This window comes from Podarcis vaucheri, assembly GCF_965113315.1.
Source record: "Podarcis vaucheri genome assembly, chromosome: 6".
Taxonomy (NCBI): Eukaryota; Metazoa; Chordata; class Lepidosauria; order Squamata; family Lacertidae; genus Podarcis; species Podarcis vaucheri.
This window is the reverse complement of record NC_138764.1, coordinates 93,185,316-93,473,673: the sequence shown is the minus strand read 5'-3', so window position 1 is coordinate 93,473,673 and position 288,358 is coordinate 93,185,316. Positions and strand designations below refer to the sequence as shown.

Sequence of the window (288,358 nt, the reverse complement as noted above, 5' to 3'; positions counted from 1 at the left end):
TTAAGGGCCAATGGCAGCGGCCTAAATCCTGAAATGTTCTGTGATTAGACATCATGTATCAAATCAGAACACAGGAGCTCAGAATTCTTAGTCCAGAGTCAAGCTCAGGCAAATACAGACCACTGAATACATAACAGAGAATAACAACAACAATAATAATATTTAAAATTGAGATTTGCTGCAAGTCAAGCTGCCTGCTTTTGAAGCTACATTCACTTTTAATCCTTACTCTCCCCAATTTTCCACTGGATTCTCTTTGCAGACAGAATACTGGCAATTTTTCAGATTAAACAACCCAAATAAATTTGCTTGGCTCACAAGGAACCATTTTTGTGTCAAAATGTAGTGGAGGATGCTATTTTTCCACCTGTTAATGTGAACAGAGACAGTTTCATTTTATACTTTTCCTGCTCTTGCCAAACCCATCAGCTTTTTTTAAATGATCATACCGAAGTGAGAAAGGCACGGCCAAATTATTTTGGTCATTACAGATGTCTCTGTCTTGTAAGTGCAAGCCTTCTTAGGGGAAAAAATGCTTGCATTTTCCTACAATTATCTCTCTCCTATAAATTTGTGCAAGATTGTCGTCACAGTATAATTTGCATGGCTGTCAGCAGATGGTTCTAGCCCCGCGAACTACGACATGATGACAGTTGGGATCAGAGACTGAAGGAGGAGAGTAGTGAGAGGCAGAGGTAGAGGAGGGAAGGCAGTTGATGGCAGGATGACAACTAGGACAAGGAGATGGGACAACAACTGAAGGAAGAGAGGCGGTAGAGGCACAAGAGGAAGAGTGGATGACTGAGAAGGCAGAGGCTGGGGGGGAGGCTGAGATGAGCTAAGAATGACTTTGAAGTGGAAAGGAATAATGAGAATAACTCCCTTTGCTGATTTCAAAACTGGAAGTTGGAAGAAGCTGTGTGGCTTGCAAAGGACTAAGTCTGGCTGCCCCTTTTCCTGTCAAGAATGGGTGAGCGTGGGAAAGCTTTGACGTCCCCCTCACAAGCTCACCATGCTTAGGTGGGATTGTGAAGCAAGGCTGACCTCCCTCCTACATTGGCTGAAAACCTTTCTTCCCCCCCCCCCTATACTCTGGGGATCCTATACCTACTTACCTGGAAGTAAGAACACTTACACACTAGGTATTTTAATGTGGAATTGCCACCCTTCCCCCTGTGAAAAGGAAGACATACTGGAGGTTAGGGCATAGCTGTCAACGTTTCCCTTTTTTTAAAGGGAAATTCCCTTATTCCGAATAGGATTCCTCGCAAAAAAGGGGGAAGTTGACAGCTATGGGTTAAGGAAGAAATATCAACAACCTCAAATATCAACAACCTCAGATGTGCAGATGACACAACATTGATGGCAGAAAGTGAGGAGGAATTAAAGAACCTTTTATTGAGGGTGAAAGAGAGCACAAAATATGGTCTGAAGCTCAACATCAAAAAAACGAAGATCATGGCCACTGGTCCCATCACCTCCTGGCAAATAGAAGGGGAAGAAATGGAGGCTGTGAGAGATTTTACTTTCTTGGGCTCCATGATCACTGCAGATGGTGATAGCAGTCACGAAATTAAAAGACGCCTGCTTCTTGGGAGAAAAGCAATGACAAACCTAGACAGCATCTTAAAAAACAGAGACATCACCTTGCCAACAAAGGTCCGTATAGTAAAAGCTATGGTTTTCCCAGTAGTGATGTATGGAAGTGAGAGCTGGACCATAAAGAAGGCTGATCGCCGAAGAATTTATGCTTTTGAATTATGGTGCTGGAGGAGAGTCTTGAGAGTCCCATGGACTGCAAGAAGAACAAACCTATCCATACTTAAGGAAATTAGCCCTGAGTGCTCACTGGAAGGACAGATCGTGAAGCTGAGGCTCCAATACTTTGGGCACCTCATGAGAAGAGAAGACTCCCTGGAAAAGACCCTAATGTTGGGAAAGATGTAGGGCACAAGGAGAAGGGGACGACAGAGGACGAGATGGTTGGATAGTGTTCTCGAAGCTACCAACATGAGTTTGACCAAACTGCGGGAGGCAGTGGAAGACAGAAGTGTCTGGTGTGCTCTGGTCCATGGGGTCACGAAGTGTCGGACATGACTAAACGAGTAAACAACAACAACATGGGTTAAGGGGATGCACCTGCCTAAGCATGGAAAGTAATGTTGTTTACAGTAGGAGAACAAGGAGCGAGTAGAGTTAAAACCTCCAGGTCTCTTTGAACTTTGTAAGCATTGCACCTGAGTGTATAGCACTGCACTGTCTAAATCTGGTCTCTTATTAAGGCTGCAAACCTATGCATGGTTTCCATTGAACACACAGTGGGTGAAATCTGACATTGTTTGGACTGCACTGGCTACCAATTAGTTTCCGGGCCCAATGCAAAGTGCTAGTTTTGACCTATAAAGCCTTAAACGGCTCAGGACCGCAGTACCTCAAGGGCCTCCTCTTTCCATATGAACCTACCCGGATCCTGAGATTATCTTCTGAGACCCTTCTTCGTGTGCCTCCTCCTTGAGAGGTCCGGAGGGTAGCAACATGAGCACAGGGCCTTCTCTGCAGTGGCTCCCCGTCTGTGGAATGCTCTCCCCAGGGAAGTTCGCCTGGTACCTTCATTATACACCTTTAGGCACCAGGCAAAAACGTTCCTTATTAACCAGGCTTTTGGTAGATTTGATTGACATCCTAGGACCTTTTAAAATGTGGGAGGTTTTCTTTGAGAGGGTTATTGGGTTGTTGTTTTTATTTTGATTATATATTTTGTGGTTTTATATTTTGATTTTGTTCTGTGAACCGCCCTGAGACCTCCGGGTATAGGGCGGGTTATAAATTAAAATAATAATAATAATCCATCCTTATCCTACAAATATCTCAATAATAAAATTTCATTGACTGACTTCCAACTTTTCTTCTTCTTCTTCTTTTTCTCTTTATTTTTTCATTCTCTTTTTTCTTTTCTTCCTTTTTTCTCTTTTGTTCTTTTTTATATATTTGTGCTTGTCTGAAATATACAGTGGTACCTCGGGTTACATACGCTTCAGGTTACATACACTTCAGGTTACAGACTCCACTAACCCAGAAATACCTCAAGTTAAGAACTTTGCTTCAGGATGAGAACAGAAATTGTGCTCTAGCAGCGCAGCAGCAGCTGGAGGCCCCATTAGCTAAAGTGGTGCTTCAGGTTAAGAACAGTTTCAGGTTAAGTAAGGACCTCCGGAACGAATTAAGTACTTAACCCGAGGTACCACTGTATATGTATGTATGTATTTGTAATATTTTGCTTATATTTTATAATAATTATGTTAAATAAATTAATAAAATAAAAAACAAAATAATAAAACAACAACAATAATTGTGCAAATGGACTTCTGCTCATGCAACAGGCCTTCACCTTCCTCACCTCCCCCCTACAGCCCCCCAAATCTGTTCCATAGGATCTCACAAACCTCCCGATGATGTTTTGAGGGGGCTTGGAGAGAGGAAGGTGGGCAGAGAGGAAGGTGAAGTCCTTTCATGCAAGAGGGAGTCCATTCTGTTCCCTCGCAGACAGCGCTGGATACAGCCCGGTGGGATCTACTTCCAAGTCAAACATTGACTTTCAGTATTAATTTTTCAGGGCATCTTGCACACTAAGAGCCATGAAAACAACCAAACAGCACATATCAATAGTCAACTGTTTGTTGCAGAGTTGATGAAAGCATGTGAATATCACATGAGTAGAGTGAAAACAGATTCGTCTGATGTTTTAAAAGGGCTGGAAAATAAAAGAGGGTCTTCATTCAGTGCCAGAAAAGGGTAAGAGTAGATGCCAGGGAAGTAAGAGTCAGGAGCGTCTGAGGACGTTCCCTCAATGACAGGGAACAGACAGGTAACCTCATCCCAAGCCGTATGGGGATTTAACATTCAGTCCCAGCAGAGCTTCGAATTGTGCTTGGAAATGGACTGGCAGCCAGAGAAGCTGTTTCAAAGCTGGCAAGATCTGCTCCCTTGTTGGGCCAGACCCATTTAGCAGCCAAGCAGCTGTACTCCGGACTAGATGAACTTTCTAATTTGTTTTTAGAGGCAGCCTCGCATATAATGTATTGCAGCGATCTAACCTTTGGGTTAACAAGGCATCGATCAGTGCGGCTAGGCTCAGAGATGTTGCAGCAGGTGCACTGGTGGAAAGGCCTGGGAAAACTTAGCATTTAAATAAACAAAACCCTGCTCTACAGGGCTTCCGGCACCAGGCCAGTTGGCAGACCAACTCTGCGTTACAACGATGTCTGCAAACATGACAGGAAGCCTGGCAACATCAACCTAGAACCTAGTGCCCAGCGACAGGCAGTCAGCTGATGTATTCATAGCACTGATCACAAGAGGGATGATCGCTGGGTGGGAGGGCAAAGAGAAGAAACGCCATGATGCATGTTATGTACTGACTTGAATAGGATCCAAAATGCAGCAGTCTGATTGGCCCTAGAACAATAGGATCCAGAATGCAGCAGTCTGATTGGTCCTAGAACAATAGGATCCAGAATGCAGCAGTCTGATTGGTCCTAGAACAATAGGATCCAGAATGCAGCAGTCTGACTGGTCTACAGGAGCCACCCAATCCAGCTCCTAGTGGAAGTGAATCCGCAACCTGATTGGCCTACAGGAGAATCCCGGAATTAGCCAATCACGTGGGGCCCATTGGGTAAATAATGTATATAAGGTAAATAATGTATATAAGGTAAATAATGTATATAAGGACAGATTGTGAAGCTGAGGCTCCAATACTTTGGCCACCTCATGAGAAGAGAAGACTCCCTGGAAAAGACCCTGATGTTGGGAAAGATGGAGGACACAAGGAGAAGGGGACGACAGAGGACGAGATGGTTGGACAGTGTTCTCGAAGCTACCAGCATGAGTTTGACCAAACTGTGGGTGGCGGTGGGAGACAGGAGTGCACTGGTCCATGGGGTCACGAAGAGTCGGACATGACTAAACGACTAAAGAACAACAACATACTCTTCTACAGCGAATAATAAAAAGAAACACACAGTTCTCAGTCACTGCGATGGAGTGAGCTCCCATTGCTCAGTCTCTGCTCCTGCCAACCTAGCAGTTTGAAAGCACGAAGTGCAAGTAGATAAATAGGTACCACTCCAGTGGGAAGGTAAACAGTGTTTCCATGCACTGCTCTGGTTCGCCAGAAGCGGCTTAGTCATGCTGGCCACATGACCCGGAAGCTGTACGCCAGTTCCCTTGGCCAATAAAGCGAGATGAGTGCCGCAACCCCAGAGTTGGTCATGACTGGACCTAATGGTCAGGGGTCCCTTTACCTTTTTATGAGCATATAGAGAGCCCTTGACAACTTGGGACCATTTTAGCTATGAGACTACTTTCCCCCGCATGTGTCCATTAAAAAAGTGATGTATACATTTTATGAAAACAAACAAACACAGTGGAAAAGTCCAGCTCTGTAACTTTTGTTGGAACAAAGTGACAGCCAGTCTGAGGTCTTGGCGACAGAGCTGATTATCAGGAGGAGATAAAAGATCCTACCCAGGACTTTTTCCCCCCTAGAAAAAGAAGGTGCCAGTTCTGCCCCCTCAAACCACTTGGCTGCAAATTCGAACCCAGGTTGGCACTTCCTCTCCTTGCAAACAGAGGATAAAGAGAGGAGAGAGGAGGAGAAGTATGAATAGATGACTAGGAAAGGGGAGCAATATGCCACGGAGGCACTCCTATGAATAAAAATTGCTTCTGAATAAAACAAGAAGCAAGAAAGGTCCAAGATGTATTCACATAATCTCTGCTGTTCATCTAATATGCACGCTGGCTCAAATCCTCCATGTATTATCCTCTTGGTTTTGCTTAGTCTTTACACAGGAAAGCCTCCCGCAGAAATAAAAACTGAGCAAGAAACCTCAAAACTGGATGCACTATTAATTTTCCTCAGATTTTCATACAACTTGAAAGATTGTTTTGTTTCAAGCCTGCCCTCTACCCACTTCCCCAACCCAGCAGGGCTTAAAAAAAATATTTTTAGCATGTGACAGCTAAGTTGAAATGCATTGATTCTTTTTAAAAAAAGAAAACCTGGGTCAATTTGCTACAATTACATTTATTTTCGTGTAATTGAGCAAATTGTGGTGTCCAAACTGCTGGTTACTGATTAAAGCCTGCAATTGATCAGATGGCAGAGATCAGAGCAGCTAAGGAAGGATAAATGCTGGTGTTTGATCTTCTATTGCAGTGGTATTTTGAACTTTCGGGGAACCCTTTTTCACAGCTCAGAAATGAAACCCTGTGGAGGATTGTGGGAGAATGTTCCAGATGGGGATCACAGGATTGGCTCAACCGTTTTTTGTTGGTTAGAATTCAGCACCTCAGAATCCTCTTCAATATCTTTAAAAAGTCTGGGGTGGACTCAATAAATCATGTAGGCAGTGAGTGTGCCCTTTCACTTTGTTCTTATAGAGAGCTCCTGCACAGGTATCTCCTTATTAACGTTTAGGGATCTTCCTGTCTGTTTCACTTGAGACTGATCACACGGGCACACACTTGTCCTGAGAAGCCTCTCTCAGCAGCCATTCGCCTCCCAACAGAGAGAAGGGACAGAAAGCAGTTTAAAAAACGAGAGTTACTTGAATAACAATCACAACAGAATGGAATGCCTCTCTCATGTGACTCACAGTCAGGCAATCACAGGAGAACTACTGCCAAAGGAGAAAACCTCATGTTAAAAATACACAGCAGTTCAACATAAGCAAACATCCCCATTTCTGGAAATTAAACCATTATCCTTAACACGACGCACTTCCATTGCTGGACTCGGTTGAAAATGGCTTCTCCATGTGAACCAGGAAGTGACCTTGCCAGGCAACAGAATGACTGGGTGGCATGGACACCATTAGGCAGTTGAATGTACAAGTTTACATGTTTACTCCATCTGTTTCCCTCCTTCCCACCCCCACTTTGCGCAGCCCCGGGCTCTGGCAACCCACACTAAGCCACTCAGTTGTAGTTCAACAACTTGTGCATACTTTAGCTGCTTCTGCCTCCAAGGGTAGCCATTAGTATCTCCCAACAGAGAAGGGGCTGATAAGCTTCTATGGAACCCTAACCTCCCACCCACCTCACCAGCCTTCCTTAAAAAAACTCACTGTCCTTCCCACTGCCTTCCAGGAGAATCTTCCAACAACAGTGGTGGGTTGTGCGACAAGGGAGAAGGAGAGAGGGAGGACAATAAAAAAAGCAATGCACACGGTAGTTGGGCCAAAATCAGACATGGACATCTGGACCACCCAGGCCCTGCTTAACAAATGTAGCATCAGTCATGCCTCCCGAGTGGGAAGAATCAATTCCATGTTGTTGCCTGCAGATCTAACATTAACTCGCCCATCCGATGTCTTGGTAAGATAATTCACCCTTCTCCGCCCAAGGTTGCATCGAGCCTTTTCCCCGAAAATTGATATTCTCCACCTGTCAAGGCTGTATTTATGATGAGGATAAAAATAATAATGTCTTCCTGCAGGGGAATAATGAGACGTGGAGCATTCAGAAAACCGGGCAGAGAAGTGTGATTTTGGAACAGTGGAGGGCACTCCCTCATTCACTGGAATACCAGGAGTTGTAGTCCACTTTGCTGAGGTAAGCAACGGTGTTTTGTCTGAACCCAGAGCGTTCCAGCTTCTCATTGTAGAGCCAATGTTGAGTAGTGGTTCGATCTATCAGATTAAGAGCTGAGGAAACTCTACCTGAGCTCTCCATTCAGCTTCAGTGCCCTTGGGCTAGTTATTATTTCTTAACCTAAGCTGCCTCACAGGGTTGTTGTGAAGAAAGCATTGGGGAGAGAACCATGTAATCCGCCTTGAGCTCCTATGGGGAAAGGGGGACATATATTAATTGAGGGGATGTGACAGGAAAGTTTTAAGACAGATTCGGTTATGAGTCACACTGAAACAAACAAGTGGCTCTTGAAAACAGTAAATTCCACTGAATAACCAGGGTTGGAGAGAAATGAATGCAAGCCTACCTAATTTACTTCACGCATGAACCAAACGCAAACCAAAACACAGCTACCTGTCCGAATTTGTGCTTCTCTAAATTTTGCCGTTTTTCTCCAGCCAAAAATATGCATTTAAAAACCCCATTTTAGGGGAAAGTGTGCACAAAAATACATACTGTGTGTGTGTGTGTGTGTGTGTGTGTGTGTGTGTGTGTGTGAAAATTTGCAACATGCAGTATATTAGATGAAAATGTATGCCAGGAGAAATATACACAAAAAGTACAAATTTGCATGTGGACTTTTTAAAGGAAATTCATATACTGATGCAGTAATGGGGTGGGGTGGAGAGCTGAAATAAAAAATGAAAAAACTGAAAGAACCCAAAATTGACAGGTCTGTCCACCCCTAGAAAGAAAAAGACTTGGCAGCAGCTGAGTTAGCTGACCGTGGTCCTTTTATTCTAGTGGGCAAACCTTGGGCTTCACAGTGAAAACAATCTCTCTCTTTCTCTTTGTCCCGTTGAGAGTTGCTCGAGGCCCCTATTAATGTGGTCCCCCACTGCTTTTGGCTCAGGCCCATCTCTGTAGGCCAGTTCAGCAAAGGAAGGGGGTTGAAAAGAGATCTGGGGAGGAGAAAGCTCAGAAGGCCTGCCAGGGGGAAGAAGGAGAACAGAGGCTTCTCTTCTGCCTTCGGGGGCTGCTACCCGTGTGGGTGTTTTGTGTGCGAGTGTTTGAGAGTGCACTTGGATGCCAGCACATGCATCTCACTGCAGGGAGGCGATCATAGGCATAATGAGAGAGGCGGGCATTGCAAACAGCCGAATGAGAAAGAAAGGGCATCTGTGGGCACGGCCAGCGCCATTGAAGATTGGAACGCTATCCGATACAGCAAGGGTTGCCATTTGTTGAAACAGTGAGGGGAATGGATAGGGCATCATATTATAGGACCATACAAGGGACGCGGGTGGCGCTATGGGTTAAACCACAGAGCCTAGGACTTGCCGATCACAAGGTTGGTGGTTTGAATCCCCGCGACGGGGTGAGCTCCCGTTGCTCAGTCCCTGCTCCTGCCAACCTAGCAGTTTGAAAGCACCCCTAAGTGCAAGTAGATAAATAGGTACCGCTCCAGCGGGAAGGTACACGGCGTTTCCGTGCGCTGCTCTGGTTCGCCAGAAGCGGCTTAGTCATGCTGGCCACATGACCCGGAAGCCGTACGCCAGCTCCCTCGAACAATAAAGCGAGATGAGCGCCACAATCCCAGAGTCGGCCACGACTGGACCTAATGGTTGGGGGTCCCTTTACCTTTACAATGGATCACGAGTTCAGGTTGCAACCTTTTCATGGATAATTATGGAACTGGAGAGCAGGAAACTGGTAAACTGGCCACATTCACACCATACTTTTAAAGCACTTTGAACAGTCATGGCTCCCACCAAAGGATTCTGGAAGCTGAGGTTTACAGAGAGTGCCAAAAGTTTTTAGGAGATCCCTATTCCCCGCACAAAGCTACAATTCCTGGAGTTCCCTGCGAAGAGGCATTGATTATTAAGTCACTCTGGGAATTGCAGCTCAGTGAGGGGAACAGGGGCCTCCTAGGGACTCACAGCAGACTTACCAAACTACAGCTCCCAGAATTCTTTTGGCAGAAGTCATGAATGTTTAAAGTGGTATCATAGGGTTTTAAATGTATGGTGTAAATGTGGCCTTGGTCTCCTACAAAGCAATTATCCTACTTAGCAATAGCAGTCTTCTCGGGGACCAGAAAACAAAATTAAAACCTTATGCACTATCACCACAAAGCAACTTACCTTTCTTGGGCATTTTAAGCACATTCACAGTGTGTATCATTCAATGAGTGTACAGTCTATGTGTCTGTTTTCACAAATAGTGGAGCTGTAGAAATAAACACAAACACTTGCACATGTGTAGAGACAGCTTGTACCTGTGTTTAGTGCAACACGTGAACGAACCTTTACGGTTGTGCTTCGATGTCTGACGAATTCCCTCTCCCTTCTTTTTGTTGTTGTTAAAAGCTATTAGCCATGGCAGTTGATAGAGCTGGCTCAGTTGGTAGAGCAAGAGACCCTTAATCTCAAGTGCTGTGGGTTCGAGCCCCACATTGGCCCAAAGAGTCCTGCATTGCAGGGGTTGGACTAGATGACCCTTGCGGTCCCTTCCAACTCTATAATACTTGTATGATACTTGTATGATACTTCCAGCTCTGAGCAGTATATGTCCATTGCAAGCGACACACAAGTTGTACTTGTGTCCTGCTTCTGTCTGATCCACAGGGCCCTTATGTTTTTGAAACTGGAGACTGCACAACTTTGCCTTCAGGGAGAATATGGACAAACTTCACCCACAGCTATCTCCATGTACTTGGACAAAACTCCTGAAACGCAAGCAGACCATAATAATGATGAATGAGTTGGGGATATCCTATTTCAAGAGTAGAGAACCAGATGGTATTGGACTCCAGTTCCCATCAGTCCCTGCCAGCATGGCCAATGGTCAAGGCTGATGGAAGTTGTAGTCTAAAAACATCTTGGGGGGCAGAGTTTCTCCCATTCCTTCCCTAACCAGATCTGTTTCACCTGCTTTAACCTGCAATCCTCTATCCACGTACTCAAGCATAAGCCCTACTTAATGAAACTTACTTCTGAACAGACATGTCCAGGATTGCACTGTGTCAGGGAACGGACATCGGAGCGAGAGGCGAAGGGAAGGCTCTCAGATGATGCTGGCGAAGGACCCGGCAGCCAGGGGAGAAACAGCTCAGTAGAGGGGGAAGCCAATCGGCGCAACACCAGGGATAAAGGGGGGCCGACGGGGGAATTGGAGAGAGGGCTCAGGGACTCTTCACTGGACATCAGTGAGGAGAGCCCAGGTCCTCCGCTACCCACGCCTTCCCTGCGCAGAAGACTCCCGCGCAGTGAGAGGAGGAGGAGACTGGGTGTCAAACAACTTTTATGTTGGAAGAGGTTCAAGAAACGCCCACTGACGGATTCTGCCAGTGACTGAGGCAGCCACCATGAGAAGGGGCTGCGCAGTCAGAAAGTTTTAACAAGGGAAATTAACCGAGAAAGGCACTAGCTTACGCACGAGTAACTCATACCCACTACACACTGTGAATTAGGTTACAAATGGAGAATCAGCTTTTGCTGTTTGCTGCCACGGCCTATTGTTATGTCTATCAGGAAGGGGACCTGTGTGTTCCTAAACAAGGTGGGAAGAGACGTCCCTTCGTCCCAAGCGTCTGTTCAATTATAGAGATGACCTTTGAAAGCCCCGAGCAGCCAAGCTGAACGGAAGAGGATGTGAAAGGTTTGGGATTCTGTTTATACAAATGATCACATTTCAGATCCCACTGGTGGCATGAACCAGGAGGAGGAGGGAAACAGATGATTCAAGAGGGGACTGAGAGGAGATGCGATAGCCACCTTCAAATGTCTGACGGGCTGCCCCGTGGAAGATGGAGCAAGATGTTTTCTCCTTCTCTGGGAGGCAGGACTTGACCCAATGGCTTCAAGTTACAAGGAAGGAGATTCCTAAACTGAACATCCTCTTAGTTCAGTAGTGCCTGCACTGACTGGTAGGGGCTGTCCAGGATTTCAGGCAGGGGAAATTCTCACCAAGCTGAAAAACAACAGCATGGCAATAGATCCAGGACCACAGAAAGATTTGGATTTTTAATATATTTGGATCTGTTTAAACAGCTGCTTTATGGTTAAACACAGCCAAGGAGCAAACACGGAGAGTTATTTTACTGTTTCATTATTGATGGCTAGATTGCCTATGAATTCCTTTCTTTAGGCAGACTGGCAATGGCAGTGCCTGGGACCACAGCTCAGCCCAGGCTCTTTCTGGCTAGCTGCACTGCTAAAAAAACCCAAACGTATTTCGCTGGAACGGTATGTCTGCATGATGCCGGCTCGAGCTGGGAAGGAGCAATGGAGTCGACTGATGGTCATCATTTGCAAAACATCCATCAAACTATTAAAAGGGAGCCAAGAAGGTTCCCTTTGTCCATGACACTGCCTTTCTTTGTCCTGCGCCACAGTCCAGAAACAAGGCTGAAGCCCTCCCTCTGAGACTTGTCACCATCCTTTGGTGATATATAATTCTCTGTGAAGCAGCAATTATTAAGTCAACCTGCCAATGCTGTGTGTGTTAAGTATAATTGTTTCCTTGACACTGAAATGGGGAATGACTAAATGACTAAACAATTATTGTTGTTTTCTGCTAGCTAAAATGTGAGTGTTTAACCTTAGATCAGGTGACAAAGGTATTTGGTTGCAAACTGCCATCTTGGAAGAGTAGTGGCTAAGTCTTTGTTCTCAGGCTCTGTGAGAATAAGATGTGATAATGAAGTTCACTCAGGAGCACACAGCCTCAGAAAAATGGAGGATGCAAGGATCTTTGATTCTAGGTTTGTTTGGAATGATAGAATCATAGAATTACCTTTTATTTCTAAGAAGATGAACCTGTGCTGGACTGGCACAAGATATTGTATGGAATTATATGGATGCATCTATCTTTGACGTTTTTGTCCCGTTTTGAAGAAAGTTCTGCAAGTAAATCTTTGAATTCAACTTAAGGGCCTTCACAGTGTTTTATTTCCAAAAGGAGTCAGTTTTTATGCATACAGTCGCTTCAAGCTGCACAATATTAATATCTGCAATAGTTTGGAATAAGATTTTGGAGTAGTTGGGGACAGTAGTGGTTAAGTATCACCAAATCTGCACAATTAGATCCAGCACACACAGAAAGAGGGAAATCCAAAATGGGGCAGGCTAATATTTATTATTTGAGAGTCCAGATAAGGGTGCATTTCGAGCAAAGGGATCTCTTCTTCAGGTGAATAAATAAATCCTATACTCTTATTAATTCTGGTGCTGGATGAGACTCTTGAGAGTCCCATGGACTGCAAGAAGATCAAACCTAACTATTCTCAAGGAAATCAGCCCTGAGTGCTCACTGGAAGCTGAGGCTCCAATACTTTGGCCACCTCATGAGAAGAGAAGACTCCCTTGAGAAGACCCTGATGTTGGGAAAGATGGAGGGCACAAGGAGAAGGGGACGATGGAGGACGAGATGGTTGGATAGTGTTCTCGAAGCTACTAACATGAGTTTGACCAAACTGCGGGAGGCAGTGGAAGATAGGAGTGCCTGCTGTGCTCTGGTCCATGGGGTCACGAAGAGTCGGACACGACTAAATGACTAAAGAATGTTATGTACCGAAGTTCTCACCCTGGGCCAGCAGGGGGATACTGTAGATAGTTATGCAAATGAAGGATCGAAAAGTGACGTTCAGTGATTGGATAGTTTTGTATGCAAATGAAGGATCGAAAAGTGACATTCAGTGATTGGATAGTTTTAGAAAATGGCAACAGTTGCATTGTTCTGGAGCTCTATATAAGCAGGCTGACTGAGCTCCTCAGCCAGTTCTGTTCTGGCATCTGAATAAAGAAGAGCTGTTTAAAGAATCGCTGTGTCGTCTGACATGTTCGCCCACAACTTAACAAAGAACAACAACATACAGTGAAATCTAATAAAAAGAAACATGCAGTTCTCAGTCACAGCCAGTGTTTTACCTGCTGGATTGTCTGCCTCTCGTGCAGAAAGGCACAGCTGTTCAGCTGAAGTGAGGTGAAGTAGCATCTCTGGGTGCCATTTTTGTTTATGCATCTAAAATATTTTTTATACCCCTTTACTTTAAAAGGTGGCTAATACCACTATCCAAACAATAGCAACATTAAAAAGCCAATTACAAAGCTAACAGGGCAATCTTATGCATAGCTGCTCAGAAATAAATTGAGTTCAGTGGAGCTTATTCTCAAGTAAATGGATATTAGGATTGAAATCTAAACAGCACAAAGCAGCAAGCTAAAGCCTATTTTATAAAAATAGCAGCGGGGTGGGGTGGGGGGAAAGGCAATAACATCAATTAACACCATGTGTCAACAACCTTAAGCAATGTTGACCAGTCTATCAAAGCAAGATGTAGTCAGCAGTGCTGGCTGGTACCCATTAGGCTGGAACACTGGGAGGCAGACAGCAGGTGGCGCCAGAGCCAACAATAGGTGGAATCAACTCATTCTAGCTCCCCACCCCAACCTTCCTCCCTGCCGAATTCTACAAAGTGAAAAGGTGGTCACTCTAGTCAACCAGCCTGCAGTGGTTCTTGACCACAGACCTTGCTGAAGATCTTCTCCTTAAATGATTTCATAAGGGAGCGAGCAAGGCGAACTACCCTCAGAGACTTTGTGTGGTTAATGAATACGTCTCCCTCCTTGATCACAGACAGATAGACCCTGGAACACCTCAAAGGGCCTCCAGTGGTGATCTTCTATGTGGGTCAGTTTTGCAGTGGTCAAGCTGCAGTGTAAGAAGCGCTAACTAAGTGATTTGTCTGAATCCATTTCCATGAACTCTAGGGCAAAATCCTTTGCTAAACTGTGGGAAAGCACTTGCGAGAGAGATGTATTACTTGGAGCTATTTTCCCTGTCCCACTCCCGCCCCCCCAAGCAGGAAACAGAGGTGGTCTTGGACGTACCTCTGGAATAAACCAACTCGTGATTGTTATTCTTCTCTATGGACGGGGAGTGGGGAGCCGAAAGCAAAGACAAATGAAATTGCTGCCGACCTCAAAAATCCAGCCCAATGCATGAATTGAAATCAGAACTGCTCTTTGGAGTCTTGTAAGGAACTAGGCTTTCTCAAAAAATAAAAATAAAAATCATTTCTAATTGCAGTTCTTTAAAAAGTATTTTTTTGAAGCACTTCAACTGAAAGCACTTTAGCTGAGTGTTCAGATGGGAACAGTGGAAAGCATTAAAAGAAGAACCAACAGCCCCCTTTCATCATTGGCCAAGAAGGGGACTGCATCATCCAGGCAGTTTCCCATTACACTTAGCATATATGTTTAGGCTAAATCCAGATGGCATCCCCTCCCACAAGCTGATTTAGCACAGCAATGCTAAACTGGAAATATGGGATAGGGGGAAAATATCTCATATAAGGCTTCTCTTTCTCTCTTTCCTGTATAATGTTTTTGAACAGCACACGATTCAAAAAGAGGAGGGAAAAGCCTCATTAGCTTTCGATGGCTGAATTGGAGCAAACAGCAATCCGGGGGAAACCCAAATTGCCATTTGTTCCGATTCAGCGGTAAAGAGCAGGTTTTCCTGGGGAAAGCGCTAGGACAAAAAAACAAACAAAAGGGAAAGAAAGGTAGTCCAATACGGAGCTTAAAGCGGAGGGCAAAAGGGAGGTGGGAATGAGCTTGGCGTCTGCAGGAGCCCCCACCACCGCAAAGCACAGCAATCCGTTGGGTATTTCTTTATTTATTAAATTTGCACTGAAGGCATGTACAGCTACAGCCTTTGGCAATTCAGTTAGAGCTTTAATGCATGCAAAATAACCACAGCAAGATAACTGATGAGAACACAATCAGCGGCTACGAGTCAAACCTCTGGCATCAGGGGCAGCGTGTCTTTGAATACCAGTTGCTGCATAACAGGAGTGGGAGAGGGCTATCGCAGCTGTGTTCTGCTTGTGGGCTCCCCCTAGGCATTAGGGATTGACACCATGAGAAGCAGAGCTGTCAACTGTCCCTTATTTGGTGGGAAAGTCCCTTATCCCAGCGCCGTATCCCGCTGCTGTCCCTTATTGATGATGTCCCTTAAATTTCCCGGGTTTCAAAGGAATCCCTGCCGGCCAGGGAGGAGGGAGGCTCCAACTGTGTTGCTTGGCTGCGTTGCTCACCCAATAAGGAGTCTAAGAACGACTGGGGGGTGGAGCTTGCATGCCTTGTGCCAATCAAATCGGCCGCGTTGCCTGGGGACTCGCCTTTGCTCAGCGCTTCCCAGCAGAGAGGTGACGGTGGTTTGCCGGGTTGCTGTGCTGTGGGAACCACCGCTTGACGCTTCGTTTGGCTGCTGGCTGGGCTTTCTGCCTTTGGCTCAGAGGGGCTCAGAAGTCGAACATACCTGTACTCTGAAAATCCCTTATTTTGGTTGCTGATCCCTTATTTTCAAATCTGTAAGTTGACAGCTATGATGAGAAGAGAGGGCTGGCCTACATGGCCCCTTTGGCCTGATCCTGCTTAATATACCAGGGGTTGGACTAGACAACCCTCAGGGACACCCACCCAACTCTACAATTCTGAGATTCTAAGCACAACTAGACCTTGAATGTAACCCCAAAGAGTGGTTTTGTCCGAACTCAAAATCTGTTGGACATAACGCAGATTACTTCATTCAGTATGTTAATTTAGTAAAGACTTAGGGTACAAAGCTCAAAGCTGAACAGGCTTGCCGAGAATAACCCACGGCAGCTTGATGTTGTCAACATATCTGCAGCAAAAGTAACAGCCTCTCTGGGGCTTGCGCATAAACAGTGTGCTAGATCCCGCAGGCTGATGATGTGAGGCCAGCGGCATCTCCCAGAAGTTCTGAGCACCTCGCGAGATGTTTGTCCAGCGTGAGCATGGCGCTTAGCCCAAATCTGGACTGACATCTCCTCTGCCTCTCCAGCGCCTTGCTCCCGGCACCAGACCACAAATATCTTTCCCCCTCTCAGTTGCAGTGGAAGACGCTTCAGTTTTCGAGCTTGGAGAGATGTGGTGAGCTAAGGGCAGGAAGGATCTGTCATTCAGAATAAAAGCAAGGCTAGAGTTTCCAAATCTATTTTAATTTCAAATTACTTTTCTTAATATTGATTGGGGGGGACAGAAGAAACCCCACTCTCTCTCTCTCTGCTTGTTGCTTCCAAACCAGGAACGTGCAGTTGAGATTTTTTCCTTGCACAAAATGTACAGTTTTAGTCCTTTCACTAAGCTTGCTTCCTCTCGCTTCCCAGTAAGATGCATGGAATTAATGCCCATGCCAGGTGAAAGCAGCACTTTTCAAACAAACTGGGCAGCTTTCATGATGCTCAGCAAAACCTGCAGCGTGTTTTTAAGCACAAGAAAGAGGCGAAGAGAAGAAGAGGAAAATTCGCTCTCTTTTACGTGCTAAGTCAATGCTGCAATTATCCCTGGAGATGCACATGAGTGATGAACTTCAACGGCTAGGAGGCCTTTTTCTTGCAATTATAAAGTGTGCCAGCTTTGGGGAGGGGAGAGCGAGCGAGCAGTTAACCTTTCCTTTGTGTGGTTTCGTTCCCCCTCATTGCATTTACATTGGCCTTGAAGAGCTGGGACATTTTGCAGATGGCTTAGGGTCTATAAATTCTTATTGAAACCAGGACAAGCCAAGTATAACAGGTAGCCATCCAGACTTGTCTAAGACGGGATAAACTCCAGCTAAGCATGTAAATAATATTTCAGGTCCTTTTCAGCATGTAAACACAATGCGTTGAGCCAGGTCTCCTTCAAGCCCTATTCGCTTTCCCCCTATTGTTATTCTGTAATGGCCTCGCTCACAAATCACAGTAAACCGTAGTTAATGGCTTGCCGTGAACACATTGATCTGGCTGTTTTGCTCCTCCCCGCTAGCACGAGGGAGAAATAACCATGATCCCTGGCTTAGTGTTATGTCTGAACTGGGAATCGTGGTTTGCTTCACTCCAAACAAAGTGCAACCTGTAGCCAAAGTTTGTTCTTGGCTTACAGATCATAGTTTGAGTGAAGTAATCCCTGGTTTGGACACAAGGTTAAGCCAGGGATCACGGTTTGTTTCTCCAGTGCGCTAGCAGGGAGGAGCAACTTGGCTCAGATCAGCATGGAAAGCTATTAACTATGGCTTACCGCGATGTGGATTAATGCACAGAATCATAGAATTGGAAGGGACTTGAGGGTCATCTAGTCCAACCCCCAAACCTCCAAGGAAGGAGAGTCCATGAACTAGGGTGGGTTGCTTGAATATTATTTTTTTTATTATTGTAACAAGACAATGAAGAGGAAGCTCTGACTTAAGAAATTAAGAGATTGGTCCACTGGACATTCCCCCTCTGCAGACATTATGCATAAGAGCAGCCCCCATTCATTTCAATAGGATTTGTATGTGGCAGTTTCTTGATCTATTCTACAGAATAACAAACCCAAGATTAGTTTGCTGCTCCGAAATCACAGGTTTGAGGCAAGAAACAGAGTAACTGGGGCATGTGTATCTAACTAAGATGCAATGCAGTGCTTAAATTGTTGGACTAAAGGTAAAGAGCCCCTGACCATTAGGTCCAGTTGTGACCGACTCTGGGGTTGCGGCGCTCATCTCACATTATTGGCCGAGGGAGCCGGCGTACAGCTTCTGGGTCATGTGTTCAGCATGACTAAGCCGCTTCTGGCGAACCAGAGCAGCGCACGGAAACGCCATTTACCTTCCCGCCAGAGTGGTACCTATTTATCTACTTGCACTTTGACGTTGGGTGCGCTTTAAAAGTATGGTGTGGATCCGTCCCTAAATCTTATGTTCCTACATTGACATGGGGGGGGGGGAGAGAGAAGTGGTATAGTCTGAAACTTTCTGTGATATCCATAGCTGTCAACGTTCCCCTTTTTAAAAGGGAAATTCCCTTATTCTGAATAGGATTCCTCGCAAGAAAAGGGAAAAGTTGACAGCTATGGTGATATCTGTAGGGTCAGAAACGCAATCGTCCAAATTTGGGGACTTCCACCCACACCCACAATAGGGAGCCAACAATTTCACAGGCCTGCGCTGCTACAGCTGCTTGGGTCAGGCAGGTGCCAGATGAAACCCTCCATGCATCTGGAATAGGTTGGACCAGAAGTACAGGAGAAACAGAGAAGTGCAGTCCTCTAAATTAGAGCCGCTTGGACGTAGCCTGAAAGGCAGTCAATCTGCTGCGATTGTGGATTCGGTGACAATCAGCAAGGAGGGAATGGCAAATCGCTGGTGTCCTGGCATGTTTCCAGATGGGAAAGCTATATTCTCCTCAGTTAAATCCCTTCTCCAGTTTTAATTGGATATGGCGTTCTTCTCACCCGTCGGTCTGTTGTGTTATCAGGACAGCTGGCATCCCTCAGTCAGACATATCAGCATTAAATGGCGGGTCGGGGTTTTGGGGGAGAGAGAAGAGATGTTTTCCTCCTCATAAAATTCCCATATAGCTTTCTGTTATGTTTGCAGAGTCCTCTGGGGGTATCCCATGCGATGAAAGGACCCATGCAAATTAATTACCTTTTAGGCGTGTGTGTGTTAAGTTTTTGGCTCCACGTAATACAAAGCACACAGGCTGCCTTGCATGTGACTGCAACCATTTCCAAACACCTGCGGTTTTTAAACCACTTTGATTTTTGTCTTTAAGAATAATATAAATAATGGGAAAGGGGAGGGGTGGGATGGTAGCAAGGAAATCTGACGACTGTGAGGCCCAATTAATGGAGGCTCACGGATCATATTGGAAGCATTGTATGGGAAGGATCAGGCGCAGAACTTGAAAGTTAAGATTGTTGTTATTATAAAACCATTTACTCTGTAATTTTTCAAGTTGATGTGCTTATTTTCTGCTGCATGGATCCCATTAAAGCCTGGGAACACTCCAAGAGGAGAATGCTGTGCTTTCTTCTGAAAGAGACTCCATTTTCTAGTTTTACTTTGAACGGGTATTTTGAGGGGGACAGGAAAAAGCAGCTAAAAACCCCAAATTTAGTTGCTTAGGACTGCAGGAGCATTTCAGCACAAGGTATTTACTGTTATGTACCGGTGGCGGAACTGATAGGGTAGGAGGCAGGGAGGCAAACAGTAGGTGGCGCCAGAGATATTGGCAGGCAGAGCCAAATAATTCTATTTTTGTCGCCATCCTCCTGCCTGCAGAGGTCTACAAGGGCTTTACTGAGATGGAGGAGGAAGCTGACAGGCAGATCCACCTACAACTGAGACCTGCAATCCACTCCAGCGACTTTGCTGCTAGTGAAGGTCTGTTGAGTGTGGTTCTCAAGCCACACTTGCAAAAATGCTGCAAAAATGTGGGGCTTTCAGGTATTTGCTGGGGTCCTCAGTGAGAAGATAGTGGTGGACAATGGTGGAAAGTTTACCCTGACAGACAGCTTATCCAACGCTAGCTGTTGTCCTCCAAAATTTGCAGCAGCAGGGGCTAGGTATTCTCCAGGGCAGGGCTGGGGGAGGTTTATCTACATACCCTTAGGGATAGCCTTCCAGGGTCTTTGTGCAAGCAGAGGACAGGGCCAAAGCAAACACACACAAACAAACAAACATATATAGAGGGGGCTACCCCCACCCTTAAAGAAGGACACTCCCCACTTTCGCACACATTTATATGCGCAGGCACTCCCCTCCCTGCGACAAGGCAACAGGAAGAACCATCGTGTTTGTTGTCGTTCAAACATCACAGGTCCATTGTGCAGCCAAGGAAAGAGTCCCACAATTCAGATCCAAAACGTTTTGCAAGCCACAGGTGGACCGTGCTCTAAATGTTCCCCAGTGCTGCTCTAAGGTGCACTCATGGTTCACTCCCAGAGCAATGGCGAGGTCCAACAGACCTCTGAGCGGATGCACAGAGCACTTCCCACAATCCCTTGCAATACCCAGGGATTCTTTGGCCAACAAGCAAGGGGTTCCTAGGTAGCGGGTGTGGAAAGCCTTCCCTGAAGCCCTGCTCTCGAATTTCTTTGCCTCTTGTGCCCTTTAGCCTCATCGGAGGGGGTGAGTCTGTGGCTGGGTGGTGGACCCGATCTGCGTCTTACTCCGGATGAAAACATGCTGTTGCTGTTTTCCTAGGAGCATGTGTCATAACTAAGGCTGCGCATGCATTATTGGCTGAAAGCACAGTGTGGTTCTCCACACCCACACCCCGAAAAACCCAAAACTGCATTTCCAGTCACATTGGCACCCTGCTGTACACATCGGTGCGCCTAGGTGTGCTTCCAAGTCACCTGCTGTCTGTCCACACCAGTGGCTTACATTTTCAAATCAGATTGAAACTGGTTTGTGGGGGAAATGTATCAAAATGCAGAATTATCAAGAAACTGTGGGGTAGATGAGGATTGTGGCTAACTGCTAGCTTTGTGGGTGAAAGAGAAGCTTTTAATGTTTGATGATTTACTGTGTTTGGTGTTTTCATTTGTTGGAAGTCTCCTAGAGTGGCTGGGGCAACGCAGTCAAATGGGAATAATAATAATAATAATAATAATAATAATAATAATAATAATAATAATAATGTGTGTACACTCCAAAACAGCAGTAGAAGTGCCCTAGATTTTGGGTACACAGTTTAAATAATGGGTTCGAAGATGTATAGTTTTACCTCAATAATCAATCTGACAAACTGGTTTAACAGAATTGACTTTGTTTCAGAGAATGAAAGACCCCTCATTTTGAGGGGTGCTAAATAATTTTCAGCATTCTTACCAAACTTTCTGTGGCAAGGAAGAGATTTTGCCGCATAGACAGCCCCCCTGAAATAAATATATCTACCTCACTAAGTTTCTGGGAGAGGAAAAGACCAAAAATACAGTTTTTTTCCTCTCCACACAGATTTCCAAGAAGTGCAAAATTATTTTCCACCAAGTGATCCTCAGCATGTTTACCTAGAAGTAAATCCTGCCAAGTCCCACAGGACCTACTTTCTAGTACGTTAGCTTAGGGTTGTAACCTTAAGGTGCTGAATAATTTTTTAATAGCAAATCCAGGATACCCAGTCAAGAGGCGGATAATCTTCAACAAAATGCTTCGTTTTATATAGCATGTCCAAATCGATTTTTCACATACAGATGTCTGCCTATTTTTCTGCTTCAAAAGCCCCATTAAACTCAGCCTGTAGCTTAGACAGCCGAATGAGTATTAAACTATCAAAGTCATTATATTTTGGCATCCGCCCCTCTTCTCTCCAGCAGAAAACGTCGGGTATGAATTATGACACTAGCTGTTTTCCTTTATTTGAACAGTGGAAAATTGCTCCACATTCAACCTTTCGTCAACATTTTGTTTCTTGCTCATTGCCAATATGAGATATAAATGAGGAAATGCATTTATTCTTCTTTCCCTAGAGATATTTTTCATTTCTTTTTTTATGATTAAAAAGCAGCGACACAGGGACCCATTTAGCGTCATGACTCTAGTCGGTGACAGTCAATCTATCAATCAAGCAAGCTATCTTTTAAACGAGGCTGTCTTGGCAGAGAGGAAAGAAAGGGAGAAAGCAAGCTCTGAATTTCTGTTCAGTTCGATTTGTCCATCAAAAGCGGCGTCAGGTGGTAATAGAGTGTTTTGGAGGCGGCCAAAACATCTCCCGTTCAAGCGTCAGCCTCGATTCAGCTCAGTGATAATATGCTGGCACACGAGGTCATGCGAGAGTTGCCTAGAATTGCCTACCCAACGCCAAGGTCAAAGCAGTCCAACTGGAAGTATGAAAACATATAATGCCCAAATGCCTCTGGAAAGCATTAGCTTCCCCCAATACTGTTCATATTTCCAGCCAGCCACCATGGTGGGGCTTACTAAGCTTCTCAGCATGTTTATTTGTTCGCCGTTGTTGCACAACAACGCCCGGTTTGAGATTTGTAAGAGGAGAAGCAGAGCCTGGGCTGGATCCTGCCCCAGTTGCAGTGGGCCCAAGCCGAGAACACTGTGCATATTTTGTTGGGAATATTTTGAATAAATTTAAGGAGATCTGCTGATGCTGAGTTTTCTGTTCCTGCCAGAGTTACAGGGCTGCTGTGTTGCACACCAGGTCCCGACGGAACAGCCGTCACCATTTTTGGAGCTGTTTTGGACTTCAACCCCTTAAAAGGGCAGCCAAAGTGATCAAGGAGACTGAGCAACCTCCCTATGAGAAAAGGTTACAGCATTTGGGGTTAAGCTGGTCAGAGCTGATGTTAAGATTTTGCTTCTTTCGATGGAAAAAACACTGCCCAGTTAAGCAAAAGTGTAATACATCTGTACCTTCCATGCTAGAACTCTAAGGGCTTTTTCGTAACGGCACATAAATTGGTTTGTGCTTACTGCAGATATATGATACAAACATAAAATCACAAAATGTTGGCTAGAAATGTGCGCATGATTTCTCCTTTGTGGTCTATACCACACTGCAGACATTAACCAGGAACAAAGCACAATGAGAGAGCCTAAGAAGTGAATCCTGTCATAACTTTCCTCGAGATTCCTGGATCTAGCTAGTGACAGAATTTAACTAATGCTTAGAGTGTTAAAAATGTGCTAGACCTGTGGGTATTTAAACTGTGTATTAGACACTGCTAATCATCTGGAATCAGCACGTGTCAACAGCTAATTAAGCCAGGACTAGCCTCCTGCATTAGGTGATAGCCTGGGGGTAATGAAACATTAAGACATCAAAGAATCAAAGGAACTGGGGGTGAGATACCAAATGAGTAGACCGCCCCTCCATCTACAGATAAAGAGCTTACAATAGAGAGGGTGCAGGCAATATAAGCAATGAAGGCTGGAAGCTTAGAGTAAGTTACACATACAGTAAAGCAGCAGGCTGAGAAATAGGAAATTGTTTTCAATATATGCACATTTGAAATTGTGATGACCATGATCCTAGATCACTGGAGACCGATGCATGGTTTAAATGCGACATAACATACATAATGTGTGCTTGCTCACGGGCAAACACATAAATGTGCATAATGTTTCTTATGTACAAAAGGTTTTAGGTTTGTTCATTCCAGTGATGCATCACTTTTTAAAAAAATACAGTACTTGTGGCCATAAATTTTGTGTTCTACCGTTGAAGATGCATGTTATTTTATAGAATTACACACACCCCAACTTAGTTGTTTCCCCCATGAAGTTTTTGTTGTGGGTTTGATTTCCTTCATTCCTCCCTCACCCACCCAAAACTAGTAATCTACATTAACTCATCTTGACTAGTGTGCATTTGTTAACGGAAAAATCCGAGGGCTCCCTTGGACAAAAACAAAGACACCAACCAGGATAACTTGGAGCAAAACAGCAGCCTGTAGGCTTGGCCTTTATTGAACTGTTGCAACAGGGTGTTCCCCTCACTTGCAGGAGAGAGGAAAGACAAAGAAAAAATGGTGTGCAAGGTCTTATAAAGACTTTTGAAATTCCCATCCTGTAGATCAAGACCAGTGGCGTAGCGTGGGGGGTGCAGGGGGGGGCGGCCGCACCGGGCGCAACATCTGGGGGTTAGTGTTAGGGGGCGCAAATCCACGGGTTAGGGAGCGCAAATTACTTGCCTTGCCCCGGGTGCTGACAACCCATGCTACGCCACTGATCAAGACCACCCCCAGAAACATCATACATACATCACAGAAAGGAGGGGTTGAGGGAGGAGTTGTGGTGGTAACCTGAGTGTCCTGTCACCTGGCTGGTTCCCCCTTTCCCCCTCCCCATGAGTACTTTCCAGGTGACAGAGGGGAGTTTGCAGTTTCCTGCCCCCAGAGGGAAGAGCTGATTATTGTCCTTTGTTCCAGTCCATGCTGAATCCACTCCCATATGAAAGTTCTTTGTGATCTTGATGGTCTTCTGTCTGGGACCATCAGGGTTGGCATAGCAACTGGGCAGGGCTCCTGTGTATGTGCTGGTATGCTCAAGGGATTATGGCTGCCCTGTATCAAACCTTCCCCATTTTGTAGTCCTTCCTTCATGGAGTAAAATAAAAGTGGAACAGTGCAAATCCAATGTATGGTTGATTTTCTATGAATTTATAACAGAAGTGTAGCGTATGTCGTGTGTGAGTGTGAGTGTGTGTGAAGTTTGTACAAACTGAATGATGGGGGGGGGGTTCCTGCTACACATTTAAAGGGTTGGCTGGCGATAACTACCAATACTGCCTGACAAATACTGCCTCTTATAGAAGCGGTCATCATGCTACTTGGCTAATAAACAGCATATTTGCCCAGATGTCCCCCAGTCTCCTATAGCTTCAGGAAGCTGTTGCTTTCAGAAAAAAATATTTTTTTTTGGGGGGGGGGGACTGGCAGATACCAGGCTCCACTTGCCCCAGTTCCCTGGAAACACAAACAAACCACAACATCCCCTCCAAAACACTAATTAATATATTAAGAGAAACTCTTGTCTAAGGCTTATGCCCCTGGCAGAAAACACCACTTCTCTCGCTTATTGTCCTCAGGCCCCAGCTGGCTGCAGAAACGCTCCTTCTGGGAGATACAAAACTATTGAATAGTGGGTCTCTCAAAGCAGCCTTGGTGGGAAAGGCATGCAATGGCAGGAAAGTGAAGCAGGAGGGGAGGAGGTTTTCTTGGCAGTTGAGAGATGGCTGGCTTCCAAGCCCAAAGGGCATGCCACTTGGCCAGGGTGATGCTCAGCTGAAAAGCCCTTCCCTTGGGCAAACTCACAGCATGGCTTGCCTCAACACTCACGAGGGCTGATTCACACGACCCTGGAGCCTGCTTGTTTTCAGCCCAGAGGACACAAAAACGGTGCCAGCAGCTGTATCGGCGGTGGCGGCTCTCCTGCAAATCTGCCCCCATTTTTAAAGCTGTGCTTGCACGGTCCCCTGGTTAGAAAGATGGTGGTATCAGGGAACACATCGATACGGATGCTGTCTCCCTCAGACCTTATCATCATGTGCAGAATTCGACTCTTATCACACACAGCGTCTGTGGCAACGCCTCCCAATGGATCCTGAAATCATACACATGCCAGGGACTTGCCCCATCAGGCAGAGGGAGGCAGCTGCTACAGGCAATATATTTTGGGCACTTCTAAAGAACACAAACAGTTCCTCATTATATTTTTGCTTCGGGTACGCACAGGAGTGGTTTCTTTGCCTTGGGCACCAAAATACGTATTAGACTGCTTTGCACTTGGCCCTGGCAAGAGACCACGAGTTTGCTATGAGGGTTACAAAGGCTTTCCTTGATGGCGAAGCCTGTTCCTTATGTTCCAACAGCCACTGAGTGAGGTCACGGTTGATACCCCTCTTGCCTCATTCAGGTAAGGCAGGTGGGATTCAATCACATACCTGCAAATTCAGGTTGCAGCATCAATAGTTGACTGGGAGGTTCTTGCTCAAGAAACCTGCATCTCCAAAAGATCAGACTTCTTACTGTAAGGAAAGTGACAGGGAAACGCACTGGAACACCATCTAACTGTCCTGCAAACAAATCGGAACGAACGCTCAATAAAGAAGTGATCTGGAAGTGATTGCAGAGGCCTGATTTTGCTCTGTGCCCAAAGCTATGGCAGTAAGGAATCTGAATTTGAGAGTGGCAGTGCGCAAAATAGTAATAATAATGGCTTTGTGGGTTAAACCAGAGCCTAGGACTTGCCAATCAGAAGGTCGGTGGTTCAAATCCCCGCAATGGGGTGAGCTCCCATTGCTCTGTCCTAGCTCCTGCCAACCTAGCAGTTCGAAAGCATGTCAAACTGCAAGTAGATAAATAGGTACTGCTCCGCCGGGAAGGTAAACGGCGTTTCCGTGCCCTGCTCTGGTTCGCCAGAAGCGGCTTAGTCATGCTGGCCACATGACCCGGAAGCTGTACGCCGGCTCCCTCGGCCAATAAAGCGAGATGAGTGCCGCAACCCCAGAGTCGGCCACGACTGTACCTAATGGTCAGGGGTCCCTTTACCATATTTATATGGATACCAACTGAGAACACCCATAAAAAGCAATCGTACAAAAAAAGGGGAAATTTTGTGAAAATAAGAAATATTTAGTGGGGAAGGGCTCCTAATTTTGTCCTTGCTCAGGGCCCCATATTTCCAAGCTCACTTATCTTTGAGCTCTTCGGGGGAAAAGCTGGGCTATAAATGTAATTATCATAAATAAAATAAAATAACCGGCCGCTGACAATGCGCAAAACCATCGTGGCCAGCAGCCCTCGCCTTCCACGAATTTCTCTTCTAATCCTCTTTGAAAGCGATTTTGGTCTGTGAATGGTGGCGTGGGGGGAGACCGCAAATAATTTCTGCTGGGGGTGGGGAAGTCGGCGGAGGGACTCGGCCAGGGCTGGGCGTGACCGAAATGTGCGTGGAGGGACGTGGGGACACCCCTCTCCGCCCGTCCCTCCCTCGATCCCCCCCCCAACCACCTCCCCAGTCTCCACCTCTTCTGGCCGGCGAACCTGGGATCTGCCGACCTGCCTTAAAACTATCGGCAGCCAGGCGCTGCGGCTCCGAAGAAGCGAACGCGCCGTGCGCTGCAAGGGGAGCAGCAGGAGGAGAGAGGAGCGTGTTTCTCTCTCGATCTCTGGAGCAGCCGCCGCCGCCAAACCCAGCCCGTCGGGGCCTCCTTTGCCCGTGGGCTGCCTCTCCCCGCCTGCCCGGGGCTTTCGCTTCTCGGCTGCACATGGATCCCCGGGGATTCCCCGGCACAGGCGGTGCGCGCTGAGCAAAACAGCACCGGAGTTGCCTCCTCCTCTCCGCGCGCGCTTTGGTTTTTTCCCCTCCCCGGCTGTTTCCCGGGGACAGGTTGTTGCAAAGGCACCGCCGCGTGGGGCTTGGACCTGGCCATGCTCGGCTCCTGGTGGCTCGTGGGACTCTTCGTAGGTAAGCAGTCGCGCGATATTTTTGTTTTTTAATGGGCGCGTGGGTTTGAGCTTGCATCATCGCCTGGGGTTCCTGCCTGCCGCTTTGGAGCGTGGAGACTCGCGGCTCCCTCGGCTATGCCCTGCGGATGGTCTCCAAGGAGCTGGGTTAGCCTCGGCACCGTTGCACCCGTAGAGCGTCAAGGGGTAAAGCGCATTCCCACGTGTAATAGCAAAGCGCGGCTGCAGTCGGGAACGTCTGCACGGCTGGGGATGGGGAGTTGCGCGGGCGAGAGGATTTAGTGCGCGCCCAACACCCTCGCGGAGGCGACAGCGCTTAAAATGGAATCGCAATTCCCTTTAATTGCTCTGTTGGCCTCGAAGTCAGAATAATTAGGATAATAATAGTAATAATAATATGAAGGAGTGCAATCCTACACGTGCCTACTCAAACGCAAGCCCCGCAAGTATGTAGCATAAGAGTAAGTTGCACTGAAACCAGCGGGATTTGCTGAATAGGCACCCGTAACAATTGCGCTGTAAGGGTTATTGAGTGTGAATGTCCTGTGATTAATAGGAAGCGGTGGCTACTCCAGATTAATGCGGAGTTCACGGTTGTGACGCTTTATGTGTGAGTTTGTGTATTTAAGTGCAGTCGGAACTGGAAGAAGTTGAACCCTCCCATGCAGCAATATCGATTCCGATTGGTATTTACACCCTATACACAAATGTGCATAGGATTGTACTCCAGAATAAGTTCCACCACTTACTCCAGCGTCCGGAACCTCTGACACCCATCAGTATGGATTGAAAAGTGTTTGGTTTGGGGGGTTTGAAGTCTTTCTGAACAGGTCATGGCAGTTGCATTAATGGGACAGGACAGAACAACCAAGATGAAAGCTTAATCCGCCCAGAACACGAGGGATTGATATTGTGTGCGCGTTTTCCAGAGCGGATCTTCTTTTGGGGATTCCTAAAATTTACACTTCCTTGCTCGGTTCTGTCCCCCATTTCCTGGTACTGTGGCTCCCTGTCTTTCAGTGCTTTGAAAGGATGCAATTTTGCCAAAGTTGCAAGTTGCGGAGACTTTTAATAAATCTGTCTCCTGCGTAGACTCAGCCACCTGGGCTTCCTTCTGTAATGAAAGGATGGGGGAAATAATTAGGGGTTGTGTACAGGCATACAAACTGCCCCCCCTACATAAATGTGCTGTGTGTGTAAAAAGACTTGCCCCTTATGCCAGATGCGCAGTTACTTGTGGAACAGGCACTGCCACACACAAAGGAATCCCTTCTCTCCTTGCTTCCCATGTCCTGGGGATGGACAGCAGGTTCTCTTGCTAAGCCCCTGACTCAGTTTTAAGTCCAAATGGTTCCCCTGAGCTTGCCTGGCTCATCTGGGACAAATTCCAGAGAATTGCTTGCAGCTAACACGGCAAAAGGCTCCTGCAGCAGCTTAGAAGCCAAGCCAATATATTGCGGCCTGATTTTTATTTTATTTTATTTTTGGTAGAGAAGAGCCTCCTTTGCCAGATGTGTGTCTCTCAGCTTACTCAGTTGAGGAGGGTGAACATGTGCACACACTCTTTTGTCAATTTTGGTGTGGTCCCCGTCCCCACTCCCCTGGAAGTCCCAAGTTGCCGATCCGTCAGCTTGCAGATATTTTGCTGCAGCGAGAAAGGGTTACACGCAGACATGTACATGTGTTTGGGATCTGCTTCTGTTTGCCATGGCAGGGAGCTTGCCTGGAGGAGCCAGCGCCAGTCTCCGACAGCTAATAAAAGATCACAGCTAATAATGAGGAAGAGACATTGCTGGCTTCAGCCAAGCACCTGAAGGTGGTGGTGCCAATCTCGATTGCAAAAGGAAGGCGGCTGGGAGGGAAGGGTTTTTCTTGGCTCTGCTAGCCTCCCCCTTGACACCCCCACTGTCCGATATTGGTCAAGCTTAACTAGCCGGGCAGCAATCTTCAGGAACTGGAAAACTTCCATCCCGTTTGATTTGGAGATTCGTTCCACCTTCTCCCTTCGCTTGAAATGCTTTCCACAGCTATTTGCAGCGTGGTAGCTTTTTTTAAAACTATATTTTATTAATATTCATGTAGCACATATTAAATACAGAGGGAATGACCGCGATCTGCAAACAGTGGACCAGACCTGTAAGGCGCGCTTGTTCTCTTTTGCATATCTTAACAGGGAAATGTGCACCTATTGAGGAATGCAAGTTTTGTGACCATCTGAAAAGCCGCTTACAGGTGACTTGTATAGTCTGGGAAATGGGGAAATGCATTTTCGAGCCCTTGCAAAATTTGTCGTCTTTCCCACCTTGAACGACAGCTGGCATTTGCCACATTTTCAGCAGTTATAGTTAATGTGTCCTATAGCGTAGGATGCTTTGGACTACAACTCCCATCAACCTCCTTCCCTGTTTCCCATTGATTAATAAAGACTGTTTTATTCCAGCAGGCTTTTGCTGCATACAAGTAACTCACGGTTCATACACATTCAACTTGTGCACATTCAACTTTACGTGCTAGACAAAAAAAAAGTTCTTTAATTTAAAAGGGAGCTGGGCATCCAGGGGGAAATAAACTTGGGGAATCCCACCTGCCATTGCACCCAGTATGTTTTGACTATACAGTGGTACCTCGGGTTACATACGCTTCAGGTTATAGACTCCGCTAACCCAGAAATATTGCCTCAGGTTAAGAACTTTGCTTCAGGATGAGAACAGAAATTGTGCTCTGGCGGCGTGGCGGCAGCAGGAGGCCCCATTAGCTAAAGTGGTGCTTCAGGTTAAGAACAGTTTCAGGTTAAGAACGGACCTCTGGAACGAATTACTGCATTTTTCGCTCTATAACACACACCTGACCATAACACGCACGTAGTTTTTAGAGGAGGAAAATCCGTAGGCATGCCACCCGTAGGCATTCCCTCCATAACACACACAGACATTTCCCCTTACTTTCTAGGAGGAAAAAAGTGAGTGTTATGGTGCAAAAAATACGGTAAGTACTTAACCCGAGGTACCACTGTACACAATTTTGGCTTTATCCTTGGAACACAACCTCTCTGCAAGTTGAGAGTCACCTGTATGTGGCAGATAACATTTTCATGCTTGACTTTAAACTGCAGGTGCTGTCTCCTTGGTTGATAGTTTTATACTGTTGTTTTAATGAAATGGCAATGGTAAAGGTTGCATGCTGCCCTGAGTACTGCTTTTGACCCAGGACAGCAGGATAGAAAAGACATTTGTAGCTGAAGAGACGTGACAGGCAAAAAGCTGAAATTGTCCCAAATGGAAAGGGCATAGAACGGAAAGAAGGATATGGAGGCATGAGAGCAATTTTTATTGCATCGCTGTGGCCTAGTTCTCACAAATGGAAGATGATTCAGTAAACCTGTATCTCAATTGGATCACTTAGAACAGGGTTCAGCAACCTTTTTCAGCCGTGGGCCAGTCCACTGTCCCTCAGCGCATGTGGTGGGCTGGACTATATTTTTGGGGGGGAAATGAACGCATTCCTATGCCCCATAAATAACTCAGAGATGCATTTTAAATAAAAGCACACATTATACTCATGTAAAAACACGAGGCAGGCCCCACAAACAACCCAGAGATGCATTTTAAATAAAAGGACACATTCTCCTCATGTAAAAACACGCTGATTCCCGGACCATCCGCGGGCCGGATTTAGAAGGCGATTGGGCTGCATCTGGCCCATGGGCCTAAGGTTGCCTACCCCTGACTTAGAACTACAGACAGGGACTCCCAGGACAATATTTTTCCCCAACCTTGCCACACATAGAAAACTATCATGCCAGGTGGAAGGGTTTAGCTTAGCTAGGCCAGACCCTTCCTGCTAGCTTTCTCTCCATAGTTTTTTTTTAAGTATAGTGTTAAGTTGTGGGTGAACATATCAGACGACACAGCGATTCTTCAAACAGCTCTTGTTTATTCACAGGCCAGAACAGAACTGAACTGAACTGAAGGGTTCAGCCAGCCTGCTTATACAGAGCTCCAGTACAACGCAACTGTAACAACGTTCTGTAACTATCCAATCACTGAACGTCACTTTCAATCCCTTATTTGCATATGTGGACCTGAGTGAAAACTATCCACAATATCCCCCTGCTGGCCCAGGGTGAGAACTTCAGTACATAACACATACCGGTAGCTTTCTGTGCTGTGTGACAGAGCACATGGCACTTTGAGCAACCCAGATTCAGGTTCTTCGTCTTATTCTCCTGCTTGTGCAAACTATACACGTGTTTAGGGTTCTATGAGGAGGCCATAGGAACACTGCCTTCTTTTTGAGTGGTCAGCTCAGCTTAGTATGTTCAACACTGACTGACAGAAGCTTTCCAAAGTTCAGACCGGAGTCTCTCCCAGCCTTACCTGGGCACGTGCATTTAAGGCAGATGCTCTGTCACTGAGCTACGGTCACCTTACTTCTGAAAATAAGTCCTGGAGTTTTCTGTTGTTGTTTTGCGTCATTCCTTTCTCTGATGTGCTGATCCACCACGGCTGCATACCGCCTCCTTCAGCCTAAAGCTTGCATTTTGGATTCCTAATTTTGAGCTCCGGGTCTTTGCAGTCTTGTTTCTTACGCACGATAACACAGCAAGTGTCTTATGGTGGGATGGGGGCTGCAGGAGTCTGCCTATAGATGGGGCACTTGCTACTTTAAGCACAGTCTGTGCCGTTGGGCTAACAGAGAGCAAAGTCTGGTTGTTGGCCAGCTGTAGCGAATAGCTAAATGCTGCTGCTAAGCCTGCCCTGGTAGAATGCTACAAGATAAGAATTGCCTTTGTTCTGAAAAAGGCGGGCATTATTTAGGAAATTGTGCTATTGTTATCCAGATCCTTTAAAAATAATAATAGGACTCTTTGAAAAGCTGTGAGTATTCTAAAACAGAGTACCTAAGTTTTGCTTGAAGTGTAGATCTTCATAGCTGCCCTGCAAAATTTGAGAGGCTGGGAGGACTGAGACCCCTCTATGCTGATAATGCTCCAGAACACATATAGTGCAGAAACAGTCTGAGTTAATGGGGATTACTGGAAGGCAGATATGAGATGAAGAGTTCTGTATAGTCTGAAAGCTTGCATACTCTGGCTTGACTATAAGTTATTGTGATAAACTATTGCCATATATACAACTGTTCAAGCTGTACGACAGTGGAACGGATTCCTTTGGGGGGTTGTGGACTCTCTTTCCTTGGCGGTTTGTAAGCAGAGGTTGGATGGCCATCTGTCATGGATGCTTCAGTTGATATTCCTGCATTGCAGGGGGTTGGGCTAGATGACCCTTGGGGTCTTTTCCAACACTACGATTCTGTGTTTCTATGTATTAACAAATCTCAGGAAACAAGACAGAAATAGCCTTAAGGTAAGAGAGAAAATTGATTGAAAATGTAAAATAGCCCTACTAAGTTAGCAACAAAGGGACGTGGGTGGCCCTGTGGTCTAAACCACTGAGCCTCTTGGGCTTCCTGATCGGAAGGTCAGCGGTTCGAATCCGCGCGATGGAGTGAGCTCCCGTTGCTCGGTCCCAGCTCCTGCCAGCCTAGCAGTTTGAAAGCATGTCAGAAAAAGTGCAAGTAGATAAATAGGTACCACTCCGGCGGGAAAGTAAACGGTGGTTCCGTGCACTGCTCTGATTTCCGTTGCGCTAGAAGCAGCTTAGTCATGCTGGCCACATGACCCAGAAAAACTGTCTGGGGACAAACACTGGCTCCCTCGGCCTGTAAAGGGAGAAGAGTGCCGCAACCCCAGAGTCGTCTGCGACTGTATTTAACTGTCAGGGGTCCTTTACCTTTTTAAAGTTAGCAGCTGCTCTGGTTTGTTGTTGTTTAGTCGTTTAGTCGTGTCCGACTCTTCGTGACCCCATGCACCAGAGCACACCAGGCACTTCGGTCTTCCATTGCCTCCCGCAGTTTGGTCAAACTCATGCTGGTAGCTTCGAGAACACTGTCCAACCATCTTGTCCTCTGCCGTACCCTTCTCCTTGTGCCCTCCATCTTTCCCAACATCAGGGTCTTTTCCAGGGAGTCTTCTCTTCTCATGAGGTGGCCAAAGTATTGGAGCCTCAGCTTCAGGATCTGTCCTTCCAGTGAGCACTCAGGGCTGATTTCCTTCAGAATGGAGAGGTTTGATCTTCTTGCAGTCCATGGGACTCCCAAGAGCCTCCTCCACCACCATAATTCAAAAGCATCAATTCTTCAGCGATCAGCCTTCTTTATGGTCCAGCTCTCACTTCCATACATCACTACTGAGAAAACCATAGCTTTTACTATACGGACCTTTGTTGGCAAGGTGATGTCTCTACTTTTTTAGATGCTGTCTAAACTGCTCTGGTTAAAAGGGAATTAAAACCTTGGGAGGGGCGGAGAGTGGAGAGAGAGTGTATTACCTGCAATGCCATTCTATATGTCTACTCAGAAAGACATATGAATGAGTTCAGTGGAACTTCCTCCTAGGTAAATGTGCATAGGAAATGACCGCTATGCAGAGATCTACGGCAACTGAGGGGTCCAGTGCATGTTGCCTTCTGGCATGTGGGGGTCAGGAGCAAAGCTCAGACCCATGCCCCCACTATAGAATATATCAATAATTTCAGCATGTGCATGCACGTGAAAGGACATCTGAGACATCTGCCATAAAAAGTCATAGTAGTTCAATAGGGCATATGAGTGTGTGTGTGCACAAGGAACATCCTGGGTCACATATTTGGGGGATATGTATGAATCTGAAGCTTGACGTTCTACTTCACTTTCTTAATCAGCACTCTTAGGGGAGAGGATGAGCCCCCTCCCCCATAGCCGGCCTCGTCATCACCCACAAGTTAAAGGGATGCCATTATCTGTTTAATTTGTTTACCACTTTATATTTCTAAGGGATGTGGGTGGCACTGTGGGTTAAATCACAGAGCCTAGGACTTGCTGATTAGAAGGTTGGCAGTTTGAATCCCCATGATGGGGTGAGCTCCCGTTGCTTGGTCCCTGCTCCTGCCAACCTAGCAGTTCGAAAGCACATCAAAGTGCAAGTAGATAAATAGGTACCGCTCCGGCCGGAAGGTAAACGGCGTTTCTGTGCGCTGCTCTGGTTCGCCAGAAGCGGCTTAGTCATGCTGGCCACATGACCCGGAAGCTGTATGCCGGCTCCCTCGGCCAATAAAGCGAGATGAGTGCCGCAACCCCAGAGTCGGCCACAACTGGACCTAATGGTCAGGGGTCCCTTTACCTTTTTATATTTCTAAAGAAATCTCTGTTGACATCTCTCTCTCTCTCTCTCTCTCTCTCTCTGTGTGTGTATGTATTGATTGTTTATAAGTTAGTGGGTGCCAGACACCCTAAAATCCTGGATCCGGTAGGTGTTAGAATTTAATCAATGCTTGAAGTGTTAAAACTGGGTGCCAGACTCGTGTATATTAAGTAAGGCCTGTGCGTATTAAGATGTGTGCTAGACAATGCTAATCCCTTGGAATCAGCAAGCGTTAAAAGCTCATTAAGCAAGGCTCACTTTCTTGTGAGGTGATAGCTCGCAGGTTGAGCCATGAAGAAAACAAAAGGTTCAAGGGACTCTGTCTGAACCGGCAAATGGATGGGGCCCCTCCCTCCATCTACAGAGAAAGCCAGAGCTTAGAGGAGAGAGATTAAAGTTAGAGTTGCTGTGATGTGAACTAAATGAAAAACAAAACAGCAGGCAGAACATGATGACTGATCCAGAGCTGTGCCTGTGGAAGAAGTAAGACCCTCTTGGAGCGTTAATGCTATGACCCCCTCCATTGTAGGTTCAGGTTATATATATGTGTAAATAAACCATATATCATAAAGACACCACTGTGCCTCATTGCCGAAAGGAAGCACAGACGCTGGGTAAATGCTCTTGGGACCCCCTGAAATCTTGCACCACTAGGAGATTGGGATGTGCAATAATATATTTAAATACAAAACAGATTCCAAACAATAAATTTAAGTAACACACTTAAGTAATAAGTGGCCTTTGGAAGAGACATTCAGTTGGTACTGCAGGGGTTAAGTAGCCTCTCCCTTTTGCCCCTGTCATTTCCAGGCCTGGACCTTCCTTTCTGGGCTTGATGCCACAACAGGATTGAGCTCATTTAAGAGATGCTGTGATTGCGTCAGTTGACATTCTTAGTTTGATGACACATGGGGATTTTTACATCAATAAAAACCAATTTCACTCTTAAGGGGTTGTTGTTGTTTTTTAATGCAATTAGTTAACCAGTTTGGCACAGATTTGGGGGTACCCAGAAAGAATGATAAAACTTGCGAAATGTGTATGCTTCAGGATTCCTGTGTGTCCCAGCTTCTCAATGGGATTTATAAAGGTTGCAGAAGGTTATACAGTGGTACCTCGGGTTAAGTACTTAATTTGTTCCGGAGGTCCGTACTTAACCTGAAATTGTTCTTAACCTGAAGCACCACTTTAGCTAATGGCGCCTCCTGCTGCTGCCACACTGCCGGAGCACAATTTCTGTTCTTATCCTGAAGCAAAGTTCTTAACACGAGGTAATATTTCTGGGTTAGCGGAGTCTGTAACCTGAAGCGTATGTAACCTGAAGTGTATGTAACCTGAGGTACCACTGTATACCCAAAGAGAAATGTGTGTGGACCCACAAGATCAAAGACTGAACTGCACTCAGCCAAATGCATCGCTTGGACAGTATTGCTGGGGGCTGAACCTCATCCCTTCGCACCTCATTTTGAGCTTTAGATTCCTATCAGATTTTAAGGCAAACATTTTTTTTGGGTGAGTAGCAGTTTACTGCCCTTCTTCTCTGCCTGCACATATGCTATCCCCAGAAAAAACAAAACCTTGGTTCCCAGGACCTTCATCTTCCTGCTAAGCCTGCTTGGAGGGTCTTTTGATTTGTGCGGCTTGAAATTTAACATTTTCATCTTGGCTGAAGGCTCCAAGTCTTTTCCAAGTCTAGCGAAGGAGTTGTTGGGACACCATGACCTGCTTTCAGTTATTTTGCAAACTCAACTCCACACACATGGCAGGTCTTCAAACCAGGTTCTAGGACGACGACGAATGGGCTGTGGAAAGCTCTTTGGTCCATTGGAAGGAGAGGTGTAGTGGTCTGGGTTTGCGCGAGGTCGAAGACCCATTACAATTTCCGCGACAGGGTTTCCGTCTCCAGTGTCCTAGAGCCAGCCACTCAGCATGGATCACACAGGGTCCCCGGACGTTTCACCATCTATTGATCCCTGTGCCACCACTTTATTTCTCGCTGCCACCACCCAGGCCCTACCTGGGACAATACTGAGTCCAGTCAGGGTTAAACTGGAACATAAACTTTTGTTTATTTATTGCAGTTTAACAAGCGTGTGGTTTCATAAATGGTATCGGTCAATTACAATCATGGGGTGCCTATCCAGACCTATAACTTCCGCCACCTGCTCTCACTCACTAACCTGCCTCTCAGATATTTACTTGTGTTCCTAGCCCCTAACTGTTTCGGACTCAGCTTATTTCACTACACTAACTCAACCTACCCACAAACTCTATCCCAATTCACTCCCACTCCAACCAACCACCCAACTCCCAACAAACTCCTCCCAGAGCTGGTTTTATAGTCCCTCTGACTCCACCCCCCTGGGTCCTGATTGGGTAGCCTGTTTAACTATTTCACCTCTAGCACTCTCATATGTTAACGTCGCAGTCAGCCATTGTGGCCTTGTTCCATGGTCACTCTGGAGCAACACTGGGGAGTTGGTGCTTCAGTTCCAAGAACAGTGTGCTCAGAATATAGTAGATCTAGCTAAGGCTTGGAAAGCGTGAAACATAAGCTTGAAAGCTTATGTTTGCAAAACTTGGGAGAGATGAAAGGAATTAAATGAAAAAATGTTCTGTGTAGCCAAGGAGGATGGGATTATTCCTTGAATAGTTTCTTGCCCATCTCCAGACCCAGCAGGAGCTAAGTCAGAAGTTCCCCTGATTTGCATTAACTAATGTGGGTTACAGAATTAAGCTTTCCTTGGTGGAAGATTTGGAATATCCTGTTGCAGAATGTGGGGTGTTTTTAAATAAAATAAAATATTTTTTTTCAACACCGATAATACACAATCCTAGCCTCTTGGTTAACACGCAAATTGCAGATGATTTAAGAACTGGCTGGAGCTGGTGGGAGAGTGGTGTAAAACATCCGGAGGGCACCGGCCTGGGGAAGGCTGCATAAGAATCCTCCCAGCTGTTTTTCTGATCCCAGGCATGTGTATTTCATTTTCAAGTGCTGGCAACACCACCAGCTTCAAAGAAGCAGATTATAGAACAGATACACTTTATTGGCTGTGAATCTCTCGGTTTCATTGAAACGCTAGTACGTTTTATTAGAATTTGGAGACTGGAGATGTTGGTTGTCGTCAGCATCCTTCCTTCGCGCAAGAGCAGGCAGAATTTAGGAGGTGCATCATTTGGTACCCCTCTCGGCCTGGGATTAATTACTGCAGCAGTTGTCTTATCTCCGGGCAATCACAGTCCAATTTATTGGTTTAATAATCAATTAAACTGTTGCAGAAATCCTGCTTTGTTTTGTTTTTTAATTATATTTCATTGGATTTTCCAAAAATTAACACATACATTCTAATACATCATGATTTCTTTTTGTTTCATCGACTTTCCACCCCATTTCCCACGGTGTTTTTTAATTTCTCCCCCTTTGCTGCACCCTAACATCTGTCTCTTAATACCATAACAACAATTCAGTGATCTCTAATACCTTTCGTTGCTCATAGTTCAAATCCTGATCACGAGTTCATAATACTTAGAGTGTTTCTTTTAAGTTATCCGAAAAAGGCTTACATTCTAGAAGTTCTCTTTCATGTGGTCTGATTTTGCTCAGGTTGTCTGGAAAATGAATTTCTTGCTTTAGCACAGGGGTGGAGAACCTTGGGGACCAGATGTGGCCCTCCAGGAATTTCTGTGCGGCCCTTGGCACTCTCCCCCAGACCACACCCTCCTTGAGCGTTTCTGCTGGGCTGGACCATATCCTTGAACTCTGATAAAGCCGCTTTGCTTGCCTGGAGGGAGGATAAAGAGGGATGTGTTCCATTCTCTTTTCCCTCTGGTTCTGCCTCCAGTCTACTCCAGAAGCTTGTCCTGAAAAGAATTCTGCCCTTTAGCTGAAAAAGCTCCCCTACAAACTGCTGCAAAGATATCCCAGGGCTTGAGGATCAAAAATTGCATCGTAGAAGTTGCCTTGTACAGAATCAGACCATTGCTCCATCTTGCTCAGTGTTGTCTACACTGCAGCATCCCTCCCAGGTTTCAGGTAGGGAATCTTGCCCAGTTCTACCTGGCGATGTTTGGTATGGAGCCTGGGACCTTCTGCATGCAAAGAAGATGCTCGGTCACTAAGCTATTGCCCTTCCCTGTTGGAGTGGGGAGAAGCCTGTCTCCACTTGAGTAGTGCCCTGGCCTTCGAAGGCACAGCTCTAGGTGCTCGCGAGCTAGTCGGAAGTTCTGGTCAGGAGTCTCACAAGTAGACAAACGGCATTTTTTGCCACTGCTAGGACCCATGTTTGATTTCGTCAGCTGTGTGTATCTGAAAGCACAGCTGCTCACAGGAGGAGGAGTGCAACAGTCTGATTCCAATTAAATGGCACTTAGGTGGAAATAGGAACGGCACATTCAGCAAAACTTGAAGCTGATCACATTCAGCAAAAATGAAAATTAAATGGTAGAATCCCCCTAGGACTATACCATTTCAGGCTGCCGATGGGAGAATTGCATTTCCAAATGCTAGCTACCCATTTTTTTCAGGCATCCCTGCATGTAGAAAACTGACACATAAGGGGAAATGATTCCCATATAACCCTTTCCTCTGATATGCTAGTTTTCTACAAGCAAGGAGATTTTTCTTTGTAGGGGTGGTCTCCTCCTAACGGAAAATTCCCACTTGCGCTCTGAGATGCTATAGTCTCGAAAAGGCATTTGTGTATGCACGTATATGTGCGCACCTTTGAGCCAACTCAACACAGATTTTATTGGAACTTCTGCAACACTATTCGTTGTATATAAATTACAAGTGGTACCTGCAGCAAAATGTTACAGTGTGAGGTGGGCCATGTTTATCAGTGTGCTAGCCAGCCACACCCTGTTCCAAGATACTCCATTCCATTTCCTTTCCCATTTCCCCCCCCCAATTCATAGTCTGCATTTTGTGACTACTGAGCATGCTAATTTCTCAGAGGGAAGTTTGTTTTTTTCCCCGTTTTCTAAAACAGAAAAATGCTTCTGCGCACCTTGAAGTTTTCTCCTGAGCTTGCTAACATTTTCTTCTTCAGTGTCGATGGTGCTGTTTTGGTTATATAAGCAACGGTGTCAAGCTGTACTGCTGGAGTGGGCGGGGAGGAGATTTAGAAAATCGCTGCAAGCCAAACCTGTTTCCAAACTTTGTTCTGCCAGACACAGCCTCCTATAGAATAGGGTCCCAGCGCTGTTTTTCTTCCTAGCAATTTCTGGCTTTTGAAAATCTCCTTACTCATCAATCTGCGCTTGTGGAGAAAATATAGAAACCACAATATATTTCATTTCACTTGCATCTCCCTCCGCCTATTTTATCTGAATCCTGTTTTTATCTGGATCCATGTACTTTGTACTATCCAAAAGCTATCATTAGAGTAAAGAACAAACGGCTTCAGATCACAGGATCCAAAAAATACATTAATCATTGGTATTTTTCTCTGCTCAGTTTTTTTTTTTGAAGTACTGTACAGAATATATGAATAAAAAAAAAAGACTTCGTCCAAATTAAACATGACCGGCAGCTGGAAAGTATGCATTTTGCTTATTAAGTGTGATGTGTTTGCTCAGCATTGTTTCATTAAACTCTTCCCCACATGAAATAATTATGCGCAACTGTTAATCTTAAGTCGAGTTTGACCCAAATTGTTTTCAGACATAAAACTTTTAAGCGTCGTCAAGCAACCAGTATGGATCCTTTGATGTTAAAACAGTCTGGATTGCATCAAAAAACATTGGTGCAGTCCATTGGAATTTCAATACTTTAATGAAAGGGTAGGTAAGATTTTTGACCATGTCGCGGATGACATTTCCAAGAAATAGTAGTTACTTGGTGAGTGAGGGACCCAAAATCGGTGGCGGTAGCTTGGTGTTCAGAGAAATGAGAGTTGTTATTACTATTATATAGAATGTGCGTGCATGTAGTTTTTCCATCCATCATCAGAGAAATCCAGTACAACTCTGTCATTCTTTACCACATTCCCTCGTGAGGCTTAAAATTTGTCAATGATAAATGGGTATTTGGATTTCCAGGAGACATAGCACAGATATGTGTTCGACTTAAATAGAAGTTAATGACTCGAGATTAGCGGTGCTTTATTTCAAAATGAGAGGTCCTTTTCTGTGGGTCTGGTACCCCCACTTGCAAGACCAGGGCAGACAAAGGGGTGGTTGGTGTAAGTCCTCGCATGGTCCTCCATCCTTGGAGGATGGGCAGGATGAGACACCAGGAGTAGCTGCGCAGGCATCCCCTGGCAAAATACGGCCAATATTGGGGAGCTCTTGCTCCTCCAGATGTTCTTGGACTCCAATTCCCATCAGCACCAGCCTGCTTGGCAAATGTTCAGGGATCACAGGAGCTGCAGGCCAGCAACATCAGCAGGTTCCATATTCCTGGACTGCAGCATCTTCTTGAGATGTTAAACGGGTTTGGGATTGAGCAGAGAAGTGGAAAACTGTTCCCTGAGAACAATTGCTGTAGGCTGGTGGGTGGAGGGGGAGCTCTAGCAGCACCAGGAAGCAAGACTGGAGCAGCCAAGCGTAGTTTCTTTATTACGTCATAGTATCACCGAAGGGACACGGGTGGCGCTGTGGGTTAAACCACAGAGCCTAGGACTTGCCGATCAGAAGGTCAGCGGTTTGAATCCCCGCAACGGGGTGAGCTCCCGTTGCTTGGTCCCTGCTCCTGCCAACCTAGCAGTTTGAAATCATGCCAAAAAGTGCAAGTAGATAAATAGGTACCACTCCGGCGGGAAGGTAAATGGCGTTTCCGTGCACTGCTCTGGTTCGCCAGAAGCAGCTTAGTCATGCTGGCCACATGACCCGGAAGCTGTACGCTGGCTCCCTCGGCCAATAAAGCGAGATGAGTGCCGCAACCCCAGAGTCGGTCACGACTGGACCTAATGGTCAGGGGCCCCTTTACCTTTATCACTGAGTTGGATGGGGCCATGGGTGGGGCCATCTAGTCCAACCCCCTGCAATGCAGGAATCTTTGCCTATGGTGGGGAATCGAACCCAAGTCCCTGAGATGAAGTGTCTCACGCTCTACCTGGCTGAGCTGAGGGGAGATATTGGAAAAGATGTCCTAGCTCAGCTCTTACCCTGTTTTGCAAGCTCTTTACTTGCAGGGAGTTGTTGGTTGCCTGTTTACGATCTTCTGTTTGAAAGATGGAGTCACCTGGATTCCACTTAGTTTTTGAGTGTGATTCAGGTGCAGTTGTCATTTTCAAAGCCCTAAATAGTTTGCGGCCAAGCTACTTGAAGCACCATCACCCAGTGGCGTAGCGTGGGTTGTCAGCACCCGGGGCAAGGCAAGTAATTTGCACCCCCTAACCCGTGGATTTGCGCCCCCTAACCCTAACCCCCAGATGTTGCGCCCGGTGCGGCCGGCACCCCCTGCACCCCCCACGCTACACCACTGCCGTCACCTCTATGTGACTCAGCCCATCCTTTCAGAACAGCCATTGCGGCCCACTGGCCTGCGCCATTCCTGTCGGACGCATGGTTGATGGCAGCGCATGAGGAGCCTTTCTGTGGTAGTGTTCCGTTGTGGAACTCCCTGCTCCAAAGGTAAGGTCAGTGGGTCCCCAAACTCCCCACACATATGAACCACTTGAAAATTGCTGAGGGTTTTGTTGTAGCAATTGCAATGCGCTGTGCTAGATGCTGTACGGTCTTTTTCAAATTGCATTTTTACAGACATAGCACAGACCGCCTGAATGAAGCATGTGGCCGCTGGTGGCCTGTGGTCTGCAGTTTGGGTAGCCCTGAGTTAGGTTAATCTTCCTTCCCATTTCTTTCCCACCAGGAACTGAAGACCTTTTCCCCCTTCAAATGAGATTTTGATTCCGTTTGCAACTTAATTTAATCTATAGTTTTGTAAAAAAAAAAAAAAAAAAAGTAAAGTATTATTTATTAAGACTTATAAGCTGCTTGTCACCTAAGAGACCTCCATCCAGCTTACACTGAAGAACATATAAAGGTAAAGGGACCCCTGACCATTAGGTCCAGTCGCGGATGACTCTGGGGTTGCGGCGCTCATCTCGCCTCATTGGCCAAGGGAGCCGGTGTACATGACTAAGCCGCTTCTGGCAAACCAGAGCAGCACACGGAAATGCCGTTTACCTTCCCGCTGGAGCAGTACCTATTTATCTACTTGCATTTTGACATGCTTTTGAACTGCTAGGTGGGCAGGAGCTGGGACCAAACAACGGGAGCCCACCCCGTCACGGGGATTCGAACCGCTGACCTTCTGATTGGCAATCCCTAGGCTCTGTGGTTTAACCCACAGTGCCACCCATGTCCTGAAGAACGTATACAAAACTATAAAAGAAAACGGAAAGGGAAAAGGGTCTTACAAAACGTTAACATTCCATACAGCGTGTAAATAAAACGCAAGGAGCAGCTTCTGCCCAGTAGCAGGGACAGCAACATGGGCAGCAAAGTAGCAATAAATGAATAAATAAATAAATCCAAAATGATGCTTCCACCCACTAACCAGCAGATAAAAGTAAAAGCTCAGACACTGACACACACCCCTCCCTAGCCCAGACGTCAGCCGCATCAACATAGTGTTTTCTCTTTGTCTGTTCTAATCTCCCCACACCACCCAGAAGTCCAGGGATGAACTTGTGGCTCACCTCTCTTGCAAAATGTAGAGCAGGAAGAGGAAGTTTCACCTGCTCTACAGTTGTTTTGGCTGCAGATTCTCTTCTGGGGGCTGCGGTGGGGGTCCAGTTTCAACCTTTTGTGTTCTTGCTCTGTAGACCTAGCACTATTATAAGCCTTGTTCCATTTGGCATTACCCAGTGCACCGTTGTGATTGAATAAATATTATTTTGTGTGTTTATCCTGCTGGAGATGGGTGTGCCTGATCCAGTTCTTTCAGTGCGGAGGGTGCTGTGCTGGCATAGACGGATGATATCATCAGCCTGCATAAGCTGCTATGAGTGTCTCCTCTGGCTAGGTCAGAGGCATCTCTCTCTTGCTGCTGCATATGCCACCCCGTGAGTTGGTCTCGTTAATTTGCGGCGGCGACATATCCAGGCAAATGGCATCCCATTAAATCTGGACATCTCGGCTGGTTGAAAGCATTCCACCGGCATGAAGTCCACGCTCAGTGTATTGACATTGACATCTCTATTTTGCCATTCAAACCACACCCTAAACACTCGGCTGAAGTCATGTTTGGGGGATGCCAGTTGAGATCATGGCTCAGTTGCTTGGGATTCATCCGCCATGATAAAGCTTTAAAATGAATGTTGGTGGGTATGACGTCAGGTGGAGGGTGGTCAGAGTCATATGTTGGAATCTCCAACCCGAGTCTTTCAGATCGTTTTGCACCATAGCTGTCAACTTACCGATTTGAAAATAAGTGACTAGCAGCCTCGAAAATAAGGGATCAGCAGCCAAAAGAGGGGATTTTCCAAGCACAGGTGTGTTCAGCTTCTGAGACCCTCCGAGCCAAAGGCAGAAAGCCCAGCCAGCCCAGCAGCCAAGCAAAGTCTCAAGCGGTGGTTCCCACAGCGCAGCAACCTGGCAAAGGGGATGCAGCAAGGGAAACCACCATCACCTCTCCGCTGGGAAGCGCTGAGCAAAGGCGAGTCCTCAGGCAACATGGCCGATTTGATCGGCACAAGGCATGCAAGCTCCACCCCCCCAGTCGTTCTTAGACTCCTTATTGGGTGAGCAATGTAGCCAAGCAACACAGTTGGAACCTCCCTCCTCCCTGGCTGGCAGGCAGGGAGGGAGAGGAGCTGCTTCCTTTGAAACCTGGGAAATTTAAGGGACATCATCAATAAGGGACAGCAGCAGGACACAGTGCTGGGATAAGGGACTTTCCCGCCAAATAAGGGACGGTTGACAGCTATGTTTTGCACCTGCAAGAGCTTTTCTGCACTGGTTCTCTAGAGCCTGGGTGAGAGAAGAAAACAAGGTGAGATTAACGAGGAGTGTTGCATTCGTGTTAACGGCTGCGGATCCCTGGGAACGTCGCAGATATTGCCATTTCCAAAATGTGGATGTTCAAGTTGTCCCTACTTGGTTGTGGTGCTCACTCCCAGCAGGGTAATGATCGGATGGGAGGAATTGCCCTGCCCATGGAATTCTGGTAACCACACAAGCGCACAGCACAGCCACTTGGAATCTTTCATGGAGAGGAACCAGATCCCATATCAAAGGATGCAAGAGTGAAGGGGGAGGCCCTGGTACCTCTCACCTGAGAAACTGGTGGATGGGTTAAGCCAGGCAAACCCACATAAACCCCAGGAAAAGAGGTTAATAAAACAGTTCTCTGTAGACCCAGGAATTGAGAGTAGTTTATCTACCTTCCTATTCTTGTACTATAAACACTGTGCACACTGATGGTCACAGTGTTTATAGTACAATACAATACAGGGACGCGAGTGGCGCTGTGGGTTAAACCACAGAGCCTAGGACTTGCCGATCAGAAGGTCATGGTTCGAATCCCTGCGATGGGGTGAGCTCCTGTTGCTCGGCCCCTGCTCCTGCCAACCTAGCAGTTCGAAAGCACGTCAAAGTGCAAGTAGATAAATAGGTACCGCTCCAGCGGGAAGGTAAACACGGTTTCCATGCGCTGCTCTGGTTCGCCAGAAGCGGCCTAGTCATGCTGGCCACATGACCCGGAATCTGTACGCCGGCTCCCTCGGCCAATAAAGCGAGATGAGCACCGCAACTCCAGTCGGTCACGACTGGACCTAATGGTCAGGGGTCCCTTTACCTTTACAATACAATACAATACAATACAATACAATACAATACAATACAATAGCACAGATACACCAGTAACAACACCCTTATAATGAAGGGCAGTACAGTTGTACCTTGGTTCTTGAACGTAATCCGTTCTGGAAGTCTGTTCAACTTCCGAAACGTTCGAAAACCAAGGCGTGGCTTCCGATCGGCTGCAGGTGCTTCCTGGACCCAAGCAGAAGCTGCGTCGAATGTTCCGAAAAACATTCAAAAACCAGAACACTTACTTCCAGGTTTTCGGTGTTTGGGAGCCAAAACGTACGAGTACCAAGGCGTTTGAGAACCAAGGTACGTCTGTATATAAACCTAATAAAAATAAAATAAATAAATAACAACAATTTGCCTTCTGTTACCATTCTCAAGATTAGAATACCTGGTCTTTGTGAATGGCAAAGGAGGAATGTGCAGTTTGTGGTGCAATGTAGAGCTCGCTGGAATAAAGTGCATTTTGGGTGATAAAAAAAACTACAGTTTTGTTTTAAGAAATAAGTAATATTCCAGAGTAACTTGCACAGCATAAGCACATCCAAACGGTATAACCACGTTTCACAATGCATGATAACATCAGATCCTCAGGTGCTGGCAGAGAGAAGGATTTCTGTATTGTGTTTGTGCATTTCCTCAAGACGACGTAAAAATAGCATATCCCAGTGGACAGAAAGCTCTCAGGTTCAGTCCCTAGAACCTTCAGGTCGGTCTCATGTCCTCCTTTGGGCTTCCTACAACCGTTTAGTTGGCCACTGTGGGAACAAAGTGCAGGATGCTGATGGAATTTGTACCCTGCTCTTCCTCCTGATAGAGCCCAGGGCAGCAAATATCAAAATGTTAAAACAGTACAAATTAAAATAAATGGAAAGTGTCATGGGTCAACACCAACAGTCCAGCAGTCGGAGGCAGTGGCGGACCTACATTTTTGGGCCCTGAAGCTTGAACCGTTAAGGGGGCCCCTTCACAACCAGCAACAAGTTCTGGGTAACCACTTCTTCAACGGAGTTGTTCCACGACAGATCACCACAGTGTTTTTACAAAGAAATTAACTGCTACATCTCAGATTTTGAATAAAATTGCTGTACTGTACTGGATTATCTCACACGTCAAAGGCACTGGTGTGAATAAAAATTTCCTATGCCTTATATTTTTGTGAGTTATGGGAGGGAGGATGAAAATTAGGGAAATGTTATATACATGCATTATACATCATAGAATGATTTGAGTCGTGTGGCTCAAATTGGGTCTGCTAGACCCAAAATTATTAAGCATGATGGACTTAAAGTCCCTTCTGGGACACCTCTGACATTAGGGGCCCTGGAGCTTAAACTTCCTTAGTTTCATAGTAGATCTGCCCCTGGTCAGAGGTAAAGGTAAAGGGACCCCTGACCATTAAGTCCAATCGCAGATGATTCTGGGGTTGCAGCGCTTATATCGCTTTACTGGCCAATGGAGCCGGCGTACAGCTTCCAGGTCACGTGGCCAACATGACTAAGCTGCTTCTGGCGAACCAGAGCAGCACATGGAAATGCCATTTACCTTCCCGCTGGAGCGATACCTATTTATCTACTTGTACTGGTGTGCTTTCGAACTGCTAGGTAGGCAGGAGCAGGGACTGAGCAACGGGAGCTCACTCCGTCGCGGAGATTCGAACCGCTGACCTTCTGATCAGCAAGCCCTAGGCTCTGTGGTTTAACCCACAGTGCCAGCCATGTCCCGGTCAGAGGTAGGGAGGGGAATTATTGGTTTGTTTTGCTTTTGTTTTTCTTAGGTGTTTTACATTTACATTCTGTATTTTTATGTTGGGAGCTGCCCTGTGAACACCCTTCGGAAGAATGGCGGCATGCAGATTTAATAAAGAACAACAATATATTGCCTCATGTGAAGAGTTTTTGTTGATTAAGCGGAATATAAATCTTGCCAGCTAAATAGATAAATAAAGTTGGGTGCTGAGGGGTGGAGAAGAGAGAAGCTTGGTTGTCTCTTCTGACAGCAGAACCCCACGGTGTCCGCACCAAAAAGGGGCATCCAGGATCTGGAGCCAATACATTGCAATGATTTGCCGCAGTTCTTTCTTCTGTAGATACGAAATGTTGATGTGAAGACCTGGGAAGCGTATTCTGGGTGTTCATTTTCAGCGCCATTTCCCCTTAACGCGAACCGGGACCTTCTATTCTTCATGTTACTAAAATCAAGCTTGCCCTCCCCACTCCCCAAATTAGGCCACCTGGATACGTCAAATGAAAAATCTAAATGACAGCCTGCATTTGTGGTGAGGAAGTCCTAAACTTTGCTATAATTTGAAGGAGCACAAGCTCTGTTATTAGATTATGCAGAGGGCAGGTTGAACGTCAGCTTCAATTTGAGCGTCTGTCGGCTGCGTTCAAGGGAGCTGGAATGCATCAAACATTGGCCCATGTTGGCAGGCAAAACAGTAGGCTGAAATTTCAGACTATCTAGAAACCACACCCTAAGAGATTGCGCCCCCCCTCCCTGAAACAGTCTGCCTATTGAAACAATGCCAATTCTATGCTTTGACTGGACAAGCCATTTTTCTCCTTCTAGCCAAACATGTTGCCTTTCTTCCTTTATTTTGGTTTGTGTCATTGGTGCTGTGTGGCATGCGTCACTTTAATAGCCTTCCAAGCTTGTGTTTTTTCCTTTCGAGGTGCCTTCTGCCATGACAGCATCTAATGCACTTTGACTGTGCAAAGTGCAGTTTCTGGATGGGGGGAAAAATATCTCTCTTTCCATATTCCCTTGCCGTGCGAGCTGTACTCCTGGGACACTCTTGGGGCACATTAATGCAATTTGCAAGCTGCTTGGGGAATCTTTCAAATTATCTCCAGCAACATAAAAGCAAGCGCCATGCCCTTGGAGGGTTTTTTTTTTGGGGGGGACGGGGTTCATAAAGCATGGAAATGTAATCGTAGAAGGGTTGGGAGCCACTGAGTTCACAGCTGAAACACATTTCCTTAACCATCTGCAGTACATTCAATTAGTCAATAAGGCTGCAGTCTTGTGACCCCCTCAGAATGTGTCCCTGGGGCCATAGGATAATATCAGACCTCCCCCTCTGCGATCCAACCTCAAGTGGAGGATCCAATGAGAAGAGATCCTTTTCCCTGCTGTTTTGGCAACGTCTACCATACCCACCCTGTATGTACTGATGCTGGAGCTCCTATATGGGTAGTGGGCTATTTGAAAGGATGCAGAAATAATAACAGCGCTCTTCACACTTATGCATCTGTCCCATACAAGGATCGAACCTGCGACCTTGGCATTATCAGCATCATGCTCTTAAGCATCCGGGTTCTGAGACTTGAATAAGAAACCGCGTGGCATAAAGCAAGGGTGGGTGTGGCCTTCCTGTTGGATTTGGTGTGTTTTACAATGCCCTGGTATTTTATGGAAAATGAAAAGCGGTATTAAAAAAACCCTTTCAGTGAATATAAATTCGAATAATGTTTTTAAGGTCCCGTGGATCATAGTGGCAAAAGTTAAGCAAATACTCTGTGCAGGAAAATGAGAAGCTGCTCGCGGTCACTTTACCTGTTGAAATAGTACTATTCCCTGAACGCTTTATGTGGCGCTCTGAATTGTACAACAGGGAACCAAATACTCTTGAGACCTTTCCCTGCAGTCTCTGGCAGAGCTGAAGTGTCAAATATTTTCCCCTTACTTTCCCAACAATGTACAGTGGTGCCCCGCAAGACGAACGCCTCGCGAGACGAAAAACTCACAAGACGAAAGGTTTTTTCGTTTTCGAGTTGCTTCGCAAGACGAATTTCCCTATGGGCTTGCTTCGCAAAACGAAGCTTGCCCCCGCACCCCGGACCCCTTTTGAACCAAGGGGCGGCAACGGGGAGAAGCGATCTTCTCCCCTCCGCCCCTTGCTTCAAAAGAGGGGACAGAGGGGAAGGCGTGCGGCGCTTCCCCTCTGTCCCCACACGGTCTCCATAGGAACACATTGATTGATTTTCAATGCATTCCTATGGGAAACCGTGCTTCGCAAGACGAAAAAATCGCAAGAAGAAAAAAACTTGTGGAACGAATTAATTTCTTCTTGCGAGGCACCACTGTATTGCCTTTTGCAGTTCCACCCTGGACTGGTCACTTTCTCTTTCCCCTTAAAAAATCCCCACTCTTGCATGCCTGTACCCTTTGAATATTTATCGGTTTCTATCATTTCTATACCATTCGCTTGTCAGCCAGCCAGCCTGTATGTTACTAAGCTCCTTTTATCATACCTCATAACAAAAACCTCTCATAATTCCTTTGGCTGGACCTTCAAGTCTTGCCAGTACCCCTGTTTTGTGTTGCTTGGGATGAAGCCCCTGTTTATTTTACTATTATGTGGTAGGTGGTCCTTTTGCTTCCAGGCCTGCGATCACTATTAATTACTTAGACCCTGGAAATACTTCTGGCAACCTGATTAATAGTTGCGCTCTTCAGAAAGCACCATAGGAGATGAAGAACGAGGGAGGGCAAGTCTTTATGTATCAACGTAGAAGAGACCACAATGGCCATTAATATGGAGCTTCCATGCTTGGGTATGCAAGGATAACATACGTCTTCTATCGGCTTGAAAGGAATGTAACTTCAAAAACAGTCTGTCTTGCTTCCTGTTATAGCTCCATTTCTTTTGAACTTAGAAAGATGGAAACCTGCCTTATTCAGAGTCGGACCCATCTAGTTCTGTATTGTCCACACTTAAGAACAGAGCTTAAACCTTGAAATCTGTGCAGTTCAGCCACTGACTGGTGCAATAAATCTGTTGCTGCCATATCCCCGACAACTGGCCAGTCAGCCGCTGCTTAGAAGCCCGTCTGGAGTCTCAACAGACTGGCAGTCTGGGGCAAGTTCAAGGTGTTGAAGGAGGCCCTAGGCAGCTCAGGAACAGGTTCCTTGACGACAACGCTGTTTTTCTAGAAAAAGAGGTGCTGGAACTCATCACAAACTCACCACTCTTGTTCTCTTAGAATGGCAATGGCGCCCACCAGAGAGGTGCCAGAACTTGAGTTCTGGCTGAAAGGAAAGCCCCCTTTGAGGGACTGCCTTATCCCCTACATAGCCAGTCCGTCGCTGTTGTCTATGGGAATAGCTTCTCCTGCAAGCTCCAAAGATCTCAGAAGTTCGCTCCGCAGTAACTCAGAGCAGGGTTTTTCGTGTGGCTGCCACCGTTTTGTGGGATAGCATTTTCTGGAAACAGTCGGAAGATCTTTTTTTTTATCTGCAGACTTTCCCAGCCAGATAAATGGGCCCTTGTCACAAATGTCTATTTTGTATGGTGGTAATAATAGTAATAATAATAATAGTAATAGTAATAATAGTAATTGCCCATCTGTCTGGGTTTCCCCGGCCACATCATCATCATCATCATCAAGCAATAAAACATCAAACATTAAAATGTTCCCTAAACAGGGCTGCATTCAGATGTCTTCTAAAATCAGATAGTTGTTTATTTCCTTGACATATGGTGGGAGGGCGTTCCACAGGGCGGGCGCTGCTACCAAGAAGGCCATCTTTAACTTCGCTTTAAAAGTAACTGCCGTTTTAGGTTTCCTAAAAACTGTTTCACTGTTCTAATTTCACATTGCCTTGAGATGATTGCACAGAAAGCCATTTATAAGTTAAAGTGATCAGTTAAACAACAACAACAACAACAGTTTTGAGCCAAAACATCCTGTTCCTAATTTCCAGCTGAATTGCTATTGTTCCGTGGTTACTTTTCTTTCAGTTATTTCACCTCCCCACCTCAGTTATTTTTCCTTCACAGACATTTCAGCCCGTTTTCTCATCCTTCCTTGTGCCATACACTTCTCCCATGTACTGTTATGGTAGCTTGGATTCCCCTGCTCCCTCCCCCCCAAAAAAATTAAATTAGATTAAAAATGGGGCTCTGAACATTTTCCTTGCCCCAGGGGTCAACCTAAGTTTGCCACACAGTTGCCCATTGTGGAACAACCATCCAATTCCCAGCCACCCTATGGAGTGTGGAGTGGCAAAATAACAATATTTTTAGTTAAATAAATATACATTGTCGCAGCCACTAGCTGGAGTAGTACATAACAACTGGATGTGTTTCCTGGTGGTTCTGTGGGTTATCTAAGGATTTAACTTCTGTGCCAATTTTTAAATGCCCGCTGAAAACTTTTCTAGTCCTCTAGGGCATGTGCAGGCAGTTAGGAGTACACCCCCCACACTGGACTGTTGATAATTGTTTTTACCTTTTTAAAAAGCTTTTTATGATTTTATTGTTTGGCTTTAGGTTTATTATACTGTTGTAAACTGCTGTGATGTGCGGTATATAAATATTTTAAATAAATAAAATAAAATGCATGCTTCTCACTTGCATGTGACAAGCCTGCTAGCTGATTTTCCACTTAGAGAAAAGCAACTTTGGAAAGGGTCAGGTTGGAGGAGGGAGGCTACAGTTTAATGATTTCCCTGCTTTTCCACTCAAAATGGCAATCTAAACACCCACAATGCTGTCTTTTCCCCCTGTGGGGATTCAAAATGCATGTTTGTGGCATGTTTGTATGTCCGTGATGTGTAATTATTCCCTCAGACTTTGTATTTGTTAGTGTTTGTTTGTGTGCTTAGCACTGAAAGAGCTGGTCTCAAGTTCGTGCCTGCACAGTTTTTAACAGCAATTTAAAAGAGTCAATAGGTACAAGTGGGGCCCTGCAACAAAATGTTGCGGCATGGAGTGCTTTTGTTCAGGATTTCAGATAATGCATTCCATTCAATCCCCAGCACCTATTATTATTATTATTATTATTATTATTATTATTATTTATTTATTACTAAACTAGGTGGAACATTGGCCTGATTCAGAATAATCGCCACTCAAAGGTTTTTATGATCACCATAATTCAGCTATCTCCTTCTCCTTTATATTCATTCTTGGTGTGCTAAAAGTCATTCTCATCATGACCTTTGGCCATGACAGTTGCCTGGTGAGCATTTCTCCTTAAACTGCCCCCTTGTGGCGAAGTCTGGAAGTACAACATAGATTTCTACTATCACTTCCGTAGTTTGTATCAGAGAGCTTTATGCTTAAAACTCCTCTATCCTACCAAAAGGGACTTTTTCCTTTCAGTATTCTTGGGATTATTTCCGGCTTTCCCCAGAAATTCTCCAAACCCGCACTGCCAACATTTCCCAGACTTAATTTGGTTAAGGGACAGTGTCAGTTGAAGGTGTCTAAAGCTCTTTCTACATTTCCAGCTCACGGAAATGAAAGCATTCAAACATGCTTGAACCCTCCAGATCTAGGAACCATTGTTTTTATAAAATTATTCCTTCTGGAAAATGAGTCTTGGGCTCAAAAGTCATTACTGACTGCAGAAAAACAGACAATGGCCGTTAGCTTAAATTTGAGATGTTCTTCTTTCTTTCATTCCTCCTAGCTAATGAGAAGGGAGGGTTGGTTTTGGGGGTTTTTTCAGCCCCCAGCGTTCATGTTGTGGGGAAGGGAAGGGTCACAAATTCTATCGACAGCACCTCTAGGAAGGGCTGTCTAAAACCGCTGCTCTTCAGTCCTAACCTAGATGGACCAATGGTCTGATCTGGTATAAGGCAGCTTCCATATCTTGGCTTTAGCCTCAGCTGCTGTTATTTCTCCCCCAGTAGAAGGAGGAAAATTGGGAGGCAAGAAGGCTGGGGCTGAACCATTAGGAGCCGAGGTTGGACTTGGCTATTAATGGCCTGGTGATTTCTGAAATTGGAGTTCGTTTCCAACTCTCCCATTTCCAAAATTCTTCTCCATCCCTATCTCTTCCATATATGTGAAACAGAGCTCCTTAACCCCACCTTTCATTGTTTCTTGGAACGCGTTGCCTTTATTAAGATGGCCAGGTCAGTTGATGGGGGAGTTGTGCGTCCAGGTACATCAGCTCTGCTAGGGCCCATACTAACTGCACTGTGATGGCCTGGGACTCGGGCTCGGACTTGGAACCAGAGTCGTCTCAGTCTGAACCGGATCCTTAGCCTCAAGCGGAATCTGAACTGAGTCTGGGGCCTGATTCTGAAGAGCCCCAGTCTGCACAGGTTCCCCTGCAACCTGTTCCACCAGCTGGGCCGAAGCACCAGCTGTGCCGAGTCAGGGGCCTGAGCCTGCCCTGGCTCCAGATGTGGGGATGACCTCATTGCCTTCAGCCGGGCCATCACTTACAGCTGCTCCACTACCGGTTCGGTCAGGAGAGGCGGAGGCGGCCTCTGGGTCTAGTAACCCACCGACATCTCCCGAGCTGCAGAGACGAAAGTCTGAGAGAAGGAGAGAACTGAGTACTCGCAGGAGGAGTGCTCGCCTTCGGGCGAGACAGGGAGGTAAGTCACCAGGGGATCAGAACCGGCCGTTACCCCATCAGAGATAAAAGGCTGTCGGATCCATCCCCAGGTTGCAGGAGCAACGTTGCTGTTTGCCAGAACCTGCCTGTGATCCTGTGCCTGACCTTGCCTGGTTTCCTGCCTCGTGTCCTGCCTTGGCCCTGTCGGACTGACTCCTCACAGAACCCTTGGATTCGGGACTGGACCTGGACCGCATTGCTCAGGTTACCCCCAGGCCCAGCACATGCACTTTGCTTCCTGGCCCTCCGTCCAAAGGGCACAAGCAGAGTCTACTGGATCAGGCCAAAGGCCCGTCCAGTCCAGCATCTTGTTCTCACAACAGCCAACCAGGTGTACTCTCTTCATTTGTGATTCACTGGCTCTGGCAGTGGATTTCAACTACATCTACCCTTGCTAGAAGCCATTGATAGCCTTGTTCTCTCAGTCCATTGCCTGCTCTGTTCCCTTCCTGCAGCCACCTTGCCTCTGGACTCCTTGCCTTTAGCTTGCCTGAGGATTCAGTCCCAGCCAAACTGACAACCTCCCCCCCCCCCTGAAAGAATTTGGACTGCAAATATTCTCTGAGCTTTGTTCTTTGACCAGTTGGAATTTTTATGAGCGTTCTCACTTCATTCAGTCGATGTTAGAAGCTTCACTGCCACAAGCACAATGCAATACAGATTCTCCCAGAAGTAAAAACATCTTAGCCGGTTGCGCTTTCACTTTTTCCCCTTTGCCAAGTCTTATCTTCTATTAGGAAAGAAAGAAAACACAACCTTTTCCCTTCTTCAATGTGTCGGAGCCCTGTGATTATCTTGCCAAAGTGTCTGTGATTCAAAACAATGCCGGCTTGCTGCCTCTGCCAAGGAGACATAATAAGGATTCAGTCAAAGAGCAGCGCCACACATTGGCTCAGAAATGTTAGCATGCGCAAACATTTCGGCGCTAAGCCATCAGTAGTAAACATCTGGAATAACTACACTGATTCAAGTGTGTATATACTGATGTAAACAGTAAGTGATTCTGGTCCATTAGCACTGCACATTGAGACTTTTTTTTATTACTGTTTGTAGCAGGGATGTATTTTTACTCATTTAAGTAAAATAAAGTCTTTGGGTTCACAGCCTGTGGCAGGATCCAGCATCTTGGGACAGGCTACTGCGCCTCCAAAACCCCAAGAGGGCCCACTGCGGTTGCTGCCCCCCCACTTGTTCCCTGTATAGGTTGCTGGCCACTGTGAGCCACCCACCGGTTTAATTTCCCACAATGTTCCAACATTGGTGTCCCTCCAGGGAGCTGAGGGCAGCATGCATAGATCTCCCCTTATTTAATCTGCACCACAACCCTGTGGTGCTAGGTTAGGCTGAGAGGCGGTGACTGGCCCAAGGTTACCCGGGGAGCTTCCTGGCTGAGTGGGAGTTTGAACCCTGGTCTATCGTGCAACACTCTAACCACTACACCACACTGGACTGGGAATGTCAAGGCCAGGGGTCAGCAAACTTACACCGGGCGGAGGGCTCTTTCCAGCGCACTTCCAGCGCACTTCCGGGTCAGAGGAGCATCGGAAATAGCTTGTGTGCATGTGCACAGGCCTCCTCCAACCTGTATGTGCACCGGAAATAACACTTGCGCATGCACAAATAACGCTTACGCATGTGCAGAAGCTATTTCCAGTGCTCCTCAGACCTGGAAGTGGGCAACAGTGCAGTGCTGGTAGAAGCAGGCAGCAGGCAGCAGGATAAACGAGTCCCTCGGGCCTTATCCGGTCCATGGCCCTTAGTTTGGGGACCCCGGGTCAAGGCTCTTTCTTATGGTTCGCTGTCTTTTACCTGGACTTCAAATAACAGAGGGCTCTTTCAAATACAAGACTGTCGTTGAACAGCACTTCAAAGAGAGTCCTAGGCATAGTAGGATATGTGGCCAATCTACAGGAAGTGCCCATCAAAATAGTGTTTGTTTGTTTGTTTGTTTGTTTGTTTGTTATTTACAGTATTTCTAACCCACTCGTCACTGAATATTTTCAATCCAAGAGCAGGCGGGGGGTGAGGGGTGGGTGTTTGTGTGGAGTAGTAAAAATAAACAGAGAAAACCAACAATATACAAAAGTTCCAAAAATCATATAAACAGGTACAATAAGTTGCATATTAACACTCCATTCATAAGGAAAACAAGCCAAACCATGAGAAAAATTATTTCTATATGTATGTATGTAAAAACAGATACCTACTGTAGGTGAAAAACAAATGCAAGACATTCAAATAGATTACAGAACTCGTGTTTTTAGCAGCAGCTCCCACCTCATTTTTCAGAACCCTAGCCAGCTAGCGGTTTATGGCAGAGAAAAATCAAATTCGTTAATGTCCCCATTTTACAGATGGGCAAATAGAAGCTGTAAGAGAAATACTTCTGAAATGTGGTCTGGGGCCACCTTGGAAAGTTTATTGCCCAAAAGGAATGTGAAAACCAGCTTCCTTAGTCCTGGTCCACAGTTTGTCCCTTATTCTACATTGATTCAAACTTAGAGAATAATTAATAATAATAATAATGAGGAGGAGGAGGAGGAGGAGGAGGAGGAGTGGCAGGGGGTTAGCTCAAATGACTGAAAACCTGGAGGAAAAGCTTATTCAGAAAAAGACACTGGTGTTAGAGACCAGGGCACTATCTCTCTTCCACTAGTAGAAGCCTCAACGACTTCTGTTGTGTATTTTTTTTTCAAAACTATCAAGTTAAAGGCTTGGTTTGGCTGCCTATTCTCCCATTGCCTAAGCCAGTAACATCCGCTGCTACAGGAAATTAGGTAAGTGACAAGATTACTGTCCTTGTAAAAGGGCAACAGGAAAGGCTTTATGTTCCTGTGTTGCAATTCAGCTGTTGCCCATCAGCAGTAAATTTGGCAAGGGAGAGGAGGCAGGGTTGGGAGGAGGGGGGAGTGTCTAGAGATCGGGCAGGCTAGAAACCTATTAAATTAAAACGGGATTGTTTATTGGACACGTTTCAAAGTGGTTCTGTTTGTACGCGCGCTCAGCTTTTAATAGTTCCACTCTGGCCGCTGCGGAGCTTTGTGTAACTCGGATCTTGATTTGGTTAGCACACCAAAATAGTCAGCCTTTTAAAATGTCTTGCTGCATGTAATGGCTGACGGAGCCATATGTTCCCAGAAACTTGGGGATCTCCCTAGACCTCGCTTTGGGAAGGGAACAAATGAGGAAACAGACATTAAACCCACAAGCCTGATTGCAACATTATTCTCCTTCTCACGAGCCCCAGCAACAGATCCCCAGAGACACACCATAAAGGCTTTCTAGTAAAGGTAAAGGGACCCCTGACCATTAGGTCCAGTCGTGGCCGACTCGGGTTGTGGCGCTCATTTCGCTTTATTGGCCGAGGGAGCCGGCGTATAGCTTCCAGGTCATGTGGCCAGCATGACTAAGCCGCTTTTGGCGAACCAGAGCAGCACACGGAAACGCCGTTTACCTTCCTGCCAGAGTGGTACCTATTTATCTACTTGCACTTTGATGTGCTTTCGAACTGCTAGGTTGGCAGGAGCTGGGATCGAGCAACGGGAGCTCACCCCGTCATGGGGATTCGAACCGCCGACCTTCTGATCAGCAAGCCCTAGGCTCTGTGGTTTAACCCACAGCGCCACCCGCGTCCCTAAAATACTGTTAGGCTTTCTAACAGTATTTTAAATGTATTATCAAATCACTTCTTCACTGTTTTATATGGTATTGTTACATGCCAACCCCAATCTCCAGGTGGAAGATTCCAGGGGTTGCAGGTGTGTTTACCAGAGTCTGCGTTCCCTTCTGGGAGAATGAGGCACAACAGAGAGACAGTGATCTATTGCTTATTTACACTTACTTTGGTACCTCGGAAGCCAAACACAATCCGTTTCGGAAGTCCATTCGACTTCCAGAATGTTCGGAAAACCAATCTGCAGCCAATCGGAAGCTGCGGAAGCCGTGTCGGACGTTTGGGTTCCAAAGAACGTTCGCAAACCGGAACACTCACTTCCAGGTTTGCTGTGTCCAGGAGCCAAAACCTTCGACTTGCAAGGTGTTTGGGTTCCAAGGTACGACTGTATCTACAACCTGAACCCACGTGATGGGATTCCACATCCCCGGCGCAGCACGGCATTCAGAGAACAGCAGAAAGCCATCTTGCGTCTCTTTGTTGCAGCTTTCCCCCTCCAGCCCGCATTGTGTTCTGCTTGCAAAACTGGCCATTTTTCTGTTCGCTTAGGCCAGCCACACCGAAATCCTGCAGCCCTTTGGTCTCCAGTAACACACAGCTGGAAGGAGGTCTCTCCCCTCCTGGTCTGGCAGTGTCCACTCTCTCTTGATGGTTTCCTTGACGGGCCATTGCTGGTCTTTGTTCTTTATGGACATTACTTACATTCATCTGGCCCTGCTCAGTTAGCCTGGCTCATTAGCATAAACTAAATCCAGAATTTTCTGTGTTTGGCACAGTTTAATCAAACCTTGATTACTTCTAACTTTTACTAATTCTAAGAATTGCGTGCGACTTGCACCCACAAACCCCAGCACCCATGACCTGTAACAATATCTAGTAATATCTATTATATGCATTATCACATATTTTTTATCATTTCTATGATGTTCAGTATACAATTACATATTTAGGTTATTGCATGTTATTAAAAATGCATTTTAAAAAAATGAAGTATTTTATGCATTTCTCAAAAAGTAATTATATTGTTCTCTTGCCAACAGTGCAGTGTTAGAAACTGTTTCACGATCTGCTGGGTGCTACTCAGATTTGGGGACTGTGGCCTTTTCACGTTTCTCTGCTCCTGTTTCCGTTGCCACCTGTTGGCCTTCCTTGAGACCCGGACCTTCAGGTCTCCCTTTCTGGAAGCAAATGCTTTTTTTTCCAACTGTCTACATAGTTGCTCTATATTTAGCCAGAGGATAGCAAATAGATCTGTGATCCTGGTGCTTAAATTAGAGCTAAGCCAGCACCCCCACTGAAATGGCCAGGGTCTTTCTTGCTGAGTACTAGAAAGTTATGTATCCTGTAAATTAGAACCACACTGTTGGAAACAGAGGCAAAGAAGTCTAATCTAGAGCCACCTGGCTAGATATCCAAGGAGAGAGAGATAGCCTTGTTGTTGTGCCACAGATTAGACGGATGGATTTATTTAATCTCTTTCATATAAAATACTTATATCTCACCTTTCCACTTGATAAACTTTCAGAGAGAGAAAGGGTATATACCAAAAACACAAATCATGAAAACCTATAATGGGGCTGCTGCCTAGTTGAAGAAACCTGAAACCAATCAGTTTATTAAATTAAATTTGTGCACACAAATACACATATGCATTAAAACGGTGTGCACACACACACAAAAAAAAATGTTTGTGGGAGAAGTTTTGCAAATAGAATTATTAAACTAGAGGCAAGTCTGGTGTTTGGCTTTCACAGATGACTTCCTCATCTTCTCCCCTCAAACAGTCCTGGGAAAAATAGTTTGTTAAGGGTCCTGGGGATTGTTAGGAGACACCCCCCCCCCCCATTCTCCTTTCAGAGCTATACTTCCCAGAGTTCTCTGTGATGAGGGATCGATTGCTCAGCCACACTGGGAATTGTAGCTCTGGGAGGAGAACAGGGTATCCTAACAACTCCAAGCGTCCTTCACAAACTACAGCTCCCAGAGTTCTTTGGGAGAAGCCACGAGTGCTTAAAGTAGTATCATGATGCTTTAAACGTACAGTGTGAACACGGCCACTTAGTTGTGCACAAGGAGGGGAGGGGGAGTCCATTTGTGCAAGTGAAACTCTGTTCGTGCAGTGCTAATTACAACTCACATTTTTTTAGTAATATTTTAAAAATGATTAAAAGTTGCAGTCCTAACATCTTCTGCAAGGAAGCCAGTTTCCCTTTCTCTCTCTCTCTCTCTCTCTCGTTCATTCTCTATCAGGCCGCGCTTCCCATTTGTAAAATGGGCACAACAGTGACATAATCTAAGGAGTTTGTCTTCACTGCAGCCAAGACAGAGAGCGCAGTGTATTTTGCAGCTAAATTTTGCATCTGTAAATTCTACATCTATAAATTACCAGAGAGGCAAAGAATGCCTGTAGGCAGATGCCGTGATGAGGGGGCTTTTTATTAGGTGAAAGAGCACCTGTATGTGTGTCTTTTTAAAAAAATCTGATTTCTCTCTCTCTCTCTCTCTAGCTTACACATCTGGGAAGAAGCTGTGGGATGTCCCTCCATCTCACACAGACCAGCTCGGTCCAGGAAAACTGCGGTGGGAGCCGCAGTGCCAGCATCAATTGCGCCACCTCCAGGATGGTGCTAGAATTTCAGCTGTCCTGCCTCCCAGGCTGGAAGGTCACTGGATTTCAACAGGGTAAGGAGTTTGTAGCAGTGTAAAGGGTAAATGTGCAGTTCCTGAATACACTATCGAGTCCGCGACCAGAAGGAGGAGGAGTATCAGGAAGAATGGACAAAATTTAATGGTTATTTAGTTAAATATGTAAAATTAAATTAATTGGAAATAGCTTGCAGATACTTAATTGGCTTAGGATTTCATATAAGTTAAGTGATGAATCAATATGTTTAATTTTAAAATTAAAAGATATAACAATGTTAATGTTTTAGTTAAATTTTATAAGAACTTTGATTTGGAAAAGCATTAAAAGGAAGTGCATGGAAATTCAACCAAGGGGAAGCGAGGAAGTCGCTTAATAATGTTAATAAGTGTAATTTTAATAAGGTTATGATCCATGTTTGTTTGTTTATTTGTTTGTTTTGTTTATAATTTTGTGAAAATCAACAAAATGTTTATATATATAAAAAAGCTGTTGAATACACTATCTCTTCTGTATTTAATTGCAGGTGGGGAATTTTGACTAATAGAAAACATTTCTTTCTTTTGTTGCTTATTCCAGTTTGAAAGACAGTGAACGTCTGAGCTCCAAATTGCTTTGCCTTCTTTGGCAACTGCACGGAGCCCCAAATCTAGCAGTGCCACTCATACACTAAAGCACCATACTCCAACCAACTGAGCTATCCAGGTTCAGAGTTCTGTGTTAGAGGATGGTCTATTAGGAAATATTTCCAGTGTGTACTTTGTTCATCACTTCTCTTTGCGGGGCCTGTGCATGACTCCTTGCGGCCAGGGGACTTTATTTTCTGTTTCTCTTTATAGAAAAAGTACTCCTTAACTTGCAAACAGAGAATTTGGAAATCTTAAATAGGAGTGGGAGTTCTGCGACTCTTCTATTTTCTATAAGCCAATATTTTTTCAATCTTCAAATCTTTTTTTTAAAAAATGATATTTATTAAGGTTTCAAAGAAAAAAAATTACATGAATAAAAAAAGAAGAAAAGAAAGACAAAAGTAAAAATAAAAGAAAAAATACAAAAAAGATAAAAAACACTTAAAAAAATACATCAGTCTTTCCATACCTTACATTCATTTCCTTGTTTCCCTGACCTCCTCACACCTCCCTTTTTTGTATTCCAATTCAGTTAGTTAATTCAGCAATTTCTTTCCCTCTTTGTTTTTATCTTAGTCCTTTAACATAATATATTATAACTTTGGATTCTCATCTGTTAACGATCCATTTTACATACACCTTTATAACATTGCTGCTTAAACCACTTAACTTCATTCTGACATCATTCTAACATTCATTAATTTTGCAATATTTCTGTAAATAGTCTTTGAATTTCTTCCAATCTTCTTCCACCGACTCTTCTCCCTGGTCTCGGATTCTGCCAGTCATTTCCGCCAGTTCCATATAGTCCATCACCTTCATCTGCCATTCTTCCAGAGTGGGTAGATCTTGTGTCTTCCAATACTTTGCAATAAGTATTCTTGCTGCTATTGTGGCATACATAAAAAAAGTTCTGTCCTTCTTTGACACCAATTGGCCGACAATGCCCAGAAGAAAGGCCTCTTGTTTCTTCAGAAAGGTGTATTTAAATACCCTTTTCATTTCATTATAAATCATCTCCCAGAAAGCCTTAATCCTTGGGCATGTCCACCAAAGGTGAAAGAATGTGCCTTCAGTTTCTTTACATTTCCAACATTTATTATCGGGCAAATGATAGATTTTTGCAAGCTTGACTGGTGTCATGTACCACCTGTATATCATTTTCATAATATTCTCTCTTAAGGCATTACATGCCGTGAATTTCATACCTGTGGTCCATAACTGTTCCCAGTCAGCCATCATTATGTTATGCCCAACGTCTTGTGCCCATTTAATCATAGCAGATTTCACCGTTTCATCCTGTGTATTCCATTTCAACAGCAAGTTATACATCTTTGACAAAATCTTAGTTTTGGGTTCTAGCAGTTCTGTTTCTAATTTTGATTTTTCCACCTGGAAGCCAATTTTCTTGTCCAAATTGTATGCCTCCATTATCTGATAATAATGAAGCCAGTCTCGCACTTTGTTTTTTAATTTCTCAAAACTCTGCAATTTCAGTCTATCTCCCTCTTCTTCCAAAATTTCCCAATATTTCGGCCATTTGACCTCCATATTGAGCTTTTTCTGAGCTTTCGCTTCCATCGGTGACAGCCACCTTGGGGTTTTGTTTTCCAGTAGGTCCTTATATCTTATCCAAACATTAAACAATGCTTTCCTGACAATACGGTTTTTTAATGCTTTATGTGCTTTGACCTTATCTTACCACAAGTATGCATGCCATCCAAATACATTATTAAAACCCTCTAAATCCAAAATGTCTGTGTTTTCAAGAAGCAGCCATTCTTTCAACCAGCAAAAAGCTGCTGATTCATAATAAAGTTTAAGGTCTGGCAGGGCAAATCCACCTCTTTCCTTTGCATCTGTTAGTATTTTAAATTTTATTCTAGGCTTCTTGCCCTGCCAGACAAATCTAGAGATATCTCTCTGCCACTTCTTGAAGCAATCCATTTTGTCCAAAATTTGCAATGTTTGAAACAGAAACAACATTCTAGGCAATACATTCATTTTTATCGCAGCAATACGGCCTAGCAGTGAAAGCTTCAAATTTGACCAAATTTCTAAATCTTTTTTCACTTCAGCATTTTTCGTAATTGTCTTTAAATGAATTCCCATTTTTTGCTGTCATGTTAATCCCCAGGTATTTCACTTTCTTAACCATTGTTAAACCTGTCTCATTCTGAAACCTCTCTCTCTCAATCGGTGTTAAATTTTTCTCAAATCCAGGTATTACAAGTTCATGCATAAAGGGTTTCTGATTCTTAATAAATATCAATAATGATTTTTCACTGATTAAACACATTTACTTTGCCATCTCAGCTAAGTCCAATAATTTTATCAACCCTTCCTCCAGCTAGATGGGTGGAGCATAAATAATAAAATTATAAGCATTAGTAGTAGTAGGTAGGACGGTATCTGTCCATATTTATTCATATATCAATCTCGCCCTGGAACGGCACACAAGTTATGTGAAAAGGGCAGATTGTTCCATGAGGCAAGCAGGAATGCTGATGGAGCCATCTGTTTAGCACTATGTTGACTTCCTCTCTATCCTCTGGAGGGGGCCAATCTCTATAAGGCCTGCCCAAAGTGAAGCACCAGAACTTAATAAAATTCAGGCCCTGCCGAACTTGTAACTATCTGCTACTCACTAGCCATATGGGATTGCCCACTGGAGACCTGATAATCCTATTTGCTGCTGATATTGCCTACCTGGGGCTGTAAAAAAAACAGGCACAGGGGATCCAAGCACCTGGTAAGCCAAAATATGTGTTCATTAGGCCGCATTCAGTTTGGGGTGGGGGACAGTTTACATGGGTGGTATCCAGTTAAACCGCTCCACTTGCACAAGGAGTTTTAGCTTTGCAGTGGAACTTCCCAGCCCTGCATGCCTTGTAAAATCTGCTCTGGGGAGTTGAGGGGAGCTCCATGGGTTGCTGCTTTTAAAAAAAAGAAGTTTGTGTACTTGAAATAAATATTGCATCCTTCCTCCAAGAAGCATTGGGGAGCACCCATGGGGTTAGTCTAGGCAGCGGTCCACACTGGCTCTCCTTTATGACCAAGGAAATTTAATTTAGATAATTAAATGTTGTTGGTTGAATTATATCAAATTAGATATGGTACACCAATTTGCCTTGCTTTGTTTGTTCCGTTTGAAAGACATTCTTGAGATGCCCTGAATTCAAAATGCTAATGAAAACTTTGCATATCTTCAAGGAAAAATGCATAAAACATTTGTTAATTAATGGACCTTCGTAGCCGGCCCTTCACCACACAGTCTAAGAGTAGGTCACATACAGGTCAGTTCAAATACACCATGTAACAATAAATTATGATCCCATCTTCCACCACCAGAGGTCTCTGCAAAAAGGTCTCTGATGTTGAACTGTATACATACAGTGTCAAACCCAGATGCATCTCAGAAGGGAGGCCACCACAGAAAAGACCCTCTCACACACCCATTCTGTTTCCCCATCCCAGTTCTTAAAACCTCCTAAGCTAAGATAGTAAGATGACCATATTTCATTCCTATATGCCACATATTTCAACAATTTGTTGGCATAACGTGATTCTTGAGCCATAGCAGCCCATGCCTATTGTGACAATCTGTCAGTGTTTTCCCAACTGGAATTCCCTTTGAGCTCCAAGTTATGCTATGCAACAATCAGAAAACAAGTAATGAAGTTTCCGTTTTTCTAGCACATTCATCAATATAGTATATATTAGGGGAGATAGATTGCAAGGGCTGTAATTTAACCAAAACATCCCTCTTCGTTCTCAGGTGTGAGGTACGTCCAGGACCTGAATTTCTCACCCGGTCCTATATGTTCTACGCCAACCGCCTCTTCAAAGCCTATCAGTTCTACTACCGGGACCCTTCCTGCCGGGACCCCTCTTACTCCCTGGTCATCAAAGGGAAAGTCAGGCTCCGCCAAGCCTCCTGGATCACCAGGGGAGCCACGGAAGCAGATTACCACCTCCACAAAGTTGGCATTGTCTTCCACAGCCAGAGGGCCATGCGGGAAACAGTGGCTCGCATCAACCAGACGTCGGGAGAGCACTGCAGCGGCTTCTCGCCGGCTGGGCGGACTTGGGCTCCCGGTGCCCTCTATGAGCTCCTGAGTGCCAAAGCAGAGTGGGATTGCACCGCGGGCCTTGGCTTTGCCATGCACGAACTCAGCCTCGTACGAGTGGAGAAGTACCAGCAGCCCTTGTTCCTTCAGCAGAGCCAGGGGAGCAGGGAGGTGGAGGAGCTGTATCTGGGGGACATCCACACGGAGTGGTCGGAGAGGCTCCATTATCGGCCAACAGGATACCAGCGCCCCCTGCAGAATGCGATGGTAAGGGGTACATCTCGTGTGGGATTGTGGCCAGATGGGATCTTCCAGGCTAAAACATACCCAACTCCCTCAACCGTTCCTCATAAGGCTTGGTTCCCAAAACCTTGAGCAGACCTGGCCATTACAAAATTGCCCAGGAAGGACTGCGCCCCTCAGATATACGTTTCCAAACACAATTCAAAGTGTTGGTGCTGACCTTGAAAGCCCTAAACAGCCTCGGCCCAGTAGACCTGAAGGAGCATTTCCACCCCCATCGTTCAGCTCAGACACTGAGCTCCAGCTCCAAGGACCTTCTGGCGGTTCCCTCACTGCAAGAAGTGAGATTACAGGGAACCAGGCAGAGGGCCTTCTCGGTAGTGGCGCCCGCCCTGTGGAACGCCCTGCCATCATACGTCAAGGAAATAAGCAACTATCTGACTTGTAGAAAACATCTCAAGGCAGCCCTGTTTAGGGAAGTTTTTAATGTTTGATGTTTTATCGTGTTTTTAATATTCTTTTGGGAGCCGCTCAGAGTGGCTGGAGCAACCCAGACAGATGGGTGTGGTGTAAATAATAATAATAATAATAATAATAATAATAATAATAATAATAAAGGTAAAGGGACCCCTGATCATTAGGTCCAGTCGTGACCGACTCTGGGGTTGCGGCGCTCATCTCGCTTTATTGGCCGAAGGAGCCGGCGTACAGATTCTGGGTCATGTGGCCAGCATGAGTAAGCCGCTTCTGGTGAGCCAGAGCAGCACACAGAAACGCAGTTTACCTTCCCGCTGGAGCGGTACCTATTTATCTACTTGCACTTTGACGTGCTTTCGAACTGCTAGGTTGGCAGGAGCAGGGACCGAGCAACGGGAGCTCACCCCGTCGCGGGGATTTGAACTGCCAACCTTCTGATCGGCAAGTCCTAGGCTCTGTGGTTTAACCCACAGCGCCACCCGTGTCCCTAATAAGAATAATAATACCCCCCCAAACCCTGGTCTGGAGGGGATGGCAGGCTCAGTGGACACTGATGTTACCTTATGGGGTCTCAGTTCTGACTGGTCCTCCTCTAGTTCTTATGAAAAAAAGAGGAGCAGAAAAAGGGTGGGGGGCAGAGAAACATTATCCAATAAACCATTATCCCTTAGCAGAGAATGCCATTACCAGAGGAAATAGCCCTGAATGTAATTACGGGCGGCAGGCCTGGGATATACAGAACGCAACTTCCAGTGCAGCTGAAACAAGCCGGCCTTGGTTTCTTTCTCTCTCCACCCCACCCCCCAATTTTTTGTCAGGAGCTTGGTTTCATGCCCAGAGCGTATTTTTTAATCAAAATCATAACTAATCAATTGAGAAATGTGATTGAACTGCAAGATAGGACAAGGAGCAATGAGCAGAAAAGGGCTCATGACCGTTGCCAGATGGGACCAAAGTCAGGGCTGAGGTGAAGAGAGGGGAGGAAAAGCAGCCCCCCCCCTACACAATATTGCAGCCACTGGGATTCTTGAAGGACGAGGCGAAGGACGAAAAACAACCACCTTTCCGAGGCACATGCTCAGATTGGCATTAAAGCCAAGTCATCTTGGGCCAAAACCATATACATATGAGCTAAACCAGATGGTAAACACGAATTGCTTTCTTAAAAAAAAAGAAAATTAATTTAAAACCCAAGCTGAGGTGCGCTGAAATACAGTGACTTCACTGCAATGCTGCAATTAATCAGCTCACAGTTCTACGCGGCTTGTTGCTGGCGGATGATGTCACTGCCTGGGGAGAGTTAGACAGTGTCACTTGCCTCCTTCGAAAGAGTTTCACGTAAGTGGAAGTGAGAAAGGTTTTTTGGCAAGGAAGAGGAGTCTGCAGATTTTTGGCTTGCTTTCGTGGCCACCCTTTATTTATTTATTTGCTACCAATCTTTGGGGGAGGACAGTAGCTCCGGTGTGTGTGTGTGTGTGTGTGTGTGTGTGTGTTACTCTCTCTAGAATGCAAAGGGGTCCTGGGTTCGTTTCCCGGTGGCTCCCGGGGAAGGGCAAGGAGAGGTAGGAGAGCTGCTGTCCGCGTCAGTGCAGACTACTCTGAGCTACATAGACTACATGGTCCAACAGTGTTGTATGTTCCCTCTTTGTATTTACTTGCATGTGCAGATAATTCAAAGGACGGGCACGGCAGGTTATGGCAAGCTTTGGAGAAGGGTCAGAAGGAGCATAAATTCTTTGAGGCTAGAACAAGATTGGAGAACAGCCAGTCTCTGTGCCAATCGTGGCCTGCCAAGGAGGTTCCAGTTTCCATGAGGCAATTTTCCTCACACCCATTGGTGACATCAGCTGATGGGTGGGAGGGGGTTTAGCCCATCAGGATTTCATCTCCACTCATCAGCTGCTGAGCCTGTGTTTAATAAGGCACTTTGCAAAAGCACTCTTTGAAGCAGCTCCACGCTTCTCCTTTTATTCAGTGAGTGGTTGTGGGTAGTAGATCCGGATAAGAATCTCCAGAGGCTGAAATGGGAGCATGGGGGCTGCCTTAAAGCCCTTTGCAAACAGCAAAAGGGCTTTGAAGCCACTGCAGGTTCCCAAGTATCCAACAGAGAGCTAACTGTTGTGCACTTGGAAACCCTACACAAGGTAAGTGAGACCACTCACGTGGTCAGTCATGTGGTGCTATGATGTCATGTGATCGACAGGTGGGAGGCCTCACCCACCTGCCAAATTTGGCACACTCTAAGGATCTGGCCTGTGAAGCCAAAAACGTTTCCACGCATCCTGTCACTTTTAAAAGGAAAGAAGTCTATTGTTCAAGGTAGAAGATAACTTTCTTTTGTACGCCGGTCTCAACTTCATTCCCAGGCATTTTGAGTTTAAAAAAAATATTGGGTAGCAGGACTGGGAAAGACTGTAAATTGAGATTGGCCTTTCCAACCTGGTTAAAAGTAAAGGGGCCCCTGACCATTAGGTCCAGTTGTGACCGACTCAGGGGTTGCGGTGCTCATCTCGCTTTATTGGCCGAGGGAGCCGGCATACAGCTTCTGGGTCATGTGGCCAGCATGACTAAGCTGCTTTCTGGGGAACCAGAGCAGCGCACAGAAACGCCGTTTACCTTCCTGCCGGAGCGGTACCTATTTATCTACTTGCGCTTCATGCTTTTGAACTGCTAGGTTGGCAGGAGCAGGGACCTAGCAACGGGAGCTCACCCCGTCGCGGGGATTCGAACCACCGACCTTCTGATCGGCAAGTCCTAGGCTTTGTGGTTTAACCCACAGCGCCACCCGCATCCTACCTGGTATATTCCAGATATTGGACTGCAGCTGCCATCAGCCTCAGCCATTGTGGCCTAAAGAGTGATGAGAACTGGAGTCTGGGATTCATAGCCCGGCCAGTGTAAGGCAGCAATTGCCTCTCTGCATTTTTCTTGCACTCCCATAGAAGTTCAGCTCGCTTACCGACCTCGAGATCAGCCACCAAGTCAGCCGAATTGCTCCAGAGCCGGCGGCTGGTGGGTCAGAACCAATCACAAACAACAGAGGTTTCTTCCAAGCCCCCTGCTCTGCACAGAGGAACGTCTTTGATTTTCTCTTAAATATGTTTTAAAGAAAAACCACTCTTGGGAAATTATCTCCCAGTATTAAAGTATTTCCTGCTTTAAAAATAAAAAGGCTGGGAATATTTAGCTGCAATGCCCTGTGTACCGTCAACGCTCCTCGAGAGTGACAGCTGCGGTAAGGCGAGTTGAAAATGGCTTGGTTATTGCAGACTTCAGTCAGCGCACATGCAAATTGCCTGCTAAGTGCAGAGTTACTAAAATCTCATTCCCATGCAAACACGGCTGGCGTCTTTCAGAAATCAACTGTATGCAGCAGCCCAGGCTTATGAAAGCAGATACGCTTCGCTGTAAATTGTTATGTTGCCCATTTCTATAATTAGTACAGGAACACGTTTTTAATGCTGACTTAGAAACATTTCGGGTTATATTCCCCTAGTGTACGTCAGATGAAAATATGTACATTACTTCCACATTAAATGAGGCTAGCTCCTCATAGTGGGGTAGAGAGGAAATTGCTTTTATACCATTAAATAAACTACCAGATACCACTCTGAAAAGTTAAACCTTTCCCCTGCCCTGTAGAATTCCGACACAGGCTTCTGATGTTTTGATATAAAAAATCTGTATTTGCCACCACACCCTTCTCCCTGTTGGCACCTATCTGGCGTTCAAATACTAAAACCTGCAGGATTTCACAATTTAGCCTAGGCCAGTAAAAGTAGCTGCATCTTATATTTTGCCAGATAATTTAAATAAGTCATTATGAGCCTCCTGCAAAGGATAGAGCTGGTGAGACCCAAATCACCACCTAAATTTGATGAGAGATTTAAATTTGCTGAGAGATCTAAATGTACATTTGTTGTTGTGGGTCTCTGCCTCCCCCTGCAGTCTTTTAAGCACCTTCCCACACCCCTGGTCTTTTCTATCCTTAAAATCTAAACCTATATGATTTTATTTTTTTTGGTTGGAGAAGAAGAATAAAACAGCAAACATGTTTTACTAATAGTAGAGCAAAGAGGCTAGTAAAGTTAAAGGGACCCCTGACCATTAGGTCCAGTCGTGGCCGACTCTGGGGTTGCGGCGCTCATCTTGCTTTACAGGCCGAGGGAGCCGGCGTACAGCTTCCGGGTCGTGTGGTCAGCATGACTAAGCCGCTTCTGGCGAACCAGAGCAGCGCACGGTAACACCGTTTACCTTCCTGCCGGAGCAGTACCTATTTATCTACTTGCACTTTGATGTGCTTTTGAACTGCTAGGTTGGCAGGAGCAGGGACCGAGCAACGGGAGCTCACCCCGTCGCAGGGATTCAAACCGCCTACCTTCTGATCGGCAAGTCCTAGGCTCTGTGGTTTAACCCACAGCACCACCCGCGTGCTTAAGAGGCTGGTACAACCAGGGAAAAGGACAGTTTAGCCTTGCTCCCTCCCTCTAGTCTTTCATGCCCTAACAGAAGTTAACGTTTTCTGCTGAATCTCTTCCTTCCCCTTTGCGGAATGCAGCTTCCCTTGGTAAAGAACATGCCCGTTTTTAAACAAGCAATGAAAAGCCTTGCTGAGAACTTGTCTTTTCCTTCCCTTCCCGCAGCATCACATCCAGCCGTGCCCTGCCTGCGGGATTATATACCGAGCTGACGAACACCACCCGCCAGTATTACCCCTCAAGCCGGACCTCCCCATGCTGCTCAGCGGCCGCTGGGTCAGTACTCGCTGCGAGGTCCGCCCGGCCGTGCTTTTCCTCACAAGGTACTTCATCTTCCACGCCAACAACCGCAGCTGGGAAGGCTACTACCACCATTACTCTGACCCTCTCTGCAAGCAGCCGACATTCACCGTCTACGCTCTCGGCCACTATACCCAGGGAGCGGCGTCCCTCATTGTGCGAGGAGGTACCGAGCTCGTCTTCAAGGTGACCCGCGCCCGGGTGACGCCGATGGATCCCGTAACTGTGGCGATGCTGAACTCCTCCAGCTTTGGGAGCTGCGGAGAAGCCGGTGCCTGGAGCGTCGGGCAAGAGCTGGACGTGACTCACACGAACGGATGCGCCGCGCTGGGGATCCGACTGCCCCACACCGAGTACGAACTCTTCCGAGTCGAGCAGGATGCCAAGGACCACAGCTTGCTCTTCATCGGGGAGAGGCCGACTGATGGGTCAAGCCCCAGCACACCCAGCAAGCGGCCCACGTCCTACCAGGCCCCTCTTGTCCAGTGCGGGGGCCCCTCAGGAGCCCTAGCGAGGCACGTCAAGCCAAGTTACCTGGGAAGAATAGGCGAGGGCAACAACAGTGGGGCACTGAAGACACTGCCTTGGGCAACCCTGCTAGCATCTCTAGCTGTGCATCTGGTCAGGTGGGACTAGAAATCCAGATGTTTTGGTCACTGAGCTGCTGCATGGAATCCAGGCAGCCTTAGCGTTCAGACTTACATGTATGCACAACAAAATGAGCACACTGGGGAAACTGTTTCGCTTTCTACCTTGCCAATACGCACTCTCATTTTTTCTTAATGATAGGTGACGCCTGTTGGATGTGCTTTCCCCTTTCATACCTGCCTAAGTATGGAGACGGGCATCTGAACTGGGCTGCTTGGTCTCTGATGTAGAGGGCATCCTTCGGCTTCTGATCAGGTGGCTTAAATTGTACCTAACGCACCAGAATGGCCCGTTTCAGTAGCTGTAGGATAGACCTTCACCCTCTTCTCCCCACCCACCCAAACAAAAAATAATAATTCTCATGTATCAAGAAGCAATTCTGCTTTCATGGGACAATTTCAGTTTCGTTGCTCTGGATTAGCGTCATAGAGACATATCATTTACTATTTTGTTCACAATGTATACCAACTGTTAATAGTATAAAAGTTGGAATTGGGGATCCTGTTATCCAGCTTCCATATAATGTACCATGTGTGAGGAAATGTACCTGCATATTCAACTGCTTATCTTAAACAGGGGAGGTGAGGGTGTAAATTTGGTCAGCACAGAACAACCCCAGAGGCTGGGTTTGCACATAAAGCTATACCATAGCACAGAGTTAATACGCACAAGCAGGCAGATTGTTGGAGATTAGTTTTACTTCATGCTAATATTTCCTTGTTCTCTCAAGCAAACCAGGGACCATAGTTGTTGGTTTGTTTTGTTTTTTAATCTGGTCATTTTAAAGACAGGCCAACTTCGAAACATTTCGTTTCAAATATTTTTAGACCGCCTTTTAATTCAAAAGTAAATTCCAATGCAGGATACAATCATCAATTATCCAAATACATTAGGCAGGGAAATAGCTACAACTGCAGACCAATAGCCTGAAAATGCATGGGTGAATAAATATAGAGTTTTAACACAGTTTTAAATGCATGGGTGAATAAATATAGAGTTTTAACACAGTTTTAAACAGTCATTACTATCAGTACGTGCCTTATCTCAGAGCAGAGACTTCTACAATGTAGAAGCCACCAAGGAAATGCCCTTGCCTTTGGATGCTGCAAGATGGATTAATATAGGTCATGGCATTCGCAGAAGGACCTCCTCCAAAAATCTTAGTGAATAGAAAGGTTTAAATGGGATAAGGAGTCTTTTCCAGGTAGCCAAGTCTCAAGTTCCTTAGGGATTTAGGTCAAAAGAAGAAATTATGAAGCTGGCTCACGTAACGGACCAGTTTCTTTTGAACGACCATTTCTCTTTTGTATGGCATGACAAGCCAGGATTATCAGAAGGCGAAACTACACACTAGCAAAAGCATTTGTTGCTGGTCATGTGGGAGGAGAGAGGAGAGCCCTGCCAAGCCCTTTGCCTGGGCTTCTTCCTGCTCATGCAGTGTTAAAACAATGGTTTTGCATTACGTGCGAACCTGGCCACAATGTCCGCTTTGTAGGTGCCGTGGATTTGTTTATATGAGGCCCTTGGTTATTCTGAAAAAGAGCGTGAATCTAGTCCTTAGGAATAAAGGTGATAAAATGCTAAAGACAGTCACAATTTAAAAGCCAGACCAGGTACAAGGTGCAATTCATTTAGCCATGTATGTGGAACTCAACCGAGGTGCTGGGATTGGAAGAAACCAGTTCACATAAGGTCAATGAATTGTGCAAGCCAGATTTAGGCAAAGGAAGCTGCCTTAGACAAAGTCAAACTATTGGTCCGCCTTTCTCAGTAGTGTCTCCCTGGCAGGTGTTGCAAGTTCTAGATGGGGCATTCCCAGCCCCACCTGGGTATGCTAGGGATTGTGCCTGGGACCTTCTGCATTCAAAGTGCATGCTCTACCACTGAGCTGCGGCCTTCCTTTTGTGAAGACTGACTTTTCCCACCCTGCCCCACATACCTGATGATCCTACTACACCTGCAAAGAAAGATAACAACTATTGGTAAACAGAAAAATGCTCAAAAGGGCATTTGTTTACAGCCTCAGCTGTTCTACTCCACTGTGAAAAATAACCCAGTATGAGTTTTCTGGCATCCTTAATCAGTCAACAAAGCAACATCCAATTGAGTTAACTCTGAAATACACAGCTGCTGGCAACAGGCGAAAACTCGTGATTTCTCGTCTGATCAAAACTTGCTTGGCAGCTATTCCTTGGAGCTGTAGAGTTCCAGCCGTTGCATTCTATGAAGCAATTTTTATTTTCTGGCAATAAGGAGCTATATGTTAAAAACATCCTTAAGGGAGAAAGAACGACCATGACAATCTTCAGTAACTCAGGCTAATGTGCATGGCATTGTATTGTCTCAAAACCACTGACTCCTTTTTAGCTATAGAGTAGATTCCTGAAATAATCAGATCTCCTTGGACCTGTGTGTCTTCTCCAAATCACTGAACTAGCCTGCCCACCCCCCAAAAAGAGAGAGAAAACCCTCCAGCTATGCAACTACAATTTACATGGTATATTTACAACATTTTTGGCTAATATGTAGATTAATGATGGGTTTTTATACAAGTACCAGTGGGGAATTGTGCATTAACTGATTCAGATGTAATGCTTATCCTAATGTACAAATTTTTAAAGCACAAAATGTATTACAGCATGTTAACTTTTTTTTCTACACAGGGAACTTTTTTTTCCCAAGCCATGTATATAAAACAGCTGCCCAACTTCTAAAAATGGCTACATTTTGTTATAGGCACTGACAAAATTACATAAAGTACTTCCACTTTTCCCTTTTGCTGGCCCATTTCTCTGCAATTCAAGATCTCTGTTAGAATGCGGGTACCTTTTCTGGCTAGAGGGCCAGATCCTTATTTCCCCACCTGTGACAGGCCAAATTTGATCTGTCAGTCACCTGATGTCACTATGATACTTCCATTTCTAAGCCCCGATTGCTAGGAATTCAAAATGCTGCTCAGGGCTATTTAAAAGCCCTTTTGCAAAGAGCCCTACACTGCTATTTAAACCTATGAAAACCAGAGTGTCAAGGAACAATGCAAAAGGACTTTCAAACAGCCCTACATTGCATTTTGAAGCAGAACCCAGGATTGGACAGTTAAATTCTGCTGTTTTGGCTGCCCAGGAACTGCCTGTTCCCAGTAGGGGAATCGGTGTATGCAATCAGCACAGAATTTAACCCCACCCAACTCGTCAGCTGACAGCATCGGCTGACTGGACTAACATCAGCTGATTGGCAGGTGGGTAAGACTGGTGGTTTCCTGGAGGATCTCACTTCCCATCAGCACAGCCAGCATGACCAATGGAGTCCAACATAATATGGAAGGACGCAGATTTTCAACTCTTGGGTTAGTGTGGTGTCTTAACACAGCTAGGGTCTGGTGCCTGGGATGTTTCTGTGTGTCCTGGTAAATGTGAAAATCTATTTCAAGTAAATGGAACCAGAAATATGGGGAGAAGTCATTACTCAGTGGTGGGAACACATATTTTACCTATGAAAAGTCCAGGCTTTTAATTCTGGCCACCATCTTTTGAGTTCAGGAGTGCAGAGGGTCTCCACCAGAAACTTTGCAGTCACCATCTGGGGAAGATGAAACACTTGATTGGACTGGACCATGTGTATTCATGGAAATGTAACTTTATAGTGGGGGGCAAGAGACATAGCTGTCACAGATTCGAAAATAAGGGACCAGCAGCCTCAAAAATAAGGGATCACCAGCCAAAATAATGGATTTTCCGGGCACAGGTATGTTCAGCTTCTGAGCTCCTCCGAGCCAAAGGCAGAAAGCCCAGCCAGCAGCCAAACAAAGCCTCATCTGTAAGACAGCAGCGGGACATGGCACTGGGATAAGGGACTGTCCCGCCAAATAAGGGACGCTTGACAGCTATGGTAAGAGAACCTGCAGCCCAATTCCATGTGGGTGAGGAATGTTCAGCACGACGACAGGAGTGGGGAAGGGCCAAAATGTATGAAGCAATTAGTGACAGGATAAGAAAAAAGGCCCTCTTGCAGGCGATCAGATTTTTGAGCAAAAAGCCATTTGTTTTCCTCTCTTCCGGCAGTGCACTGAGGGGAAGCAAAAACAAGGCACACTACCTGCCATGTAGAATGCAGCCCTTAACAGCGTCCTCACTGACTGATTTACATGATCAAAGACTTCATAGTTGCATTTCTTCAGCCAATGTTCATTCGCTGCTCTCTGTGGTTGATAATACCAAATAGTGGTTAAGAGGTTCCTCAAGCCACATAACTCAGTAGATACTAAATGTGGTTTATTTGTCTGTTGTGTTTATTGAATGCATATCCCACCACTCATCTTTAGTGACCTGGGGATGAGTCTCAACAATATAATAGCCAAGAGAAGACACAGTTAAAATTCCTAGTTGCTAATCCTTCTTTATAGTCCCACTTGGCTAACTTTTTGCCTGCTAGTTGTTTGGGGCTATAAAGCCCAGCAACTGCAGCCAGCACAACCAGTTAAGTCTACGTGTCATCAAAAGCTTGTCAGGCCAAGGAGCAAGACATCAGAACCTGCTATTAGTGCTAGGAAAGGTCTGTTTTCCTTCTCACGGGGCTGACGCCTAGGCTTTAGCAGTGTAATCAACTTCCACATGACCAAATCCTCAGTTCTCTAAAATTTAGACAAAATGTTTATACAGACCAATTAATGCCGAAGGTCTCGGTTCAATGTCCAAATGGATTAAAAAAACCACCCCACAACCAAACCCTAAAAACAGATTTGGTACTACAAATCTGAATGTGTGTGTGTTCAGTCTGCGAAACAGACACCAGATGTGTGTAATTAGCTCTTGCTATTTATTCCATCCAAAATAAATGCACACATCCTTTGCAGTTTCTTCCATTTTCATTTCAGAAACAGTAGTAGGTCATAAATGCATAACAGTTTTGATTGAAGCATGAAGTGGTGTTTGGAATTGGGTCAACTCTATGTTGAATAATAAAACCCCCAGAATACTCTGAACAGAAAATGCTGTGAGCGAACTCTTAGAATCATGGACTCCTAGAAGTGTAGAGTTGGAAGGGATTTCCAAGGGTCATCTAGTCCAGCCCCCTGCAATGCAAGAATCTCAGTTAAAGGACCCAAGGCAGATGGCGATCCAACCTGCTTTAAAATGTCCAAGGATGGAAAGTCCACAACCTCCTGTTCCACCATCAAATAGCTCTTAGAAAGCTCTTCCTGATGTTGAGTCAGACCCCTAGATCCTTTTCACATGTACTGCTGACAAGACAGATTCTCCCTATCCAATATTGGTGCAGCTAGTTTCCACATGACCAAATCCTCAGTTCATCTACTCCAACCCTCCTGCAACGCAGCAATCTCAACTAAAGCACCCTTGATTTCTGTGGGTTAATCTCATGGCCTAGTTCTATTTGGCTGTGGGCCTTTACCTGCACGGTGGCATGAACCCATAGAAAACTGCACTTCCTGCAGCAGTACTGCAATGGTTAAAAGCACCACAGGTATGATGGACAGCATTGTCAACTCCCGGAAGATGAAGGCTGTAAAAGCTGCAGGCTAAATCTGTGATCCAAACAGCAGAAGCAATCTTATAGGTGGCAGACTTTTATAGTGGTGATCACTTGTAAGCAACTCAATGCTGTCCATCCATAACTTCCGTAGAGAAGACTTTTTTTTCCTATTTGTGCATGACACGTCCTCTTCAAAAAAAGGTAAGTCACATTCTTACTTAAGTTGCTACTTGTTATGTGTTTGGAAACAAAATTAAGTTAGGAAAAAGTGGTAATCAAAACTAGGCAACTTAAGGTCTCGTTACGGACAATTCACTTTCGCAGCATTGAAGCACAAAATGAAGCAATCAAAACAGGGACAGAACTCCATTCGTTTGGGGGTAGATTTATTTGATTTTTTTTTAAAGATGCTACATAGTCAAACAGGATTGGTCTTTTTGTTTTTAACAGCATAGAACTAATTCCTACTAATTTTTTCCCCTACATAGACTTATTTTTATATACAAAAACAGTTTTCCTGACCGCTGTTTCCCCCAATGTTTAGATGGTCGAAAGTGAGAATTATGTCGTGCCCAAAGCATCAGGAGGAGGAAGAGTCCATCGTTACTACAGCAACAAAAGGAAAATTTAGTTCTATTCACCAACTTTGAACAGGTGCCTTTTCTCTCTTTTTTAACCATTTATAACAGTAGTCAAACTTCTGTGACGGTAAAGGAAACATGAGATGAAATACAGTCAGCTTGCAACTTAACGTGCATTTAAACTTAAAAACAAAAAAATTAAAGAGAGGGGGGCACCAGCAATCCCACCTGCCACTGCAGTGAGCTTGGGAGAGCATTTGGAGGTGCAGGGACTATGTGTTTTGAGTATATGAGATTTTGGCTTCATGAGCTATCCCTGGAACGTAAGTTGAGAGTTGACTGCGTATTAAATAAGTTAAATATGCATTAAACATTTGGATATAAAGGACTTTAACTCAGCTACGTGAACCAACAGCAAACAGTAGCTTGGTCCCCTTTTAGAACGAGGCATTGACCCTCCTCGCCCCACGCAACCTGCCCCACAGGTGACTGTCCAGTGGCATTTCCCACACTGTTCAATGGGGCTGCATTCAGCTCCTTTCAGCTTTCCATTGATTGGTATGTTAATACCAGTGGTGCTAAACCAAACGTACTCAACCTGGTGCCCTGCGGGTGTTGCTGTTCTCCCAACTCCCCATCAGCCTCAACCAGCATGGCCATTGGTCAGGGATGAGGAGAGCTGGGATCTAGCAACAGCTGGAGAGTGGTCGAAAGGAAGGCTGGTCTAGACCTACCGTCCCACAAACGAGACAACCAGGTTGCTTAAGATTCATGACCTTTGCCCCCAAGTTCTTCCATGCACATGTCCCCTTTTCAGCCAGTTATAGGTCCAAGAGACTCTTATTCCTTGGGTGCAGCACCATTCAAGGAAGCCAGCACTAAACAGCTGATGGGCAAAGGAGGAGCATGTTATTTCTCTCTCGAACTGAGCTGTTGAGAAACGGAGAATGCCCCAGAGACTGAACTAAGCTGTGCTACTGATGGGCACAGAACAGCAAGTCCCCTTCCTTCTCAGGTCCAGAAGACCAAATCCCTGACAGCCTTTCTTCTATAGTTCAGGACAGAAACCTGTTCTCCAAAAGCTTCACGAGAAGGTAAATGGCAAAGGAAAGCCACTCCCTCCCCCCCAAATGTGCAATGCATTATGTGGCTAAGCTTGTGAGAGTCTGCCGAGGGTGCAAGCAGAGGAGGAAAGGTTTGCTGATGGATGCGGCAAGCGGAGGATGCAAAAAGGATGCGATGGACGAGGCAAGAGGTGCATGGTCCCCATTAAACATGATGCCATCTTGACTGGAAACAGAGGGACAGGAAGAAACTATTTTAGCAAGACGGGAGGGTTGAGATACAAAATGCGATGGCTCATTGCAACGCTCCTCTTTCCGACAAAGCCTGGCTAAGAAAATCACACCCGCAGTTCAAATCGGAGCACATCTGGTGTAACCCGTTGAGTTGACCACAGCTGGAAAGTAGGCTCCTTGTGTTTCCAAACCACCACTGGCAATTAGGTTTCCTCACTACTAGACTGACATGAGCAAAAAGCATGTGGGTGACCCTCTCGCCTTCCACTCCTCCTGCTACGGCCTCCAAAAACTTTTGGTCGCCCCTTTTCTATACATAAGACTGGCCAGGGCCAAATTTCAGAAACCCGGTGCTGCTGGCACCCTTCTGGATCATGAACCTGCTCCAAGTCCTCTCTCCTCAACGTCCAAGCTGCCCAGTTAGTGGTTCACAGCTCCTGCGAATGACGCAGGACATAGAGAGGCAGGGTCACACTTAAAGAGAGTTCAGGGTGAATAAACAGCTGCTTGGGGAGTTACACTGCTGAGACCCAAGTCACACCCACTTGACAGAACTGTTAAAATTTAAGAGGAGGAGGAATGGTGGGTTAGCCTATTTTACAATAACGCCATCAACCTCACCTGCCTGAAAGCCAACCTCTAAATAACCAGAAGGATCTACTCTTTTTCAACGGAGGAACTTTTTCTTTTTCCCCCCTCCAAAGAAGAGAAGTCCAGTAATTGGGATGAAGGTCCAATAACTCTTTGAAGTTTAACTTAAAAAAAAACAAACAGAAAAACCCACACACACACACAAAATGCACCTTTATAGTGTTAAAATACATGATTTTGTCCTCACTGCTCGCAACCAAGATGTAACTCGCCTCTCTTCTCCTGCTCAACCTCCTTGTACGTTTTATGCTTTCTAGAAGATTATGTTATGTTAATGTTATATTTGTGCAGGGGTAAAAATTTAAAAGGCAAGACCTGTGAGATGTCATACATTTTTTTTTAAACATTTGTTATGAATAAATTTAATACCAATGATATGGCAGATCCATCAATCCAATTTACAATCCTCAGCATGCTGCCTCTACAAGGCGATTTTCCCTATAATGACGCCAATGATGAAGAACAGTACCACCAGGGCAAGTAGTCTAGTGCTGAGCCCCTCTTCCTTCACAACAGGTGCTGAAGCAAAGCCCGGGTGGTTTGTCTGGGGCGCCTTCCTCATCCGCAGTCCATCTTCTTCCTGCAGCAAGGATAATTTATGGAGATTAAAAAAATAAATAAATGCACTGAGCAAAAGTGTGCATTAGCAGCTCAGCCTCAATTCTGTGCTGAGATGTAAACAATCTGGGGTGAGATAATGTGCTCCCTTTTCCAAGCAGAAAACTCCGCTCTGCCAGGCCCAAAACTGACCTAACTGTTCCTGCTAAACAAAAACAGTTCCTGTTAAAAACTGTTCCTGCTAATCCAAAAACAGTCCCCCCCCCCCAAGCTGGATTGATCAGGAACTGCAGTCAGCTCTAACCTCTGTTTAATGCAAGTGCCAATGCTATAAGAAACCATGGGCAGCCAGGAGAAATTTGGACCAGAATGGAAGTGATGGGAAAAGACAGCACACGAACCTACAATCTGTCACTAACAGATTAACCATGGTTAAAAAAAAACCCCACGTCTTCTAGTTAAGCTTGTTGTTACTCATTTTGCCATCATTCACTACTGTGGTAGATTTTATGCATTAACTAATTTCACAGATTCACTCAAATAATTACTGCCCTGTTCTCTGGCCAAAAGGCACTTAGAGTGGCTAACAACTGTCTAATACACAACAATAGATCAGGGTAAAGGTAAAGGGACCCCTGACCGTTAGGTCCAGTCGTGACCGACTCTGGGGTTGCGGCGCTCATCTCGCTTTATTGTCCGAGGGAGCCGGCGTACAGCTTCCAGGTCATGTGGCCAGCATGACTAAGCCGCTTCTGGCGAACCAGAGCAGCGCACGGAAACGCCGTTTACCCTCCCGCCTGAGCGGTACCTATTTATCAACTTGCACTTTGACGTGCTTTCAAAATGCTAGGTTGGCAGGAGCAGGGACCGAGCAACGGGAGCTCACCCCGTCACGGGGATTCAAACCGCCGACCTTCTGATCGGCAAGTCCTAGACTCTGCGCATTAACCCACAGCGCCACCCGCGTCCCTTAATAGATCAGGGCAAGGCCAGGTTAAAACAACAAAAAGCTATTGTTTGTTTTAAACCATGGCTTAATTGTGAATGTTCCTGCTGCTCACCTTCTCCCAATAAGCCATACCCCAGAACAAGCGTGGTACGGCTTATCATGTGAACCTGGATTGTGGCTTATTTCAAACAAACCATGATCAGTAAACCAGAAGTAAACCAAGGACAACGAACCTCGGCTTATTTCTGGCCTACCGCTTGTGGTTTGTTGGAAACAAACAAGCTATAGTATCCAATGGCACAAACCATACCGTGTCTTGTTTGTACTGGGAGATGCAGCACCCAACATAATTAATGACTTAAAACAAACTACTGTATTGGTTGTATTCTATGTAGCCTGCACCAGTGCAAGGATTTTCCTTTTGAGAGGGAAGCTTCTGCCCCTCTCCTCCCCCCCCACCCCCAAAATCTCTTCTTGGAGTTCCCCCAGCCCTGGCAGGGAAGGAGAGGGCAGAATTCCTGTTGCACAAGCAGGAATCTCTGTACTGGCCTCCACCACCACAATAATTTAGATGAATGCACCTCTGTTACTTAGGAGTGGTGTCTGAACCAGCATGAAACAAATCCCCAGGTGTTATTAAATGCCCAACAAAAACACAACCATGCCAGGCAGTTTGCAATACATGCCAATACTTTAACTTTGTCCTAAGTGTCAATGGGTTGACCTTACCTTAAATTGTTTATTCTCCTCTCGTAACCTCTGAACTTCTAACTGAAGCCTCTTACATTCTTCCATTACTTTCTTAACTTCGCTGTCATCCAAAGAAGAACTTAATGATTTAGACATTACAGAAGATTCTGTCTTTGTTGCAGCTGTGGATATAATTTTATTTATTTCTACATCATGCTGTTGAGACAAAAACAACAACAACAGAAAGTTTGTTTTCATTTAGGGCACTTCAAATCCTATCGTTCCTCTCTTTACAAAGCACTTAGGACAGCCAACAATCTCAGTCAGCCTTCCCCAACCTAGTACATTCCAGATGTTTTGGACTACAACTCCCATCAGCCCCAGGGAGCCGGAACGCTTTGCATGCTGTATCTATGACTATTTTTGAAATCCCATTGCCTTGCCCCAACTACTGTTCCCTCATCTCTGGGTTGGTAGATGGAGAGTTGTGCTTGTGTGAGAGACAGAGGTGCCAACAGCCTCCTACAGATACCTATTCTACTTGAAGTCTTAATGTTAGTGCTCTAGTGAAAAGGAGTATTAAGTTTCTAGGGATATTTGTAATCACTGCGCAGACTACTTCCTTATTCTCTCAATAGTTCCCAGCCTTCATTATTTTTCACACAGTACACAAAGACCCAAGTTCTAAATATGGGTTCCTCATTGCACCCATTTTGCAATGGCTGACAACTGCGATTGCAAACAGGGCCCAAAGATCTGAGTGACCAGCCAGGCACAAGGGTATTTATGTGTTCAAAAAGCAAAGCCAGTGTCCAGGAACACCTCTCAGATTGTTGGAAGTGTCCTGTGTCAAGCTGGTGAGGTAGCCCATCTAGAAGAAAAACTATGATCCTGGACCCTCACTGCGTTGTGTGACATCTTCGGGAGAAGAAAAAGCTAAGGAATTAAACCCTACACAAATCCAGAGTGCAGTCCCTAAGGCAGTTGGATAGCGTCTTGTATGCCTCTTTCCGGCAACTCCTGCAGCCAAGCTGGTGCTAAATGTGCTGCTTTGCTTTGGACCACATCAGCGACTTGTTCTCTGGGCAGCCCAGGACCTCCATACACCACTGCCCAGGCTTGATGTCACTTCGGTGCTGCAAGCGCAGCGAAAACAGCGCAGGAGGCAGCAGTTACCTAAACACACCCTTCCTTGGCGACTTGTGGAATGTTCTATTTCTTATCTGACGCTGAAATTGCATCACAGTCTGGAATACTAAGAGCAATGGCTAAAGCTACTATTTGCAGCCTAGTCTCCTGCCATTGCAACTTTTACGGATTAAAAGGGAAAAAGCAGAAACGTGGAGTCCACAGTCTACTCTATTGCAATATGCTGTAATTCCACCTTTTACATTGTTAGAGGACTAAGCGCCAGAAAAACAACCACCATATATCTAAAGGCATGGCTGTGACTGCAGAATTGCAATGCACAATCCTATGTAAAGCACAGGTGCAGTTTTAATAATGATGTGCCCATGACATGATTCTGTTGTGAGAGAAGAAAAAGCAGGGAACATAATGAAGAAATTCAGCTTCACCCACAGTAAATCGATCATGTTTAAATCAATTTTATTATAATCTACAAAAATATTTTAAATTGACTATAAAAATGCCTCTTTGCTGGGAAGATTTGTTTTGAACGTTTAATATAGTTTCTGAATAAACCGCAGCCTTATGTTTGGGCCTTGAAATATAAAGCTGGTTTAAGAGTCTAGATATTTCAGACACTACCTTTTACTTATAAGCAGCAGCTGTGTCAAGTTCAGAAAGTAACAATTGCACTCACGGGTTTATCGTTTTCTGCCGGCAGCTCAAACACACATCTAAGTTTTGAATCCATGAGTTCCTCTGGCTTTGCTTCTTTCCACTAAAACACACAGAACGGAAGAAAAAGTTAAATTTTAAAAGAATGAAGTCTTCTTCAGTACTATGCAGTTTGTTTCCCCGATGTCTCTCCAATGTCCAAGATACCTTCCAGAAGCAAAGTGAACCCCCCCCCATTACATGGATCATTCGTAAAAAATAAATAAATAAGGAAAAGTCTATCTAGCATTCTGAAACACTTCCGAGAAAGTTTCAGAAGGGCCAATAACAGGCTTTAATGAATCTCCCAGCCATGACAAGCATGGTGTCATCTTCTGCTGAATGTGAGGAACAGCCGGCGTTTCCCTCCGACTGCAATGCTGCAGAGATGGGCGAAGATAGCTGGGAAGTCGTGCAGTGACGCCTGCTATCTTTCCACTTGGAAGAGACTTGACTATGAAGTGTCAAAGTGCCCCCCCCCCCAATCTCCCTAGGCCTTCTATGCTTTGAAACAGGAATGGTGGGGTGGTGTTGAATTAGAGCTGGCTGGCGCATGCCCACCGCTCCATGCAACTTTTCGCTGGCGGATATGGGCAGGGAGAACCATGGAACTGCAGAGCTGGAAGGATCATCTAGTCCAGGGGTCAGCAAGGTTTATCTTGCCTGGGCCAGATGGGTCCCACGGAAATCCCTCCGTGGGCTGGATTGATCGCATGCACCCCACAATTTTCGGTGTCTGAACCTGCGCAGTCACGATTTTCAGTGCCGCGGAAGCGAGTCGCCACGCCGGTTTAGCGCAGCGCGCACCTTGGTTTGGGGGCGGCTTGTGGGCTGGTCAAACAACCTCCACGGGCCACTTCTGGCCCATGGGTCTTAAGTTGCTGACCCCTGATCTAGTCCAACCCCCTGCAATGCAGGAATACACAACTGCCCCATACGGGGATTGAACCTGCTCTTATCAGCACCATGCTCTAACGAGTTGAGCGATCCACTTGGATAAGAGGGATTTGCCTGGGGAGAAAGGGGTGAGGCTTGCTCCTACAGATTTTGGCTTGGCTTATTGGCAAACAGTGAGCATTCGGATGGAACATTCACACAGTGTGCTCCCAGATGGCACAGGGCGAACTGCACAGGCTAGTTCTGCTTGCATAAGGTTTTGTTTCCCACGAGGAGCACATGCCATTGAGCAAAAATGCAGTGGGACTGCTATTAGCTAGGCCAACTGGTTCCACCTATTGTGCTTGGCTGTGGGTTGCATGCAATGTGCCCCAGAAGCAATCTGAACATCGCAAACAGCAGAGCTGTTTGCTTCTGGTAAAGGGCAAAATCGTTCACAAATGCAAGCCACTGGGATTAACCACAGCCTCCCACAGAGGCGGCACCCCCTAGATAGCAAGTTTGCAAATTAAAGAACAGGTAAATGCTGACATTTCCAATTTGTGTGTGTGTGTGTGTGCGTGTGTGTGCGAGAGAGAGAGAGGGTTATTAGGACACTGACAACTGCATTCCAGATTATTTCAAATGACTTCTGCTCAATTCAAGGGGTATTTTGGTCTGTCGACCAGTTCTCATAAGCAATGTTCATGCTCAGGACCATACTTTAAGAGTTAAATGTCTTTTAATGCTACAAGCTAGGGTCAAAGGGACATGCTATTTATAAATCTGATTCACATATTTTTGTTTTGGTTCCAAAAAACCTTTTAGCTTTTTCAATGTAATTGGCGTTCTTTTTACAATCTTAGGCTTTGCTGCTTGTTTTTTGTATTTATACTGCTCTCCTGCTGCTATTAGAATATTTTGCAGCTGCTTTCGTGCTTTACAGATTGAAGATTTGTTGTTGGCAATTACATTATGAGTGAACGTTATTGGTTATATGCAATGAAGTTGCCCCGTTATCACGAGGGGTTCCACTTGTGTAATGGAACTTCCCCTCCCTCTGATCTCCCCATGGCCTGCAACCTGCTTGGGAGAAGTGGGGGAACCCACAGAACAGATCTTGGGGGGGGGGGATCAGCAACATGAGAAGAGAAAGACAAAGTCCTGTTGCACAAGCAAGATATTCTTGCACTAACAGAATGACTTTGTTGGATATAACCCTATGCTAATACGTTGTGAGCCACTTTTGGAGAGTTAATTCCTGAAAGGCCGTCCGTAAATATTAAAATAAATAAACGTGCATAAATAAATTGTAGACCTTGCCGCTGGGCAAGATTCATCAGTACTTTTCACAGCGATACCATCCAACTCTAGCAACAGATGCAAAATCCATAGGTATTAACCACAACCTAATATGGATAATTTTCCGATGTGGCTCAGCCAGCACTGCCTTCCTCTGTGGAGAATACGAAGCCACACCATTCCTACATTATGCTGTAAGGGTATGCTAGATGTGGGGGTGACATTAGTGCAGTTGCAGTGTTCAAGCATGCCACAGGGCCAACATTATTTACAAATCCCTCTTGCTGGTTTGGTTCATGCTAGAGATATAAAATGCCCAGAAATGTTGGAAGCCGTGGCGGAAGCAGTGTTTTGTTTCTTCGTCTTTTAAGGAAGAAAAAAACTGGGATCTGTTTTTGCAAAAAAAGCACACCCCGCCCCCCAGAACAGATTTAGGGTACGCATGTGGGGACGAGAGGGGATGAAGTTCCATTGCACCTGGGAAAATCCTTGCACCTAAATAACGTGTTAGCAGGATACAGCCCAAATATGCTTGCACAGTCCAGTTGCCTAACTTGTTTTCCTGAAGTGAATAAGTGAGCAAATAAGATTTCTTCTCAACAGACCTCTATGAATCTTGAGGCATCTGCACTTGCAGCAAGACTGCCAGTTCAATCAAAGGTACAGTGGTGCCTCGCAAGACGAAAAGAATCCGTTCTGTGATTCTCTTCGTCTAGCGGTTTTTTCCGTCTTGCGAAGCAAGCCCATTGAAGGATTAGTGGATTAGCGCTATTAGCGGCTTTTAGAGGCTTATCTGCTGATCGGATCAGCTGATAAGCGGCTTAGCGGCTTAGAAAAAGGGGGGAGGGGGGAAAACCAGCAGGAACTCGCAAGACATTGTTGTCTTGCGAAGCAAGCCCATAGGAGATTCGTTTTGCGAAGCACCTCCAAAACGGAAAACTCTTTCGTCTAGCGAGTTTTCCGTCTTGCGAGGCATTCGTCTTGCGGGGCACCACTGTATCCAGTTTGTCTATTTCAACTTTCATTTCTTGAAGGTTGTCTGACTTCCAGTCCAAGCCCCCACCCCCTTTTATACCGCTAGGTGCTCCGCCGTGTCTCACTATTACACTGTGCCCTTTAAACAACTCGTCGGCTCTTGTTAAAAGGCTTTCTGCCATGTTATTCACACAGAAGAAAAACAACGCAGCACCTTAGTAAGTCACTTCTCAATACTCACTACTGCTTCCATGTCTGAAGTATCGGGGGGTGCGAACATCGACTGAACCATGAACTTGTGTTTACTTTTTTCATTAGGGTCGTAATCAAAAGGCTGTAGCATCACTGAAAAGAGAAATCATTGCCATTAGAGCCGCAGCATCTTTGCTCGTTCCCAGAAGCAATTCCTGGCAGCGTCGATAGATGCAAGGAAGCTGGGAGCACCACAACATTAGTTTCAGAAGCTTAACCCCAGTTGCACAATGAAAACGCCTGAGCTTTTTTTATACTTGTAAGCTACAGAATTATGAAGACTTGTGCAGCGCAAGGGCATTTGGCATGACTGCTGAATGGGAGAAGGGAATGCAGTCATCCACTTTGTGTAGGAATGTTATTTCTTGGGTGGCATTTACTCAAATTACCCCGATAAGCTACTGTTTGCAGAGACCAGGTTCTCACCTCTGAAAAATGGAAAGCTGTTACTTCTTTTTACAAACGGTTAAGACAGATGCTTCATGCATCCTCCCCTCATGCGTGGAGGGAAGAGCGCACAAATGCTTTGCTGCAAGGATAATCAAACAAATGCCCTCTCCTCTTCAATGAGCGCATGAGGGAATAGCAGGGACTCTCCTGTTGACTGCACCCCTCCCATAGCGACACACTTACAGGAGAGTCCTCCCGAGCAGCCAAAAGCAGTGCTTCTGTGTCCACATCAAGGAAAAATTGGTGATTGTATGCGCCTCAAGTTCATACACAAAATGTCCTTACCTACCTGCAGTTCCCAGGGTGACTACGTTGCATCCCTCCAGGTGCTATAAACTATAGCTCCCACGGGCCCCACCCAACATGGCCAATGTAGTTTAGCTGTAGTTTATAGAGTTGTAGTTTAGTGACCTAGGCAGTCAAACTGAAGAAAAGTAACTTCTTCAATTTCACATTTTTCACTATTATCATCTGGTTTATATCACTTCTTTTCTCCCTTATAAATCCTGGTCTAATCCTCATTTCCAGTTACAAGCATCCATGGATGATTACATCTGAGGGCATAATAGCTTTTCTGTTTGAGGTCTCCGGTAAAATTGCCTGCCCCCCGTCAAAAAATTGGGAGGTCTTTGGAGTTGAACGTAAGCCTTACGTTTCTGCTACAGTCAGGGCCAATGTGTAAAGTTTTTGAGTTGTCGACATAGCAATTCCTTTGCTGCCTGTTCCACCAGTTGTCACAACCCCGGGCCTCTGGCACAAACCACGGCTAAGGGAATTCTACAAAACATCCAGAATGGAAAATTTAGGAACTTGTCCATTCAGTGTGGTATGCTGAACTATGGCATAGTGTGCTGTCTGAACCCAGTTTCCTGGTTCATCTCTCCCCTCGCTAACCACAAGCTGTAGCCCAGAACCTGCATGGTCAAGTCATGCTAGCAAGTCACAGCAAGGCTTACCATGTCCAGCAACCCACGATTTTCTACAGCAGCTTAGTGTTTTGTTACGTAAAAAGAATGTGCAGCAATGCAGCAAGGAAAAGCCAAAGCTAGGAAAGAGAACAAGGCCAAGTCTGCGCTACTATGTGAAGGGGTGCACACATACTAAAGTTGTTGCTAATAGCAACAGACTAAGTTTTGTTTAAAGAAAAAAAACACAAACATGTTTTAAGAGTACAGAACATTCAGCTTTTCCAAAGCTGAATCTAGGCTTGCAACAAGCATGTCGCAATGAGACGTTTGGCCGAGCCCTGCCTGAAAATCTATGCAATGTTCTATAGTCAAGGACACATTCCAGTTCAACGTGCCTTTTCCACTTCCTGCAGCTCAGATATGCCGGCTCAACTTATTAGACCTTGCACACCAGTCTCCACACAGCAAGCGGCATATAAACAGATGTGAGCCCAACTCCTGCTGCAAATCACCAGGCCCTAATCCACTTCTGCTCCCATGCACCTATGAAAGGGGGAAACCCCTGCTGCATTTCCCCGCGTTCTTGTATTGGAAGCATTCGAGAGATTTTCATGCCAACAGGAAGTGGGAAGAGATGCGTGGCTGCAGGGAGCCTATGCAGGGAAGAAGGACCAGGTAGAGGAAAGGAGCTATGCAGGGACACAGTGTGGGGCAGCCCTGGCTTTAAGCAGCAGGGCAGTCATTTGCACCCATCCAAAGACATCTTTTGAAAGCATAAGCTGGTTCCTCACGTTCTGCAATTTCTCAGGGGGATCCCAAGATATGCAAGTCAGTAAGCTTTGGAGTTCTGAAGAATTCTTCAGCAGGCGAAATCACAGGATTGTAGAGTTGGAAGGGACCCCCGAGAACCATCAAGTCCAGCTCCCTGCGACGCAGGAATGTGCAGCTGTCCCTTAACGGGGATCAAACCTGCAACCATGGTGCCATCAGCACCACGTTCCAACCAAGTGAGCTTGCATGCTACTTTTAAGCACGAGGTGGTCGGGGCTGCAGCACGCCCAGTCCTCGACTCTAGCATCCTTGGCAATGCCGGGGTGCCCTTGAAGGACTTTGGCACCATAGCCTTGCACGGCTTATCAGGACTGAAAGTGGCTTTCCTTGGATTTCTCCAAGGAAAAGAGGAGGCACCACAGATCAAAGCAGAGGACCACAAACAGACTGAGAGGGACTGTCGAATTTCGCCAGTTGTAGCAACATCCTAAGTAGCTTTTTAAAAGCAGGTATTTAAACATTTATCTACGCCCCCTTCCAGTTTAACCAAAGCAGCAGAACCAGTATAATCCATAACTGTTAGCGAAACTGGAAACTGAAGGACCAGGGCAAATAAACAGGTGGGGGGGGAGAGATGTTTGGTGCCAGGTGAGTCTCTGGGACTCTTCTATTCAAGGAGACCTGCCTGCAATCATCCTTGTCAGCACTCAAGGAATCCAATGAGGACTGAGCGTAAGGGTGTGAGAAACAGAAAAACAGGAAGTGGGGAGGGAGCTTCCTGGAGTGTCCTGAATGGCTGGCTGGCACCCTGGCCAGAAGGACTCCACACTGATTATTATTATTTTTTACTGCAGGTTCCACTTGTATTCTTTCATTCTGGAATCCAAAGGCTCACACAGTCATCTGAAGACCCCACCCTTCCTTGCATCAGGGGAACTTGAGAAGAGACAATTATAGCAAGAGCAGCGCAGCGAAACACTCTGAAAGGGAAAAAGGGCTGAGTTAAGCAATTCCGTGACAAATCACAAGAACATGCACGACGGATGTGCTGACAGTGCTGTTAATACACCAGCCATTTCCTAAGAAACTGAAGTGTATGCATGCAACGGACTCCGGAGTCTCAACAGATAGGGATTCTCTCCCAGGAAATTTGCATTCCAGTTAAGGGTCGCTTTAAGGGAGCGAAGAAGAGCGAGCTGCATTTCTAAGCGGTATCGTCTAAAATTTATTGCATGATTTCTGCTGCTAACCATAGTGATGCTAAGGAACCCTAGTGCGTGTCAGCTGACACCGAGGACAGAAACGAGGAGATCACATGGGAGCCCTGTGATGACTCAGTAAGGGGGACTCAGACCTTGGGGCAACATCCAAATAACACGTCCTGTCCATGCAAGGTTTTATGTGTGTGTAATAATAATAATAATAATAATAATAATAATAATTATTATTATTATTATTATTATTATTATTATTATTATTATTATACCCCACCCATCTGGCTGGGTTTCCCCAGCCACTCTGGGCGGCTTCCAACAGACTATTAAAATACAATAACCTATTAAACATTAAAAGCTTCCCTAAACAGGGCTGACTTCAGATGTCTTCTAAAAGTCTGGTAGCTGTTTTTCTCTTTGACATCTGATGGGAGGGCGTTCCCCAGGGCGGGCGCCACTACCGAGGAGGCCCTCTGCCTGGTTCCCTGTAACTTGGCTTCTCGCAGCGAGGGAACCACCAGAAGGCCCTCGGCACTGGACCTCAGTGTCCCGCCAGAACGATGGGGGTGTATACTCCTTCAGGGACGCTCTTTCAGGTACAGTGGTGCCTCGCAAGACGAAAAGAATCCGTTCTGTGATTCTCTTCGTCTAGCGGTTTTTTCATCTTGCGAAGCAAGCCCCTTGACGGATTAGCGCTATTAGGGCTATTAGCTGCTTTTATCGGCTTATCTGCTGATCGGATCAGCTGATAAGCGGCTTAGAAAAAGGGGGGGAGGAAAAAAAACCCGCAGGAACTCGCAAGACATTTTCGTCTTGCGAAGCAAGCCCATAGGAGATTCGTTTTGCAAAGCACCTCCAAAACGGAAAACTCTTTTGTCTAGCGAGTTTTCCGTCTTGCGAGGCATTCGTCTTGCGGGGCACCACTGTATACTGGACCAAGGCTGTGCAACAGAACTCCCGCCCCAGCAGGTCCTCAAATCTGCTCCAAAGGGCTGAGGGAACCTCTAGAACAGATTTAGGAAATGGGCGGGTAGGAAGGATGGGGACAAATTCCCATCCCATATCCTGACAAGATACATTAGTTGGATGCCACCCTTACTTCTCCCTATTCATGGCTAACATTTATTCTATTTCTTAATCACCCTTTAACCCAGTGTTCTCCAACCTTGGGTCTTCAGTTGTTTTTTCAGACTACAATTCCCATCATCCCTGACCACTGGTCTTGCTAGCTAGGGATTATGGGAGTTGTAGTCCCAAAAAAGCAGTTGGGAGACCCACGGTTGGGAGACCCTGCTTTAACCAAAAAGGAGCCCAGGACCATGTACAATAAAAGATAAAACAAGAGTAAATAAAATAAATGCTTATAAATCACCATAAACATCTATAAAATATCAGAACCTTCAAAATACAGACATAACAGCTGCTGCTTGGAAAACCTGTCAGTAAAGCATGAGACTCCTAATCTCTGAGTCGTGGGTTCGAGCCCCACGTTGGTGAACAAATTCCTGCATTGCAGGGAGTTGGACTAGACGGTTTCCTAGGTGGTCCCTTCCAGCTCTATGATTCCGTTATCAAAACAGTGAAACCACAAGCGGTAACAGGCTGGGTACAATATTTGGCTTGTATGGCAAGCTGACATCTGATCAACCTGACATTAAGGTGGATTCTGGTTTCAGCCACTCCAGATGCACACAGTTCCTTGCATGCTAAATGCTTAACTGAGCTCCTGCCATGGGGTAACACTCCCCTTCCTCCGTTTTTTAGGAACAGATATGTCCATGCTAGACCTAACCGTTAAGCCATTACATTAGCACTCATATGCTAACTTACGGTGAGGTAAGGTGAGTTTGCACTTTAATCCTGGGTCTGAAGCCATTACCTTTCATCATGTCCTGTTCCCTTATTGTGTTTATCCTCGATTAAGCAACTGCGAGAGGTATCTTGCTGCAGTTTTGTGCAGGCAAAAGTCTCGCTATACAGTGATACCTCAGGTTAAGAACTTAATTCGTTCTGGAAGGCGGTTCTTAACCTGAAACTGTTCTTAACCTGAGGTACCACTTTAGCTAATGGGGCCTCCCGCTGCCCCTGCACAGTCGCTGCAAAATTTCTGTTCTCATCCTGAAGCAAAGTTCTTAACCCGAGGTACTATTTCTGGGTTAGCGGAGTCTGTAACCTGAAGTGTCTGTAACCTGAAGCGTCTGTAACCTGAGGTACATGCAAGCTCCTGACAGATCTCTCGAGGCTGTCCCTTAATAAAAACAAGCGCTCTCCTCAAAGTCTGCTTTTACCACTATCTGTAAGGAGATATGCAACGGATAACACCCTGTCGTGTTGTGACATAATCTCCAACACTGCTGACAGCACTGAGGTTTGCCCCATTCCTGTCTGCTGATCTGCACACAGGCATTCTCGATAGCTGCTCCAGTTATGGAACTCCCTTCCCTTGGAATCTCACCAGAGCCTAGGCAACTTCATGCAGCGCTGTTAAAAAAATAATAATAAAGTCTTCTTCTGGGCTGGCTCTTGGTGGATCTGGTCCAGCTGGGAGAAGGGTGGAGGCAGTAGCTGGAATCCGGTATTCGGAAGAGCTTTCAATTAGATGCTTTGTCATCCCAAGTTTATTTTATGGTCTTAGCTACGAGCCCTCGGGGGCTGTGCAGGACAAAAAGTAAACAAGTATTAATTAAAGCATGCTTTGCAGAAGGCCGTGAACGAAATTAAGACCACATGCTCCCAAGGACACTAGAAATAAGCTGATTAAAGGTGCAGCACAGGTGGGAGATATGGGGAGCTACGAAGCAGAATTAAACCAGCAAACACCAGGAGATGGAAATGGTCGTGCTAGTTTTGAAGGGTATAGCCGCCCTTTGCTTGGTTGAAAGAGTATTGATTATCCTTGCATCCTGCAGCTTCAGTCCTGGAAATGGACTCTTTTAAGTGCATTACAGATTCAGCCAGCTAACAATTAAATGCCATGTCATTCTGTGAAAGACAAAGCAGGCGAAACCCCACCCCCACCCCATTCACTTGTGGCAGAACCGAGAACTCCCATGTGAAAAACCTGACAAGGCGGCTGAAACTCTGGTTTCTCAGGCCTTCTTCCATTAACACATGTGCAATTGAAGGAGGAAGGTTCAGAATGGGGGGGGGGGCATATTTTTTTTCCTGCCAGAGGGCTATCATTTCTTTCCGGTTGTTTTTTTGGGGAGTGGGTCACATGGCCAGTGGGGAGCAGAAAAAAAGGAAGGGGGAAATGGACAGCGCAATGGATATGAATTTTACCTTTGTGCAATAAGCTAGTTTACAACCCCCCACAAACCACCTCTTTATCCTCTATCAAAGCAAGCAAGAAGTATATAAATATGAGCCCCATCCTGTCTTGTCCCCTTTATAAAGACCTGAGGAATGAGATCATTACCCCACTCCTACTCACCATCCCAGGCCGCCCATCTGCGGCCACATTGTTCTTTCTGTTATCAGATCAAAATGATCAGATAACAGCAAAGGTTGCTAGGTTTAACGAGGGTGCAATGAGATTAAGGGCCACTATCTGAATGATAGTCTTGATCATTTGATTGTCCTTTTTATCCACTGTTGTCTTTTTAATTGTATATATTGCTTGCTTAATGTTGCTATGGCCGTTGGCTAATGCAAATAAAGTTAAGGGGGGGGGAGAGCCCCAAGTTGAAAAACTGCCACTGAGAATAAATATCCAAATGACAGCGGAAATGAGATGATCATTGTCTCTTCCAAGCATGCTTTTTTGAGGGGTAGGGGGTCCTAAAGTGAGAGACAATTGGATGACAAAGAACACAAATAATGGCCTATCCAATGTCATCAGGTGCTGATGGTAGTCTGGAACACAATGAGGAACGCCTGCCAAATCAGGTTGTCTTAAGACACTAATTTTAATTTATATAATAGGGCTCATATTTTTAATTTCTGTGTAAACCTGCAGTCATATATAATGGAGATGGAGGCACTCAAACTACAGTACATGAGAACTCTGGGTTACCTGTCTGGTGGAGGCCCAGAGGCATTTACCCACAGTAAATTTTCCACAGCTCTATTTTGCTGGGGAATTTTTTTTTTTAAAAAATGCTTCATATATTCAGTATCACCAAGGAATGGATGCCAATCACAAATTTGGCATTAGGCAAACTTGGCAGCTTTACATTTTTAGTTTTGTTTACTAAATGCAAGTAAATCTGACATGATAAATTAGATCAGAAAGTTTTCTGAGGCAAATTATGATTTGGAAATTATCCTAACTTGCACAGGAAATTTTCCGGAACATTTTCTGATTCAAAATTTTCTGGAGAGCCCACATCACTGCCCGTAGGTAACAGATTATAAACGCTCAAGTCTGCTGAAGTTTTAATGAGTTTCCACTAAGCAGAGAAACAGTTTGCCATGGGCATCTGAGAACTGGTGGTAGGAACAGAGCAGGGGTGAGAAACCTGTGGCCCTACAGATGTTGTTGGCCTCCATATTCCTGCATTTCAGGGGGCTGGACTAGATGACCCTTGGGGTCACTTCCAACTCTACAATTCTATGATTCCATCTCCCTATCTGTCTAAAATGGCCAACTGTTTGGGATGAAGGGAGCTGCAGTTCATCATCATCAAAAGAGTCACAGATTCTCTATTCCTGAAGTAGACAAAAGGACTGGAAATGTTCAGGGGGAGTGGGATTTCTTTGTTTCCTTCCTCCCAGGCTCCCCCCATTTTTACAATGGAAAAGGGGAGAAAATCTGAGGGAACATCGAAGAACATCCTATGGAAACGTCTTCTCCTTTGGAATGAGTGAAATACCTTGGTAGACAAGGTCTTACTCTTCCAAAATGTTCAGTATGAAAATTGTTGTGCAAGACAATTACTGTATTAGAGGGTAATTTCTGTGTAAACTTGTAGTCATATATGATGTTCAAAATCATCTGTGTGTGTGTAATTTGCATTTAGAGGAGGTTAGCATCTTTGTGACAGGAGCACAAGCTGTTGTGAATTGCTGCTTTCCTTGTTCTGGTGACCTCTGATCTAGGCCCCACCTAAAGAATACATTTAAAACAGTATTATACCACTTTTAACAGTTATGGGTTCCCTCAAAGGAAATCTAGTTTAAGGGGAATAGCCACCTCCTTTCAACTCCCAGCCCTACTAAATCCCCACAGTTCCATGGCAAGAGGAACTGTGTTAAACCACCCTGGAAGTGGTTGGAGGTGTAAGAAAAATCTGCTATCCTTCTGACCAGGTACCTCCCTCTCTTGGGGGGTCAATCTTGTCACCTCTCTTCCCCACAAACCTTTCTAGAATGCATTTATACTTTTGAGGTTGCAATCCTACCTGGGAGTTAAGTCCACAAAACACAACACACATTATTTCTGCATAAGATTGCTCAGTAAATTCCATAAATACAGTAGAATTCTATAGATGCATCGAAGTCTCCTTTGGCCAAAAAACAGTTGTATTTGTTAGTGATATTCACAATGCAGCTATCAGCCAGGTTTAAACAAGCATTCAGGTGAAGCCTTCCCTTTCAATAGAGAAACAGCCAACATGGCTTAAAGGTGGTCATCACAGTCTGACAGACAACGCTTGCTGAAAGGTACATTATCCAGGAGACAAACAGACCTAGTTCAAAACTCAGGTTTAAAAGCTGCCTATTTTATGCACTGGGTAAGTAAGGAGTTTTACAATTTCAAAGAAAAATTAAATAACCTTTTTTGGCAGCCAATCAGAGTAATACCCACAGCTGAAGAGAAAGACTCTGCGTGCATTTGTTTGTAAGAAATAATTGTAGAAAAGTGCACCAAGAGCTAGCCTTGTGCAGTACAAAATAAGGTTCTAGTTGCAATCAGATCTTTGAGCACCAAGAAACTAGTGGCAATTCTCAAGTGAAGAGCACATTGTCAATAGAGCTGATGGTTTAATTAAGGCAGACATTAACCAAATTGATTTAGTATTTCCATCTGTCCTATTGAGCATTTGAAGTCTACAGACTTAGCATGCTTAAAAGATCATATATAACTATACTTGTTTTATTCTACAAATTAAATTGCTCTTGAAATCAACTGATAATGGTTAAGAGATGAACAGGCCTGTATTAAGCTAACAGCACAAACCTGCCAAAAACCAGGCACTTTTAAATCCCCCTGAAATCAAGGAGATTAATTTAAGCATGTGTTTAATCTTCCACTCAAGTCACTTCTAAGTTCACCTACTCCCAACTATTTATTGCGCAGCAGCAAACTATTGTTTTAATATAGCTACCATTTGAAGCCATGGTTTGTTGTTGACTTACAAACCATGGCCTTCTAAAACTACGGCCTTGCATCGCTTGAGAACCTGGCACCCTTTCTTAAACAGTTTGGACACTCTGTCCTGTCCCAGGAAGGTTAACACGCTACAAGGGAGTGAGACCAGAACAGCTGGAAAACAAAATAAACTTTCCATGCTGAAGGTTCCAGGTTCAAGCTGTTATCTCCAGTTAACAGGAAGTGATACGAAAAACCTCTTTCTGAGACCCTGTAGAGCTGCTACAGTATGAGCAGACAGAAGCCTGACTGTCAGACAGCTTTCTGTATTCACCATTTGCTACTGAGTCATCCTCCTTTGCTAACTGAACAATTATTTTTCTATAATAACGATCTTTTTGTACCTCACTGTTTTCATTTAAGTTTTTATTCCTTATTGGTTTTGCGCAGTATTTGTAGCTCAGCAGATCTGCTCTAAATCATTTTAAAATTAATGATCGAAAATGGATTGCCTGCTTTGTAATGTTCATTTTTCATTATTCCTTAATGAATCGCTTCATAAATGAAATAACATAATTAATAAAAAACAGAGCTTTTACTTAACATCTCTCCCTTTCCCTGTTTGACGTCCTACTATACCGGGAGGCAAGGCAAGCACACCTGGGGAAATGGATGGGCTTCTTAAAATAAGAGATCACCGTGCTCATCGCAATGTTGGGGCTGTTATGTCAGAATAACTTACCAGACACATTAATTGACGTTCCTGCATCTATAATCCCACTGTTGGGTCTTACGCAGTATCTGCGTGGTGCTGTGGTCTTCACCTTGAAGCACACATTTCTGTCTGTAGGGTTGCCAAGTTTCAGGTTCGTGGTGACGACGTCTGTGAATGGGCCTGCAGGATGAAACAAAGGACACGTCAAAATATTTTCCAAACATTTCAGAAAGTACCTCGGGATTTTCTATTCCTACAGATGTGTGCACCTATCAGGACACGAAGAGAAGCTTGAGCTCAGAGTTCGAAATTAGCCAGGCGCCAAGAACATTGTGCACCTGGCTATCGCCTACCTGTGACCAAGTGAAGGTGCCCAGACTCCAGGGTGGCGCCTGACATCTCCACCATCTGGAGGTCTATGGATCTTGACCATTTTCACACACTAGCAACACTTCAGCATCCTAAAAAGCAGAGACATCACCTTGCCAACAAAGGTCCGTATAGTTAAAGCTATGGTTTTCCCAGTAGTGATGTATGGAAGTGAGAGCTGGACCATAAAGAAGGCTGATCGCCGAAAAATTGATGCTTTTGAATTATGGTGCTGGAAGAGACTCTTGAGAGTCCCATGGACTGCAAGAAGATCCAACCTATCCATTCTGAAGGAAATCAGAAAAGACCCTGATGTTGGGAAAGATGGAGGGCACAAGGAGAAGGGGACGACAGAGGACGAGATGGTTGGACAGTGTTCTCAAAGCTACCAGCATGAGTTTGACCAAACTGCGGGAGGCAGTGGAAGACAGAAGTGCCTGGCGTGCTCTGGTCCATGGAGTCACGAAGAGTCGGACATGACTAAACGACTAAACAACAACAACCAGCACAATCAGAATGAATTTCAGGAAACAAACAACAACAACAAAGACTTTCAAGCCGTCTGGCCCAAAAATGGCAATTAGGCATTCCGTTTTGGAGGCTGCAACCCTGGTTTAAGGAGCTTATAAATCTGAGCTTCTAACACTGCCTCCTGTGTGCTGGGACCCCATGACAGACACACAAGAGGCAAGCCAAGTTATCATTCCTTCAATTTTTGTGGTTCAGACTGTGTGTGGCACTACTTAGGTTGCCGAAATAGCACAAAGGTCTGCACGATCCCACATTTGCAGAGCTATTTTTTAAAAAGAAATAAAAAAACCCTACGGCAGGGGAGGAGGGCCAAAAAGACTAGAAAGGACTGAGCATGCAATATGTGGTATAGAATATGTTGAATATGTTGGAGGAAACCAGGGATGTGGTGGGGAGAGGGTGGAATCGAGTGACTTGAACCTGTACCAAAACACTGCAACACAGCATTTTGTTGCAGGCCCCCAGTTGCTGACCCCCTCCCGAACTGTAAAATGGGGATGAGGCCAGGGCACAGGGGCCTGTCTAGCTGCCACCCCAGTGAATTAATAGCTAAGCTGACCTCTGGCCCCATAACTTCCTGGCTCACAACCCTTGCTCTTTACTGTGCAACACCAGCACTTGATTCCATTTGTGTATTGCTCCGGCAAATGCTTTCTAGAGCGGTTTAGACGTATGAGGTTCCCAACTTTAAATAGCAGGATATGCAAAGCCTTGTTAGCACCAGTTATAAATAGCCCCCAAGTAAACTATATTATAACTCAGCTTGCAGATTCTCCAAGTTTCTAAATGGGATGTTGCTATTATGGGCAGATATGAAAGGTCAGGAGTTAATTACTTCTCTGGTCAATAGCTGAAGGAAGCTGCCAGAGGATAAAATTTCAGGTATGACCTCTGACTACAGTTTAGATTTTTATGAGTTCCCTTCTAGCCTAGAACTGTTTTGGTTTATTTTATTTCATTTTTGTGCTTCCTTATGAGAAGATGCACAAAATTTGCACCAGACCACTGCAAGTTCATCTTACGTACAGTGTTACCTCGGGTTAAGTACTTAATTAGTTCTGGAGGTCCGTTCTTAACCTGAAGCACCACTTTAGCTAATGGGGCCTCCCGCTGCCGCCGGAGCCCGATTTCTGTTCTCATCCTGAAGCAAAGTTCTTAACCTGAAGTACTATTTCTGGGTTAGCAGAGTCTGTAATCTGAAGCGTATGTAACCCAAGGTACCACTGTACTGTAAAAAAACCAAAGCAACACAAAAAACCCCTCATTATTTTCCCTAACATTGCAGAATTTTGATCAAGATTGCCCGCTAAAAGGTATATTAAGAAGCAACAGCATACTCGCAGATAGATATGCTTTCTGCATGTGGTTAATAGATTCCCTAGGAAGAAAACAAAATGGAGCATTCTTCCTTTCCTTTCAAAAAGCTCCAAATAGGCACATGGCAGAGGTTTATAAAATTATGAACAGCATGGAAACAGCTGGTATTCTCTCCCCCTTTCCCTGGCAATACTTGAAGTTAGGGGAGGCACCCTATGAAAGCTATTTGCTTAAGAATCGGGTCAATTGACTTATGGAACTCATTACCACAATATGTGGAAACAGTCGCTAGTTTCATATGGTTTAAGGCTAGATGCTGGGATTAGATGAGGGCTGTTGCCTTCTTGTTTGTGTGGTTCCCCAAAACATATGGCCAAGTGGATTTATTTTTAGTCTCACCCAGCAAGACGAAGTCTTGTGTTCTTTAATCTGTAGCACTGACGGCAAGCGAGGCGAGACAGGTTAGTCTTAACAGCTAAGCAGTGTATATGAAAGAAAGCCTTGCGGGGCCCATCAACACCGATCCTATTTTCTTTGATGCAATTTATTGTATTAATAAAAAAATTATTCGGACTTCACCATAAGGTCCCAAGGTGGGTTTCAATAATATACAATTATAAACAAAATTAGAACTGTTCCACCCAGAAGAGAATGGTATAAATAATGGCTGTAAGTGTATATTTAACGTAAATCATAATCCTCTGGACTTCTAATCGGATGTAATTGGACACAGTGGACCAATCTGTGTGTCACGCTAAACCATGGTCAATAAGTGGAAGCCAGTTTTTAGTCTGCAGTGTGGATGCCATCAATTCTTACCTAGCAACGAAGATCAAACTGCACAGTGCAGACTTCCTTCCAAACAGGAATAGGTAAAGCACAACCACACACAAATCCAAGTCTAAACAAAAATATGTTATGTTTCTCCAGGAGAAAATAATGTGGCTCTATGCATCCTTTATCTGAAGGCCCAGACTCATTCTAGAAAACTTGTTTCGCAGGAGGGATTTAAACAGCCATGGCTCGCCCACTGCAAAGAATCCTGGGAACTGTAGCTTGATAAAAAGGGTGCTGAGAGTTGTTCTCAGATTCCTCTCTCAGACCTACAATTCCCAGAGTTCCTTGGGAAGACAGACTGGGGGGGGAACAAGGGTCTTGTAACAACCGTCAGCACCTTTAACAAACTGCAAGGGAAACTACAACAAACACAATGCACTAAAAGTTAATAATGAGAAGATCAGAATGGTATTTTGGGGTGGGGTGGGTAGGGACCTAGCTATCAGCTAGGCTTTGGTCAAGAGAGCAAAAGGACATATTCACACCCTATTATATTGTTCTGATAAATTTTATAGACTAAAACAATAGTTAGCAGCCCAGAAGCCGGCGAACAATTCCTCCAAAAAGAACAAAGAATACTGCATAATTTCCAAGTTTGCCACAGTTCATTTTGTACTTAATATACCAGCGGCGCATCAATCTAAACTAACCACTTTGTGCAGTGGCATTACAGAACTGCATATATTTTCAAGTAAAACATGTGCTAAAGGAACTATGGCAAAAGAACATTATGTCTATTCTAAAAGTTCAAAGTCAGCCACACAGCCCAAACAGTTGAGACCTTTGCACACTCTTACAAGGGGGCTTGGGAAAGGGCTATAAGGGGGCTTTGTGGCAGATGAGTCAATGTCCGCCAAGCTTGAAAGCCGCTACTCTGGACTACCTCTACTGAACAGCACTAAAACATTTTTTTAAAATCACCACCGACGACAGGAGGTCGGCACAGAATCCGTAGCTAAATGCTTTCGTATTTTAAGTGAGGCACTTTCTGTATTTTTTTAAAAAGGAGCAAGCTAACACATCAATATAGACAGACGGTACTTAATGCATCATGCATTAAAAATAAGAAGCCGCGTTATATACCTCTGCTGTAATTCTAGCCAATGGGTGGTATTCAAGTACCGTGTCCCAACTGTGCAAGGATTTCCTCTTGCACAACAGGCCTCCCCCTTCATCACAGCTGGCACCCTACCCAAGTCTTTTCCAGGGGGTATAGGTAATCCCATGCAGGAGGGAGGGAGTGAGAGACAAGTAGAAATCGTCACGCTGGTTAAATGTTCACTTAGTGCTATTTTGGATTCCACCCAACATGCCTTACTGTTGGATTGTCTTGCTAAAGATCTGCCTTTCACGAACTGACACCTTCTTGCTGTGCTGGTTGAGGCTCATGGAAATTGTAGTCCAAATCACTAGGCTGGGAAAGGCTGGTACGGACTGTAGGAAGGCATCCCAGGAATACATACGGGAATTGTGGTTTTTCCACCTGCAACTGCCACAGAGACTTTGGCCCTTCCTTGTAATTTCCTGCACCCTTTTGCTCTCATTTCTACCAGTTAATATGTCAGTTTCCATATAGTCACCAATCTAGCCAGCATAGGCTTTGCATCCATGGTTTTTAAACTAGAGAAAATGAGCAGGGATTGTGGGGAGGGGTAATGCAACTCACGTTTATGCAGGGCTCTTTGGTGCAATGGGTCAGTGCGGCTGGCTTGGTAGTTTGAGCCCATCCAGGGGCAGCTGCGGGCAGGATTCCTGTTTTGCAGGGGGTTGGACTAGATGACCCTCGGGGTCTCTTCCAATTCTGATTCTATGCACACACATGCCATCATTTAGCATCTCTAAAGCTGTGTGCGACAACTTTCCGCCTTCGCCTTGCATCTCTGGAGACGCATGTAATTAAGCCGGCGTCAGCATAATCTTATCCTAAGAACGTTGTGAAATGGGAAGCCAGGAGGATATGCAAAATAACAATTTCTGCAAGTCCCTTGTTGGGAAACGCTCATTCGAAATATGGAAAGCTTAAAATCGCAAAGAGAGAATGGTAGTCTGTCTCTGCCTTTATCGCCTGCCACCAACTTAAAATTTCATACGCTCTAGTTGCCAGGCGTATTTCAGAGCAACATGCAGATTCTACACCCACCTAAGTCTATGTGGATCAGATCATGGCTCGCCACACAGCTCTTGAACACAAAAGCTGCATAATGAGAAGGCTAAGGGTCTGCCACCCCAGATAGTACATGAACCAGGTTTTGTCTGAACATATGGCCCATCCATCATCCACTCTACAAGCCATGCAGCTACACCAGTCTTCACCAACATCCATGCTGACTGAGGCTGATGGGAGTTGTAGTCCAAAACAACTGAAGGGAATCAGGCCGGAGAAGGTTGTGCTACACCAGAGGAGTTACATGGGGAAATGCTGGACCACTTTCACTTAGAACACAGGAATTGCATTGCAAAGGCTATTTGCAAAAGGAAAAAAAGAGAAAGGACAGTGATTCATCGAAGAGAGTTCTTTCCAGTTAAACAAAAGGAAACACTGCATAGGACAGAACCGTAATTAAAAACTTAAGCCACAATTTCTACATTCAAACCGGAAAGGGAAAACATAAAAAAACACAAACTGAACATGATTAAAATGCCAAACTTGAAACGCTGTGCATTGTTCTGCAGTTTATTTACTCTGGATTGATTAATCCTTTTCCACTTAAGTCCGCTAGATGCACAGCCTCTGCTTGGTAGCAAAGCGTCCCACCCAGCGCTGCCCTCTCCCCCAGTTAAGACTTTCCTTTGGAAGAACACAATGGAAACTCCAAAGGACTTTTCCTACATACCGAAAGAACAAACAAAACAAGTTTTGTAAGCTCAAAATTCCTTGGAGCAGGAGTGGGCAGACTTCAAAGAGAATCTATGTTGTTTGCATTAAAACTCATAGGTCCACCAACCAAAGTAAAGGACCCCTGACAGTTAACTCCAGTCACAGATGACTCGAGTTGCGGCGCTCATCTCGCTTTACAGGTCGAGAGAGCCAGCGTTTGTCCTCAGACAGTTTTTCCGGGTTATGTGGCCAGCATGACTAAGCCGCTTCTGGTGCAACAGAACACCGAAACCAGAGCAGTGCACTGGAAATGCAGTTTACCTTCCTGCTGGAGTGGTACCTATTTATCTACTTGCACTTTTTGGCATCCTTTTGAACTGCTAGGTTGGCAGGAGCTGGGATAGAGCAACAGGAGCTCACCCCGTCATGGGGATTCGAACTGCCGACCTTCTGGGGTTTAGACCACAGCGCCACCCGCGTCCCTACCCACCAAAGGCAGATGCAAAAAATAGGGGAGACACAGAAGTAAGGAACATATCCTGCCTTAGCACAGCCTCAAGAGTTGGTTTTAGTACCAGAACTGGGCTCACCATCTTTTCACCCAAACTTCCACTCCCAATCGTTCAGTTATTTCCATTTCTGAGAAATAAAAATATGAGGATCAAAAACGCCTGGGAATTTACTGCAAATCATTCAGAAATTTACCAGTAGATCCTGGCGTGTCTTCTACCCATCTCTGCCTTAGGGGGCTGCTGGTTATTTGGCAACACCACTTTAGGGAGATAACGCGAAGGTGATGAGATGCCTCACTTGTCACCGAGGCGGAAGCAAACACTCCTAGGAAACCGTCGTGTGCAACTCAAAATGGCAATCCCCCAATGTAATTTATCCGGTACGTTATTGTTTGGTGCATTTTGGACCAGCAACAGAGCTGAGTGGGACTCTAACAACTCTGCAACACAAACAAAAATAGCCACCCACACAGCTAGTATGCACAAGTTTCAAAAGTCTTCCTTGCTTAGGTTTCGGTTTCAAACATACATCTGTTTTGGGTTTGTTTTTTAAAAAAAGGATCAACGTTTTGGATTCCATAACTGGTCTGTCCTATTTGTTCACAGGGTATGAACTGTATGTATGTGTAAGAGTTGGAGCAGAACTGTGTAGTCTCTCAGTGTTTAAGGTGTAAGAGAGGCCTCAAGGCCCAGATAAACAGGCTGGGACACCCACCCCTCTATGTAACACAGACTTGCGGAAAAATGCGGAGCAGCTTTTCTCACCTTGGTACCCATCAGATGTTTTGGACTACAACTCCCATTTGTTCCAGCCTGTGCAGTCTTGATGCCAGGTACTGATCTGAGTTGTAGTCCAAACACGGGCAAAGGTAAAGGTAAAAGGTAAGGTAAAGGACCCCTGAACGGTTAAGTCCAGTCAAAGGTGACCATGGTGTTGCAGCGCTCATTTCGCTTTCAGGCCGAGGGAGCCGGCGTTTGTCCACAGACAGCTTTTCCGGGTCATATGGCCAGCATGACTAAACCGCTACTGGCGCACAGAGGACCGTGATGAGTGCCAGAGCGCACGGAAACACTGTTTACCTTCCCGCTTCAGTGGTACCTATTTATCTACTTCCACTGGCATGCTTTCGAACTGCTAGGTTGGCAGGAGCAGGGACCAAGCAACTGGAGCTCACTCCATCACGGGGAATCAAAATGCCGACCTTCTGATCAGCAAGTCCAAGAGGCTCAGTGGTTTAGACCACAGCGCCACCCGCGTCCGTACCCAGACGGCACCAGGTTGAGGAAGGAATGGCCGTGAACCCGCCAAATCCCTGCCCTCTGCAATATTATTTATTAAGCATTAATCAAAGTCAATGTACAATATAAGGTAACCACATTTCGAATGCAAAACACTCGGGATTCAAATGTAACTTGCAGTAAGGCATTCAGCTCTGGCGAACACACACACATACACACACAAAAATGTGCCACAGTTCATATGCAACACCTACCCACCCCCTACAAGCACCACAAAGTTAATCTTTAAAACTAACTTCCCACAAAGAAGCAGCCAATAAGCAGTCTGGTGATACAAAACCGTTTTTGCCTGGCACTGAAATCATATAAGAATTGGTGCAAGGTAGACTTTCCTAGGGAGAGCATTCCAAACATTGGGGAGGGGGCGACAGCTGAATAGGGCTTCTCCCTTTAAACCTTTTTGGAGAGCGAAGGAATATATTGCTTAGAAAAGATTCCCCCATCTGTCACCAGATTCCTACTCTATTGCAGTAACCAGGCAAATTCATACTTACCAGTCTGATGTGGTAAAATCTTTCAAACACATCAGTGCACTGGACCACTTAAGTATAAAGTTATTGTCAGATATGTACGGCTCCATCTCCATTAGCCAGGCAGCACTGGGCCCAACATTACCATTGTCTACTTCATAGGTGTGCAGCATGTTCTAGGATGGAGGGTATGTCCTGCTGGCTTCACTAAAACAGCTCCTCATTCATCAAAAGAGAGAGGCATTCAAGCATGCAATCTCATGGAAGCTCTTTGCACTCATCACTGTGGCAGCTGCCTCACCTGTCACCAATTCCTGTGTGTACAATGTTGTACAATTGGCTTTTAACCTGGCCAGTGTTTCCCCAACTTGGGTTTCCAACTGTTGTTGGACTACAACTCCCATCATCCCTAGCTAGCAAGACCAGTGGGTCATGGATGGAAACTGCAGTCCAAAAGCAGCTGGAGACCCAAGTTGGGGAAACATTGGCCTAGAGCAGAGTTTTCCAAACTTTTCGTGCTGGTGACACACTTTTTGAGACGTGCATCATTTCGTGACGCAGTAATTCAGTTCTGCATTGTTTTGTGACACAGTAATTCAGTTTTACTAGCAGACCAGAAGTTAAACTAGCCCCTTTCCAGCCCTGGGAGGAGCATGGGGAGCATTCGTGCAACACGCTGACACGCTAACATGTTGTGACGCAGTTTGGAAAGCTCCGGCCTAGAGGAACTTTCAAGCCTTTCCCCACGTTCTGCTAAAGAAGGAGTGTCAACCTTTTTACACCAGAGACCTACATTTAACAAAAACAATGGAGGCCATTATTGGACTATCTCATATGCTGAAGAACATGGCAAAAAAAGGCAGCCATCTGCACCACTCGCACTGATCTAAACCCACTGCACAGTTTTAGTTATTTTATTTTGAGGATTTTTATTTTATTTATTTCACAACCCTTTCACCCCAAACTTGTCTGCTTCTCTGTTCATTGCATTTTACTTATTGATTTATTTATTTGCAGGCGGGGGAAGAATGATGGGTGTTTATCACCATTCTGGGAGGACTCAACCCACCCAGAGTTCTCCTGCATGCACAGACAGCATATGGGGTGTGGTCACAAAAGGCTTCGGAGACACTCAGTCTGCAGGCACACCATACATTTAAAATACAGTGGTACCTCGGGTTAAGTACTTAGAATCATAGAATCATAGAGTTGGAAGAGACCAAAAGGGCCATCGAGTCCAACCCCCTGCCAAGCAGGAAACACCATCAGAGCACTCCTGACATATGGTTGTCAAGCCTCTGCTTAAAGACCTCCAAAGAAGGAGACTCCACCACACTCCTTGGCACACTCCTTAATTAGTTCCAGAGGCCCGTTCTTAACCTGAAACTGTTCTTAACTTGAAGCACCAATTTAGCTAATGGGGCCTCCCACTGCCGCCGGAGCCCAATTTCTGTTCTCATCCTGAAGCAAAGTTCTTAACCCTAGGTAATATTTCTGGGTTAGCGGAGTCTGTAAACTGAAGCGTATGTAACCTGAAGTGTATGTAACCCGAGGTACAACTGTAGATGACTTTCTCCAAAGAACCCTGGGAACTGGAGTTTAAGGGTGCCAAGAATGGAGGACTGACAAAGCCAATTCCCCAAATCTTTTCTATGCAACAGAGCAAACCAGCAAGGCCTGCCCCCTGGCTATAAAGCAGTGCTTTAAATGATTTGATGTTCCTTGTTTTCATAGGAACCAAACAAGGCTTTTCCTCTTAAGTTTGCAAGATTTACACTTGAACCTGTGACAACCCAACACGAGTGGAGAACATAGGAAACAACTTCGAGGCTCAGGGTAAGAGAATAAGCAGAGAACAGAAGGACAGTTACAGGCATATACTGTGCTATTCTCTCCGAACAAGGGGGGGACGGACGTATTGTTCAGTACAATGATTTTAACAGTTCTGGTTGTGCTTACAACTTTTATCTGGCACGAGCACTCAAAGGACAGCCCTGTGCAGAAGCAGGAAAAACAGAAGAAAGGAGGTTTCTGTTTGCTGGATTCTCTGACTGCTCATTGACCATTCCCAGTACAAAGCTGAGATAGCAAATAGGACAGTACCATCTTGGGCAGAAACTAGGAACGGCTGTTTTCATCCATGCAGGGATCTTTTGCCCAACGTGGGGTTCAAACCCATGACCCCCGAGATTAAGAGTATTATGCTGTACGGAAGGGGCCACCCCAGCTAGGACTTCAATGTGATCTACGAACATTATCTACACAGGAGCCAACTGCAGGCGGGCATCCGGGTAATTTTATTAAGCCCCTAGGAGCTGCACTTTCAGAATACAAAAGAAGACTTTGCACTGCTACTTGGGCTTAAGGATTCTTAACACTTTACTGCTCTTGCAGGAGCGTTTGTTAGATGGTTCCCAGTGCTAAGGCATGGACAGCCAGCTTGAGGCATGGGAGGCACAAACAACCCAAATCATGCCACCCCGAGACATGAGAACTGGCGGTAAACTTGGCACAACCAGATATGCAGCCCAGAAAATGGCTGCCCAGCAGTGGACCAAGCAATATTATCACCGAGATTTTCTGCTAGTTGTAGCAGTGTTAGAAGCTTTAACCAAATGAGGTTACAGTTTCAACCAGTCCCCCTTAAGTGCATACTACCACCTCTGCATGAATTGTAGGTATTCATGTAAGCTGCAATTCGTATTAGTGAAATCTACGGTGGTGGCTTGCGTTAAGATACTTCCTCCCCTTTGGAACGAGGGGCTTCATTAGCCAAGCATGCAAGGCAAGGTGGGCAGATGACAGAGAAAGGTCCACAATCTAGTTTTGTGTTGGAGAACCTAGGTCAGGGTTTCCCAAACTTGGGTCTCCAGCTCTTTTTGGACTACAACTCCCATCATCCCTAGCTAGCAGGACCAATGGTCAGGGATGGTGGGAACTGTAGTCTAAAAGCAGCTGGAGACCCAGGTTTAGGAAACCCTGGCCTAGGCTATAGTTGCTTATTGCTGGGAGCCTTGCAAAGTTGGAACTCTGTCTAATATCCAGGATGTCACTTCTTAAGAGTGCATGAGGCTCGCTTTTCATATATTACTATTAACGTATACACCTTCCTGTCCCAACACTGGACCCCAAGTTGGTCAACAACCAAATTAAAATCCAGCTTTTAAATTCCGGCCGAAAACTTTTCCATTATGTCAGGTTTATGCAGGCAATTAAGAACATATATTTCCAAAAAAGTTAACAGGTGTCTGTTTTTAACTGTTTATATAGTTTCAAAATTTTACGGTTCTATGTGCTGTTGTTGTAAACTACCTTGTTATCTTTTATGAATATTTTTAATAAAATAGAGTTATGTCTTCACAATCAAGAAACTGTGCACTCTTTGAAAGTTTGACACACTTTTGCAAACACGGTGTTGGTGTGTACATTCCAACATGATATTTATGGACGGCAGATTTGAGCTGTGCATAAAATATAATTGAGACTGCACATGCAATCAAAGATGGCTGAACTCTCTTACAAGGTCAGAAACAAGCCCTATACAGTGGTACCTTGGTTTACAACCATAGTTCGTTCCGGAGGTCTGTTTGTAAACCAAAACAGGTGGTAACCCAAGGTGCACTTTCGCCAATGGGGCCTCTAAAAAAAAAAAATGTTCGTAATCCAAAAAAGTAGTAGTAGTAGTAGAAGGGGGTGGGTTGTAATCCAAAATGTATGCAAAGCACTGTTTGTAAACCAAGGTACCACTGTACTGTTAAGAGCCTGATTCTGCAACTTTCTGCATCTTCATACATTCAGCTGAAGCAGAATTTATGTATTCACCAGGCCAATGAGATTTTACAAATGGGGCACTCAAGCCCTCCCTCCAATAACTAGAAATGTTATTTCATCCCACTGCATGCTTCTAAGCTGTCACACTACCTGTTACCCCAAACACTTTCAAGCCTATCCACAAGTAATCACAAGAATTAGGCGCTAGCTTCTTCCTTTCACAAAGCTGGAGAACTACCTAGAGCTACATTGTTGTTTCTACCATAAACACCTCTTTGAAAAGCATTTAAGATGTTGCTATAAACATCCTCTGAGCTCAGAAAGCAGGCCTACTTAGGCTTTCAAGCCCTGCAGAAACTGGAAATTGAAGAGTGTTTTTATGGTATTCAAATTTCAGCTTTCCCGCCTTCCCCATAATAAAACGAAACTGCAACCAGGAACATGCTGTTAAGTGTGTAATTGTTTCCAAGAAGTTTAAAACGAAGTCTAATTTATGGCAGGGGCACTAGAGTCCTCCAGCAAATTCTTGTTGCACAAACCGCATGTGTGTGCGGGGAAAAATAGCAGGCTCAAAGTGATAGCACAAAAGAAATACTTGATGTGACTATCACATACACAATAAGGATTCTGTCAACTAAGCAGAACTTATCAGCCGTATGACATACATGTTGTCTGAATCCAATCTTAAGATTCTGCTACGCAATCAAATTTCTGAAGGATGACACAGCTGCAATTCCTCAACACAGACAATTGTGCTTTTTAAAAAACGTTAAGCTAATGGACAAAAAAATGTCTTCAACGTTTTGTTGTTTCTGTGACAATCCCATTATCTGACAATATATATTTGATTTTGAATATTCATGGTAAGCAACAGAAGGGTTCTTGTCAATCTCAGGTAGGAAGAAGCAGTTGGTGAGAGAACAAACTGCAACTTTTTCTGTATTGCCTCATTAGAAGACAAGCTTCTGGCATTGCATTTGGCACCCAAAGACTGTTCTAGCACGTTCTACGCAAAACCTTTGTATTAGACCTGGCCAAATTAAATGAGAAGCAAGTGATGTTGCAGTATTCAGAACTGTTTGTTTTGGAACACAACCACTAAAGTCGACAGGATGATTCCAGAGGAAATGAACTGCACTCACTGGGCATTTAGACATTTTACCCAAAGATGTGGATCCAGTGAGGGCAAAAGCAGTGTTAGAAACTCAGATATCTAACCTAGGCGCCAAATGGCTCCTAAAACGAAGGTTGCAGTTGCCAAAACAGAATGTCTAGCTGCCATTTTGGGGCAAGAAGGCTCTAAAGTCTTATTTTTCAAATGATGGACTGACTGACTGATTGATTCTCGGTTAAACATCTGGCTAGTTCAGATGACACCTTTGAGCTAGGTTAAGAACTTTGAGAACTTAAAGAAGAAAAGTCACTTGATCCAGGGATATATATTTACCTATTCCGCCCTCTTTTCCTTAATGGTGACTGCTCCTGCTCTCAGGCTGCACAGAAAAAGCAATTTTGTTCCAGAAATTCATTCTGATTGTGCAGATGAAATATAACTGATAGAATTCTACAGGATGTGCTACAGTGGTACCTCTGGTAACAAACTTAAGTCAGTCCGGAGGTGCGTTCTTAACCTGAGGTACCATTTTAGCTAATGGGGCCTCCCGCTGCCATGTGATTTCTGTTCTCATTCTGAGGTAAAGTTCTTAACCTGAGGCACAACTTCCGAGTTAGCAGAGTCTGTAACCCGAGGTGTTTGTAACCCGAGGTGTTTGTAACCCGAGGTACCACTGTATTAGCATGTGAAAACAGTTCAGATCCAATGATCTCCAGATGGTGAAGATGTCAGGTGACTTGGCCACAAGTAATTGAAAGCCGGGTGCAAAATGCACCTGGCTAATTTTGAACACTGGGCAAAAGGTAGATGGAGCTGTACTGACAGACTGCTGGATGGTTTGCAGGAGACACACATGAGGTTTCTAATTCCCAACAAAAACATGACCCCCTCTGCACTGAACTAAACTGGGCTGTTAAAATCCCAAATCTCTAATAATTCTAAAGTCCTCACTCCAGTGCATGTTTCATGGAGCACAGCTAGTTACGGATTCCAGCCCATCTCCCACCAGTTTGCATGTCGGCCTACCCCCAGAGCCATTATTTGGGTTGCACAAATCTGGTGTCTGCCCCACACCCAACAGCCTGCCCGCAGCCACAGACAGAATCAACTCAAACAGCACATTACTCACCCCAAAACTGACAAAATCCAATTACTGATTTTCCTTTGCCAAAGAATCCCACACACAGACTCTATAGACATTCACACTCCATGGGTGGGGTGACTTCTCAGTCCTTTCCGGCTTTCATTCAGGACAACAATGCAAAAAACTACCCCAAATTAAAATGGTCAAGTAAGGAGATCACAACTCAAACAGAGGGACAAGGAAAATGCTGAACACTCCCCACCCGCAGAGCATTGCAGCTTTAACATTAGAGTATTGTTTGATGTTGCCAAGGCTTGTAGGACGTGTCTGTGAACACACTCTGCTTCTTCAATTATGTTATATCTATCCAACCAACCACCCATCCAAACAGTAGTCTCTGGGTCTGGAAGATTTGGGGGTGGCCCCAACCACAGTCATATGCCGGCAAAATCTGAAGCATGCAAACAGAAAATTGGGGGTAAACACCCATAAAATGCTTGCACGCTGTTATCAGAAAGACCCCGGGCTTGGGAAGAAGCTATAGAGTATAATGTAATGTTTGTAGTGCATGGATTTCCTGCTGGTGACCATCTAACACACCAGGCAACTAAATATGTGAACCCTAAGTGACAAACAAGCCTGGGTAGATTAAACCTGCCCAAATTCAGATCAATACAGTGGTACCTCGGGTTACATACGCTTCAGGTTACATACGCTTCAGGTTACAGACTCCGCTAACCCAGAAATAGTGTTTCAGGTTAAGAACTTTGCTTCAGGATGAGAACAGAAATCGTGTTCCGGCGGCACGGCGGCAGCAAGAGACCCCATTGGCTAAAGTGGTGCTTCAGGTTAAGAACAGTTTCAGGTTAAGTATGGACCTCCAGAACGAATTAAGTACTTAACCTGAGGTACCACTGTAGATGCAAAGCTGAAGGTGACATGACAACAAATATATGAGATGGGGGTTATATAAATATTTTATAAACAAATAAAATACAATAAATGGACCATGCAATTTTATGTTAGAAGCCAACCAAATCTTAACAAGTCCCCAGTCTCATGAATCTAAATTATCTACAAAGGAGGCTGTAAAACTTTCACTTGGCCGTATTTCTTTGTGGTCAAAATCAAAGGCATCTCAAAATGTTCAATTCTGCAGTCATGCCATAGGTCAAACCGGAAACTGCACCCTGGCTGCTGCCCCAAGCACACCTAAAATAGGGTTGTGCATTAGATTCTGATAAACCCCATTCTCCCAAGAAATAGTTATGGACGCTTACTTAAAAAATAATAAACCAAAACTTTCACAAAAGCCTTTTTGGCATACTGATGTAAATGAGTAATCAAATCATTTTAAAAGAACAGTAGATCTAACCTAAAGAGAATTTCTTCCAGCACCTCTGAAACCCAGATACTAATGCTAATAATTTCATTATTTATACCCTTCCCATCTGGCTGGGTTGCCCCGGCCACAAATACTACATATTTGTTAACAATTTTGTATGACAAATCAGAGCTAGCTGCTTCAGTTGTATTTTCTGCAAGTTTTACTCTGCTAGACATTTAAAAAAAATATTTTTTGCAATAATATACTCTCTACCATATTTACTAAAATGCAACCACATTAAGAAGATCTACTAAAAATTAAGTTTATCCACGAGAATGGCCTCTTCGGAACACAGCAATTTTCTGAATTCTGCAACTGAAATACCCTAATGCAACCTAAGTGCTCGGGACTACAATGACCATGAGCCTCTGCCAACTCCAGAATCACATGGCCATGCTGAACGGATGTTGTCATTAAAGCAGCAAGTGTACCTGAAATAATAATGTACTAGTCTCCTTTTACCCTTGGCTGCAATTCTGTCCCCTTTCTGATATCTCCCTTATGTCAATTTCTAGATCAGAGGCGGCCATGGTGGGACAATGCAAAGGACTTTCATTAGTCCTAGCCAGCAAGGCCATAGTCCAAGAACACCAGCAGAGCACCATCTGGCTCTAATCTAGATTGCTAGCCCCTTGGGGAAGGGACCAGACCTCTCATTCTTTGTAAAGCACTGTGTCCATGTTCCATGAGCAGACTTACAACCTTCCTTAAAGGCTGTTGATGAAATCTGAGTGTTAAGAGTAAAGTAAGTTAAAGGTAAAGGGACCCCTGACCATTTGATCCAGTCATGACTGACTCTGGGGTTGCAGCGCTCATCTCACTTTATTGGCTGAGGGAGCCGACATACAGCTTCCGGGTCATGTGGCCAGCATGACTAAGCCCCTTCTGGCGAACCAGAGCAGCGCATGGAAACACCGTTTACCTTCCCGCCGGAGCGGTACCTATTTATCTACTTGCACTTTGACGTGCTTTCGAACTGCTAGGTTGGCAGGAGCGGGGACCGAGCAATGGGAGCTCACCCCGTCGCGGGGATTCGAACCACCGACCTTCTGATCGGCAAGTCCTAGGCTCTGTGGTTTAACCCACAGTGCCACCCGCGTCCCCTGAGCCCATTAAATCAATTGACTCATGAGAGCTCCAACTAACTTCACTGAGCTCAATGGGCTTACTCAATCTGACTTAGTCAGAAACTACCCTTAATCTTTAACTAATTTCTGGGTGTAGCCAAATACTACTCTTAATCTAAAGTTAAATTGCTACATATCCTGACACCCAGCAGACTGAGGGCCATTTTATACATTCTGGAGAATCAAATGGTATAATAATAATAATAATAATAATAATAATAATAATAATAATTTTATTATTTGTACCCCGCCCATCTGGCTGGGTTTCCCCAGCCACTCTGGGCGGCTTCCACAGAAACCAAAAAACACTAAAATATCATACATTAAAAGCTTCCCTGAATAGGGCCGCCTTAAGATGTCTTCTGAATGTCAGGTAGTTGTCCATCACCTTGACATCCAATGGGAGGGCATTCCACAGGGCGGGCGCCACCACCGAAAAGGCCCTCTGCCTGGTTCCTTGTAGCTTCGCTTCTCGCAATGAGGGAACCGCCAGAAGGCCCTCGGTGCTGGACCTCAGTGTCCAGGCAGAACGATGGGGGTGGAGACGCTCCTTCAGGTATAATAATAATAATAATAATAATAATAATAATAATAATAATTTATTATTTATACCCCGCCCATCTGGCTGGGCCTCCCCAGCCACTCTGGGCGGCTTCCATAAAAACCAAAAATACAATAAAATATCACACGTTAAAAACTTCCCTGAACAGGGCTGCCTTAAGATGTCTCCTGAATGTCAGGTAGTTGTTTATCGCTTTGACATCTGCTGGAAGGGTGTTCCACAGGGAAGGCGCCACTACCGAGAAGGCCCTCTGCCTGGTTCCCTGTAGCTTTGCTGCTCGCAGTGAGGGAACCGCCAGAAGGCCCTCGGCGCAGTTAGTATACTGGGACGAAGCCGTTTAGGGCTTTAAAGGTCAACACCAGCACTTTGAATTGTGCTCGGAAACGTACTGGGAGCCAATGTAGGTCTTTCAAGACCGGTGTTATGTGGTCTCGGCGGCCGCCCCCAGTCACCAGTCTAGCTGCCGCATTCTGGATTAGCTGTAGTTTCCGAGTCACCTTCAAAGGTAGCCCCACGTAGAGCGCATTGCAGTAGTTCAAGCGGGAGATAACTAGAGCATGCACCACTCTGGCCAGACAGTCCGCGGGCAGGTAGGGTCTCAGCCTGCGTACCAGGTGGAGTTGGTAGACAGCTGCCCTGGATACAGAATTGACCTGCGCCTCCATGGACAGCTGTGAGTCCAAAATGACTCCCAGGCTACGCACCTGGTCCTTCAGGGGCACAGTTACCCTATTCAGGACCAGGGAGTCCCCCACACCAGCCCGCCCCCTGTCCCCCAAAAACAGGTATAGCTTTTCTGGGGCTGTAATACTTTGAGCTGTGGGTGAGGGAGGAATTTCGAATGCTCTGCCCTCCCCATCGAAAAACTCCCTAAACACAGGTATGTCAGGGAGAAGGGTAGGATGACCCAGTCTTACAACATTCACAGGAGGAGCGTTCCAATATGCAATCTCTGGCCTGAAGTGCTATGAAACAGGAGAAGCTTTACTACTTGTTATTCCTCAAGGTATAAAGTGGAAGGAATAGTACACCCATTTATCCTTTGTGCAGGATTCTGCCCCCCCAAAAAAACTCATCATTGAAGTTACCTTTAACATCAGGGGGAAGGATTAAAAAATCCAACCTATACTATTGATTAGATGACCCTGCTAAAAATAAACACTCAAGTCTCTGGCTTTATTTTCGTTCACCCAGGAAAGTTTAGTCGAGGGTTTCCTAAACTTGGGTCTCCAGCTGTTTTTCGGACTAAAACTCCCATCACCACTAGCTAGCAGAACCAGTGGTCAGGGATGATGGGAATTGTAGTCCAAAAGCAACTGGAGACCCAAGTTTGGGAAACCCTAGTTCAGACATTTTTGCTTTGTGAAACTGATGGGAGGTGGAAAGAGCCATGCTCACTTGCTCTGCTAAGCAGAAAATTTTAGATCTTGTTTCAGTTCTCCATTCAATGACAAGCGAGAGCTTGGAAGGAGCACTGCTAAGCCTCAAGCTATTTCTGAAAGACCATGCTTGATCTGGGAAAGAAAAGGCTGTTGGCAAGCTATAAAAAAATCCCAGGTTGAATGTTTTAAAGTCCTTTCCCTCCCTTTTTGAAGGCAATGAGCTAAATCTCCAGACAGTGGAGATTCCACTCAAAACAGGTATTTTGTGTTCCACAAGTATTGACACTGCCAACTGTAGAACCGCAAGAAATTTAAGTCTTCAATAGCCACAACCCACCAGAATGTCTCTCTTAAGCAAGCTTTAGAAGTGAACATGCTCTCAGTAGAAAAAGATCGTGCCATTAAATGAAAAGCAAAAAGCAAATCTGACCTAAAACTGCACAAAGGATGCATTTCAAAGCAGGTAGTGCTGGCAAGTAACGGAAAATTCATGTTCAGCATGCAGAAAACCTCAGGTACCATCCACAGCAGTTCCAGGTACAGCTGAGACAGCCCTCATTCTGAAACAGTGGAAAGATCCTGCCCAAACAGTGCAACAATGCTGAGCTAAATGGACCAATGGTCTAACTCTCTGGGCCACACTTTCAGAATAAAGATTTAATTCAGCCACGCCAAATGTTTTTTTTATAAGATTGGAAAACAAAAAGAAAAAACTCCCAGCAGTGCTTGGTTTTGAAAAGGTATCCATCCATATCCAAATAAAAAAAATATTTTGATACTATACTATACCACACTGAAATGTTTAAATGTTTTATTGAATCTTCCTGCTACGCTTCCCATCATCTCCTGCCACAATCCATGGCAGGAGAACCACTGTCCTAACCTGTTTATGAACAGGAAAGAAAATTGGTTAAAATAGCTTCACCACAGATCTTTGTTTACTGCCTATCTAATTCCATTTGGGGCATGTTTCATCTAAAAGAACAGGAAGAGGATCTGGTGCTGTTCTGATAGTTGCAAATCAGAATTAGCAGAAAGAAGCTCCAATCCCTGCTGAATCAACTCCCGGGTTTTTTCTAGTTAACATTCTTCCATCTCCACTGCGTGTATGGAATAAACTTTAGGTCTTGGTATCCGACAGCTTAATGCTTGCTCTTGATTAAGCAGAAAGACATTTAGCCAGTGATTTCAACGGAAGGGAGCAAAGAGAAATAGCAGCCGTATGATAAACTGTCCTAATAAAAATAGCAAACAATTGCATAATCCAAGCTTTTTCCAATTCTAGTAAAAACCCACTTGGGAAAACCCACTTGGAGAAAAGATGAAGAGGATATGCCAAAAGATCAAAGGCTGTGCCAATTTTCTCCTCTACCATCATGCAGGTTTCAGTCAGTCATGTGCAACTGAAATAAGTTAGTGTGCTCCCACTGAACTTACGGAACTTTCAGCAAACTAGCTCATCGTACCATGGTAGAACATGACAATTTTCAATAAAGAGCACATGTCTCAGGTGAGCTTGCCTCCTCCATTTTCCAGGATAAATGAGAGCCAAGTAAACCTGGAACTGCTACATGGTGCGTTATTCTTTGATGAGGAACGCTGCATATTAAGCAAAGGTAACACAAGAAGTTTGGGGATGTACAACTAAGGTTGAGGCTCCGTGCCACACCTGGAATACAATGTCTCCTCCAACCCAGGAAAAGAAGACGCAGGGATCTTCAGTCATACAACCGGAATTCAGGTGTTCTCAAAGTAACAACCACTCCAGTCTGCCCAAACAGGAAAATCACAGCCTCACCACCACCTCTGGAAATACCAGCCTGCAAACATTTCCAATAAGAGCTAACAGCTCTTCTACAACCTGCTGACAATGGTTGCGTACCAGTTGCCTATCAACAGGGTGGAAGAAAATTATCTTCCAATTTACAAAATATTCTGTGATATTATCATCCAGCAGCAATTATTCATTGCCAAAGGTTGGCACGCCAACAGCTATGTGCAAGCCTATGCTGCCTTGTCAAGGATAGGAGATGTAGTCCAACTGCATCTGGAAGGCCACACGTCACTCAGCAGCTGTTCACTTTACCTCCATGTCAGGAAGACCTTTCCCCTCTTTCAACTTCTGCATATGAGCTACTAAAAAGCACAGGAGCAGGACAAGCAGAAGGAACAATTTAGCAACCCTATTCACAGGTCTCTGTACTTATCCAAGGAACTAGCAACTTGAACCATCAGAGAGAATCACCCTGCTTACGTTAACATAACTGCTAGTCTCCAGGCCAAGATTTGTTTTCTCTTCCGGCTCACTTCTAATGTATATTAACCAGAACTTCAAGTGTGTTCAAGGGCTTCCAATGGTACTTGCTGTGCTTTTCTCTCTGCATGTAACACAGGCATAAGCAGACATGTTTGCAGCAGGCTGTTTGGTGAAAGCACAGGAGCATATTCTCTGTGGTGGCACCTAGACTTTGGAAGGCCCTCACTTGTGTGGGTCAAGAAGTGAACAGAGTCAGTAGCCAGCTCTAAATGCTTCTTAAAGACACTTAAGTTTATCCCAAGCTTTCATGGCTTCTGATTCCTAACTCATAGAACTTATTTTTTTTCCTTTTGGTGCACTGTTCACTTTTTGTCTATGGCCTACAGTTTTTTTTTTAAAAAAAGTTTTATTTGATTATTGCAATTATATGAATTTTAATTAGATTTTATGCCAATCACTGAAGAGGGTGTGTGTGTGTATGAAGGACCACTGCAATGCCTCCCCAAGAGATTCTGAAAGCTTCTTCTGACCTTACAGTTGCAAAGAGGAAAACAGGGACTGTCTACAAACCTGTAGGAGAAGGAACAGAAGAGGCTTCCTTATACTGAATCAGTCCACCAGTCCATCAAGTTTAGTACTGTCTACAATGACTGGGAGATCCCCAGAGTTTCAGGCAGAAGTTTCTCCCTGAAGATGACAAATATTGAACATGCATGCAAAATGTAATATGCTCTAGCAAACTCTCCTCCCTGTAAGAAGCTTCTTCACAGCTCCCAGAGCTGCCTAATTCTGTCTTCTGCATTCTTAATTCCTGCCCGAGCAAGACTTGAGTAAAGACTTGTTGGTCACCCAAGCACCTATATATTTAGCGATGCCACCTAGGAAACCTGAATCACTTTTCCAGCTCTCACTCCCTTGGAGTCTCAAGCCCTTTTTCTCCTCTTATTATTTATTTACTGCACTGTTTTGCAATTAGGGCAGAAGTACCTGCTGAAGCACTGGTGACATCTGCCTCAAAGGTATGCAACAATCCTAAGCATTCTTACTTAGAGAAGCCAGATTAAATCCATCCTTCTAAAATTGAATGTGTGGGTGCAAATCTAAACAAATATGCATGGCGTAATAATGTTCACTTTGTCTTCTATGTTACAGAGTTGAGTGCTTTTGCTTGCAGTAACGACATGTTTTTGTATACTTTTTTTTACCCCCCAGTAAACAGCAGTTTATTTCTAGCAGAGAACACAGCTTGCATATTATGGAAGTGTATGAGGTCTCACCTATTTAATTTTTATACCTCCCAAAGTTAAAAACAAGGCCTTAAACTAAATTAGAAAAAAATGTACTGTCAATACATGAGAAGGCACTATGACTGCACAAAGTGTCAGTGAAGTATGAATTCCTCTCTACAGCATATCTGCACAGATAAAAGTCACAGTCCATTACTTGATTAACAGCAGAGTAATGGGATTACTTTAGAGTAAGTGGGCTGAGAACTTAGGGAAAGCCTATATCTATATATAAGAAGCAATTTGAGTATAGGGGCTGCTGCACATTATTTCTGCTGCATTGCTCCTCAGCACTAATACATGGCAGGTGCTATCAACTGCCCATCTATAGTCACATAGGACAAACAGGGCAAATATCTATAGAAGAAAATAAATGTGCCAGAAACAACAACACAAAAAACCCCAGTTGTTCAATATCCCAGGAAATTTTATTTCTGTTGCCAAGGTCAAAGTAAAAATAAAAAGGGTGTATACAGCATGGGACTGGAGCTCATTTGCCAGTTTCACTCAACTCAAACAGGCCTTAATCATCATTTAGGGTGGTTGTCTTACTAGAGACGGTCATGAGATCACGAACAAATTAAGCTCTAACCCAGAATTATTGGGTATGCTAGCACCGATCTATGGCCTTCAGGGTCTGAACCTTATTTACTTCAATTGAGTGCCTAATGAGTCATAGAAAGATGGTATCTCCAAGTTCAGTGTGTGTCTATTTTTAATCTCACCTTACACCAACAGTTCCATCACATATTCATTAGATCTGTACGCACACAAGTGTGCCTATATGGACATGCCATGTTTAATGAAGCAGAATTGAGTCCGGACTTGCCTCCACAATTAAACCAGCATTTTCATATTCCTCAGATACATATTATAATGGCTGCTGTCTCACATGCATATGCACTGCTGATGTTTCATCCACATGTTTATAACTGAATTGCAGCTTTCAGTAAAGTGACAACTCTTTTCCTGCAAGGAGACCAAGTATGTGCATGAGACAATTAGACAAAACAATTCACCCTATTTCCAAATACATGTCTAACTGCAACATCATGCATGTACGTTTACTCAGAAGTTCAACTGAATTCAGTTAGAGTTAGTCCCAAATAAGCATGCATGCACTTATTTAGGACTTACTCTTAAGTAAAGGTGGAGTCTGGGAACAGGAGCAACACCACTGCAAGCAGAAACGTTTCTGATCCACTTTATAAATAAGTCTGCTGGTTGCTGCTGTGTAATCTCACCGTATTGTATTACCAGCAGCCCTGTCCATGAAAACATCAGTGTTTGATTTCTAAAGTATAAACCCGGTATAACACCCTGAATCAGAGGCACGTATTAAAAGGCCTCTCTTTAGTTAGGATTCCAAAAACAGCAGATGTTTTTATCTTAACATGCAAAAGGGGAATAAGGAGGAGTCAGCCGTTTACTGTTACACACTGGGCCAAAGGTCTTAGAATTTATTGCTACACAAAGTGAAACCCGTTCCACGCTTTCAGGCAGTTTTTAGGCAGCTGTAAGGTTGCCGCAGGCAGTTAAAAGAAATGTGACTCAACCCCAGCAAGATAAAAATTCCAATTGTCATTCAGCTACCATCAATTGACAACAGATGCCCACGCAGACTTACCTGGGACTCACTGGCCACCGTGGGGCTTCTGAGTAAGCATGCACAGGATTGCGCCCTAAACCCTTAATCTGTTGCAAATGTTAGGCATGCTTGCTTGACTCCTACTGAACTCAATGGGACTTATTTCCGAGTGAACATAATTGGGATCAGGCCGATCAACGCACCCAGCGCTAGCCAGCTACTTTACAAGTGTGACACGTCATGAAGCGCTATTTGTTGCTGCTGTGCTGCTTCTTCACATCCACAGCACACGCTTCCCTGGGGAGCCGACCTCACTGTCCCGACCCCCACCAGCGCGCGATTGTGCAACACCCGTAATTGCATTGACAAGTTTGCAAATGTTTGCTTTTCGTAAGAATCGGGGAGCCTGTCAAGTTTCCCGAGACGGATCTTCTGTGCCTTTCTGCAAACGCAGATCAGCCCCGTCATTGCCGCCGTCAACGAGGGATCCGTGGGCCCCCGCCCAAACCAAGGATCGAGAGATGCTTCCCCCATTGCACCGCGGAGCATCTACAGGCTTAAAACTGGGGGAATATATCCCATTATGATCCCTCTTGGGGCGATCGATCCCTCTTGGCTGCTCCCGCTTCTGAAAGGCTGCTGCGCCCGGCAAGGTTTTGCTTCCCCGGGCATCCAGGGATCGAAGCGGAGGAGCAGCGCCAGGGCCCGAGCAGGCCCCAGCACAGGGGGGGGGGGAGCGCAAATGCAACAAGAAAAACACCCCTCTCTCCGCCTTCTTTTGCACCCGAAGGAGAGAAACGCTTCGAGGGCTCCTCTCGCATCCCCAGCGCCCCGAGCGAGGGAGGATTGCGCAGCAGCAGCAGCCGGGCGATGCCGGCGCCCTGGGGACCCCGGGGAGGCGAAGGCGCGCCCGCCGCGCGCGCGGTTCCCTTCCTCGACCACGAAGGACGTTTCAGCAAGCCCTGCGAGCTGAGCGCGGCCGCCGCCGCTGCTGCTCCTTCTGCCCAACCCCGGCGGCCCCCGGAAAATGGCTGCCGCTGGAGCTGAGCCCTTTTCTGGCAAAGCGGCTGCAGCAGAGCGCGCCGCCGGAGGAGCCACCTTGCCTTTCCGTTTCAGAAAAGGAATAATAATAGTAATAAAATGGGGGGGGGGGAGAGAAACAGGCGGGGGGGGGAGGAAGGGGAAGGCGAGGAAGCGTCGCATGGCTGCTGCATGGGCGGCCGCCCCCTCCCCGCGCCCTCCTTACCTTTGAATTTCAGCTCGTGCTGCGGTTCCAGACTCAAGACCTGCTCGGTTTTCGCCATGTTGTTGCCGCTGCTGCTGCTGCTGCCGCTCCTCCTCCTCGGCGGTGGAGGCACCAAGCAGGGTTGGAGAGGGAACAGCAATATATATATATATTATATGAGATATAGATATATATATATTTATATAAGGTTGCGATTTGGAGGCGGAGGGAAGGAGAAGAATGCACACACGCCAGGGACGCACCCGCGGCTGGTTGGGTAAGAGCTCCTTGCTGAGAGGAGCCTGGGAAGGGAAATAAGCGCGGAGGAGGGAGGTGGCGGCGGCGGCTCCGGTTCTAGGGCGGAGGGAGGCGGGGGCGAGACGCGGCAGCACCCACCGGAGGCTGTTGCACACAGCGAGGGGAATAAGCCGCCGCGCGCGCCGCCCCCAACGCGCACACTCGCTCGCTCGCCGACGCTGCTGCTGCTGCTGCTGCTGCTTCCCTCCCTGGCAAGGAGGCGGGGAGGACGATGCAGCAATGGCAAAGGGGGGGAGGGCGGAGAGGGAAGCTGCAAGCTGACGTCTCCACCCGGCACGGGCGGAGTGAGGGGGGGGGCGGCGGCAGCAAGAGGCAAACCCAGCGCTTGGGGAGGCGAAAGGAACGGCGCGCGTCATGCTGGGCGGGGCTTGAAAGGGAGCCGGGAGGAGGCGAGGGCGCACGCGCCGCGGAGGAAGCGCGCAAGGAGCCGCGCGGGGGGGGGGGGGGAGAGGCGCAGAGGGTCCAGCTGGCATTCGAGTAAATGAGCATAAGTATTGCATACTTTGGGTTTTGTTACATACTCTCGACAATAGGGTGGCGTCCTATGCCATTATTATTATTATTATTATTATTATTAAAAACTGCTCCTTTTCCCTTATCCAAGAGCCCGTATAGAGTCTTTAAGTGGATGGTTTTCCAAGTAGTGATGTATGGAAGTGAGAGCTGGACCATAAAGAAGGCTGATCGCTGAAGAATTGATGCTTTTGAATTATGGTGCTGGAGGAGACTCTTGAGAGTCCCATGGACTGCAAGAAGATCCAACCTATCCATTCTTAAGGAAATCAGCCCTGAGGACAGATCCTGAAGCTGAGGCTCCAATAACTTTGGCCACCTCGTGGGAAGAGAAGACTCCCTGGAAAGACCCTGATGTTGGGAAAGATGGAGGGCACAAGGAGAAGGGGACGACAGAGGACGAGATGGTTGGACAGTGTTCTCGAAGCTACCAGCATGAGTTTGACCAAACTGCAGGAGGCAGTGGAAGACAGGAGTGCCTGGCGTGCTCTGGTCCATGGGGTCACAAAGACTCGGACATGACTAAACAACAACAACAACAACCTATTGGTAGGAGAAAATAACAGGCCAACCAGAGACTATTGAGAAGCAAAGCAACTAGTAAGTCAGTTCTTTATTAAACTGTCCCCACTTACCACATGCAGGAGGAAGAAGAGACCCAGAACAATGCTGGGCAAGCCCTTGCATAGACTTTTGCAGTGCTTTTCACACACACACACACACACACACACACACACGTTTGGGGTACTCTAATTTTTCTACTCATAAACCGCTTCTGGCGCAACAGGACACCGTGGCGGAAACCAGAGCACATGGAAACGCTGTTTACCTTCCTGCTGGAGCGGTACCTATTTATCTACTTGCACTGGTGTACTTTCGAACTGCTAGGTTGGCAGGAGCTGGGACAGAGCAACGGGAGCTCACCCCGTCATGGGGATTCGAACCGGCGACCTTCCGATTGGCAAGCCCAAGAGGCGCTGTGGTCTAACCAGCATTTCGAATTGTGCCTGGAAATGGGTCCGTAGCTAGTGAAGCTGTTTCAACAAGGGAGTGACATGCTCTCTGTAATTGGCCCCAGTCTCCATTCTGGCTGCAGGATTCTGGATCAGCTGAAGCTTCCAAACACATCACATAGATGTAGCAAAGGCATGTGACACCATGGCCAGATCCTGCATCCCAAGGAGCTGGTGCAGTAAAGCGCTGTGCAAACTGGTGGAATAGTGATGATGATAGTATCACAGAAGCAACTTTGCCTTAAACATTTTTCCTCACCCCCCAAAAAAAACCTTTGAAGTTTCGGGCCTTACCTAGGAGATGAACTGGAGTCTTAAATCATAGTATATTAAATGAAATAGAAAATACCATTTACAACAAGGCGCCATGCTCCTTGTTCTATTCAGAAGGAAAGCAATATATTTTATTCCTTCCATCTCGTGGCAGCTTTATCACACCCATTTATTTCCCTGCCTAGTTTGGCAGAGGAGAGGTTGCAAAACCAGATTCTTAGAATGATTTGGGTTTTCCTTGTTTCCTAAATGAGTGGCCATTACTGGTGAAGTTAATTACAGTGTCCCGTCGCCATTTCCTGTAGGAACAAACTCGGAAGTTTGCCTATCAGGTTGGAAGCGAAATTGGGCCAGTGGTTTCTGTATTCTCAGAGGAACGATTTGGGGGGACCCCCCTGAACCCTAGAATTTAATAAATGGTAGGGTTTTCATTATTTGGGATGCGAAGGGAGAAATACAAGCTGCATGGGTATTCCTTGGCTAGCCTATGCAAAGCAACCTGGCCAAGCTAGGGCCATTAAGAAACAACAGAGGGCTGTTGAGAGCTTGCCAGGGCAACTGGTTCTGAGGTGACAGGAAAAGAGAGTTTTTAGCAAGGGTTGCTGGGAAGAAGAAAGACTGGAATCTAGGGATATTCTGGGGTCAAATCAGAAGCCAGGATGACTTTTCAGAATTCACGCACTGTTTCTGGCAAATCAGAACCCTTGGAGGGTATGCTACAGACTGCCTGAAGCCCTGAACCAAAGCACAATACAGTGGTACCTCGGGTTAAGTACTTAATTCGTTCCGGAGGTCCGTTCCGGAGGTCGTTCCGTACTTAACCTGAAACTGTTCTTAACCTGAAGCACCACTTTAGCTAATGGAGCCTCCTGCTGCTGCCGCGCCGCCAGAGCACAATTTCTGTTCTCATCCTGAAGCAAAGTTCTTAACCTGAAGCAATATTTTTGGGTTAGCGGAGTCTGTAACCTGAAGCATATGTAACCTGAAGCGTATGTAACCTGAGGTACCACTGTACTGTGGAGACGTGCTGCAAGCTTATGTTGCAGAGCCCACGTCGTAAATAAACCTCAGATTTTAACCAAGGTCTAGAAGACTATTTAATTTTCTAGTGCAATGTGATGTATAAAAATAGCTACTGGTCTTAAAAACATTTGAATGCAACTGGGCTCATTTAGTATGGGAGCCATGTTTTTCCAGAACTGGCTGCAAACAGAATTAAAGCAGTGATTTCATATGGCACATAATGTAAGTGCGATGTTACTCATCCGTGCCCAGCCCCATGGCTCAGAAACATCCTGTTACAGGTCTTCCTTCCCCTCCTCCAGAGAGATTTATTATTGTTATTATGCTGGCCTTTGGAATTACAAACACACTTGTGTGACGCTGTGACCTGGCAAGTGCTCCCTCCCTACGTCCAGGATGTTAGCGTGACACAAAAATCACTGTGGGAAGGGCAAACAATTTCCCTGATAAAATCGAACAGTTCATAAAGCAGTTGTCACAGGAAAAGCTTGAAGCACACCATCTGATGGGGGAAATTTCTCACATACCCTCCAACATATCCCTGATGAAAATAGTGACGTCCCATTCCATAATTTTAGTATTTATATGCCAGACATCTTACCATAGCTGTCAACTTACAGATTTGAAAATAAGGGACCAGCAGCCTCAAAAATAAGGGATCAGCAGCCAAAATAAGGGATTTTTTGGGCACAGGTATGTTCAACCTCTGAGCCCCTCCAAGCCAAAGGCAGAAAGCCCAGCCAGCCCAGCAGCCAAAAGAAGCCTCAAGCGGTGGTTCCCACAGCGCAGCAACCCGGCCAAGGGGCTGCAGCAAGGAAAACTACCGTCACCTCTCCGCTGGGAAGCACTGAGCAAAGGCGAGTCCCCAGGCAACGCGGCCGATTTGATCGCCACAAGGCATGCAAGCTCCACCCCCCAGTCGTTCTTAGACTCCTTATTGGGTGAGCAACACAGCCAAGCAACACAGTTGGAGCCTCCCTCCTCCCTGGCCGGCAAGAAGGGAGGGAGAGGAGCTGCTTCCTTTGAAACCCGGGAAATTTAAGGGACATAATCAATAAGGGACAGCAGCGGGACACGGCGCTGGGATAAGGGACTTTCCCGCCAAATAAGGGACGGTTGACAGCTATGCATCTTACTGGGTTGCCCCAGCAATTCTGGGCAGCTTCCAACATATATAGAAACATAATAAAACATTTTTAAAAACCTTCCCTATACAGGACTGCCTTCAGACGGCTGCGGTGTGTGTGTGTGTGTGTGTGTGTCAGAGTCAGATAACTCCATACCCTCCAACATTTCTCGAATGGAAATAGGGACGTCCTGAGGAAAAGTTGGATGTTCCAGGTTGAAATCAGAAACAGGGACTGCTTCTCTAAATCAGGGATGTCCCTGGAAAATAGGGACACTTGGAGGGTCTGTTCTTTCCGCTCAGGGTGCCCTCTGCCTGCCCCATATCTGGTGCGTCACGCAGGGCTGGACCCAGCTGTGGTAGCTTCTCCAGCAGCTGTTCTAAGCTGCCCAAGGGAGGCGACCGGCATCAGCCTCCTAACCATAGATACTCATTTGCCATGGGCTTTAGGAAACATTAACATTTTTTGTGTGCTAAATATCAGACTCTGATCAGGCATTACTTTAAGGCAGGGGTGCCCAAACATTTTTCAAAGAGTGCCATAAGTAGTGAACATGTGTGAGAGCTGATCAAAGTTGTTAGGATTGAAGTTGTTGAGCTTTTTTTTTACAATTTTACCCCAAGTTGTTGATCTTTTTCTAGCATTTTACCCCAGGACATATACTGCCACAGGGGCCGGATTTAATCGACCAGCAGGCCGGATTAGGCCCCCAAAATGGACTTTGGACATGCCTGCTTTAATACTAATAAAAAAAAAATTATTTATATCCCACCCTCCCCAGTTGAAGCCGGGCTCAAAGTGGCTAACAACAGTAAAATGATAAAACATTCTAAAATCATTTCATTATAAAATTACAGTGGTACCTCAGGCTAAGAGCTTAATTTGTTCCAGAGGTCCGTACTTAACCTGAAACCTTTTCTAACCTGAAGCACCACTTTAGCTAATGGGCCCTCCTGCTGCCGCTGCGCCGCTGGAGCCCGATTTCTGTTCTCATCCTGAAGCAAAGTTCTTAACCTGAAGCCCTATTTCTGGGTTAGCAGAGTCTGTAACCTGAAGCGTATGTAACCTGAAGCGTATGTACCCTGAGGTACCACTGTAATTCAAAACAAATTAAGGCAGAACCCAGGTGATAGTCTGTTAATAGCAGTCAGATAGTAGACCCACAACACTATTTTAAAAATCTAGCTTTGAAAAAAATTCAACATTCTCTGCTACCCAAGAACCTCCCTTGCATTATTTTGACTTGTGATTATATTTCCTGGGACCTCTTTCCAGCATGAAAATAAAACATACCTGATTTTATCTACCACACGACAGCAGTCTTTCCACTGCTGAATGTCTTCCATTCGTTTCAGTAGTTCAAGGGTCCCTCAGGATCAAGGAAATGAATGGTGGTTGCACAGCTGTTTTGATCAATAAATCCTGCCCCCACCCCCACAACACACCATGACAAAATTGGACTTTTCATTGCTCTTCAAGCCAGAAAGCTGCCGTTCTACAACACTGGATATTTATTGCTTTGTAATGCAAGTAGAGAACTTGTTCTGGAAAGCAACGAGATATTAACAGGACAGTTGTTTCTGCGATGAAGCAGTTTGGAAGAATGTTTGATGGCTCCTTGCAGAACAAATGCCGACTTAATGAAATTGTCAACGGGACACATTTCTACTGGATACCCTTTGGTTTGATTGTCATCCCTCAAGGCATTCGGCTTTATTGGTGTGGGAGCTGTTCACTTCTAATAATATTTTATAGCCAGGTCCTAAGATCTGCTGGGCCAGCAATCTGTGCCTGAGATGGGGATGTAGGATGCACTGCTGAAATATTTCAAGCAACATAATACTTTGCAAACAAATATTTTAAGCCTATCACTATACAGTAGTTTAAAATAAAAAATATTATGGTTTACTAAAAACTTTCCGCGGTGCATGCTGTAAATAAAGTTATCTAATCTAGTCTTCTATACTCTATACCATTACAGTGGTACCTCAGGTTAAGTACTTAATTGGTTACGGAAGTCTGTTCTTAACCTGAAGCGTTCTTAACCTGAAGCGTTCTTAACCTGAAGCGGACTTTCCCATTGAAAGTAATGGAAAGTGGATTGATCCGTTCCAGACGATGAAAAACACCCCCTAAAACAGCAATTTAACACTAATTTTACTGTTTCACGAGACCATTGATCCATAAAATGAAGGCAATAATCAATGTACTGCACTATAAAATAAATAAGACAGTATTTTAGATGAAAAAAATTAACGTATTTCTTTTCTTACGTGCACTCACTGTGTGGAGGGGGCTCAGGGTCCTCTTCCACAATCACAATCGGCTTGGCTCCTAGCATTCGTGGAGGCCTCAGAGAGCTCCTGCGGCTGGAGCCCAGTTGCAGAGCCTCTGCAGGCCCCATGGATGTTGGGGCTCGGCTCCTGGCATTTGCGGAGCCCTGCAGGCACCGTGGATGTCTGGGCCTGGTTCCCTGCATTCGCGGAGGCCTCAGAGACGGAGGCCTCTATAGGCCCCGCCGATGTCCAGGTTTGCCTCCAGGCAGCGGCGAGGCCTCCGAGAGCTTGGACAACTTACTTCCGGGTTACAATCGTTCGTAACCCGAAAAAACATAAATTGAAGCGTTCGTAACCCGAGGTACCACTGTACATGCTAGTGGCCAAGAAACCAAAGCTTGGGCTCTGAAGAGGACACACAATCTACTCTTTTCACACAAGACACTGAGGGCATCAAGGGCTAGTCTCTGAGACTGGATTATGAGGAGTGCTGGGAGATTCCAGACGGAGAACACCGCCCCCCCCCCATGGAAGTCCCAGAGGAGGAAGGCTCAGAGCCAGGTGGACACTGAGGACAGGTCAGAGGATGAATTGGGGGCAGAATGGTTGGATGCTGCAGAAGCAACAGGCTTGAGTGAGAGAGAAGAGCCAGAGGCAGGAAACAGTTCAGACTCAGGACATGAAGCTGGGAAGGAAGGGACACAGAGCTTGCCTTTCTGACTGTAGTAAGTTCCCCTCCCCACATGTCTCCAAGACATGAAGAATCTTGCGTGTAGCAGAACAAAAGGCTCAGATGGTTCCTCCCAGGTGTAGCTTAAGGCTGCTGTGGAGACTTAGCAGGAAGTAGGAGCCACAGATATCATCCGTCCTGGCAACTGTATTATTGGGGGGCCAGCCTTGCCTTGAGGCTTCTCTGCTTGTATGCTGTTTTCTTGAATAAAGAATCCAGGAAGAACTTTCTGACAGCAAGAGCTGTTTGATAGTGGAAAGGTATCCCTTAGGAAGTTGTGGACTCTCCTTCCTTGGAGGTTTATAAGCAGAGGTAGGATGGCCATCTGTCATGGTTGCTTTAGTTGAGATTCCTGCATTGCAGGGGGCTGGACTAGATGACCCTTAGGTCCCTTCCAACTCAACAATTCTATGGTTTTTCATATGGAAATTCCAGAGAAGCAGACATGTTAGCTAAATGCTCAGCTGAATGACAAGACAAGTATTATTACTGGTTGTTATCAACCACCTCCACTAGCCTGACTGTTACCACTGATTTCATCAAGAGATGGCAACTATATGGTTGTGGCAAACACAGATCCACCCTCCCGAAAGAATGGTGGCTGATTAATGCCTTGAGGTCACTTATATGGATATCTGTGTCCATGTATCACTCTTATCAGTGACTGCCTGTGATATCAAGACTATAGACTCTCAGGTATTTGGATTCAAGGCAGGATAATCAATCATTTACCACTGGGGAAGTTTATACACTTTCGCCTCTGAACTGAAGCCTTTTAGAGGGTCTCTAAATCAAATCTGAAACATTCAGCAGGAATAGAGACAATCACCAAGCCACTGGTTGTTTGCGGCTGTTGTCAGATTCAGCTTGCATCTTTGGTTTAAAGAATTCAACTTGCATCTTTGGTTTAAAGAATTAACATATTATGATGATCTGCAATCTAATGCAGCTCCCCCGCCCCATGGAAGAATTTTGCAGACACAAAATCAAGCTGCATCCGGGGGGGGCGGCGTTATACACAACTAACTGGGTAGTAATAATAAATTTGTAGCCCACCCATCTGACTGGGTTGCCCCAGCCACTCTGAGCACTCAAAGGACTTGGACAACCATTTGTAAAATTTTATAAGGGTTGTGTGCATTTTGTGTGTGTGTGTGTGTGTTTTACAGTACTTCTCTTCCTATTGTAAATTTTTGGGGTCACAGCTTTAATCCTATATGAGGTGGGCATAAAGAAACAGGTTAGGGACACTTCATTGTGATTCCTTTCCAATTCCATACAGAAAGTTGTCTAATTTCTTCTTTTTATTAAGTAAACGACACAGGCTCCAACTGCACAAGCAGCAGACAAAAGCAAACCTCCTGCCTATCTTGCATATCCGCCAACATTTCTCTGATGAAAATAGGGGTGTCCTGTTCCATTATTATTATTATTATTATTATTATTATTATTATTATTATTATTATTATTATTATTACTATCATCATCATCATCTTACCCATCTGATTGGGTTGCCACAGCCACTCTGGGCAGCTTCCAACATATATAAAAACATAATTAAACATAAAAAACATATTTCCCTGTACAGGGCTGCCTTCAGACGCCTTCTAAAGTTTGTATAGTTACAGTACTTACATCCTTGGCTTGGGAGTCGCATAACCCCATACACTCCAACATTTCGCCGATAAAATAGGGATGTCCTAAGGAAAAGTGGAACATTCCAGGATCAAATCAGAAACCGGGATGGCTTCTGTAAATCTGGGAATGCCCCTGGAAAATAGGGACACGTGGAGGGTCTGATCCTGGCAAATTCCAAAAGCAACAGCTGAATTTCAGGAGGGTTGGAAGGTAGCAGAATAACCCCAGATTAAGCAAAACAAGGTTCAAAAAGGAGCTGACACTTACCTAGCTAGGGTCCTCTCCAGTGAGACGAGTTGCTCAAATGGAATACCATATCCTGGAGCCTTTATAAAGTCCGATGGAGCCAGATTGGTGTTTTGGGCCAGCTGACTTGGGATGCAAGCTTTGTGTCCATCTCAGGGTGGGGGGGGGTGGATTGGATGGACGTGACCCTCTACCTTGCTCTGCTGGCCTGGGCTCATTGACACAGAGATCCTCATTCCACCTGCCAAGTGTCTGGGCATGGGGAGTATCGCTAGCAGTAGCCCATTGAAATCCCCAAAATGGGGTGTTCCAAGGGAGTAGAAGTGAGGCAGCTGGATTCTCACTCTCTTAATAAGCAAGGTTAGAATCAAACAACTGTGCCATAGAATAGAATCATGGAGTTGGAAGTTCCTCCCCTCTATCATCTCCAGGCCAGAACTGTGTTGTTTGGATCAAGCTAAAAAGCTGTTAACTCTGTACTTTCTAAAACTGCTCAGATAGTTGTATTTCCCCCAGTAAGCATCTCACAAAGATGTGAAATTTTGGTGTACTCAGCATATACTGCTGGGGACTATATATGTTGCTATGTCAGTGTAGAAGGAAATGGAGTAGGTCACAGACCTTTAAAAGCAAGTAAATCACAGCGTGAACCCAGCATTCTGAAATGCTTGGCTGTAAAGTACATTGCTGCTGGCACTGGCCATAAAGCATCATATTCTTCGGTCTGACACCCTATGTGAATCACAAACATCTTCATACGGGTTCATCTGACTTCAGGCTGAAAGGGAAGACATTGTATGCCTGCTAAAGGGGGGAAAAGCCAATAGGGATAATAAAATTGCACAGGCTTTGGATGGAGGCGATGCAATGCAACGACCTTAAATGAGTGTGGAGATTTACTTTTTGCAATGCATTTATAGAGCACCATTATTTTTCTTGAATGCACAAGAATGGTGAGTTTTGTAGTCTTGTTTCTGAAAGGGGGAGGGAACAGCCCTACCTTTGCTTCCCTGCGGAATGAAATAATGAACGCAGAAAAGATCTTTCTAAGACAGAAGGCCAAGATACTAAATTCTGGCACCAAATCAATCATGATAAAGCCATTGGGAACAGAAATGCCACCTTTCAATTTTAGTTTTTTGTTGCAAGGAAGCTTATAACAAGATAAAGAAGAAGAAGAAGAAGAGTTTGGATTTGATATCCCGCCTTTCACTCCCCTTCAGGAGTCTCAAAGCGGCTAACATTCTCCTTTCCCTTCCTCCCCCACAACAAACACTCTGTGAGGTGAGTGGGGCTGAGAGACTTCACAGAAGTGTGACTGGCCCAAGGTCACCCAGCAGCTGCATGTGGAGGAGCGGAGACACAAACCCGGTTTCCCAGATTACGTGACTACCGCTCTTAACCACTACACCACACTACACCAAAATTAAGTAATTTTGTTTAGTTTACTGGCCCATCATAACCTTTAAGACAAGATACCAACGGAGCATAAAGCCCGTTCAAATTGCAGTTTTAAATTCACATTCTGAATAAAAGCCAGATCGAACAGTTCAGTGTTGCTGAGACTTGGATTTTCACTCATTCATTCATTCATTCATTCATGCATTCAATAACAGAGTTGAAATCTTTGATTTTCACTGTAAATATAGCATGGAGCAGAAGGACAAATTGATTTCACCTTCAGTTCTGATCAGATTTGGACTTCTCTGCAACCAAAATTAATAATAAAAAAACAAGGGAGCTGCTTTCATAGATCAGTATTTGGATACTTGAATACTTTTTCAGCATTTAGTTTATAGTACAGGTCAGCCTTTTGCAATCTTGGGTCCCCAAATGTTGTCGTACTACAATTCTCATCATCTCTAGCTAGCAGGACCAGTGGTCAGGAGTGATGGGAGTTGTAGTCCAACATCAGGGGACCCAAGGTTGATAAAGACTGGGATATATTAACATGGAACATATAGCCTCTTGTGAATGGCACAATACCTGGTCTGATCATTGCCCACAATTTGTTAGGCAAGCTTAAGAAAATGTCCAGTTAAGAGAGTTACTGTAACATTAACTATAAAGACTCATGTCTTTGTATCGCTTGGGAATGCTAATGCAAGGCAGAAAGCGGAAAAGGGTCATTTAAATATAAAATGTAATGCCAGCCTATGAAGCTTTCTAATTTGGTTTATTTACATACATTGGAATTGCAAATATTCATGATAGTAATTGTGAAAATGGAAACTATTTCTTAATGTCTAAACAACGGAAAACACTGAAATCAAAGTGGCATGTGTTACAAACAGACAATTTATTAAATCAATTACACCTTTATTTTGCACAATACATCCAGCTTGTGATTTAGCATGTTGTTGTGCTGCAAGAGTACATTTGTTCACTGGAAGTAGCACAAATGGGCAAACAGGTATGGTTCAACAGGTGAAGCGGTCAAATTATGTGAACTGACCCCTGCCTCCCCCCAAATGATGTCCTTTATTATGTGTTAGAACCATTTTGATTTCAAACAGCTAGATATATTTGAACAATTAAAAAACAACAACACAAAAAAAAATTGTTTAAGCTGAAACAAGGCTGTTTACTATGTTAAAACAATGACTCCTTAACAAAAGTATAAGTACAAAAAGGAATGAACAAAACCCCTACAAATACCATGAGATTTAAGTTATGAAACCCCACAATATCAGCCTTTACAAACCAACAATACAGACACACTTTTCACATAATCTTAGGACCAGCCCAAGAGCATTTAAAAAAAGAAAAAGAAAAAAGAAATCAAGTCTTCGGACTTTCATATGCTTGGCTAATAAAGATTATTGTTTTACCAGTTCTGTATCGGGCTACATTTCATGCAAAGAAATAACAGGCACAATCCCTTGCAATGTCCAATATGTTTGGTGCAAGCCTCACCAAAAGAAAATCTGGAATTCAGCACCCCTGGAGTCCAGCAACCCCTGTGTGGAGCTCTGTTCATGTTCCGGCTCATCTTTGCATGCATTTACTTCTAGACGAGGCTGCCTTAACACCCTTGAATTAGGTTTATATTAATCTAAGTGGTGTTTATGCAGGAGACAAACCCCGTGACTTATAACCTTTCCAAAGTTTAGGAGTGCTAGGAATGCTGTCTGCAACTGAAAGGTTGTTGCTGTTTTTTAAGAGTAAAGTAAGAACATTACAATCTGATTAATTTGTGCTTACCCAAAAGCAAAAGGTAAACTTAAAATAGGAGTTGGAGGGTGACTATGCTGCAAGACTATTTCAGGGATGGCAAAGCTCAGCCTTGCTTTGCTCTCACCTTGAGTGTCTTTGCCAGGATGGAATGTGTCTTTCAATGCGTTTATATACAATTTGCTTGTCTGGATGGAGCACAGAGGGGAGTGTGTGTCTGTAGAAATTCGTCTATTGTACTAAGGTAGAACTTACATCTGCTGCTCTGTCCACTTTTGCCTCTGGCCCTGCTGACCACTGGCATGTGGTCCTCAGAACTGGCATATGATCCTCAAAAGGTTTGCCCTCCCTTGCTGAACCTGACAATACATACAGTCTTCTTCTTAGGAACACGTTTAACAGTTCGCCCCGCAATCAGTTCAATTGCTCCACTGATCTTATGGTCCAGCTGACGGAGTCTTTGGATCTACCTCCTAAATGTGCACTGGCATTGCCAACAGACACCCACCACAACCAGACACCACATTAGACATGGGGGGCGCGGAGGGGAGAGAGGTTTCACTTGCCAAATCTTGGGAGGCTAGAGGGTTTACAGACAATTGGAGAAGAGCCTGAAAGCTACGGTCCTGAGAGATCGGCATTGGCTCCCAGTATGTTTCCGAGCACAATTCAAAGTGTCGGTGCTGACCTTTAAAGCCCTAAACCGCCTCGGCTCAGGATCCCTGAAGGAGCGTCTCCACCTCCATTGTTCTACCCGGACACTGAGATCCAGCACCGAGGGCCTTCTGGCGGTTCGCTCATTGCGAGAACTGAGGTTACAGGGAACCAGACAGCAGGCCTTCTTGGTAGTGGCACCCACCCTGTGGAACGCCCCCCCATCAGATGTGAAGGAAATAAGCAGCTATCCTATTTTTAAAAGACATCTGAAGGCAGCCCTGTTTTTAATATTTAATGCTGTATTGTTTTGGAGCCACCCAGAGTGGCTGGGGAAACTCAGCCAGATGGGCAGGGTATAAATAATAAATTATTATTATTATTATAAATTATTATGGTGCACTCCTGCCTGCTTCTCCTGCTCTGTCCTGCTACCAACTCCCCAGCTGAGCAAACATGAAGCAAAAGTCACCCCCAAGACATAAGGGATATATGTGTCATGCGCTGCAGTACGTATTAGGACGGCACTGTCTCATACTTAGCATTTCAATGAAGTATAAACACAATTGCTCCTTTCTCTACCCTCTATGGACTGATCAACAACTGCTTCTCTTCTTCCTGGTGTCTTTTCAGTTCTGAGAATTCTCACATATCCCCTTAACCCACTTCCTTAAACGTCTCTTCTCCAAGTATACCCAGTTCCCTTCGCTTGTTTTATCTTCTAGAAGAAGCTCATAGCTCTTCTCCGAATTCCTTTCCAGCTGCACAACTTTCTTCCTGATCTACAATAGCCAGAACTGAGCATCAAGGTTTCAGGTGAAATTAGAGGCAACACCAAGTTGATTGGTACTTCCTGGTTATTTGAACCACTCATTAAGACAACCCAAAATGCCACTGTGCCTTCATATTACAGCACCACACTGGACACAACTGATGTTTTGTTTGATTCTTCCTGCAAGCCTGAGATATCACTGATGTGTTGCTGCCTCCAGATTTGTCCCCCATTTTATACACTGCCCCCCACTACATAGTCAAAATAAAAAAAATCCTTCTGTGTATCTGTGTATCTGAAGAAGTGTGCATGCACACGAAAGCTCATACCAAGAACTAACTTAGTTGGTCTTTAAGGTGCTACTGGAAGGATTTTTTTTATTTTGACTATGGCAGACCAACACGGCTACCTATCTGTAACTGCCCCACTACATAGTTTTTCCTGAAGGTAAGTCAGTCAAAATAAAGCAGGGGTTTTTTTGTACCAGTATATCACCAACTATGCTTTCCTAGCAAACTGCCTCCCCAATTGTTGGATTAATATAATCTCAGGTTTAATGGTCTAAAACAGAATATCCTCCACCTTGGATGCCCAGATGTGCTTGAACTACAACTCTCATCATCCCTAACTAGTGGCTAGGAATGATGGGAGTTGTAGTCAAACAACATTTAGGGACTGAAGGTTGATAAAGGCTGGTTTAAAGCATCTAACTCCACTGGAATTTAAATACATATTTGCATTTAATATTCAAGTTTTCTAAAAATGCAAGTAGCATTGGGGTGGGGTAGAATCCTCTATTGGAACAAATAGAGGGGATTTATTCCAAATGCAAATATTAATTTCAGAGCAGAGATTTTCTTCAGGACCTCAACAGGGGAAGAAAGGGTAAAATTCCCCTTCTATACCTGTTACAATCCTTATAATTACCAGCCCTCAGCTGATGCCATTTGCATTTTAAGAAACTGCACATTAGCTGCAAAGATGCATTTAAATCCATGCCTAGTTTGGTCCTAAGGCATGGAAGTTTATTCAAAGTGGAAATGTATTTTATAGAAAGGCACAGTTTTGAGTGCAGCTGCTCCTGTTAAACATTAAATAATAGAATCATAGAAGTGAGTTGGAAGTGACCCTGCAATGCAAGAATCTCAGTTAAAATCTGCTTAGAAACTTCCAATGAAGGAGAGTCCACAACCTCCCAAGTCCGTTCCACCGTGAATAGCTCTTACCTACATGATTACTACAACCATTTTATTTTACAAATACATTTCTGTCAAGACAAGCGCTTCTCGAGTAGAGAGATGGCCTTCTCCCTACTTCCATTAACAAGGTAGAAGGTCAAATTACTAAGGCTGTGCCCAGAAAGCAGCTTCATGTGTTGATTATTGAGCAATAGGGTGCTGAACCAGAACAGCAAGAACAGTACCAGAAAAGTGATACTACTATTGGACAAACCTCCCCTGCAGTCCAACAACCTATTTGTATAGTGCTATCCATATGAAGTCTTACCGAACCCCTCTGAATTGCCACCAGCATTCCTGACACTTGCAAACTTTTCCATTTCGAAGCACCCTTTATTAATGAAGTTGTGTTGGGACACATGCAACAATGTATTAGGACTCTTTTACTCCTGTCCCCTACTAGAACAACAAAAAAGTGAGCCAATTTATTCTACAGTACCTTAAAACGTTATACCTGCCACAGCCAGTTTTCATCCGAATTTGAAACAGCAAAGTTTGTCGTGGGAGACACACAAAACCTCCGAGACGACAGAAAATATGGTGGTTATAGCATATTGCCTTCTCAAAGCTGAGAAAAGCATTGCATGTCAGGTCTAAACTTACATGTGGGCTTTTGCAGCTGTGTACATATCTTGGGCAACTACAACCAACCATGGGGTCATTAAGTGAACTAAGGAAGGTCCATAGGTCACTGATGCTGGTTAGCTCAGTTGGTTAGAGTGTGGCGCTAATAAGGCCAAGGCCACAGGTTTGATTCCTGCATGGTGCATATGCCTGCTTTGAAGGGTGATGGACCAGATGAGCTCTTCCAATTCTCTTCCAATTGGATCTCTTCCAATTCTAGGATTCTACCATTCTATCATACAGCACATGAACACTCTGAGACCCTGGAACTTCTAGCTAAAGGATCTTTGGAAATATCTCAGGCCTTGGGAAGGACCTCTGCCAGAGATTTTGGAGAGCTGCCATCACAGTAAGTAACAATGGGCAAGGTTAGGGATGTGGCCCTACAGATGATTTTGGATTGCAACTACCAGTATGGCCATTGGTTCCCCATTTCTGGGCTAGATAGATAAATAGTCCAGCAGAATAGCCGCTGCTTTTTACCAGTTGACTATTCGTCCATCTACCTCAGTAAAAAGGCATCACCTCCTTCTTACCTCATCACTTTGTTATCTGGAGCCTTTTGCGTGCATATATGGCTAGCATGTTTTGCAATCTTTGTGCAGGCTTCAAATCCTATACAACAAACTTGAGCAGATTTTGTTTTCCTCATCCCCCCCCCCAGCTACATTTCTGTATGCAACAGTGCTTTTGCTATGTAGTCAGAAAACATGCAGGTGGGAATGAGATGTGAATATCAATATCATTATGTTATCTTCAGGGTATTTTATGCCAGGCTTTTAAATAGCTTGGTTCCGGATGCATGGTTCTATAGCATGAAAAATTGAATATAGTTATATATGGATCCAGGAAGAAAGAGAATGAGAATGCCCTATTGGTGATTTCAGATGAGAAAAATCAATTGCAGGCATTTATTTAGTGCTCCGTTCTTGCTACTCCCAAGCAAGAAAATGAATTATGATCAAATTTTGGAAGTTTCTAAGCACAAGCAAGGAGAGCTTGACATTACACAATAACATCAATACAAGGGAGATTATTTTTTTTAAGTGACCGCACAAAAGCCAGCCAGTTGACAAATTATTTGCTGGGATAGTTCTTAAATTTTGTTTAGCCCGGCTTGCTGCTATTTATAAAGTGAAACTACAGACAAGGGAGTGGCAGGTTGTGCAGTTCAAATGGCAGCATGCCTGCTGTAAATCAGCAATTCCCCCCAAGTTCATCTAGAGGAAGACTTGCTGATCTAAGATGCTAAAAATAAGACACCCCTCCTTAATACACAGGAGGAACACCATAAAAAAACCCTTACCTATTGACAATGCCAGTTTTCACCACTGCAATATCTATGAAGCTTTATTCCAAGCTGTGGTGGGCATGTTTGCACTGGCCCTTAAAGCCCATCCATGCCTTGAGGATGGGTAATGGTCAAGCTCCCCTCCTCTGCCTTTGGACCTGGTCAATATCACATTTAACATAATAAAATGAATCATCATCATGAAAAGCCTTTGGAAGACAGCTTCCAAAGCATCTGAGACATGCACTTTTCAAACATCATCATATTAAAGAGGTCAAGAAGCCTGATGGGAACTGGCTTATGAATGCAAAACATTTGGTCTCTCTACCTATATAAAGGAATTAAGCTTCTACTATCATGTGTGTGTTATTCCAGCATCTCTGTCCTTCCCACAACTGCATTACCTTAATGCTGATAAAACAGTGGTACCATGGGAATTACAGAAATGACATAGCAGCCATGTTAGGCAAAGACATATTCTTATTTTATACTTACACCCTGTTCTTTGACGGTGGCTTACATCTAGTAGTTGTGCTTGGTTTGTGTTTACAGGTTCAAACCTTATGCTCCCCCTGGGACCAGCTGGGGCCAACATTTTATAGGAAAAAAGACCATACATTAATAGTGGAGTACTTCAGAAAGCCTCAGGTTTAACCCCTGACTCATGGGCTAAGAAAGTTCTACTCAAGGCTTTGAGTATTAGAATAGCTAACACTGGGCTAAGATAGGCTAAAAGTTTGACTCAGTCTAATGCAGCTCTTTATGTATCTTGTGTTGCCACTGCAGCTGCAAGGGAGAAAATGGTGTCTTTAAGTACATAGCTTTGGATTTGTCAAAGGACTAATAGAATAGCTCCTTGATCATGCATGTGGCTGTTAAAGGTAAAGGTACCTCTGACCGTTAGGTCCAATTGCGGACGACTCTGGGGTTGTGGCGCTCATCTCGCTCTATAGGTCGAGGGAGCCAGCGTTTGTCTGCAGACAGCTTCCGGGTCATGTGGCCAGCATGACTAAGCTGCTTCTGGTGAACCAGAGCAGTGCACGGAAATGGCGTTTACCGTCCTGCTGGAGCGGTACCTATTTATCTACTTGCACTTTGACATGCTTTTGAACTGCTAGGTTGGCAGGAGCTGGGACAGAGCAACAGGAGCTCACCCTGTCACAAGGATTCGAACTGCTGACCTTCTGATCGGCAAGCCCTAGGCTCAGTGGTTTAGACCACAGCGCCGCCTGCGTCCCTTATGTGTCTGTTAGCTCTGCACAAAGTTGGATCAACCCTGTGGATAAGGATTAAAAACAACAACAGCAACACAAGAATCTATGTGGGTGTGTTTTTTAAAAAAATTGAATTAACCCAGCAGTTGGGACGGAATGCATAAACACCTTAAAGACCAATCACTAATCTGAATCACAACAGACAGATGACTCACATGACTTAAGAGGCATCCTTCCATAAGTCCCCGGGGTTGTGTTTAAAAACTCCCCCACCAAACAAACAAAAAATTCCAGCAAAATAATGATGATGATATTAGCATTTGGACTATAATTTGCAACAAGCTCAGTATTTCCCTTCTCCCCTCCGTTCTCGTTTTTCAACCCATGTTAGGCAACATAGCTTTTTCAAGTACAGTGCCTGGAATGTTTTAGATATTCTATTAAGCAATAAGCGCCCAAGATGCATTTACAAGTTCCACTTTTGCTGCAATTTCTAATCTAAAGGGTCATTTTGCACGAAGGTGGAAATATTCTGCCTACTGCTAGGGACCATTACTCTGTTCACTTGCAGAAACCCCAGAGGCTTTGCATGCACACTTAAGGCTGCAGTCCTGCAACACTTATATAAGTCCCATTGAACTCAATGGGGCTTGCTCTTGAGAAGGCATACATACATAAGACTGCTCTGTTAAAATGGTCTTCACTCTGTAGGAGTATTTTTGAAGCTCACCATATTGGTCTTGGACAGAACACAAATTCCTGACCTCTTTCCAAGTAGTTGTCTTCAGCTCAGTGTTTAGTAGAATAAAACCAGCTGTGTAACTTTTGGTTTCACATTGATCTGCATGCTCACATTCCCAATCTCCCACATCTAATTTACATCTTATTTTTCACTTTGGCCAGGTATCAAATCCTGCTGGGGTAATGGATTGTCCTATGGGATGGGTGTTAAGTCCAAGAATGTCACCCTTCCAGTACCAGATGCCTTTTTTGTTTAAGCTCTTGCAAGTTCTTTCACAATACAGGTATGCTGTGGCATGCAATGAATGAGAGACCATAAGGCACACAAGGACGACACAAAGATAACCCACACATCCCGCAGAGGGAAACTACTATGACACAGAATTAATGCAAGATTTTTGATGCCACATATTTCATTCCAATAGCTAAATGAAGTGGTATAATTTGAACTGTTTTAAACCAGAGACAGATTTAAGCACAATAGCCGAGAGGCTAAAAAAGACCCCCAGATGTTTATGGAGCAGATGCTGAAGCTCAAATATCTATTAATTCGCACAATTTGAGATAAGGAGACAGCAGTGATGCATTGCAGACAAGCCCTTTTACTCGGAAATCTATTAGGATTAATATTTAAATGATTTTAATGCAAATATTTGATTAAACAAGTCCAGTGAACTCTAAGGCAGGTTAACACACTGGCAACGTACCTGATAACTTGGATAGGGAGATGCTTTGAAACACTGCCAAGACCAACAGCTTGTGAGTTGAAGTGTCACATTGCATAACCATGTGGTAACAGAAGACAAGGATATAGTAACAACTTTAAAAAGATGCTACTGGATGTATGTAAAGATATTCTTCTTTGCACAGTAGGTGAAACAAAAAAACTAGTTATGCATAATTGAAAGAAGGGAGCTATTTGGCATCACAATGACACCAGTGAACTGTGAAAGCCACACTGGAGGGCAGTGACAAGATGCTATCACTGTGCAGAGATAAATTAGGCTGCTATGACTGTAATATGGGGGGGGCACTACAGCCTACTGCTTTTCTTTCTTTGCACAAAACTTACTTTGACTAAGAAGTCAAGCACAGAAAAGTAATTCAGCACAGCAAAGGAACCCCCCCTCCAATTGGAAAAAGGCCATATGAACAAAAATATAAAGCTTTAACAGCCACCAGTCTAGACCAGCATTTTTACAACTCGGCACTGGCACACTTATCCTAGATTTATGCGCTACCACACTGGGATGGAATGGTTTGTCCTAAAGTAGCTATGGAGGCAACCTGCTAATGAACTGTAATTTCATAACCTGTTATAAAAAAAAATAAGCACGCTAACTGGGGACTATTAAGTACTAACAAGGACCTGCATGCCTGTACTAGAGATTCTCATTCTCCCCTTCCCAACAGAAGCTCATTGCACTGTACTGAATGAGGTATCAGAATTTCAAAGGTAGTTTGAAATTCTTACAGTGTAAGATGCTGTAAGATGCTATCAGAAGAGGGAACTTTGAGGCCCCTGAAATGGAGCCATAAGGTTCTCACTTCACTGGACTACACTAGCTAAACTGCCTTGAAAATCCCATGTAGAAAAGTTACCATTACATCCTTGACACACTTTCATTCAGCCTAGTTTGTGCTACTGAATTGGCTGGCAGCATTACCTTTGCCAGAACCTTGAATAATCAAGGGTACAGTGTCAGTAAGACACCTTGAATCAACTTGTGATATCAATCTGCTCCAAGCTGTATTTGCCCAACCCTAGATGCCTTCTGCCAGCTCAGAACTCTTCACACCAGATTACAAAGCAGAGTCAGCTGATTCTTGAAATTAAAACAAAGAGAAGACAGACGCTGCAAGCTAGTTGAGGTATGGAGCGTGCTGCAAGTTTCAGTGTTAACATATATGCACATTTCATTTGGAATAAATGCCATGCTTCAAGCTGGATTTGTTGCAAACAAGACCTTTAACATGCAAATTAGTACTTGCTAGCACTGTGCAGTGATGTTTACACAATGCAATATAACCTTAGAACTTTGAACGCTAGAGAGAAGTTTCACTTACACTCTAAACCTTAAAGTTAGCTTGCTTATTCGGAAAGAATAATTCCACTTACACAAGTTAACTATAGTCGTTCAGTTGTGTTACGAATTGGTCTGAATAATATGGTCTAGTATTTTGAAGTGCAAGCTGTTTCATTTCCTATGTATCCTTTGAAATTTCCTTCTCAGCTGAAAACACTTAAGATGGTAAAATGCCAAGCTAGAGTTTGGGAACAAGCCACCATAGATGCCTCTAGGAGCATCAAAAATCAAAGCCTTATGGCCTATTTTACACATTGTGAGTTTATTAAAGTGGTTATATTCTCAAGGGGGAGAACACACACACCTTTGCACTGGCAGGCTGCAACAAAAATAAATAATGAGAAATAGTATAATAGGGCAAGATTAATTTATAGTTTAATATAAAACGGAAACACAATACAAAGCCAAAAGATAATCTGCTTAAAAACAAGGTTTAAAAAGAGTTAAATCTTCAGGATAGGCCCAAGAGCAAGGAGGCAACGATCTACACTGCCCTACACAACTTGGCTTTGGATCCCTGTTTCTGTTTTTATCATGCAGAAGTGATTTGTTCTGTAAGCAAACCTCAAACTTTACGCACAGCAACCTCTACTGGACAGAGAGAAGAGTGTTTTCCAGTACCGTACTAGTAACAGGAGGATGCCTGATAAGGCAAGGCCATCTGTGTACAGGCCGGAGTCCACAGCAATTCTGGCCTGTGGACTGTCCCCCCCCCCCCCAACGCAGGTGAGGGACTGAAAGGAAAAGAGGTCATCCATGGCACTAACATAATTTATAATACTTTAGGCATTGGTCTCATAAATAAGAGAGTATAAAAACTTGCTCATGCTAAGCGATTGGGTGTGCCCCCTATTCAACATGCTTGTTCTAAAACGACTGACAGCAACTGATGCCTGCCAGTTGTACTCAAGTTCATTTTGGTCAATTTCATCTAGGATTTTTAATGAGAAGCCTACTAAAAAAAAGGTTTCTATCTATTTTCTTCTATAGTAATTAAGCATAAAATGGCAAGATTGTCTAAGCTCCCCCCGCCCCTCCCCTTTCTGAACACATCTTCAATATCATCAGTAAATAATAAAAGTGCAAGTAAGGTTTGTGACTGGATTTGGTCTTTTTATCAGCTTCATTATTTTTGCAGCTGTCTATTAAATCAGCTGCTCATTCTGTACTTTGGAGAAGCAACCATGAAAACAGTAAGGCTTATTATAGCAACAATGACGAGGAGTGTAGAACTGCATTGAGATCAGAGCTAACATTTCTATCCACAGGGCTTGCCCACTCCCACAAAGTGCTAGTGTCCCTTCCCTCCCTCACGAAAAAAAGTTTTGTTTATAAAAACTATGAAATATTAAGTCTTACAATCTGTATTTTGGAGTTCCTTTCTCATGAGGCTAAAGAAGAAACTGAAGATGAATTCCCTTTGAGTACAAGAGATAATCCAGACGTTGTATGCAAGGAAGCAGTCCAACAGCAGGATGACTGCAGTCTCCTCAGTCCGTAAAAGCACGCCAGAACTGGCCCATTTCAGGGTCTATGAACACCAGGCAGATAGGAATCCAATACGAGTACGATATACCCAAAATAAACCCAGAACTTCCAAGGCCAAATACTTTATAAAAGCTAGTCTGGTATATGATCGTATCAGTCAACAACAGCTGCGTTTTGTCACTGAAGGCTGTCTTCTAAGTTTGAAGCCCTTACCGCTAGATGGGGGGTTGGTATCTGTTGATGGAATTCTACGACCTACAGAGAGCAAAAAAACACAGTTATAAGAGAGACTCTGAAACACCTTTCCACATTCCCCAGAGTTCCCTGTAGTTTAGCCTTATGAGTAGGCATAACTCATCACTAACTAGAAGACTGACAGGCTATAACCACTTGAAATTTTTGTAGGTGACAATGCTAAAAAGCTATTAGTGAAAACCATTTGCAAGCAGTTCTGAAATTTGTTTCTTAAGAAATATACAGTTTATACTGGTAGAAAAATTGTGCTTTTTTGGCTTAGGATAAGCATCTAGTCACTGTAATCAGAATCACTGAATGGAGGGGAGAAGAGAAACCAGATGTTCTATTGCTGAAGGAGATTTCTATTGTGCCAGTGGTTGAATAGCACTGGATGCCAAACTAAGTTTGTACATTTTCTGAGCTAAGTAAAGAATACCAATAGATAACTCTGCAGTTATTATTTCAGCTGTCTGAAAATCATCTTTTAAGCTGCACAATCACTGAATGGTTACGGAGCACACTTTTTGCTTGGAAGAAAAAAAATCACCTTGCATACAGAGGATTTAAATGTGGCATGCTTTACAGGTTCAAAATCAAACACTGAAAAGCCCAATCATCTTAATTCTATTAAATTATAAATAGTATTGAGAGGGTGGTATAGAAATGTTTATCACACAATCATTACTTAAACACAGGGTTATTCAATTAAACCGAGTGGCAGCAAATTAAATGCAAAATTGTCTTGTTGAATTTATTACCACAAGTGGTCTATCCAAATATATTAACCACAATAACTAAATTAAGCCTTCACTTACAGCATTCTCTGTCCATGACAATGTGGAATCTAACCTGAACTGTATCTTGCAGGATTGTATGAAAAACTGCACATGGGATTAACTGTGAACAAAGTATTTCTCTATGAATTTCCAGGCCTTTCTCCCCTTGCTGATTTCAAATGAACAAACTTTTCTTGGGATCAGTGTACTTCTTGCTATTGCTCCATCAAGCACAACAGAAGGATGTAGAGGGTTAACGCACAAGCATACAGAAGCTCTGACATGAATGACCCAAAGCAGATCATATTGCACTTTCAGTCCCCATCAAATGGTGACATACGTGACATCACGTGCAACTGGTAGAAACAGTACTTCAAGCCAAAATACTTGTCAGGTTTCTTTTTGTTAATTGGAGATTGGCTAGAGAAATCCCAATGCTTTGATACTTACTAATTTCTATGAACAGTTCATTTATGTTTATTGCATTTTTTGCACTGGTCTCTACAAATATTGCGTGGATGGAATCTGCATAGTCTTTAGCATCTTTTTCCATGACTTCCCTAAGAAGAAGAGAGAGAATAGTATAAACAAGCTATACCAATTTTTAGAAAAGAAAAAGTAGGTGCAATTCAATGCAGCATTAAAATCTATGTCAACAACTAATCTAAACCATGCATAAGACTATGTACTTGGGAAACATGCTAATATAACCAAAGATTTTAGTATTTTAACTTTTCGCATGTTTTTAAGTATTGAATTTATTGTTCTATATTTTTGTAAATCACTTTGAGGTCCCCTCCCCCTTACAATCAAGCAGAGTATTAATTTATGAAATAACTAAAATTCCAATATAACTTAAGTCCAGGTGTGAGCACAGTGTTGAGACACAGCCTCCATTAACACTTTCCCCTCAAATTTCACACCTGGAGCATAAACTTTGTTTCCAACATTACCAAACCATTAGAGGAGTTACGTAATTCAGAGGGAAGACAGAATGGTTAGAGACATTGCAACCACCCACGATCGCACTGGGGCTCACAGCCAAGTTCTCTAACATAAGCTTTACATTGTTGTAGATATTCAAAGCCAACCCTATTCCATCAGCAACTTGTCTGTCTTCCCTTACCCAGTTAAATCAGTCCAGAGCTACTGTCTCAGGCGGCTTTGTTCTGTAGCCTCCCTTTCCCAAGAGATCTTAATCTTAAGATCTTAATATGGTGCATGACTCCTGCCACCCTAGCTTGTTCATTCTAGATGCAGCCCACACAGCAGCCCCTCCAGGACTTCCATCTCTGAGCCACAGGCGGCAAGAGTAAAATTCATGTTGTGAGCCAGTTTCCTTCCCTGCTAGACTTTAATAATCTTGAGAATGTACCTGGTTCAATAGTCAGCAATTTATAAAACCCAAGAGTCTCAAAATATTTCTAAAAATTTCTAACTACAAAGAATGACCGCAATAGCAGGCGGCGAGATAAGATGAGGGTTAATTTACCTTACATCATTAAGATCACATTTATTTCCAGCAATAGCAACAACAATATTGGGAGGTCCATGCTGTCGAAGTTCTTTCACCCAGTTCTTTAATGTTGAAAATGTTTCCTATGATTAAAGTGATGGAATTAGCAAGCATGTTAACTATTGCCAATAGATAACTTTTTTTCCAAAAAATTGGTTACCTCTTTTGTGATGTCATAAACTATAATAGCTGCTGCAGAACCTCGGTAGTACATCGGTGCTAGAGCACGGAACTGCAAAGAGAAGAAATATGTAAAAAAGGCTTCTGGGTCATATTAAAGGTCATACGGTAAAAAATAATTTAGGTCTGGGACAAAGGACATGAATGCCTCATAATGAATGAATCTTACTTATTGTCACATTTTTATTTTACCCTTCCGTCAAGCTCAGTATAGTGTGCATGACTCCCCCTCCTATTGTATCTTCACAACAACCCAGGGTAGGCAGAGAGAGAAAGGGACTAGCTCATGGTGATTCAGCAGGATTCAAAGCCCAGTGGTTATTCAAACTCAGATCTCTCTAGCCCTAGTGGAACACAACAGGTGGTCAACCCACAGCCTGCATGTGGCAGCAAAAAATTGCTTAGCAGCATGAGGTTAGTGATTTTTCAGCCACCAGGCAAATTGGGTAAGGTAGGAAGTACCGTATTTTTCGCCCCATAGGACGCACCAGCCCATAGGACGCACCTAGTTTTTTTTGGGGGGGGGGGAATAAAGGAAAACATTTTTATCCCCCCCAGCCGCGGATATCTGCCCGAAGCGCAGGGTGCTCTGCTTCGGCGCGCCCCGCACTCCGGGCAGCAGGCTGCTATCCGCAGCCCAGGCTTGCTGATAGCTTCCTGAAGCCTGGAGAGCGAGAGGGGTTGGTGCGCACTGACCCCTCTCGTTCTCCACGCTTCAGCGAAAGCCTGCATTCGCCCCATAGGACGCCACAGATTTCCCCTTCATTTTTGGAGGGGAAAAAGTGCGCCCTATAGGGCGAAAAATACGGTATATGTGTGTGTGAGTGTGAGAGAGCAAGAAATAGAAGGGTCCTGTCCACCACCAGTGCCACTGCCATGTGTGGGCCTTTGGGGCAATGAATTGCCCAACTGTGCTCTACTCGCTATGCCACATAACTCTGAGCCATAACAGACACCTCAGCCAGCATTTGTATCCTGAGGAAGGTGCATAGAGAGAGGGGTGGCAAGGAGTAGATCTCTGCCTTGTGTCATATCCAACTATGCCTTAGTAAGCAAAACATGAATACTTTATACTATCTGCGATAGTGAAGTTAAACTATACAATGGTAGTACAGTGGTGCCTCACAAGACGAAAAGAATTCGTTCCGCGAGTCTTTTCATCTTGCGATGTTTTTCGGCTTGCGAAGCACGGTCCGTCGCAACTGCGCCTCTTCAAGCGGCTTTTTAAAAAAAGCGCAAGACGTTTTCGTCTTGCGAAGCAAGCCCATAGGGAAATTCATCTAGCGAAGCAATGCAAAACCGAAAAACCCTTTCGTCTAGCGAGTTTTTCGTCTTGCGAGGCATTCGTCTTGCAGGGCACCACTGTAAGCAGAACCATTTACTTTAAGGTTAAGAGCCCAGGAACAAAGGCTGGATACCTTTTAAACAAAGAAGCTTTCCCCGTCCATGTTTCAGATCATGTGATTATTTTTCAAGCTCTCACTTGTCATTTTGCAAATGTTCTTACCATATTTATTTTTTTTGGAATTTGAACTTGGACGTATCCAAGAGCACACCTTTGAGCCATGCTTACACTCCCCCACCGCCATCTTTTTGTATACTACATCCTGAATACTGAAATGCCATCTCTGCAGCATGATCCATGACATGGAGTGCAAAGGGCTGTGGGGTTTTTTTTAATCAGTCTGTGAAACTGCTCTCAATAAAGGAGTAGAGCCATGAAGCAACTGATATCTTCACTAGAGTTGTATGAATAGTTGCTTTCTTACTATTTGCAAGCCTTTAACAGTGTACACAGACACTGTGCATATGTGATGTGTAAACTTCAAACACCATTTTGAAACCTTAAAAAATAGTTTATGACAGCACTGGCATTTGCAAGTAAAGGTGTTCTTCATGAAACTCATGAAGCAAACCTAAGTTTTCCTAGTTATGAAAGCTCACATAACAAGTGTCCATGCTGTTTGGTAAGTCATATGTATTCTGACTCAGCAAGTGCACAGAACACCTATAGAGGGACAGCATAAAATAGGAGTACAAGATATTGCGTCAGGGCTCAGTGACTCATCCTAGCTGGACACAGGATAGCACTCTTATAGCCAGGTATAGGTCCAAATGCCTGTCCCTGGTCCTCAGTATAACATTCATCATCAAACATACTGCACATTTCAGCATGAGCTTTCATAAGCCACCCACTCCAAGGGTTAAAAACAGAGTGCTGAATGTGGTGACAGAGATGCAGTAAAAGTCTGCTCTTAGTTCCTAATGTAAGCCCTCCCATCCACACACATACTGTCCATCACAATAATGGGCATTTCGCTAGTACAGTTAGGGAGTTAGTTAGGGAAACTGCGTATCACATTAACTGGAACATGGAAGATATTAATTTGCACTTCCCTTTGTGTTCTGGTAAATCTAAACTCTATAAGAACAAGCTCTAGAATGCATTATTTAAACTGATGCTCAATTAACAGGAAGAAAGAGAAAAGATTTCGTAACTAAATTCATGTTTCAGACTTACTGCAAGCATGGTGACTAATAAAAGTAGTCGATGGAAACACCAAGCTACTTACGACAACAGCAAGCAACTGTTTCACATCCCAGTAGCTAAACTATTTTGAGAGGAGGAGTCCTGGAATACTAGGCACAGGTGTTTTAGAGCATGACAGAAGACCACACAGAAAGACAGAAAGGCATACAGATAAGCAATTTTGAGATGTACCTTTTACTTAGAGAAAGAGAGAATGCTCTTGTTTGAAAGGGATTACACTGGGTAGAAAATGAAGCCGGCAATTATTTTGAAAAATAATTAGAAGCTCAGTGAAGGCAAGGCTTCATCCATGACAGACTAGCAAGAAATGCACGGGAAAGCCGATGAAGGAATAAACTCAAAATCTGCAGCAAAGCAACTGAAGATGTACTTCATAGAGGTGGTTTTAATGTGAAGCCAGTACCAAGGATGGCCTTTCAAGAAACAGAGAACTGGATATTAATGTGGATTAATTGAGAGGCAATTGTTTCCTTGTTCTCTGATTTCTCTCTTGGAATTGGATTCATGCTGGCCAAGGCTTTGATCACCAGCTGGAGTAGTAGGCAAAGGCTGTGCCCTGTCACCACCCCAATAAGCCCTATAACGTTTTCTTCTTTTTTTATACCATGCTGTAGGGTAAAGGGAGAAGACTGCAGTGCTGAGTCAGAGCACTGACAAAGGATCATGTTATTTCCATTGCAAAAGTTGCAAGTTTTACTCCAAGAGTAAAAATAGAAAAGAGGATCCTGCTTTTTCCTCTCTTGAAAGTACTGCACAATCCGAGACAATTAGTTAACAGTGACATGTAGCTGGTTTGATATAAAATAAAGGGTACAAAGCCTGTGTTCTTCTACTGCTTAAAGAGAATAAAAGCAAAACTGAAGAGTTTTAATATTAAATGAAAATCCTCTGCCAAGCAGCTATTGGCCAAATGTTTGATTCCTCAAAAACCGGAAAAAGAAAAGCCATTCAAAGGAAGTCACCCAATATCTGAAGCAAGTACACATTTTGTTTCAGGTACAGTGGAACCTTGGTTTTCGAACGTAATCCATTCCGGAAGACTGTTTCACTTTTTGACTTCCGAAATGTTCAAAAACTGAGGATCAATGAGCTGGCTGCAAAGTCAATGGGAAAAAATGAAAACACCTCGGAAGCCATTTGAATTCAGAGGCGCATTCGAACATGGAAACAATTACTTCTGGGTTATTGATGTTTGGGTTCTGAATTGTTCGGATTCTGAGACGCTCGAAAACCAATAGTCTGACTCAGTATAAGGCAGCTTCCTATGTTCCTAAGAAAGCTAATAGCTGACTGGATATGGAGTCAGGGGCTGGGGGGATTTAAGAGGCAGAACGTACTAGCAAGACAGAACGCCTTATGGCAGCAGGACAGCTTAAGGAGTGGGGTATTGCAGATCTTCAACTGGATGTGGTGGGTGGTGGAAATAATGTCCCATCTCTACCTTCCAGCCCAACAAAATGGTTTGTGAGAGGCTTATGCTTGTCCCCAACAACTGCCCTTGATTTTTAACACTTCCATGAAAATGAAAGCTCTACCAATAATGTGTCAAATGACAAAGCTTGAAATGCAGAACGTTCAAGATCCCATTGTATGCAAAAATATATACGCTACATTACTTTCAAGCTCTTGTCAGAGTCGCAGAATTTTTTAAAAAATATATAGTTATGCAAGTCAGAAAAGTGGCTTTCAAATTAGTTTAATGTAGGATCATTCTACCACAGGAACACAGATCATTAACTATGTATTAAAGGCATAATTGCTGCCTATCACCTTTTCCTGTACATTACACTATGCATGCATCTCAAACAATCTATCATGTCACTTTCTTGATCTGAGAAACCACCCATGCTGAATTATAAACAAAATCTTTTAATCCTTGGAATGAATCATATATTTAAAATTTCATAAGAAGGAGACAAATTTAAATCTAGAATGTACAATATATGACTCCAGGCTTTATCTCAATATACAACTTCTTGTTTGGGTAATCAGAGGAACATGTATTATGGCCATCCATGGCACATTAATAAAGGCTTTATAATGTTTCATCACAACTTTTAGCAAATAAAAAGTAATGGGTTATCTACTTACTCGTTCTTGCCCGGCTGTATCCCATATTAGGAATTTATGCAACTCATTCTGATACTGCACTGTCTTTGTCATAAAAGATGCTCTGAAAAATATTTAATACATGAACATATGAGAAAAACCACCACCTTATAACCTTCCCCTTTCATAAATATTAAGGATCATATTAATTCCATTGTACAGAATCCAGATAGGTACAACCCTCACATGCTGGCTATATAGATCCATTATTTTAGACATGGAAGGAATAAAGTTTGTACATTTTATCTTTTCTCTATCTACTGATAAAAAAGCATTTATTTAGACAGGAAAATGCTGCAGGCAACAACAATCCAATTGCACCTTACAAGGGCTAGTGTAAGAAGATAAGCTAGATTACTCTCTTTTGGATCGTTGAGACAAACAAAATCAATTTGGTTTCAACAAGAAGAGGTCACAAACTGTACAAGAAAGTGAATAGCTGCATGCTTAAAATGTAACCTCACTGTTGGTGATAAATCTACAAGGATGGTGGCTGCGGTAGGACTCCAGACATTATGTGTTACTGTTTTTAGAAGGCTATTGAGACATGATTTGGCTAAAATTGGGGGGAGAGTCACGGATTGAAGCTTGAGGATTTCCTTAACGGTCTTCTTAACCCCCCCCCAATTCAGGCACTACACATTGTGCACTGAAACTGTAAAAGCCCCTCTACACCTTTTGTCTACTAAGACAAAATGTTCATTTTATGAAATGTAAAATAGTTTATTTGCAAGATCAAGGTGGGCAGTTATCCTACATGAGTCAAGAACAATAGCCTAAGCTGTACAAACAGTTTCATGTTTAGAGGGACCAAGTTTTCTACATCACAAATCTACTTACACTGATCTAAAAGAGTGATATGTGAAATGAAAGGAGTCTCAAATAAAAAGCGTAGCTTTTTGAATTAACTGATGCTATCAGATGGAGGAAAATACAAACTGCTGTAAACTCCACTCTTGATCTGCTCAGGATTGTTTACTATTTAGAAGCCACTTTGAAAATTAATCTTTTACTTGATACACTGGCCATTTTTTTTAAAAAAGGAATGAAACTAAAAGTTGTAATTCTACATGATTCAGGTTTTGCATATCTATGAAAACTGTGACACATTTACTCAGACAGCATCTCAGTATTAATGGCTGCTAGCCAACAAGGCAAAGTAGATAGCTTTAGAAATGGATGTGGATCCAACTGCCTTTGTGGAAATGGAATTGCCAGATGCCACCCCCCCACCCCCGTTTCCCAGCTGCAAACTAAAAAAACTCACAGGGTTGTTCTAAGAAAAAGAAAAGAGCTGCTGATTCTACTGAAAAATATCTATACAATTAATTGTGGACGACATTCTTTTAATAAAAGGTAAAGTGGCTTAAACAAATGCTTAATCTTCTCCCAACTGGGCTGCTGCTAAATTTTCCCCATGGTCTCAGGCAAGTTTGTAAGTCATGTAGGAATAGTACTAGAACCATACTCTCAATCTCTTAACTGTGGGGGGAAAGGGTTCAGCATTAGATCAATACTGGTCCCAGAGTACTGACTTCTACTTTCCCACTTATTTGGCATGCAACACACATTTTACTTGGATTTTAGCATTTGCATCAAACTTTATACTCCTACATGAGACGTTTCTATGCACAAAGTTCCTACATTGAACTGAGCTGGGATTAGCCAAATTGGAAGAGCACAAGACTCTTAATCTCAGGGTTGTGGGTTCGAGCCCTACATTGGGTAAAAGATTCCTGCGTTGCAGGGGGTTGGACTAGATGATCCTTGAAGTCCCTTCCAACTCTCCATTCTATGATTCTATGTTTAGTGCTATATCTCCCTAAGTTGTTAGTTTTGTTCACTGTCTCACCCAATTGTTGGATTGATGTTGGGATCAAAGCTGTCTTCTACAAAGCGCCATACAATGCTTGACTTGCCCACACCAGTGTCCTGAAAGTAAAATCAGACAGACAATTTAAAGACCATTTAGGCATTGACAGTAGAACATAAGTGATTTTTGAAGCAATTGCAGTACAACCCTAAATTTTGATGAAATGGTAGTTTCCTTTCTCCTCAATGTTGATATTGTGAAAAATAAAATAAAAAGTATTACAACAAGCAAAAAGATGTGTTTAAAACTAAACTAAGCTGTTACGATTGAAATATGTATAGAAGAAGAGTTTGGATTTGATATCCCGCTTTATCACTCCCCTTCAGGAGTCTCAAAGCAGCTAACATTCTCCTTTCCCTTCCTCCCCCACAACAAACACTCTGTGAGGTGAGTGGGGCTGAGAGACTTCACAGAAGTGTGACTGGCCCAAGGTCACCCAGCAGCTGCATGTGGAGGAGAGGAGACGCGAACCCGGTTCACCAGATTACGAGACTACCGCTCTTAACCACTACACCACGCTTGAAATAATCAAGAACTCAATCTCACATTTTAGGGTAGTAGCTAGAAGTTATTTTCCTCTCCTGAACTATGGGGTATTATAACACTTAGTTTTTCTAGAATGAACTGGGCAGAACATTTCCTCCCAACTTATCATACGATTGTAATGTGCCTGAATGGTTCCACAACCACTCCCTATAATATAAATGTACCACAAACAGAAAGGAGTGAAGAACTTCCCTGCCCGATAGATGGTGTAGTTTGGGTAAAAGCTATGCAACTCAAGCAACTACTAAGTCGAACAACACATTGAAATGAAGGGTGATCCTTCTCCAATTAACTGTCTATATGAGGGAGGTAATGTGAAAAATAAAATTAACCGTAAGATAAATTATTATTTATAGCCAGAGAATGAAACAAAGTTTCAAATATTGCTGACTTTTGGGCAAAAGAACTCCCCACATTTGATTTCCAGCTGCATCAGTCTGAGATAGTCTATGAATCAGCAAATGGCAATCCCTGGTCCAAATCAAGCCAACTGAAATGTGCTGCCTGGCCTCCCCAGGCTAGTTAAAAAGTAGTGTGAAGAGCCAGATCTTGCCAGAAAGTTATCCCTCCTTTTCTCAGGTGGCCCACTGATAAGACAAGTTGTGGACAAGGGCTTCAGAACAGAAATGGCGAACTTTGGTATAAATCTGTTTAAGTGTCATACAACTGTTTTTCTGTTTGTTGTAACGAAAAGTTAGTCCTCTTGAATTTACCTATGTTAACTTTGCTTAATAAAATTCCCCCCTTTTTTACTTGACTGAACAGGCAGTAGCTTTTCAACCTCTGATACAGTTAAACAGAGTATGGAAAAATTTCAGTTATTTTAAAAACTTTTCTACTAGTGGAGAAGGGTAGAAGGGGAAAATGTATCTTAACTATGAACAAAGAACACGCCTAAGCTTCCTAAAAAAGCAAACTCAGTCAACCCCAGCCTGCAGCAAAGCAGAATAGCAGATGTGCAACCCTATAGCTTGCACCAGTCCAGGTGGAAGGTGTTTTGGCTTTATTTTTTTGGTAACTAGGCTGGTGCAGCTGAGAATCAGGCCCCTTGTGGGATCCATCAGGCTTTGAATCCTATGGATCCAAAGCAGTTGTGTGCTTGCCTTGTTTTTTAAATATTTATGCATTTTCAAATTTTTGTGCATGCCTTGTTTGGGGGCTTTCTGAATGCTAGTGGTAGCTTCCTATAGAGACCTCAGCTCCAGCACTCTTCCCACTGCCTTACCCTAAGCCCCTTCAGCAGCACCGATTCAAGGATTAGGACTGAACTGAAAAATTGCTTGTGAGATAAAGAACTCTATACCTATTGAAAACTGGTCCTCATAATTTTAGGTTTACTATTGTGCACCTAAGTTTAACACAATACACTGTGAGCTACTTCAAAGTAAGTTCCACTGACATGAATGAGATTTTCTTCTAAGTGACAAGTATTGAGCTGTAAATATATAACCAGGTGGTCATTGCCTACTCCAGTCCAACCAATGGCAGTGCTGGATTTTTCTATCCAAGACTGGACAGTATTTTGTACATGGATGCAATACTCATGGATGTTCAAGCGAATACTGTATATAGAAAAACTTTCTGACAGTAAGACCTCTTTGACCATTGTGGACTCTCCTTTCTTGGAGGTTTTAAAGCAGAGGTTGTAAGGCCATCTGTCATGGATACTTTAGCTGAGATTCCTGCATTGCAGGGGGCTGGACTAGATGACCCTTGGGTCCCTTCCAACTCTACGATTCTGATTCTATTATCATATTAAAAAGCCAGCATTAGATAATGCCATGATGCTTCCATGCTTTCAGTGAATCTGCATCACAGTGGAAACATTTGCATTTGCATGTTTAAGAGAAGCTCTCATTCTCTACTCTATGGTGTGTATAGCAAACAACTTAAACTCAAAGGTGCTAAACTAGTTGGAGAGTTTCTGCAATGCCTCTTACTCATACAGCTCCACCCTATTTAATGAAAGGCTATACGTCGTTCCAGTAACACACCTGGAAGAATACTAAGCAGCTATGAACAGACTAGATAGTTTGATCTGTTTCTTCTTCAGTACTGTATAAATAAGGACAAAGCAATCAACTAGGCAAAACTCCATAGTTTAAAGCATCACAGCCATGTATGGATCTTAAGCATATGCTTATATGGTTTCATTGTGACAAATGGCAAATTTTGAGAGGAAGTGGTTTAAGTCTTGTGGACAGCCTGTGCCATAAAAATCCAATAACAAGTCTAAACATTCAAACTACTTAGTAATTTTAAAGTAGTCAAAGATTCTGGAGCTTGTGAATGCTACTGTCATAAAATATATGAAGAATGTACCTTTTCCAACATTCTTAAATTTTAACACTAGTTTGACATATACTACCAACCACAGAATGGATTGAAGGGGGGGAAATAGCAGATGTCAATGTTATCTTATCAAGCCTCTTTTCTCAATCATATACAGAACAAAACATACTTCTGCAAAAAAAAAAAAAAAGGTCAGGTAGAAGGGAAAAACACAATCCACGATTGATTTAATGCTGCAAAAAAGTATTGCGAAAAGAGAGAAGTCTCTGAAACTTTGGTTTCTATTCTTTCTCCTACTAAGAGAGAAAGTATTTTACAGAGCAATCCTATTCACACCTACGTACTCAGAAATAAACTGGAGTTAGTCGGATGGAACTTTCTCTCAGGTAAGCATCTATCTATAGGGTTAAATACTTCCTCTCTGTTTTACAGTAAAGGTTGTTGTTTATCCTTAGATGAATCCAATAGAGGCTTCTTCTGTTTGCTTATAGGATTCCTGTCCTTATGTTTTGAAACTCAAGTTGTGCAAAAAACAAACAAACCCAAGAAGTTTCTTGATTTTTAACATGGGGTAGGCAGGAAGACCATCCAGCGAGGAGGATAAAGGAGCAACAGTTTTCATAACTATGAGCAAAATACTTCTCGTTGGCAGGAAAAACAACACACACACACACACACACACAAAAATGCGTACATCTACTTTGAAGTAAGTCCTACTGAAGGACGTGGGGCTTATACCTGGGCTCAGAAACTACAAAAGCGGTATCGCAGCAAAACGAAACAGGAATAGCTGCAACCGAGTTCCAACCAATTCAAGGCCACAATCCCAAGGTGGTGGTGGTGAACCTCGTTGTATCACATTTGGACTTACTTCCGAGTAGACAGGAATGGGATGGTAGACCCCCCATCTCCCCCGACACCACCCCAACCCCCTGGTAACCATATATGTTCAGGCGTGTAGGAAACCCGCATTTGAAAGTCCCTTTGTGGAAAGTGGTAGCTGATGGAAAGAAGGAAAGGCCAAATTTCCAAACCTTCTTTCTATGGGGATGGGTGTATGTATATATGTGTGTGTGTGTGTGTGTGTGTGTGTGAGCGCAGGGGTGTGTGTGTGTGTGTTAAGGAAACCTCTCCAGCCCCAACTTCCCTCCCCTGTTACTTACCCCCAGCAGGCAAACTTTGAGCTCCCTCAGAGCCATGGCTGGGGAAGGGGAGACAGCTCTCTCGTCGGGAGCGCAGCAGGCACAGCCCGGGTAGCCCCTCCTCGGAAAAAGGCGCACATCGGGGAATTAAGAAAGGGGAAAAAAAACACACCGCCTCCTCCTCCTCAAGTCTACCCTTCAGGCGAAAGTCACGAAGGCGTGGGAGGATATGACCCCAAAATTAAAAAAAAAAAAATCAACTCCGAACCTCCTCCTCCTCCCTCAGCTCCAAGTCACAGGTAAAAAAAAACAACCCTCTTCCTCCTCCTCAGGCTCCACAAACCGGGCGCCATCTTGGACGGCCCATTGACAATCACCTGACCCAGACTCCCCACCCCTTTCGGCGACACGGGGGGGGGGGAAGGAGGAGAAGGGGGCCTGGGCTGTCACGCCTCCCCACACCGCCTCTCTCGCTGTTCTGCCCCCCGGGGCGAAAGGGGCACCGGCGGGGGAGCCGCTGTGTGGGGCTGGCGGCGGGGCTTGGGGCCTGGGGCTGAGGTGGGCCCGGGGCGCCGCGCTGGTTCAGTGGCGGGTCAGGCTGGAGCTCTGAGGCGGCGGGGCGTCGGGCCGCCGCTGCTGCTGCTCCTCCTCCTCGGCCCGGTCCCTCCTCTCCCTCCTCGGCCGCTCTCCTCCCTCCTCCTCGCCCAGGACCATTTCAAAATGGCCGGTAAGTGGCTTTCGCTCCTGCTGCTCCTTCGTGCGGGGTGTGAGGCGCGCAAGGGCTCTCTCTGGTTTATGTCGTTTTTTAAATTATTATTCTTCTTATTATTATTATTGTCGTGTGCCTTGTCTTTTTTCCTTAAAAACACACATCAGAGGGTGCTTAAGCGCGGCGCAAGCGTCGGCCCTCTTTTGCTGGCTTGTTTGCGGATGATGATGATCGTGTATATTTATTTATTTTTAAAATGTATATATATATATATTTCCGACTCCTCTCCAAGGGAAAGAAAACGCACCAACCCCCTGTGTCTTCTCTCTCTCTCTCTCTTTCTTTCTTCTCTCTCTTTCTCCATCTCTCTCTTTTGTTTTTGTTTGTAGGGATCCCTTTGTATTTTGTGGATTTGCAGGATGACTTAGATGATTGTGAGTACGGTAACTGTTTTCATTTTGGTTGTTTTTTTTTAAGAAAAGGGGGGGGGAGTAGGAATGAAATCGCCACGTATTTTTATTATCTTCCTTTTGAAAGGTCCCTTATCTTCCTCCTCACGTCCTTCCCAAGATTATGGGTATGGGGGGGGGGAAAGGATGGCAAAGATGGTGATTTCCCGGCCCCTGGGACACCCCCACTTCCAACCCCCGGCTTTCACCGTTAAGGGGATTTGTTATTTTTAGAAGAAAGAATAAAATGCATTTTAAAATAGGGAGCTTTGATTTGATTCTGCTTACTACGATCCGAAGTAAGTGCCTTGGCTAGACCACATTGGCGGAGACAATGTAGTAGTTCTGACAGGTAGACTGTCAAGTGTGTTTCTGTTTTGTTCTGACCACTCAGAGGAGATGCAGATTTTTATTTTATTTTTTGCTTTAATTATAAGGCTGTTAAAGAATATTTTTAAATATATGCATATATTTAAGACATGGTGAGAGTTTGGCAGAATATTGATAGGGGAGGAGATGCAGCCTCCCCTCCCCCCTTTTAATGGCTGGTTAAAAAGTGGAGTTGGTGGTTGTTGTTTTTGCTGTTCATGGAAACAAATGACTCAGAATTTTATTTTATTTTTAGCATACTCTGTTAAAATATTTAGCATTTAGTGTGTATGGTGGTGATTGTGAACATATTAGGATTTCCAGATGACATGGGGGGGGGGTGGAAACACATTCATTCAGGTCAGCATAAGCTTATCATGTGCCAAATAAGCAACATCATTGGTGTATTTAAGAAAACAAAGCTGTGTGCTCACCTGGATATGTTAGCATTGTAAAATGCCTGACAGAAAAAAATTATGCAGTAGGAAAAATATTAGAAGAAAACATCCAGCTGCAGCTGTCATTTGAAGGAGCTGTTCTTTGGTGAATGCAAACCTAGCATAGCTTTGTTCCATCTTGTTTTGCAGAAACCTCAGTTGGGCAATGTATAGTCTAGATTTTTGTAAGGACACTTATTGCTTAGGTAAATCAGCAGACGTGATACAAGGATGCATGTGCAGATAGCTCTGAGCTTTGCATTGTTCACTTTGTTTCCATTTGCACATGACTTTTGTTCAGAAATAGCTAGTCCTTGAGCTTCCTTATTGATCATGCTGAATTCTGGAAAGCTTTCCTGTATGCTGTACAAAAGCAGGGACCAAAGGGGATGAAAAACTTCCTAAACATAACTCATTGACCATCCAGTGTGGCTGGGGCAACCCAGACAGTTGGGCAGAGTATAAATAATAAAATGAAATGAAAAGAAATTGACTTCCTGGTACTGAAACTTGACAGAGGTAATGAATAATGGTAATCTGCAAACCCTCCAGGACTAGGAGCATTTCTAGCATTTTAAAAAAGCACACAGGACAGGCTAGAAGTTTAATGCTAATGTTCCCTAATAACTGATTCTTACATGAGAGCTGGTCAGCACATGGGTAGTCTCTAGGCAGCTTTGGTATGGAAATAATACACATTACAGTATGTGGGAAAGTCATGTACTGAGCTGCTTCATTACATGACTAGGAAGACATGGTGTCAAATTTTGGCTGTCAGGAAATTTAATGTCAAGTCCTTCATCTAAGGCTACCTCATAGGGTTGCTGTGGGGATAAAATGTTGAATGCCCCAAGCACTCAGTCCTCAGCTCCTTAGGATAATAAAAGCTATAGTTTCTACTTGATGGTAGTTATGTGAGAATCCACTCTTTATGAGTCGTTTTAGAGTCAGATTTGTTGAGGTGACTATGACCTTTAATTATCGCATTGTAACATTCATGCATTTTACGTTTGTCATGCAATATGATGCTTTCAAATGACAGTATTTCCACTGCATGCAATTTGAGTCTTGAGCCATATGTGCTGTCGCTCTATTAAAATTGTTAATCAATTAATTGTGTGAGTTTTAGATGAGGAAGTAATCAGTTACGTGCCACATTGATTCCACCCCTTGTGCCTACATCTGGTCTTAGATAGGGGAGAAGGTAGCAAATATTGAAATAAGACTGCTTAAGTGCTAGGTAGGTATGTATAGAGTATGAAGCCCTACTGGGAACAAGATGGTGATGGTTGACCCCTATCGCTGGAACTACAAAAAATTGCTGTTACTGAGGTCTGTCTCCATCCTTAGGCCAAACACATAGGTAGAAAATGGGGATCAAGAGAAATTTGGCAATTGTACATTAGCAGAGCTGAAAATTAATGTTTGGTGGTGTGCTAGATAAAAAGTCATCACAAGCCAAATTAAGTAGCTTTACCTAGCATTTAGAGGGGACGTTCTCTTGGGGAATCTCATATTTGTGGTAATACAGTAATAATAATTTTATTATTTGTACCCCACCCATATGACTGGGTTGCCTCAGCCACTTTGGACAGTATGAGTCGTTTTAGAGTGACTACATTAAGTATCTTTCAAGTCTCACAAAAAGTCAAGGTATCTGTGATAGCTGATAATAAAATTTCCAGATTCCATCTTAAAAGATAGCAACCAACTCTGCCAGCCCCCAACTGCCCTGGTTTATCATCGAGCCTGATGAAGAGTTATAGAGAACTTGAAAGACAGCACACTATTTTGTGATATTTTGGTTTTGCCTAATAAAGATTTTGGAACTTGTTTTGTAGGCCAGCATGGTGGCACTGTGGGTTAAACCACAGAGCCTAGGACTTGCTGATCAGAAGGTCGGCGATTCGAATCCCCGTGACGGGGTGAGCTCCCGTCGCTCGGTCCCTGCTCCTGCCAACCTAGCAGTTTGAAAGCATGTCAAAGTGCCAGTAGATAAATAGGTACCACTCCGGTGGGAAGGTAAACGGTGTTTCCGTGTGCTGCTCTGGTTCGCCAGAAGCGGCTTAGTCATTCTGGCCACGTGACCTGGAAGCTGTACGCCGGCTCCCTCGGACAATAAAGCGAGATGAGTGCCACAACCGCAGAGTCGGTCACGACTGGACCTAATGGTCAGGGGTCCCTTTACCTTTATGGCTATCTTTACTTTTTGTATGTATTGGATTGCATTCTGTATCGTTTTCACCATTGCAGGAAGTTGCCCTAGATAAACCTTGGGGTCCCTTGCAACTTCATAATTCCTTAATTTCTTTTTAATGTGCTTGTTTTCTTGTCCAAAATTGCCAGCTCTTAGTCATTTGGAAGGAGAACTTGATTGTGAAATTATTTTTTGATTCTTCTTGTTTCCATTTATATTGACATACTTACTTACAGCAGAAAAGCTGCCAACTCTAGCTATTTTCATGAGAGTCTTGTGACTTGAAAAGTAAAAATAGTAGAAATCCTGGCTCGTGTTTGTTTCAATAGAAATTATATCCCCCAGTTACAGTCAAAAAATTGACTTCAATGTGCCACAGCCATCAAATTTGAAGTGCTAAAAAGAACCTATCATTTGTTTGTAACATCAGTTTGTAACTTTATTAGATGGATACTGAAAGAACTTCTAAATGCAATCTCGGAATCTCTGTTTGCAATTTTGGGAAATTCTTGGAGAACAGGTGAAGTTCCATGAGATTGAAAGCAGACAAATGTTCCCATCTTCAAGGTGGGATGTGTGAAGGATGCAGGCAACTGCTGACTAGACAGTGTGACATTGATACCTGAAAAGGTTCCTGAGTGAATCATTTAAGTAGTTAGTCTGCTAACATTTGGTTGCTATGATTACAAAACACTACCAGGGGTTTCTCAAGAATCCGTCACAACATACCAAGCTTTTTAAAAAATAAAAATAAAAATTGTTACTAGCTTGCTAGACAAGGGAATGCTGTGGATGAAATATTAGCAAGGTTTTCAATGAAGCCCAATATGATACTCTTGCTGGCAAACTGGTAAAATCTGGATTAGCTGATGTACAGTTAGATGGATTTGTAGCTAGATGAGAACTACAGGTAACTGACCATTGAGTGTACTGTATAAGCAAAAACCCTGAAATGGGTCCCCTATTGCCATATTGAGAATTGAGACTAGGAGGTCACTTACTTGCCACCTATTGAGTTCAGATTTGCTAGACATGGGCTGTGGATGCTTTAGGGAAGGGATGGACTGACACAGCCCTTGAAGCTTCTGAAGGTTCTACCAAATGTTAACCAAGATAAGGTAAAAAGCTTTTCATTTGTAAGAAAAAGGGGGTGCTTTCTCTTTTAAAGATATATCTAGGCTTTAAATCTTGTGTTGGATTTTCTGCATAATACCCTGGCAATGCATACATATATATGTTCTGTATCCATGCAGTGCTTATGACTTGAGGGCATCAGTTTTATTTATAGATCCTGTTTATTCATTTTTGTGACAAAAACACTATGTGTTTTTAGGAGATATGGTTTTGAACTGCATGACTAATGGGTGTCTTTTTAATTTCATGATTATGTGGCACGGTCACAAAGCAGTCAAATCCATATAGCATATGCATGTGTGTAGGAACTATTTGAGCTTTTTATAGTTCCAATTTACTGGTACAAATTTGTTTTCTGCTCAGCATAAGAACCAGCTTGTATGACCTTTGTTATGGTGGCTGTGCAGTGAAGCCACAAGTTGCTATAATGTTCAGTGGAAGAATTTACACTTCTGCATGCCAGTAACAGTTTGGGTATCTCTTTGTTGCAGGGCTCAGTGGACAAGATGATGATGATGATGATGATTATACTATTATTAATTAAATTTGTATACCACCCTTCATCTGTAGATCTGAGGCCAGATCACAGCATAAAAATACAAGATAGTAACAAGATTACTAATTTGTTTACTTCTAAATACACAAAAATGAACTTTCTTTCTGACTGGTTCCAGATGTCTCAAAAAAAGTCATGCAGTGCAATCATGTGCACATTTATTCTGAAATACAGTATGTCCCACTGTATTCAGTTCGGCTTACTCCCAGATAAGACTGTATAGAATTGGGGCAGGAAAGATTTTTTTATCTCAAGAGAGCACTCAGTTCATTACAGTTCTTATTTTGCTCTAATGCGTCTTGTTCCTGCATATCTGTCATATTTGTAAATGTTACCATCATTCAGCCAGTATTTTAAAAAGGTTGCACAAATTCATTTTAGTAAAAGGGAAATTGTCAAAGGTTGATATTCTTCTGATTTAAAATCAGTTAAAACGGTTTACAATCTTGTATTTTTACATTGTTATAACCCACCCTTGGGACCTTCCTGCTTTACCTGCAGCTTCCACTGGCTTAATGTTTGTTTTATTTTTCCTTGTTTCTGGCTGCTTTCACCTGTGCTTTGCTTGCATTTCAATTAAGTTGTGGTCAGTATTGTGGAGCATGGGATTGATACAGGCAGCACTGTACTGCTGTTTCCTCTTGGAGCGCCTGCCCTCTTTTGCATGATTCCAGCTTACTTTATCAGATGTTAGTAACAAAAGCAGGCTAATTTCCTTTCTTGGGCTGCAGTCATATACCCAATTACCTGGGAGTAAGTCCCATTCAACTCAATTGGACTTACTCCTGACTAGACATGTAGAGAAGGGAAGAAGAACCTCAGGCCTGGGTGCCAAATATGCCCCTTGAGGGCCCTCTGCTTGTCCCTTGGGTCTCTCCCAAGCCATGCACCTCATTAGTCCTGCTGTGGACCCTCCTTGGGAGTTTTTAACTAGGAGCGGGTAGCACTGTGGGTTAAACCACAGAGCCTAGGACTTGCCGATCAGAAGGTCGGCGGTTCGAATACCCGCGACGCGGTGAGCTCCCGTTGCTCGGTCCCTGCTCCTGCCAACCTAGCAGTTTGAAAGCACGTCAAAGTGCAAGTAGATAAATAGGTACCGCTCAGGCGGGAAGGTAAACAGCGTTTCCGTGCGCTGTTCTGGTTCGCCAGAAGCAGAACAAGCGGTCATGCTGGCCACATGACTCGGAAGCTGTACGCCGGCTCCCTCGGCCAATAAAGCAAGATGAGCGCCGCAACCCCAGAGTTGGCCACGACTAGACCTAATGGTCAGTGGTCCCTTTACCCTTTACCTTTATCCCTGAACTCTGGTAATACTTCTTGGAGGATAGAGCAGAATGTGTGAGTGTGTACAGAAACAGATTTACTGCACAAAGTTGTTCCATCCACTTTTGCTTCCGGCTGTACTCACTACTAGCATGTGGGCCCCAGAAGATTGCATAGAAGGCTGGGAAAATTTCCTCACCTTTTGCTTAATGCCTAGGACCTGGGGGGGGGGAGCTATCCTAAAATGGGATTGCATTTGTCACAAGGTTCCCAGATGTTCACCAATATTACTCTTTTTATTTCTTTTTTTGCAATTTGGCAGTGAGGGGCTAAAAGGTGGGATATACATGTTTTCACATATTTAATAAATAAGTATTTGTAGACAGCAGCTGTAGCAGCACAGTGAAGTACTAAGGCATCTTCCCTTAGAGATGGATTGAAACTGCCCCTGGTCTGGAGTGCTACCATATGCTCATTTTCTACAAGGTGAGAAAGAATGGCTGCAAAGACAGCTGTGTTTACCCACTTCTGTATTTCCTTTCCTAGAGTGAAAGAGAAAAAAGTTAGAATGTAGGCAGGAGAGGTACACAGCTCTGCTGTTTTCAGCAGATTGCTGTTGCTGGTTGCATTTGCTCTTTGCTTCCAGAGGCGCTTCCCCTAGCTGCATGGAGGTACCGGTACATAGTTTTGGCAAGCCTTCAGTACTGAAGGGTGGCAGGGGAAACCAAAACAGTTCTGCAGGATTTGTATGTTAGATTCTGGTTTTTCAGATGCGACATATGCCTGTTCTCTCCTCCCCACACCCAGATTTCTCCATTCTTTCTTTAAGGAAAATTAACATCTAAGGTAGCTTTCGCCTTGATCAGCCATTTTGGCAACATAGTTTGCAAAGATGCTTAGCTACTGCATTTCACTCCTTTGTCCTGAGACATTATGGCAAAATCTCTGCTTTTCCTTCATAATTTTGCCAACTAACAGCTTTTCCACTTTGTGCCTGCTTTGAAAAAGGTGACTCATTATCTTTCCTTTTTTAAAAATCACATTGCAGTGGCTATATCATACCTATCTCTAGTGATTGTATTGGCTTCTCTCACATACAACATACATTTCTGGCTTTCAGATCTCTTACTCATCTGGTCCACCCATCCTGTTGGCTCCTATTTAAAATAAGAAATTGGGTTGGGTAAAATTGGTTTCCAACTTCTTAGGTTAGTTTCAAGGCATTAATTGTGTGCAGCTAGTTAAAACATGAGGTAGGTGTGGGAAATATTTTCGTTATCTAACACTGTTTCTTGGCCTAATCTGGGAGTTGTATTTAAATAGTTCAGTTCCTCATTTTGTAACCAGTTGCAGCCTTTGTATATCACCTAACAGATGTATATCTTTAAAGATCTGAAACCTTTCCATTGCATCTAAGTATTCTTATCTGTCTGCCATTGTGAGAGAATGCATAGGCAGACATACTCATACATTCCAAACAGCATAGCATATCCCTCTTGTTTGGGAATTGCAATAGAGCACACTGGCTGGTACATCTGCATCTGGAACTCATTTTTAACTCTCCAGAGATGACAAAACAAGCACCTTATTTATTGCATAGTTAACCACGTATAATTGGCTAGTTTTGCCTTTTGCAATGTGCACCTTTTTTTTGGTCATACGCAATAGAGATGTTTAAGTAATAATCATTTCAATAGCAGCAGGAAACACACCCTTCCCCTCCATTCCATACTTCAATTGACAGTCTTCCCTCCCCTACCCATAAATCAAAGCAAGAATCATGACATTTGCCTTTGTGAAAACTTCTAATGCAATTACAATAAGCAAACTAAGTTATACAAGAGGGTAGTGGTTGATCGGTTACAAACAAATTTTAAATATGGAGACCAGCAAGCAGAAACTTATTGTTAAAAATGTCAGCTTGAAGCTTTTCCCAAATGCAACTGCCTGACCAGCTTCAGATGCCCTGTTCCCTATCCCATTATTAATTGAGGTTTGGGTGGTATAAAGAGCAAGGCCTTTTCAGTGGTGGCACCGAAATTTGGGAATGCCCTCACTGATTAGATGTATCAGGCTTCCTCTCTTCCATCATTTAGTTGGCTTCTGACCATTTATTTTACACAGGTTTTCAATGTTTGCTATTTAGTTTGTATTGGCCAAAGCATTTTTTATTTTATTTTTTGCATTAGTTGTGGATTTTGAAATTGTGTGTTTGATCTCTCCCCCCCCCCCGTTTATTGCTTTGTTTGTATCTTTCTTAAGCTTCTTTGGAAATAAATAAATAATCACAAGTTTTCTTGAGTAGGGGAGTTTCTCAGACAGAAATATACTGGTCAGACAGAGGATCCTTTAAGTGAGGATGTGATAGCCAAAAATGTGATCAGATAAATTCCTGGGTCAAATTTCACTTTAGCCAGGAGTTTATTATGGTGCCTTATGCAAACCATTATCTCCAGTCCACACCTGCTGTATGGAAATAAAAATTCTGCCTTTTCTTACAGGTTTATTGTAAGGATAGCTGAGGTTATATATAAACTCCACCGAACAGTCAAAAAGTGCTATGCAAATACTGTTCTTAGCTGTTATAGTTCAAATCTGATTTGTAAATCGGTGTTCATGAATAAGCAGTGTTAGAAGCCGAGATATGAAAGCTAGGAGCTAAATGGCACCTTAAACCTAGGTTATGGGAGCAACAACGGAATGTCTAGGCGTGCTTTTTTATTAAAAAGAATGCAAAGCTGAAAATGAATGAACTGCAACTAAAATATTATGTTCATTTTTCACATAGTTTAGTCCTTCCCCTTCCCACCCCCCTAATATTTTTAAGAGGTTTCTTCTCCAGTTTTCAGAGAGTAACTGGTAGTGGGAGGGCAGAAAAAGGTCCTCAATTCCTTCCACTCTGCAGTTTTAATCTTAAATCTAAGGCACAGTACTGCACCAAGAGCTCAGAAACTGTTTGTGCTAATGAAATTCCCTGTCACAAAATGTGCCTAGAATAATGAGAGTTTCAAACACTGTGAAGAAGCTTTGGATATGTTTGGTCCAAATAAAGATATAAAACAGATGTAATAAGATAAATCAGGAGGATATTATGGTATCGGTATATTAGTAACTGAAAATGTATATATCTTTTAGTGCCTCACTGAACAACTTTTCCAACTGTCTGACTTTAGAGAATCCCAAATTGCATGTTGACCCCTTTATTTCCAAGTTCATTCCAGTCTTACCAAGCCAGTCTCTACACTAATAAGAGCATGTGAATTCCTTAAAAGTTTTATCACAAATCTCATTAGTTTAGGCTTTAAGAAGTGCCAAAGGTTGTGAAAATTGGCAACCTTGTTATTTTTTGTGGATTAGATTTAAAGACTTAAGGTTTCCCCACTAGAAATATTTGGTGCTGATAATTTGATGCTGATAACTTATTTTTTCGTTGCTTACATGCTACTTTTCTTCCCTTCAAGTTGGGTTTGAAGACTATGGACCAGATTGTGATAGCATGAGGATAACTGCATTCTTGGACATTCCAGGACAGGATAACTTGGCTCCGCTTGGACGTCTGGAAAAATATGCTTTTAGTGATAATATATTTAACAGGTAACAGTGCAAATAATTATGCAAATGTTGTCATGTTCATTTCTCTCTCCTTTTCATAGATGTTCAGTGCAGGTAATATTCTTATTATAGGATTTAATCACATATATTTTTAAGAATAATATTGTGTTGTATTAATGTAGTATATTCAGTGTTTCTGTTCAGTAGGTTGAACTCCCCACATTCTTAGAATGGGGTAGCAAGCTTCTGCCACCAAATCAAATGCTGTCCTCAAACAATTTTTCTTTCTCCACATCCCAGTCTGACTTCATTCTCTTCCTTTTAATTTCCTCTTTTTAGCTGTTTCCCTGTCATTTGCTTTTTATTTACTTTGTAAATTGTATGCACTGCTTGATTGTAAAGAAAAAACCTTCAGATAGGTGGGGAGGTAAAACCTTAATTAAATCCATAAACGCCTCTCCCCCCCCCCCCGGACTTCTGCTATCTTGGTACGTTGTGCCCACCAACCAATAGCCTTCTTTTTTAAAAAATAGCTAAGCGGATGTACCCCTCTGGCACTCATGCAATTTGAACTCTGATCCCTTGGTATAATTTGTTTAGCTTTTTGAACAGTGTAGCTTCAAATGTTTTCTCTGGTCAGGGTGGGCCAGATGCGGAGAAGGGAATCATGGCAAAGGGGAAGATGCAGTGAATGAAGCCACATTCTCATTCTCTAGGGTTGCCATATTTCAAAAAGTGAAAATCCAGACACAAAGTTGCTGAGCTTTTTTTTTTTTTCTTTAAGCGATTTCTGCCCAGACATATGGTAACCCTACCATTCTCCAAACTCCAGTAGTACCAGAGCAAAGCACCAGCCACAACAAGATGTTTTAAGACGTAATTATAGGTTATACTTAGTACAACCCTATGACATGTTTTCATATTTTTCTGAACAGTGAACATTGTGGCCAACTTTTGCTTCTGTTATGTAAATCTCCAAGCTGTACTATGTTGCCATTACATTGTAAATATTTAAAAAGTCACCTTACGTCAGTAGACCACCCACACATGGAACTGATCAGATTCCCCTGTTTTATATTGCTCACAATGCTTGGGTTACATATTTCTTCTTCTTATTTTTAAAAACATTGCCTTTACAGGCAAATCATTGCCAGGGGTCTACTTGATGTCTTTCGAGATTTCAGTCACAATGAAGAAGATTACTTGACAGTAATGGCAATAGTGGTCCGACTGGCTGAAGATACAGGTGAGAGTTCCAGTTCTTTCTTGATATACAATTGCATGTGGTTGTTTCATGGTCCATCTAGATCAGCCAGGTTTAGACTGCCAGTGGCTCTCTGGAGTTGTGAACTGGAAACTCTCAGAGCTCTACTTGAAGATAGCTGGATTGAATCTATGAGCTTCTGTATGTTCTTTAGTTCACTTTGCTAAAAATGAATTTATTGTCCTGTGCCACTATTAAGTTCTGTAATTCCAAAAGATTTTGCTGCTTATATAGAAGTTGCTATATTCAAATGCATGACATTCTGTTCATTGAATGCATATGTTTACCACCTTCAAATCAACTAATATTGTTACTTTACTCTCTAAATCCCCAGAGCCTACTGTACGGACAGAATTAATGGAGCAGATACCACCCATTGCTATTTTTCTACAGGAGAGTAGACCAAACTTTCCTACCTCCTTTTCTGAATACCTTATGCCTATTGTGGTGAGATATCTCACAGATCCAAATAACCAGGTAAAAAAAATCTGGACTTAAGATTGTTATCCAGTGTAATAACAATGCCTTCAATTGGAGACCCTTAATTAGACAGTGGCAAACTGTGATTTAACAAGAATGAGCTGTGGTGAGCCTTAGTCTCATACGCTCCCCTGGCATCCTCCACTATAGCAGTGAGGAGCAGTTTGAAAGCTTTAGCTTTTGTTTTAGATTAAATAATTTATTGTGACATCCAAACCTGGACAAACTGTGGTTAATCTTAACTATGGTTTGTTGAAACAAGCCAGCTTCAAAAAATAGTTTATGAAGCTAGTTTGTTTCAATAAACAATAGTTCAGAGTTTGGATTGCCGTTAATCGAAAACAAAAGTTAAAGTTTCTGAGCTCATCCTTTCTGTGCAATGGAAGGAGAGCGCACTAGCCCAAGACTTGCTGTGGCTTCTTCTCATAAACGAAGGCATAATTTTGTGTTATGCTTACATTTAAAAAAAAAATCAATAAAATGCTAAACAAAACCAATACAGTTTTCAATGTCTGCTTAAAGAGAATTATAAAGAAATGGGGCTGTCAGTGAAAAGGCCCTGTGTCTGGTATCTGCTAGTCTGCTTGGTGGTAGGCAATAGAGCAGGGCCTCCAAGGATAATCTCAGAACCCAAGGAGGTTCACATGGGAGCTGATTCCAAACTATTTAGGGATTTAAATGTCAAAACCACCACTTTAAATTGAGCTGAGAAACAAATAGGCAGTCAGTGCAATTGGCACAGTATTAAATATATTAGCAAGTTGGAACTCCTTCTCAGGTGGTAGCTGTTTCTGCAGATGAGAGTAAGAGGCTTGTTTATATCATTAGAGTATATGAGATAGTTCTAGGGTGGATTGATTTAAGGTTGTTGCCATAATAATAAATAACAGTTATACAGATAAGTGAGGAAACCCCCAATTTTAGTCCTGTACTCTTGTTATTTTCCTTGAGTCACATTCAGGTTCTTGCATTAGATTGGTTACATCTCCTACCCAAGATAATAGCTTTTTTCTACCATCTTAAATTAAGTGATGATGTGACAAAAGCTCTTAATTTTTTTTGTTAACTTTGTTTGTGTTAAATATGTATTCTGTAGTTGACCTCTTTTGCAATGTTTTATTTTGAAATCTTTAAGATAACATTTTAATTTTCTGTTAATTTTGTTGCTTTGACTGTACACTTGGTTTTTGGCTTTCTTCAGAAATGTTTGATTCTTGATTGTTTTATTGATGTTTTAATATGCTGTAAACTGCTTTGAGTTTTTTTTTTAAATATAAAGCGGTAGAGAAACAAAACAAACAAATAATAATAATAATAATAATAATAATTAGCATAGGAAGGAGGTCATATCTAGCTCTGATATATTCTTTAAAGTAAGCGTGCAAATCTAAGACAGATGTGAGTTTGGAGGTTATCATTTAATAACTGTTCAGGAAATGACTGTTCCTGAACATTTCCAATTTAATATATCCAAATGAGCATGTGTGAAGGCCACAATAAGCAATCTTTCTGGTTAGCAGGAAAACTTATCTAGCAGCTCTAGTGTATGGATGTAACTCTGGTGATTACATGTATTCTGTGTGAGCTAGATTCAGTTGAATCTGAGATGACCTTTTACACAGTGCCCTTATAATAATACTTTTACAAACAAAAGGCAGTGTGATAAGTTATCAAATGCAGAAGAACATGAATTGGCTTTTCTGATTTTCAGTGCTGCTGCAACATTTCTTGCATATTGGGGGGAAATTCTATCTTACTGGTTTTCATTTTCTCCTTTGTACATTGATAGGTTAGAAAAGCAAGCCAGGATTCACTACTCATACTACTGGAACAAGGTCTCGTCGGTCAATATGATATTGAAAATAAAGTGTGTCCAATCCTGTTAGATCTTTCTGCTCCTGAGAGTGATGATGAATACAAAGTGGAAGCTGTAAACGTAAGTAGCAGTTGTCTTTCATTTGGAAATTCTTCTAAATTTGCAGTAGGGAACAAAGTCCTATATCCACCATCTTAACTTGTTTGTACAAAGTTAAATAACTGAAGACTATACAGGTGTAATTCCACCTTTGTTATTGGCTTCTTATTCTTGACTGGTCTAGTTTTAAATTTGTTGTTTAAGTGACGATACAGTGAAGGAGAGAGAGAGGAGTAAAGGATGTGCCAGATGTTCTTGAGTTGGTACAAGCCACATGACCAGGCTTAACCCCTGTTGACCTCACCCTACAGGTGAAGTGAATTCTAAGGTGAATGTAATAAGGGAAGGGGAAGTGTGGCACTTGTAGGAGAACCTCTTTATTGGACTTTCTGAGTACGAGAGTGCTCATCCTTTTTAGCATTTGGGTCTCAAGCTGATAATATGAGGAGGGCCTCTGTGTAGGTGTACGAGAGCAGGGGTCAGCAAACTAAGGTCCGCGGGCCGGATCAGGCTCAATTGCCTTCAGGATCTGGCCCGCGGACTGTCTGTGGATTGGCATGGGGATTTTGTTCAATCGGGCTGTGCCATTTCCCCCCCCTTCCTCACACACACCGCGGTGGTGCCTCCTCCCTCCCTCCTACTGGCTTCTCCCTGCCCAGAGGAGGAAGGGGGCTGGGCTGGGCTGGGTGAGCGCCATTTTATGCAGCCCCTCTACGGAGCCAGCCCTTTCTCGCCTCTCATCTTCCCACCGCTACCTCCGCCCTGGTGCTCCTGTGGGCCAGAGAGTGGCGCAGACAAGCTCGCTCTGCCTATCCAAGCGAAGCACAGCGGTGGTGGTGGCAGTGGCGGCAGCCCTCCTTACCTCTTCTTTCAGCTCGCCCCCCCCCCCCATGGTGCTGCTTCTCCAGCCCGCCACAAGGTCTGAGGGATAGTGTACCGGCCCATGGCTGAAAAATTTTGATGATACTAGAGGGACTGAAAATTACCTTTGACTGAGAGGTGTAGCTTAAAAACAAACTCACAAAAACACACTTTCTTTTAAAAAAAAAAGCCTATGGAGGGCATTCCACAATGATGAGGCCACTGCAGAAGAGCCGATTTCTTTGCCTCCATATCGCTTACTAAAAGAGCCCACTCATAAAATTTATCTCTTGGAAGGATCTATCAATCATTCTTTCTGATTAGGGAGTCACAAAACTCCTTTTTCACACATTACTTTCAGCACAAGCTGCTTGCCACCTGCTGTGTCACCCTCATGAATATTCTGTGGCCTTCAAATAGTTCACAGCCCACCATTGCAAATTGTTGATCTAGAGTCTAGAGATGGGTCATATCCGCACATCACAGTAAGCCTTAAACCTTGCTTATCTTGCACAAGTGAAATTTAGCTGGTGTTGTGAGAAAACAACTCTAGCTTAGTGTTACAGCTAAACCAGAGATTGTGCTTGCTTTCCTCCCAGCAAACTGTAGTTAATAAACTAAGAGCATACTTTAACTGGAGATCATAGTTTGTTGGGAGTGAAATAAATCATGACCCCTGGTTTCTCTGTAATGCTATGCCATGGACCACAGTTTGTTTCCTCCCATCACAGGAGTAGAGGTGAACCCATAATTATGACTTACAATGACATGCAAACATGACTATTGGGTCTGTAGGAGCTTGAAGTATTTTTAAGTATTAATATTCGTATCTCCTCCTGCTTTCCTTTTAAAAAAGAGGAATCCTAGGTTAGTGTCAACAAAACACAGCTGTTCTGAAAGCACATTGAAATATGTTGTCAAATTTAAAAAGTCTAAGTAAGTTCCAACATAACAGACACTGGCAGCCGCAAAACAGACCACTTCTTTGCATAAGAACTGTATATCAGACTCAGTATTAGTTTTCAGTTGCTCTTGGGCTGCAGAAATTTAAGAAGAACTGGGCATGTTATACTCTCTTTCCTTGGCTCTGAAGTCACTGCTGTGTGGTGTTATCTTAACCTGTTATCCATCAAAATTGTTATATTCCAGTTCAGTTAAACCCACAATGGACCAATAATATAACTGTTTGGAGGAAAAGGTCAAAATACGGAAAAAGTGTTATTTTATTTTCCAGCTGCTAAAAGAATTAAACTGAAAGAAAATAGAATCCTTCCAAGTAGTCACATATAGTCCTATTAATGGGTTATAAATTCCAGCATTAAAATATTTGGCAATTTCCCCTAAAGGTACTATCTTAAAGCTATGTTTCTTCTTGATGTGGTGTCCAAAAATCTATAACATTGTTGCTTCTTTTAAATTTATACTTGACTATAAATAGTTGCTTAAATTTTCTAATTCCCAAGTGTAATGAGTTCTTCAGATCATTTGCAAGAAATCCGTTGTGTATCCACAAAATGTGAACATTCGCAATTTCATTTTACCATGGCTGTCTGACACTTCACCCATAAAATGACTTTACCAGCTAGACTATAGTTTCTTGTTTGGGAGTTGCTTAGGCCAATTTCCAATGTAACATCTGAATGCCATATGTCTTTTTCAAGGACTGACAATTCCATTAAAGTCAGAATAGGATAATGTTCTCCAAGTTCTTTCTTTGCATTCAGTCACAATGACTGAACCATTTGAGAAGGAAGCTGTGATTTTTAATAACCATATACTTTTTAATATATTCTATAAACATATTGAGACTTTAAAAAAAAACCCCAGCAAAGTTTAGGAGTCTTGTCTTTACAATATTTGAACGAACTTTTGTGGTATTGGCAATTTAATAATTTTACAAGAGTCTTGGGATAGGTAGTACAAACATTCATGCAGTGTAACATTTTTATTTTTCCCCTATTAGATAATCTGCAAAATGGCTTCTATGGTGAACAAATCAACCGTTGAACAGTTGCTGCTTCCCCGATTCTGTGAGCTCTGTGGTGATGGGAAACTCTTTCAAGTCCGGAAGGTTAGTGCTTATTATTTAAGACTTATTTGTGCATCTACATTAGAATTTATCTGTTCAAATTTGGAGGTTAAATTATCTTCATCTGTAAGTACCAGTAAAACTCAATGTGTTTCTCTCGTCTCTCTGTGTGTATGCCATTTAAAAGCAACTTTTTCTTTTTCATACATTGGCCAAAACATAGTTTCCACTTTAGTGAAATGTAATAATAATAATAATAATAATAATAATAATAATAATAATAATAATAAATTTTATTTATATCCCGCCCTCCCCAGCCGAAGCCGGGCTCAGGTTGGCTAACAACAATAAAATAATACAGTGGTGCCTCGCAAGACGAAATTAATCCGTTCTGTGAGTCTCTTCATCTTGCGGTTTTTTCGTCTTGCGAAGCACGGCTATTAGCGGCTATTAACGGCTTAGCAGCTTTAAGAAAAAGGAAACAAACTCGCAAGAACTCGCAAGACGTTTCGTCTTGCGAAGCAAGCCCATAGGGAAATTCGTCTTGCGGAACGACTTGCGCGTTTTTCGTCTTGCGAGGCATTCGTCTTGCGAGGTACCACTGTACAACATTCTAAAATCCTTTCATTATAAAATTAATTCAAATCAAATTGATGGCAACCATTGGGCTAGAGTTCTGTGAAGATTGCCAGAGAGTCAGGCTGTGCCCTGGCCAAAGGCCTGGTGGAACAGCTCTGTCTTGCAGGCCCTGCGGAAAGATATCAAGTCCCGCAGAGCCCTAGTCTCTTGTGACAGATTGTTCCACCAGATCGGAGCCACAGCCCAAAAAGCCCTGGCTCTAGTTGAGGCCAGCCTAACCTCTCTGTGGCCTGGAACCTTCAAGATGTTTTTGTTTGAAGACCGTAAGTTCTTCTGTGGGACATACCAGGAGAGGCTGTTCCGTAGGTACGAGGGTCCTAGGCCGTATAGGGCTTTAAAGGTTAAATGTGCAGGTAACTCGCAACTTACACTTATTTAAAATAAGTTCTTGCATCTTTACACCTGTTGCTGGAAAATAATAATTGCAAGATTGCTGTTCTGGCTTTACATGGTTTTGCTTATACACACAATGATGAGGAATGTAACCCCACGTAAGTTGTGAGTTACCTGTACATAAAGTTAATCATGTACTTGTGCTTTCTTGAATAAGGGCCACAGAGTTGATGATCCTATATTTCCTTTCAGTCATTTCCTGCTTATCACACATTCTCTATGAAATGTGTTGAGCAGCTGTTAGTATGCATTAAAATATTTGAGTAGCATACCCCGTAGACTTTTATGCAGTTAATATGATTAATAACGCCTGCAAGTAGGAAACAGACCACAAAAGTATATTTTCTGGGTTGGGAGTGTAGGCAGCAAGGTTCTTTCTAAAACAAATTTTTACTCTGTGAATAACTGTAATTTGATCAGTTTAAAGAAAGACATACGGATTCAGAATTGATACATAAAACCAAGAAGTTTTTGTTTCTCTTGTTTTAGGTTTGTGCAGCAAACTTTGGAGACATTTGCAATGCTGTGGGGCAAGAAGCCACAGAAAAGAACTTGGTATGTTAAGGTTTGGGGTCTTGAAGCTATGTCATTTCATTAAAATTATAGAGCAGCCCATCAATAATATATCTTACATATTAAAGTATCTAAATACTACAATGCAACAGATAATCAATAAAATCCACAATAAAAAACAGGGGGGAAACTCCTTACTGAACAGACAATATAATAAAACAATGTGCAGTCTGGGTGAATAAAAGCTTTTTCATCTAGCACTAAAAACACCACAGAGAAGGTGTCAGGCTATCCTCTCTGTGGAGGCTATTCTGTATCGTAAAAAGCCTGTCTTTCTGATAATCAGCTACATCTATTCACTTGGTAAGGGCACCTGGGCAGGACTTCTAAAGAATATATTTAGGGTCAGGCAGGCAACTGTGCCTGGCGTGCTCTGGTCCATGGGGTCACGAAGAGTCGGACACAACTAAACGACTAAACAACAACAACAAGGCAACTGGGGGAAGAGGTGATTTTCAGGGAACCTAGTCCTAAACAATTTAGGGCTTTTAATACAGTGGTGCCTCGCAAGACGAAAAGAATCCATTCTGTGAGTCTCTTCGTCTAGCGGTTTTTTCGTCTTGCGAAGCAAGCCCATTGACGGATTAGAGGATTAGCGCTATTAGCGGCTTATCGGATCAGCTGATAAGCGGCTTAGAAAAAGGGGGGGGGGCAAGGGGAAAAAACCAGCAGGAACTCGCAAGACATTTTCGTCTTGCGAAGCAAGCCCATAGGAGATTCGTTTTGCGAAGCACCTCCAAAACGGAAAACTCTTTCGTCTAGCGGGTTTTCCATCTTGAGAGGCATTCGTCTTGCGGGGCACCACTGTACATTTAACACAGAACTGGTTTAAGCCAAACCTCTTAAGGAAAAGAGAATCCAGAAGTGCATGCTTTCTTTTGATGAAGTGTGTCTGATTCACTGTCTCTGGACACCCTTGAAATCAAACCTTGGAGCAACTCCATCAAATGCACCAAGGCACACACATAATGCGGCTTATGAATATATGATACTGGGTGGGTGTTGGGTGGCTGAAGAATACATCAATGTTACTTAAAAACAGCAACCCATGGCATGCTCACAGCAGCACTGTAACAAGAAGGTTGTTTTGATCCCAAGCTAGCAGCTTGCTTTCTTTTTTTCTCTCTCCTCCCCCTTGAGACTTGTAAAACTAAAGCCTCAGAAATTCATCCATGTGTCAGATTTCTCCCTCAAGCTAAAACTGTCGTGCTTGATCTTTAGCTAGCCATGGTGGTTGCTATTGATAACTTCAATTTGCAAGGATAATCCTTCAGCATTAGCATTCCTTCTTTAAGCCTTGCTGAAAGGACATTAATATTTGTAAAGGTATCTGACCCTGCTGTCAGCTTCTCTTCATGGATTGAAATAAATCAGATTGACGGTCTCAGGCAGCTTAGCTTTCTTCTGTGACATAAGTATCTGTTTATGTGCAACTGCACGTAGTATTTGTAGCCAGAATTACCAAATTACCAAAATAAACCTGAATGCTTTAATTTATTTGTTAACTTGATGCTGTTTGCTAGAAACTGCTAGCCAAATGATGTTTTCAAAAGAGAAACCCTTACTCGAAACCTCAAATAATTATTTGGAAGTAACTGTCTTCACAGTAGATGTGTTGAGGGCTGCAGTGCAAATCAGTAAAATTGCTATTTTAGAACTGTTTGATCTGATATGTCTTTATTTTGGTAGATTCCGAAGTTTTTTGAGCTCTGCTCTGATAGCGTTTGGGGTATGCGAAAAGCTTGTGCTGAATGCTTTATGGCTGTCTCCTACACCATTTCCCCTGAAGTTCGGAGAAGCAAGCTGTCTCCCCTCTTTATTAGTCTCATCAGTGACCCTTGCAGATGGGTAAGTAGAGAGTGAATTAGTCCATCTTAAATTGCAGTTGTACTTTTCTGTCTTTTGATAAATGACCATGACTAGCTCAAGTGACAATTATCGAATGTTTTATTTGACTTGCTCCTCTCAGCTAATTAATTGCAAGTCATTAAAGCTCTGTTTCTGTTAGCTGATGCATGATGGAAGCTTTTTAAGCAAGCAAATAGTAGTTCAGCTGTCAAAAGCAGACTTTAATCAACTCTTCATGATTGCATATTGATCAGATTTCTCCTTTTGCTTCCATACAGAGATGACTTGTGACAGCCCTTTTAATTTAGAGTTTATTCTGTTGTAAATGTCCATGGTCCTGATGGACCATCTTACTTTTTCAAAACACATCTCTTCAGTGAAGCCTTTGGCATAAGTCCTTAGTTCCCATATACTATTATAACTAAGCCTAAGCACACATAGCAGAAATAAATATTTCCTTGTCCTTTCTCTGTCTCCTGTGTGCTGAATTTTAGATTGTTGACTGTTTGGGGCATGAGAATAATAATACAAATCTGATCTATTCCTTTGATTTCCCAAGGAGATTGATAGTTCTTGAATTTCCTATATTAAGCCCCTCTGCCTTCATTCTACAATCTAAATTGCAAAACATAAAAGTAGTTCTGTTAAGCTAAGGGTCAAAGGAAATTATCTTTGTGTATTTTTTTGTTAAATCCATACTCGTAATAATATCGTATAGTTTGCTCAAAAGTTATTTTTATTCTTTAACCATTAGGTTTTTAAGCACTATTAGTTACCTTAAAGCATTATCTTATTTGTTAACAAGTAGTAATATGTCTCATACTGATTTTTTTCCCTTTTGTTTTTTGTTTTGAACCAAAGTGTAGTAGTGTGTTTGATTTTTCTGCTGGTGTAAGCTCCTTAACTTGAGATGAATGAAATGTCATTCTTGAAGTGTTGGCTATGAATTCTAGTACCTTTTTGAGTGAGGAAACTTAGAATCATAGAATCATAGAATCATAGAGTTGGAAGAGACCACAAGGGCCATCGAGTCCAACCCCCTGCCAAGCAGGAAACACCATCAGAGCACTCCTGACATATGGTTGTCAAGCCTCTGCTTAAAGACCTCTAAAGAAGGAGACTCCACCACACTCCTTGGCAGCAAATTCCACTGTCGAACAGCTCTTAGTGATCTCTTTCTGGACTGGCTCATTGACATGTACATAAATACCATGTGTGGTTTCTATTGCTGAATGTTCATAGGCCAGGTATCTGGGGTTGCATGTGCATTTTCTCCTGCTAGACTGGAGAGTTGCACATGAAGTGCCTAATAGCTGGTCAGTTGCTAGCTTTGAAAGCACAACAGACCACCTGCTTGGGGGAGAATGTGGACTTAATCCAGGCACCAATCACCTGTTACGTTTCAGAAATGGATTCCCCTCCCTCCAGTAAGTAACCCATATAATACAAAACAATGTGCAGCTGCATTCTCATGATATCTGTTAATGCCTTATATCTTGATGTTTGACATTGGTCCAAATCCCTGAAACGGTTAAAACTTGCCTCATTCTAGCAGTGAAATTATACTATTATCTTTGCCCTAATGCCTTTCATTTAGTTGATTGGGATACTTTGGAATCATAGTGGAACAGCAAAGTGTACATTTGTCTCCAGAAGTATAGTTATCAAGCCAATTGTGTCTTCTTACTTTTCCAATACCGTAGGTTCGTCAAGCTGCTTTCCAGTCCCTTGGGCCGTTTATTTCTACTTTTGCAAACCCTTCCAGTGCTGGTCTTTACATCCGGGAGGATGGGACACTTAGTATCCGGCCTTCCAGTCCATGCCCAACAGGCAACAATGCAAATGATGTGCTATCCAGGTACAGTGATTTGGCTTAGTTTAGTTCATCGCCTACTTCACATGTCACATTAAATCATGGTCTTCTGCCATCCCACTGCCGTTAGGAAACAAGCCAAGATCTGACTTGCTGTGATGCCTGAATCTAGGTTCGTGGTCCCCATTCCACCTCCAATAAACCATATGCAGTAAGTCAAGAACAAATCTTAGTTACTGTTTGTGGCTCCCTTGGAGTGAAGCAAGCCATGAGACTGGGTTCAGATGTTGTAACAAGCCAGTAATTTGTGAGTTCACATTAAATTATAGTTTGCAGATTATATTAAAGGTAAAGGGACCCCTGACCAGTTGTGACCGACTGGGGTTGCGGCGCTCATCTCGCTTTATTGGCCGAGAGAGCCGGCGCACAGCTTCCAGGTCATGTGGCTAGCATGACTAAGCCGCTTCTGGTGAACCAGAGCAGCGCACGGAAACGCTGTTTACCTTCCCGCCGGAGTGGTACCTATTTATCTACTTGCACTTTGAGGTGCTTTCGAACTGCTAGGTTGGCAGGATCAGGGACCGAGCAACGGGAGCTCACCCGGTCGCAGGGATTCGAACTGCTGACCTTCCGATCATCAAGCCCTAGGCTCTGTGGTTTAGACCACAGCGCCACCCACGTTCCTGCAAATTATAAACAAACTGGGCCAACAGTGATTTGAACCTTGAACTCTATTCTTTGGTCCAAGACAATAACTGGTACACATATACACACCCATATCTTAAGTAGTATGGTGTCTTTTACTTGTTTTTCAAATCAATTAGTCTGCAGTTTCAATGCAATTCATATTTTTAAGTTCTTAAAATAAAGTGAGAGAGGGCTTCTATCAGCTATTTAGATAACATAAACTTCAAAATACACAGAAAAGTATCCTTGTGATAAAAGCTGGTAGTTTCAGATGTCATATTTGCACATCTCAGTATCAGCTAAGGACATCTTAGGAGGTCTGAAGCTAACTTCAGCTGATTTACTGAAGCATCTTTGAAAGGAATATTTTAGAGAAAAGTTGCAATTATTGCCGTTAAAGTATTACCTAAGATACTATGTTTAAGTGAAATTTGTTTTTTCATTTAAAAAAAAATGCTGCTTCTGTTTTCAGTCCAGAGGAGCAAGCGGGGGAAAAATTGGAATCACTGACAGACAGCCCTTCTGCTAGCTGTGAGAATTCAAATTCAGATGCAACGGAAGACAGTTCAGCTATACAAGTAAACATTGGAGTAGATCAGACTATATTGACTCAGAGTGATAATGCTGATCCTTATGTGACCAAGGATATTAAGGAATGTCAAATCAACAGTTATCAGGAAGTGAACTCAAGGGTCCAATCAGCAGAGGATGTGTTCAATACCTTCTTATACTGGCGTCCTCCTCTTCCTGACATAAGTCAGGATCTAGCACTGCTTCAGGGCAAAACTGAAATACATGAAGAGAGCTGTCCGGTGTCGGAAGTTCTTTGTAATAATTGTGTTGCCAGCAGTGAGATAAAAAAAGTTCTGCAGAGTTTGCAGGAACACATGGATGACCCAGATGTTCAAGGTAAGATCTTACGCTCTTATGTTCTTAGACCCTTCTTCAAAAGATTTTGCTCTGGGAAACATGTTGCTCACAGTTGTTTTATTATAATTAAGAACTATTCTGTCTTATGATTGCATGCAGTTCCCTTTAACCACAATAAATTCCAGCTACATCTCTCTATAGTTAACAAATGGGAAGTGCCGTCTGGCTCCAGCAGCATTTGATGAAAACTTATTGCATTTTACTGCTTGAGTTGTCGTAGACGGAAGGAGGGCAGTTGGGTTGGCACTTGGGTGCTGCCATAGTACAGCCTTCACTGAGGTCCTCGGCTTCTTCCTGTCTGTTTAGAATTGCATCTAAAAGTGGACTGCAGCCCTGGAAGAAAAAAGAGCCATTAGGGTTTTGAAGGTTGATCTCAAGATTCCTAATATCAGCTCTGAATTCAGCTGGCATAATGGCTTCTAGTGTAGTTTGTCTACAGAAAGCTAGATCAGGTGTCTGGTTGTTTGAACTTTAAATAAAAGCAGGATTTAAACACAGTCCTGTTTACTCAGAAGTCTTCAGTAGGGTTTACTCCTCAGTAAGCATCCATAGGATTGCTGCCTTAGTCACTTTTCTCCTAGCTGATCACCAAGGCATAACTAAACTTGTCTTGTGTAGTAGTAGCTGTTGGTAAAACCAAGATGTATGGTATATATGATAACACAATAGGATCTAATAAATGAGGCATAAGAAATGAGAGCAAAGGGCAAAGCAGCCCAAAGTAGAAATGTGTTTATTAGGACCAGTAAAGAGGTTTTAGTTATTGTACTAAAAATAAAATAGTGGGGTTAGCTTGGGATCCAAAAAATCCTGGACCAGGTCTTCTCTACATCTGTGAACTTTAAATTTCTGTATTGTCATCTTTGTGGTGTTTTATGTTTCTCACAGCAGAATCCCATACGCTTACTCAGAAGTAATCTTTTTGAATTCATGTAAATGCTTACAGGATTGCTGCTGAAAACCTATACTTAATCTGTAAATAAGTTATAATCTTTCAAAAATGCAGTTGAATCTAGAGTTTCCGTATAGGCACAGAGGCATTGATAGACAAATTTGTGAAGAATAGATCTTACCCCAAGAACTGCTGTGTAATAAGTTAATATTAAAACTTTTGCAGTTCTCAGTCTCTTTTATTGTTCTACTCCTTTTGAGAGGGGTTTTCTGACATAGGTTTTTAGGATTTGTAAAAGGAGATGCATGAAAACAAACTTAATGGGACTTGTTCCATTTGATCAGCTCAGGTTCAAGTACTGTCTGCTGCACTTAGAGCTGCTCACCTTGATTCTGTCAGTTGCTATGAGATCAAGCAGAATGAAGAAGTCAATGGGAACTACCCAGAAGATACACCAGGTTTGGTCCTTGATCCCAGTTCAGTGAATGAGAGCACCTTATCATCATTGCCAAGCCAGGATGAGGCAATTAACCCACCCAGTCCAACTGTGATTAAAAATATGGTGAGTTTTGGTCATGGCAGGAAAAATAAGTGTGTTTTTCAGGGGGGGTTAGTGGCTTGTCAGTCATTTTGTACCACTAAAGACTTCTACTTACTTATTCTGAATTGTAGCCTGCCACCCTGAAAATGCAGGGCACTAGGCCTAAACTTAAAATAGCAGCCAAATGTAACTAGCAAGAGTGCACTAAATCATGCCTGCGTATTTATCTAAACACAACTGAGTATGAGTACTGGCTTTATCCCAGCCCCTGGAAACCAGTCCAAATACCAAGGCCTTGCAATGCTTCAAATAAATGCTTAGACTGGCGGATCCCCAGGAGAAAGGAGTCTGAAAATTATAGATTGGCCATTGAGAATGGCACCTTCAGTAGGATGTAGGAAATGTTGAAAGTAGTATCATCATGGTTGGGGTAGAAGAACAAATGAACCATTGAATTTTCTACAATATGTACCAGAGCAAATTAAGTATACATTCTCAGAACCCAGTTCCATAAATAGGAATAGAACCACTGCAAAACTGCCTCCAACCCAGAGCTGGTCCAGGGAGATACCATGATCAGTGGTATCAAAAGATGCTGGGATATTGAGTCCCTTTGCTAATAAAGGCCATCCTTCTGGCCGATCAAGTAGCCAAGCTAGACCTGGATCCAGATTGAAATGGACCCAGGAGTTACTGGATTCCAACTCCCATAATCCACAGCCTTTGACCACGCTAGCTGGGGATGATGGGAGTTGGGAGTCTAGCAACATCTGGAGGACCATGTCCCCATCCGTGGCATTAGCAATCGTTTTCCTCCAAGTGTGCCTATAGCTGAGCCACCACTACCCTCTCAAGCACTTTACTTAGGGAGGGCATGTTTGCAACCAGGTTATAGTGGTTGTATATCTCTGTGTCAAAGGTGGGTTTTCAAAAGGAGAGTTGCATTGCCCCTTTTATAAGGTTTCAGGCAACACCCCTCATGCAGTTGTGCATTCATCGTACCCTGGACAGCTGGTCATGTCCCCTGGCTACCTCAAATTAGCCATGACTGACAAGGATTGAGAGGACACACAGTTAGTCAAATCACTGCAAGCACCTTGTCCACATCCTCAGGCCTCAGAAGCTGAAAATTATCCCCCCAAAAGTCTAGGTGGTGCATGGGATACTGCATCAGGACTGATCACAACAGTGGCATCTAAGACTTTGCAGAGGTAAGTAATTTTATCCTCATGGTGCTTGCTGCTGCAGGCTTTTGAGAATTGTAATAACCCATTCACCAGGTTAGAGCTTAATAAACTTCACACCACTCAGTGTCATGGCAGTGGGGGCAGTAAAGTAGACCTTCACTGCCACCGAATAGGTATGATTATGTGCTATAACACATGTTCAGTCATCTTATTTTTATTTACCCATCAAATTTATATCCCACCCTTCCAGAGTGGCAAACATATTTGTATTAAAATTAAAAGTAGAATAATCACATTTAAAAACATCTAAAAGAATGAAACGCAATAAACCATGTAACCAGTTATGTGTTTGAATAGGCCAACGAAAACAGAAACGTTTTCATGTGGCAAGTTCTTTGCAGAGTTCCATGTCATTTGTGCTCTAGGCATGATCCAGCCTGCTCCATTGTCCACAACTACTCATAATAACATGGGCTATTGATACGATTGAAAGAGATCACATCAATGGCCCATTGCATCTTGCCATTCAGTAGCAAGACAAGGGCCTTAGTGGAACTGCCAGCTCCATCAGAAAATCCCCCAGAGCATTCATGAATTCATGGATTGCATAAGTCTCCAGTGATGAACTGCTGCTGTGAGACCACTGGGCTAGACTCACTGGGCTAGTAACAAACCACAACAACCCCATGGGTGTCATGGAACCTTTGAAGTCTCGTATGAATATAGAACCTTTTCTCTGTGCTTACATCTTTGTATGGCTTAGCATAGTTTTGATTACATTTTTTAGCACTGCAGCATGGATTCAATTTTTACAAAGATGTTCACTGTTCGTGTTGTACTGAATTTTAATGCGGTGCCCCAGATACTGTTTTGTTCTTTCCATAAATGCATATTATGCACTTTTACAGGACTCAGAAGAGCAACACAGTGGGGACAACAAAGCTTTAGAGGCAGAAAAGAATGATCCACTTCATGAAGAAGAGAAATCAAAATTACAGGTTGTTTCAACTATTTCTTAATGATGTGCTATAGGGAAGTTCATCTCCCATAAATTAAACATTTTGGACCAATGTCTAGAAGCCAGCCTTAGTATTTTGGTACTGACAGAATCTGAAGTATAAGCTTTTTTTTGTGAACTGCAATGAATATAGACTTAAAGCCTGTCAGGCCTTCTTTCCTCAGCCTCGTTATGAGCGTGGATCGTTCTTGGACATGCACCCATGTCCTGCTTTCTTCCTGCTCTGTCTCATTCACAAGCTTCAGAAAGTAACATGTGACCAAGGCCCTAAATCAGGTTTATTATGGGTATAATTTGCATAGTTAAAATATACAAACAAATTCTCTATATAATTTAATAATGCACACAAAATTGCTATTTTCGGTTGTAATTTGTAACTCATATCCATCTGAACTTCATGTGTATGAACTATTTCCCATGATAGAGCTGACAAAGTTTGGCCTGCTATGTATTCTGTAACTGCTGCTGTTTTGCACGTGCTTGTTTTCACTGTGCAGTTGCCATCTGGAGCGGGGAGATGGAACGCTATACTTGAACAGATGTCTTTCAGTGCTGACACATTCTTTCTCCGGTTTAATTTATTATTATCATCAATAATTTACTCTTTTTTTTTGTCTCCAGGATATCATACCTCAGCCTTTATTGGACCAGTACTTATCTATGACGGACCCTGCTCGAGCACAGACTGTTGATACGGAAATTGCAAAACACTGCGCGTACAGCCTTCCTGGTGTAGCCTTGACACTTGGCAGGCAGAACTGGCATTGTTTGAAAGACACATACGAAACCTTGGCATCAGATGTACAGGTAAAGCACATGGCAGTCAAGTATCACTTAACGCCGCATGTTTTACAGGTGTATGTGTCAGATTTGTAAGGAGCATGAGATATTTAGTGCACATTCGTCTGTGCTAGTTTGCCTAACGGAGCCCCTAAAGTTCCCATCAGCTACAAGGACTGGGAGAAGGAGAAGCTTCATACAACTGAAACCTTTCAAATTCCATAAAGTGCTTGCTTTCCTCACTGGCCCATAATAAGATTGCAGTTCATTTTAACTAATCCAGCTTCAGGCTGTCAGGATAGCAGGTTGAAGAGAGCATCTTGCCTAGCCAATATTGAGAGGTGCACATATGCACAATGCAGCCAAGAACAAAGTTCATTTTATGCTTAAAAATAAAATGTCCCATTTACTTTCCACGAACTCTGTGTAGCTTAAGATAAAATGAAACCATTTATATGACATACAGTGTCTGCATGAGTCAGGTTATTATGTTTTTAATTAAACTTGCTATATATGTCCCTCCCTCTCAAATTCTTTTCGAGTTAAGAAATGATATTCCTGGCAGATACAATGCTAGTGGTATTTGGGGCCCTAATCGTTTCCACCTTGAGGTGGAAGGTCAGTGAAAAATTCTACAGAGGTATAACTTTATGGTATGGAATGAGACTAAGGAAGTTTTTGCTTCTTGCAAAGCTTCCCAGAAAGCACAGCTTTTTACTGTCTTCATGCAAACTGTTCTACTATTGCCAGGGGGAAGCAGTGGGCATTATAGCTAACTAATCCTGTTATCCTCCTGGACCCTGTTGAGTTCAAAGACCAAGGATGAAGTTAGAATCTGGCACAATCAACTCAGGAAATTGGAAGGTCAAGACAGAGAAGATGCCTTTAAAAAAAGCTAATACTCTGTGCTTGGTTGCCCTCGTGGTTTGATAGCTCTTTTAAATTTGCTATATTTGCTCAGCAGAGTTCAGTCTTGTTTTCCATTTTTGTCAACTGTTTACAGTGGAAGGTGCGTCGGACACTCGCTTTCTCTATTCACGAGCTGGCTGTTATTTTGGGAGATCAGTTAACAGCAGCGGATCTAGTGCCTATTTTCAACGGCTTCTTAAAAGATCTGGATGAAGTGCGAATTGGAATCCTTAAACATCTTTATGACTTCCTTAAGGTAGATGGAGATAAGTCGTTCATGTTTGCTCTGTTTCAGCTATATTTTTCTTAGACGCATGCCCCTGGTCTAGAGAGGCACATGGAAAAGCCAAAAAAGAGAAAAAAATGTTTCATTTCTGAAGATTAACTTCATCTAACTCCTCACTCTCTAACTGCACCTTCAAAATCTCCAGAGGATTGGGGGATCTTCCAGAGCTGATTTAGGGAGTGCAATAAGGGCTGCAGGAGGAAGGAGAGGAAAGTGAAATCTGGTTCCTTGAGCAGAAATCTGCTATCACAGCATTGGATAGCAACCCATTGTGTTGGTGTGCGGTCCATATCTGCATTGTTATGTATTGCTTCATATGGTTGAAGAAGTATAAAAAATTGATGTACCAATTGAATAGAGAGCCCAGATGTTAAATTTTTGAAAGGGAAACCAATTGATAACTAATTCATAAACATTTTCACCACCATCACCACCACCAGAAAATATATTTCCCAATCTGTACTTTCATAGCAGGCATAATGGATGATTTCCCATTGTTAATCATACTTAGAGAAGTCCCACTGATATCACTCTGTGACTGAAGGCCCCCTAAGTCTGTGTACCAGCCCAAACCTCTGTAATATCTGACTGCAAATGCTATATATGTCCAATGCAAAGGTGACCCTGGTATGTAGATAGCATACATAGGCCTTGCTTTTAAGTATTGTTTTCTACTGATATTGGTGAATGGCTTAGGCAGCCACTGTACAGGGACTGTAATGTTTAAATTGGTCTTAAAATCATTAACACATTGCATAAAGAAGTTGAAGTTATGTGAAACAATAATTACTGGTCAGCATTATCAGGATCTGCTTCCTAATTGAAATATCTGCAAATGTTTTGACTACTTGAACCTTTGAAATTAATGACGAATGAAATGGGATACTTTATATTAGCCCTGTGCTTCCATTGTCAGAAACAAATTACTACTGAGATTTATTTGTTATATTATTGTCCTTCTGTTAGGGTAGTGTACATACCTCAGGGCATTGGGCGTGGTTTTCTCTCTCCCCATTTTATCCTAAGAGCCCTGTTTAGTAGCTTAGGTTGAGGTCTGTCTGGTTCCGCTGTAATTGGAAGCCATGGTTTCCTACTGCATGAGCAGCCCTTGTCGGTCTTGGGTTTGTGGGCTTCCTTCTCTTTCTTCTTCTTTCATGTACCAGAGGAGGAGATTGGAAGCTTATGCTTCATATTTCAAGGAAGCCACAGTTCTTCATTACATCACAGCTTAGGGAACTGTGGCTTGTTTAGTAAGAACAAACCAGGATCAAATTGTGGAAGCTCACATGTCTGATGCTCACTATTGTTTATTCATGAAGTTACGTCTGAGCTGGCAAACCCAAGGTCAACAGGTTAGCTTCATGCCAGAGCAGGGTCTAAAGTCCAGTCCTGATCCAGCACTAAACTCTACAGCAGACTAGCATTTAACCTGAATGAGGAAAAGTTGTTCTTAGGAAAGAAATGTTTAATGCTTCAGAATTGTGCTAGATTGATTTTGAACATGATCTACTAGTCTTCATGCTCAGTTGCTAATAGGTTCAGTTGTGAAGTATTAATTTATTTTGGATTTTGTTTTGCGGGAGTAGTTGCTTCATGCTGACAAAAGACGTGAGTACCTTTACCAGCTACAAGAATTTGTGGTTACGGATAACAGCAGGAATTGGCGGTTTCGTTATGAGCTTGCAGAGTAAGTGAAACTAGTTTCGGTTTTGTATGTATTTGCTATTTAGTGGTTTCCATTTGGCTTTGAATTAGAGCAAGGGCCACTTAAAAGCAGGACTGTAAATCTATGCAGCAGATCATTCTGTGTAATAACACTGACATCTAGTGTAGAACCTTGTAATTTCAGTACAAAGTTCTCAGTGCTAAGTGACAAGTATCATATCCGTTGACATTTCTTATTATGGTTGTAATATCGGCTCAGTGGATTCCAAAATATAAAGTGTCTAATAAGACAGTGGTAGTAGTTTGTACTTTGCTTTCAAAATTCGCTGATGTTCTAAACGCTGCAGCACATTTGCTGATAGGAGTGAGACCCTAACACCTCTTCTCAGAGATCTGCACTGGTTTCCAATTTATTACTGGGCCAAGTTCAAGTCGTTATTGTTGCTATATAAAGCCCTTAAGAGCTTACTTACAGGATCCCCTTACCCCATATGTGCTCACTTGACAGCTTCGATTTGTGGAACTGGCACCATTACAGATGCCACACAGCACTAGTGGTGCACTTGTAAGAAATTGTTATTTCGGTGTGGCCCAACCGACACTTTCACAACAGGCAGGTGCCTTCACTGTATGCTTTTTGATGCCTGCTTGAAGCATTTTTGTTTAGGCAAGCATATCCAGACATGTTGATATTGACGTGTTCTAATCTCTCTTTAGTTTACAGCTGGTTTTAATTGTTTTTAAATTAACTTGGTTTTTTGCTGCTTTTATTTTAGGGTTTTTGTGTGTAAACGTCTTAGATGTTTTGTAAACTACTTAGATGAAATAGTATAAAATTTTTGCTAAATAAATTGCCAGGCATTGTTAGTCACCCGAAACCCCCTCTTGAGCAAGAAGATAGAATGGCCATCCTAGTGGTGCAGCAATAAAACTGCTAGCACATTTGCAAAGCTAAGCAGGGTCTGGTATGATTTTGGATGGAATTGAGATTCCTGCATTGCAGGGGTTGGACCAGCTAACCCCCAGGCTCCCTTTCAACTCTACAATTCTATGATTCTTTGACCAATAAGACAGTGTTGTAAATTATTATTTCTCTTTTATTTTAGGCAACTCATTTTGATACTGGAGCTCTATAACCCCAATGACGTGTATGACTACTTGCGGCATATTGCACTAACACTCTGTTCAGATAAAGTTTCTGAAGTCAGGTGGATCTCCTTCAAGCTGGTAGGCTTTTTGTACTTTCCCTGTGTCTACATTTGCTGTACATGTTATATTTTGTTTTACAAGACTGCTTTAACATATAGATTTTTTCTTGCTGCCCTAATTTTCACTATAATTTTCCTGTGACTTGTCCTGTGTATTTAAAGACTAAAACAAAGACTCTCCTCCTGCAAAGAGGGGAGGGGTTGTGGGCGGGTTCCGATCTCTGCCATCCACTCACCTGGCTGGCGCACCACGCCCACGGGCAAGAGCCCAACCAGGCGCTTGAAGGGGGTGTGGACAGCAGCTTAACTTGTTGCTGCGCCAGCCACGCGGTCTCACTTTTCGCCATCCCGTCACGAGTCACCCACCCTCCACTCCCTCAGAGCTCAGGGTTTCAATTTCTCTTTTGGCCTTGCTATGGACCTTAGGTTGGTCACCCAGGTTGTCCAGGGGGCCTGGTAGGAATTTTTCCATTTGGCATTAGGCTTTGTGGTTTTTTCGCCTACCTTGTAGCAACCGTCACAACTTTCGTGGTATTGGTGGGTAGGTTAGGCATTGGAATGTGTTTGTGGTGGTGGAAGGGCTAGGTGTGGCCATCGCCTACGCCTTCAATTTTGGGCATTCCGTTAAAGGAATCCGGCGGTTGTGGATCCTGTCCGATGCCTGTGTGGCGGGGGGCCATGGCATGACCCTTGGTGACATCAGGGGAGAGCTTATAGTTGGATTAGCATCAATGGGCTCCACCTACTGGTGAATACCCCCGCCTTTTTAGACTCATTCCTCTCCGAGTGGGTGGAGTCAAGTCATGTGATCCAATGCCTAAGCCAATACCTTTTCACTTGCTGTAATCAATAAAGTTGTGGCCTTTTCTTGACCCATTAACCTTATATTACGCGTCCTTGTGTCTTCACTTCACTAAGCGGGGATCGGGTCCTCGAACCACAACTACTATTAAGGGACAAATATGGAAAACATTTAGGCATTTGTTGCACCAGCATTGGCACCTTTAGTTGTTACTATTCATGACCTGAGTCTTTCCTTTTATTCCCCCCCCCTCCAGGTTGTGGCAATATTACAGAAATTTTATGCAAACAGTGCAAACTCTCTGGGCTTAAATTTCATTAATGAGTTGATTGTGAGGTTCCGCCATTGTTCCAAGTGGGTTGGAAGACAAGCATTTGCCTTCATCTGCCAGGTGGGATTTTCTTTCTTTCTTTCTTTCATTCATGACTAGGGTGTGAATAAAGAACAGAATTGCCTTCACACAGTTATACTGCTGAAGCTAAGCAGGGCATGGAAGCTAACTGGATGGAAGACTACTTGGGAAACTGTGCATGCTACTCTGAGTTGTGTGAAGTAAGAAAGGGATAGGAGTTATGACATGAACATCTACAGGAGGAACATGTATAATCTTGAATTAATGTAATGGAATCTTCTGCCTTTTAAATTTGTGCCTGTTTGGATAGATACTAAGGCACTTTGGGGTTCTTAATGATAAAGGATTTAGTTTGAATGGTTCCTATTCAGAGGGGGCACTACTCATGACTGAGAGATCACAATTAAAACCAACAAAAGAGTTCTCAAATCCATTGGCAGCAAGTCCTATCAAGACTCTCAGTGGAGGTTCTGCCATCCCATTTAACTACTACACATTTACCCCCCCCCCAATTTTCTCCACTTTTCTCACCTGTTTTGATACCATTTACTTAGGTGCTCTGATGCATCGGGGCCTATATTGCTGCTTAAAACTGTACCACGAGGGAAACCTAGGTGCCCCCTTGGAGTGGGATGTTGAGAATACTTCTGATTAATAAACACTTTGCATTCAAGTACCCTCTTAGGGTGTTCCAAGTGCCTTGAAAACGTTATCTTCTTGTAATCATAAGATCAGACCAAACGCCCATGCAGTCTAGCCCATTATTTTCACAGTGGCCAACCAGATCCCTAAGGGAAGACTAAAAGCACACTTTGTCCCCTAGCAATTGGTGTTCGGAGACCTGTCACCTCCACTACAGGAAGTAGGACACAGTCATGCTGGCACCCATTGCTAGCTTCGTCTTCTATGAATTTGTCTGGCCACATTTTAAAGCCATCCAAGTCGGTAGCCATTGCTATATCTCGGAGTAACAAATTCCATCATATAACTATGCACTGTGTGAAGAAGCACTTTAGTCTGTCCTGAATCTTTCAACACAGAGTTCCAATTGGATAACATTGGGTTCTTGGACTTATATGAGGAGAAGAACTTTTCTGTGCTCACTTACTTTGCCCCATGCGGTACTTTGTACACCTCAAGTGAGCCCTTTTTTTCTTAACTAAAAAGCTGCAAATATCACAATCGTTGCTTGTGATGGAGTTGCTCCACCGCTTGAATCATCTTGGGTACCATTTTCGGAACCTTTTCCAGCCCTACAGTGGCTTTTGTTTTTTTGAGTTGTGCTGATCAGAACTGTTTGCAGTATTGGCAGTTTTATTTTCAGTCCCTTTCCTAGTGATCACTTTTTCACAAATGCAGCACACTGAGTTGTCATTTTTTTCCAAGCACTCCACCATGATGCCAAGGTCTTCTTCCTAGCCAGTCACTGCCAGTTTAGACTTCATTGATGCTTATGCTAAATTAGGCATTTTTTGCCCCAGTGTAAGCTTTATGCTTGCTTACACTGAATTACATTTTCCACTTTACTACTCATTCGTCCAGTTTGGAGAGATCCTTTTGGACCTTCTCGAAAACCCTTTTTGTTCTTAATCCTGTAAGACATTATTATTATTATCTCCTTTTTGCAGATGGAAGCTGAAAGAATTTGTGGCTTTCCTAAGCTACTTACTTAGTGCGCAGCAGATGCCACCTCTTGATTATTGCTTTTATTGAAAATGATGCTTGGTGTTTTAGCATTTATGTGCGATGGGTTTCTCTTGCAGGCAGTCGTTGAAGAGGAGTGCATGCCTGCTGACCATTTTGTTGAACACTTGTTACCCAGCCTTCTAAGTCTGGCTTCCGATCCTGTGCCAAATGTAAGGGTTCTGCTTGCTAAAGCTCTCAGGCAAACATTGTTGGAGAAAGGTATGCTAATTCCTTCTAGACATAAACTGTTTTCTAGCAGTGTGATCTCCATAGTTAAGTAATAGCGCTGTCTTTTGCTACTTGTTTCGGATTACAATTGTATTGCAATCTGAAAAACTTGAGCATTTCAGTTGTTCATTCCTTTTCAACAAAGGCCTTTATAGAGATGGTTACTCACCAAACACATACATCCTACTGTGGTTCACAGCTTTGACCCCTGAATTGGACTTGTGTCTTCCTGGTTCTGGTGTTCCAGAAAACCCAGTGCAAATTGAGATATCATCATAAGGAGAACCCTGCTAAGTCAGACTGAACATCCTTCTAGTCTAGTCCAGTTTCCCGAGTGGATCCCATTTGGCCTTTTCCTTAATGGCCTTTCAACAAGCTGTAATTTGTTCATTTGTTTCTCCAAACTTTTGTCACTGTTGTGTTTCTTTCCCTTGCTGTACATGGTTTTAGGCTGCAATCTTGTTCCCCTTTCACCTGGAAGCAAGTCCCATTGAAATTGAGGGGACTAGCTTCTGAGTATGGTTGGCACTGTTAGTAATTTTAATTTTTTGTATCTACTTTTTATTGGCTCTTGTTTTTTTATAATTTGTCTGTTATTTTTTGTCTTAAGTTACTGTAAGATCCCTCATCTGGATAAGAGAGTGTGTTAAAAGATTTCGGAAAAATAATAAATGAACAGCTCAGTTCTAAACAATGTAGTTCAGACTAAAATGTTCTCTTTCACTCCCCTATTCTAGTATATTTTAGAAGTGTTGGCAACCCTCACCTTGAAGCTGTTGAAGAGACTGTCCTAGTTCTGCAGGCGGACAGGGACCAGGATGTTTCCTTTTTTGCCACCATCAAACCAAAACACAATAATATGCACATTACTTCACTTGAGAAGCAAAATTAACTTCATTTGTCTGTGTGGACCACAAAATGATGACTCAGCTAACAGGTTGCTGCTTTGGCAACGAACCTGGAGGAAGGACTGCATCAAGCAACCAATGTAACCGAAGGGAAAAGGGCTTGTTCTTAATACCGTCATTTAAATGAGGAACACATTGACCTTTTATCTACAGACTGGCAATACTGATATGGAATGCCCACCAATCATTCAGCTTTTGGTTTTTTTGCCTTTCAAGGATGTGGGCAGGGACACTCCTCTCTACAGAAAGTATTTATGTATTGCTTGTGTGAAGTTGTACACGTTCATTGCTTCATCGTCACCCCAGATAACAGGAATATGCCTTTTGAACATGGTGACTCAGAGACAAGGGAAGGCTAATCCCTTGGCTTCCAATTCAGAGTGGCGCACAGAGCTATATAGTCAGTGAACATAGAAAATGTGGAGTTTCACCCGTTTTGTTGTAATGGACACTCACGGTTGCATTGCTAATGGCATCACATTTTATTATATAAATTCATCCAGAAAGTTGGCAAAGAATTTGGAAAACTTGAATCCATATCTGTAAGCCATTTTTTAAAAAAACAAACAGCACAGTTGTTTTATTAGCGCAAAAGTAAATTTTCATTCCCCCTGGGTGGAGGTGACATTTTTTAAAAACAACAGAGGGCTTCACTTTTGTGAATTGTAGCATTTTTTGGTTCTTCTTTGTTTCTATGTCACTGTGTGTGTGTGTGTGTGTGTGTGTGTGTGAGAGAGAGAGAGAGAGAGAGAGAGAGAGAGAGAGATTCATAGTGGTAGCTTTTCATTCTTGCAGTTATCTCTCAATCTTATTCTGATAAAGCTGTTACATTAATATAAGCTGCAGTTCTCAAACAACTAACTCTGAAGTCGTTCTTGTATATTTGTTGGGCCTACTCCAAAGTAAGTGGTTTGAGGCTTGTGGATATAGACTGTTGGGCCTTCAATCCTGGGCTATGATTGGAATTTGTTCAAAAGTCTGGAAAAATCACACAAAAGCTTTTTCTTGTTTATGAGAGCAAGGTCAGAGATCTGGGAATCTGGGTTTCTCTACTTTGGGTCTTGAGAGTTGCTCCCCCCCCCCCCCAAGATCGGTGGAAATTTTAGTACAAAATGTGTCCTGCTCAAAGAGCTGTGCGTGACCTTCTCTTCCCACGTGGGGGCTTTTCAGCCACCTCCTTCCAACTTCATCCTTCTCAAAAAGATTGCTCTGCAGATTAGGAGCAGCATTCCATTTGGTGTGGGGGACCACCACTAGAAGGGAACCCCCAAGACCTCTCTGTCTCTGTGTGGAATCATGTTGCCTATGTGCCCACGGACCTCTCTGGATTTCTCACTAATTCTGGTTTACGGTTGTAAACTCTAATTAGAGTAGCATTGTCTTGGAAGGGATATAAATCAGTGGAAATATAAATGGGAAAGGAAAAACGGAGGGGGATCAGAGCAATCTGAACATTGCATAGTTCATATACTATATGCAAGAGTCCTGGAAAATTAATGACACCAACTGGCTGATTCACATTGTGTTCCCAACTGTAGGGCCATTCTCATGTGTTTCCATCTTTGGATACCCATGAAAATGTAATCTTTAAATACGTAATAAACAACTTCTCTAGGGACTGTGGAGTCCAGAAACCCAGATTATACTGTATGTACAGAAGCAAATTATGTATATGTTATAGGTCTTCACCTATTCAGGGGAGTGATTGCTGCTGGAATTTAATATTTATTTATGATTTGGCCATAAGTAGAAAAGTTCTGCAGTAGAGAAATAGTATCCTCTTCAAGTTTTCTTTACTTGAATATGCAAGCCTCACAGCGCAATTATACATAAACACAACTTGGAAGTAAGTTCCGCTGATCTTTGTGATAATTACTTCCAAGTAGATAAGATATAAGATTGTGCTGTTTGGAATTTAAATGCAGAAAACCTCACAGGAAGCACTGTAAGCTTTGGCTAAGCATAACTGAATCTCTCGCTCTTTTTAAAGGTATCTGACAAAATCACATTTAGCAGCAAGTAAATATTTTCCGTTTAGCATTCGCCTGGTATCTAGATAGGGCATAACTATGGTCTCTCAAATAACTTTGCTTCATTAAGTGGCTGTACTATCAGAATTGTCAGCTTGCTTCCTGGTATGTTTCTCAATTTGTTTGTTTTATGGTTTAATTTGCCACAATTGCCTACTGAATTCTGGACATAATACTATGAAATATTGTGCTCCAGATTGCAATACAGTGTTTAACGTTTATAATAGCGTTTTGCTTTGCAAGATCCTAAAATGCTTTTAGAAATGTGTCCTTGCTATTTCAGTACAAAACGTTTAAACTCTGTGAATTCTGCAAGGTGGTTCTACACTTAAATGTTTTAATGTTTAAAACAAAATGCCTCTTCAATGCAAATGATTTTTATGACTGCAGTTTTTCAGCAAATGTCAGTTTTTTTTGTAGTTTTAATATCTTTTTCTAATGCTAACATACAAGTATTTTTTAACAGTTCAGATTTTTCTAAAATTGTTCTAACCAGTTTTTAGTTTTGTTGACCATAACAGGTCGTTAAATTTTTTTCAGCACTGATCATCTTTTTTTAAGTGTATATAGAAATGTTTGAAAAGAATTGTATATGGTCTGCTGTTTGGACATTAAAATAATCCAGTTTGGGCTGCCATGTTGTTAGATTTAGATTGATAGGTACCCTTTGCTACACTAGCCTAACTAAATAACCTAAGTATCCATGTGTCTTTAGAAAGTTGGAGTAGTTTTCATGAAGGTATTGTTTAGTTAGTTTCACTTATGCATGAGTAAGCTGTTGAACTTAATTTTGCAGAAGCAACAAATCAAAATTTTCATTAAAAAATAGCACCTTTTTTCTAAATCCAGGAGTTTTGACCATTTTTAAAATGGGATTTTTGTTCTTAAATGGTTTTTTTTTTAAATGGTGTTTAAAAATCTAGAGTTGCATGCACTTGAGGAGAGAGAATTCTGGGCAGTTATTTTCGACTTTTCCCTCTCTCACCTCACCTTTCCAACGTTGAAACCTTCCCCACCCCCTTCCGGTTTTGTGTGTTTTGCATTCCATTTCTTATTGGCAATAGGTGAGAGTAGCAAAGAACTTCACTGTCACAACCTCCATTCATTTCACAGTGGCTTGTTTGTCGCTTCTGCATAAACAACTGAAATGACTGAAAAGGGGGCAGCAACGGTTCTTGACTTGCTCCCCAATGTAAATTGTGCATGATGACAGCACCTTATAGATCACTCTCTGGGCAGATGGACATATGCTGTGGAGTAACATATTCATTCACTCTGTTTTAAATTATGTAAAAAGAAATTTGGTGGACCTCACAAGGAGCAAAAGTTGCCATCCCTCTCGCACAAAAGTTGCAAGGATTTTGCTTTTAGATAAGGGATGCGAAAAATATAAGTGGTGCAATACTGAAATATTGTAATCCAAAGCACGCTAGCCATTTTGCCTCAAAATGAAACCTGCTGTTATCTGCTGTATGTGGTTATAAATTTGGCGCCTCCTGGAATCCTGCCCAAGTGGCAGTTGTATGTCTGTAAAAGGTGATGTTTAGGACCCAGAATAGATGAAGACACTCTGGAAGTGCCGCTGATTTTGTCAAAACATAGAATCTATGTAACTTTTTATTCATATTTATCTCAATAAATCCAATGACTGTTTTCCCAAACTTCTTTTTCTTTTGTTGACTTGACTTGCACCATAACATAGCGAACCCTTCTAAGCAATTTAATAGAGCTACCTTCAAAATATCTCAGGCACCCCATAATGTCAGGCTTCGGGGAAACGTCTTCCTCTCTCCCTTTGGCCGTGGATAAGCAGAACAAGGCAAGAATAGTCTCTTACCATTTAAAGAGATTTTAATGATCACAGCAAAAGAACAGAGAGTCCATTTTCGGAGTAAAGATCTCCTAATTAAGGTTTATACCTTCTTCCCCCCCCCCCCCAGTCACCCTCGTCACTTCCTCGTCTTGCAACCTGATCTCACAACCACTTTGCTTTCTGTGCTGCCACCTTATTTGCTCATCTTGGGCTGGGCAGATGTAGGCTCTCCAGCGAGAGAGAATCTGTTTACTCTCTTTCTCCCAGTTCTCCTAGCTGTCCACCACCCAGTTCCCAACTTTTGTCTTCTGAACTATGTCCCTCTGCGAACCACTGTTCCAAATCTATATTTCCCACTGCTCCTGGGAAGATTCAGGATCCTGATCAGGGGGAGGGGGCTGCTCCCGCCATTCCTCATCTGTGCAGCCCTCCTCAGCACGGGTCCCTGACACCTAATATCTTATGTCTCCCAGCAGTGGGGGGTACATAGTGAAGGAAAGGAGATTTAAGTGTCTGTTATCTGCCGGGAGTTCCAATTGCAAGTTGTCAAAGGTGTGTCCTAGCTGCAACATGACATCACACTGGCTGTGCCCTGATGATCTGCCAGCCGTGCATTGTCCTGTGTCATGACATCATTGCTTTGATGTCCTAGAGGTTCAGATAGCAACAATCTGATGAGTGGTTCAAAGAATGCTGGCCAAGAAAAAAAAGCCAGTGACCACTTCCTCGCTCAGAGTGGGGGCTTCTCGCGGCGGCATCTTGTCACGGCATAGGTCATTACATCCAGGGGACTTTCAATCTCCCCTGATCCGATATTTTAACATCAAGTTGCATCTGGTGGAGGCTGATGAGGTCTATACGGTGCCCGAGTGTCACCGCGACTTAACCATAAGAAATCTGAAGAACCGTCTGGAGCTCTTAGTCGGGATCCCTGTGAATTTCCAACGCCTCCACTACCTGGATAGAGGTGAGGTCCATTTTCTACAATCAGCAAAAGTGTTACGGGAAAAGAATCCACCTTTCAGAGTTAGACCAGCTAAGCTGGGAGTCGGCATCCAAAACTGGATACAGTGGTACCTCGGGTTACATACGCTTCAGGTTACAGACTCCACTAACCCAGAAATAGTACCTCGGGTTAAGAACTTTGCTTCAGGATAAGAACAGAAATCGTGCTCCAGCGGCGTGGCGGCAGCAGGAGGCCCCATTAGCTAAAGTGGTGCTTCAGGTTAAGAACAGTTTCAGGTTAAGAACGGACCTCCTGAACGAATTAAGTACTTAACCCGAGGTACCACTGTAGTTTCAAGAGCTGTCTACCAAAAAGGGTGACTTTGTATTGATGGTTACCTGTTTATTGCCAGCTTCACGTATTGTAACATTCATGACTATATGATTCTATATGTCACAGAGGCATCTACAGCCTGCGCTGTATTTATTCTATGTTTTAAATGCCATTCTGGACACAAGCAATCCAGATTTTGTGGTAAGGAAAGCTGAATTGTATTAATTACACCAATATACATATTTCATTTAGCACAATTCCCTACTTTTTACTCTTTTGTATAATTCTGGATCTTCTAGTTTTGAGAGGGGCAAAGACACCGAGGCCCTATCCTTAATCACTGAAAATTTTATTCAGTTGCCCCTTTCTGGCTTCTAAGATTTGTGCAGGCACTGCCCACAAACTTTGAAGTGTATTTTTTCAGCCTCAAGGAACCTGAATTAATAACCTTTAGTGTCGGTTTCTAGCTTCTTTTCATCTTGCAGGCGGCAATTCTGTCACACTATATTGTTCCGTAATGTTTGGCAAAGGGAGCTGAGAAGCAGTGAAGTCTTTTTCATATAGGAATATTGGTTGTCATAAATGAATTTTTTTATGTTTAGTTGCTTTAGGAGTCATCATTAGCTGTTTGCTTTTAATAATTGTTATAAAATACGTTACGTGAATTTGTAGACCGTTTAGCAGTTGATCCAATTTGTTTTGCAGTTGATCCAATACAACACTTGCAGTTCTACCTCCCTAAATCTATCATTTTGAGATAGCTTAACTGTACATGGGTGGGTTAGTTTACTAAGCAAGTCATTATTTGACCAAGAAACAAATGTTCATGAGAAAAAGGAGATTATGGTGCAAGAGACAGAATTTTCATGCTGGTCATCTCTGCTGCCATTAAGCAATCATATCTAGCCCATATGGGTTTGAAGACAGCGTTGAAAGAATGTGATCAGAATCTAGAACAATCAAAAAGGTTTGGCTGTTTCTGCAGAGACTCTTGTCGTGAACTGCTTTAAAGTTTGGCCAGAATTCTAGCTTTAAAAATCCATTTTAAAAATAAATTATAAGCTTTATATCCTACCTTTCTGCCAACAAGTTACAGGGAACCAGGCAGAGGGCCTACTCGGTAGTGGCACCCACCCTGTGGAACGCCCTCCCAACAACAACTATACCAGACTTTTAGAAGACATCTGAAGGCAGTCCTGTTTAGGGAAGCTTTTAATGTGTGGTGTATTACAGTATTTTAATATATATTTTTGGAAGCCGCCCAGAGTGGGCGGGGTACAAATAAATTATTATTATTATTATTATTATTATTATTATTATTATTATTATTATTAACCCATGATGGTATGCACTGTTCCCTCTATCCCTACCCTCACACTTTACCCATACAAAACCAATCCTGTGAGATAAGGTAGACCTATAGGCAATGACTGACCCAACACCACTCAATGAGTTGCATGACAGTTGGTTAGAGCAATGTGCTGATGATAATGCCAAGGTTGCCGGTTCAGTCCCCGTATGGGACAGTTGCATATTTTTGCATTGCAATGGGTTTGGACTCTCAGGGTCCTTTCCAACCCTACAATTCTATGATTTGAACCCTGGTCTCTCAGATCCACGTCTGGCACTTAAGTGCACCACACTGGCGACAGCCTTCTTTGTTTTCTCTTCTTGGTTGCTTCAATGTTTTGATTAAAACAAAACAAAACAAAACAAAACAAAACACAATGATGACAATTAATTGCCTTTCTACAAGATACCCAGATTACCCTGGGCTGTGTATAGATGGCTCAAAATTCAGGGCTGGCTTGTAAATGGCTGCTTTGTGGAGGCACGGGTGATCCCTGTGCATATTACAGGAAATTATTCTTGTGTGTTAAGGGTAGGGACTAGGGAGAAACCATAAATTCACGCCCTAAAATGAAGCTGTTACCAGTAAAACGATGCCTTATGATGAACGGCTAAGGGAGCTGGGCATGTTTAGCCTGGAGAAGAGGAGGTTAAGGGGTGATATGATAGCCATGTTCAAATATATAAAAGGATGTCACATAGAGGAGGGAGAAAGGTTGTTTTCTGCTGCTCCAGAGAAGCGGACACGGAGCAATGGATCCAAACTACAAGAAAGAAGATTCCACCTAAAAATTAGGAAGAACTTCCTGACAGTAAGAGCTGTTCGACAGTGGAATTTGCTGCCAAGGAGTGTGGTGGAGTCTCCTACTTTGGAGGTCTTTAAGCAGAGGCTTGACAGCCATATGTCAGGAGTGCTCTGATGGTGTTTCCTGCTTGGCAGGGGGTTGGACTCGATGGCCCTTGTGGTCTTTTCCAACTCTATGATTCTATGATTCTAAATGTCAGGGCCTTTCAAGTCACCCGGAGACCTTCAGGTGGACTGATGTTTGCTCCCTTCCCCCCCACCCCCTCCAAAAATTTTTGATCTTGGTCTTCCAACCCTCCTTTCCACATCTCTATCATCATCTTTTGCCTTGCAACCTTCTGAAGTTTTTTGAATTATCTCCTCCTGCAGTGGATCTCAGTGACCACTCTATGTTCAAGCATAATGACATTATTCCTGGAGGAACCATCACCATGAGAATTTGGCCAGAAGACTCCTGGGGGCAATTGGTGACTGCAGCTGTGACAGGAAACATCAAAAAGGTTGGTTTTCTTTTCTTTTCTAAAGGGGGGGGGGTTCCTTCTACAGAAACTGCAGTGGGTGATTTGACTGCAGTGGGTAACATGACTGCTGGAACCCCTGACCCTGAGATTAAGAGCGTCCTGCTCTACTGACTGAGCGCTGATGGAGTGTTCTGTTTGGACTTGAAGGCTTGCTCACTGCTCAGTTGCCATAGAAAATAAAAGGATATTGAAATGTTTCAGAACAAGGGTTGCAGTTTAACCCTTAGCCATGCCTGGTTTATGTTGTCTGTCTCTCCTACTCTTAAGCTTTATTGGATGAATTGCCTTCTGAGACAAACTTCTTTGGCCTGCAGAGGGATTGGCAAACAGCACCCTGCACAGTGACATCATTATCCTTGCTGTGAAACAAGCAAAGGAGCTTCACCCCTAGCCCAGTACATCACTGCTGGGAGGAAACGCCAAAAAAGAATGAGATAACTGAGTTCAATCCTAGTTTGGGAGTGGCCGCCGAGACCATATAACACCGGTCCTGAAAGATCTTCATTGGCTTCCAGTACGCTTCTGAGCACAATTCAAAGTGTTGGTGCTGACCTTTAAAGCCCTAAACGGCCTCCGTCCTGTATACATGAAGGAGCGTCTCCACCCCCATCGTTCAGCCCGGACACTGAGGTCCACCTCCAAGGGCCTTCTGGCTGTTCTCTCACTGCAAGAAGTGAGGTTAGAGGCAGAGGGCCTTCTTGGTAGTGGCGCCCACCCTCTGGAACACCCTCCCATCTGATGTCAAGAAATAAACAGCTATCTGACTTTTAGAAGACATCTGAAGGCAGGCCTGTTTAGGGTAGTTTTAAATGTCTGTTGTTTTATCGCTTTATTATTATTATTATCATCATCATCATCATCATCATCATCAATCCTGTTGGGAGCAACCCAGAGTGGCTGGGGAAACCCAGCAAGATGGGTGCAGTATATAGTAATAGTAATAATAATAATAATAATAATAATAATAATAATAATAATAATAATAATTTGAACTCTCTATATAATCTGCCCTGGGAAATTTGGGCTCTGAATGAATAAATACCGTACCCTAACAATATCTCTGTCTCCCTGAAACCATCCAACCTTCACATTCACATTAAATCAGGCTTCCTCAACCTCAGCCCTCCAGATGTTTTTGGCCTACAACTCCCATGATCCCTAGCTAGCAGGACCAGTGGTCAGGGATGCTGGGAATTGTAGTCTCAAAACATCTGGAGGGCTGAGGTTGAGGAAGCCTACATTGAACAGGCTTTGTCTGCTAATCTGCATGCATTTGGGAAGGATATTAGGGTTGCCATATTCTGAAGAGCGAAAAAAGAGGGCACATTTGCAAACTTCTACTTTGAACTATGGATCGCTATGATGACTCTCATTTTACATACCCATGAGAGAAAGGATGTGTCCTGGGAAAAGGGGACATATGGCAACCCTAACATTTCCAGCATATTGGCTTATTTTCTGCATTGCCCTTCCCACAATGATTCAATCCTCACATAATGACGAGTCTGGCAGAGAAGTCCAGAAGCCAAATGGAAGGCGATGCCGCAAACCCGCTGACTAGATAAACAGGGAAAACGTTGCCCATCTTCTACTGCCTTTCCAACAGCTTGGGATTCGCTCACAGCGTGTAATAGGTTTCCTCCAAGTCTGTTTAAATAATGAGTCAATACTTGTTTTGTGTCTTCCCTTGCCAGATTGTTGTTGCAGGAGGTTCAATGTCTTCCGCATTTGCCACGGCCTATTCCAACTCCCTGGGACCAGAAGAGAGGAGCGAATGGTTAGCACACCGAACCTTTGTGGCTTTATTTATCAATGCGCGCAGGGGTCGTTTGGATGCAGTGGATTTCCTGATTCAAAATGGTAGCATCCCTATATTCTGAAGGGACCCTTGTAGCTGTCTAAGGCTGATGTTTTCAATATTGCAAGTCTCAAGGTTTAAGGTGGTTAGGAATAAATAAGTCAATTGCTTCCAAACATTGTAGGAAAGTGAAACACAGTTTCAGTCCAACGTAAAAACCAGGGTCAAAATGGATAAAATTACAAAGATAGTATAATAACAAATGGACTTGTCTGTTGAGCTGAAACTTGATCAAAACCATTATATGACCAATATAACCAAAATTTGTCCAAGGCCAGATGTGTTTCAGCCCAGCTGGTCATCCTTAGTGGTCAGAAGAAAACTATTACATACAATTTGATCACAGAGCATTAGTCCAATAGGTTAATTTGCCTAAAATGATATGGTGAGCTGGTTGTCATATAACACATGGCTTTCCCACCAAAGAGTGCTCCAACTATCACACAATTGCAGTCATTTCACACGCTAGCAAGGTTATGCTTAAAATTCTACAAGGCAGGCTTAAGCAGTATGTGGACTGAGAACTCCCAGAAGTGCAAGCTGGATTTCGAAAGGGCAGAGGAACCAGAGACCAAATTGCAAACATGCGCTGGATTATGGAGAAAGCTAGAGAGTTCCAGAAAGACATCTACTTCTGCTTCATTGACTATGCAAAAGCCTTTGACTGTGTCGACCACAGCAAACTATGGCAAGTTCTTAAAGAAATGGTGTGGGATGTAAACACAGGAGCAGTCAATGACAACATTCCTAGAGTGTACATGTTACAACATGGAGAGGGATGTCTGTCCAGCAAGCAGGTAAACTTCCTGGGGACGGACTTCCTCCGCATGTGACCAGAGGTGGGTGTGGCCTCACCTGTGCAGGTAATGACAAAAGCACAGGGCAGGCAGCCATCTCTCTCTCTCTGCCATCACCTTTCGAAGAAGCAGGATGCCCTCTTGGCTCTCAGCCAAGAGAGGAGAGGGCTATCTTCCTATAAGATAGATTCTAAGTGTATTTTACCTTTTTAAGCCTGTCTGCCATCTGGGATCATATTGTGAACAGATCGTGAGTAAACTCTTTTATACTTTTATAAAGACTGTGTTGTGTCTTGTATTTTAAGAGGGAACAAAGGGGAAATTACCAGAGTAATTATTATAGAGGTTCTAGCGAACCTGTGCACACGTTACCGTTGCGAACTTGAAGGGGAATGTATATAAACTCTGCTGATATTTTGGGAACTTGTTAGCACAAGTTGGATAAGGATATAATTAGTCAATATATCCTTTCCTGCATCCCAGAACATTCCCACAAAGGGTTATGGCCCCAGTATTGCATATTTCTGCGTATTTTTGAAGGATTGCATTGGATTGTGATTTTAAGTTGAGTAGTATTTTTCTGAGTTAACTTCCTGGTAAGCACATGGTCCTTTGTTCCATTGTGCAGTGGGGATTAAGCTACCCCCCCCTTCCCTCAGAGTTCACAGTGACCCAAGGCAGTGAAGAATTGTTTTGTATTTTGAGATTTTTGAGATTTTGATTTTAAAATTTTGAGAAATTTTGAAATTTTGAAGAATTTTCAAATTTTGGATTTTAAGATGGCTAGAGCAGCTTTTGATAGTGATGCAAAGCTTGGAATGCCTGTGCTGAATGAGTACAATTTCATGCACTGGAAGCAGCGCTTGATAGCGTGTTTAGATTATAAGCATATTTTGGAAGCTTTAAAGCCTCAGCCTACAGGATCATCTGAGGAAGATTTAGCCAAAATAAGTGCTTGGAAACGCATGAACAGCGAAGCTAGACACATAATTCTGAGTGGACTTCGTGATGAACAGCTATCATTAATAAATAGTACAGATGATGCATCTCAAATCTTAAGAGATATTGAGCGCGTGTATGGAGAATCTAGCATAAACAGCTTCAGAAACTTGGTGTGTAAATTAACCAGATTGAGGATGAATTCAAAAGAGGAATTCACAGAGCACATCAACAAGTTTACTGAGATTATTCAAAGAATTGATCTGACTCCCAAAGCTTTTGATGAGGATACAAAGATAGCCTTTTTGTTATCATCACTTGGACCATGCTTTAGCGCATTTGTAAGTTTAATGGCTCATAGACAAGGTCTGACTTTTAAAGACTTGATTGGTTATTTAAAAGAAGAATGCAGAGATAGAGCTGAATCTCCAGTGAGAAATGCTAGAAGCAAGGACAGCAGTTATGCATCTAGGCAATGTACAAAGTCGAAAGAGATGCCTAAGAAAGTGATTTGCTTCAATTATAACAAAGAAGGACACATTGCAAAGAACTGCAGAGCTTCTAAAGTGAAGAAACCCCACCCCTTTCAGCCAAAAGGGGAAAAGAAGGGGAAATGTGAATGCACATGGTTACTGCAAGAAAGGAATTTAGCTGTCCAGAATCGTGAAAATAAACGTAATAAATGGATTTTAGATTCAGGTGCCAGTTCGCATTTTTCATATAAAAGGGACTATTTTAATGAGATTAATGAAATAAATGATGAAGAAGGATCTGAAATTGAGATTGCAGATGGCAACATTGTTAAAGCAAAAGGTGCAGGTTCCATGAGCCTGAAATGCAATATAAACAATGAATGCATTGAGAACACAATCTCTAGAGTTTTGTACGTACCAGAGCTGAGCTGCAATTTAATCAGCGTGTCCACTTTGGACAAGAAAGGTTTCCAGATCACATTTGGAAATGGAGAATGTAAAGTGACTAGAAATGACAAAGTGTTTGCTCAAGCAAAGCTAATAAATGGTGTATATGAGCTTGATCTTTCAGAGAACCAGTCTGCAAAAGTGGCACATTCCAGCCAGAAGGATGAAGCAGATCTGGACCTGTGGCACAGAAGGCTTGGACACAGGGACACCAACGTCATTCTGGATCTACAGAAAAGAGGTCTTGTAAGAGGTTTGCAGGTAAAGCAGAGCAACAAAGCTCCAGCAAAGTGCATAAGCTGTATTACTGAGAAGGCTGTAAAACCTTCGTTTCCATGTTGTGCAGAACAAAGAAGCAACAAAGTGCTTGACATCGTGCACACTGACATATGTGGACCCATGAATGTTCCCTCACTGGGAAAGAATAGATATATTTTAATATTTCTGGATGACTTTTCAAGATTTTGTGTTGTATATTTCCTCAAAGAGAAGAGTGAGACAGTGGAGAAGCTCCAGGAATACATTGCCATGGTCAAGAACAAATTCCAGAGAGCTCCAGCTGTGTTAATGAGCGACAATGGAGGTGAGTACTGCTCAAATGAAATGCAGGCTCTCCTGGCCAAGGAAGGAATTGCACACGTAACCACAATTCCTTACACACCACAGCAGAATGCCATAGCTGAGAGAAAGTTTAGGTCCATTATGGACATGACAAGGTGCATGCTAAAGGATGCACGTTTGCCACAAAAGCTGTGGGCCGAAGGAGTGTATACGTCGGTCTATTTGCAGAATAGACTGCCAACTAAAGGTGCAGAGCGCACACCGTTTGAACTTTGGCATGGGAAAGCTCCCAATCTGTCGCACATACGTGTGTTTGGAAGTCCGTGTTACTTCCACGTGCCCAAAGAACACAGACACAAGCTTGACTCCAGGGCAAAAGCAGGTATCCTTGTGGGATATGCTTCTGGAGGCAAAGGATACAGAATTATGGACTTACAAACTGGTAAGACAAATGCATACCATGCGGTTTATTTTGATGAATATGGAAAAGTAGACACTAAGAACACTGTTGTGGATTCTTCAGATGAGTTGGAAAGGACTCAAGAGTTTGTATATTTCCCTTTTGAGACCCCACAAAGTAATTATCTGCCTTCAAGTGTTACAGCGCCCCCTACAGGCGATGCACCAGAAGACGCAGAGGACCAGAACCCTGGCGGCACCAGAGACGAAGATGAGGACTCAGATGGGGACATGCCTGCGTTGGAGGAGGATGAGGAAGCTGATGCGGTCGCAGAACCAGAAGTCAGACGCTCATCCAGAACCAACAAAGGGGTCCCACCAGTACGGTTGTCCTACCTTGCAGGGTCGGCGTTTCCACAGGAACCTTCCACTTGGGAAGAGATACAGGAGATGCCAGCTGCAGAAGCCAGTCTCTGGAGGAAGGCCGCGCAGGAGGAGCTGGATGCACTGCATCAGAACAAGACCTGGACACTCACTGAGCTGCCTCCCGGTAAGAAGGCCATTGGCAGTAAATGGGTTTTCAAGGTTAAGAAGGGGTCAGAAGGAGAAGTGCAGCGCTACAAAGCTAGACTTGTAGCACAGGGATTTTCACAGCGTTTTGGTGAAGACTATGATGAAGTTTTTGCACCAACTGTGAGGTACAGCAGCGTAAGAATGCTTTTAAGCATTGCAGCCTCCAAGAAAATGAGGGTGAAACACATAGACATTGCTACCGCTTTTCTACATGGGCAGATTTCAGAGGAAATTTATATGAAACAGCCGAAAGGTTTTGCAAAACCACATGAGGCACATCTAGTGTGCAAACTGCAGAAAGGACTTTATGGACTTAAACAGGCTGCCAGAGACTGGAACCAGAAGTTGCATAAAATGCTGACACAACTTGGGTACAAGCAAGGCGACGCTGACAAGTGCTTGTACAGTAAGTCAAATAATGGACAATTCTCATATATCCTAGCATTTGTTGATGACCTGATTATTGCCACAGCAAGTGAGAAAGACTATACACAGATAGTAAAACACCTTAGCAAGGAGGTGGAGGTCAAGGAGCTAGGAGATGTCCAGTACTACCTCGGGATCCAGGTGGAAAGAGAAGAGGACGGCTCATTTCTTCTCAGCCAAAGACAGAAGACCCACGAGCTAGTTGAGCACATGCAGATGCAAGACGCACATCCAGTTGCTACACCGATGGCTACTGACTTCCTGAAGAATCAGCAGGATTCGAAGCAGTTGCCAGACAACAATGACTACAGGTTGGCGAATGGTAAACTTTTGTATTTAGTTACCACATGTAGACCCGACTTGGCTAATGCTGTGGGGATTCTTAGCAGAAAAGTGAATTCTCCCACTGAGCATGATTGGGCAGGTGTAAAGAGGGTGGTGTGATATTTGAAGGGTACCATGAATTGTAAATTAAGGTTACCAGCCCTCAGAGACCCTAAGTTGGTTGGGTATACTGATGCTGATTGGGCTGGGGATAATGCTGATTATAAATCAACAAGTGGTCATGTTTTCATGTTTGGGGATGGACCTGTTGCATGGGGCAGTTATAAACAGAGCTGTGTAGCATTATCTTCCACAGAATCAGAATACGTTGCAGCAACAGAAGCCTGCAGAGAGATCGCCTGGCTTGATCAACTCATAAAGGACTTTGGGTTGGTGAGAAAAGGGCCTGTCAGCTTGCTAGAGGACAATCAAAGTTGCCTGAAGCTGACGCAGAGTGAGAAGTTCCTGGCCAGAACAAAACACATTGGGGTTAAATACCACTACGTACGCCAGATGATCCAGGATGGACTTGTGGAGCTATCCTACTGCAGCACCGAAGAGATGACTGCTGACATCCTGACGAAACCCCTACCAAGAGAGAGTTTCCAGAATCTACGTGTCAAGCTGGGACTCTGGGTGGTTGAATAAAGTTGTTTATGTTTTGTATATGTTGTATTGCCTGAGAAGGGGTATGTGGGATGTAAACACAGGAGCAGTCAATGACAACATTCCTAGAGTGTACATGTTACAACATGGAGAGGGATGTCTGTCCAGCAAGCAGGTAAACTTCCTGGGGACGGACTTCCTCCGCATGTGACCAGAGGTGGGTGTGGCCTCACCTGTGCAGGTAATGACAAAAGCACAGGGCAGGCAGCCATCTCTCTCTCTCTCTCTCTGCCATCACCTTTCGAAGAAGCAGGATGCCCTCTTGGCTCTCAGCCAAGAGAGGAGAGGGCTATCTTCCTATAAGATAGATTCTAAGTGTATTTTACCTTTTTAAGCCTGTCTGCCATCTGGGATCATATTGTGAACAGATCGTGAGTAAACTCTTTTATACTTTTATAAAGACTGTGTTGTGTCTTGTATTTTAAGAGGGAACAAAGGGGAAATTACCAGAGTAATTATTATAGAGGTTCTAGCGAACCTGTGCACACGTTACCGTTGCGAACTTGAAGGGGAATGTTTATAAACTCTGCTGATATTTTGGGAACTTGTTAGCACAAGTTGGATAAGGATATAATTAGTCAATATATCCTCTCCTGCACCCGAGAACATTCCCACAAATGGGAGTGCCTGATCACCTCATCTGTCTCCTGCGAAATCTCTATGTGGGACAAGAAGCTACAGTTAGAACTGGATATGGAACAACTGATTGGTTCAAAATTGGGAAAGGAGTACGGCAAGGCTGTATATTGTCTCCCTGCTTATTTAACTTATATGCAGAATTCATCATGCGAAAGGCTGGGCTGGATGAATCCCAAGCCGGAATTAAGATTGCCGGAAGAAATATCAACAACCTCAGATATGCAGATGACACAACCTTGATGGCAGAAAGTGAATTAAAGAACCTTTTAATGAGGGTGAAAGAGGAGAGCGCAAAATATGGTCTGAAGCTCAACATCAAAAAAACGAAGATCATGGCCACTGGGCCCATCACCTCCTGGCAAATAGAAGGGGAAGAAATGGAGGCAGTGAGAGATTTTGCTTTCTTGGGCTCCATGATGACTGCAGATGGTGACAGCAGTCACGAAATTAAAAGACTCCTGCTTCTTGGGAGAAAAGCAATGACAAACCTAGACAGCATCTTAAAAAGCAGAGACATCACCTTGCCGACAAAGGTCTGTATAAAGCTATGGTTTCCCCAGTAGTGATGTATGGAAGTGAGAGCTGGACCATAAAGAAGGCTGATCGCTGAAGAATTGATGCTTTTGAATTATGGTGCTGGAGGAGACTGAAGAAGAAGAAGAAGAAGAAGAAGAAGAAGAAGAAGAAGAAGAAGAAGAAGAAGAAGGGTAGTAGTAGTAGTAGTAGTAGTAGTAGTTTGGATTTGATATCCCGCCTTTCACTCCCCTTCAGGAGTCTCAAAGCGGCTAACATTCTCCTTTCCCTTCCTCCCCCACAACAAACACTCTGTGAGGTGAGTGGGGCTGAGAGACTTCAGAGAAGTGTGACTAGCCCAAGGTCACCCAGCAGCTGCATGTGGAGGAGCAGAGACACGAACCCGGTTCCCCAGATTACGAGACTCTTAACCACTACACCACACTGGCTCTTGAGTCCCATGGACTGCAAGAAGATCAAACCTATCCATTCTGAAGGAAATCAGCCCTGAGTGCTTACTGGAAGGACAGATCCTGAAGCTGAGGTGAATGTGAAGCTTGCACCTTACACAACTTGGGAGGCAGCAATGGCAGCAGTGGGCACTGCCAGGCCTGCATGGCAGAACAACAACAACAACAATTTATTTATACCCCGCCCATCTGGCTGGGTTTCCCCAGCCGCTCCCCTTTGGCGCTCCCCTTTGGTACCGGGCACGCAGCTCCCAGGCAGGCCTTGCACACAGCAAGCACAAGCAAGGCCAGTACGATGCCTGTCCATAGCTGTCAACTTACAGATTTGAAAATAGGGGACCAGCAGCCTCGAAAATAAGGGATAAGCAGCCAGAATAAGGGATTTTGCTATTGTAAAGAGTTACATACATTGGTAGGATTGGCAGATGCTGTTAATCCGGCATAAAGCGGTTGTGACGCCGTGGCACCCGCTGAAGCACCGCTCTTCTGCGTCCCTCCCCATCCCCTCTTCTTCCTCCTCCCTCAGGCCGCCTCCTCAGCTGCCACCACCGCTGCCGCCTCCGGACTTGCGGGCTGCGTGGGCGAGTCTCTCCCCCCCTCTCTTGGGCAGGGAAGGGCTGATGGAACTCCTCGTGCCAGGACGACGGCGCCAGCGCGCGCTCTCTCTCACGGCAGAGGACCCCGAGCCGCTGCTTCCCTCCTGAGCCGGGCGAGCATGAAACCCGGGAAATTTAAGGGACATCATCAGTAAGGGATAGCAGCGGGACACGGTGCTGGGATAAGGGATTTCCCCGCCAAATAAGGGACGGTTGACAGCTATGTGCCTGTCTCCCTGCCCGGCCTCCCACTTTTCCATCTGTTCCCAACAGCAAGGGCTGGTGGACTTTCTGGCTGGGCTCCCTCACCCACTTGCTTGTTTACTCTGAGGCCGCCTCAGCTCCTGGCAACCAGCACCCCCTGGCCAGCCCCAGAGGCACCATTTGCCTGGGGAGCTCATAGCTGGGGCTGCTGCAACAAAGCCACACAAGCCTTTGGGAGGCAGAGATGCAAGAGGGCATCAGAGGAGGGAGGGGAGGGAAGAGGGACAGAGGCCAGTGCTGCCCACGGCACCCCTGACTATCATTCAAGGCACCCCAGGGTGCCAGGGCACACTGGTTGAAGACCACTGCATTAGAGAGTTAAAGAGTTTACGGTGGACGCTTGTAATCCATGTGGGATGCACGTTTGCAACTTGCAGCGTTCGCAACCTGTGTCTGCGCATCTGCGCATGCGTGGGTTGCAGTTCAGCACTTCTGCGCATGTGCAAAGCGCAATTTAGTGCTTCTGCGCATGCGTGACCGCCGAAACCAGGAAGTAATCCGTTCTGATACTTCCAGGTTTTGGCGGTCTGCAACCTAAAGAAACACAACCTGAAGCATCTGTAACCTGAAGTATGACTGTACTGTATTGTCTTACAAAGGTTTTTTGATGTGTTAAACTCTGGTCTCTTAGATCCCTTGTTTTGTGTGCTTCCCCCTCTCCAGGTGCTGATTTGGCATATAAAACGCCGCTGGGTAGAACAGCCCTTCACGTTGCCGTCACCTCGGGCCACTGCGACTGCATCGACCTGCTTCTTAGCTACGGGGCCAAGATTAGCGATGAAGACAATGATGGCCAAAATGCTGTGATGCTGGCCCGCCTGTGGGGGCAGAAGGAATGCGAGCGGAGGCTCTTTCGGTACCAGTGGAAGCTGCGGGCAGGCGCAAGTGCTCAGCTCGCTGCTATCAAGGTCAAATCGGTGGATAAAGTGGAACCTTGATTCCGAGTCTAAGATCCAGTGGAGGGGCTTTGATCACTTGCTGAGAAGCACCTGGTCTGAGCATCATCACATGTTTATCTGGGAAGAAGTGCAGCATGGACTCTAAATTGTTCAGTTTAGGTTTTGTTTGTTTGTGTAAGTGATGGTTGCCTCTGTAAGTTAACACCGCCCTTCTCAAACACACAATTAATGGATGACACTTTCATCCCTGTGCGTGTTTGTGTCTGTTTAATGCAGGTTTATAAACTTCTTTACCACCCAATGTTACCAAAGTGCTGTACAGTAGAATGAATTATAAAGTTAAGAGCAATAAAATGATTTATAGAATTGTGCAACTGACATTCCATAAAATGATTGGGCCACAAACAAACCAGTAGGTACTTGTCTAATTTAAGCTGGTAACTGATTCTAGAGGGCTGAAGCTACTATACTAAAAGCCTGGTTTCTAGGACACACTAAGCACACCTCTGGGATCTGTGGAACTCATTGCTTATTGGCAAGGAATGCAACTACCTTAGCGGAGGTGTAATATGGAATCAATGGTGTTCTGCACCAGCTGCAGTTTCAGGACTAAGTACAAGGGAAGCCTCATGTAAAGCACATTGCAGTAATCCAACCTTGGATTTTATTGGATTTGGGGGTGGGGGTACTTTTTCTCATTACTTCTATCTGCATGTCATGTTTATGGGTTATTACTGGCACAAGCCATGTGCTCATCTAATTCTTGGAGGACCCAGTCAGCAGCACTTTTGGAAATGGCTAGAAGACAGCCGGATCCGTTCGCAACCAGAGGTACCACTGTAGTTTGGGAAATAGCCTTATTAGAAAAACTAACCAATAAACTGAAACTGACACGGGGACAATAATAATAATAATAATAATAATAATAATAATAATAATAATAATAATAATAGATTTTATTTATACCCCGCCCTCCGCGGCCAAAACCAGACTGAGAGCAGCTAACATCAAATATATATTACCATAAAATCAAGCAATCAATTAAAATACATCCTAAAATCAAATTAGGATCAAAGTGAAATCCAATCAGATGGCAACCCGCAAATTAGGGATGGGGACTTTAAATGCTCACCAGGCCTAACTGTTTATACTGATCTTATATGAGCCTGTGAGAAAAGTTGGGGGGCACTTTCATGCAAGTTCTTATAAGGAGAAGAGGGGGAGACTGCACCCCGACCAAAGGCCTGGCAGAACAGCTCCGTCTTGCAGGCCCTGTGGAAAGATGTCAAATCCTGCAGGGCCCTGGTCTCTTGTGACAGCGTGTTCCACCAGGCTGGGGCCACAGCCGAAAATGCCCTGGCCCTGGTCGAGGCCAGTCTAATCTCCTTAAGACCTGGGACCTCCAAGATGTTATTATTTGCGGACCATAAGGTCCTCCGTGGGGCATACCAGGAGAGGAGGTCCTGTAGGTACGAGGGTCCTAGGCGGTATGGCTCCCCTTTATCACATACACAGTCCAACAAGACAACGACAAGAACCCATTCCCTGGTTTTGAAATATTTCGCCACTGAAGACACCTTTTAGTTCTGTTTTGAATGTCCATTCTAACAGTACCTGGTAGAGGGCGCTCAAGGATCAGACACCAAGCAGCTAATCGCTGTTTGGTCTTTCAGATTCCTCCAGAGACCAGATAGGATACTCCAAAGATGAACCTGCAAAACTGAAGATTGGCTGCAGGCAGGAGCATCCAGCGCAGCCAGATGAAGAAGGGTCAATTTGGTATTTGCCTTGTGGCATGGGATTGTCATGCACTTAAAAGGAGGAAGGACACAAAGCAGGGATGCTTCACAGCCTGCAGCTATGTACACAGCTTATATTTTCACCAGAACTATCCCAGGGGTGGTGGTATTGATATTATTATTATTACTATTATTATTATTAATTTATTTATACCCCACCTTTTCCCCTAACTCAAGGCAGCTTACAGGTAAAATAAAGGTAAAGGGACCACTGACCGTTAGGTCCAGTCATGACAGACTCTGGGGTTGTGGTGCTCATCTTGCTTTACTGGCCGAGGGAGCCGGCGTACAGCTTCTGGCTCATGTGGCAAGCATGCTAAGCCGCTTCTGGCGAACCAGAGCAGCGCACGGAAACGCCATTTACCTTCCCGCTGGAGCGGTACCTATTTATCTACTTGTACTTTGGCATGCTTTCAAACTGCTAGGTTGGCAGGAGCAGGGACCGAGCAACGGGAGCTCACTCCGTCGTGGGGATTCGAACCGCCGACCTTCTGATCGGCAAGCCCTAGGCTCTGTGGTTTAACCCACAGCGCCACCCACGTCCTCTACAGGTAAAATAGGAACAGCTGAAAACATTTTTGTTAAAGGCCCAATCATTAGAAAACAAGTAAACTTTCATAGAATCAAAACTACATGTAAATCTAAAAGATCAGTTAAAGATGATTTCAATTAAAACAGCAAGGCACCAGCCCTTTCATTAGAAGCGGCCTGTTCCCAAAAGGAGGTCTTTACCAGTGGACGGACAACAAGGAGGGAGCCTGTTTAGCTTCCCTAGAGAGGGAGCAGCCACCAAGAAGGGCCTGTTGAGAAGGGCAAATTGAATGGTGTGGACCTCCTGCGGCCTTCATCTTCCCATAGCTCAAGGACTGTAGCTCAGTTGCAGAGAATCCATTGCACAGAGAAGGCTGCGGGTTAAATCCCAGTATCTCCAAGCAGGGCTGGTGCAAGGGAGACCCTTTTCCGAAACCCTGATGAGCCAGTCAGGGCAGACATGTTGAGCTAGGTGGAGGAGTGATCTGACTCAGTGCAATGCAATTTCCTATGTCCCACCCCCTCACCCCCGGCTTACTGTATTTTGCTGTTCTGCAGTTACTTGTGGCTGTCAGCACTGGGTATGCATCTCCCCAAAGCGTGGGCTCTGGGGCAGTTACCCCTGTTCTCCCCACCCCACCCTAAGAGAGCCCTGTACAGTCATACCTCTTGTTACATTCGGTTCAGGTTATGTCTTTTCAGGTTGCATCCTGCGGCGACCTGGTAGTACCGGAAAGGGTTACTTCCAGGTTTTGCCGCTTGTGTGGTGTGGTGTAGTGTGGTGTAGGGGTGTAGTGGTTAAGAGCGGTAGTCTCGTAATCTGGTGAACCGGGTTCGTGTCTCCACTCCTCCACCTGCAGCTGCTGGGTGACCTTGGGCCAGTCACACTTCTCTGAAGTCTCTCAGCCCCACTCACCTCACAGAGTGTTTGTTGTGGGGGAGGAAGGGAAAGGAGATTGTTAGCCGCTTTGAGACTCCTTCGGGTAGTGATAAAGCGGATATCAAATCCAAACTCTTCTTCTTCTTCTTCTTGTGCATGCGCAGATGCACAAAAGGACATCACACGCATGCGCAGTAGCTGCAAATTGTGACCTGCACTTGCGCAGATGTAGGTCACGTTCCTCTCAGGTTGGTACCACAACCAGAGGTACCACTGTATAGACCACTCGCTATGAGGACACCTCAGAGCAGTTTGCAGTGTATGTGTGTGTGTGTGTGTGTGTGTGTGTGTTCAGCCTCCACCATCTCCAAGTAAGGCTTGGAAGTGTCCCCGTCTGAAACCTTGGAGCGTTGTTGCCAGTCCGTGTAGACAATATTGAAATAGATGGACAACGGTCTGACTTGACATAGGACAGCTGCCTATGTTGCTAAGACACAGTTTGCCATTAAACAGGCATGTTCTGCTGTGGAAGAAGCGAACAGCAAAACCATAGAAAGAGACTCACGACGCATCCAGATTGGTTTGGGATACAGGAGCCAGGTTGGTGGAAACCTTTTCAGCTGATTACATGCCTATCGGATTCTGCCCCCCGCCAATATCTGATTAGCATTTTATGCCTAGTTCAAAGGTGGGCTGGAGGAAGAGACTGTGGGTATCTTTGGATTCCCCTTCCTTTTTTACTTAATTTGTAAGCGACAACAAACAGGATAATCAGACGAGAGTTAATGCTGGTGCAGGGATGGTGCGCCGAACCGAAGAGCGTTTTAAAATTCAGCACGATGACCTTGAGCGAGATGTAATTTCAAGAGTGACTTAAATGTGCTGAGGCTACAAAACAGCGCTGTGAGTGTGGGGCTGGAGAAGGAGCTCTTGAGCAGAGCAAACATATTGAAAATGATTTGGCTATATTGGGATTAGGGTCTGATAAGTGACTTATGGGGCTCGCAGCAGAGAGGAGAAGAATGAGGTAATGAGGCCAGGGACCAAAAGCAATAAGAGAGTGCGGTCTGAGCAAGAAGAATGTGGAATATAGATCAGTCCATCACCGGGAGAAATCATGAGCCGCATGAAAGTCACTACTAAATTGCACCCGATTGAGGCAACTGCCTCAGGACCACAAGCTACATTAGCAGGAGGGCCATGCGATGCTGCTCTGCGGGTGCAGGTTGGGCACCAAACATTTTCAATGCACCCCCTCCCTGGACTTGCATGCAGAAATCTAGCAGGTCAAGGAGAAGTTGTAGTGCTAATTTTCTAAGTACGGAGAAACTTTTTATATGATGGCCAGCTTTGGCACCATCACTGTCCATCGGGAGTGGTCACCCTTTCATGTATGTAGCATAGCTGTCAACGTTTCCCTTTTTTAAAAGGGAAATTCCCTTATTCTGAATAGGATTCCTTGCAAGAAAAGGGAAAAGTTGACAGCTGTGGTATGTAGTGAAATGCATGTGTTACTTTGCACACAGGAAGGAGGTGTGGGTGCTTTTGCTGCATACTTTATTTTATCCTATTTATGTTTATATTCTACACTTCTTCGAACATGGATCTCAAGGCAGTGTAAATGCATTTTCCCAAGTGGTTACACATTTAGGAACTGACCAGAACAAGACCTGCTTAGCTTCATAATGTGCCTTCAGACCATACCACATGACCTATTTATTTTTCTGTTATAACATAGCTGTAGGTTGAATTTCTAGGCAATGCTCATCTTAGAAGAACAATAAAAAACCCACCACACAAAAAGAACATAATTATGAAGAAACGCAAAAGAATAAAACCCATTCAATTTGTTAGCAATCTGTAGGACGGTAAAACATAATGCAGTCAACTGTAACCAGAGTTCAGCTGGGGTGGTAAGTGGACCCAGAATTACTCTAGGGAAGACCAATTAAAACAAGTCTTTAAGGCCCTTTGAACTCTTGGGAATGTTAACAGCCTGCTGAGGACCTTCTGGCGGTTCCCTGACAATGAGAAGTGAGGTTACAGGGAACCAGGCAAAGGGCCTTCTTGGTAGTGGCACCCATCCTGTGGAAGGCCCTCCCAACAGATGTCATGGCAATAAACAACTATCTGACTTTTAGAAGACATCTGAAGGCAGCCCTTTTTAGGGAAGTTTTTTAATGTTTGAAGTTTTATTCTGTTTTTAATGTTCTGTTGAAAGCCACCCAGAGTGGCAGGGTATGTATGTATGTATGTATGTATGTATGAATAAATAAGAAAGATAACAAATGGCCCCCTTTATCCTGTAGATAGGGATGTTGGAGAATTCGGTCAGAAACAAAAATAGGAGTGGAAACTGCCGTTATATACACATTCCTCCGAGGTTGGATATCACACAAGTGAAGAAGAGCAGTATTCCATACAGTTACTATTTTTTCACACCACAAATGTTACATAAAGAATTATGTTGTTTTCTCCGTTGCTCTTTGGTGTTTCCCTTCCATTGCAGTACACAGAAATCAACCGCATAATAACGAATTATGATATGATAGCCATGTTCAAATATATAAAAGGATGTCACATAGAGGAGGGAGAAAGGTTGTTTTCTGCTGCTCCAGAGAAGCGGACACGGAGCAATGGATCCAAACTACAAGAAAGAAGATTCCACCTAAACATTAGGAAGAACTTCCTGACAGTAAGAGCTGTTCGACAGTGGAATTTGCTGCCAAGGAGTGTGGTGGAGTCTCCTACTTTGGAGGTCTTTAAGCAGAGGCTTGACAACCATATGTCAGGAGTGCTCTGATGGTGTTTCCTGCTTGGCAGGGGGTTGGACTCGATGGCCCTTGTGGTCTCTTCCAACTCTATGATTCTATGATTCTATGATTCTATGAATTGCACACAGCGCATAGCGTGACGAATAAGGTAGGTTTTAGCAGAAGTCGAACTGTAGTAGAACGGGAACAGTGGTGATTGCGCTGAATGCAGGAGGGCATGGAAATCGCTGCCTCCTTACATGCCTACCTGTGGGTATGATAACCTTGAGCCATCCACATTTCCTTGCCAGTAGGTGAGGAGGCCTCAGATCTGAGCAGACATAGCCAGGCTCCTTTTTAATGTGAGTGCAATGGGTAGCCTGCCCCTCAGAAGCTGTGAGGAAGAGGTTTATGAGTTTCTTGTCTAGCAGTACTCAATGATCATGATAAGCCCATCATCGGGGCGCTCCCACTATAATCATGAGCCCTCCACGAGGGACGGTCCCGGCTGGCTGGATTTAACATAGCCCCAATTCTGTTGTCATCTCTGTTGTCGCACACTTAAGCAAGTACCCTCTAGTAATTTTATTCCTTATTCACATGCACACTTAATGTCCTTAGTCATTAAGCTGAAAAATGTTAACCTTGTCATGGTTAGTGACTAGAAGCAGAAAAGTCCATTTAATTCCCAGGGGAATGAATTCTAATTTTCTGCCTGTCAGATGCTGACATTTTACATATTTTCCTCCGTCTCCCACCTCCACCCTCCACTTTGCTTAGTGCTAAATTTAAATATGTGTCATAAGAAAGGACCTTTTTATTTGCTCCAGAAACCCCGGAGGCTTGGAGGGGAGCCAGCAGGAGCTCTTCTTGACCAATGGCTGTGGTCGGAGCTGATTTGTATTTTCTAAAGAGCAGGGAGAGAGGTGAGAACGCAAACTTGCAGACAGAAGGTCACGGCAAAGGACACATTAGTGCTTCATGTCAAAATAGATTTGGCCGACCCCTTTGCAATCCCCTCCCCACAACCCGTGCACTTAAATGAGAGGGGAAACAACTGATCTGGAAGTAATTTTTGATATATGTATATATAAAAATCAACTGCAGAAAGAAATTATGTTAATCAAACAGACCAGCGTCTAATGTTTGTCATTAAGATGTGGCACTTTCTATTTGACTTGCCTTTGGATATATATATATATATATATATGCAGGTTTTGGTGTCTTCGGGTGTCTTCCCGTGTAAGAGTCGGGGTGTCTGTGCGACGTTTCGACGAGGTCTCACTCGTCATCTTCAGGCTGGTGCTTTCGGCTTCTTGTTACTGGAACAGAGCAGAATCTGGTGTTTGAGTTCCTATAAATACTGTTGAGGGGTGTGGTGTATAGCCTCCAACGTTCTGGGCAGAGAGGAAGTTCCTAGATTAGTGTGCCTTTTCTTCTTTTGTTCCTTAATTACTTGAGGGATATCTTGAGTGATTTCATGAGTGATATTCTGAATACCACTGGGTGGGTCATTAAGTGTAGATTAGTTGCTAAAGCTTTTGTGTCTTGACCTCTTGAGCTTGTGAAGAGTTTTTCTGAGAAGATGGCTGTGCTGCATTTAGTTGTGCTCTGGCTTGGCTTCGTGTATAGGGGCGAGCTGTGGTTTTGTGCCTTGTGCCAGCCAGATCTGTGTAGGGATTGCAGGGGGGTGCAGCATCCGGAGGTGCCACTATAGTTTGGCTACTGGATGGAGTCTGTAATATGTCTGTGGAGAGGGTCTGGGTTTGGGTCTGGTGTGGTTGATTGGTGACGGCGTTCTGTGTGCCTCTGGTTCTGGTGTCGGTTTTTGTGGGGAGGGCTAATTTCCAGATGTCTGGCAGGCGGGACGTGTCGTCACGCTTGTTCATGTTGTGAGGGTGTTTCTCTATCTCGATGGCTTCCATGATTATTCTCTTGTGGTGATGTTCCATGTTAAAGAGCAATTTGGAATCTGCAAAATTAATTTCGTGTCCTGTTTCTTTCATGTGTTGGAAAAGAGAGGAAGTTTTTTCTTCTTTTTTGACGGCATTCTTGTGTTCTGCGATACGTGCATTTATTCGTCTGTTTGTTTGTCCAATGTACGTGGCTGGGCAGACTTTGCAGGGTATTTCATAGACCCCTTGGTTTTCCAGCTGGATTTTGTCTTTTGGGTTTCTGAGGATATTGGCTATTTTTTTTGGTTGGTGCAGAAGGCTATTTTGATATTGTGTTTATGGAGGATTTTGCTGATTTTGTCTGTAGTGCCCTTGATATAAGGAAGGAGGGCCATGCCATTGTTTTCTTCTGTGTCTTGGTTTATGGGATGAAATGGAAACATGTCTGCAGAGATGGCAAGTGTAATTGTTGGGGTGGAAGAAGATGGCCTGTGACTTGACAAGAACGGATGGCATTTACAGGGAAGTGGAAGGGCACAGAATAACAGAATCGTAGAATTGAAGGGGCTCCGAGGGTCATCTAGCCCAACCCCCGGTAATAAAACAAAGAAATGTCGTGTCCCATTCAGCTGCACTTTCCGCACTCGGTTCCAGCTACAGCAGGTTTGTTGAGTTTCCCAGTGGGCCGAAAGGATGGGAAAAGTCCCCCTCCCCCTTCTTCTCCCTCTGTCCCCCTCCTCCAGCCGCTAACAGCTGTAACATTTGCAGAAGAAAACAGCTCATTTCCTACCCTTTGTGAGAGAGCCTCTGCCTGGAGTGATTAGATCACAAGTTCCCATAGTTGCTTTCAGGTGATCTGTTTGTTAAGCATTCATCCTTGCTTGCTTGATAGTTAAACACCACCAGCTATTTACTGAGCAAACATTCTGATGTCTTCATAGGGAGGCTAGATAACATGAAGTTATCTCATACATTCAAGTACCGTTTCCCCATTCATTTCGTTATAAAAAGTTCGCTCTTTTGAGGAAGCAGGTTTTCAGACCCTCCAAGTGTCCTTATTTTCCGGGGACAAGTTCCGGATTTACAGAAGCCATCCCGGTTTCTGATTTGATACCGGAATGTCCCGCTTTTCCTTAGGACGGCCCTGTTTTCATCGGAGAAGTGCTGTAAGATATGAGTTTTCTGTGTGAAAGAGCCCATTCATATTGTATCCCGCCAACCTGGATTTGCCGGTATGTGATTGAGCCCCACCGGAAGATAGTGGCAGCCTGGAATTGCCACTATCAATTGGCTGTAGAGATGCAGGGAATGGGAGGTGATCTGTGGTCACAGGAATTAGGGCCATTATAGGGAAGTCTGGGCCAGATCCCTCTTTCCTGTGTGGTGTAGTGGTTAAGAGTGGTGGACTCGTAATCTGGTGAACTGGGTTCGCTTCCCCGCTCCTCCACATGCAGCTGCTGGGTGACCTTGGGCCAGTCACATTTCTTTGAAGTCTCTCAGCCTCACTCACCTCACAGAGTGTTTGTTGTGGGGCAGGTAGGGAAAAGGAGATTGTTAGTTGCTTTGAGACTCCTTCGGGTAGTGATAAAGCAGGATATCAAATCCAAACTCCTCTTCTTCTTCCTTAAATGAGGTCTAGTTGTGCAGAACAGGCCTAGCAGTGCTACACAGCACAACAGAGAACGCTTAATTCTCTTCAGGCAGAGAAATTGTGCTTCCATTGCCTGATTTCACTTATTTTTCTATCTCTGTCTCTAACTCCCAGCCGGCTTTTAAGGCTGAGGCTGCCTCAGCAGCGTCTAACTTGTGCCAATGCGAGAGGGAAGGAGATTCAGCTGGAGCAGCGGAACTCATCCTGCCTCCCCAGCGAGGAGCTTGAAAGCACTAGCCGTCTCTCACTTTGGCGAGGAGATGAGAGGAGGAGGGTGTTTGTAGACACAGAAAAGAGGAAGACATTGTCGGCTGAGGCCAGGCTAAGGCGTGAGGCTGCTTGGCTCTTTCTACCAATGGGGAGAGGATTTGGTTGTCAGACTGTAGCCTGGAGGAATTGCTGGGTTTTTTGGGGGGGGGGGATTGAGCATGGAAGAGGGTGCCCATCCAGAAACAGGGCTCTGCAACGCTGGTAATTGGCTCAAGCCAGAATGGGCAATGTAGGTTCCCCTTTTGTCTCTACCGGGGGGTGGGGGGTAAACAAATTTAATAAATTACTACCACTACTACTACTACTAATAATAATATCATAGGCCCGTGCAAATTGCCCCCCCCCCCCCATTCTGGCTTGCCCCAGAGGAGGGGGAGGCAGTGGAAGTGCAGAGAGCGGTCTGAGGTGGGGGGAAATGGCTGTGATCTTTCAGCGAAGCAGATTGAAGTGTTTCTGTTCCTTGGCCAAAAGACTCACACTGGAGAGAGTGGGCGACAGGAGAGCATGGGTAGGAGGCTGTCTTTTGGGGCTGATCCATAAGCCATACATTTAAAGCACTTTCAATGCACATTTAAACCACATTGCACCCTCCAAAGAATCCTGGGAACTATAGTTTATCGACGGGTGCTGGCAATCCTAGAATTGTAGAGTTGGAAAGGACCCTGGGGGTCATCTAAGCCCACCCCCTGCAATGCAGGAATATGCAGCTGTCGATACGAGGATTGAACCTGCAACCTTGGTGTTATCAGCACCATGTTCTAACCAACTGAGCTATCCAGGCTGAAGATAGCAGTATGGGGTGAACTACCAAGATTCTTGCAGGGGAAGCCATGTGCTTCCAAGCAACCTCTTTACTGATCACTCATCCTGAGTTGTTTGCGGGGAGATTAGGCAACTATTTAAGGAGCATCCACTTTCATTTGTTTCCTGGGATGGGCACTGCATCCAGGCAAGTGCTATTCCACCTTTCCCAGTGCCTTTTCCCATCACTTTCCTTATCACAAAAAAGTCTGATCTTCTGGGGAAGCCGGTTTGCTGTGCAAAACCTCCCCAACAGCTTAGGCTGCGTACACACCACACATTTAAAGGACATGGCATTGCCCTAAAGAATCCCGAGGCATAGCTGTCAACCATCCCTTATTTGGCGGGAAAGTCCCTTATCCCTGCGCTGTGTTCCACTGCTGTCCCTTATTGATGATGTCCCTTAAATTTCCCGGGTTTCAAAGGAAGCAGCTCCTCTCCCTCCCTCCCTGCCGGCCAGGGAGGAGGGAGGCTCCAACTGTGTTGCTTGGCTGCGTTGCTCACCCAATAAGGAGTCTGGGGGGTGGAGCTTGCATGCCTTGTGGCGATCAAATCGGCCACGTTGCCTGGGGACTAGCCTTTGCTCAGCGCTTCCCAGTGGAGAGGTGACAGTAGTTTCCCTTGCTGCATCCCCTTTGCCGGGTTGCTGTGCTGTGGGGACCACCGCTTGAGGCTTCGTTTGGCTGCTGGCTGGGCTTTCTGCCTTTGGCTCAGAGGGGCTCAGACGTTGAACACACCTGTGCTTGGATAATCCCTTATTTTGGCTGCTGATCCCTTATTTCCGAGGCTGCTGGTCCCTTATTTTCAAATCTGTAAGCTGACAGCTATGTCCCGAGGACCGCAGTTTGTTAAAGGGTGCTGGGAATTGCAGATCTCTGAGGAGCAAACAACAAAGCTCTTGGGGGAGGAAGTCATGTGCTTGAATTTCAATATGCGGTGTGTACGCAGGTTTGGATCCCATCCTTGTCGCCAGTGTTAAGTTGTGGGTGAACATATCAGACAACACTGCGATTCTTCAAACAGCTCTTGTTTATTCACAGGCCAGAACAGAACTGAACTGAAGGATTCAGCCAGCCTGCTTATATAGAGCTCCACTAGAACGCAACTGTAACCATTTTCTGTAACTATCCAATCACTGAACGTCACTTTCGACCCCTTATTTGCATATGTGGACCTGAGTGAAAACTATCTACAGTATCCTCCTGCTGGCCCAGGGTGAGAACTTCAGTACATAACAATGTGCTTGAAATATGCAGCGTGTACGCAGCCTTTATTGCACAACCTGAATTTGCCAGCGTGCCAGTGAATCCCACCCCAAACCAACGACAGACTGGAAATATCTGTCTTCAGTTGTAAGCAGCTCCCTGATCTCCCCTCTGCTTTCTTCAACAGGAGATGCCAGGGATTGAACTTGGAGCCTTTTGAACGCAAAGGGTGGGAGCTTGCAGCCCTTCCTCAAAAAGAGCTCTGCAAGAGCGGCCAGAGTTCCCTTGCGCTCAGTCTTTTGTTTTTCTCTGTGGGCCAGCTGGACGCATATGGCCTTGAAGGCCACAGCCCTCCCTTGTTTATCCTCAGCATCCAGTGATTACGCCAGGCACAAAATAGCATTTTGGGAACTCCCAGCTCTCAAAAGCATTCTTTTGATAAAGTGCATCCTGCAACTGATAACGTTGATCCTAATTGCAAGGGAGCTTGGTCATTACTGCAATCCTGGTGGGCCAGGAAACATATGAAGGGACCCACGAGGGTCATTAAATCCAGCCCCCTGCAATGCAGGAATCTTTTGCCCAATGTGGGGCTGGAGACTAAGGGTTTTGTGCTCTACAGGCTGAGCTATGCTCCTGCGACATCCCCCCCTACACACAAACCTGTGCTGGTGTTGGATCAGACTTGTTTTGAGAACTGGGCTATTTGCAATGCAGGATTCTGGCACTCTGTCGAATAAGCCCAGATAGCTCAAGCCAGCAAGTTCAGCCTTAATTGCAAGGGTAGGCAAACATTCCCTGCTCTTACTGGGTTCCCCAGACGTTCTGACCAGGGGAAAATTCCTTCCTGTACCACATTTGTCAACCAGTTACACCCTGATCATGCAAGTGAAAAGCTCTGTAATCTATTCTGTCTGCTACAGAGGAAGCCTCTAAGTCCTTTGTGACCAGCCTGAAGCCTGAATGTCAAAACTAGCTCCGCTTCATATGACCCAAATAATTCCACCCCCTCCCCTTCCACAAGGGTTTTATTTTACAGCTGTAAGCAGAATTCTTGCAGCTTCTTTTGTTGCTGCGGAAAGCTTTCTAGTCTTAGTTATAATATAGTCTTCCCATTGCAATTTCTCCTCCACTTACAGCGCAGTTCCTCAGTGAAATGAACTCAAGAAAAGAGTCCGAAGCAGATATTGTTATTCACCTATAGAGCTGCTTCCAAGCACAATGGAGTGTCAAATCTACACTACAGCAGCATTTAATAAAGGAAGGCACAGAGAAAGACAGAGAGCAGGGACTGTCAGACATCTAAAGGAAAGCACAAATGTGCGTTGAAGACAGATGTAACTTTTCAAGAGTGTTGGAGGCAGTTTGTTAGCCATGTAGTTGCTCTCCAAACATTTGCATATTTTTCTGCCTGCTGGAGAGCTCTGGAACAACAACAACAACCCCAATCCTACAGGTTTCTTTTAGTGTGTTTCAGTTTAAAGTGGAAAAAAGCTGGCTGTGGCAGGCACCTATTGGCTAGCACCGAAGACATCAACTTCCGCATCATTCTTGAAGCTTGACTTTAAAATGTGCCTTAACTTTTTTAGGGGGTGGGGTGTAAGGTGAAGGATGAATATATATCTAATATATTTATTTGCCAGCACACTTTAATGCATGAAGAGCGGAGCACGATTGGTTTGTACACTGCCTTAAAAGGTTGAGCAATTTTTCCATTCAGCAGTCGATCTATCTATCTATCTATCTATCATCTATCTATCTATCTATCTATCTATCTATCATCTATCTATCTATCTATCTATCTATCTATCTATCTATCTATCTATCATCTATCTATCTATCTATCTATCTATCTATCTATCTATCTATCATCTATCTATCTATCATCTATCTATCTATCTATCTATCATCTATCTATCTATCATCTATCTATCTATCTATCTATCTATCTATCTATCTATCTATCATCTATCTATCTATCTATCTATCTATCTATCTATCTATCTATCATCTCTCTCTCTCTCTCAGACTATGCTAGGCCCATGATTAAGTTAGGTCTATTACTTTTAATACGTCTACTCTAAGTAAAGCTTAATTATATACTACTCAGTGTTTCTGTTCTTAGTAACTAAACAAAGTTTTGCTAAGGTTAGTATTCCTGAAATACCAACGCTGGAAAACTAGATTTCTAAAACTGGGGCTCTTCTGATAATGGAAAAACATTCTCACTACTTAAAAGTCGCAAGACCTCAGGCCGGGCGAGATGATGCTTGTGTCAATATACAATTCTCTTCTATGTCTTATGTTTCTAGCAACCTAGATGAATATAAACTGGAGCACTACCATTCTTTCAGCATTTTATTAATGTAGTTTCGGCACTATAGTGGCTGTTCTTCATTAGATCTGATAAAGAACAACAGGAATAATCTCAGTGCTAGAGAACAGTTTTATTTATTTCTTATGAGTTTTGCTTTCTTTGCATTGCTTCCCTTTTGCCAATGTTGTCTTTGTTGTGTATTGCTCTGCAAAAATTATTTGCAGTATAATAGGCTTCTAGAGAGTGTTACAAAATATAGTGTGCAAAAATGCTTAATAAAATATAAATGGCTTCCACACTAGCTGTTTACACTGGAATTGTTCTCCTTCATACACTAATGTTTTTTTCCTCTTTTCCTCTTATCTTTTTTTTCAGATTTCTTTTGTGGTGATTTCCCCCCACTAGTAAATGGTGATTGAAACCATAATTGTAGTGCCAGTCTGTTCAGTCTTGTCCAGTGAAGAACCACTGAGGTTTTTCAGGGCTGCTGTGCCTTTAATTAGATGTTTCCTTCTTCAGCTTCTGCCTTTGATTGCTCCCTCCTCAGTTTGGTGCAGCATTACTGGTGATGAGTCATCCCTTACTTGAACTTTAATTCCCACAGATGACCATGGCTCCAGAGTGGTGGGAAAGAAAAAGAAATCTAGGCTGTGATGATCAGTCAAAGGCAGAAGTCTTAAGGAGGAAGCTTCTAATTAAATTTGCAGGAGACTTTTGCTGAGCAAGATATACTTCTGCATCAAGATTTGAGAATGGTGTTGGCCATGGGGGATGTGTATTGGTGGATAATATAAAAATTTACAGTACGATCCTATACAGGTCTTCTCAGAAGTAAGTTGCATTGTGTTCAGTGGTCTTACTCCTAAGTACTGATGTTCTGATTTTGTTAGCTGACTCGTATAGAAAAGTGGGATACATTTAAATGATCAAACCTCTGATCCGTAACACACTTTCATAAAACCCAAATAAATAAATAAATAAATAGGACTTAAGGGAATTTTAGGAACTGGATGATAACAGTAATTAAAGCCCTAATGATATAGATCAAGGCTTGTTTACCGATTGCATTTCTAGGAGTGCAGCTTCCACAGTCATTATTTGACTTTCATATCATCTTTATTCTACATTGCTCCCTCCCACCTGCATTGAAACAACAAATATGTATCCAAACTCCATATGGTCCCAAGCGAATTAGTCCAAGTGTAAATTCAGAAATTGTGTTTGCGCATATTTTAACACCACAGACATTCTCATCAAGTGAGGGGGTAGCATATTGATTTTTTAATTCCTTCTCCAAATTTGGAGGGCGTTTAACAACAATTGCCCGACTCCAAATGACTCCAAACTTGTGCCACCTGGAAGCTGGGGGAAGAGCACTGGGTTCATTGGTTAAAAGTTGTTTCGTGAGCTTTTATCTTGTACCTGCAAATAGGTGTCACTTGAAAAATGGCAAGGGAATGAGAGACTATAGCTATCTATTCAACTGCTAGGATAAAAATTGGCCTCCTGATGGTCAGTCTCAAAAAATAACCAACAAGGGGAACTCTGCCCAGTTTTGAGAGAAATTTCAGCAGCATTTATTATTACTGCTTCTTTCTCATTCTTTCCCACAGTGAGTTACAGTTTTATTTAGAACATAAAACAATACCAACAAGTGAAAACATGTTTGGGTTTGAGAGTCCAAAACATTCATTGCATTTGGTTCTCCTGACCATGAAGGGCATGTCTGTACTACAAATGTCTAGCAGTTTAATTATCATGGCTTCCTTCAAAGGCTTCTGGGAACTGTCATTTAGTGAGGACCATAGCTGTCAACTTACAGATTTGAAAACAAGGGACCAGCAGCCTCGGAAATAAGGGATTGGTAGCCAAAATAAGGGATTTTCCAAGCACAGGTATGTTCAACTTCTGAGCCCCTCCGGGCCAAAGGCAGAAAGCCCAGCCAGCAGCCAAAGCCTCAAGTGGTGATTCCCACAGCGCAGCAACCCAGCCAAGGGGATGCAGCAAGGAAAACCACCGGCACCTCTCCACTGGGAAGCGCTGAGCAAAGGTGAGTCCCCAGGCAACACGGCCAATTTGATCGCCACAAGGCATGCAAGCTCCACCCCCCAGTCGTTCTTAGACTCCTTATTGGGTGAGCAACGCAGCCAAGCAACACAGTTGGAGCCTCCCTCTTCCCTGGCCGACAGGGAGGGAGGGAGAGGAGCTGTTTCCTTTGAAACCCGGGAAATTTAAGGGACATCGTCAATAAGGGACAGCAGCGGGACACAGCGCTGGGATAAGGGACTTTCCCACAAAATAAGGGACGGTTGACAGCTATGGCCTGCTGACACCATTCCTTTTCGCACTTTCCCCAGAGCAAATGGTAGCAGGAAGAGTAAACTTCTGTTAAACTAGTTCAGCCTTCCTCAATCTTGGGCTCTTCCAACACTGTTGGACTACAACTCTTATCATCCCTGACCATTGGCCACACTGGCTAGGCATAATGGTGTTGTAGTCCAGAACATCTGGAGAGGACCAAGTTGTAGGTGGCTGAGCTAGATGACATCATCAGGAAGGGACAGTTTTATTTGAAGTTAGCTGTAGAAAAGAATTGGAACAAGCCAGCTCTCCAAATAATAAACAAACACAGCGTACCCTTAAATGTACTGCCAATGGCCCTCAACTGGTGTCTCTAGCACTGCCTTTGAACTGGATGGTGTACTTGATGAAAACAGTTGAGGCCGGGTCCTGACAAAAGCTGAAGTAATGACTCTTGGCAGGTCCAATGAGCATAGCTGAAGGGCATCCTATCACTTTCTGGCTTCAGCCTCCCTGGTCCGCAGCTTAGGATGACGGCTGCCTCCTCTGCTGCACCTGGAGTTCCATAATGCCTCGGTGGCCAGGAGTACATTTTACCAATTACATCAAGTGAGGAAGCTTTGACAATGCCTGTCTGATCTGGATCTAGCAGCTGTCATCACCCATGCCTCCGTAAACCTTGATGAAAGATTATTGCCATGTGCCATGTGTGGAGGTGCCCATTAAGTGTATTTGGGAGCTTCAGCTATTGAAGGCCATGTCAGCTTGCCTGTGGGGCTATTGCAACCGTGTGTTGCGGCAGGAGTCCAATTCTGCTTGGACTGCTGGTGTAGACAAGGCACCACATGCCTGCTCTCACACCTGTCTCTGCAGCCAATGATATGAACTTCCAGGCAGGTGGGTCACAGCTGATTACCAGGTAGGGTGGTGGAGAGAGAGAGATGCAGCAGTGAGGAGGTCAGTGTGGTGCAGATGTACTGGTGGAGTCATTCCGGTGCTCCTGCTGCTGCATTTGCACCATGCTGGCCTTCTTGCTACCTCTGCCTGTCCCACCTGGTGAGCAATCTATCTTCCAGGAAATGTCTCTGCCCCAACCATCGAGCTGTTTCTGAGCTGTGTAGAACAGCCAGGAGATTGTTGTCAAAGATTGAGTGACAAACTTTTCGTTTCAATGTGCCTTTCATCCCCTGCCCTTGTTGCTTTTGAACTTTTAATTTGTAGAAGTTAAAATTAATAAACATATATAAACACCGCACTACAACGGGGGTCTTTGCTCAAAGTTTTAAATATGATCCTCAGACAAACAAACAAACAAACAAGCACACGGGAGAGTGTCTCAGTGCATGTCCCATAGGTATACATCAGATTTACTTACACTCTTGTGACCTTGGCAACCGCGTGGCATTTTAAAGCGCTGGTGACATTTATGTACCCAGTTGGATTCCAATAAGGAGGTTAATTTCCATAGATTAAATGCCAGGTTTCATACAGTGTGGAGTGATTTAATACCCTGATGTTGCCTGTTTGCAATTCACTAGCCAGTCCTTTTTATGACTAATTTGTAATTGCATCTGAAGGTTGTTTTTTTTTAACACACAGACACACACACACACACACACACACACACACACCACAAGAAGGTCATGTTAGAAGCTCTGGTTAGTGATGAAATATATTTGAAAGAGAATTGCTGCCAAATCTGGCTGGCGGGGGCAGGGGAGTCACTCAAAAGAAAATATCTCCCCCCAAAACAGAGAGAGAGAGAAGAAGAAGAAAAACCAGAAAGGCTTACTTTTATTAATTTTTGATTCAGGAAATCCCGCAGAGGTTTAGGTTATGTGCAGCACAATCCTAAGCATATTTACTCAGAAGCAAGTCCAACTGAAGGCCAAAGTACATTTTCTTACTGAGATGCTGGCATGAGGGCTTGATCTAAATCAGGACTCTGGCAAGGGGATGGTAGTGGGGCTTTAGCCCTTTGTCTGCCAGATCCACTGCGGTCCTGCTTTGGAACAAGACCCTTGTATCTGCAACTGGGAGCCTTTTCTGCCATGCAAGTTGCAGGTCTGCCCCCGCCCCCATCCTCAATCTAGATCAGGACTGCAGCAGGACCCCTCCTGTGGTTTCCAGCAACTGGCATTCAGAGCATGACTGCCTCTGGTAAGGTCTGTTCTCCTCAAAAAGGTCCAATGTGTCGCAATTGTGATGAACCCCCCTCAATAAAGGTAAAGGGACCCCTGACCATTAGGTCCAGTCGTGGCCGACTCTGGGGTTGCGGCGCTCATCTCGCTTTACTGGCCGAGGGAGCTGGCGTACAGCTTCCGGGTCATGTGGCCAGCATGACTAAGCCGCTTCTGGCGAACCAGAGCAGTGCACGGAAACGCTGTTTACCTTCCCGCTGGAGTGGTACCTATTTATCTACTTGTACTTTGATGTGCTTTCGAACTGCTAGGTTGGCAGGAGCAGGGATCGAACAACGGGAGCTCACCCCGTCGCAGGGATTCGAACCACTGACCTTCTGATCGGCAAGTCCTAGTCTCTGTGGTTTAACCCACAGCGCCACCCACGGCCCTCCATAGCTATTAGCAATAGGAGAGGGAGGGAAGCTTCAAAGGCCTTTCCCTGGCATGTCTCCCCATCTGAGGTTAGGCAGATAGCTACAGGGAGAGGGCCTTTTCAGTGACGGTGCCCACTATGTACCGCTTTCACTAACAATGTACATCTAGCACCTTTTAAAATATATTTTAGGCACCAGGCAAAATCCATTCTGTTGCCTCTCGTTGCTTTTAGCAATGCCTTGGACCCCTTTTGCTGCTTATTACAGATTCATCTGCTTTTCACCAGCAAGTTTGTATGGTTTTGCCTGTGGCTTGGTTTCTTTGATCGTTGTCCTAACCTCACTGTTTCATTTTCTGCTAAGTGGCTGCAAGGTTGTCAGCACTAAGGAAGGATGCAAATTTTATGCATAACTAAATAATAGCAAGTGTGGTTACAGTTACAGCTTGTGCTCACAATTGCAGCCCTAAGCAACGAAAATCCTTTGTGGAGTTACTGATTTACTGAGCTAATGGACTCTATAACAGCATCATACTACCAAAGGATAGATGAGGTTAAAGTTAGTTGGGCAAGATGAATTGCAAAAATTAATCTACCCCAGTGTTAACAATCTGTACTTAGTGTTAACAACTGTTTTGTCCAAATCCGGAACTTTTAGTCCAATGTGCATATGAGGTTCATTTGTCTGTTGGCAGTCCCTTGGATTTCATTGGAGACTCTGCGTTTGATAAGGACTGTGTCCGTGGATCTGGGCCACTGCAATTCCAAATTGCTGATCTTAACATGTGAAAGGCTGGGCTGGATGAATCCCTAGCCGAAATTAAGATTGCTGGAAGAAATATCAGCAACCTCAGATATGCAGATGACGCAACATTGAAGGCAGAAAGTGAGGAATAATTAAAGAACCTTTTAATGAGGGTGAAAGAGGAGAGTGCAAAATATGATTTGAAGCTCAACATCAAAAAAACAAAGATCATGGCCACTGGTCCCATCACCTCCTGGCAAATAGAAGGGGAAGAAATGGAGGCAGTGAGAGATTTTACTTTCTTGGGCTCCATGATCACTGCAGATGGTGACAACAGCCACGAAATTAAAAGATGCCTGCTTCTTGGGAGGAAAGCAATGAGAAACCTAGACAGCATCTTAAAAAGCAGAGACACCACCTTGCCAACAAAGGTCCGTATAGTTAAAGCTATGGTTTTCCCAGTAGTGATGAGCTACTCCCAGAAGTGAGAGCTGGACCATAAAGAAGGCTGATCGCCGAAGAACTGATGCTTTTGAATTATGCTGCTGGAGGAGACTCTGGAGAGTCCCATGGACTGCAAGAAGATCAAACCTCTCCATTCTTAAGGAAATCAGCCCTGAGTGCTCACTAGAAGGACAGATCCTGAAGCTGAGACTCCAATACTTTGGCCACCTCATGAGAAGAGAAGACTCCCTGGATGTTGGGAAAGATGGAGGGCACAAGGAGAAGGGGATGACAGAGGATGAGATGGTTGGACAGTGTTCTCGAAGCATGAGTTTGACCAAACTGCGGGAGGCAGTGGAAGACAGGAGTGCCTGGCGTGCTCTGGTCCATGGGGTCACGAAGAGTCGGACACGACTAAATGACTAAACAACAACATGCAACCAGCAAAGCACAAGTTGCGTTAGCAAAATATTATTGGAATTGTATTGGCTTTGCAAAACCAAAAACTGAATATTGTATATTATTCATTTGTTGCCTCTGTATGCCACCTTTTTCTCCAAGGAGCTCAAGGTTTCTCCCCTCCTCGTTTAATCCACACAGCAACCCTGGGAGGTAGGGTAGGCTGAGAGACAGTGACTGGCCCAAGGTCACCCAGTGAGCTTCATGGCTGAGATCTGAAGCCTGGCTCTACCTTGTCAAGAAAGCCTACCCCAAAGCCTAGGTCAATGCTCTTTTGTTGTTACTCTGAACCCAGGGTCAAACTGACTCTTCAAGGTAGTAAGCTGCCGCCACTCCTGCTTCTGTCCACCCAAGCTGAACCAAGAAATTCTCAGGATACATATAAATGTATCTAGAAGATCCATAGAAAATAAGTAGCCCCTAGTTAAGAGACAAGATTAAACCGAATAGCAAAATTCTCCTGTCATTGATATTGGAAGCAGAAGCCCCCTTGATTTGACTTCTGAATCTATCCCTATGATAGATATGTTGTTTAGACATTTAGTCGTGTCCGACTCTTCGTGACCCCATGGACCAGAACACGCCAGGCACTCCTGTCTTCCACTGCCTCCCACAGTTTGGTCAAACTCATGCTGGTAGCTTCGAGAACACTGTCCAACCATCTCATCCTCTGTTGTCCCCTTCTCCTTGTGCCCTCCATCTTTCCCAACATCAGGGTATTTTCCAGGGAGTCTTCTCTTCTCATGAGGTGGCCAAGGTATACGAGCCTCAGCTTCAGGATCTGTCCTTCCAGTGAGCACTCAGGGCTGATTTCCTTCAGAATGGATAGGTTTGATCTTCTTGCAGTCCATGGGACTCTCAAGAGTCTCCTCCAGCACCATAATGGAGGAGCACCACTATGACCTGTCCATCTTGGGAGGCCCTGCACTGTACAGTTCATAGCTTCTCTGAGTTGTTCAAGCCCCTTTGCCATGAAAAGGCAGTGATCCATGAAGGAGATGATAGATATAGAAAATCACAATGTAGGAATTGGGCCTTTAGTGTGGAGGTGCCTAACCTTTGGAGTCTTTTCAGTGGCTATTGTAGATCTTCCTCTTTCAACAAGGTTTTCTAGCCGAGATATTTCCCAGCTTGCATCTGTATTGGTATTGTTTTTAATTGACAGACTCCCCCCCCCAACTATGTTGCATCTGCATGGGTTCAAATTCATGGGTGTGTTAGCATTTCACTCCTCCGTTGCTGGATGTGTGATTGTTACATCACATGTCAGCGTTTACTTTCTAGGCTTGGAAAGTATGAGAACGGAAGTCAGTCTTATCCCTCTTCCACTGCACTGTACTTTTCTACTTTTCTCTCTCTCTCTCTCTTGGAGAAGATGTGAGAGGAGGCCATGATTGCTTTGTCCTGTATATATATGGCTTAATAAACACTTGGAATACACACACTCACGCTCCACGATTGTTTCTGCTATACTCTGCTGACTGAGCATGCACATGTCTTTTGATATGTGTCACAGGTGTGCACCAGGACTGATTTGTGAATGTCCTGGGCTGCGCTTCATCAGGAAGATGCCCGGAGAGGTTTGTCTCAATCTGGGGGCTGCGTGTGCCCCCCAGGCATGTTCCGACAGGGTGTGGCTATGCCACTGACCTGATCTGTCATAGGTTAGTTGTATGATGCTGTCTTACTGCATAAATTGTGTTACTAGCTACACGGTGTTAGCATTGGGAGATGGAGGGAGGGCCACTTCTAACTCGCAAAAATATTTTCGACCAAAATGTATCTTCGGGAACGCGGGTAGCCTTCCAAAGTTGTACCACAAGAATCTTCGCTGTGTCCAATAAATACAGGATCATGTCTGATTGTTAACATATTATTCCCATTTTTCCTGAAGTAATGTTTAGCTCTGGGGGGAAGGATGTTTTCTGCGAGTGTTTTCATTCTTTGAGGGTTCTTTCCAAAGGCTCTGAATCATTTCTCAGTTATTTGGAAAGAATGTTGAGAAGGTCAGTTTGTTTCTGAGGGGTGCGGAACAAGAGATTCAAATAAAGCGTTTGCAGGCAGGAAGAGGGAAATGGCTCGCCGCAACTTTTCTAGAAGGCTAAAGTCACCAGCAACTGACCCTGCCGCTTCCGCCACCACGCAGGAGATTTTCTGCTGGGCTGATAATGCAATAATAACAGCCACAAATAACCATGGGATTATTGAGAAGGTGCTGCAGAAACAATTCATAACTTGCTTGGTGAGACGCAGGGCTCAGTTTCTGTGTGTGCTAGGTCATGTGAGCAAGCTGAATAGAACAGGGGTAAGTATATTGCGTGGGACGCGGGTGGCGCTGTGGGTTAAACCACAGAGCCTACGACTTGCTGATCAGAAGGTCGGCGGTTCGAATCCCCGTGACGGGGTGAGCTCCCGTTGCTCGGTCCCAGCTCCTGCTAACCTAGCAGTTTGAAAGCACGTCAAAGCGCAAGTAGATAAATAGGTACCGCTCTGGTGGGAAGGTAAACGGCATTTCCGTGCGCTGCTCTGGTTTGCCAGAAGCGGCTTAGTCATGCTGGCCACATGACCCGGAAGCTGAATGCCAGCTCCCTTGGCCAGGAAAGTGAGATGAGCGCTGCAACCCCAGAGTCGGCCACGACTGGACGAATGGTCACGGGTCCCTTTACCTTAAGTATATTGCAGGAGCAATTCAAGTGCACACCACAAATTTAGGGGCTCATCCACTTACCCCTCTGCTTTCCACTGGGAAAACCTGCTGTTTACCGCTGAATGGGAGCAAATGTCAATTGGGTTTTCTCTGAATTGCAATGTGCTCCGATTTAGGGCTAAAAAGTAGGTTTCCAGGAGAAAGCAGCAGGGCAAAGGCAAAACTGCTGGGACCCATGCCTAGATAGAACAGGACCAGTGAGGAACCACTCAGACCCATGCTTTCTAGCCACAGGGCAAAGAGGAAGTCGAAGTGTGTGCAGTTTTTGCAGTTAAAGTGGATTAAGGTTCTCTGTTGCTCTAGTGCAACAAATCCACGTTTGTGTGTGGGGATGACTTTCTGCAGTTAGAAAAGTGGAAAGGAAATGCACTGAAAAGCTGGATGAATTAATAATTCCTAGGAAGACACAGAACACTCCACAAGCAATCAGGATGAATGCAGAATGAGTGCTCAGCCTCCCTGCAAGCAAACTGAAATAAGCGCTCAATAAGGACCTAAAGGTTGAACCACCATGTAAGTTTTGTGCAAGGAAATCGGGATGAATTCTGAATAAACAGGATGGCTGAGCCAGGAATTGCTATTTGTTCTCAGAAGAATTGCTATTTGTCCTCCTCCTCCTCCTCCTCCTCCTCCTCCTCCTCCTCCTCCTCCTTCTTCTCCTTCTCCTTCTTCCCCTTCTTCTCCTTCTCCTCCTCCTCCTCCTTCTTCTCCTCCATCACAAAGAACCACCTGGGTTACAAAAAAGCCCCAAAGAGCACTTTTCTGTTGTATACTGCTGATTTTAATAAAACACCCCTAAGCCATACATAACCTCATCGTTAATCTTCACTTAAAAGTACTGCTGAAATGGTAGACAAACACATTCTTAATACGTATGTTCTCCTACCGAGTAGGAACCTCTGAAAAGCTGGTGGAAATAAAAGTGAGGGAAGCTGACGGATCTGGACAAAGTCAGTCGGTTGGTTCATTTGGCCACTGCACGTCCTTGTAAAAGGCACCTTTGGTGCTTATGATCTTAGAGTAACGTTCAAGTCCCAGACCTGGAACCGTGGATCTCCAGCCTATGAAGCCTTGTGTCGTCTGAGGGACAGGAGGAGATGGGTGAATCTGAAATGGAGGTAGCATGCAATTTATTTAGTTGGCCATAAACATATATATATCTGTTCCACCTTTCTTTTTTTAAATAAATATTTTTTATTAGATTGTAAAGAGTATAAACAAATAACAAAATACAGTGGTACCTCGAGTTACAAACGCCTCAGGTTACAAATGCTTCAGGTTACAAACTCTGCTAACCTGGAAGAGTTACCTCAAGTTGAGAACTTTGCCCTGGGATGAGAACAGAAATTGTGTGCTGGTGGTGCAGCGGCAGCAAGAGGCCCCATTAGCGAAACACACCTCTAGTTAAGAACAGTTTCAGGTTAAGAACGGACCTCTGGAACGAATTAAGTTTGTAACTAGAGGTACCACTGTAAATTAAGAATCCATATAAAGAGATTACTCTGATTCTCAAGACTTCCCCCCATCCCCTCCATGGGCCCTAGTGACTGTGTATCTGTTATGTACTGAAGTTCTCACCCTGGGCCAGCAGGGGGATACTGTAGATAGTTTTCACTCAGGTCCACATATGCAAATAAGGAATCGAAAGTGGCATTCAGTGATTGGATAGTTACAGAAAGTTGTTACTGTTGCTTTGTAGTTGAGCTCTATATAAGCAGGTTGGCTGAACCCTTCAGCCCAGTTCTATTCTGGGCCTGTGAATAAACAAGAGCTGTTTGAAGAATTGCTGTGTCGTCTGACATGTTCACCCACAACTTAACAGTATCAGTTTGTTATCCAGTTTTTTTTATCCATCTAAATTGCCCATAGTTTTTGTTATTTTCCAAGTGTTTGGTCAAAATCCTGCTAATGTTTCCATCTGTTTACAATGGTCTCCTAAATAAATTATAATTTATCCCTTTCTGTTTTTTTAAAGTACTTGTCCTCTTGGTTTCTGAGCTTCCCAGTTAAATTTGCCATTTCCGCATAGTCCATCAACTTGGTTTTCCATTCTTCCCTGGTCGGAATTGTTTCTTCCTTCCATCTCTTTGAGTATATATCCCAGCTTTCTGCGCTACAAACCAAACTCAAGGCAGTTTCTGAGTGACGATAGGAAGCACTACAAAATTCAAAATAACCCTGACACTAGAAGAAATTTGATGCCGCACTTAGGGCAATCATTCCATCAGCGAAAGCGTTTCCACTTGTCAGATGGAACGATTCCCCCCTCCCCTTGCGTGCTATTCTGGGTGTCTTCCCAATCCCCCACCCCACAAAAAAACCAACTGAGGGTGAGTGAGGCTGCACGAGGAGAGGGGGAAGCCCTCTTGGGCTAGTGTAAGCCCTTGTGGGACCTGTTAGCCGAATCCAGCCCTATAAAACAAAACAATGGTAAAACTGATACATCGGTTTCTTAACTGCCTTTTCCATATGGTCCCAAGGGCAGGTTCTGTACATAGATGCAACAGCCTGGAGGGGGGAAAAAGTATCATCCCACACCAAAAAAGGCCTGACGTAATCAAATGGTCTGAAGAGCCAAAATAAAAAAATTCCTTCCAGTAGCACCGTAAAGACCAACTAAGTTAGTTCTTGGTATGAGCTTTCGTGGTCATGCACACTTCTTCAGATACACTGAAACAGAAGTTGCCAGATCCTTCTATATAGTGAGAAGGTTCTGCCCTGGTCTGAAGAGCGTTCTTAAAAGCAAAGGAAGAGGCTGGATCAATATCTCTTGGGAGGTGGTTCCAGAGTTTATTTAGATACCATAATGGGAAAGGCTCTCTGTAGCGGTATACACACAACATTATATTCCACATTCACTGCACACTGAGGCTTTTGCTACCTAGACTGTAATGTTATTGGTTTAACCAACTCAGATGCTTTTAAAAGAGGATTAGACAAATTCATGGAGGAGAAGACCAGCCAAGATGGCTTCGCTCTGCCTCCAGCAATGCTTCTGAATTCGAGTTGCTGGAAACCACAGGAGGGGAGAGGGCTCTTGGTCTCAAGTGTGCTGCTTGCAGACTTCCCACAGGCATCTGGCTGGCTACTGAGAGAACACGATGATGGACTAGACGAGCCACTGGCCTGATCTAGGAGGCTCTTCTTACATTCTTAATGATTGACAGGTCAGTGGAACCAAACAGTAATTACCGTATTTTTTGCTCCATAACACTCACTTTTTTCCTCCTAGAAAGTAAGGGGAAATGTCTGTGCGTGTTATGGAGCGAATGCCTGCGGGTGGCAGGGGGATCTGCTGTAGTTGTGAGCAGAGGATCCATGGTTCCCCTTCCTTCCCTCCTCCGTGGCTCGCTTTGCCTGCTTTGAAACAGCAAAGCAGGAGAAGAGCCACTGAGTGGGGAGAAGAGAGGGACAGAGAGCCTGGTTACAAAGCACGGATCCACATAGATCCTCAGGATTTTTGCATTGGGTCACCCCAAATTCACCATCAGATCACACAGCATGTCCATGGCTACAGCTTGCACCAAAAAAATCACGCACCCACTGTTGCCTGGGGCCGCAGTGGTTCAAAAACGTGGTTACAAAGCATGTATCCACATGGATCCTCAGGATTTTTGCATTGGGCTACCCCAAACTCACCGTCAGATCACATGTCTGTGGCCACAGCATGAACCACAAAAATCATACACCCACTGTTTCGTTTAGAATATTTTCTTTCTTCTTTTCCTGAGAGCCAGTGTGGTGTAGTGGTTAGGAGCGGTAGTCACGTAATCTGGGAAACCGGGTTCGCGTCTCAGCTCCTCCACATGCAGCTGCTGGGTGACCTTGGGCCAGTCACACTTCTGTGAAGTCTCTCAGCCCCACTCACCTCACAGAGTGTTTGTTGTGGGGGAGGAAGGGAAAGGAGAATGTTAGCCGCTTTGAGACTCCTGAAGGGGAGTGAAAGGCGGGATATCAAATCCAAACTCTTCTTCTCCAAAATCTATGTGCGTGTTATGGTCGGGTGCGTGTTATAGAGCGAAAAATACGGTAGTTTTATTCAAGCTCTATGCACAACAGGTCTTCCCTCACACCATCTGGTCCTACTGCACATCTTACACCCCTGAAAAGCACTTTTCCACCAACTCGTTTCGTTCTGAACACAAAAGCTCAGGACAGACTGATTCTGCCTTCTTCCCCAATGTGTCCATTTGAAAAGGGATGGAGATGGCCCCAACAATGAGGCCTGTGTCCACACCTGCCCAGTGCCATTGTAGGTGGGCATAAACCAAGATCACATTGACTGCTTCCTTCTTCATTCGTTCAGGGAGCAAAAGGGTGGAGAAACTAATTGAGGGAAGGGTTCTCAAATGCTTACCACGTCCACCTTTGTGGATGGGAGGCTCTGAAGTCTCACTAGAATGAAAGCAGCAGCTTGAGGATGTGCATGCGCAAGTCTGTATTGAGAAAAATGACTTATTTGTGCTACAAATGGGTAAGTGTCTCCACAGCCTCTTGTCCCCCATTCTTGTTCCTGCCAACCACACCTCTGTTGGCCAAGGGACAAGGATGAGCTCAGGACTTGAGTACAAATCTCAAACCACATATTTGGGTAGAACTTTGTCTATTTCTTTGTCCTTACCCCAACTGCAGTGAACTCATTCTCCAACTGTGCAGCCAAAATGGTGGCTGCTCTCACACAAGATGGTGGGCATCGGCAGGTGGGGAATCTTAAGGTCTGCATTCTTACAAAAAATTATAATGGGGGGGGGATATCAAGGGAGGGACAATCCAAAGAATAGCCCAAGGAAGATTTGAGCATGTTCAGTGGTTGCAGAAGTCAGATGGATTGCTGAGATGAAGAAAACCAGAAAGCCAGGGGGGAGATGGAATGAAATTCAGCTACCTGAAAAAAGACCCAGCTGGTTCTCTGGAACCCTAAATAGAAGCACCCCATGGTGCAAAATTTTGCCGCAGTTCCTACTAGTTTATACTCAAAAGAAACTGTTCCACATAAATAAAAGAATACTGACAGCCCCCGAAGATTTAAATAAAAGTCCCTACAAAGCAGCTGAGCCTATATTTCTGACAACGATGGGATTTAATTCTGCAAAGTGCTGAATTAATTGGAAGAGTGTTTAGTTTAATGCCACTTTTACAGAAGACACTTAAATCAATATGGATTTCCCATGTCTGCCTTATGCACACGTTAACACTTAAATGTTCTTGCGCTCTTTGGAATATACCATTACAACTATTTTCTTCTGCAAGATGAAAAGATGGATACAGGGGTTTTTTGGGGGGGCGGGGGAGTTGGGCAATGTGCAACCACCTCCAGATTATTCATATTTAATTGCTAACATTTCTAGGGGGACCACCATTAGAGTTAACTATGGCTCTTTCACACGGTATATGCTACATTAAGCAAAATCACAACTCCAAGTTCAAATACTCCCCGTGTGAGGAACAAAAAGGCCTCCTTAGTGCCACTTGTGAGAAGACGACATTTGGAAGCCACACAGTTGCTGATGAAGAGTCTGTCCCACTGAGGACGGCAGCTGTTTTAAGGAATGCCAAGATGAAAAAAGAGCGTGAAATGCAACGGGGGCCCCCTGATACAGAAGTCTTGCAAGCACAATATGATGCCTTCTCTTCCGGTCAAAAGAAGTACTAGATTGGGGGGTGGGGGGAAGCATTGAGTTTACCCACAACATGGAGGGAGTGTGTCTGCATGTGACCCCGCAGTTGCCTTGTGAGCATGAAGTTGTAGTCATTAACCCATTGGAAATCTGTTTGTACAAGTCAGTTTTGACCCTCACGGGGATCAGAACGAGTGCTTAAAGAAGTAGAGAAACAGTAATGTGTTTAACCCTAAAGGTAAATATTTAACTAGTCTATGTATATATGAATAGGTAATGTATAATCCGCTCTTCATGAAGATCAATCCCATAAATATATGTAACACGTAAAAATATAACAATATGAAAAAAAGAAGACCACACCAACAATAAATCAGATTTATATCACAACACTGCAAAAATGTATGTATGAAGACTAACCTTTCAAAGGTTAAAACATTCTTCAGGACAGCTGGTAACATTTATGTGGAAGCAAGAAGATAGTGGCTGCGTGCGCACATTGTGGTAAGCCATGGTTAATTATTTACTGCAAATAATGGCTTGGTTCCTCCCCCAGCATGTGCAACAAACCACAAGCATTGGCTTAGTGTGATGTTTGAACCTGGGATTATGGTTTCTCCCTGGACAAACGACACCAGAAGCTAAGAAAATAATATAAAAACACACAAATAGCCTAGCTGAGAGAGGTCGGTGGCCCAATATTCTGTTCTTACAGTGGTCCACCAGATGCCCATAGAAAGCCCCCAAGAAGGATCTGAGCACAATAACACTGTCCCCTCCTAGGATTTCCAGCAAGTGCCTCCAACCAAGGAGAAGGAGTAAAGCAAGGCTTATTCTTCTATATGCTTGGCTATTTTATCTTTAACAATACTTTCCACCAATTTTCCCAGGACAGATGACAAGCCAAGTGGCCTGAAATTTCCAGGATCCTCTTTCAAAAATTGATGTTACCTTGGCTACTTTCCTGTCCTCAGGTATGGAGGCTGGTTTCAGAGACAAGTCATATATCTTTTTTAAAGAAGATCAGCAACTTCACATTTGAGTTCTTCAAGAACCCTTGGGTGGAGGCCATTCAGACTCGGCAATTTGTCAGTTTCTATTTTGTCTGTTGGGATGTGTGGTTAAACCACAGAGCCTAGGACTTGCCGATCAGAAGGTCAGCGGTTCGAATCCCCGCGACGGGGTGAGCTCCCATTGCCCGGTCCCTGCTCCAGCCCACCTAGCAGTTTGAAAGCACGTCAAAGTGCAAGTAGATAAATAGGTACCACTCCGTTGGGAAGGTAAATGGCGTTTTCGTGTGCTGCTCTGGTTTGCCAGAAGTGGCTTAGTCATGCTGGCCACATGACCTGGAAGCTGTTGGCCAATAAAGCAAGATGAGCGCCGCAACCCCAGAGTCGGCCATGACTAGACCTAATGGTCAGGGGTCCCTTTACCTGTCTATTAGGTCTAAAACTTCATCTCTCACCATCACTGCCCACCTCAGTTCCTCAGACTCCTGCCCTGTGAAAGTTAGTTTAGGCTCAGAGATGCCCTCCACTTCGATGCCCTCCAACATTCCACTGTTGAAAATCGGGATGCGTGTTTTTGTGTGCTGCGTTCTTGCGTGAGCGACTTGCACATGTGTCTTCGGGTGCCGTGCTCTCGTGGGAGCTGGCTGAGTCACATGCTAACACAACATTACTGCAAGTGCTGTCTCATCCTCCTCCCTGAGCTCAGCAGTGGTGGTGCTGGAGGGGGGAAACAGGACATTCTGGGATCAAATCAGAAGCTGGGATAGCTTATGTAGTTTCAGGATGTCAGGACACTTGATGGATATGCTGTGAAGACAGATGCAAATAATTCACCCAACTTCTCTGCAAGATCCTTATCCTTCTTTAGCACACTTTTGACTCCCTTGGCATCCAAGAGCAGCAACAAAATATTCTCTGAAAACATTAGTAGCAGGAAACCGGCTACAGAGGTTCAAATCTGTGCGTGCATATGCAGAAGATGTGCAGCTCTCCAAGGGTTGGCTAACCATCAATGTAGCCCTTGGGCTAAAAAAAGATTATCCACCTTTGTATTAAACACACATTATGTACATTGGGCTGGAGGAGGGGAAGAGTTTTCAGGACAAATGTAAGAAATATTAGTGACCAGGGTTTTTGTTTTGTTTTGTTTTTTGCAGAAAGAAACTTTCTGTAAAAGCTTTCAATCTGTAATAAATAAAACCTGTCCAGTAGCACCTTAGAGACCAACTAAGTTTGTTCTGGGTACAGTGGTACCTCAGGTTACAGATGCTTCAGGTTACAGACACTTCAGGTTATAGACTCTGCTAACCCAGAAATAGTACCTCGGGTTAAGAACTTTGTTTCAGGATGAGAACAGAAATTGCGCAGTAGCAGCGCGGCAGCAGCGGGAGGCCCTATTAGCTAAAGTGGTACTTCAGGTTAAGAACAGTTTCAGGTTAAGAACAGACCTCCAGAACGAATTATGTTCTTAACTCGAGGTACCACTGTATATGCTTTTGTGTGCGTGCACACTTTTTCAGCTTATACCCAGAACAAACTTAGTTGGTCTCTAAGGTGCTACTGAACAATTTTTTTTTTAATTTCAGCTGTGTCACACCAACACCTGAATCTTTCAATCTGTAGTTGCTATAAATGAACCTGGTTAATAAGGAATTAATCTAGCTAGGGGAGGGGAGGGAAAAGACTGAAGCGCCGTATCAGCCTTGGCTTCTGCGCTTGCTTTGACTAAACCACCTCCACAAGGCACATCGAAAGGGGCCTTCCACGTATCCCTTCAACATCTGGGGGCTTATCCATTGGAGAAACGCACAGAGAGAAAGCGATGTTTCTCTTTCTGTTCTGCTGCCAGAGCCCTTTTGCTTTGTTCCTCAGCCAAGACTGGGAAACGTTTGTGATATCTAGGCGGAGGACATCCTTTGAACCGACTGCCTCTTCTTTCTTTCCTTTCTTTCATGGCCATACGCACCACCCACAGAGCCAAACAAAGGAGGCAATTATATCCTCCTGCTTCCATGCTGCATGACAGACACACAGAGGCAGTGGGAAGAGTCTGGTCAAGGATTCCTTGCCCAACCCATTGGGAATAACAGATAAGACACTCCGCTTTTTCCGGAGGGGCTGCACTGCGGGAGGAGTTCCAGGACCTCAGTTACCCGCAGAGGGATGCTGCCCATGTCACTAGGACGCCCAGCCACGTCATGCCCCCCGACTGACCAATCGGGTGAGCCGGGGAGCGTGGCTACTTGCCATTTCAACCACAGCACGGCTGGGGGGAGGGTAGCCAACTTTAGTCTACTTGGATCTCCCAGCCCACTCACCCTCTTTCTTGCATTGGTTGACTATGGCCTTGCTATGACTAATGTCGGTCACCTGGTTGCGGCCAGGTAGGAATTTTTCCACTTGGCAATTTGGCTCCAGCCATTTGGTTTTCACCTACCTAGTAGCAATTGTCACAATAGGTATTGGGTAAGCCTTGTTATGGGAGGGGAGGTTGTTGCCTCTGCCTGCCTCTCCACGATCCATTAAAGGTATCTGGGGGTGTGGTTCCTGTCTGAAGCCTGGGCATGGGGTGGGGCCATGCCACGACCCCATCGGTGACCCTGGGGGAGCTCTTAATTGACCATAGGGCTCCCCCTATCAGTGGTTGACCCTTTCAAGACTTCCTGCAGACAGGCAGGAGTCAGGGTATAGTCTTGCTTCACCCAATTGCCTAAGCGAAACCGCTCACATCTGTAACCAATAAAGTTGTGGCCTAATTTATCCCATTAACCCAACATATTTGTGTTTGTGTGTTTATTTCTGTGGGAACTGATATATAACTTTCCTGTCCTGCAGCAGGGCCACTATATTGCAAGACAACGAAACATTTGCTCAGCAGAACATCCAAAGAAGACTTCCTGTCTTAAGCTGTCCTTTCAAAGTAGCCCTCAGGATTCCAGCACCATTTACTCTCATCTTTATCGAAAGACCAGCCATTGTAGAAGGCAAAGGCAAAGGACCCCTGGACAGTTAAGTTCGGCCAAAGGTGACTATGGGGTTGCGGAGCTCATCTTGCTTCCAGGCCAAGGGAGCCAGCGTTTGCCCACAGACAGCTTTCTGGGTCATGTGGCCAGCATGACTAAACCACTTCTGGCGCAATGGGACACCGTGATGGAAGCCAGAGCGCATGGAAACACAATTTACCTTCCTGCCACCGCGGTACCTATTTATCTACTTGCACTGGTGTGCTTTCGAACTGCTAGGTTGGCAGGAGCTGGGACAGAGCAACGGGAGCTCACACCACCATCTCGGGGATTCGAACCGCCGACCTTCTGATCGGCAAGCCCAAGAGGCTCAGTGGTTTAGACCACAGTGCCACCCACATCCCAAGTCATTGTAGAACAACTGATGAGGAACATTCAAGGCTATCTACCACCATAGTTATTTCTTTCTTTCTTCCAAAATAAATGTTTTGAAATTGTGCCATTTAAGACTGTGCGACTATTGCCTAACCTTAATATATGTTTCCACTGGTGTCACAGGTCGGATTTGTAAGTGTTCTGGAAGTGGGATCTTAGGTTTGGCAGGTGGCTTCTTTTCATCTTTTAACAACTAAAAATAGAAGAAAAATGCAATAAAATTAATGGGTACTTCACACTGAGCTATGCATTGGGATAACATTGTAACAACTCATATCTATCTAGATATTTATGCTGTTTCCATCATAGCAGTAGCTAATGAACTTGTACTTGACTTCAGATATAAGCCTATTTATTATATAGCTTTGGATGCTTTTGAAATCCATTGTTGCATATGGAGAACTAATTCTCATTTTAAGGCTAGCATTTGAATCTGAAGGACGGATAAGTGCTCTCAACTTTTGGCAATCCCTTCCGAGAACAAATAATCAACAGCACTCCAGTCATTTGTTATGGACTGGAATTTTATTGTGGATTTTTTGGGAGAAAGAGAAAAGGAACTTGAAATATCTGGATTTGAAGACTGAAAAAAATGCTGGTTTGTAGAAGGGAGAATGGTTGGATGTTAAGGAATGAATATCATATGTAGCTGCAGGACAGAGAGCTGGAAATCCTTTTATTTTTTCCTTCTCTATTTTATTTTTTATTTTTTTTCTTTCTTTTCCTTTTCTCTCACTTTCTCTTTCTTTAGGTTTCTCCTTTCCTTGTCTTTTCTTCCTTCTGGCTTTGTTCTCTTTTAGACTAAGTAGTTGATTGATCTCAGTACATTTTGTAGTGGGTATGCATTTTTGTATATCTTTGAACACACACACACACACACACCAACAAATAATTGATGGTTAGGGTTTCATTCTAGGGCCATAAGGAGAGATGTACAGTGGTACCTCGGGTTAAGTACTTAATTCGTTCCGGAGGTCTGTACTTAACCTGAAGCACCACATTAGCTAATGGGGCCTCCTGCTGCTGCCGCGCTGCCGGAGTACGATTTCTGTTCTCATCCTGAAGCAAAGTTCTTAACTTTGCTTAAATAGAAGCACTATTTCTGGGTTAGCGGAGTCTGTAACCTGAAGCGTATGTAACCTGAAGCGTATGTAACCCGAGGTACCACTGTAGATGTTTTTGTGAAACAAGACCATAGCCTCATGTTTCTGCAAGAAGGTGATTCTTGTTCAATGCAGGTCATGAAGTGAGATTAAGAACTGAAACAAAACTGTCCTTCATGGATAAATGTCACACACACACAAACACAAAATTTTTACCTCTTCCACTGGTGTTAACATAAACCCCCACCGTTGGGGCCATCTCCTTGCAGCTATGTTTTCAGTTTCAACATGATCCTTCCTGATGTAGATACAATAGAGATGGTTTAAAAGGCTTTACGGAACAGTCTTAAGCTCATCCACACTTCTGTTTTCTTCCGCTTGCCCTGTGATTTCTAGGCATGGGTTTGAGGGGTTTTTCATTTGTCATTTGCTTTACCCAGGAAAATCTGTGGTTTTTACCACTGAATTGGAACAAACACTAATCCACAGATCAGTAAACAGTGGAGCTTCCTGGGAAAAGCGGTGGACAAAAGAAAAGCCTCTCGGATCCATGCCTAAAAACCATGGGATTAAAAAATCTGCTAGCTTCCTGCATAAGGAAAGCCATTGGCACAAATATATATATTTTTTGAAGTAATATTTATTGAACAATTAATAAAAATACAGAATAAAAAAAACATTTAACAGAATAAAAGAAAAAGAACAAAAAACACCAACAAACAGAACAGTAAAAAGACTTTTCATATCCTATACTTCATCACTAGTTTCTTGACCTCCTCACACCTCCCTTTTTGTATTCCAGTTCAGTGGCACAAATATTTTGAATAGGCCTTAAAAGCGCCCTAAACGGCCTCGGCCCTGTATATCCGAAGAAGTGTCTCCACCTCCATCGTTCAGCCTAGACACTGAGGTCCAGCTCTGAGGGCCTTCTGGTGGTTCCCTCCCTGAGAGGTTACAGGGAACCAGGCAGAGGGCCTTCTTGGTAGTGGCGCCCACCCTGTGGAATGCCCTCCCATCAGGTGTCAAGAAGATAAGTAACTATATAGCCTTTAGAAGATCTGAAGGCAGCCCTGTAGAGGGAAGTGTATAATATTTAATGTTTTATTGTGCTTTTTGTATATGCTGGAAGCCACTCAGAGTGGCTTGGGCAACCCTATCAGATGGGCAGCATATTATTAGTATTATTAAATTAATCACAGTCTCTGAAAAGCAGTGGTAGCATCACAAAAATCTCCCAGGGGGAGGGGTGGCACAGAAGAGGGAAGAATATTTGTAGGTGGATGAGAAAGAAAAATAACAGCATGTGCTTATGACAGGAGTGCAAAAATTGAGATAGTAGGGGGGAAACTCCTTATTTGTGGTGGGGCTACTACTGTACTTGCCCTCCTTTGGCACCTTCTAGATCTGTCTGTCTGCCTGTTTAAAAATAGCCAATTCCCATCACATTCTAGCAAGCCCCAAAGACTGAATCTAAGAGGGAAGCTATATGGTTATTTATTTTATTTATTGAGAAAGATTTATAGACCGCTGAATCAGAAAACTCTCAAAGCAGTGTACATAATAAAACTATCAATAGAACACAAATAAAACCAGCAGGAAGTTCAGAAGCACAGAGCAGTGTTCAGCTAAATTGTCACACTGCACGCACCTTTCCCCATTCCTCAAATCTGCTCCAGAGAGTTGGGGGAAGCCCTAAAACAGATGGACTGTTTGAGGGGATGAGGGGGGGAGATTGTTCAATTACGCAAGGAGAAATCCTTGTGCCAACTGAATAGTTTGCATAACGCAATGCTGAACACAGCTCAAATCTACATAACTAAATCACTTGTCTGGGTACGCTTGCCGAAATGATCATTGGTGGGTTTGAGGAAGGGTGCAGTTAGGACCAGAGAGAAAATACAGCCCCAATCTATTTGTGCCTCTCAGGGCTCTCCTTGACTGCCCTCCATAATCCTGCCATTCATCCCCATGGAGAGAAGTAAAATACTGAACAGGTAAAGGTAAAGGGACCCCTGACCATTAGGTCCAGTCGTGGCCGACTCTGGGGTTGCGGCGCTCATCTCGCTTTATTGGCTGAGGGAGCCAGTGTACAGCTTCCGGGTCGTGTGGCCAGCATGACTAAGCCGCTTCTGGCGAACCAGAGCAGCGCACGGAAACGCCATTTACCTTCCTATTTATCTACTTGCACTATGAGGTGCTTTCAAACTGCTAGGTTGGCAGGGGCAGGGACCAAGCAACGGGAGCTCACCGCGTCGCAGGGATTTGAACCGCCGACCGACTTCTAGGCAAGTCCTAGTCTCTGTGGTTTAACCCACAGCACCACCTGCGTCCCTAAAATACCGTATTTTTTGCCCTATAGGACACACTTTTTCCCCTCCCAAAATGAAGGGAAAATGTGTGTGCGTCCTATGGGGCGAATGCAGGCTTCCGCTGAAGCCTGGAGAACGAGAGGGGTCTCCCGAGGATTGTGACTTCGCGCCGGTCTCCCAAGCTTCACGCAGCTCTCCGCAAGCCTGGGGAGACCGGTGCGACTTCCCGCCGGGCTCCCTAGGTTTGCGGATAGCAGGCTGTTCTCGGGGCTGGGGTTGGGGGAAGCTCGGGCTTCCCCCGCGCCAGCCCCATGCCTGGGGGGGAAATATTTTTTCCCCTTTATTTCCACCCCCCAAAAAACTGGGTGCATCCTATGGGGCGGTGCGCCCTATGGGACGAAAAATACGATACTGAACAGTGGAGAGTAAAACCTGCCCCACACTTCTAACCTTAGGTGGAGAAAGGAACACAGTGTGTTTCTCTGCACAGAGCCACGTTGCCAGCTGGGTCTTTGAAACACATTTTTTTTTCTGTGCAGACTCATCTCCACCCAAAAGAATGATGCATTTTGCTAGTTGAAGGAATAAGGAACAAGTTGGCTTATTTCACTGAGTAAGTCCTTCTCAAGGACTTTAAAAAATAAAAAATAAAAAAATAAATAGAAGAAACAACTAAACCCTGCAGCAACCCACAACTTTATTTACTCTACAGTAATTATATCAAGCCATTGTTTTGGAATAAGTGATCTGCAGATTGTAACCTTGTCCTCTTAAGTTGTTAACAGCGTGACCCACGAGGCAGTTAAGATGAAGTACTTGGAGTGAGACTGTTGCCTTTAATGTACTTTGATTTCACTGAGCGGTGGACTGTACCGTAGAAGGAGCTTAGGCGGCAGTTTTAAGAGCCTTGTTATGAAGCAATTCTGATCATCTGTGGAATGCGACACCTTGCTCTCCTATTCCTTTTCTCAGTTTAGGATTACATTTTAGTTTTCGCCTTTCACACCCGAGAGAACATAAACGATATTGAACAAATAGACGGGGCTGACCGCTTAATGGCTACCACTCTGCTTGTGAGCCAGTCTATAAACACATTGATTCTATCCCTTACTCTGTTTTGCCCGTAGGTTTGTGGTAAAGGACTGGCTTCCACATGGTTAAAAAAAAGAAGTAGTAGCCTAGTTTTTATCCTTAGTTAAAATCCTTACTTAAAACAGCTCTGATCCAGCACCAATGTATTGGATTGTGGCGGTGCTATAGCCAATGTCACACAACTTTTGCATGAGCTGGACAGGGTGGGCACTTTGTTTATGTTTTTGCTCTGTCAACAGGGCCATCGAGAAATGTTTTTAAAAATGTTCCTGAAGTAAGTAGGATGGCAGTAGTAGCTTTGTTTAAGAAACAAAACGAAAGCATAATGGACTAAATACTGTAGAACAGGGGAAATAGGACATTAAAAGTTCACAAAAATGGCGTCGGGAGTGGTCATGTCACCATGACTTAAAATACAACAGGCAACAACCAGCAGGTGCCCATTAACACTTGTGCAACCACATTCCATGCAGAAATTACAACTGCAATAAGAGACACAAGCTGGAGGCTAGGGAGGAAGAAATATTCCCTGAGGTATGAACTATTATAGGGCGGCGGCAGCCCTATTGTTGAGGGCATATTGGCCAAATCACATCCCACCATGGCTCTAGTGATTGATTTAAAATTTGGCACTGCGGGGCAGAAAGTTTGTATAATAGCTTCAGTTGCCTAGACTCTGTCTGTCTATTCCAGGGGGGACAGACAAACGTGGGGCTTCGGTCCACCACTTTGCAACTGACAACCACCCAACTCAAAGTTGCTCAGAGTGTGGTGCTGATAATGCAGGTTCGATCCCCGAATGGGACAGCTGCCTATTCCTGCATTGCAGGGGGTTGGAGTAGGGACACGGGTGGCGCTATGGGTTAAACCACAGAGCCTAGGACTTGCCGATCAGAAGGTCGGCGGTTCGAATCCCCACGACTGGGTGAGCTCCCGTTGCTCGGTCCCTGCTCCTGCCAACCTAGCAGTTTGAAAGCACGTCAAAGTGCAAGTAGATAAATAGGTACCACTCCGGCGGGAAGGTAAATGGCGTTTCCGTGCGCTGCTCTGGTTCGCCAGAAGCGGCTTAGTCATGCTGGTCACATGACCCGGAAGCTGTACGCCAGCTCCCTTGGCCAGTAAAGCGAGATGAGCGCCGCAACCCCAGAGTCAGTCACGACTGGACCTAATGGTCAGGGGTCCCTTTACCTTTTTTTTGGGGGGGGTTAGACTAGAAGATTCTCAGGCTCCCAACTCTGTGATTCTATGACTCCCCTTTCTCTCTCTCTCTCTTTCTCTCTCTCTCTCATTACAGCAATGGACAGTGGGGGTGATGGAAGGGTCTTGCAAGGCAAACAGGTGCCATTATTATTATTATTATTATTATTATTAGGAAAGCCTGTAACTGGGTCCTCGTGTGTGTGTGTGTGCGCGCGCACGTGTGTGTGTGTGAGCTTTCAGCATTAGGAGCTAGACTTCAGAGAGGTCATGTTGCTGGCTATCCCAGGCAGGCTGTACCCCCTGCAGGAGGAATGGGTGTGGGGAGAGAAGAGACGGTGGGTGGGGTAAGGCGAAGAAGCAAGGACTGTACCAGATTTGGTTTTCAGCCACGAAGTTGAGCTTGCTCTTCTGCGTCATCCCGGACTATCTTCCCCGGTCTAGCGCCCCCTGGCGGCTGGGTAGAGGGCGGGCGCTGCTAGCAGCCGGGCTCCAGCCAGCGAGCCACCTCCGAGCCGGAGATAACCCCGCTTGCTGCTGCTGCTGCATCGCGTTGCTAGGAGACGGCTGAGGAATGTCGCGGGAGGGGCGGAGGGAGGAGGCGCTGCATCCGCCTGCCAGGGCAGAGATGGATGGTTTGCGCGCTCGGCCACCAAACAGAGGTGGAGACAGGATCGCGCGGAGTGCAAGAACGCTGAAACTCACAGCCAACATTATATTGCCCAGCGCTAAGGATGCCAGGCGGAGTACCCTTCACATTATGATAAGCTTTGCTCTCTCTCTATATATATTCTGCAGGTGCCCACATACATGGGCATAGCCAGGATTTATGGCAGGGGAAGGCAAGACACCAACTCTGTTTAGCTCTGTCTAGCAGATTCGGAATGAAATGTCTCAACTGCAGTTGTTTTAAATTATTTTCTTTTGACCCCACCCAGAAAAACCTGTCAAAATCTTTCTACAATTTCTGCTTCTAGTTAAGCATTTTTTTTTTGAAAAAAAAGTTTATTGTTTCTGTATTGTACAATGTACATAGCGTATCCCACTTAGAGAGTCTTAAAACATTGAGTGGTTTAGAAATGCTTTTTTAAAAAAAACCCCATATATAAATAAGTTTTCCTAATTCAGATTACTAGCCTCTTTAGATCAGGGATGGGCCAAACAAAGCAACAGTTTCCGGTAGGGGTGGGGGCAGTTCTTGGCAGTTTTTGGCAGACACTGTTATTTTAAGGTACAGGATTGCACATACAGTGCACTTGTGCTGTTTGTGGACATTTCCGCAGTTGATTGCCTCCTTAAGCTAATTCGCAGTCGCAGTACAGAATGCAGGGGAAAAAACTGCTTTAGTGCTGTGTGTGAAAACACCCCTGTGCTTTGACACTTTTAACATCTTTCAGGTTTCAAAATCTTCCAGTGAACATTGATATCTGAAAGTATATGGTGTACAGTACAGTGGTACCTCGGGTTACATATGCTCCAGGTTACATACGCTTCAGGTTACAGACTCTGCTAACCCAGAAATAGTGCTTCAGATTAAGAACTTTGTTCCAGGATGAGAACAGAAATCGTACTCCGGCAGCGCGGCAGCAGCAGGAGGCCCCATTAGCTAAAGTGGTGCTTCAGGTTAAGAACAGTTTCAGGTTAAGTACGGACCTCTGGAACGAATTAAGTACTTAACCCGAGGTACCACTGTACTGGTTGCTTGGTCACAGGAAATTGCAGGTTCAGATCCTTCCTTAGTGGCGAACCTCAGTAGACAGCCATATGTCCAAATAACGATTTCTCAAATCACCTGGAAGTTTTGCCACTTAAACTCCTAAGCAAAGAGCAATATTCAAATATAACACATAACAATAGCTTACAAGATGGTTTGTGGATAAGGATGGGTTGTGTGTTAATTCACTTCTTCTAGATGATGTAGGAGAGAAAAGCTGAACACACTTCCCAGCTCTATTTGAGAGTCTGAGAAAATATTTACAGCATGCAAAAAGTTCACTGTGTTCTAGTATATTAATATTTTTGGCCTTCTGTCAACTTTCCAGTACATTCCCCCCCCCCTTCTTCTTGCAGTGGCTTCATAAAACATTTCAACAACAAATGAAGCCAACTGTCTTTTTCACTTAAACGGTCCCTTCTTCAGCTGAGATGGCTCAGTCGGCAGAGCATGAGACTCTTAATCTCAGGGTTGTGGGCTTGAACCCCACACTGGGCAAAATATTCCTACACTACATGGGGTTGGACTAGATGACCCTTGTGGTCCCTTCCAACTCTATGAGAGACATGTTCTCTCACCTTGCCCTCCACAAGGCATCTGGTTGGTCACTGTTAAAACAGGATGTTGGACTAGATTCCTGATCCAGCAGGGCTCTCCTTATATTCTTAAATCCGCCTGCCCACAACTGTGGAGCCATAATAAGTGCAAGCTTTAAAATGTTTGATTTTGGCTCAGAGTTTGTTGTAAACACATATTGCTGTGTCTAAGGTGTTTTCTTTTTTCCATTTAAGAAAAACCATAGGTATTTCTATCCACACTTGAGCCATCATAAATCCTCTGCTTCTTATCTGTATTTTACCTTCACTGTCAGAGGTGATATGCTTTCTGGGTAACAGAAAGAAGATTTCTGGAAGTGCTTGTGTGGTTTAAGGTTAAACACTGCAGTATGCCTTCGACTATTACTTCCAATACGCAGTAGAATTTATTTATAGCAAAATAATATGACTGTTTCCCACAGCTAAATAAATGATAGAATTGTTATTTCACAGTTTCACAATACTTCTGACCACTCAGAAATCCAAGAGAATATCCTAAAACCACCAGCTTATGAATGGAGTTTTTTATACATTCATTTGAAGTCACAATAATATTTACCAAAGGTTATCCACTGTCCTGTTTAATTAACTCCTGCTGCTCACACACTCTTTCTGTCTCCTTAATACACCCTGCCACATCGTATGGGAGGGAAATGATCGTTTAATGAAGGCAACTAAAATCAGAGTTACAGTGGCAGCTCCTTATGTGTTTTTAATTCCCTTTGATAGGGAATAAATCTTTGGACTGAGTTGGGAAAACAGGCATTATAAATATGTAACTCCATCTGCATGCTATAATTTATATAGTAGGTATGTAAAACTCAAATACCTTAACCAGGAAACATTCTTGGGTCACACACAGCATCCCCTGATCCCATGTCAGTCCTATTTGGATTTGGAATTCATTTGTTTGCAGCTCTTCCAGCATCTTTTCCTGCCTTGTCCCTTGCTCCGTCTTTTCCCTTTCAATGGTGACATTATTTATGTTTCATCCCAAACATATGTGTTCATATGCTTTTGCTTTTGCAAATCTAGTGCTTTGGTTATTTCCTCTGAGCTCCTTTGGGAGAAAGGGTGGGGTGTAAATTTAATAAATAAAATAATGACTCAGTATACATTTCTCCATAAACGTGCCTTGGGTATATTAACGATGCATTCATCATCTGATCCCATGGAAAAGAGACTCTCAGTACATTCCATCAATATATCACCGTATCTACGCTGCAGAGCACGCCAGTTTTCTGTTCACAATTGCTGTTGTGTGTACAGTTGCCACTTAAAAATTATCCTGTACCAGACGATGTACTGACTGCTGTGTTTACCTTTTTGCTATGAATTTATCCAGAAGACAAGCTCATATGATCAAGTTATGTCCTACAATCTCTTTTTCAATCCCCATGATCGTAATCTACGTCTGGAAGAACGGAGATAAGCTTTGGTAAACCTCTAATTCTAATATGGTGGCAAAGGAGGGAAGCTGAACCTTCAACAGTTGGGTAGGAGAAGACATTTCGGACAAAGAGGTCATCAACACCAAGCCCATTTCACAAGAGCAACTCCTTGGATGAAAACTCCATGAAACAATACTTCCCCAGTTGTAATCTGCACCACTAGATTGAGTAGCAGCCCAACAGTCTATCTTTTAGAGCAGTGGTGGCCAAACGTGGCCCTCCAGCTGTTTTGGGACTACAATTCCCATCATCTCTGACCACTGGTCCTGTTAGCTAGGGATGATGGGAGCTGTAGTCGCCAAACAGCTGGAGGGCCAAGTTTGGCCATGCCTGTTCTAGAGTGATGATCTCAAAGGAACAGAAGGAGTCCATCAACATGGCTAGTAACAGTTTGCTACAGCTGCAAATAATGTCATCTGCCCTATTGCAGGTTTTTACACTGGGATATTCATGACCATCATAGTTTCACAATAATACTAGGCATCCTGAGAGCTCTTTTAGAGTGTTCTGAACACATGCCATAGATTAACTGAGAAACACAACTTGTACGATAGGTCGGTAGTAACACAATCCCCACAGTGTAGAGGAGAAAGTGGCTTGTGTAATGAGTTCATGACAGAGAATTGATGTTGTGGTTCAAAGCATAGCCTCTTTGCCACTACACAACATTACTTTGTCAACAGGACCCAATGGAACAAAAATTGCCATAACTCTTGAGTGTCAGAAATTTGGTGAATCCCAACTAGTCGATGGAAATTTTGGGAATGCCCCAAACCTCAAGACATACTGCACCTGTGCAAGACTGCCAGCGTTCTCCAGAGAATGTCTAACCAGTGAGGACACACATCAGCAAATCCTGTCATTCACAGCATTCCTCTGTGATGGTTGGGATTCACATAGTGCTGTTGGGATTAGGCCATAAGAGTTTACATTGCCACTTTGCTAAGGGGCCGGCGGTGTTTTGATTATGATTTGTATCATTGTTGCAACGGTGACTTTGTTGAAAGAGGCTACCGATGCAAGAAATTCAGAGAAAGGATTCTCTCACCAAATTTTGAAAAGAAACATGCACCAGCCCCAGCATCTTCCGGTTAGATGCCTTTGCTTCACATTTGGGAGAGTTCCTGTCTTCCGCCATATGCTTCAGCACCTCAACAAACAGCATGAATTAAATATGCTTTTGGAAAACTTAACTTCCGATTTCATGGCTCCAAAGAGTTGGAGTCAAACTCTTAATGCCATTCGAAAGTAGTTTTTCGTGTCTCATACAGCATGCATTTCAAATCAGCAGAGAGATGCTTTTTCCCTCTTCTTTTGATGAAAAGCAGGAGGTCTAAGACATTTTAATGGCTTTCATACTTTACTTTCCAAATATATTATTGCAGCACAATAGTTTCTTTGCATGAGAATTGCTTAAATGATTCAAAATGGATTGGAAAAAAATATATTTCTAGTTTTAATTTTATGCGTGGAACATTAATGAGCAGTGCCCCTCAGAGGCTTGCTGTCAGTTTAACATATTCACAATAATCTCAACACAGATGTTATTCCATCTAAATCCTTTTAGAGGAAAGGGAACGGTAATCTTTTTTCCTTGGGAGATGTTAGAAAATATATTGTTGAAATTTCAGTTTGACTCCAGTATGCTATCTAAATATTTCCTGTAAAAATGAAGCCAAGTGTTTTTGTACAAATCTGAACCCTTGTAAGCTTAACAACAAACTATATTTTAATAGTTTCATGCTAGGCTATTCACCACATCTATAGTTGCAAGCAGTGAAGGGCATCATTGGGCTTTTAGGGGTCTCCCCATTAAAACTTCAAATATCAAGTTCTAAATATCACAAAACAACTGTACCATGATGAAACTGTTGCCATTATCCATAGAGAGATAGCCATACTTGAATAGGGATGTCAGAAAATTCCAGCGGAAACTGAAATGAGATAGGAAATTGCCAATGCTCCCTTACTCATCCCATGTCCAGAATGGAAATCCATCCAGCAATGACCGCTCCCCACATTAAATGGGGGTGCCCTTTGCATGGTCGTGCGCAGCCCCCTGGACCCTATGCAGCACCATTAGCACAGGCTTGGCTTCACCTTCCCCAGGTAGGATACCTGGAGGTCTCCGCCTACTTCAGCCAGTTGCCCAATCCCACCTGGGGAGGTGTTGCCAAGGTAGGGGGAGGGACCACCTGCCCACACAATAGGGGGAGGATCTTACCTGGGAATCGTCAGTTGGCTCCAGAGCTTCTCCCACCCTACCCACCCTCAGTTAAGACTTCTTTTGCAGGTTAACCTTTTCTCCACTGGTATGCAGGCGCTGCTACGCCAAGGTTGCTTTTGGAGGGCCGGAAAGGAATTCTCCTGCATTGGCAGGTTTGCGTTTCCCGTGGCAAAATGTCACAACTTTGGCGGTATCAGGCCTTGGGCGGAATCCTTTAGTCTACCTTCCCTAAATGGGGGTGGGCGTGTAGTGGTGACCCACGCCCCCTTCCTCTTTGCGACGGTGATACCAGGGTTCCCCGTTAAAGGGGTTGTTTTGAGGGGAGGCTTTGGCCGTATGCCTAGAGGTTGTCATTGCTCTCCCCTGTGACGGCGGTGTAATGGGGGCGGGCTCTCTCTGCTTGAGCATATGTTCTCCAGAGCCAGCCCATCCCCCCCTGCAACACTGGATAACCCTGATGTTCCCCAGATCCCCGGCGGGGGACTGGGAGGGATAAACGCCCAATGCCTGAGCCAAAGTCTACCCACATCTGAAACATAATAAAGTTGTGGCCAATTTTAATCCTATAGCACGTTGTCTTGAGTCGTTATTCCACACGGGGGCCGCCCAGGGTTTGGGGGACTCCGCCTGTCCACACAAAAACAATTGGCTGCTGTTTTTAGTCTGCAAAAGATATGTAATTGAAGGCTCCCCCTGCCCCCAATTTTGCATCACAATGAATGACCTTTACACCCCCTTTTTCTTTTTATAGGTCTTTTCTTCTTTCTGACTTTGTTCTTTTTAAGACTAAGCAGCCATCTTATCTTATTATCTTATAAAAATATACTTTGTAATGGGTATGTATATTAGTATACCTATGAATAAGTATAAACAAGTTAATTAAAAATAGATTACATTCAATTCTGACAGGAAGATGAATGCCGTAGCTTTTTGCCAGAAGCCAAACTGCAGCAGAAGGGAAACAGCTCTGCATGGGATGAACAGAAAATTGAGTGGAAAGTTGGAGCGGAAATCAATGCTTTCTTTCATCCCTGTACGTGGGCGAGAAGTATATCACAACCAAAAAGAGATGTCCCTAATGCAGATTTAAAATTCTAGTTGATCTTATGAAGGCTGGAAAGATTTCAGATTGGCTTCTTTAGGAAGCCTTTAACTGGTGATGGATTGATGGAAGCTTCAGTTTGCTCACAGAAGGAAGTTGCTTCTACCAAGTCCTGAACATCTCATCAAGAATACCTGGCGCTGAAGAAAGGCCCCCTTGACCCTTTCTCACATGGAGGCAGAGAGTATGGTGGAGAACTTTGCCCCACTGGTTGGCCAATAATGAGGTGCGTGGGGTGGAGCAGGGTGGCAATTCCTTGTCCCCCATACCTACCACCTGAGACAATGATCTCAATCTGTCTAATTCCTGGGCTGGCCCTGAGGTTGCTTCTACTGCTCCCTCGCAAATACTGCTTGAGGTGGTCTCCTTACCCTGCCCAATAGGAGAGCCGGTCCTGCCTCCAGCTCAGCCTCTCAGCCACTATGCCACAGCAGCTTCTAAGATGCTTCCAGATGACTTGTTTGTTGAGCATTCTTCCTGATTTGTTTGAGGGGAGTCTAGACGATGTTGTGTCAAAGCAAGTGAATTTCCCCATCACTTTCCTTCTTGCAAAAGCTCAGATGGGAGAAGCAGGATTATTCTGTAAGGCCTCCCAGTCCACTATAATGGTGAGCCTTGGATTTGCCAGAGTGTGAGTCCCACCTGAAGATAGTGACTGCCTGAAAGCACCCCTTTCTTTAGCTGAACCAGTTTGCCATTTTTTGGGGGGGAGGGGCTTGATTATCCAGTGGGAATTCAGCTACTACCCTTGTAAAAAAAAAAAAGGAGTTACAGACCAAAGTTTATTGTCAGATTTAACAGAGTTAATATAGAAGCAACAGAATGCATTTAAAAAAATATATCAGAGGAATCTATTTAAAGAGAGAAAGGGGGAAAGGTTATTTCTATCTTTCTTTCATGCTTGTTTAGAAATACATGCCTTATTTTAAAATCAGATATACTAAAGAAATGCACAAAGGTGGCTGGCCAGATGTAGGCAGTAGCTCCATGCAAAATACTTTCCCTTTAACATTTAGGTGTTTCCGAGTTCTGCTCAAATTTGTATAATCCAGCCACTAAATTTTTCAAACCTCTGATGAATGTTTTATTATTTGAACTTGTAAATGTAATATTTTGACATGTGGTTAAATATTTAGAGAAATTTGTTCTAGATACTCAAGTATAAAATATTCCTTTGCATTTTATAAGGGGGAGAAGTGCGTAATAACCCGCAAGTTCCATGCAAGGTGCTTTTGAGAATGTTCTGTTGACCTGCAGGATCGACAGACACGTCTGAAGCGTAAGGCTGTCAAATCGACTTCTGAGCTTGCAAGGTGCTGTTGTTTGCGTCCTCCGATCTTGCTGTTTATATGAACTTTAAAGCATGCCATTAGAAAGATTTGCAGATCCCAAAGAAAGTTGGAAATGAATTATGAAGCATAGCCAGTTGTCCGTGAAGTTGATTTTTTATTCATGGCAGCGAACATACACTCAGCAACACTTTCAGTGGGTCTTGCCCTATGGAGCAGTTGCCAGGACTGACGGTCCCTCCCTTCTACTTCCAAGGCTCATCCCCTCCCAGATGTTTCCCAAGCAGTCTCAAACTGTGTTTGGGCATCTTTAATTTTTGTTCTATGCACCACTCTGCACGTTCTTGGAGATGTGGGGAGGGGAGCTTGTTGCAATAGGAGAGCCAGGCCCCCTATATTCTTCTGCAGCCTCTTTCTCCCCACCCTCCTCTGCTTCAGCCTCTGAGTTGGAACTGCTCCCTGTCACAGGCTCTCCCTGCTCACTAAATCCTGTTGCCCCTTCAGCATTCAACAACTTCTCCCATTCTTCTCCCTCTGACCTCTCCTTGGTGTCCCACCAAGGCTCTGAGCCTTCTTCCTCTGGGGTTCCCCTTGGGGGTTCCCCGGCTGGTGCCTCCAATCCATCCAGTCCCTGACACATGGCAAACTTAGTCTTGGAGCTTGGCAGCATTGTCCCCACTCAGCTTTGTGTGGCTCGCATTGTCTGGGTAGCTGGTAAACACTCAAAGAGGGCATTTTGTGCCAGTGCAAAGACTGGATTGCGGCTTAAAGTCTTTCTTTTTAGTGCAAAGGAACGGGGCTCCTTTATTCTGCCACAATGTCAAGGAAAGTGCACCAGTAATCTTAATACGTAACAAAATCGGAAGTGCACAACTGCAAGCCAATTAGAACAAAGTTCTCATTTTCCAAAAATGATGTTTTCCTTTTGAGACGCCCTGTTGAAAAATCATCAGCAGAAATTATTATACAACACCTAACAGGAATACTGATTAGGAGGAATGAGCTATGTACGAAAGCAAAGTGAGCGGCTAGAAGTTCAATAAATTTCTGTACAAAAAACACGGGGGGGGGGAATTGGAAATAATTCCTGATGCTTTAAGCCTTGATAGCAAGAGATGTATTGGCTTAATATCTCTTCCAGCACATGTTACAAGAAGGTGTGGTTCTTCACTTAAAAACAAAATGGAGGACTGTTTTCTTCCCAACAATTGTCTAATCTGTACGACGTTTAAGCAGGTTGTGATTGAACAATGAAAGGATTAAAACAAATGTGATTTTTTATTATTGTTATTGTTATTATATTTGTATATTGCCGTTCATTCAAAGAACTCAGGGTAGTTTACAGCATAAAACACAAGATAAAAAATATATAATAAATACAAAATCTAAACAATACCCCCGTCCCACAAACATATTTAAAATGGGTTTAAGATGTTAATAAGCCAAAGGCCTGGCTGAAGAGGAATGTTTTCGCTTGGTGCCTAAAAGCATATAACGTGGCAGCTGAACCTCCTTGGAGAGAGCATTCCACAAATGGGGAGCCACTGCAGAAAAGGCCCCGTTCTCGTGTTGCCACCCTCCAGACCTCTCATGGAGGAGGCACACAATGAAAGGCTGAAAATCAAACACCCTCTATCCTCCATCCAGACACACAAGAGTCATTAACTGAGTTCAAGGACAAATTCCAGCTGGGCAAAAACATGCAAGGAGGATATAAAGCAAGACTGATGAGGGGTATCGCCTGGAGAAATAGGTTGTGCCTAGGGAGAGACCCCCAAAGGGCAGAATAATGTCCCCCATCTTGGCTTTAAGGTTCCAGGTAGGGTGTCCCATGCATAAGGGACAGCAAATCACACATTTTGAAGGACTTTCACCAATGTACAGAGTGATCCATATAGTACAAGCTATATGGTTTCCCCACGTATGATGTACAAGGGAAAACTAGCAGGCCATGCATCAAATAAAAGTGCATTGCAGTGCCTCTTTGCTCACCATCAGCGATAAAGCATCAAGACATTACTTTCGTTTTGTCAGTTCTATGCTCCAGCAGCAGAATATATTCCACATTGCACACAGAGCATAGGTATTATTAATGGTTTCGTATTGTTGTTTGGAGGTTGAGCCCAACCACCTAGCAATAAGGAAGGGAAAATATTTCGCAACGGAACTGTACTGGCTGTTCCACGCGGCACTGAGGACATGCAAAAGGCTACATAAATTCCAATGGGTTTCAATAGGCATTTCCCATCCTGACAATTTCTGAAAATAAAAGAGAACAGTGCAGAGGCATTGGAGTGTGTGTGTGGCAATGGCAGCAGGGGCTGTCACCCCTGGTGCAAATTCTGGAGTGCAGCTGGGCTGCAGAAGTCCTGAAAGTTGGAGGAAGGTGACTCCCTTTTCTGGCCAGGCAGCATAGCTGTCAACTTACAGATTTGAAAATAAGGGACCAGCAGCCTTGAAAATAAGGGATCAGCAGCCCAAATAAGGGATTTTCAGAGCACAGGTATGTTCAACTTCTGAGCCCCTCCGAGCCAAAGGCAGAAAGCCCAGCCAGCAGCCAAACAAAGCCTCAAGTGGTGGTTCCCACAGCGCAGCAACCCAGCAAAGGGGATGCAGCAAGGAAAACCACCACCACCTCTCTGCTGGGAAGCACTGAGCAAAGGCAAGTCCCCAGGCAACACGGGCGATTTGATCGGCACAAGGCATGCAAGCTCCACCCCCCAGTCATTCTTTGACTCCTTATTGGGTGAGCAATGCAGCCAAGCAACACAGTTGGAGCTTCCCTCCTCCCTGGCCGGCAGGCAGGGAGGGAGAGGAGCTGCTTCCTTTGAAACCCGGGAAATTTAAGGGACATCATCAATAAGGGACAGCAGCGGGACACGGCGCTGGGATAAGGGACTTCCCGCCAAATAAGGGACGGTTGACAGCTATGCCAGGCAGTGTATGGCACACACATCTAATGGGTGCCGGGTGGGCTGTGAGTGGGGAGCCGACAGCCAGCCAGGCCCTCCCCTGCTGGGGCAAATCCCCCTCTCACTGCCCATCCCCTTTGGTGCCTCATGTCAGTGCGCTACACGCTTTTTGCACCATGGCTGGTGCTGCCGCCATGCATGCTGGCTTGCTGCTATGCTGTGTGGTCCCCCTCAGCTCCCTCCAGGCCCGGGGCTGCCACAGAGCCACCAACCAAGGCCCCCATATGGGCGCAGGCATGGCAGGGTGCCGCTGGAGCAACGAAACAGCCATGCGAACGTTGTTGGCTCCTGGGCTGGAGCAGCAGAGCTTCTTGTGGGCACTCTGCAGGTAAGCCGCGGCACACTGCTCCTTTTGTGCCGTGTCCTATGTGCTGGCAACCCGCGCTATGCCACTTGTTTCTTGGGCAGTTGAAGGAACTCAGGCAAACTCCAGGCTTGAGGGGGTTCTGGGCAAAGTGGCTTTTGGCAGTTCCTACCCTCTGCCTGTGGGCCTTGGTGGGTTGACCCAATGGTGGTGATGATGGTGGTATCTGCAACAGGAGGCAGTAAAAGAGCTGCCATCGGTACTGGCTGGCAATGGTTCTTCAAGGTTCTAGAACCCTCGTACCTACGGGACCGCCTCTCCCAGTATGCCCCATGGAGGACCTTAAGGTCCATAAATAGCAACACCCTGGAGGTCCTGGGCCCTAAGGAAGTTAGATTAGCCTCAACCAGAGCCAGGGCTTTTTCAACACTGGCTCCGACCTGGTGGAACGCTCTGTCTCATGAGACCAGGGCCCTGCGGGATCTGATTTCTTTCCGCAGGACCTGTAAGACTTGTAAGAGTTGTTCCACCTGGCCTTTGGCTTGGAGTCAATCTGATTCCCTCCCCCTCTTTCTTTTTTCCTTTCTCCTCCTGTGATGAGGCTGCATTTTAATGTTTCAGTGTTTTAATGTTGTATTTTAATCTTGTTTTTAAGTTGTATTCATTCAACTTGTTTTTATTATTGCTTGTTAGCCGCCCTGAGCCCAGCCTTGGCTGGGGAGGGCGGGGTATAAATAATAATAATAATAATAATAATAATAATAATAATTAGAAAAGAGTCTTTTCTCAACCCTACCTGGAGATGCTGGGGAATCAAACTTTTGCATGCAAGGTACATGTTCTAAAACAGAGCTACGGCCTTATCCCTGATTTCATTGTGCACATGACAGGAAGCTGAATATCATCATCACGTGCAGCTGATGGAATTTAACTGCACTGACTGACAGAAGAAGCTCCAAGGGAAAAACCAGGATGTTAAAGATGTCATGTATTAGCATGCTATTAAGCAGCCAAAAGGGGGTGATTAATCTTCATTATCTTACAGAAATATCTTTGCAAATAAACAAAGACAGGATTTTTTTTTTAGCAACTCATTTATAATCCTCAGTTTGTGTTGTGTGAGGCCCCATTGTTGCTCTCATTTCCTCTCCCTTGTGCAGAAGCCAGAGTGTTACATAGATAATTTGGGAGAATATCTGGACTCTGATCATGCACCAAGGAAACAAATGGGCATCCTGTCATTAGCACCAATTAGACCCAGATCAGAGTTTTAATGACTGCAGGATAATGTGCAACTATTTGGGGCACATGAGCCAAAAACTGCTTTCCATTCAAAGGATCAAACCTGATTGATTTCCTCCAAAATTATTATGTATGTGCGTGTTTGGGAAAAGCACCATACACTTCAGCGTACTTAATGAAAAACCTTGTTCAAATCAAGGAACCAAGTCACATTCGGCTTTTCCTAGGCAGCCAAGGACAGAAAAGCTTTAGGAATGTTGAATCCTAGACACACAACCAAATTTGGGGCTAGCAGGAAGGAAGGAAACTCACTCTGTGACTGCCAAGGGGGGCAGACTGAGGAGCAAAGCTGACTTTAGCACAATCAGATTTAACTTTATATTTGGTCCCTTATATCCCCTGTGTTTGGGAGGTCAGGTACTTGCAATACTACCTTTTGACCATCTATAGTGGTGGCGCTGAAGGGCAGTTGATCCTTCCTCATCAAGTCTCAACACCTCTAGTCAGCCTGACTAGCAATCTCTCTCTCTCTCTCTCTCTCTCTGTCTCTCTCTCTCCTCAAGGGAGGTCATCAAAGGGCGGTAGACGAAAAGCATTTTTTTAAAAAATAATAATGTGGGGATGTTTGGGGAGGCAAGAGGCAGGAGAGGATATATTATTTTATGAAATCCTTCCTAACTTGCGCCAGCAAGTTCTATAACTTAGCAGAGTTGTTAAACAATCCCCCTTTTAAATTACACAGCGGTTAGCTAGTTGCAGGCTTGTCTGAGCCTCACTATTTAGAATTCTTGGTAAGATCCCTTTTTATATCCCTCCTAAAAGAATAGACACAGCCATCTGATTAAAGTTAACATAAAACTAGTTTACTTACAACCATCCAGTTCACAATCAGATCCCTGAAGGCAGATTTAATTTACAGAACAACATATAACTAGGCGAACTATCCCATAAGGGAAATAGTCTCAAGTGACTGTGACTTAGCAGTCACATAAAAACACACCCTATTATTCATGTAAAGTGTTAAGTTGCGGGTGAACATATCAGACGACACAGCGATTCTTCAAACAGCTCTTGTTTATTCACAGGCCCAGAATAGAACTGGGCTGAAGGGTTTAGCCAACCTGCTTATATAGAGCTCCACTAGAACGTTACTGTAACAACTTTCTAAAACTATCCAATCACTGAACGTCACTTTCGATCCCTTATTTGCATAACTATCTACAGTATCCCCCTGCTGGCCCAGGATGAGAACTTCAGTACCTAACATAAAGTATGGAAACCATGCTGTATTTCAGGCCACAGTAATTAAAATCGGAAACATCGTTGTTTTTTTGGCCAGGGATGGGGAACCTCAGATAAGGCCCCCTTGGAACTCCCTCCAGACCTTGCCTCTTCTCTGGGCCACAGACCTCATTGACCCTACCTGCTCTGTGCCTTGCTGAGTGTTTTTGCTTACCTGGAATGTAGGATATTGTAGAAAAATGAGTCGTATCTATTGTTGCACACATTTGTGCCTCTGACTCAGCTCATCACCTTCATGTGGACTCCGGAAGGTTCGCCATGAGGGAATGTGGCCCTTGGGCTAAAAAGCTTCCCTACTTTTGGTTTTTGGCCGCTGAATATATAAATCACATTTATTTACATATAAGTAAGTAATTAGCAGAGCCGGGAGATCGGAAGAGATAAGCCTAGCTGGCAAGCATCTTGGATGTGTGTGAGCAAGAGACACTCAGAATTCATCAAAGCGAGAGTCTAACACAGGGAAGACAGAAATTATTAAAGTTTTCAAACCCTCATTTCTTTGGCCTTTTCTTCACCCCTGTCTCCTCTCACTCCCCCCTCCCTTTAAAAGACATTATGTGTTAGGAGAGCAAAGCAGCCTGGGGAGGTGATATTTTACCATCGTCTGCGCTATTAATGCAGCTAAAAAATCCTCAGACTGGAAAAAATCAGACAGCTGCATCTTCCAGGTTCACATGTGCCAACTCCATCTGTTAAATCATTAAAACCTAGGCTTGGCAGATTCAGGAGAAAAACACATTTGTTTTCACTCTAAAGAGGAAGAGTAAACTTTACCCCCTCCCATGCTTATAGGTCTCTCCATTCCTCCTCTTTCTATTCTCAATGATTTCAAAGTGAAAACTGCCAGGATAAAGGTAACGTTGAAGGCATCATGAAGAATAAGTGGAAAGCTGTCATTAAACGGGTTCAAACGTAAGTTCGGGTGTACAATGCATGAGTCAGACGTGTTAAAATCTACTTAATGCATTAGCATTAAGAACCAGAATACAGCTCTTTGTCGAGACCGTACGTCGATCTCATAACAAAGCGATAATGCAAACATCCTATGAAACCATGAAAATGATCAGATGTCATTAAAAACAGCTTAACGCATGCACAGTTAAAAAGCTTTGTCACACAAAGCTTTCCCCCGACATACAAAGACACAAGTGGCAAACCTTTTCATCTCTGTTGCCTAGCGAAAATAAAGTAATATATATAGACACCCCGACTCTTACACGGGATATATATAGTCGCACAGACACCCCGACTCTTACACGGGAAGACACCCGAAGACACCAAAACCTGCATTCCTGTACCCGTGAAAATCTACGAAAGCAATATATATATATATATATATATATATATATATATATATATATATGTAAAAGGTAAAGGTACCCCTGCCCGAACGGGCCAGTCTTGACAGACTCTGGGGTTTGTGCGCCCATCTCACTCAAGAGGCCGGGGGCCAGCGCTGTCCGGAGACACTTCCGGGTCACGTGGCCAGCATGACAAAGCTGCATCTGGCGAGCCAGCGCAGCACACGGAACGCCATTTACCTTCCCGCTGGTAAGCGGTACCTATTTATCTACTTGCACCCGGGGGTGCTTTCGAACTGCTAGGTTGGCAGGCGCTGGGACCGAGCAGCGGGAGCGCACCCCGCCGCGGGGATTCGAACCGCCGACCTTTCGATCGGCAAGTCCTAGGTGCTGAGGCTTTTACCCACAGCGCCACCCGCGTCCATATATATATATATATATATATATATATATATATATATATATATATGCAGGTTTTGGTGTCTTCGGGTGTCTTCCCGTGTAAGAGTCGGGGTGTCTGTGCGACGTTTCGACGAGGTCTCACTCGTCATCTTCAGGCTGGTGCTTTCGGCTTCTTGTTATTGGAACAGAGCAGAATCTGGTGTTTGAGTTCCTATAAATACTGTTGAGGGGTGTGGTGTATAGCCTCCAACGTTCTGGGCAGAGAGGAAGTTCCTAGATTAGTGTGCCTCTTCTTCTTTTGTTCCTTAATTACTTGAGGGATATCTTGAGTGATTTCATGAGTGATATTCTGAATACCGCTGGGTGGGTCATTAAGTGTAGATTAGTTGCTAAAGCTTTTGTGTCTTGACCTCTTGAGCTTGTGAAGAGTTTTTCTGAGAAGATGGCTGTGCTGCATTTAGTTGTGCTCTGGCTTGGCTTCGTGTATAGGGGCGAGCTGTGGTTTTGTGCCTTGTGCCAGCCAGATCTGTGTAGGGATTGCAGGGGGGTGCAGCATCCGGAGGTGCCACTATAGTTTGGCTACTGGATGGAGTCTGTAATATGTCTGTGGAGAGGGTCTGGGTTTGGGTCTGGTGTGGTTGATTGGTGACGGCGTTCTGTGTGCCTCTGGTTCTGGTGTCGGTTTTTGTGGGGAGGGCTAATTTCCAGATGTCTGGCAGGCGGGACGTGTCGTCACGCTTGTTCATGTTGTGAGGGTGTTTCTCTATCTCGATGGCTTCCATGATTATTCTCTTGTGGTGATGTTCCATGTTAAAGAGCAATTTGGAATCTGCAAAATTAATTTCGTGTCCTGTTTCTTTCATGTGTTGGAAAAGAGAGGAAGTTTTTTCTTCTTTTTTGACGGCATTCTTGTGTTCTGCGATACGTGCATTTATTCGTCTGTTTGTTTGTCCAATGTACGTGGCTGGGCAGACTTTGCAGGGTATTTCATAGACCCCTTGGTTTTCCAGCTGGATTTTGTCTTTTGGGTTTCTGAGGATATTGGCTATTTTTTGGTTACGAAACAGGGTTACGAAGCTAATCCAAAAAGAAACACCCCCCAAAAACCAAGACACAGAAGAAAACAATGGCATGGCCCTCCTTCCTTATATCAAGGGCACTACAGACAAAATCAGCAAAATCCTCCATAAACACAATATCAAAACAGCCTTCTGCACCAACCAAAAAATAGCCAATATCCTCAGAAACCCAAAAGACAAAATCCAGCTGGAAAACCAAGGGGTCTATGAAATACCCTGCAAAGTCTGCCCAGCCACGTACATTGGACAAACAAACAGACGAATAAATGCACGTATCGCAGAACACAAGAATGCCGTCAAAAAAGAAGAAAAAACTTCCTCTCTTTTCCAACACATGAAAGAAACAGGACACGAAATTAATTTTGCAGATTCCAAATTGCTCTTTAACATGGAACATCACCACAAGAGAATAATCATGGAAGCCATCGAGATAGAGAAACACCCTCACAACATGAACAAGCGTGACGACACGTCCCGCCTGCCAGACATCTGGAAATTAGCCCTCCCCACAAAAACCGACACCAGAACCAGAGGCACACAGAACGCCGTCACCAATCAACCACACCAGACCCAAACCCAGACCCTCTCCACAGACATATTACAGACTCCATCCAGTAGCCAAACTATAGTGGCACCTCCGGATGCTGCACCCCCCTGCAATCCCTACACAGATCTGGCTGGCACAAGGCACAAAACCACAGCTCGCCCCTATACACGAAGCCAAGCCAGAGCACAACTAAATGCAGCACAGCCATCTTCTCAGAAAAACTCTTCACAAGCTCAAGAGGTCAAGACACAAAAGCTTTAGCAACTAATCTACACTTAATGACCCACCCAGTGGTATTCAGAATATCACTCATGAAATCACTCAAGATATCCCTCAAGTAATTAAGGAACAAAAGAAGAAGAGGCACACTAATCTAGGAACTTCCTCTCTGCCCAGAACGTTGGAGGCTATACACCACACCCCTCAACAGTATTTATAGGAACTCAAACACCAGATTCTGCTCTGTTCCAGTAACAAGAAGCCGAAAGCACCAGCCTGAAGATGACGAGTGAGACCTCGTCGAAACGTCGCACAGACACCCCGACTCTTACACGGGAAGACACCCGAAGACACCAAAACCTGCATTCCTGTACCCGTGAAAATCTACGAAAGCATATATATATATATATATATATATGCAGGTTTTGGTGTCTTCGGGTGTCTTCCCGTGTAAGAGTCGGGGTGTCTGGGCGACGTTTCGACAAGGTCTCACTCGTCATCTTCAGGCTGGTGCTTTCGGCTTCTTGTTACTGGAACAAGAAGCCGAAAGCACCAGCCTGAAGATGACGAGTGAGACCTCGTCGAAACGTCGCCCAGACACCCCGACTCTTACACGGGAAGACACCCGAAGACACCAAAACCTGCATATATATATATATATATATATTGCTGGTTTGACTGTTGCAGAAATACAATTTGGCCTAGTTCAGATATAATGAGGATGCCTGACAAATGATGGTGTCTTTCAGCATGAACAAGGGAGATCTCCTCACTGCCCTTCTCTCCATCTCCTGCACACCGGGCTCACAGAGGAATCATGGGAATCATAGAGTTGGAAGGGACCACAAAGGTCATCTAGCCCAACCAATCTAGCCCAATGCAGGGATATTTTCTGACCAACGTGGGGCTTGAACCTCATGCTCTACTGACTGAGCCACCTCAGAGGCTTCCTGGTTTCTTAAACCACAGTTTCCTGTTCCACCTGACTTGTGGAACTGCGCTAAAGGGCTCCTTGTGACCTGGGAGCAACCTCTTTGCCATTGCAAAGACTCAGGAGCAAGAAAGGCTCGAAATATAAGCTGGGGAATGTAGCTGTCGTTTTATACTGCCCCAGTCTTAAGTTTTTGCTGAAGGTTTGTTTATTTATTTATGGGCTTACGTAGCTCACGGTGAACAATGCATCTAGGCAAAGGGGCCTTCCAGATATTGCTGGACTACATCTCCCATGAGTGCCAGGCAGCATGGCCAGTGGATAAGAATGATGGGAATTGTAGTCAAGGCAGTGAATAGCGCACAACCATGTTGTTGTTGTTGTTGTCATCTGTCTGTCTCAAGAGGCAATGGAGTACACCTCTGGGGGTGAAGTCAAATTGCAAGCCTGAGTGATGTGCATGGGGATCCTGGGCTACCCAGACAACACAACCCCCCTCTCAGACCCTCCAAGTGTCCCTATTTTCCAGGGACATCCCTGATTTTGAGAAGCCATCCCAGTTTCTGGTTTGATCCTGGAATGTACCACTTTTCCTTAGGATGCCCCATATTTTAATTGGAGAAATGTTTGAGGGTATGGAGTTATCCAACCCCCAAGCTATCTGATGGCAATCCTGTATAGGGAAGGGTTTTTGTTTTAATGTTTAATGTTTTATTATGTTTTTATATATGTTGGAGGAGGGACACGGGTGGCACTGTGGGTTAAACCACAGAGCCTAGGACTTGCCGATCAGAAGGTCGGCGGTTCGAATCCCCGCGACGGGGTGAGCTCCCGTTGCTCGGTCCCTGCTCCTGCCAACCTAGCAGTTCAAAAGCACGCCAAAGTGCAAGTAGATAAATAAGTAGGTAAAAGGCGTTTCCATGCGCTGCTCTGGTTCGCCAGAAGCGGCTTAGTCATGCTGGTCATATGACCCGGAAGCTGTACGTCGGCTCCCTCGGCCAGTAAAGCGAGATGAGCTCCGCAACCCCAGAGTCGGTCACGACTGGGGTTTACCTTTATATATCCCTTTACCTTTATATATGTTGGAAGCTGCCTAGAGTGGCTGGGGGCAACCCAGTAAGATGTGTGGGGTACAAATAACAGAATTATCATTATGGAATGGGACATCCCTATTTTCATCGGAGAAATGTTGGCGGGTATGCCCTCATGGCCTCACTGATGTGGTCCAGAGGAAAGCAGAGCAATATGTTTGACAACAGCTTGCCTGAAGGAGTTGCTGGAAGGAGGCATGCAAGGCACCATCCAACCGTCATAGGGGCTCCATTCTGGATTTGTGTAGGGTTTAACTGTTTCTTCTCCCAAAGGTATCCGTACATCCATGCAACAGCAAGATAATACTTAGTCAACATCTGGACAGTGGTGCACAATAACTGATGTTTGAGCTTTACACCTGTCATCTCTGTCTTGTCAAAGAAAGGTGAGCATCGTGTAGCCCTCTTTACAGCGCCTCTCCAGCTGAATCTACTTCTGAGGAGGCATGTACTGTAATAGACTGAGCTGTGAACAAGGAAGTCCTCAGTTCACATCTCACTTTTCTTTTGAACATCCTTTGTGTCCTTAGGTGAGTTATCCCATCTCCTCTTCAGACAGAGTGGGATCCCCTCCCTCATAACTAACCTATGTTATTGGTTGTTTAAGGACTGAGTGAGATAATGTGAACGGAATGCTCTGAGCGTTTTAAAGCACAATATAAACGTTCAGCATTACTATTAATTATTTAGCCCGATTCCCATTTTCCTCAAAATGTACCAAGAAACCCTCTCACAACGATCCCCGTACAATCGGGCTCAAAATTATTTCAAGGATAGTCCTGCAGACAATGGGAGTTTAAAATAAAGGTAGCTTGGCTGGAGGTAACAGTTCGTTATTGCAGAAGGAGACCACCTATTAAAATGTCAGCGCCGGCTGATGGGTTTTCAATGTGAAATCATAATAACAAACGCGAGTTGCCAAATCCAAATGTTAAGGAGAGGCGGGAGGGTAATTTCCACCTCTGCCTTGCCCTGTGAGAAAGGACAGGCTAAGGATTTACCTCGCATGGGCTGTATCGGCAGCAACACACGGGTTCTCCTGAGACCAAAAAGTTGGCATACTTGCAGCCACAGCACTGTGGGAGCACATAAGCGAAAGCTATTGCGCCATGGTAAACTCCTGGGCTGGAAATTGAGCATTGTGCATTGTGCTTTCAGTTGCTACACGAGGAACATGTTTGACCTCCGCTGTCAGATGCATTATCTCCCTGAACACCATTCGCTGGGAACTGCAGGTGAAGAACGTGCTGCAGGCACAGATCCTGCTTTGTGGGCTTCCTGTGGGCATCTGGCTGTCCACTGTAAGAACAAGATGCAGGATGAGGTGGACCAATGCATACCCTCCAACTTTTCTCTGATGAAAATAAAGGTAAAGGTAAAGGTACCCCTGCCCATACGGGCCAGTCGTGTCCGACTCTAGGATATTGCGCCCATCTCACTTAAGAGGCCGGGGGCCAGCGCTGTCCAGAGACACTTCCGGGTCACGTGGCCAGTGTGACAAAGCTGCTCTGGCAAGCCGGCACCAGCGCAGCTGACGGAAACGCCGTTTACCTTCCCGCTAGAAAGCGGTCCCTATTTATCTACTTGCACTTAAGAGTGCTTTCGAACTGCTATGTGGGCAGGAGCAGGGACCGAACAACGGGAGCTCACCCCGCCGCGGGGATTCGAACCACCGACCATGCGATCGGCAAGCCCTAGGCGCTGAGGTTTTACTCACAGCGCCACCCGCGTCCCTGTGATGAAAATAGGGACGTCCTATTCTCAATAAAGCAGATACATCACCTTGCCAACAAAGGTCCGTATAGTTAAAGCTATGGTTTTCCCAGTAGTGCTGTATGGAAGTGAGAGCTGGACCATAAAGAAGGCTGATCGCCGAAGAATTGATGCTTTTGAATTATGGTGCTGGAGGAGACTCTTGAGAGTCCCGTGGACTGCAAGAAGATCAAACCTATCCATTCTTAAGTAAACCAGCCCTGAGTGCTCACTGGAAGGACAGATCCTGAAGCTGAGGCTCCAATACTTTGGTCACCTCATGAGAAGAGAAGACTCCCTGGAAAAGACCCTGATGATGGGAAAGATGGAGGGCACAAGGGGACGACAGAGGACGAGATGGTTGGACAGTGTTCTCGAAGCTACTAACATGAGTTTGACCAAGCTGCGGGAGGCAGTGGAAGACAGGAGTGCCTGGCATGCTTTGGTCCATGGGGTCACGAAGAGTCGGACACGACTAAACGACTAAACAACAAATTCGTAATAATAATAATAATAATTTCATTATTTATATTCTGCCCATCTGACTGTGTTGCCGCAACCACTCTGGGTGGCTTTCAACATATATAAAAACATAATAAAACATTAAAAAACTTCCATATACAGGGCTGCCTTCAGATGTCTTTTAAAGGTTGTATAATTACTTATTTCCTTGGCTCGGGGCTCACATGACTCCATACCTTCCAACATTTCTCTGATGAAAATAGGGACGCACCAAGGAAAAGTGGGACATTCCAGGATCAAATCAGAAACCGGGACAGTTTCTATAAATCCAGGACTGTCCCTGGAAAATAGGGACAGTTGGAGGGTCTGCCAATAGCCTGATTCAGCTGGGCTTTTCTTACGATTTTATATCCCCACTATTCTCCAATCTATTTTATGATACTCATATCTTCCAGGCCTTTTTAGAGGATGACAAGGAGTCTCTTTAACTAATTTATTCATGTGTGGTACATATCCCATGTGGAAAAGAGCAGCCTTGCAATGCATTGATGGAAACGGCATGCTATTTGGGATTCAAAGCTGTCTAATTAGCGAGAGAATTCCAGTTCTCTGAGACATGCTTTAACGAATCTAAGAAGAAATTCTTCCATTGCAGTGTGTGTGCTTTTTAATAATAATAAAAAATCCTACAGTGAATGGGCAATGCTCTTTAGTCAAAACTGAAATGATTATTTATTCTTTGGGGTACTAGTCAAAGCACTATTAATTAGACTGATGTCTCCAGGAAAATGTAAGAGACTGATTCAGCCTCTCAATTCTATCCTCAAAAATTCTAAACATATATTAAGAGAATGATGCACATCCTGAACTGGATAAGATCTCCCCTTCAGCAATGCATAAAGGAAAAAGCCACATTCTTCTTCTTTTTTTAATGGAAAAGGAAAGGAGGTATTTGCAATTCTGCTTTATTCCTAAGCTGTTCTTTGGGTTAAAAAACTGGATGGTCCTTTGCTGAGCTAGGATCCAGTATGAGAGAGCTGTTGGAGAATGGGAATCGGATGTGTGTGTGGGAACTCAGGTTCAATCTCTGCTGAGCTAAAAACCCACTGAGGACACAATCCTGGAGATTTATTACAGGTTCTCCTAATGTGTGTTTCTTTCATTAACAACAACCACGTGGGCCCTTAGTTTTGATTAGGGCCCCAGAGAGGGAAAGTTAATTCTGCAATATGGGGGCCTGCCTTCCCTTGCGTGTGTGCACACACACACACAGGCATCAAGCAAAGTCTGCTTCACTCTGTGCTTATTTACAAAAGCAAAGTCATGGGTTATTGTCTCAGGGGTGAGATAAACTGAAATTGACAGGTTTGCCTATTCCTTACGTGACAGACGGGAGGCACTGTCAATTTAAGTTTCTCTTTTTTTGAGTCTAGAGTTCTCTGTTCTTCCTGCCTAACTGTACAACCTTACATTTTTCCCTATTGAAATTCACTTTGTTTGTTTGGGCCCCGTTCTCCAATCTGTTAAGGTCATCTTGAATCCCGATTCTGTCTTCTGCAGCATTAGCTACCCCTCCCAGTTTGGTGTCACCCACAAATTGGATGGACATCTCCTCAATACCTTCAGTCTAGTCCATGGGTAGGCAACCTAAGGTCCGGGGGCCGGATCCAGCCCAATCGCCTCCTAAATCTGGCCCGTGGACAGTCCGGGAATCAGAGTGTTTTTACATGAGTAGAATGTGTCCTTTTATTTAAAGTGCATCTCTGGGTTATTTGTGGGGCATAGGAATTCATTCATTTTTCTCTCTCCAAAATATAGTCCTGCCCCCCACAAGGTCTGAGAGACAGTGGACCGGCCCTCTGCTGAAAAGGTTTGCTGATCCCTGATCTTTGTTGTTGTTTAGTCATTTAGTCGTGTCTGACTCTTTGTGACCCCATGGACCAGAGCATGCCAGGCACTTCTGTCTTCCACTGCCTCCCACAGTTTAGTCAAACTCATGCTGGTAGCTTCGAGAACACTGTCCAACCATTTTGTCCTCTGCCGTCCCCTTCTCCCCTTCCCAACATCAGGGTTTTTTCCAGGGAGTCTTCTCATGAGGTGGCCAAAGTATTGGAGCCTCAGCTTCAGGATCTGTCCTTCCAGTGAGCACTCAGGACTGATTTCCTTCAGAATGGAGAGGTTTGATCTTCTTGCAGTCCATGGGACTCTCAAGAGTCTCTTCCAGCACCATAATTCAAAAGCATCAATTCTTCGGCAATCAGCCTTCTTTATGGTCCAGCTCTCACTTCCATATATTGCTACTGGGAAAACCATAGCTTTAACTATACGGGCCTTTGTTGGCAAGGTGATGTCTCTGCTTTTTAAGATGCTGTCTAAATCCACCTAACATTTCTTGGATGGCAGGATCCACAACGGCAGAAGAACTGTCCTCCAAGGAATGCATCACCCACCGCTGCAGCCGCTGTGGCAGATCTGCCGCCTGCTTGGCAGCCCTGCCACTTCTGTCTCTACAGTGGCTAGACTCCTCCCACCCCAGTGAAAAAATGGCAGGTGCTGCCCTCTGGGGTCTCCTGGGCTCTGCGCCTACTGGCGCAATTCAGAGCAGGCTCCTTTTCCTCCTCTGTTCCTGATGCAAACATCTTCACATAGTGTTAGATTTCTGTTTATGCCACTGTGCAGTTTTTAGAGTCACAAGACTCTGTTTACATTCTAGACTGTTGGAAGTCAGACGGGAGACGGATGTTGATGTTAGTGGTTTCCTGTTTCTTTGTCCATTTGGTTCACTGACTCTCACAGAGAGCAGATGCTATTCTTTTCTGTCCTGCGTACTTAGAAATAAAACGTAGTGATGTAGCTCATATTTCTCGTCCTTCTGCTGCTGTCTGGCTACTCTGCATGATGGAGACGTGCCTGAAGCCTCATCAAAGGCTTAGGTCGTTCATCACCATTGGAGGAGATTCCGAAGGCTCGGAAGTAGCTTGGTTGAACAGAGTTCCGACACATAGAAGGGCCAACTCTTCTTTTTGTAAGCAGCTTGGAGGTATTTTATGATGATCAAGTGTCTACAAGTTGCCCGTGGAGAGGGAGAAATCCTTTTTAATCCTCCTGCAAAACCTCCTGAGGGTTGCTGTGAGGATGAAATGGGGAGGAGAACCATGGACACCACCTTGAGCTCCTCCGAAGGGAAAGATGGCATAGAAATGTAATGAAGGAATAAAGAAAGCCATACATTTCTTGGAGCGAGGCCCTTGGGAGGCTGCCTGTAGTCTTGGAAAGTCCTTGAGCAGAGAGGCTGGGAGGCAGTGCTCTGAAGGGAACCATTTTGAGGCGGGGAGGAAAGGGGCGGGAAAACGCCTCAGCCGGAGGGCAGCTGCCATGTCTGTGCCTGGCATGGTCTCTTCCCTGTCTGTTCTGAGGAGAAAAATGTCTCCGCTCCTCACAGAAGCCGCCAAAGGCAGGAAGAAAGGAAAACTAGACCCTGCAGCCAGGGACTCGGGTGAGGGAAACTTCTGGAGGACAAGCCAGGGACGGGGAAGGGCAATCCGGGGTCTCCTCTTCGAAGGACTCAGAGGCCCAGCAATAGCGGTAAAAAAGCTAAATATGAAAGGAGAGTGGGCCACGTATAGAGATTTATTGACAGAGGTAGGAAGTCAGTGAAAATTAAAAACATTTGGAGAAATAAAAGACTTATTGACGGTTTGGTTGCATTACCACCAGGTGAATGATGTGTTTAAGGAAGAAAAAAAGATCTTTATTCTCTCCTTGTTGCTGATTTAGATCTTCACCCACCCCTTTTTCGCTGGGGGGGAGGCACCATTTTGTAGTTCGCCTCAGGTGTCAAAATGTCTCAGCCCTGCCACCAAGAGTCACATTTGGCTCCTGCCTCTGAGGTTCCCCCATTCCCGCTCTATACCATTCTTAGCCTCTGCACCACTCTCAGCTCTGTCCTATTTCTCTTGTGCCAGCAGGAAGTCCTCAAGCAGAGCTGTGTTAGCATCTTTTTTTGCTGGCCACTGAACACTCATTAGTTTTGTGTGGGTTTTTCTGATCTCCTCTGCCCCCGGCTCTGGGATATTAAAGAGGGATAATGAGCATATAAGTCTACAAGAGTCCCTTGCTAAGGGGCCATTATTGCTTTCTTTGGTTCTGTATCTGCAGCAGCAGGTAAACTCAGAAACGGAAGAAAGATCCTAATAAGTTGTCATATCAAAATTCTATACAGTAACTCATCCCAGCTGTAAACTACAAGGACTTTCCTGTATTTAATTATTAAATACCAATAATTTGAGCATTCATATTTTATGTCTTAATTCTGAAGTCTTATAATTGAGTTTAGTGTGTGCATAAGCATGCAGATGATGGATATTTTCGTGTTTTCCAAAAGCATCTGTTCACTAATCCTTGTCGCAGGGAAATTGTGTATGCAACTGATGGTCCAAGACCACCTTTTCTCTAATGCAGGGGTATCTCTTGGGGCTGTCTTACATGGGCACCAATAAATAGTACATGGCTTGTTCTGCCATAGGATTTTCATGCAAATTGGATGCAGTTCTGGGGCACCGCCTCTCTAAAGAAAGACATCTCTGATTCACTTTCAGCTCCAGTATTTATTTCATGTAACACTTAACCATGCATAACTTGCCCTATCTTACGCTCTTCCCATATTAAATTAAGGCAATAATACAGTTTAAATTAAGACAATAATTGCAGACCAACAAAGACTAAGGCCCCATCTGCCCTATATATGTAAAGCAGTACCACACCACTTTAACCAGATGTGGTTCCCCCAGAGCATCCTGGGAACTGTAGCTTTTTAAGGGTGATGAGATTTGACAGGAGACTCCTATTTTCCTCACGGAGCTACAATTCACAGAATGGTTTGACGGTCAATCTGTCTTCCCAGGGAATTCTGGCAACTGTAGCTCTGGGTGGGGGTAATGGTCTCCTAATAACTCTACAATGCTCAGGACCTTTGAGGGAAGCTGCGACTGTTAAAAGTTGCATAACAGTATTAAAAATGTAGGGTGTGGCCTATATCTCTCAAAAAAGAGAAAACATTGGCACGCATTGAGAATAAAGCACACAGCCTTTTTCTATAGAGCTGGTTCTTTCGTCAGCCAGAGACCTCTTGCTAACCTAGGGAATGGATCCAAATGATTTCATGAATATTTGAGAGGAAAAACTGGGAGCTCCAACGTCACTGTAGTAGGCAGGGCCAGCCAAAGGCATTTTGCTTCCTGAGGCAAAGGGCAAGATGGCGCTCCGCCTGACCTGTTCCATGTACAGTTGCTGATCAGAATGGCGGTTGACTCTTACTTCAACCCTGGCAACACTCAGGAGAGCATCCTCTACCACACCTATGGGCATCTTGGGGGTGATTAAGGGTATATGGCAGGCTGCATAAGGCATGCCCAGCTCTGTCCTCCATCATCTCGGCAGGGGTGAACGAAGGCGTCATGACACCCAGGGTGGGGCATCGCTACGTAGGGCACATGTGCGGCATCACTATGTACGACGCATGCAGCTTACGTAGCGACAGCGCACATGCACTGTACATAGCAGTTTGCTGGCGGCAGCACTCCAGTGCCGTATGGATGGTGCCAGGATCCTTTGCTTGTGGCTGCGGCCACGATCGGAGGATCCTCCGTTCGTGGCTGTAGCGACAACGTAGGGATCCCACCACCATCCGTATGGCGCTCAAGCGGCACCGGTGGCAAAGCGCTATGTACAGCGCATGTGTGGCGTTGCTCAAATGCACTGTATATAGTGGTTTGCTGGAGCAGCCACTCCAGCACCATACAGACGGTGCCAGGATCCCTCTGTCGCTGCTACAGCTGCGAAGGAGCATCCTCTACATGCGGCTGTTGCGGCGATGGAGGGATCCCACCATTGCCCATACGGCGCTTGAGCATGTGTGACGTCGTTACATACAGCGCATGCGTGCCACACCGCACATGTGCTGTACATAGCAGTTTGCCACTGTGGCGTTTGCCCTCCCAGGTGACATCATGCTGGGTCATAAGGAAAGGGTTAAATGAGTGTGAAGTGATTGGCCAGTGGGAACCCAAGGGGAGGAGTTAGAGTTAGAGTACTAGAGAAGTCAGTCGGGTGTTAGAGAAGAGAGAGGGAGGATAAGTCTGTGGGTTGGGATGGTTTGATGTGAGAGAGTGAGAGAACCTGTTAAGAGGAGTCAGATAGACAGTTGGGATAATCAGTTTGAAGTTATTAGGACGGTATAGGCCAGTAAAGAAACTAAGATTAAGAAACTGACAAGAAAAATTATCTGAAACCATAAACATGTTAATGCCTATAAAATAAACTTGTTTATTTGGTTTAATGTTAACAACTGTCTGGACTCCGTGTGTACCCGAAACGGGTTGGTGGCAGTGGGGAAGCAATCACAGTGGTGGCAGAGGGATCAATAGACTGTCAAGCGTCCAGGGACCCTGTGTGATCGCCACAGCCACTGGCGCCGGGATCCTCTGCTTGCAGCTGCAGCCGTGAACGGAGGATCATCCACATGCAACTGCGGCAGCCGATGGCTGCTTGCGCCCCCGTGAGCCCCCACGGGGTGCCTTGGCACCCCCCCAGACATGGCACCCAGGGCACACCAGCGCACTGCCCCCATTGCGACGCCACTGCATCTTGGCTGCCTCACTCTGCCTTATGGTAGGGGCGTTCCTGGCTGGAGAGCCTACCTCTGTCAGCAGCCCAAATCTTATTTCTTTTTCCAAACGCAGGTGAGCAGATTGTTCTCACAGGGATGCGCCAAGAACGTTGTTTACCTTATTACAAGCTTCACTCATATGCCTCCTTCTTTAAAGCACATTAGTTTTTGATTTTGTTTATTAAGGCTGTTGTTCTAAACAAAACTACTACTACTAGTGAGCCCCAGTGAACACTATACCCTCCAACTTCTGGGTGTTCAAAATCAGGGCACTCGGTTTTTTGGACCCAAACACTTGCGGGAGACCCCCAAAAATGAACGTCTTTTGGTCCAGTGCTCTGGTGCAAGCCAACTGACTAACACCAGAGTGCAGGACCCAAAAACGACACGCCAGCCTCCAATCAGAAGCTGGGAATGGCTTCTGTAATTCTGGGGTGTCCCACTTAAATCGGGATGGTTGAGTGGTTTGGAACACCGTGGAATTTACTTTTGAGGAAGCATGCATAAGTTTGCACTATAACATGGTATTTGCTTTTATTACATTCAGCTTGTGAGTGCTTTTCTTTTTAACTTCCTCCTGATGAATACCATTTTACACCCCTCTCCCAATCTTTGAAAGTTTCATTATTCTGGGGTATTTTTTTTTGGGGGGGGAGTGACCATCACAATAAAATGGTGGCTCCCACTAATGTCCACCATTTGTGTGTGTGAAAGCTGCATTTTCCCTTCTCTCTCCCATTAAGATTTGGTAGGGCTGCTAGGGATCAGGAGATTCTCCCAGGAGCAGAATCATCCTGGAGGTTGCAGCCTGGTCATCCCTTTTCCATGATATTACACTGGCCAGACCTATGCAGCAGTGCCTTGGTTCTCTAACTTAACCTGTTCCAAAATCAAGGTGCGCTTTCACATAGAATGTAATGCAAAACGAAATTTGAAATTTACTGCATGTACGGCATTAAAGGAGAATATCATGAAAATGGTATACAGATGGTATATTATGTGGGGCATCTCCACAAGTTGTTAAAAGGGAGGCCAAGAGTGAGCCTAGTTCTCCGGTGAGTGTGAGGGAGAGGATTCGAAGTCGTTATAAGTCAGAGGGGGAATCCCGGGATGCTGAGGACACACCTGCTGGTGATGGTGGGTCAAGGGAAACATCTGAGTTTGTGCCCAGACGGTCAAGTCGCACAACGAAGGGTATTCCACCTGAAAGGTATCAGGCCACAGGTGCGTGGGTAAGTTTCACACAGTGTGAACCTGAGAGTTATGTGGTAAGTCCACAGGTCTTGTCAGAATGTGACGCAAGAGGGGGTGTGGGTGTCGGAACTTAAGAGGTTAAGTTGTTCCCATGATGCCTCAACATTCTGACGTCAGCTTTGGAAGCTGGGAGGAGTTTTCTGTCTGTTCCTCTCGGTCTTTGAGGGAGAAGGACGCAGTTTGTCATGGCTGCAAGAAGTCCTGGAGGTTTCTGAGAAATGTCGCAATAAAGAACTGTAAATAGACAATCTGATACACTGTGTGTCTGTCTGAGGCGACGTGACAGCTTTACCGTTGTGTTTTGCTCTGCTAGGCGTGACTGGAAGAAGCAGAATGCGCAGCTGATGGGAAGCGCGCCGGACCGCTGTTAAGAGCTAAGTTGGGTCGTAAACCAATTAGCAGGTCACATCTGATAAATAAATTCACATATTACACCCGTAAAATTAGCAAAAATGTATAAAACATGCAACAAGTGTTGGAAATGTAAAGAAAAAGAAGGCTCTTTCTTTCATATGTGGTGGGAATGTAAGAAGATAAAGGGGTTCTGGGAAATGATATACAATGAATTGAAAAAGATGCTTAAATATACGTTTGTTAAAATACCAGAAGCCTTTTTATTAGGAATAACAGGAAGAGAGATAAAAAGACGTGATTATAAACTTTTTCAGTATGCAGTTATAGCAGCAAGAACATTAATGGCCCAAAAGTGGAAACAAGAGGAATTACCGACTTTGAACGAGTGGAGGATGAAACTTATGGACTATGCAGAATTGGATAAAATGACTGGAAAAATTAGATACCAGAAAGATTACAAATTCATCGAGGACTGGGGAAAGTTTACGGATTATCTGAAAACTGTATGTGATGAACATATAACGCTAGTGGGTTTTAAAGAGACTTTGTGACAACATAAGGTATATTGCAAGAAAGAACTAAAGTTGGAAGGTTAATATTAAAATGGCAATACTACATAGAAAATGCGAGAAGATATGAGAAATGGATGATTGAGGGAGGTGCTGGTGGAAGTTCAAAAATTGTTAATTTGTAATCATGGTTGTAAGAAGTATTTGCAAAAAGAAAACTCAATAATTTTTTTTAAAAAAAGAATGTAATGCAAAACGAATTAATCCGTTCCAGACTTTTAAAAACAACCCTTAAAACAGCAATTTAACATGAATTTTACTATCTAACGAGACCATTGATTCATAAAATGAAAGCAATAATTAATGTACTGTACTATAAAATAAATAAGACAGTATTGTAGATGGAAAAAAAAATTATTATTTTTTCTTACCTGCACTGATTATAGTCATTGTTTGGATGGGGGGGGGGGCTTTTATCCATTTCCACAGTCACACAATCAACCAGTAGCTGAACTGGGTTCCACACAGTAACAAAAACAAATTAACTGAAAAAGCCTCAAATATGCAAAATAAATAGCAAAAACAAAAGCACCGTTTGACTTCCGAAATGTTCAAAAACCAAAGCGCCCCGGAAACAATAGCTGACAGCCGCATCGGATGTTCTGCTTCCGAAAAATGTTTGAAAACCAGAACACTTCTGGGTTTGGGGTGTTTGGGAACCAAGGCATTTGAGTACCAAAGCATTTGAGAACCAAGGTACCACTGTACAGTGGTGCCTCGCAAGAAGAAAAGAATCCGTTCTGTGATTCTCTTCATCTAGCGGATTTTTCGTCTTGCGAAGCAAGCCCATTGACGGATTAGCGGATTAGCGCTATTAGCGGTTTATCTGCTGATCGGATCAGCTGATAAGCGGCTTAGCGGCTTAGAAAAAGGGGGGGGGGAGGAAAAAAAACCAGCAGGAACTCACAAGACATTGTTGTCTTGCGAAGCAAGCCCATAGGAAATTCGTTTTGCGAAGCACCTCCAAAACGGAAAACTCTTTCGTCTAGCGAGTTTTCCGTCTTGCAAGGCATTCGTCTTGCGGGGCACCACTGTATAAGGTAGATGGGAAGTTAGAGACACAACATTCAGTCTGGTAGCTGGGAAAATCAGCAGGGAGTCATGATTGCCATGTCAACAGGAGGTTTGTCAGATCAGGCTTTTAAACCCCTTTTGACCCATCCCAGTTTCCCAGCCTCAGGTCCCCTTTGGTAAAGTGAGACAAAGTTAGCAGAGCACTTTGCAAATGTAAAGTGTGTACGAATGATTGATTTGTCTTTATGCAACAGCCCCGTCCTTGTCAGAAGCCAATGTGTATTCCATTATGAATCGTCCTCTTTAACAGAACGAGCTGTTATTATTCTGTGGTTTGCTTTGAAAACAGCCACATCTCACTCTTTCGTGAGGGAGAATGAACCAAAAGGGGCTTGTATAGAAAGAAATCCACTTGAAGGTTAAAGCTGTATCTGAAGCTTAATTTTGTTTCCATATTTCTTTGTTTTGTGCCTTCAGTATCTTGTGCAGTTCACATATTAAACAGAAACATCTCCTATTAAAGAGGTATGGCAAAAAGCCACCAAAATACAATTATTCCTCAAGTGTTCAACCTGCTCGATACAGAAGTACGAAGAGCAAACAAGTCCCATGTGAGTGACAAAGATATCCTTGAAACTTTTGTGGCTAAAAAAGAAGAAAGAAAAGATCTTACAGCACAACAGGACAAAAGCATGCAAGGAACAAAACTGGATAGCATGGACTAGGGACCTGCTTCCTGTATGTTTTCATGAAGAGCAGAGCACCGTGCTATGTTGGTAAATTTCCCTGATAGCAAGATGAGAGAGAAAGCCAAGCCTTCAACAATTGCTACTGCAATAATAACAACATAATCAGAAACAAGAGGCTGACCTTTTATGAAAAGCAAAGTGGAAGGTTTGTTTGCAAACTTGAGTTTGGAAATTGCAAAGTTCAAAAGATGCTTCCAATTAAGTTGGAACAGCTGGTGAGAAAACTCAAACGGAGGACTGTTTCAAATGTTATAGGCCCTCCAACTTTTCTCTGATCAAAACAGAGACATCTTATTCCACCGTTGTTGCTGTTGTTGTTGTTGTTGTTGTTGTTGTTATATTGTTTATAGCCCATCCATCTGCCTGGGTTGCCCCAGCCACTCTGGGCTGCTTCCGACATAAAACATAATAAAACATTTAACATTAAAAACTTCCCTTTCCATGGCTGCCTTCAGATGTCTTCTAAAGGTTGTATACTTACTTATCTCCTTGGCTCGGGAGTTGCATAACCCATACCCTCCAACATTTCTCTGATGAGAATAGGTTCGCCCTAAGGAAAAGCGGGACCTTCCACGATCAGATAGAAACTGGGATGGCTTTTGTAAATCCGGGACTGTACCTGGAAAATAGGGACACTTGGAGGGTCTTCTGATGTGGAGGCACCAACAAACTACTTCTGTGCAGCATCAGTCCATGCCAGGCTTGTAGATGAGTTTAAACAAGGACAGACGCTAAAACCAGCAGGCCAGCAATCATAGCTGGTGGTTGCATACCTTGCCAGAAAGAGCACTCGGAAGAGCACATCTCCCTATACTGTCCTGCCCATGTGCTGAGATCTGTTGGAGACGCCCTCTTAGTAGTAACATTACTCACAGAGACTTGGTTGAATGGGACCTGTAACAGGGTTCTCACTAATTCTGCAGGTGGCGATGGCTGTGCCCAATCGCCTCATCCCAGGCTGAAAAACCAACCGTGCCCGATATTTCTCCCCCACCCCCTGCCCCATGTGTGCCCAGATGGATGTGTGAACAGGACCTAGGAGACGGTTTGACCTAGTTCATAGGATTCTTGCTTTTTAAACAGTCTTGTTAGTTAAAAAAAATGTATCTATGAATAGAACAATTTGTACAGTTTGTGCGAAAGTAGAGAAAGGGGGAGAGAAAAGAAAAGGTTATTCAGTTAACAACGTGCACAAACAGATTGGGAGCCAATGGGAAACTGAATATCCAACTTCTGTTATTTTACCAACCAAATCAAGCTTCTGCCTGTGCAGTACTTTACAAAACACAGCTAATAAATTGAGGAAAAGAATGTCCGGTACTTATTTTTTTCTTCCTTATGGGCTGAGGTGGTAAGTCATACACTTTTTTTGGGGGGGGGGTGAATAAATGACATAAAGCACATGAAATGACAGTATTGATCAGATTCCATCTCCTTGAAGTGGTTCTATTTCATTGAGTATTCTAATGGACTTGAGGGGCTCCACATTTACCAGTTGGTTCCATATTTTCCCATTAGCTGCAAGAGTTGAATGGGAATATTTGAAGCAAGAATGATCCCATCCCATGATTGGCCAACATACAGACATCAGCCTGACCAGCCTCTGCTATTTCATCGTTTTCAGAGAATTCTTGGAATTGTAGTTTTAATATTGCTGGGCACTCTGAGGGTGTGTATAGATTCACAGAGGATAGGTAGCAACAATCCATAATAGTTAAATATCATCTCCAAATGATTGGTCCCAGTGACCTGAAGGAGTCGCTTCTTCACGTATCCAGAACCCAGGCCATTTGGGGCTTTATAGTAAAATTAAAATCATTAAAGTGCAAAGGTGAAAGGCCTAGCAAATTCAGTGTCTTCTGCATTCACAGACCAGTACTGTCCACAAATCAGCTTCCTGCAGAGAGGCGGTGTGTCTGCACATGACATGGGATAAATGACTTTGTCAATATTGCTTTCTTGCTTAAATCCAGTTCTTCCATCAGCCTGATGAAGATCAACACCTTGGGGCAGGATTTCACCACCACTCCCTGCATCAGGACATCTCCCTTCTGTTCCTGAAATAACCAGAGTAGAAACTTATGATTGCTGTTGTTTTCAGATGACAGCTAAGAATCGGGGTCAGATAATGCACTAAATGGGCATTGGAAGGCATGCCTATATTTTATTAAGGTGATTTCAGTTAAAAGAAATAAAGTAATACAGAAAAAATGAAGGAAAAGCAAGGGGGGGGGGACAACAACAACAAAGATACATATAAAAGCGAAAATTTGCAACAACAACAAAAGCAGTATATGATATTCCCATACATTCTTGTATAAATTGGTATAGTGTTATTGGCCCAGTGTTTGTGTAAATGTTAGTAGCCTACTACATTTTGTATAAACTCATTCCCAATGTTATCGTATTTATGCATACAGAGTCTGGACCTGTAAGCACTCCGTTCATAAATTGCCAATGATGTCATATCGTCTTCCATTGATTAAAGGGTAGCATATCTTTATTTTTCCAGTTCCTCAATATCAATCTCTTGGCCACCATTAGGGCATGGAAAATCCATTTTCGTTGTCGCATTGATAATTTCCATACTGCAGGTATATAGTTCAATAAAACATTCTCTGCTGAAAGATTTAACTTTTTCTGCACAGTCATAGTTACACAGTCCAGCACTTTCTCTCAAAACCTGTTAAGTAAAGAACACTGTACAAACATGTGTTTCAGAGAGGCATTGTCCTTGCCACATCTCCAACACTGAGCTATCTTAGCTAACCCTTTTTTATACAACCGTAAAGGAGTCCAATAAACTCTAAATATTATTTTCTGTTGTATTAGTCTTAATTTTAAATCTAATGACCCCCTTAGGCATTGAAGCTAATAGATTTACCCACTGTCTTGGGTAATGATGAAAGTTCCAATTCTTTATTCCAATAATCTCTTACAGTCTGTATATTGAACTTGTGTATTGTTAAGAGATATCTATAAAAAGTAAATGCTGGCTTTTTATTTTTGAATGAGTTGTCCAATTGCTGCAATATCTCAGGCATCTCAGAAGCTGAAAGGGCTGACGACCCAAACACACTTGTTAGGAGATTTTGTAATTGAGGATATTGCCATTGGGCTGCATCTGATAGATGATATTTTTGTCTTAAAATAGCAAAAGTATAAAATTCATCTTCCCCATCTATCAGTTGGTCCAATGTCACTACACCTGCTTCCATCCAATTTTTCCATATCTCCATTTTTTAATATATATTTTTTGCAATTCTTAGTGTGGAGTTTGCCCATGGAGTAAGTTTAGCATGCAAAAATGCATCAAATTTGTTTTTATTAGCCAATATATTCCATATTCTTCTAAGTGATTTAATTGTTTCCAGAGTCACCTGATATTTCAAATATTTGGATCCTAGTATTGTTTAAACAACCAAAGATGCTATGTACATATATTCTATGTAGGGTTGCCCACATCGGAAAATTAGGGCCAACAGTGGGATTCCAATATTTAGTACTTGGCAGTAGGTAAGCATAGTAATATCATTCCAGATTTGAGATTCTGAAACTGCCTTCTTTAATTTGCAGCTGCATTCTCTTTAAGGATATGATTGGTGTTGCTGAGCCCCAAAGGCATTTCCTAAATAATGAGTTTATCCTTTGGAAAATATGACCCAGATATAAAAACTGAAAGTCCTCTCAGTATATAAATGAATCTGGAAATAATATTCATTTTGAGAGCATTCACCTTTCCCCAAAGGGTAAGGTGTGAATGCTAAGGGTACGACTCCCACCTATCAATATCTGAATCAATCTCTTTTGTTAATTTATTCATATTAACTGTAACTGTGTTATATCTCTTGGTATTAACATACCTAGATATTTAATAGATTCAGAACAAACCCAAAGTTGATATTACATGAATGCGTGTGTAAACAAATTTTGACCTATTGGCATCAATTCTGATTTGGACCAATTAACAGAATAACCTGATATATTACCAAAAGCACCTATCGTTTGCATCAAGATGAGTACAGTAGTCTGAGGTTCTGAAATAAATGAAAGTATACCGTCTGCAAATAAAACTAACTTATGTTCAACTGAATTAGGAACTGCTCTGTCAATCTTGCGATGTTGTCCAATAGTGCTAGCCAGGGGCTCTAAACAAATATTAAAAAACAAAGGTGAGAGTGGAGATCCTTGTTGGGTTTCTCAGTCCAACAGAAAGGTGGAAGACATAATACCA

The 288,358-nt window shown here is 44.1% G+C and overlaps 6 protein-coding genes and 3 long non-coding RNA genes across 11 annotated transcripts; 5 read left to right on the top strand and 4 right to left on the bottom strand.

The window, feature by feature from the left end:
- Positions 1–6,864: 6,864 nt before the first annotated feature.
- Positions 6,865–23,290, top strand: LOC309534439. Its single transcript, XR_014220726.1, has 3 exons — positions 6,865–7,380; positions 7,502–7,617; positions 21,980–23,290. It is a non-coding gene; the product is annotated as an uncharacterized lncRNA (long non-coding RNA).
- Positions 23,291–24,162: 872 nt separating this feature from the next.
- LOC309534452 lies at positions 24,163–26,851 on the bottom strand. The gene is made up of 3 exons (XR_014220739.1): positions 26,621–26,851; positions 25,871–25,954; positions 24,163–25,402 (listed from the first exon to the last, which is right to left on the bottom strand). It is a non-coding gene; the product is annotated as an uncharacterized lncRNA (long non-coding RNA).
- Positions 26,852–26,990: 139 nt separating this feature from the next.
- On the top strand, positions 26,991–71,477 carry APCDD1L (APC down-regulated 1 like). Its single transcript, XM_082226183.1, has 4 exons — positions 26,991–27,396; positions 59,937–60,111; positions 64,481–65,039; positions 70,136–71,477. The coding sequence occupies exons 1-4, from the start codon at positions 27,360–27,362 to the stop codon at positions 70,904–70,906; spliced, it is 1,542 nt and encodes a 513-aa protein (XP_082082309.1). The 5' UTR covers positions 26,991–27,359; the 3' UTR covers positions 70,907–71,477.
- A 7,599-nt stretch (positions 71,478–79,076) lies between these two features.
- Positions 79,077–157,942, bottom strand: VAPB (VAMP associated protein B and C). Of its 2 annotated transcripts, XM_082226491.1 has the most exons (7): positions 157,936–157,942; positions 121,651–121,729; positions 96,721–96,873; positions 86,372–86,475; positions 82,961–83,041; positions 81,175–81,351; positions 79,077–79,518 (listed from the first exon to the last, which is right to left on the bottom strand). In XM_082226491.1, exons 2-7 carry the CDS (start codon positions 121,706–121,708, stop codon positions 79,360–79,362), a joined length of 732 nt encoding a protein of 243 aa, XP_082082617.1. In that variant the 5' UTR covers positions 121,709–121,729; positions 157,936–157,942; the 3' UTR covers positions 79,077–79,359. The 2 variants fall into 2 exon arrangements, with proteins under 2 accessions (XP_082082617.1, XP_082082616.1); XM_082226490.1 differs by lacking the exon at positions 157,936–157,942 and having other exon boundaries at positions 121,651–122,129.
- LOC309534383 lies at positions 90,657–96,581 on the top strand. The gene is made up of 2 exons (XR_014220663.1): positions 90,657–95,507; positions 95,545–96,581. It is a non-coding gene; the product is annotated as an uncharacterized lncRNA (long non-coding RNA).
- Positions 142,932–157,476, bottom strand: RAB22A (RAB22A, member RAS oncogene family). Its single transcript, XM_082226547.1, has 7 exons — positions 157,313–157,476; positions 153,291–153,370; positions 151,421–151,502; positions 146,759–146,830; positions 146,575–146,681; positions 145,533–145,642; positions 142,932–144,324 (listed from the first exon to the last, which is right to left on the bottom strand). The coding sequence occupies exons 1-7, from the start codon at positions 157,346–157,348 to the stop codon at positions 144,227–144,229; spliced, it is 585 nt and encodes a 194-aa protein (XP_082082673.1). The 5' UTR covers positions 157,349–157,476; the 3' UTR covers positions 142,932–144,226.
- Positions 157,943–157,996: 54 nt separating the features above from the next.
- On the top strand, positions 157,997–197,542 carry LOC309534038 (serine/threonine-protein phosphatase 4 regulatory subunit 1-like). Of its 2 annotated transcripts, XM_082225887.1 has the most exons (20): positions 157,997–158,018; positions 158,390–158,434; positions 167,867–167,999; positions 169,097–169,203; positions 169,556–169,698; positions 171,491–171,637; positions 174,441–174,548; positions 176,028–176,093; positions 177,801–177,959; positions 179,663–179,817; positions 180,932–181,368; positions 182,626–182,843; positions 184,918–185,007; positions 185,649–185,834; positions 186,811–186,972; positions 188,589–188,689; positions 189,774–189,894; positions 190,934–191,068; positions 192,793–192,934; positions 193,681–197,542. In XM_082225887.1, the coding sequence occupies exons 1-20, from the start codon at positions 158,012–158,014 to the stop codon at positions 193,833–193,835; spliced, it is 2,817 nt and encodes a 938-aa protein (XP_082082013.1). In that variant the 5' UTR covers positions 157,997–158,011; the 3' UTR covers positions 193,836–197,542. The 2 variants fall into 2 exon arrangements, with proteins under 2 accessions (XP_082082013.1, XP_082082014.1); XM_082225888.1 differs by lacking the exon at positions 158,390–158,434.
- A 267-nt stretch (positions 197,543–197,809) lies between these two features.
- Positions 197,810–212,867, top strand: ANKRD60 (ankyrin repeat domain 60). Its single transcript, XM_082226471.1, has 4 exons — positions 197,810–198,661; positions 201,498–201,628; positions 203,344–203,509; positions 212,258–212,867. Exons 1-4 carry the CDS (start codon positions 198,385–198,387, stop codon positions 212,530–212,532), a joined length of 849 nt encoding a protein of 282 aa, XP_082082597.1. The 5' UTR covers positions 197,810–198,384; the 3' UTR covers positions 212,533–212,867.
- A 23,698-nt stretch (positions 212,868–236,565) lies between these two features.
- CIMIP1 (ciliary microtubule inner protein 1) lies at positions 236,566–252,089 on the bottom strand. Its single transcript, XM_082226597.1, has 4 exons — positions 251,908–252,089; positions 247,153–247,234; positions 245,928–246,026; positions 236,566–236,914 (listed from the first exon to the last, which is right to left on the bottom strand). The coding sequence occupies exons 1-4, from the start codon at positions 251,952–251,954 to the stop codon at positions 236,759–236,761; spliced, it is 384 nt and encodes a 127-aa protein (XP_082082723.1). The 5' UTR covers positions 251,955–252,089; the 3' UTR covers positions 236,566–236,758.
- Between the last annotated feature and the right edge of the window lie 36,269 nt (positions 252,090–288,358).

Excerpts from the sequence above, each read along its gene's own strand:
- VAPB (XM_082226491.1), bottom strand. The coding sequence starts at position 121,708 with ATGGCGAAAACCGAGCAGGTCTTGAGTCTGGAACCGCAGCACGAGCTG. Across the intron at positions 81,352-82,960 it reads CGGCAGAAAACGATAAACCC|CATGATGTAGAAATAAATAA; the intron begins GTGAGTGCAATT and ends TTGTCTCAACAG. Across the intron at positions 79,519-81,174 it reads AGGAGAATAAACAATTTAAG|GAAGAAGATGGACTGCGGAT; the intron begins GTAAGGTCAACC and ends TCCTTGCTGCAG.
- APCDD1L (XM_082226183.1), top strand. The coding sequence starts at position 27,360 with ATGCTCGGCTCCTGGTGGCTCGTGGGACTCTTCGTAG. Across the intron at positions 27,397-59,936 it reads GCTCGTGGGACTCTTCGTAG|CTTACACATCTGGGAAGAAG; the intron begins GTAAGCAGTCGC and ends CTCTCTCTCTAG. Across the intron at positions 60,112-64,480 it reads GGTCACTGGATTTCAACAGG|GTGTGAGGTACGTCCAGGAC; the intron begins GTAAGGAGTTTG and ends CTTCGTTCTCAG.
- CIMIP1 (XM_082226597.1), bottom strand. The coding sequence starts at position 251,954 with ATGACGCAGAAGAGCAAGCTCAACTTCGTGGCTGAAAACCAAATCTG. Across the intron at positions 247,235-251,907 it reads GTGGCTGAAAACCAAATCTG|GAAGGATCATGTTGAAACTG; the intron begins GTACAGTCCTTG and ends TATCTACATCAG. Across the intron at positions 236,915-245,927 it reads CAGTGGAAACATATATTAAG|ATTCACCCATCTCCTCCTGT; the intron begins GTTAGGCAATAG and ends CCTCCATTTCAG.
- LOC309534038 (XM_082225887.1), top strand. Across the intron at positions 174,549-176,027 it reads AACTCTTTCAAGTCCGGAAG|GTTTGTGCAGCAAACTTTGG; the intron begins GTTAGTGCTTAT and ends CTCTTGTTTTAG. Across the intron at positions 186,973-188,588 it reads ATCTTTATGACTTCCTTAAG|TTGCTTCATGCTGACAAAAG; the intron begins GTAGATGGAGAT and ends TTGCGGGAGTAG.
- RAB22A (XM_082226547.1), bottom strand. The coding sequence starts at position 157,348 with ATGGCTCTGAGGGAGCTCAAAGTTTGCCTGCTGGGG. Across the intron at positions 153,371-157,312 it reads TCAAAGTTTGCCTGCTGGGG|GACACTGGTGTGGGCAAGTC; the intron begins GTAAGTAACAGG and ends TTTTACTTTCAG. Across the intron at positions 146,831-151,420 it reads ATACAGCCGGGCAAGAACGA|TTCCGTGCTCTAGCACCGAT; the intron begins GTAAGTAGATAA and ends TTCTCTTTGCAG.
- ANKRD60 (XM_082226471.1), top strand. The coding sequence starts at position 198,385 with ATGCTGGCCAAGAAAAAAAAGCCAGTGACCACTTCCTCGCTCAGAGTG. Across the intron at positions 198,662-201,497 it reads CCTCCACTACCTGGATAGAG|TGGATCTCAGTGACCACTCT; the intron begins GTGAGGTCCATT and ends CTCCTCCTGCAG. Across the intron at positions 201,629-203,343 it reads TGACAGGAAACATCAAAAAG|ATTGTTGTTGCAGGAGGTTC; the intron begins GTTGGTTTTCTT and ends TTCCCTTGCCAG.